This window comes from Alligator mississippiensis, chromosome 5, assembly GCF_030867095.1.
Source record: "Alligator mississippiensis isolate rAllMis1 chromosome 5, rAllMis1, whole genome shotgun sequence".
Lineage (NCBI taxonomy): Eukaryota > Metazoa > Chordata > Crocodylia > Alligatoridae > Alligator > Alligator mississippiensis.
Window position 1 is genome coordinate 35,434,389 of NC_081828.1, and position 288,358 is coordinate 35,722,746.

At 42.8% G+C, this 288,358-nt stretch overlaps 1 protein-coding gene and 1 long non-coding RNA gene across 8 annotated transcripts; both read left to right on the forward strand.

Annotated features, from left to right (window-relative positions):
* The first annotated feature begins 42,537 nt into the window (after positions 1-42,537).
* LOC132250771 (uncharacterized) lies at positions 42,538-59,965 on the forward strand. Of its 2 annotated transcripts, XR_009462386.1 has the most exons (4): positions 42,538-44,188; positions 44,412-44,468; positions 56,582-56,745; positions 58,061-59,965. It is a non-coding gene; the product is annotated as an uncharacterized LOC132250771 (long non-coding RNA). The 2 variants fall into 2 exon arrangements; XR_009462385.1 differs by having other exon boundaries at positions 42,538-44,468.
* A 13,307-nt stretch (positions 59,966-73,272) lies between these two features.
* PTBP2 (polypyrimidine tract binding protein 2) lies at positions 73,273-172,924 on the forward strand. Of its 6 annotated transcripts, XM_019479070.2 has the most exons (15): positions 73,274-73,572; positions 75,098-75,128; positions 104,737-104,799; positions 105,288-105,363; positions 131,183-131,355; positions 131,810-131,953; positions 137,134-137,298; positions 137,389-137,499; positions 148,939-149,134; positions 168,127-168,281; positions 169,746-169,779; positions 170,217-170,309; positions 170,886-171,102; positions 171,206-171,283; positions 171,438-172,924. In XM_019479070.2, the coding sequence occupies exons 4-15, from the start codon at positions 105,342-105,344 to the stop codon at positions 171,568-171,570; spliced, it is 1,521 nt and encodes a 506-aa protein (XP_019334615.1). In that variant the 5' UTR covers positions 73,274-73,572; positions 75,098-75,128; positions 104,737-104,799; positions 105,288-105,341; the 3' UTR covers positions 171,571-172,924. The 6 variants fall into 6 exon arrangements, with proteins under 6 accessions (XP_059584054.1, XP_019334615.1, XP_006265320.1 ...); XM_006265258.4 differs by lacking the exon at positions 104,737-104,799; XM_014599714.3 differs by lacking the exon at positions 104,737-104,799 and having other exon boundaries at positions 73,275-73,572; positions 168,142-168,281.
* The last annotated feature ends 115,434 nt before the right edge of the window (positions 172,925-288,358 follow it).

The following is a 288,358-nucleotide window of genomic DNA, read 5'->3' on the forward strand; positions in this document are numbered from 1 at the left end:
TCCAGCAGCAGGCAGGAGCAGTACTAAAATTTGATGCTGCTGAGGGGAGATATTATCTTTCCTTTCTTTCTTTCTTTTCTTTTTTTTTTTTTTTTTTGCTGCAGATGCCCATGTTCAGCACCCAAAAAACTTCATATTTTAGCAGCAAAAAAATCATGACATTTCCCCCCCAGCAACAGATAACTCCAGCAGCAGCTGCTCCACAAGACTATATTACCCAGGGTGCCTTTCATGCTGACATGTGTTTCTGCTGCTTGCTGCCAGGACTGCAACTGGAAGTATAAAGGGAACAGGGGACAAAAATGAGGCGCCCTACCCTGACTTGGCAGCTCCTGGTACTTGTGCCACTCTTTCCCATCCATCCTGTTGCTTCTGGGTATATTATTCAGTTAAACTCAAATTAGAAGTGTGTTATGGGTCTGTTATTGCTTTGCTTAGTGTTTGATTTGGGCCCATAAACAATACCATGCAGCCATTCAGTGGCAGAAAGACCACAAAGTTTAAGTGAATATTTTCAAAACAATCCAAAAGAAATTTGTTTGCATCAGTTTGTTGGATACTTACATAAAACGGGTATAGTTGCAGGATCAGGATCAACCTGAATGCAGAAAAACTGTTAAGCAATTGTAATAAACAATTTGATCAACTCTAACAAATGGTACCAGTGAATCCAACAGGTGTTTTCCTTTGTCACCACTTACAAAATGAGGGGTATTTAAAGGAAACTAGGACCAAATCATAGTCTACCTATTAGCTCTCTTAGTGTGATCCATGCCCATCCTACTCAGCTCCTTGAGAAACTATTAATCAAATGGATGCCTTACCTTTTTTGTGACTCAGATTTAAGATTAAGATGGAGGAACATTACAAAAGTGCACATATTCATGGTTTTTCAACAATTCAAGCAGGATAGCATGGGATTGTTTTTAAAGTGCACCCACACTGTGCCCCTGATATGTTGCCCCAGCCACTTGCTCCTGTTCAAATGGTGCAACCGTAAAAATGTGGTCATGAAGACCTGGGGGTGTCTTCTATGGGCACACTCAAGCATGTTGGAGACAGAGTCTACAAGAGAGCTGAAAGGGTGTCCTCAGCATGGCTTTGGAGGTTTGGAGCATGGTATTGGAAGCAGATCATGGAATGTGTTTTGGGGTATCTCTCCCAGGAACATGCACAAAGCAGTGAAGATGAGACACAACAGACTTCAATGTGGAGTAGCAACTCAAGTGAATTCACTGGCAGCCCTGTACAGCTGGATCTGAAGACTGAGTGCTATATTCATTACTCAGGCTAGTTATATTAAAGCTAGCATGAATATGCTTTCTCACGCTGCAATCATATCTCCCACCTGAATTGCAGACATACTTAGGAGACTTGCATTATTTGGTAAATGTCAGTGGGAGATCAGTATGACGAAGGTCTAGGGGTCTTGACCCTATAAAAGCAGTGCAAATTTCGTTTTTTTCTATTGGTGACTGGAAATTACTTTTGTTTCCAAAAGCTTCTTTTAAAAAGTCAGTCTTACTCAAAGAGGTATACTGTATCTTTCCATTTAAATGGGTACTCAGGACACCAGGGTAGCTCTGAATCTTTGGAATGCTATTAATGGCATTTACGTTCAGATGGAAAAATGTTGAAAGTGAAATGCATTTAGTAAAGTTAATTTTACTCTAGGTGGGTGTTAGTTCCAGATAAATGATATCTTACTGGTTTGGACATCTGTCTAGAAATTATTCCACAACAAGAGAATCTTAGGAAGAAGCATCCATATAGTTTGTACCCAGGTCAGAGTTTAGTCACAGAACAAGTCATACATTCAGCAATTTAGCTAATCTCCTAGATACCCACCACAGAACAATAGGGATTAATATATTTGTCTCCTAAAACAATGCAGGCTTTCTCTGATCTGAATTTCAACCAGAAATTATGTTATAGTCATCATATATGCTCAGTGAAGTTGAAAATCAGTTCATTGTATTGTTAACATTTCAGTCTCTGTTATCACCTATTACTCGGAACACTGTATATTGCACTACCAACATCAGTCTGTCAGTTGCCAACTGGATTTGCTAGAGGCAACTGAGAAGTGAATTCTCTAGCAGAGATATTCCACCTAGGGGTAGAGAAAAAGCTTTAAGTTGCAAACAACATCCAGAAATCCAGCAGAGATTTCTGGACAAACTCTTGAATCAGTGATCCATAAAATCATCATGAAAGTCAAAACGATTGTTCCAGCACAGATGAAAGTCATAGCTTAGATAGAAAGCTCCTAATAATAAATCTATTCTTCAGATGTGCCCAGGACTAAAGGGTTATTTTGTTGTATGCTTTCTGCATTCTGTATGATGTTCAGGAAATCATGTACTAATTTCAAAACTCAACTAGTTACAGGGAAGGAAACTACCAGCCTGCAATTAGGAAGGAAAAAAAAATTAAAACTTTTTAATCATTTCAAAATCTTTCTAAATGTATGTGACTTATACTTTATAGGTTAATGGTACCTTTGAGGAAATAAAACTATGTCAGTGATTACCACAATATTTATTTTCTACATGCTGTGTTATAAAATTCACACATTTCCTGCCTCCTAAATTATAATTAATATGCTTGTATGCATTGCCCATCCCAAGACTTCCACTGTACAACACTGGTACTTCTCATTAAAATGAATCCTGGAGGCACTTTGTTATTGTTTAGACTGGGTTTTGTAAATGTTAACTATAAAATAACTTTAGCACATTTGTGAAGAATTACGCATTAATCATATATTCTAGACCACAAAGAATGCCAAGCTGCTGAATGGTACTTGTGTAAGTCAACAGTGTTCAGGGAAATGCATCTTCCTTTAAATCTTTCTGTTACAAAGATAGGTCCTTGTGGCAGAGATGGTATCATTTAGAAGTCAACTGATTCTCTATGCACAATTCAATTGTGCCTTTCAACAGTGCTTTAGGGGGTTATTTCAATAACATTCAAGATGACAAGGCTTGGATTAACAAAAGTTTTCAATTCCATTTTTGTTTATTAAAATGTTGCCTGCAATAGAAGAACATTTGTACATCTTTTTATTCATCTTTTCCCCCATGTCATGGATAATTATTTATTAATGTATACCCTGCCAGGAGGATTGGCTGTATCAAGAGCAGAGTAGTGAAATGATAACCTAATAAAATTCTACCACGATGCCCTTGTCAGATCGCAAATTGAGAAAGTCAGTCGTTCCTTTTTTGCCACAGTGTATCATCTAATTCCTGAATTCAAGGGCAGTGTTGTTTAATTGTGCTAAGAACATACAAAAAACAGGCTTTATCCTTTCCATTAGGACAGGCAGTCTGTCTGTTAATTGATCACAGTTGATAGTGTTAGTGGTGCTCTGCATGTAAGCCGTTAGCAATTCTGCAGTATTCGCACGATGATGAGGATTATGGTTTGTGAAGCTACTGATTGTTGACCAAAATCAGCTGTCACATGAATAAATTGAACAGGGTTATTATGTTCAGTAGGATATTCCCCCACCATTTTAGAATTCAATATCAATGTTAGTTAGGTGCTTCATATACATATGTCTTGATCTCAGCATCTTATCTTTTGTGTTTAGACTGGTGATGCAGCTACAATGGTGTACACAGTATGAAGCTGACACAAACACATTAAGCAGCATCCAGGATACAGAAGAGATAATTGGAATGTTCTTGTATGGATGTGGCAGTTCGTTTAGATTTCTGGCTGTCTAGTTTTGTTCCATTATCCAACCTCTGACATTTGATGGAAATCAAAATAACAACTGTTATGATTTGAAGGCTTTTAACTACCATGGTAGGAAGGGATTTAAGTGATTACATAATTTTTTTCCTCTGGATACAACTTAATGGAAGTCAAAGGAAACCTCTCTCTTAATTTATAGTGTGATCTTGGGTAGCCTTTTGGGGAATATGCATAGATTATTACAACAGAAGTTTGGATGGAAAAGAAACTATTTTTACCAGATCTACCAGTCTGCACAATTAACAAGCATTAAAGTAGTCAAAGGTAAGGAAAAATTTAGTAACTTGAAGCCCTGTCCTGCAAGGGCCTAAGCTGTCTGCTCTTGACTTAGCAAAGCTCTAGTGACTTCAGTGAAACTATTTATTGCTTAAAGTTAACTTTAGTGCTTTGCTAGATCGGGAACATGTGGCCCATTACCTTGAAGTATCAGACCTATACTCATTACCCTGTAGGACCAGGGTCAGCAGCATTTTTGAGCAGAGTGCCAAAAACACCTGCAACCTCAACTTGTAAGATGTTGGAGTGCCAGGGGCGGGCAGCAGGGGTGATGCAAAGGGCCTAGTCCTTGTTGTGAAGCCCCCTTCTCCACAATCCACCCTGAGGCACATGTGCCAAGCAAAATGCCTTTGCGTGCCATGCTCTGGCACTCGTGCTGGTGGGCCTGCTCATGCTGTAGGAAAAGATATTTCTACTGTAACAGACTGCCAATGTGGGCTCACCAGATTGGCTTGAGATGCTTACCCTGGGCTAGAAACAGTGCCTGCGAACCCTGAGCGACCCCAAAGGTGGAGCAAAGGAGCCCTGCTCTGTGGAAAAGGAGAAGCCAATCAAAAGAAAGGGTTTTCAATCCCCTCATTTGCATGGAAGGGGGATGGCCGGAGTGGGGGGCCAGCCACCCTGAGCCCTGGTTGGCTGGTTTGCAAGCCAGGGAGGGACTGCCAGAGGGGATAAAAGCAGCAGCCGAACTGGCATGGGGGCTGCTGACAGTGACTCTAGGGAACAATGCAGGAGGCCTAAGAAGAGCTGGGTGAGCTGACCCAGCAGAAGGAGCAGAGAGACCTCTCTGAAGAGCCTCAAAGGCCCTGGGAGAAGGCGGCAGCGGCAGTCGGCCGTGCCTCCAGCCCTGCAGCAGAAAGGGAGCAGTGGCCAGGGTTTGGGGCAGAGAGTGGCTGCCCCAAGGCCCCATCTCAGTGTGCTGGACATGCCGGGCATCCCAGAGGCTAGGGGTGGCAGTCGGCCCCCCACTCCACTGCGAAGAAGAGGCAGTGGCCAGGAGTGCAGGCGGCATCCTTATCCGGAGCAGGGAGCTGGGCCGGTGAGTTGAGGAAACCCCTTCCCTTCCCTGGGGAAGCAGGGCAGCAGCAGGCAAGGCATTGGGATCCTGAGGAGCAGCAGAGTGCCTGGATGAGGGTCCCTGGGAGCTCGGGGCGCAGGCTGGCACTCAGAGCACTATTGGCAAGCTGTGAGGCATGTGGGGTGCCTGGCCAGTCATCTGGAGCAGGGGTTTAGAGCAACGGCCCCTGGGAGCTGCCTGTGCTGCTGACCCTCTGCTACTGACTGCCCCAGAGGGGACTCAGTCCTGTCCCTTATTCTGCAGATGATTGTCATTGGATGGAGTCCCTGAGCTTTGTGCTTGGGTCATGCTGATTGCTGCAGGAGCCTACTCAGTTGCATGTTGCTTGCCTTTTTGGTTGCCATGGAGGGTCACCCTTCAGCCTCTGTGGGGTTGGGGTTTGATACAATTTGATTGCTGCAGACCAGAAGACCTTAACCTGTTGCAGTCTGTCGCTTATTGGGAAGCCTGTTGCAGCTGCTGGAAGTGAGCACCCTGCTTCCTTGCTGTAGCATCTCAGCAGTGGCTGAAAGCTACCAGTTACCCTACCTGTGGTTCTTGAGTCAAGGGTTGACTAATGCATTCTGGTTTGTTTTGTGATTCTGGTTATGCCATTTAAGTTCACTTGTAAATAACCTTTCCTAGTCTTCTTGTTTTGTAAATAAAGTGTAAATAGTTAAATCAATTAAGTGTTAGACCTTCTTGGGACCACGGGCTGCTCTGTGGGGAGCAGGGGCCAGCTGGAAAGTAAATTGGTGCTGGCCGGAAGCCCTGCCCCACTCTCACGACACAATCTCTGATATTGGGCAGGGGTGGCAACTATTGGGCCACCACCTGGGTTACACTACAAAGAAAACATTAAAGTTCCTAATTTTTTAAATTATATTTTGAACTTCTGCAATCAATATCTTTGTTTTCTGGAAACTACATTTCTATTTTTTAAAATCTTTTAATATTTCATAGGAGTGACAGCTCTATGAAAAGCACACATTTCCTACTGCAATCTTTCACCTGTATTTTTTTAAATATTGAATTTACTCAGACAAGACCTGAAAGCAGTTGCCTACAAAATTATAGGCTTATCTTCCACCTGGCATAGAAAAGAAATGCCATGGAACAAATAGAAACCAACAGACTTAAAAAAAACAAAAACCAACAAACAAAAATATGCCTTTTCTCATGGAGCCTAGCCAATGAGAATTCAGTTTGGTTCAAAAGTGACCACTTTTCCTAAATTCTGGGTTCAAAGGAAAACAATGTCTTTGGAAAGAAGCCCTTTCCCCCAGCCCTTTCAAAATATTATTTATTTTGGAGACACTGTTACCTCAGGATAAATGAGAAACAGCTACAGTGTATGAATAAAAATCCATAAGACAGGTTTGTTTTTTTTTCCCTTGAAGTAAAAGTTGTGGATATTGTACAGATAGGTGTATTTTCACTGATTCAGTCTGAAGGAGACCCCCTTCCGAGCTATAAAATTGGGTAAATTTCTATCTTATCTGATACCCATCAATGTCTCTAAAAAGAAATACAGTTTCAAATGCCTTTGGTGTTTTAAGGATGCCCTTAATATCTATGGGACCACAAAAATAGATTGGATAAAATAGGAAGGCCCTGTTCCAGCTGTGTTATGAGTTCCTTCTACAAGTAGTTGGCAAGCTATATTAAAAGCCAAACCCTCTGCAATTTTGAAGTGAATGAATGTATGGATAATTGACAGAGCTGCTTGAATGGAATGACTTATAGAGTGTTATTGTAAAGACAATCTTGAGCTGTATCAAGAAGGCCTTCCAAAGGGATTTTAAGATGTATAGTGTATATAATAATAAATGAAGCTAACATATCCTTCTCAGTCATTTAGAAGGGAGTACAATTTAATTGTGAAATTTCTGTTATTAAAGATTGGTTGTATCACTGTGAGTATTACCTACTCATTTTTATATGATCCTACAGGAATGAGAAAATGGTTTGCTTCCTCGAACTATGCTGTCTGAACACAGGAGCTACTTATTGTATTGGTACAATGTCCCACGTACAATAACTGTAACCTTATGGAAACTAGTTTATGCAGCAAAACTTCACAGATTCCATTTTAATGGCAAAATGCCCAATGCAAAATCAAATCCTTTGTTCAGTTTCCAAGAAGGGAGAAAATATCCTGTATCCTTGAAATACTAATTAAAAAGAAGCAAAAAAAGAAAGATTTGGACACATCCCAAACCAGCTACTCAAATATAAATATCTACCACTGTCATATGAACTTCTCAGTAAATTAGCCTATAATCCTTCTTCCCTAAAGTGGAAATGCTATTTGATTAGACCAATTAAGACTGGATTTCTGACACAATATTAATGTAGGATATAGTTTCCTGAAGGGTGAAGAAGGTACCAGTTTAGAAACAACTAAACATATCTTATTCTCAGTACTTAAAATAGAAACTAAGAGAAATTCTAAAGCAGCAAACTCCTCTATTGATTTGAGTTTACCTTTAAAAGCAATATTAAATATTTAGACTAATTAGGCTATTTCTGCAATAAATGTACTGATGAATCAATCTTCTGAATGACCTCTTAGCGGGTGTGTCTACATATTCATTAATGCACCCTAGGTACTGTGCATTAAATTTAGTACTTGGTTAACCAAGTATGAACTAAATGCGCAGTATCTCATGCCACTGCGCAGTAGCACTAGCACATGGGGGTTTTTGTGATGCTTATTGCATAGTAACACTGCTCAATAACATATTAGCATGGTTTTTGACCAGTATGCTACTGCGCAGTGTTATTAGGCTACTGCACAGTAAGCATCTCCTGTAAACGTGCCCACCTTGTACAAGGAGAGCGTGATCACAAGTGCTTGATTTTGTTGTTGTTTATTTGTTTTTAAGATCTTCTCTTTAGCAGCATCTGATTAAATAATTCTAGTACTTGTCCCCCTCCAAAGCAAAACAAGCTTAACTGTAGAATGATTGTATATTCAAAGAACCTATCTGTATTCTGTTCCAAATTATAGAAAGCATCAAATATTTAAATGATAAATTAATGCCCTGCCTTTTGACAGCACACTGGAGAAAGATTCAACTTTTGGAATTTTACTAACCAATAACAAACTCTACACGTAATTATTGCATTTTTTCAATATTACTTCATCTGGCCAATGGATTGTAAGTCACTTTTATGAAACCATCATTTATCTTTTCATTTTTGGTGGTAGGTATTTGCCTTTTCTGCTATATTGATGCATTTACTAGGTGCAGTCCCAACGGTTGTAAGTAGGTAATCTACATTTGTTTAATTTCACTAAGCATTCATTCATTTCTGGTCTGGGCTGGATACATATCAGTTAGCTGGACATGAAAGATTCTGATCCCATTATAAATCTCCTGAGCTATCCATGTTCCAAGTTGCTTATTGTAAGATCTTTTCTGACTGCTCCATTAGACTGAGGTGTGTATTGGTGACTTCAGTTTTTGATTTCTTCTTGACTGAAGGAAAAAATAAATTTGATAGATTGATCCTAGTCTTTACTCAAGCAAATCATGATGGGCTTCCAACCAGCTCCAGAAAGGCCCAAGATGGACATTTTGGAGATGTTGATGGCCTGAGTTTAAATGAATTGGGGGTGGGGGGCACCCTTTGGAATAGCTTATATAAGGGGGCCCCACATGTCTGAGCCATGTATACTGCCGGATCTTTCTGATTCCATTAGGACTACAAATGCTTGCACATCTAAAGAAAATGGAACAAAAAAGAAAAGGGTCCTTCCTTCTCAGATGGAGAGCTTTGGTAACACATAAAGGAAGGAAGAACCCCAGAATTAAAAGTTCACCTTAATCTAGGCATTGATAGGCTGGATCCATCTGAGAAATGCCGCTGAACCCAATAAGCACTTGATTTTCTTATTCATATGGCATGAACTGAAAATCCTTTTTGTTTTGTACAGTGTGTCATGTATTTGAGCTGTTTTACAGTCTTATTTAAAATTCCACTTGTTCTCAGAAAAGACAAGTTTCATCAAGGGCAAGGAGTATTAATTTCCTGTTAAAATGTCTCTATATATAGTTCTGTACTTAACACCTATGCAACTTATAGTAGTAAGGTTCTTTATCCATCCAGCCACATTTATTTTTTAGCTCCCCAAATTAAGACAATCTAAAAAGAAATGTTCATTTATTAGCAACTGGTGTTTGACAGTTTATTTCATGTAAGCCTCCAGCTTTCCTTGGCAACCTTATTTGCATAATGTGTTATTATGTCTAAATGGAAAACTAAATGCCTCCATGTGGTCTTTAAATGACAAGTGCTTGTCAGCTTCATGCAATATTCAGAAGTAATAGATCCAAATCACAACAGCACTCACTGAGATGTTCAAGGAAAAAAAACTTGTTGTGTATCCTTCCTTGACAAATTTACACTTTGGTACAGAATTGTCAATTAGAGTTTTCATGTGTTAAACAATTTAGTTCAACTGTGAAGGAATTTACTGTAGCTTTATTCTGCAGTGCTTTTGAATGAATTACAATTCACATTGCAATTTTTTTCTTTTAAACAATGCAGCTCAGGGAATAATTGTCAGAGGATGTTGGCAAGATAAACCCAAGAATTTCTGTTTTAATTATTTTTGAAAACATCAATGCTCTATGACAATGTTTATAAGAGCTCTGGAAAATCTCTTATGAACTTCATATTTTAAATAGTCCTTAGGTTTAGAATTTGCAAATCTATGTATCAAGTATGCTTTCTTAACATAGAAGAGTGGTGTGTTTCTATATTGTACCAGATTGCTGAGGACTCCGTGAACAAAGTCACTATGAATCAATCAGGGCTCATGGTAGAAGTGATGTCTTTTATTAGACCAAAAAGAATTTTGCAAAAAGAAAAATTCTTTAATTGCAAGCTTTCAGTCACAAACACCCTTCATAAAGCATTGGAGAAAAGATTGTAAAAGTTCTCCTGGGTAGAAATGAAAGTTCATATTTCATAGGATTTCACAGAAAAGCCAATAGATGGAAGGCTCCTGTGGGCAGATAGTTCTTAGCTGGTAAGGAGTCTCTCAGCTCTCTTGTGAAGCTCTGTGATGATGCAAATTACTAAGTCTGTGCGAAGCTTTGGATGATTCAGGGAAAAGTGATTTGATTCAGTGATTCGAATCACTGTCCTGATTTGATTCATCTGAATCAGTCAGGCCAGGCCCATCCTCTGCCCGTTCTCCCAGCCTGGCAATGGCTGCCCCTCCCACTCCAGCTCCTGGCACTTGTTAAAAAAAAGCCCCTACTCAGTAGGTGCTGCTGGGCAGGGGGCAATCCCTGCTGCCCCCCACTGCCCCACGGTGCATGGGGAGCTCTGCATGAGCTCCCCAACCCCCCCCTGCTCCCCTGGCCCCCATAGGTGCCCTGCCTGGGCCAGCTCTGACCCCTGAAGAAAAAAAACAACAACACCCCCCCCCACCACTCCTGCCAGTGGGTGGCACCCCGAGGCTGCTGCAGCAGCTGTGAGTCCCAGGGCTTTTCTCCATTTTTTTTTTTTTTTTTTTTTCTTAAAGGGCTGGAGCTGGCCTGGGCAGGGTACCTGTGGCGGGGTGAGGGGTGGGTCAGGGGACTCGTGCAGAGTCTCCCATGCAGTCTGGGACAGTGGGAGGCAGTAGGGATCAGCCCCCCTCCCAGCAGCACCCAGTGAGCACCAGTGCTTTTTTTTAAAGTACCGGGAGCTGGGGTGGGTAGGGCACCTGTGGAGCGGGGCTGGGGGAGCGGACAGGGGTCAAGGGGCTGGCAGGGGTCCCCCCATGGTCACTCCCTCCCCCAGACCTCTCTCCCCACCCCCTATTTACTAGCTCGAAGTCTGGCTGCAGCTCCCTGCTGCAGTCACCGGGGATGCCTGAATCATGAAAACTCTCCGAATCTTTTCTGAAGATTCGGAGAGCTTTGAATCGATTCAGACCTTTAAATTGGTCCCCTGATTTGAATTGGATTCAGAGATTCGGCCACCAAATTGGGCCAAATCTCCTCTGAATCCAATCAGCACCCAAAGCTTCGCACAGTCCTGCAAATTCCCTTGAACAAAGGCAGGAGCAGTATCTCTGGTTTCAGGTGGTCAAAGTTGCTTCCTCCTTGGGAAATTATGAAGATTTCATTGGAAAAAATTGGCTAAAATTCAATATCTTCCATGTGTCAGGTATCAATGAATCAATGTGATGTAAACATCACTTTTATTTAATTCACTTTTTGGGTATCTGTGTAGTGTTTACATTACTCTCTCAGAGTCCTTTTCCAACATGCAGTGAGCACACTGTAGGTGCTGAAGGAAATTCCTAGAGGTGAGCTGTTTTGGCTTTGATTGCTCTAAAATCTGGCAGGAATCTATCTGTTGATAAGCTAAGGGAGCATCAAGAGCTTAACAAGGGATAACATATCAATAAAATCTTTGTTCACTCTTACAGCAGTGAACACTGATTCGGGGTTGTGTGGCAAGTTGTTACTGGGTTACTCCCATAATAACAAACACCATTAATATTCTTTTAAACCTTTGTTAATAATACAGAAAATAAAGGAAAAAAATTGTTAAAATATTTAAAGAAGAAAGTGTTGGAGGGAAGAGATATAGTAGGGCAATGAAAGAAAAATGATACTCAAAGCAAGGGGAGACAGCAGGAACTCATGTCTTCTATTAAAGTTGTTATTCAGGTTATAGCAAACTTGTAGAGATGTCACCAGCCTTCTTTCTCTGGCACAGAAAGGTCAAGATGCCTTTTAGGATGGTGAAGGTTTTAGCGCGTAATTGTGGATTCTAGGAAATGCAGAGGGTGATAGTTGTGATAATAAAGATTTTCCCTTCCAGTTTGTGCACAGCACAGGTAAACAAGGTCCTGGAAGAGAGGGCAACATTATCCTGTTAATACTAGCAGATCAACCTACCTTTTCATGATTTCAACTATAAACATTTATTTGCACTTATGTGTCATGCCAATATGGGATTTTACAAGGAGCCTCATAGACACCATATCATAGTTCTGTTAGATAAACAATCTGAGTTATAATAGTCTATTTATCTTTGACTTAGGCTGACTTTTATTAACAATTTGATGTAATAGAAATACTTTTGTTACTTTGGGCAATTTATAGTTCTGACCACCCCAGACAATCTGTCCCTCCTTTTCAGCATGAGGTAAACTAACTTCCATTTGTGAAATGTACAATAATTGTGGAAATTAGTTTGTTTTCTTCCTTATAATTAGGGACCTAATTAAATCACAGCAAGACAAAAGGTTTTTTGCAGCCTACTGAGAGCTGATTTGTGATGGCTCCACCCCTTGCCACTGATTGGCTGAGCAGCAAAAACTGCATAATTAAATAGAAAATTCCATGGAAATGTCATATAAATTACCATATTATTATAAGTCTAGGTATTAAATTTAAATCTAAATCTGTGTATTCTGGTAAGCATTTTTTGGGTCAATTCCATGGGAAATTGCAGCTTACACCATTTTTTGCAGAGATCACTTTTTTTGCGGTTTCCACAAAAATCACGAAACCATGATTTAAGTAGGTCCCTAGTTATAATTGTTGAGGCTATTGCTTGTTGTTATTTTCAGGAACCTGGATTAAGACATCAAACAAACTTGACAATATGGTAAATTGTAAAAGACATAAGAATTCTTACCTTGGGGAAGAGTAGTTTTGCAATTCTTGTGTTTTTGCACTTTGTGAAAACCTGGCAGGTGGAAAACTCGCATTTGTAACTTTCTCTCCAATGAAAATTGGTCTAAATCTTTTCATGTTCCATTAGTTATTAGGACTTTATGGTGTAGAACCAAGTTATTGGACCTAATTTGTATTCTCTTTTGTTCAAGATGAGTGTCTGAGATCACAGAGCAGGAAAGGCTACCAAACTAAAAGATTATTTCATATACCAGTGCATTTAGCTTCTTTAGATGTCATCTACAGTCAATATGTTGTTTTAGGATGGGGAAAGTAAATCTGCTGATTTTATTTGAAACAGCAGCTTATTAATCCCCTACCCAATCAGGAAAAAAACCAAGGGTAACGTTGGACCTCTGCTGAACCAAAAAGGACAACTGATAACAGACACCCAGGAAAAAGCCAACCTGCTTAATGGGTACTTTGCATCAGTCTTTCATCAGCCCAAAGGGACTGCCCTGCCTGTGTCATAGCCCAACCATTGGCAAAAATATTCGAAAACTCATGGCACTCAGGTGATATACCTGAAGACTGGAAAAAGGCCAATGTGATACCCATTTTCAAGAAAGAGTGTAAAGTAGATCCCGGGAATTACAGGCCAATCCGCTTGACTTCAGTCCCCGGTAAGATTCTGGAAAAAAATTATCAGAGACCCTTCTTGATAAGCTGGCTGATGGCAACATCCTGAGGGACAGCCAGCACAGGTTTGTTGTGGGTAGGTCTTGCCTGTCCAATCTCATCTCTTTCTACGACCAGGTGACATATCACCTGGACAAGGGAGAAGAGATTGACATCATATATTTGGACTTTAAAAAAGCCTTTGATCTGGTGTCCCATGACCTCCTCATGAAAAATTGGCAAACTGTGGCCTCAGCTACACCACAGTCCGATGGCTGGGAAATTGGCTTCAAGGTCAGACCCAGAGAGTAATAGTCAATGGTAGCAAATCATTATGGCTCTCTTTGACCAGTGGTGTCCTCCAAGGCTCTGTCCTTGCACCGCTTCTCTTTAACATCTTTATCAATGATGCGGACATTGGTGTCAGAAGCACACTGGCCAAGTTTGCTGATAACACTAAACTTTGGGGCATAGCGTCCACACCTGAGGATAGGCTAGTGATCCAGGCTGACTTGGATAAGTGTAGAAAGTGGACAGGTATAAACCTGATGATTTTCAATACCGATAAGTGTAAGGTACTCCACCTCAGAACCCCCCCCCCCCCCCAGCATGCTTATAGGCTTGGCAGTGCTATGCTTGCTAGCACCGTGGCAGAAAGAGACTTGGGGGTCATGATTGACCACAAGATGAACATGAGCCACCAATGTGATGTTGCAGCTGGTAAAGCAAACAAAACTCTGGCTTGCATCCATAGATACTTCTCTAGTAAATCTCAGGATGTCATCCTCCCGGTGTACTCAGCCTTGGTGAGGCCACAGCTGGAGTACTGCATCCAGTTCTGGGCTCCACAATTCAAGAAGGATGTTGAGAAGCTTGAGAGAGTCCAGAGGAGAGCCATGCGCATGATCAGAGGTCAGGAAAACAGACCTCACGAAGAGAGTCTGAGAGCCATGGGACTCTTCAGCCTGGAAAAGCACAGGCTCAGAGGGGACCTGGTGGCTGCTTATAAGTACATAAGGGGTGTGCATCAGGATCTGGGAGAACATCTGTTCACCAGAGCACCCCAAGGGAAATCAAGGACCAACGGTCATAAACTCATCCAAGACTGTTTTTGGCTGGACATAAGAAAAAAATTCTTTACTGTCCAAGCCCCAAGACTTGGAATAGATTACCTCCAGAAGTGGTTCAGGCACCTATTCTGGACTCATTCGAGAAACATTTGGATGCTTATCTTGTTGGGATCCTTTGACTCTAACTGACTTCCTGCCCCTGGGGCTGGACTTGATGGTCTTTAAGGTCCCTTCCAGCCCTAACGTCTATGAAATCTATGAAACCCTTTGTTTCAAACAGTAGTACAGTACAATCTATTCTCTGACATGTGAGTTATGTATTGAAACAATACAAATTTTCAGGCTAATATGGGTCTCTTCTTTGTTATTACAAAATCTTGTTCATGAATCTGGAAGCAACCTCCTAAGAAACCAAAACCTGAGGTTTCTTATATTTTTGTGTATTTGTTTGATTTTTTTTTTTAATAGGTTTTTTTTCCCAGATACATTTAACACTAGCAGGAGGGATACAAGTTTTACTTGGAAACATTGTCTTTTGTGCAGTGCATAGCCAGTAACAAAGTAATGGTTGGGGAGATGAGTGTTTTTTAAAGCTGGCTGGTGATCTGTTAAATAGGCTTTGTTTGGCAGCTCTCTGTCCGGGCAGGGAGAGCAGCTGGGAATTGCTGAGTTGTTGTTAATAATGGGGTGGACCTGAACCTGCTATAATACTGAATTCACTGAAGACAGCAAATTTGAAATTTCCTGAGGGAGTTCAGACAAGGAGTATGAACTAATGGAATGGTTCAGCAGTTTTATTAAAAAAAAATTTATGTAGTCTTGGACCATGACAACACTAGGGGGATTTCACTAAGCTCTGACTGGGGCAAAGAATGATTAGTTAAACTATTCTTATCACCACTGTCAGCTCTATAGTAGACAATGTTTTAGTGACTTTCATTGACTTTGGGTCTTCTGCTGCTTTAAGACTGATTCAGTTAATCTAGAAGCCCTCTGGGAAAGTTTTTACAATTCTTTAGTCTAAGCCTTAGTCAGCAAGAAGCCTCTGGGAAAAATATTCTTAAGGGTTATTATAGGTGTGCTATTTACAATAAGCAATACAATATTGTGACATAACAAGGAAATAAACAGAAACTCCAGGCAAAGAATTGGTCTTCAGTCATTTCAGTGAACTCTGGGCATGGATCTCTAGCGTCTGTATAGTCAGCAACCATGCTTAGGAACTCAACCATTCTCAAAGCACATGAGTTAGAGGCAGAGGTATAACTGGACGCTAGTGAGTCCTTACAAATACGCAGGTTCCCAGTCTAACTCGCTGTATTTCACAGAAAGCGCCATGAGTTAGACTGACCCTCCCAACCCAACAGACATTTGCTGTTGGGTTGGAAAGGTGAAGGATCAAGCTCTAATTTGGAGCTGATCCAGCCAAGATGCTGTGTATCTGCAGCTTCTCTTCCCTGGTCCAACCCACCACCCCCCAGCTCCAGTTCTGTCTTTGCAATGGGAGGGGGGAAAAGGAAGGGTAGGGAGCTCTGCCTGGGATTTACCCAGCCTATGCTGGAGGTGGGGTGACACACCTTTCTTGTGCAGGCTGGACAAACCCCAACATGAGCTCCCTCTGCTTCCTTCTCCACCCCACCCCCCTCCCCGCCATCATGCAGACAGCACTGGGGGCAGGGCTTGGCTGCACCAGCCCAGCTGCATGTGCAGACAGAAGTTGATGAAGTAATTCTGCATCTGAATTTGTCATGCTATTGAGAACTTTGAAAGCACTCCGCAGCCATGCACTTCTTTCAGGGAATGGCTGTAGAGCACTTTCAGTGGGCCAATTGTATGACATATGTAACTTCTTTTTGTGCAATGAATGTCCTGGGTGTAAGCAACACAAGGTGCAGCCTCAATGGCTGTGCTGCTATGGTGACCCAGCCAGCAGCACAGCTGCTGCTATTTTTGCATCTCCCATCCCAGTTCAGAGCCTGGGACTGGTGCCAGTCACCTTCTCCCACTCCTCCCCCCACTTTGTTATTCTACTGAAGAAACTGAGTTGGAGTTAACATTCTGTTCACCAGGGACCAGATAATGATTGTATTATGGGGAGAAATGTAAGCACAATCTTAATTGCCCCAATGGCAATGGGAGAAGGCAGATCTGAACAGTTTGTTTCCCAGAAACATGCGAGAATCCAGGAACAAAACTGACTAAAGACACAAGCTTGAGCAGCCAAGACTATCCATACCTTTTATGCTGGAATCTCCTTTTGTATTGATGGCTGAGGGTAGAAGTTTAACAAGGCAGTTATGTTTTCTTTAAGTTAAATATGCATCCTTCTCTTCCTACACTGATTCTCAGTCCAAGCTCCTCTAGGCCCCTTGCTCATTACACTTGCCCTCCTCTCCCTAAATAGTTAAACAGTCAATTTGTGTGATGATTAAATGATGTAACAGACTCCTATCTGGCCATAACTCCATAGAGGCAAGAACTTTTGTACAAGGCTCTCATCTATAGGAGTTCCTGCAGCCTCAGAGATGTTAGGACACAGAGAACATCGTAATGCCTCATAGTCAAGGTCTTTAGGAAGGATATAAACAAGGAGAGGGTTGTGGTTTTGTGAAGCAGCTCAGGTAGGATGTTCCATCATTCATTAACATACAATTTAAAACGTGTCTGTTCCTTGATGGGGAAACTGACCATATTACACATTATAGCAAATAGTTAAAGTATACAGTTAGCCAAATAATATGGCTTTGTAAGGTACTGAGTGAATACTCTGTGAATAACACATTCAGTAATAAAAAAGAAAAACCTTTGACTGATTCACAAACAATTCACACACAGAAAAAAAGGGTTCAGTTTATCGGTAAAAATATTCACAATGAATAATACAATCACTATACAAAAAACTTCCTATGAGATATGAAAATTAAAGGTCCAAGACTTTGTATACAAAAATGTGAAGTAAATGCTGTGCTCCATGTGGCTTTCTATTTCACTTCTTCAGCTGTGCTGTCTTTAATAGAGGGCATTAAGCTTCTAGGTTGTCTATTCTTGCTGTAAAAAAATTAGTTTTAAAAATAATTAATAGTTATAGTTTCATCTCAATATATAATGATGTAGATGTGTAACTTCCTGTGCATCAGAATAAGAATAACCCCCTGATGTCAGAAACTAACAGAAATAAAAAGCTTTCTAATGCAGCAGTACATAATCTACTCTCGTTGAAAGAATAGATTTAATTATCTGGAGAGATGGCAATCAGACTACATCTCAAGGTAAAAGAATAGTGCCTGCCAATGTGAAATTTTAAAAGCACTACTATTAATTTTTTATTCTATCATAGAATAAGGGATTTTTAAAAAAATGTCTCTGCCCTTCTTATGGTAACCTTATTTGAGATTAATTATGCATGTAGAAATCTTGACAAAGGATGCAACATTCAAGGATCTCATGTTGAGTTTCAGTAGTTTATGAAGTCCAGTCATATAAAAATGAAACAGGACCCTCTAGCCAACTTTGCAGGGGGCAATTATGACACATTACTGTGTGAATCACACACTGTGATTAAACTCATAGGAGGTACTCAGCATCAACACTTCCTTTGAAAGGGGCACTGATTATCATTTGTACTATGCATTTTGGTAATCATAAATCATTACAGAAAATAGTACATTAACTGAACAAATACCCCCTAGCTGCATTAAATTTACAGATTTTTTTAACTAACCTTATGCATGAAAATAAATAAAATTACCTCATCCCGCATGGTATTAGCACTTGATCAGGTACTTAACACACCAAGTCAGTATTCTGTCAGAGTAAAACAGGACCATTGCGTGACAGAAAAAATGCTTTAAATTATAAAAAAACCTTTTATAGTTTTATTTTAACTGATTTTTCAGGCTGGTTGCAATGACATTTATAAATCATCCATCACTTGTGATTTATAAAAATGCAAGGTGGAAGGAAGGTTTAAATTACCAAGAGAGGCCAACATCTGTTTTGGAACTCCTAAATTATTTTTGCTAAATCACAGTTAATCAGGATTTGAGACTGCATTTTCTGAAAGAGTCTGAAGGCTTTTAAAACATTAATGGGTGTGTATTTTGCAGATACTGTATTTTTGGCATACTTTGATACCTGGGTCTCCTAATACTTTAAAGGATTTAGTGTTAGCCATTGTATTAAGGCCTTAAATAGTTTTATGCAGCATTTTTTCATTGACTTCTCAATATATTTTTCTAAATACACACATACACAATTTTTATACTCCTATCTTGGCATGATTACATTATACCACCCACAAGCATTAGATTCTATCTCATTTGATTCTGTAGACTTTGTTACAAAATGATAAGGCTGAAAAATACGGACAAAAATGAATCAAGAGAGACAAGATGTGCAATTACTCAAAACAAAACTTTGTTGCAAACTAACAGAAATGAAATAGCTGCCTACACGTGATTTTTTGGTAATATATAATCTAAAGAAAGCATATCTTTGGTCCTAAAATCATTCTAGTACTTGGGTACAAGCCTGCTGCTTTAAAGATGTCTATCATCATTCTATATTGATCTTCCCATTCATCTTGCTACACCATTTTGTTTGGTTATCATAAAGTCTAATATCAAGTAATAATAAAGCAGTTACAAGAAATACAATTAACTCTAAAGTGTGTTATGCAAAGTACTAAATTAAGGGGCATAATTAAAAAAATATACATCCAGAACAAATTGTTTTAACTCCCACATTTCTTCCAGCATCAACCACTTTGGCATTAATTCAACTGCAAAGAAATACAGGGTTTAGTACATTTAGACTGTAGTATATGATATAGAGAAAAGCCCAGCCTTACATGCACAGTCCATGTTACATTAGTCATGCACTTACACCAAGATGTCTTACTAGATTCTCACAGTTCCATCAGATACAAGCATAACTCCATTGCATTCAAAATTTCAGCCAAAAACAAGGTTCAACATTTATATCTTTTATGATTTCCATAGTTATTTTTCTTTTTCATACAAGCACCTCTTCAATTATTAAGTATTATAGGAGAGTCATGATTTTATGGATCAGTCCCCCTGGATTTTATTGAGCTTCCTGTCATAATATGTGAGAATTCTTATGATAGTTGTACTCACCTACTGTACTTTTAGATATGGCAGTTATTAGAAAGTGATACCTAAATTTCAGACCACTGCAAGTAAAAAGCCACCATGAAGCAGGCCCTATGTCGCTGCAAGATGGAGAGAGTAAATGATGAGCTAGAGAAGAGGCATCAGAGGTAGGCAAGAGAAAGTGGTACTTGGCATGCCAGTACAAGTTCAACCAAGTTTGTATATGCAACTTGCTGGATGGTCTGACTGTTGCACGTTGGACTCCTCAGCCACTCAAGAAGCTGTGGTGGTACCCAGTAACCCACCAAAGGCACAATCTCCATTGTCTCTCGAGACCAATGGCTGCCAATGAAGATGACCTGAACTAATCAGTTAAATGACACACATGAGAGTCTGGAAAATTGGGTTCTATTCCCAAGTCGATAACAGTACCTTATGGTCTTGAACATTTAACTTTCCCATTCCCCAGCTGTTTCGTCTGCAAAGTGGGGATAATGCACTCCTCTGATTTACGGGACCATTGTGAAAATCAGTTCATTTGTGTTTTAGAAAGATGTTGTTGACAAGCACTATGACAGTGCAAAGTCATCGTTTTGATTTGATTTTCCCCTCCTTACTTTGTAAGCCTTATCATTAATGATTGTAAGAAACATCTCATTTACTTACTTTACATTCAGAGAGAAAAAGCAGTGACCCACAATAATCGTTACATTTTCTGGAAATCTCATTACTAACAACTTGTGAGTTTGTTAGCTTTATGCATTTGCACTGGTATCTCACAGCCCTTATTTTACTGCACAGGGTCATATTCAAGGCTGACTTGCATTCTGTGCATTTCAGTTGAAATCATTAGCAAAGCCCAGAGTGTAAACCAAGAGTGAATTTGGCTCATGTCAAATATATCAAATCTTGTAGTAACTAAAACCATAATACAGCAGGGTTGGACAAGTACAATTTGAAATAAATACACTGGGCCTGATTTTAAATAAGGTGAGGCATACAATTGTGTGATGACTAATTTGTGTACCTAATTACCATGATTGTATGTGTAAATCAAGCAATTATGCAGGCAAATAACCATAATTAGTTATTTACATGGAAAATTATTCAATTCCATGCACAATGGCAATAATTGGGTGTGCAAATTAAGTATACAATTGTGCATGCATATTCAGCACACTCTTGTGTGCCTAATTTTTTTTTCTATATTGTGCCTTTTATGAGAGTTTTCTAATTTCTCTTCTAGTGCATGACTGCCCTGTTTCCTTATTATGAATAGTGAAAATTTGGAATTACTGCCATTCTGAACACCCCCTAAATTTTAGTGATTTGTAACTCACCTTCCACAATTGCCTGACAGACATTTTTCATGTTTATACTTATCACAAATACATTTGATAATACTATTAAGGAGGAATTGAAATAAGTATATTTTCAGTTTTCAAACCTGAAAATTATTTTTTAACACACAAGAAGATTTCCAGCTGCCTTTTTGTACTTAAATGACACAAAATGACTTAAGATTAAAACATCAAATGTATTATGTTCATGGTCCATTGTGAAGAATTCATGCTACACTACTGTCTTAGAATGAACTACTGGGTTCAGAAGATTCCCCGCACTTGAATAAAGGTCGTACTCACAATTGTTCTTACTCTTGCAAAGCTTTATTTAAGGATACTCGCAGAGGCAGGCAACAAGACAGAGCAGAGAGGATGATTACTTCACATCGGCTCTAGGCAACAGCCGCTACCCCGTATAGTTCCCCTGGCCCCAGAGTGTCTCGATCCCAGGGATGCGATAGCCTGTGCCGGGCTCTGCGCAAGTCAGGATTCTTGCCAGAGTGTGAGGAACTCCCGTAATTTAAGAATATACAGTTTATATAGTCTGGAGTAAATAACCAAATCCCTAGTTTGAGATAACATTATCTCAAGCTAAGAATTTGGGGATGAGTCGTGATCCAACACACCTGGTGTTTACCACATTCTGCTTTATTACAACATTCTGCTATCTAGGTTCATGGTTCAGTCACTCTCACAAAGCAAAAAAGCTACGTGCTATAATACCGGTCTCCTATGGAGTCAGCTTACAAAACTCTTGCTATGAGCATTAAGCAAAGCCCATACTATTACAACTACACTTGGGAGAACTACTTTAAGATAGATAGGTTATCCAGGGGTCAAAAAAAACTGCTCTGCAGAACAGCAGAGCAAGGCATGGTCACAGACTGTGCCTGGAGCCAGCATGGGAGTCAGTCCTCCAGAAGAGACATTCTGATTTCGGCTAGAGCATCTCTTTGGTGCTCCTGCTGCCCCACAGTGGCCAGAGCAGCCATGGAGAAGCTGGCAGCATGCGGAGGGACCTGGCCCAGACTGGTGTGGCTCGCTAGTCTGGCTTTGCACTGGAGCAGGTCTCGTGGCTCCAGGAGGCATGCACAGAAGCCATGCCTCCTGGAGCTGTGTGACTCACTCTGGTGCAAAGCTGGACTAGCAGACCTCACCAGTCTGGGCCAGGTCCCGCCATGCACCACCTCCCCACAGGCACAGCGGGGCAGAGGCGGGACCCGGCATGGTGTGCGGGGACCATGTGCTGAGCCCAACCAGGTCCTGCCGGCCCTGGGGCTCCTTTGCCACCCGACTGGGCTGGTCCCATGGCAGCAGGCCCCGACCTGGCATGTGGGGACCATGTACTGGGCCCAGACGGGTCTTGCCAGCCCTGGGGCTGCTCGTGCTGCCTGCCTGCCTGGGCCAGTCCTGTGGCGTGTGGGCCCTGAGATGTAGAAGCCGGCAGCAACAAGCTCAGAGCACCCCACTCCCATTGCTGCTGTGGAAGATAAGTTATGGCCCCTGGGTGGGGAGAATGTGACCCTCTGGGGTGCCTGGAACCCTGGGCAGGGGGGCTGTGGCCCTCAAGTTTACCTGGGACCCTGGGCAGGGGGGCTGTGGCCCTGCAGGGTGCCTGGGACCCTGGGCAGGGTGGGCTGTGGCAGGTAAGAGCTTTCAGAACAAAAATTCTTGATTTTTTTTTTTTTTTTTTTTTTTTCCCAATTTGACATTTCAATACAAAATTCATAGCATCACAGGAAAGTAGGGCTGGAATGGACCTCAGGAGGTCACTTCAGGCAACCCTCTTCTCAAGGCAGGGTCATTCCTACTCAAACCATCCCATACAAGTGTTTGTCTAACCTATTGCTAAAACTGCACAAGCACCTGTGTTCCACAACTACAGGACTCCTTACCCCAAAACATGAGAAGCACCCTAACCTACCACCAGTAAAACAGGGGAACGAGGGCCATCAGTGTCCTGCTGTTACAAGGGTTGTTAAAATATACTTGAGAGATCCAAGACAGCCATGCCCCTACTTCATTGTTTTTAAATCTTTTGTTAAAATGTTAAAGGTGAAAATTAGAATAAAATGTTTTTGATTGATCTCAAACAATTTTATATACAAAATGTCATTACATGGATAATTTCTAAACTTTTTCATTTTACTTAAGGCTGAAAAAATATCACAGACTTTCACACGAAACAAAAACTGTTTTCTAGCACCAGATTGTTTGTGGAAGACCACAGTCTTCTCTGAAGGTCTCCAATGGTCAATGTAGTGTCTTTACCCAGCCCAGTATTTTAGCTTGTGAGATATGACAAGATCACAACAGAAGGTGGCCTGGATGTTTCTAGATTGCATTATTCCACAATTGAAAGACATGCAGTCTGTTGAAAGACATTTGAAAGACATGCAGTCATACATTTGTTCAACACAATTGAAAGACATGCAGTCATACATTTGTTAAATGTACAAGATATTAGGAACTTCTTTTTCCATAGAAAGGTCAACTTCACTTTAATGAAAAAGCTGTCTTTGCTTCTTGAATCTGTCTGTACTCTCCTTATTCTGATAACAAGTACCTTTTCAGCTTCACATAGAGAAAGTTATTTTGAATTATAACCTCCAAAAGATAATAATTCTGAAATATTCTTAAATGAAGATAATTGAATTGAGTTTCCATATAGTAATATGGCCACTGAATTAGAAGGGGAGAGACAAATCACTAATTGTAAACAACAAAACACTGGATGTTGTCATTTTACATTTTTGCTGACTTTACAGAGCTGCAGCTGCCTTGTGGAGAGCTTTGCTACACACTTTATTGTGGTGAAACAATTCTGCTTATATAGCCTATATTTTCCATATTTCTTTATCCTTATTCTGTGCATTACTAGTGGCATTTGCATTTAAAAAGTGCCTTTGTTTCTTAAGAGTTCATCTGCCTTGCTGCTTATCATGCACAAAATGACAACAGTGGCAAAAAAACCCACACTTCCCCCAGGTTATGGATACTCTCTGCCATAATAAACAGGAAGAACTTAGTGATCAAATCTGACCTAGTGCCCTTCCTCCTCCTTATTGAGACAGATTCAGTCAAAGCTATTTCTCAAGAATGACAGGATATGACCCTTGGAGACTCAGGAGAATTCAGGACAAATTGGAATTTTAAGTTATTTATCTGGAGTTAAAACCGTTACTCTAGTTGCTCATAAAAGTCTCCCCTTAGAAGACAGGACGTCACACCAGCTGCAAAGATCCTAATCTCCAGTAACTGTAAAACAAACAATAAAAAAACCCTGACAGCAATGGGTTAAAATGTAATTTTTTATTAGGGTTGGAATGGCTATTACAATTATATACTTACAGGGGATTCTCTGTGCTGTGAGCAGAGAGTTACATGAACTTCTACTATTTTTTGTTGTACAACATTTCTTTTTTCATTATTGCATATGTCACACTGAAGGAAGAACTGTTTAGGTTGTTGTTTGCATAGTGGTAATGCTCCCAATGTCCTAAGTGCTGTCAACACATATAAGAAGGCATAACTCATGCTCAAAAGGAATTCAGCTTAATGTACTTTTAGTAAATAATGGGTATGTATATATTTTGTAATATGATGCTCTGTCTGATTTTCCAGAGATTATGAGCATCCATCAGCGGTAATAGAAGCCAACAGAAATGGCAAGTCTCAGAAAATCATCAGGCTCCTGTATTTTCAGAGTATTTTAGTGTCTGTGAGGTAAATAAATCCTATTTCCATTTAACAAAGAGGGAAAGAATAGTCCAACTCCAGTCATAGCTTAAGCAGATATAGCACCCAGTTACAGGTAATGGTAATTGTATCTGCTTATACCAGAGCTGAATTTGGCTTAGAGAAGTTATGTGAATAGGCCAAGGTCATACAGCAAGATAGTTGTAGATTTAGGGCTGGAGCCTATGTTTGAATATTGTATTGCCATTATTCCTATAGCTAGTCAATTAATATTTGGGGGTGTTGGTTGTAGTTGTGTTGGTCTAAGGACGTAGGCAGACAAGGTTATTTGGGTAAATGTGATATCTTTTATTAGACCAAGTGAATAATTGGAAAAATTGTTCTTTGCAAACTTTTAGGCACAGGCACCCTTCTTCAGGCATAGGGAGAGCCTACTGGTGTTTGTCTTCACTCTAGGGTTGAACAGAAGCTTAAGCCAATATGCAAAATGCAGGTCTATAGTCTATTCATAAAATGCCATTTGGCAGAGCTAATACGCAGTAACTCCAGTTATGCACAGTCATTTAGTACTATGCAGTAATGACTGTGCTGTCAGTGTCCCATGTAGAGATGGCCTGTATTTAAGAGGCTGACAGTATTTGCCTAAAAATCCTTACTCTAATAAGTACTTATGCTGCTGGAAAATGTAAAGTGATTTATTGGTGACAGTTGCTGATTGCTTCACCCAGAGGGCTGAATAATGAAGAGAGGGAGGGAATATAAGGTATAGCCTGAGCAAGAATAATGGAGAAACTTTAGGAGCAGTCAGGAAGCTTGAACTACATTTTGTTATATTTTTATTAATGTCTTTGTTGGTGGGTTTGTAAAGCAGAATGGGAGAGACCTATGCTCCTTTTACTTTATTAGGCTTTCTAGTCTCTTCATACAGTAGGAAAACATAAAATAAGAGGTGGGAAAATGAGAATATTGATCCAACAGATTATATTTTTTGACTGTTTGGCTAGGAGCAAGTCTAAAATAAGCGCATACTTTCTAAACAGAAGCAGTAAAAAAGATAAGATCAAGTATAACTGTTATCAAAGTTGAGTGGCAATCCAAATTTCTAGTATGTATTACATGTCCTGGAAAAAAAGAAGTTAATTTAAGGTTTTTTCATATTAAAAATGTCTCATTATCTACTGTTGATCATGCTTGTCATGTTATCTTGATATAGTTATTTGGCTATGTACACTCTCTGGTATACTTTGCCTGAAATGGAGTAATACTCCTCATAAGTGTCAAACTGGGAGTGTCTACATGTGCCCCTGACTGCACAGTAACCACCATTACTGTGCAGTCTCAGCAGTACACGGATCGTATCTAACCCTACTGCGCAGTAGCATCAACATCATGGTGCATGCCATAGCTCGTTGCTACAGCAACGTAGCATCTCATGTAAATGTTCCCGCTGTTACCCCGTGTAATTCTTCTGTTGATTATAGGCCCCTAGTGTATCTGATCTTATAAATAGAGCTTGTAGGCTCTTAGGGCAGAGATCTGTTTTGCTATGTATTTGTGCAATGCTTAGCATGTTAGGGCCAGGTTGTGGCTCCTATATGCTTCTGGAATATAAACAAAGAATAATAATAGTAAACCATGAATTTTTGAAAGATAGATACCTTCTCATACAGAGCCTGATTCTGTTCTCATAACAGTCAATGATAAGAACATTATTCCCTACAGTGGTAGCAGAACTAGGTTGACAGTGATGTTTTTAAATAGTGGAGAGGAGGATAACCAAAAGTAGCAGTGCCATTCATTAAACTTTCTATGAATATATTTTAAAAGATAAAATCCCATTCAATCTCAATTTCATGTGCCTATACTTACAATGTTAGCTTCTGTCAGTCAGGTAGTTAGGGCTCCACTACTTGATTTGAATATGCAAATATACTTTCTCTGTATAAAATGCATTAGCAGTATAAAAATGGAGGTATATGTATTTTTGTTTGTTCAAACAAGATCACTGAAATTTTTGCCCTTGATTCACAGCATAGTGCCATATAGTACACAATAAAAATAAGTATATTTAAAAGAGCTGTCTAAACAACTGGAAATAGCGAGATTTCAATGCATGAAACAGCATTTTATTGTATGCTTAAGATTTTTTTTCTTTGAAAACATCTTACAATATTAAAAAATACTTAAGGAAAATAGTGACCATTTGCTCCTCTCAAAAGCCTTACCATTCACAAGACAAAGCCAAACAGATTTGTTTTTGTTTTGTTCTTTGTTTGTTTTTAATATGTTCCTAATTGTATCTCTTTTGGGAACTCGTCTAAAATGTGGAAACGTGAGTTTGCAAGTCACTATTGGGGCAAACCTGCATTAACATCACCCCTAGCCACATTGATGAGAGCGGGTAAGAGAGTGAGAAATCCTGGTCTTCAAACCATAGAGCTGTTCTTTGGAAGATACCTCAGCTACAAAGCAGAAACTTCTGTATAACAGTGTGCAGGGGGAGAAGATTTGCACAGCAGCAAAACCTCTTGTCCTCACCTGTCCTTATTTTCCCAATTGCCCATATGAGGCAATGCGTTAGGAGCATCCATGCATGTTACACAGGGGATGTGAAGCATCAGCTTGTTCCCCTATCCCTAATATTTCTTCCCACTTGCACAACTGCATAGGTCGTGTTATAAGGAAACATTTTATGACCAAGTAGTTGGAGGTAACACTTGCTTTTATTTCTTTGTGTCACAATTTAGCGACCTGGCTCTGGAGCGAGACGTGCGGGTGTAAGCCTGCTGCACCCCCGTGAGCCCAGGGAACCCCGGGAAGAAACCCCAGGACGCCTGACAGGCCCCAGCCTGCCCACAGGTAAGCAGGGGCCCGTGGTGCGAGGGACATAGCTAGCTGGGAGCTGGCTGAGTGGAGGCGGGGAAGGTCACGGCCCCCCGGCTCCTACTTGGCCCAGCCCCTCAGGGAGTCGCGTGACTGGGCTGCCAGTGCATGAGCCAGATTGGGGGGGCACTCACCTGTCCCCTCCTTTGGTTGGGGGGAGGGACCCCTCTTAATCCCCTGAGAACAGTGCGGCACCAGCCGGCCCTTCTGCACATGCACAAAGTTTAAAAAGGGCCCAGCAATGTTAGAAGCCACATTAGGGACCCGGCTCCAGAGCGAAACACACAGGTGTAAGCCTGCTGCACCCCCATGAGCCCAGAGACCCCTGGGAAGAGACCCCAGGACCCCAGATGGCCCTGGCCTGCCCCCAGGTAAGCGGAAGCCCATGGAGGCAGGGATGAAGCCAGCTGGGAGCCAGCTGAGTGGAGGCAGGGAGGGTCATGCCCCACCCCCGGCTCCTACTTCACTCAGCCCCCCAGGGAACCGCGGGACTGGAGCCTCGCAAAAAGGCCACACAAACAGGCATGCTTCTGGGCCCAGCACATGAGTTAGCATGGGAGTTTGTGCAGGAGGGTGAGCAGGAGTGCCTGAGGCCCTGCCTGTGAGCCCCCTAAGGTAGACAGTCCCAGCCGCAACTGGCCTACCAATAGCATCATGTGGAAGGGCATGCGCTACAACCCAAGGGTCCCCTCGGGGTTTGCAGCCTCCCCCTCTGGCACCTCAATGGCCTCCACACAGATGGAGCCCGTGGTTCCAGGCTCTAGGCTTCGGAACCCCTGGGTCTCGGCTGTGGGGACTGCCTGACACTTTTTCAGGCTCTGGGATCTGGGAGCATGGCCACCTCCCCTTGTGAGGTCTGCTCCCTTTTGGGGTCTCTGGTGCACCAGCTGGAGGAGGTCCAGGCCGCAGTCCAGAGACTGCATGCCATTAGGGATGGTGAGAGAGAGAGACTCCTACTGCCAGGCCCTTCTTCTCCTGGAGGTGAAGGGTAGACTACGGTCACTCTCCAGGACAAGGGAGGACTTGGGGACCTCCCATTCTGTCCAGCCAAGGGGTTGGACCAAAGTGGTCAAGGGCCCCAAGGCCCACCACACCAAGGTCCCTGCCCTGCTGCAGCTTTGCAACACGTACAAACCTCTTGGTGCTCAAGCAGAGCCTGCCAAGCTGCCAGCTCCTGCAGGCAACACAGTCTCAACCATACCCACCACCCCCTCTCTCCCTAAGACAAAATGAAAAGTGTTTGTCGTGGGAGACTCCATCCTAAGGGGGTCTAAGAGGGCAATCTGCTGCCCTGACCCCTTAGTCTGCTGATTCCTGGGAGCCCGTATCTGAGACATTGCAGAGAAGATCCCTGAGCTCCTCCGGCCCACTGACCATTACCCTTTGCTCCTTATACATGTGAGCAAAAATGACATGGCTCGGAGCGCTCCCAGCCAGGTCATGAAGCGCTACAGGGATTTGGGGGTGGGGCTTAACGGGTTGGGGGCTCAGGTGGTGTTTTCATTGATCCTCACAGTTTCAAGCTATGGGCTGAGGAAGGAGAGGAGGATCGAGGTAGTGAACCAAAGACTGTGGCACTGGTGTCATCAGGAAGGCTTTGGCTTCCATGACCACAGTACACTCTTTGGTGAGAGAGGCAGTGAGCTGCTGGGAAGGGACAGCCTCCACCTCTCTCCGCTGGGGAGGAGGCTCTTCTTAGCCAGACTAGCTGACCTGCTCCACCGGGCTTTAAACTAAGCCTACCAGGGGATGGGGGGACTACTACCACTGCTGGCCCACTGAGCAACCCTTGCAAAGCCAGTGGGCCAAGGCACTTAAAGGAGCCCACCCCTGCCTCAGTCTTGGAGCGAGCTGTAGGCAAGGCAAGGGCCCCCAAGGGGACACTTGCCTGCCTGTACACAAATGCCAGGAGCTTGGGGAATAAAGCAGGAGGACAAGTTCCTCCTGTTAACACAAATAACTATGATGTCATAGGTATAATGGAGAACTGGTGGGACTCCACCCATGACTGGGCCACAGGTATAGATGGCTATACCCTGTACAGGAGGGATTGAGTGGACAAAAGGGGCGGGGGAGTAGCTCTCTATATCAAGGAAAGCTATGCATCCCTGAAAGCTGACATTGGCACCCAGGGTGGATGATTGGAGACCCTCTGGGTTAAAATCCATGGGGAACACGGCACAGGGGACACAGTGGTGGGAGTCTACTACAGACCTCCTGCCCAGGATCAAGAGCTTGACCGGAGTTCACTAGGGAATTGGCTGAGGCTGCATGCTCCTGGTCCATAATTGTCATGGGAGACTTCAACTATCCAGACATCTCATGGGAAGAGCACTTGGCCAAATCTGAGCGGTTGCAAAGCTTTCTCTCGTGTGTGGATGAACTCTATCTGACACAAGAAGTCGACGGGCCGACGAGAGGTAAAGCACTGCTTGACCTGGTTCTGGCAATGGGGGATGACCTAATCAGTGACCTAATGATCGAAGGGGAGCTAGGTGACAGTGACCATGAGGTGATCACCTTCACCATCTGCCATAAAGCTGGCAAGTCAGTCAGCAATACAGAAGTCCTCAACTTCAGGAAAGCTGACTTTGACAAGCTCAGGAGGCCACAACCCAAAGGGGAGGGGAGTTGAAGACAAGTGGTTGCTCCAATCCTGGACACACAAGCAAAGTCTGTCTCATCTTGGAGGAAAGGCAGCAAAGGGGCACAGCAGCCCCCTTGGATCTCCAGGGAACTAGTGGACCTCCTGCATCTAAAAAGAAAGACCTACAAAGGATGGAGGATTGAATCCACCTCCAAGGAGGAATACTCTGCACTGGTCCGGACCTGCAGGGAGCGAACCAGGAAAGCCAAGTCTGCGACGGAACTCCATTTAGCTACAAGTATCAAGGACAATAAAAAGTCCTTTTTTAGATATGTGGGGAACTGGAGAAAAAGCAAAGGCAACATTGGACCCTGGTAACCAGATGTGACATCTGACAATCAGCGCCCAGGAAAAAGCCAACTTGCTAAATGGGTACTTTGCATCAGTCTTTCACCAGTCCCATGGGACACCCCTGCCCATTACGGGATAGGGAGGCCTGGGTGAGGGAGATTCCTTACCCTCCATCAATACTGACCACATGAAGGAACACCTTGAGAGTCTGGACACCTTCAAGTCAGCCGGCCCTGACAGTTTACACCCAAGGGTACTCAAGGAGCTGGCTAGCATCATAGCTAAGCCCCTGGCATGGATCTTCGAAAACTCCTGGTGAAGTGCGCAAAGATTGGAAGAAGGCCAATGTGGTGCGTATCTTCAAGAAAGGGAGGAAAGTAGATCTGGCAAACTATAGGCCCATCAGCCTGACCTCTATCCTAGGGAAGGTCTTAGAAAAGATTATCAAAGAGGTCATCCTTAACAGACTGGCCGATGGCAACATCCTGAGGAATAGCCAGCACAGGTTTGTTGCGGGTAGGTTTTGCTTGACCAATCTTAGTTCCTTTTACAACCAGGTGACCTATCACCTGGACAAGGGAGAAGAGATTGATGTCATATATCCTGACTTCAAAAAAGCCTTCAATCTGGTATCCCATGATCATCTCTTAGCAAAACTGGCTAACTGTGGCCTCAGCCTCATCAAGATCCACTGGTTGGGGAATTGGCTCCGTGGCAGGAATTATCTGTTATTCAGTCTTGTTTATTGAACCTTTCTGTCATTTGTTATTTGATCAAAACACTAGAATCCATGGACACAATGATGATTTGGTATTAAAAACTATTTGGAATGAGAGAGGCTTGTGAATCCATAACTATATATTTCAGGCCCATATACATAATTTCATCCACTTAGCTGAAATAAGTGATGTGGGGAATTCAGTGGTAGGATTTGGGCCAGAATTTGTTTCCTCCAGTATAGGAATTTATTGTCCATGTATATTTGTCTATCAAGATATGTATGGGTATTTTGTAAGTTCACTTTAGAACTGTGACATCTAATTTTTCTATTGACAGTAGGCACATCTACATATTGCCCTACGGCGATGTTGTTACCGTGTTCCCAATGGAAGTACTAAAGCACAGCGCAGTAACTGCCCATATTGTGCAATGTGCATGGTGCACAGGTAGTTTTAGCTCTACTTTACTGTAGAGGTGCACTAAAACAGGGGAGTGTGCCATTACAACAAAGTAGCTGCCAGTCACATGTAGACTCACATGATCTCTACATCACCATAGCGCATCATATGGCGATGTAGCATGTTGCTATGGCAATGTAGGGTGACATGTAGACACACCCAGTGATATGTATGCTGGTGGTCAGCTGAAATACTTGGTTCTCTCAGATATGACAACAGTATGGGGATTCATTTTCTAGTGATTTTAAAAAGTTTACCTTCTTTTTGAGAGCAGCTGAAAGGACTCCCACAGAAAGTGGGAGTAATAAACTAAATCTGATCCAAAATAGTTTGCAGATAAGTATCAAGTTAAAAAAGAGAGCTGCTCAACTTTTGGATACCTTCTTAAAACCAATGATTAGTCATTCAAATGGTCAAATCAAGTGAGATGCAATTAAAACTAACCTGTCTTCCATAACCAGGAGCTCTGAATTTAGAAGGACATAATGTTTTTGTCATCTTGTTCATCCTACCAATAGAACTAGTCTGGCTGACTTAAGAAACAGCTGGTTTCATTAAACTGTGGTCATATTCTCAGTTGGTGTAATTCTTTATAACGCCATTGATTTCAATAGCACTATGCTGGTTCATACCAGCTGAGAATTGGCCCTGTATCTTTAAACTTACTATTAAAATAGCTGATCCTTATCTCACATATCTGGTTGTATAGCTATCACAGCATTATTAGGGACAAGCGAATTGTAAATAAAAGCATTCCAAACCTTCACCCATCCCCCAAATTGAATAATAGTTCTCTGGTAGATTGCTTGTACACAGAGTAATGGTAATACCTTTTCCTAACTTGATTTGAGTCCCTATCACAACTCCTGATCAGTTGTGAATCTCCTGTAGCAGTGAATAAGGTAAATGATGTAGTTGGGCTAAAAATAATATGGTGATGCACTGCAGCCTATCACAGATTTCCTTTCTGCATTTATATGAACCAACGTACATTAGCCGTGAATAACATCCGGTTATAGAACTCTTAGAAGTAACATAATTAGTTTTGTTGGCATGGCACAGTATGAACCAGGAGCATGACAATCTATTTGATCGCACAGCAGATCCTTTAGAAAACTTCAACATTCTGCCTCAAAACCTTGGGTTATTTTCCTGAGATAATGTATCTTCAGTGGTTGAAAAAAATACCTTTTCAATCTTCTTTGGGCTAGTAGTGCAAAATTCAGGTATTGTAAATGGACGTTTGTTACTTTTATTAAATATCAGGTATTTACAGAGATGAGTAGAACAGGCATGATCATGGAAGGAAACCTGCAGACCAGGATGATGCCAGCCTAGGGAAGGCATGGGAAGCTGCTCCACTCTTCTGAGCCATGGGGGCAAAGGCTTCCTACACTGTCTCAGACTACAGACACCCAGATCAGAAAAAGACCAGAGTCTTTCCCTGCTGCTCCACTCCCCTCTCATAGACCAGTCCTGGAGGCAAGTGGAACAGCAGTGCAAAGCCCCCCAATTTGTTCCTCAGACCAGGTAGTCACTAGTTTGGACAATCATGAGTAGCAGTAGCATTGCCCCACTGCTTCAGGGAGAACTTCCCCAGCCCTAGTTCCTGGCATGGTGGGTTTTTAAATCACTGCATGTGATGCACAGCTGGGCTGCACACACAGCATTTAAATGTGACAGAGCCTAGAACCGGGTTGGGGAAAGCCTTTCTGAGCCCACTTCCTGTTCCCTGCAGCTTTTAAGTCACTGCCCATGCCACTCAGCTGGGCAGCAAGGCAAAAAAAATGAAGACAAGGGCCCAGGGAAGCAGGCTTGGGAGAGCTTCCTTGAGCAATGCTTCACTTTGCTGCCCTGCTGCTCAGCTGGGTGGCATGGATGGTGGTTTAAAAACTATAAGGGTCAAGAAGCAGGCTCAGAAATGCCTTCCCCAACCTGGTTCCCACACAAGGCTTTCCACAAGCCCAGTTCCTGGCCCCACCGGCTTTGGAATCACTGCCCTGCTGGGCAACAAGGGGAAGCCAGCTGGGAACTGGCTCTAAAGTTGCAACCACCACCACCCAGCTGACAGTCCTTGGTATAGGGAAGAGGTGGGGAGCAGCGGGGCAAAGCCCCTACCCTGTTCCCCAAGCTGGGCAGTCCCTGGTGGGGAGCTGCTGCTCCCTTTCCCTCTCAGAGCAGACCAGGAGGGGAGTGTTCATTCTCGAGAGAGAGTTTCTGTCGCAAGATAAATCTTTCAGGTAGACACCTGGAAGATCTTTCTTTTGGAGGAGGTATGTTTCCCCTGTGAGAAATTTGAATAAATTCTTATATATTTCTCCAGGAGTTTCTACCTGAAGAGGTGTGATTCTCTTGGTAGAAATGTAATACCTGTACATGGCCTTAAATATATCATGTAGTTAAAATACAAATGCTAGAATGTAATTAAAAAAAGAACCAAAGCAGATGATATTGCTGTTTTCTGTTGTAATGATGAATATAATCATTCACTAATAAATAATAATGCATTTTCAAGTTTAACAATTTTTATTTAATTAAATTATGCATGTTCACAAATAATGAATAATATTGTTGGTTCTTTACTTCACAGTGTTATCATTTAACCACTAACAACAATAGCAAATAAAAATAATAACATTTATTTAATTTATTTAGTAGCTGAATATACAAGACAGGTCAAAATTAGTATTTTAAGGTGGTAGAAGCTTGGGATCCAAGAAGAAAACTGAGTAGGCAGAGAATATCATAAGTTTCAGGGTGTATTTTTTTAAAAATATGATGTTTATAAGAATCTCTGAATATAAAGATTCTACAACATACACAGTAAAAATTCCAGTGTGAATGGATATGAGTTACATTACCTGTAAAAGTCTCTTTCAGTACTGTGGTACTGACAAGTTTGGGATTTTACCCTCTGTTTCCACAGTGCAGAGTTGAGACCTATATTTATAGTGTTATTTCTATACATGTCATTTGCATGGACACTATTGTAGATAATTGTTATTAAAAGAGGACTAATAACATCTAAATAACTTATGATTCCACAAAAACTGTACACAAAAATGTAATACAGAGTAATAATTTTCTAATCAGAATCAAGACAATAGAAGGTTTGCTGGTAGCCAATTTTATTTAGTTAGTTCTATTATAAACAACTTGCAGTATATGTGCATTGTTGCCATTCAGATTGTTCTTTATTAAGATCTTTCACTAATTGTATTGAAAATGTGTTTATAAAGCCTGTAAGTGTTTTATATAATAAGTTTTGTTAAAATGAGTTGGAATATTAAATTAAGTTCTGTTGAAATGCTTGGGGTGTAGTTATAACTAACTTACAAACTGTATGTCATTAACACTAACATAAAAATTATTTTAATTTCCATTAATGCAGCATTTTATGGATTTGACATAATAAAAATAAGCTTCTAAGTTGCCTTGTGTTGAATATCTGAACATATTTTCTGCTTGCTCTGTGGTAGTTTTATGCGGTAGCTCCAATGTATCTTAGCCCTGCTTTCAAACAAATAAGGTGTGTCCACAACACCCTATCTCTTGCTGATTCTGGCATGCATTTTTAGCCCTTTGTAGTCACTGCAGCATGACATAAATGAGAACAATTCTGCTACAAAGGAGTTTGCCTGTATTGAGCTGCAACAGGACTGGGGAACTGCAACACTGAGTTTTATGATTTGCATTCTTTGTACTCTGCTTGTGACTAAGAATCTGGCCCTTAAATTGTAATACTGAAGAAATGTCTCTGAGCATTTAACCAATGGATAATGCACCAGAAGATTTGTGTCAAAATCTTATCCAGATTCTGCATCTATTGAAAAGGGTATGACTGAAACAAAGTGTGAATGCTATAGTTAACCTAAGCAGAGCTTTGTGGAAGTATTTTTAGACTTGGTGGGCACATCCAGACAAGCCCGACTGCAAACACATCTGCAGCGCCACATGCCACACAGTCCAGTATTCTCCATGCTGCAAGGGCACACTGCCCAAGTGTGCACTGCTCCATGGGTCAAAAAACCTGTGGGGGAAAAAAAAATGAGCAGTGTACACTCATGTGGTATGTGCTGCTGAAATCAGAGCTGGGCCACCTGGAGCTGCATTGTGGCTGCCAGCCAGGCTCTGCCTGACAGGATTGCCACAACTGCAGCCACGAGAGGACCCCAGGTAAGGCTCCTGGGGCCAAGATAGTGCTGGCCCCAGCCTCCTCTACCACCCCCAGAGTAACTTGCTGCACACCAAAGTACACAGGCATTCCCTGGGGGCAAATAGCTGCAGCACAACTTACACCACTACTACTTGTCCCCAGGGAACCAAACATTTGCGCTTGTCTGGACATGCCCAGTGAATGCATCTGTAAGTGCTATTAATACGCAATAGCAGGGGTTTTAAATCTTTTTTAGTAAGCGTACCCCTGGCAGCTGGACTCAGAGTGGGGGGCGGGGGGTAGTGCATGGCGAGACTTGGAGTGGGGGGGAGGGGGCACGCGGCCGGATGTGGACTGGTGGCAATGCGGGGTGGTGGGTGGTGGCCACCACGTGCAAGCTTCCCCCACTCCCGTGTCCAGCAGGTTGGGTGGCACTGGTGTGGCCCACAGAGGGGCACCACTGCCCTCGCCCTGCCCCTGCTCCTTAGAGGCAGTGGCACAGAGTGATGGGTGGTGGCGCTCCATCCCCATCCACCCACATGTACCCCCTAGGGCCTTCCCAAATACCCCCAGGGGTACACGTACCCCCAGCTGACAACCCCTGTGCTATAGGCTTAATGCACAGAAAGTCAGTCCCCACAAGCAGGAGAGCCAGCCCCTGCTAGAGCAGGAAAGCAGAGAATTCACCAGTCCTGGTGCTGCAGGTGGAAGCCAGGCAGAACCAGGATGGGGGGTTTAGAGAACGACCCTGTCCTGGAGCTGATTGACTCCCAGCTCCTGAGGGGAGCCGGGAGCTAAGCAGACCTAGAACCAGGGACAGCGAACTCCCCCATCCCATGTGGCCCCCTGCTGGCATGGCTGATAGGGAGCAAATTTGCTCCTGGTTAACATCTACATGAGGTGGTACTGCACAGTAGCTAATGCACAGTTAATCTACTACTTGTATTTACAGGTAGTAGAAATCTATGCATTAGCTTAATTTACTTCACAGTAGCTTCTGTGCATGGTTACATTGGTAATGCCTTACTGCGCACTTATCTACTGTGCAGTAAACTGTGCAGTTACATGTAGACTTCCCAAGTGATTAATAGTTATAATTTTACATTTATTTCTCTTTAAATTTAATTTTTGCTATCCTTACTCACAATTCCTATTGCTTTACCAATTGTAAATTTCTTCCCATGTAATCCAAGCTCCATTTTTCCAGCTGTCTGCAGCTTCTGAAGGGTCTTAAATTCCCTTATGGTATTGGAAGTATGTGATACATTTTGTGATTATTTGACCTGGAGCATGCCCAGATTATGAGAAGCATTCTACTCTTCCACAGACTTACTGTGATCTTGAGCTAGTTACTTTGCCTTTCTATTCCTCAGTTTCCTCATCTGAAAAAATGAGTTTAATGATACTTACTTGCTTTTGCAAATGCAGACACACAATATTCTATAACAGCTAAGAGCCACTAGTATCTATTAGTTGTGTTCATTCAGCACTTATCACAATGTAAATGTTCAAGTCCTGTTATAAATTAGCTCTGGTAGATCACATTGCTGTTAGCTAATGGCCTGCTGTGAATCATTGTTATAAGACATGCATTGTAACTTAAGAGTCAACCTGAACTGGAAAAAGATACTTCAGGCAAGAGCTGTCAGCATTTTCTATTGATAACATTTGGCTAGCATAGTAGCCTTATAAGGCTACTGCAGTTCTTTCTGAATTAAAGGATATCAGTTGTATGGCAAGTGAACTGGGAACTTGTGGTACTTAAGAAGGCAAGGATCAGTTGTTTGCTGAATATTCAGTGTGCCAGACTGAGGATACCGATGCATCCACCATTGCAGGAAATGGACTGCAACAATATATTTTGAATTATAAGAGAATCGTTCTTGAACTATGATATAGATCAAATGTACTGCCTCTCTTCATGAGACTGATGAGAATTCTACTGTGTCTTCCACACTTGAGTGCAGAGTACTGGAGGGCATTTAGCATGTTGAGAAAGGTCAAAGCATGACTATATCAGTCTCTGAACCTAAAAACTCTGAACTGTTTGCTACCTATTAAAATGAATGAAGAAAAGCTGTATTTTGATGTGCATCATCCCAAAGAATTGCTTGAGGCAGAAAAGAAAATTACTGCTACTTAAAATAAGAAACACATGTCTTCAAGCTAGATGTCTCCCAGCAAGTACAACAGTATCGTTCTCTCTCAAGCTGCCTTTTTAAGAAAGAACTATTTCCACAGCAAATTGTATGTAACTTCAGGAATTAAGATCTTTTAACAATAAGTGTTAAAATATTTGTTTTACTTTGTTATTTGGCATAGAGTCCACCAGTTGCTTAAAATAGATTGTCATTGATGCAGGACTAAGTAATCCATATAGTTAAAGACATGTAGGACGCGGCTACATGAGATGCCTTACTGCACCTTAGCCGCAGGCGGATTAACGAATGGGCCAGCAGGACCTGAACCCCAGGGCCTCTTCCAATTAAGTGCCCTGGATGCCTAGTGGGGTTTTTATTGTTTTTTTGTTTTGTTTTGTTTTTCTGTATTCCAAGTCAAATTAGCCAAAACAAATTCCAAATCCGTGAGTCAGTCCAGAACCATAAGTGGCCCTACTACTGGCAAACATCTTCCAGCCCCATCTGGGGCTTCAGATGTTTCTAAAACCTTTGGTAGGTATCCTATTTGCAGGGCCAAGCCTGGATGCTTGATGTTCAGATGTCTCCAAGTTTTGCTTGGGAGTACCTTTGTTTCATTTTGAAGCTGGTTTGAAGGCTTTTGTTTCATTTCAGTTTCGCTGTTTTGAGCTCAAAACACATCAAAACAGCTTCAAAACGAAACACCCGGTGAAATTTTGCACATCCCTAAGAGTTATGGTGAACAATATAAAGCGAATAAGAAGACTTATTGCATGCTTATTTGCATATAGTAAATTGGAAAATATACAAATAAATATGCAAATACGTCCTCTTCTTATTTACTTTATATTGCTCCACTGTAACTCACCAGTGAGTAAGAAGTGGATACCACACCTCTGCAGCAGCAGCACCAGGAGGGAAGCAGCCTAAAGGATCCTCTCCCTGTTGGAGCCAATCTGCCTCTGACCTTAGTTTAATTTACTGTGCAGTATGGGTGCGTCTATATATGTGTGCCTTTACTGTGCTGTAAAAATGGCTAATTGTGACTAAATTTGATACCTGAAAATGCAGGTATCAAATTTAGGTGCAATTAGTTAATGCACATGTAGATGTGACCCAGAATGAACCCCTAGGGGGCTTCCCTGAGCGCAGCCCCAGGGCTCCTGGCTGGGTGCCCCTCCTCCCCCAGAGCTGGGCTGCTCTGTGGCATCCCCTGGCTGCAGGCACTCTGTCCTGGCCCCTCAGCAGCTTTGGGAGCCCTGGTCAGTGGCTGCCTCACCAGCTTCATGCCTGCAGACCCTGCCATGAGGAGGAGCTGGCCATTGACACTGCTGGACATCAAAAATGCCAGCTTCTCCCTGTGGAGGGCTCCAGGCCAGGTGACAGCCTGCCACACAACATGGGCTGAGGACACTGGGCACAGTCAGATGCCATCACCAATGGGGAGGCCTGTGCCAAACTGTCAATCTCACCAGCCCTGGACACATGGTAAGTCTTGCACTGGGGGGAGGGTCCTCCCCACCCCTGCCCCCACCCCTGCACTAGCCCTGGCCCCTGCCCTCACTCCCCACTCAGCCCACCCACACTCCCCTGGCTCCAGGTTTCCTCGCCCCCATAGCATACAGGGAGGCAGGACACAATTCATAACTTTATTCATCAGCCCAAGTCCCTGTAATTGGGTTGCCATGGGCCTCTCACACCCCAAGGAAGGGTTGATCCCAGCAGCAATGTCCTCCTTGACAGTGCGCAGCATGGACATGTAGCACTGCCACAAGTAGCCCTCCAGGCCATGGTGAAAGTTGTGGGACAGCCCAGGCTTGCCCCCTGCACCATCATAGCTCAGGGTCCCAAACCAGGAGCACAAGTGTGCCTGGGACACCAGGAGGATCAGCAGCAGCTGGGCATATTGGCTTGGGCACACTTCAACCTGCACAAGCAGCCCATTGTACACCATCCAGGGCACACACAGCAGGGGCACACTTGGTACACAGTGCTGATGTAGTGGGGCCAGCCCCAGGTCACCTCCCCAGAGAGGCCTGCAGCAGGGAGGGCAGGGGCACAGCCAGCCCCTTGTCCCAGTTGTCTGTGAGGCCCACACGCCCTGAGCCTTGGCATCATGGGTTGGGTGCCAGTGCAGCAGAGCAGGTGGCCTGTAGGGGCAGAGGAGGGGAGCAGGGTCTGGAGCCACAACAGCAGGTGCTGCCAGCAGCCTGGCCTGTCCCACCCTGGGAAGGGGGCAGGAGAGGCAGGCTGCCTATGGCCAGTACCTAGCAGGGCATCTGGGCCCAGGCCTGCCCAGCTGATTTACCACAGTCCCTGAGCACCTGTGCATTGCTGACCCCTGAGATGAGGCCGGGCTGCACACAACCCCTGGTGCAGAGCATCTTATCTCTGAAATGTTGCAAACTCTCACAAAAAGCTTCTGTCTCTTGCCTCTGCAGGCCCAACACCTGGATGTGGGGGAGAGCCCATGAGCCCTGGCAGGGATGTGGGCTCTGGGTCACTGTCACCCAATGCTGGAGCTATCCAGGTACGCTAGCTGTGCCAGCAACACACACTGGATAGGACTGTCCTGCTCCAGTGGCTGGTGCCAGTGGCAGAGAAGCAGGAAGCATGGGTGCAGGCCTGGCAGACAGAGGATGTCACCCTGGGACATCTGCCTGGGAAGAGGTGTGGAACTGGGCACAGTGGAGGCACTGGGTATGGATAGAGGCCTTGGAGTGAGAGTGCATAGAGCTGCCCCAGCAGCAGGTGGCCCTCCACGCCTGGGCAGTGGATGCCATGAACACTGGCCACTGGGCCCTGGAAACTCTTCTGGGCCTGGGAGTCACGTCCATGCCCCACACTGCCTGGCCCACATCCATGGCCCTGCAAGGCCCCTGTGTCCCACTCACCACCCTGCAGCAGGCCCCCACCTGGCCCTGGGAGGAGTTTCTCTGGTGCCTCCCACCCACTGAAGCCTTGGTCTACCCTTGGTCCCCTGCCACCTGCCTGGACCCAGTCCTGCCACTCGCCCCAAGGCCATGCATCCAAACACCCAGAGGTGCCAGGAGTGGCACCACAAGGTGACACTGGCCCTGGACTCAGATGGGCAGAGGGAGAATTGCCTGCCCACCATTGACTAGAGTCATCCGGCATCACCCGCAGACAAGCTCACTATCCACCATGGTCACTGCAGCCCCCACAGCCATGGGGAAACTGGCCAAGGCCAGGGTGCTGAGTGTCTGCCCCTGGGATCTACCCCCTAGGCACCACCATCCCACGAGCCCCCACCCTGGGACTCAGACAGAGACTGAGACTGTTGTAAAAAGTTTTCAATTTGGGAAGAGGGTTTTTTATTGTTGCTGGGTGAGGAGGGTGGTGGAGGGGCTCTGTGTGTTGGGGAAGGAGGGAGGATGGGCTCTGCTGGTTGAGAGGGGATAGGGAGGGGTCTCAGTGTATTGGGGGTGGACTCTACATGTTGAGGGGGATGTTAGCACCACTGTCCACCAAGTAGTGATTAGTTATTGTTAAAGCACAATTATCCTTAAATGGAGCATGAAATATGAACACAGACAATTCAGTGCCCTAAAATCAAAGTCTAACTTGATTAGTACAACAAGTATTATCTTAGTAGTTTCTATATTCAGAGACAGAAAAACATTCAGCACAATAATCTCACCCAATCCCAGATGTTACTTTGCTCAACAGAAAAAACAGCCACTCAATTCCTGAAGCAAATGGTGTGTTGTTGGCTGGGATGGTCCAGACAGGTGTTGAAGGCTGGATTTATGATGATGATGATGACAACACATGGAACTTGCTTGTTGCCCCCTTTTATGATTTTCTTTAACTTCATGTCTTTGAGGACTCCTTGCTTTCAGATTGGTCTCTCTGCACTCATCATATTGTCCATATTTTATCCTGTCAGCATATTCCTTTGTTCAACAGACCCATCATGAGCACATCTCCTAATTTGCCTTTTTTTGGTGTCTTACTTTGGGTATTGTCCATTGATCTCCCTTATCACCTTCCATTAACATATCCAATTATTTCATCCCTCTAATTCAGTCAGTTAGTGCCAAATTCAGTTAATTTGAGCTGGTAACAAAATTAATACTATGTTGAGTTAGAAAAACTTCTCACATTGTTAGAAATGGAAACAAACATCATGTGAACAAACTCAAGGCCATAGCTATTTGGAAGATGCAAGGCCGACTGATATTGCAGAAAAATTTAGATAACAATGAGGCTATACAGAACTTAAGCAATGATTAAATAAGGCTAAATATAAGAGAAAACTTTAAACAATACTGTAATTCACCACTCTATAAACAGGTGCAACTTTAAATCATAAAATATGACAAGCTACCCTAACAGGGAGGGGGAGAGGGATGGGGGTGGAGGTTGTGAGGGGAATAAAGTTTTTTCTTTCAACCATGTGTCTGGACTGAGAGTGGTGCTGGGGGTGGGCAGAGGGTAGGGAGTGTGTGGGTGGTGGGGCAGGCAGGCTGGAGCGGGGAGTGCAGGAGGAGGGGATCAGCCAGAGCCTCTTGCACCCAGTGCTCTGGCCCCTGCTTGTGGGTGCGTGGCTCTCCTGGGGCCTGGACAGGTGTGGAGGGGGGGGGGAGTGCTGCTGAGGCCAGTAGGGCCAGCACCATGGCCAGCAGGAGTGCAGGGGGCTGGTTGTCATTGGCAGGAGCAGATATAGCCTGGGGAAGCAGGGTGGGCAGCTCCTGGGCAGGGAAGGGGCTGGCCAGAGATCAAAGGGTGAGGATGTGTTTCCAAGGTGGCTTCCAAGTGCTGGCAGCAGGTTTTGGGTTCTAAAAATGGCTACCAAGTGCTGGCAGCTAGGGCAAGAGTCTGGAGCTCCCCCCAGTGGCCATAATCACACACGGCTGGGCTGAAGGGACTTGGCACTAGATTTACTGCCAAGTCTCTGCACGTGTAGACACCTGCCAAAAATGCTTACGGTGCTTTAGTTTAATGCACATTACATTTAGTCATGATTAATTGTATGTGTAGACACTCCCATAGAGTAGTAGAGTTGACCCTATGTATAAAGCAGGCATTCTATATTTCAAATGCTACTACAATAATTAGCATGGGGTAAGTGAACCACTCTTTCTGAGTAGAAGATCACAATATGCCTGGAGTAAAGAATCACTGCTGTGCAGAAAAATGTGTGGAAGACTTACAAAACAAGCCTTGAGAAGAAACACACAGGTAAAGTAATATTGCCTCTTGAATTACTTGGTCAGATTTATATTGGCACAGTCTGTAGTACTGTAGTCTAATTAATAGGTCATTGGAACATGAGTCCTGGGATGTATATTCTTGCTTTAGCTCTCCTACCTGAAGTTGGGCAGCAGTCTGCCTTTATTTATGAGTCCATCATTTTTTTTCTCTGCTATGTTTAAGTTGTTGAGTTTTGAGTGGTAGGCAGTTTTGAGAGAAACTGCCTACTGCTGCGCACTTGAATAGAGCCTAGCACCATGCTTTTGATTGGAGCAAAATAATGTACCTCATTCTTTGAAATACCTCAGTGTCATGAAGCATGTCAATTGTTCATAAATTTGACTTAGAGTTAGAAACAGGACCTTACCAAAGACAGGTAACTTGACTATAGATGCACTATTTTCATCATCTTATCAGGCATTATCAGGACTTTCCATTGACAAACCTGTAGGAGAGGGAATGCCACTCAGAAAATGCTGAAATTTAAATTTATGAAGACATTCCATTGGCTAGTATGGACTGATGTAGCTCCTTTGAACTCGGTGGAGTTGCACTTATTTATACCAGCTGATCATCTGGGTATGGAATTCCTGTGGTATATTTCCTTTTGACTGCCAAGTTTTATGACTTGCCAGAAAGGCTGGGTTTTGGAACCAGATTACATGTATTGCTGATGTCCTGAAATCATTGAGAAAACCTATGAATCTTTGGGTATCTGTTCTGTTCTGCTATTCACACTCCCCTTCTTATTATGGTGGAGTAACCATCTGTGCGATTCCTTGGCTGGATGTTTACCTTGCTTGGTTCAGCTCTCTCCTTCTATACCTTTTCGGGCAGATAGTTTAACCTGCTGACTTAACTTTTATAGTGCTGAATGCTCATGCTCTTTCTTGTCACAACTTGAACTTAAAATTTCTTGTGAATGGGAGAAAGGTCTTTGATCTCTTGGCACCGACACCTGGCAAGATCAAGTGCTGTCTCCTGGGGCTCTGCCTGCCCTGCACCCCACCTGGCACCAACCCAATGTCACACTCCCAATCAGGTAAGTAAAAGCTCATGGCCCTACTGCAATACCGTCTTCAACAATGTCCAAAAGAAAAATACCCTGTCAACTTCTTGGGGCTACACAATCCTTTAATTCTTATCACTTGCCCAGTGTCCATGAATCCCCTTTTAGAGAGGGGTTGGGGGATGAACCATGCAATAATTGCTCACTAGTTCCCTTTTACTCATGCTTCTGACACCTTCTTATTTTCTTTCCACAGGAACCTTGCTGTCCCGGACCCGCTCATTGCGACGAGACTTTCACACATGTTCCTCCGGTAAGTACACAGGCTCCTCTGAACCTCTATCTGTGAGATGCTGCACCAGTTCCCACCAATCACCCCTGCTGGGGCAGTCCATGCCTGAATACTGTTCTCTGCAGCTCTGGGCATCCACTTCAAGTCCCCTTCCTTTCACCACCCAGGCTGCTTTTATTTCACCATTTGTGTTCCGCCCAGGAACTGGCATCAGCACACACTCATAAAATGTGTCAGGACTGGGGCCAGGGCTTCTTGTTCTGGTGATGATGCTGCCTGCTCTGGTGGTGATGCTGCCTGTTCCTCCATGGCTTCTCAACCAATTTTGGTAAACTATTTCCAGTGGCAGCCATCTTCTCTCTGCCACAGCGGGTACAAAGGTGGTGTGGTCAAGGAATAGCCTTGTACAGCATGGAAGTGTAAGCACATGCTTTAAAGGCTTTGCTGAACCAAAGCTATGATCAGCATTAAGTCCTTTGGAAGTTCTTCAGAAAGTACTCGAAGTTTGCTAGAGAATGATGGTATGGAAAATAACTGTCCACCAGCTTTTCCAGTTCCCCAAATAACAGGCCCTTAACAGTGTACTGGTTTGAATAATCAGGCTTCTGTGGTCTCAACAATGAGGTATTTCAGAAGGGATGGTCTGTCATAGACTTCTCTTTCCCTCTTAGTCCTTCCTGGGATATTTTGGGCATTTTGTGGTCCTTATTTTCTCTGAGAAGTGCAGCAGGGTTCAAATGATTCTAAAATGTATATAATGATGTCAGGGAATCAGGCAGGTTTAAGTTAATTTAAGTAAAAAGCAGGATAGAAATTAATAGATCAGTTAATAATGTTGACATTTATGCCATAATGCTTGGTGTTTCATCTAACTATGTTGAGTTAGAGCTGACATTTCCTGGACAGCAGTTGTTTCAGGCTGTGTGCAAATTCAGGAATTAAATGTTTTTAAAGATGTCTTTGAGACTGTAGCAGGGGCTGGGCCCAAGCCCCTGCTATAGCCCTGTGGAGCCAGCTGCACTGATGGGAAACTTACCTAGACAGGTCTGGGCAACCAGTGCATCCCCAGTGTGCCAGAGGTAAAGGTCCAGGGTAAACCAGGGGAAAAGGTAGGCCCTGGGGGCAGGAGAACATGTGCCCCAGGGAGCCTGCACTGATTGGCCCAGAAAGAAAATGAGGCAGTTTAAAGGGAGATGCTGAAGAAAGGCATGGCATTTGGCATCTCCAGGAGCAGGAACTGCTCAGCTGGAGTGGGAGGTAGAAAGACCTGCAGAAATGAGAGCCCAGCCAGCCAAACCCTCGTAGATCATCGAGACCCAGGAGAGCCACAAGTAAGGACCACCCTGCATGCTCAGAGAGATAAGTAACACAAGACATCAGGGTAGTGTGGATCATCTTAGCAAGCCCCTAGAGCCAGGACCAACCAGGGGATATCCTGTGGAATGGTTGGTAGGGAATGACCAGGAAGAGGGAGAGGATGGACCTGACAAAAGAAGCAGGACCTAGCGGGAAACTGAGATGGCCATCTCAAAGAAGAGATTTTCACAGCACTCTGGGGAAAAGAGAAGCAGGGCTTAAACCAGATGGTGACAGCCTGAGTCCTCAAACTGTGAAAGAAACCAGAGTGATTAAACTCCTTTTGTTTATTCAGGAATTAGAAACAGTGGAGAACAGGAATAAGATATCTCTCTTTTGCTTTATTGGCTCTGGGTAAATGAGGGAGAGCTGAAGAGGAGGATCCCCTTAGTGTTTGATTTATGGTTTAGCAGGGCCCTATGCCCTGAACCTGCAATCTTAACAGTGATTCAGTTTGCAAGACCTGAAGTAAGGCCACAGGAGACAAGAAAGCATGAAATGAATTGATCCAGGAATAATTACAAAAACTTACATTTTCATGAAGGAAGAAGTAGAGACAATAGCAGAGAGAGAGAAAGAGCAAGAGAGAGAGAGAGGAGAGAAGGTGGGTTAAGTGTAACCTGAGTAGCTAAGTCAAGGAGGGATTTGGCCAAAGGAAACAAATGTCAAGGAACTGCAGAGCAAAGAACTCAGCTGAGCTTAAGAAGAGACATTACCAGGCATCTCACACTCCAGACAAATGGAGAGTAGCAGTCAACAGCCTAAGAGGAAAGGGTTAGGGTGTAGGGGAGATGGAGCCATGCAGAAGACCAATGACCTTTCTAGACAGACATCTGCTCAGAGAATCATCCATCCTCCTGAGTACCATTGTACCATCAAGTCATGGCAGGTGAGTGGGGAAGACAAGCCAGAGATCAAAGTAATTCCAACATGGCAGTGGGGTGGTAGGGTACACCTTCTCACAGAGACCCTATGTAATGTTTGGGTAAAACTACAGGCAGCCCCTGCTTGATTGGTTTCTAAAACACCCAGCATTGAGTGAAACAAGCATCAAGTGAAACCAAAAGTATTTGACAACCCAAGATGGTGACCGCAAGTGTTTTTAATGACCCAAGATGGTGACCATGAGTGTTATAGTGAAACTTGCTGAGTGCTAAGTGAAATCAGATATCAATTTAAAATGAGCATTATAGCGAAATAAAGCGAAGCAAAACAGCATTAAGTGAGGATTCCCTGTACTATTTTTCCTTTTTTACCCATTCTTTAAAAATAAAAATTTTAAGCACTTTCTCAAGCAGTGCAGATTTTGGAAAGAATCTGTAATTCAAATATAAAATGTGACCCGTATTCTCTTCCCAGAAATGCTACATGTAGTGCCTAAATCTTGAGTGTATTACTGTACAGTAGTGACAATACATGACTGAAGATTTAGACTTATTGCCTCCATTCATTTTTCTGCCACTGCACTGCTATTTGCACTGAGGTAAGATATTTAACTTTTCTGTATCTCAATTTGCCCACTTCTAAATTCAAACAACCATTACCACCACCACAACACACAACACAACACAATACAACACCAACATATTGGTCTTTCAAGGGGCTTATGAAAGTCAGTTTTTACTGGCAAAGCACTCTGTGACCTATGAATGAAAGAGGCTAGTGGCATCTAAGCCCACTGTATTATTATGTCATAATTTCTTGTGGAAACTCTTCATAAAGGACACAGTGAGGGCATCTACACATGCACCCCACTGTGCAGTTGGTACTGCGCAGTCACTTAGTACTTGCTTTAACTTGCTTTAGCAAGTACTAAATGACTGCTCAGTACCTGCTGGGACTACGCAGTCCCAGCAGTGCATGGGTCATTTCTGACCCTACTGTGCAATAGCAATGAACAACAGTTAGTGCCTGTCGATGCTACGTTGCCGTAGCAATGAGCTACATCGCTGTAGCTTGTCGCTATGGCAATGTAGCATCTCATGTAGACGCACCCTATATTCCAGTATTATGGTATTTGTCTTAGTACCATAAACTTTAGCTAAATACTACTATTTATTTACATTCAGAAAAAAGAGCTGTTTCTAATTCATGAGTACTATTAGCTTGTTAACTCTGGCAAAACCCAGTCTTGTTATAAATGTATCATTAGAGGAAAAATAATGAAGTCAACAAATGAAAATGGGGAGTATAGAATTGCATGAAAATTACTCCTGAAATTGTTCCTGGCTTTGTATTTTTGTAATTCAACACCTGCATTACTAATGTACTGTGGCACTAAGTGTGGGTTTAAGAGGTCTAGACATAGGGAGTCACAATTGAATCCAAAAATGAAATTGTTCCAAATTGAAATACGTGCAGCAACTATAGAACAATTCCAAGGAGTAGGCCTACCCATGAATATAGTAAAGATAGCCTTTGTTGATTTAAGAGTTGTGAAAGCATGGAACTGCTGGTCAGCAACTTACTATACTGATCTCTCATGCCTTATCAGCTGCTAATGATATATCTGATACTTATCTGAAAGCTTGAGCTTGTCTTTCTCTGCGACAGTACTGATGTCAGATTCCCAGTAAATAAATTATTTTATCCCTAGACTTGGTGGTCCCAAGCTACATTCCTGAACTGGATTTCAGCCATATCTTAGAACATACCATAGATTAAACTATTTATGAAAATTGGTGTAGGGGAAGGGGTAGAAGGGAGCAGGGATAATTCCAGAAATGAAAGAGGGGTTTAGGCTAAAGTCATGCATACGGAGTTGCTATGGCTGTTAGAACCAGTCTGTGTACTGTAATTTGTATAGTAGTTCATATATGAAATAGCATGGAGCTGCATTGCTTCAGGCTGGGTTGAAACTCTTAGGGCAAAAACAGAAATAACATTTGAAACATTTCCAAGTGTAATGGGCTGGAAATGTTTTAAAGGCGTACTGGTTCAGCTGCTGGACATGTATACAGCCCCTGTCACGCCCCCTGGCTGGAGCATTTCAAAATCACTGTAGCTGCATGCTGCTGTGTACTCTATAGCTAGTGGGCACAACAGGGGACTCCCGTGACCTGGGGCGCTGCTATTTTTTCCCTCCACGCAAGGCACAGGGAATGGAGCAGACTGTCATTGTTTCTTAGGCACCTTCTCCTAGGCTGTAGCTACTTCCCTCCTCTTCCCTCAGTAGGAAGGAGGGGAGAAGTGAAGAGTTGATCTCAATGGGTGCATCTACACATGTGCTTTACTGAGGAGTAGACTAATTAGCTCCACAATAAAGCCTTACCATCTACATGTACATCGGTATTAGGGTGCAGTAAATTAACTCTGCCATATGACACTACTGTCAGGGACAGTACTATCTTATGGTAGAGTAATTTACTGCACTGAAACACACATATAGACAGTGACCATGGGCACGAATTAGCCTGATCAGCCCAGCCAGCCGGGGACCTGTTTCAACCTGGCTCAGATTGCTGCTATCCCAGGCACACATGTAGATGCTGAGCCCAGGAGCAGTTTACTTCAGCTCAAACTGCTCTGGAGTTTATTGCATCAAACTAATTGCATGTGTAGATGCACCCAGTGAGTATTCTTCCATTCAGGGTACCCCTGTGCCAGAGCAGGGAGAGACATGATTAAGGCCTGAACAGAATCCCAGCTCCAATGGCGGGGTATGGGGAGTCTTCTGGTGGTAGGGTCTTGGATGGTATCTTTTGACAGGGGTAAAAAGCCACAGGGTCTCCCAGCTCTTGCAGAGTCTTGGCAACACCCTGAATACTGGGAACAGCAGGTCTTCAGCAGTACCCAAAGTACAGGGAGTATAGCGGCCTAAAGCAGTCTGAGTCAGGAATCCCAGCACTTTGGGCACTGCTGGTGCTGTCACCTCCAGCACTCTAGGTGCTTTGGGTAACTCTCCAGTGGTGATTCGGGCACTCTCCAGCTGCCAGAATGCAGGGAGATGGGTCAAGCAGCAGCAATCAGGGTACTGGGAGACCATGGGGCAGCTGAGTACTGCATTGTGGGATGCTGAAGGACCCATGGAATTGTACAGGTGGAACAAAACAGTACAAAATAGTACCTGCTCCCTAAAGGTATATTTCTGTCATTCTTAGGAATTATTTATCCCACTTGTATGTTTTGTAATGTTTCAAATATTATGTCTATCTGCACCCTCAGAGATCATGTGTCTGAGGAAACATAATTTTTCCAAAGATCTGAGGAGCAAAAATATTTCTGGATTTTTATATCTCAAACATCTGGAGAGGCAAGGATTTTTTCTGAGTGATATTTTTATTGGACCAGCTGCATCTCTGGGATGAAGTTTGACAAGATTTTGAATGGCAAGCATTTTTCTTCAGGTCTGATTTGTATTCAGAGACTTGTCTAACTTTATCTCAACTATGTATTTGGTTCAATAAAAGATATTATCCTCAAAAAATCCTTGCTTCTTGCATTATTCCTGGACCATCATTCCAGCACTGCCAAACATCTGGAGGTAATTATCAAACTTTTGCTACCTTTCATGAGCAGAAACAAAAGCTAAAGATTAGGAAATTTATGCAGTGAGGTGTACTGTATTTACATACAGGGGAAAAAAAGGTAGAGAGACATCTTAAATCATGTGCTGCTAGTAATTCTCACAAGTTTACTTATGGACAGCTAATATAATACAGTACAAATTACAATTGTTCTTTAGCAGTTCTTTAAGCAGCCACAGGCTGTGGAAAGTTATTCTCAGAATTACAAATCTATTTGTCCTCTGGCTCAGCAAACTGAAGTTTGGCAGTAATAATGTTCATTTTAGAGATGTAAGAACCTTTTCTATTTATATGAACATGTCTATCTGAGCCTGAAATCTTTGCTTTGTTGTCCTACGGAGACTGCTTTGGCTTCTGCTGCATGGTCCTGCCCTCAGTGGTGTTTCTGCATCTAGTAATCGCTAGGTAGAGGATGGACATTAGTAGGGCAGCTTCTGCCCCACTGGGGCCAGGGCTGGCCCAGCCTATCCTGCAGAACTTGTGGCTGCAGGGGGTCCAGCAGCCAAAGGGTCCCCTGCGGCCATGAACATGTTGCCCTGAGGGGTCAGGCCAACTCTCAGGATCTCAATATTGCGCTGTTAGACAGGAGGGTGTGACACAATTGCATATATACAAATACACAAATCAATTAGGTGCATAGACACTCATGCTACCGGCTCAGGCACATACACATCCAAACCAGCCTAGGCACATGCATACCTATCACCAATTCAACCACATACACTATACACCCCAAAAGTTAGACACAGATCACTAATTCATATATCCTGCACACAATGCCATATATACACACACACACTCACCAGTTCACACACATACAACCCACCTACACATACACACAGGTAAGCTCCTAACTTGGATGGTACAGTGTGTATGTGTGTGCTTGGGGTACCTGGGACACTTGGAGGAAGGTTCAGGTGAGAGAGAAAGAGTTAAAGTGTAGGGAGTGAAAGTTGCCAGAACCAGGATTAGAACCAGTAGACTAGAGGGGCCTGGGCTGAAGAACTGAGGCTTGGGGGTAACTTTAGGTTAATTGATCTTAGTTGATTAAAAGACAATGCCCAAAGCCTACAGAACAGGGGAGCGATGCCGGCACAGAGGCTGGGACTGGAGCTAGAGCTGCAGGGGAGCTGAAAAGGTAGGTGGGGAGAGGGAAAATGGGACCAAGGGAAAGTGTGGGTGTTAAAGAGGGGCTCTGGGTGTGGGGAGCCAGAAGATGGCTCCGGGGCAGCTAGAGAAGTTTCAGGGAGTGGCAGTAGGTGCTGGGAGCTGGGGAAAGGCTCCAGCTGCTGGGGAAAACTGCAGGACAGCCAGGAGAAGCTGAGAAGCTAGGGAGGGGGATGACTACAGAAGGTGCGGGGGAAGCATGAAAATAGAGAAACGGACAGCAGAAAATCACAGGAAAAGCGGCAGGAGAAACTGAAAGGCAGCAGGGCAGCAGGAAAGCAGAAAAAGGCAGCAGAAAGTCACAGGGAAAAGGCATTAGGACCAGGGGGAGAGCAGAAAATCACAGGAAAAGCGGCAGAAGAGACTGAAAGGTGGCAGTGAGCCAGAAGCAGGAGAGGGAGAAATGAGGCAGAAGTTAGAGGGGCAAGGAGCAGAGATTGGAGCAGGGCCAACCCATAGTAAATCAAAACCCAACTTAGGGGTCCAAATAACAGTTTTATTACACAGACAACACAATACACAGCCCCATGAAGTTATTGGTTCACACACACACACAATGGCAGCACTCACAATGGCAGCAGGAGAAAGAGACTCAGTGGAAGGGCTGGATTCCAGGCGGGGAAGAGAAGCAGAATCCAAGTCCTTGGTTGAAGATGGGGTGGGGGGGTGATAGCTACCTATCCAGGCTGGAAAGGGGTCCTTGTCCAGTAGGTGTTGCCCAGAGGGGGGTCGCCGGCAGGGCCTCTGGGTGGATAGGTGGTGTGGCATGGTGCTGGTCCAGATGGAGAGGGCGTCCCACTGGGTCTGTCTTCACTGTCCCTTTTTATAGGGGCAACCCTTGTGTGACCCTAGTGACAGGAGGCATGCCCAGGCAAGGGTCAGCACCTGGCATACTGAGCATGTATGCTCCATGGAGGGATGTGCAGTTTCGGGTGCCTGTAATGGTGGGGTACAAAGGTAGAATTGCTGGTTCTGCAGGGTCTTTTGTCTTTTAAATGCTGGGTTCTTGTCTCTGTTCCTGGGTGAGGTCCGTGGTTCCTGGATGAATCAATGTGAGGTGATGGCCTAGTCATTACAGGCCATTCAGTAGAGGCCTGCTACCATTGTATTTCAATCATTCCCAATCATTCTCTTTCATCCGGGAACCAATTTACATGGGAGGGGTACGTGACTCGTACAGTTGCAACATGGGATGCCCAGGCAGAGGACACAAGATGGAGGTTTGACATATAAAATGGAAACTTGACATAACTTTGGTTCACTTACAAACACAGGCCTAAACCATACAATATCCATATGAAACAATAAAAATCAATATGAAAATAATAATACAATATACAACAGTAAGAATCAATACACCTAATAATAATACAATATAAAACAGTGGATATCCAAAACCAAAAACTTGGTACCAAAATAAAAATGTTAAAGCTTATCCTACATCTTAGCTTACTTATACTTATCTAGGGAATAGAGAGGGAGAGAAAAAGTCAGAAATGGTTGGGGAAGAGGAGCGAATGCATTTTAAAATAAATTTAAAAAAAGAAAAACTTGGGGTTTTGCTACAAACACTCCAAATCAGTGCCATAGTGTGTGTGTGTGTGGGGGGGGGGGGGGGGGCTCAGAGGGACCTCAATCACCCTGGAGAAGGCCCCTGAACTCGCCTGCCATGACTTTGAGTGTATTTTCAGTAGAGGGGTCTCCTGTTGAAGGTTCCTTGGGGTCGGTTGCTCCTCCCGGCAGATATTCGTGGGGCTCCACCTTCCCTACACCCCTTCCTTACCCCAACCTCCAGCGGGCCACCTGATTTTAATGCATCCATCCCTCTGTTCTAGATGATCTTCAGTCTTCATGCCCTCTCCGGGACTGGTTATTATCTTCATTTCTTTGGTAGGCTGCAGGCCTACTGGATTTGCCTCTCTCATCTATCTCTCCTGGTGTTGCCGGCTACTTGTTGAGCCTCGTGAGCACCCCCAGGTGTTGAGGTGTCATTCACATCCCCTTGAGGTGGACCTAACCACTGAAAAGCCAAAACAAACCAAAACAAACCATAACAAGCAACAAAAAGAACTATATACAGGCAAGAGACAACTAAAGAGAAAGGGGACTTAAAGAAAAAGGAGGGGGGCAGATATAAGAGGAGAGATCAGACCAAGCTGCTCTTTCCCTTTCTCTGCCCTAGAACCTGAGCCAGTGGCGTCCCCTGGCATTGCTCTGCTCTCTGCCTTTGCCAAGGGTATCTTCTGTTCCTCCCCAGTTTAGTTCTCCTTGGCTTCGTACCTGTAGGAACCCTGAGCGGGAAGTCTCCACCGTCTCCAGGGTTTCTATAGCTCCTTCAAGAGCGGGGTCTTCCTCTGAATGCCAGTGCTGCCTGTGACCGGCGTGGGACTGTATTTTAATTGCTGCTGCTTGGGATGCCGCTCCCCAAGCGGAATCTGCCTTTTCTTGCTGGGGCTGCCTGCCCCCGGTGTGGAGAGCCTCTGCAGCCTCTGTTGCTTCTCTCCAAGTGGGATCCTCCTTTCTGTGCTGGCGCTGCCTGCTGCTGGTGTGGAGAGCCTCCACAGCCTTCACTGCCTTTCCCGCTCTCCCCGTTTCTCTGTCAGCGTTCCTTTTTATCTCTGCTGGCTGGTGATTGCTCCTGACATCACCCACTGGCTCCAGCTGTATATAAGCATGGCTGATGAACTGCACGGACTTTGCTCTTTGTTTCTCCTGTGTCTGGCATTTTGTGGCAGGTAAGTAGTTTTTGTTTTGGGGGTTTTTTCTCCCAGGGTGTGTAGCCCCCATCCCGGGGTCCCCTGTGGGGAGGGTCTCTAGCTCCCCTGTGGTTGTGCCCCTGAGACAAGGTACATTCCCTCTGGTTTTCTGTTCTTCTGGCCCCAGGTGGGTCTGCTTCAGCAGTAAGAGTGCAGCATACTCTTGGTTGTGCTTAGCTCATTGTCCACTGGTTAGGGCTCTTTGAGAGAAAGTGGGATATGTAAGTTCAACTACTCTATTGGTGAAGATGGCTTGAGCACCAGGGTCTCTCACTTCCTATCCACTAGGGTAAATACTGGTAAAGTGCTCCTCTCTAGTGTAACATGCCTTCCCAGAAGGAATAGGATATAAAATACATGCCCCAAAATGCTATTTACACAGCTAATAATGGAATGAACTTAGGCCCTTGTCTTGTTAAACTACTGCAAACCTCAATAAATTCCCCAGTACAACATTTTGGCTTCTCATTGCTTTTGGTTTTGCCTCTGGTACTCAGATAGCTAAAGTCAAAGAAAAAGATTGCTTTTTAAAAATGACAACAGCTATAGATAAACTGCCCTTCCCTGCACAAAGGAATACTTGACCAGAACAATCTTAGCCTTCCATATTAGTTCAGTATTACAAAATGTAAAACATTTCTTTCTCATATTTTGTTTATAGCTTTTATGAAGATTATTTGCTTTACTATGTTGCTATACCTGTGCCGTCAGATCATTTCAGTTTTATACAAGGGAACCAGTGAACTACTCTGTGGTGGAGATAAATGGGAAATGTTGTTCCTATCTTGGGTAACATTTTCCGAAGTCCTGAACTTGGATAAAAAATAGAAAAAAATATTGTGAACTAAGAAGATGAACAAAACATTGGCTGGGTCAATTAAAATATTTGGTTCAGATTGTTTGAAATGTTTTGATTTTTGCCACAGTTTAAAATGGCAACAATTAGCCCAACATTCTATATGTAAAAAAGTTGTTATAAACAGAAAAAAAACTACATTTTTTCATTTGAACAATGGCAAAATGGGATATTTCAAAGATTACAAAAAATAGTTGAGGCAAGGAACTAATAAAAAAAGGAACCTTTCCTCTGAACAGTTTCAGTTTTGAGAAATCAGTATTTTTAAATGGGAAAAGGTTTGTAGAGAGATCCCTGAACAATTCTATTTCATGGCCCTCATCTCAGACAGTTTGCAAAATTTGGGCAACTTTCAAAGCAGTAATGGATGTGGAACAGCTGATCCACTTATAGAAAAATATTCTGCCACCATGTTTTCTAAACTAAATCTATTATTTATTTATAACTTATCTGAATAACGGTGGGTATTACGAATGTCTTTAAATCTTCATTCTTTACATGGAAAAGGAAAAAGGTCAATCACCTTATTAGGGTAATTTATTTCTTAAAAATGCCCTATATTAAAGAAATACTGTCTTGAAATTTTGGAGTAGTTTATTGCCTTGAAAGCTTTCAGAACATTGAAGAGATTTCACCTTCAAAGATTCTCACTCCAGAGGGATTCCCCTTTGAGGATTTTCATACTGAAAAGAGATGCCTCCTTTGAAGATTTTCATTTTCAAAAACAGTCACATTGGTTGGGTATCCTCTTTGAAGTTTTTTTTTTCCCCTGCACAACACTTAAAGGATTTCCCTTTGAATATTTTCATATTGCTGAGAGGTGGAAATATTTTCCTTTTATGAAACTTGATTCTCTTTGATTTACAATTTCTTATATGAGTCCATAAAATAAGCCCTGTGAAAGAAAACCAAAACATAACACTGCAAAGTGCCTGTTGTCAGTGCAACAATTAATAGGAATTTACATTGGATGGGATATTATGAGAGTAGGATTTTTGTGGAACTGGATAAACAGTATCATTGCCCAAAATAAGAGAAATAGAGGATATCTGTTACAGAGATAATATTTCTTTTAAGATTACTTCATGGAAAGGTTTTTAATTCATCAAAGGATAAAATTCTGGTCCCACTGAAGTCTATGGGTCTTTGTACACACCACAAAATTGGCCCTTAAAGTGGCTTAAATGCCCTTCTGCACCGCTTTAATGGTGCAACTGTTTACACTGTTGGCAGTGTAATGCACTTCAATGGCATGGCTTTTTACACTGTCAGCGGTATATTGCACATTAATTGACTTTGGGATACAGCAGAATAAAACAGGTCTGAGATGTTTTAGTTTGCTACCTTACAGCCATGGAGGGAAGCATTGGGTGCTGTGCAGCTCAGGGCCTATGCAGGCAGCCCATACAGGCAAGCTCCACTGAAGGAAGGAAAAAAAAGCAGTGAGCCTGATCTTTTTTTTTTCCTCCCTAGGGCCTGCCTGCCTGCCTGAGCTGCACATGGGTCCAGTGCTTCTCTCCACGGCTGCAGTGCCCCCCAGGATTGCCAGGGCTGGGTGCCTACAGGCCCCCCTGCAGCTCAGGGACCATTTGGCCTGCCAGCAGCTCACCTTTCATCTCCCACCACTGGAGAAACAGGTAAGGATCGAGCCCAACCCTTGTGTTCATACCACAAGGGTTTACTTGGCCCTAAATTGAATTGGTGCTTTTAAAAACCCACCAATTTCTGTTTAATTTATTTAGGGAGAATTAAACAGAAATAAACCCCCATGGGATGCATACAGATGAGCATGCACGTGCCTCTTGTCCTGCCTTAAACCCCTTTGAGGCGGGGCAAGAGGCATGTGTGGGAATGAAAAATTTTTCCCCGTGCTGCAAGTTTGCAGCGCAGGGAGAAAATTAGACCCCTAAGTATCCAGGGGTCTAAAAAAACTGAAACTAAAAAAAGCAGTCTGGGACCATGCCCTGAGGCAACCAGAGGCTGGGTCCTCCATGGAAATGTTCTGGCTGCCAGAGCATCTCCATGGTTGGCCCCTCACCCTGGTGCTGAAACCTGCAGCCGGCCAGGCCACACGTTCAGCACCAGGGCTCCAGAGCTGGTCAGTAAGGTGTTGGGGGGACTGGAGGAGGGGGGAGAAGACTGTGGAAGGAACCCCTGCTGGCTCTGCCCACTCCCCCAGGCCCCCCAATCCCTGCCCTGCCCGGCCCCACCCCCCACCTGCCCCCCTGACACCCCTGATCACTTCCCTGCCTGGCCCCTCCCCCTACCAGCCCCCCCAATCCTCCCAAACCCTGCCTTGCCTGGCCCTTCCCCCCACCAGCCCCCCCAAACCCTGCCCTGACTGGCCCCATCCCCCCCATCCCCCCTCGGCCCTGCCCCCCCACCCCATAGTTTTAAAAAACCCAAAAAAACTACCCCGTCACTTACAGGCAGTTGGAGCTGCCATCTGGTTGACTTGGCCCCTGCCCACACACTGCAAGCCACAAGAACAGCCCCAGCCACCTCAGCCCAGGCCCTGATGCTCCCCAGATGCCCTGTGCTGCCCGGGGGGGCTCTGCCAGGAGGCCCTGGGGCCCCCCTACCCCTGCTTCTAAGATAAGTAGAGGCTTTTTTCCCCATTTTGGGGGGGGGGTTGGTTCTGTTTTGTTTTTTTTTAAGTGAAGGTGCTGGGGTTGTAGAGGTAGCCATGGGGGCCTGGGGGTGCAAGTTAGGGGGTGAGGCTGCCATTGGGGGGGGCTGGGGAAGTGGGGGGGGCTGGGTGAGGCAGCCATTGGTGTTACGTCTCAGCTCTGTGTTCTTGGGCAACCCTGGCACAGGATGCAGTCTGTCTGACTCACAAAGGACTCACCCCCCCCCCCTCCTCTACCTAAATGAAACTGATTAAGATGCAGTGAGAGACACACCTAAGACCCTCACCAGATAAGGGTGACAAGAGTGAATCAACTGCCCTAGGTCTCATTTACATCCGAGATGGAACCAGATGACCATTCATTTACATGAGAGATGGAAAACAGAAAGCCTGAAGCAGAGACTGCAGTGAATTATGGGACCAGAGAAGCAGGAGAGCGCTGCATGATGGGGAATCTGTGCTTCCAATGTTAATCAACCCATGTTCACACACACCCAGCTCAGCATTTATCAGTCCAGTTCTAATCTGGATTTGCTAAGGATTCCCCCCCCCGACACACACACACAGCTCTAAGTTTAATAGGCATCTCGGGCCGTACATTCCCTGGTCCCACTATGGGAGGCCTATTTAAACTTGATTGACTAAAACTCGGTTGCCGGGTTAGGGAATGCTGAGGCAAGAGACCGAGTCAGAGGGGGTATGGGCAACATTTGAACAACGGTTAAGGGTTCATCACAGCATCCAGCCTGCTGTAGCCCTAATCCCAGGTGTTGTCATATCTTTCCTGAGATGACTGGTGGAAGTCCTCTCCACAAAAGGTTATGAGCACCCCAATAATTGCTTTAAGTCTGTTAAAAGACTATAGTAAGATCTGGAAAAAGTCATGCTAAGCTGAGGCTTGTGCACAACAAGTAAAAATCCAAAATCCTGATGCTGCAAGCTATCTATTGTTCCTGAAGAAACCATGAGATATCCCATCAGGATATCTGCCATCCATAGGAATTTCAAGCTGGCTCCCAAGTATTTGGGTTACTCCCTAATCTTAAGTGTTTCCTGATTATCAGTGAGTTTCCTGAGATGGTCCAAACCAGATAACCCCTTGTCAATAGAAAAGACAATGATTTACACTACTGAGGGTGCTTTGAAGCAGTTGAACTGAGGGTATAAAAATCTGTAAGTGTGTGTGCTGCAAAAGAAGAGAGAAAAAAAAGAAGCAGCAGGAGGAAAGGAGAGGAAAAGGAAAGAAGAAGAAAACTCCTGTGCTGACACCATCCCCTGTCATTCTTGGGACGCTGGAAGAACAGATAGTCTCTCTCTTCAAGGATTGTGCTACAAACTGTGCCTGTCAGCTTTGCAGCCTGAGTACCGTGGACTAGGTGAGACCCCAGCGTTCTCTCTCTTCTTTCTAGGCATAAACTTCTGAACCTGAACTGTATCAGTTAAGCTTGAGCTAAGTTTCCCCCAAATACTTAGTGAAACCAGGGTAGTATTGTCATTGTTGGTGTTTGTTTTTCTTTTGCATGTCTATTACTACTAGTTCCATTATATATTTCATATGCTTAGCAATAAATAACTTTTATAGTCAAACTGGTAGTAATTGGGTATATTTTTCCTTCTCTGCTTCTCTTTCCTCCCGTGCTCTGCAGCAACGCTTCTTTTACCTATGCTAAAGATCCCTGTGAAGCCCAAATTATTGTGGGGTCTGCTCATTAAGAGGCCAAAGATTGGGACGTGCTGAGTTTGAAACACATAAGGGGATCAGCTTGTACAGGCTGATTGACCCAGTTTGACTCAGACGCGCCCTTATGAACTGAATGCTGGCCCATGAGGGTGTCAGCTGGACACCCAGCTGGATTCAGAAGGATTCTGTTTACCTGTGTGCTTGTGTCTGACTGCATTTTATTGTTGCTCTTATAAACTGATTCTTGGCATATGAGGGTGTCAGCCTGTCCATGCTGATCAGCCCGGCCAGGTCAGGCGTGTCACGTTAATTTGTGTGTGTTTGTGTGTATGACTGATTTGGTGACTGGAGGAACCCAGTCCCATTGAGATTGAATCCGGCAAGATAGCTCCACTGGGGGTGAGGGCTTGCAGAAGGGAGAAATACAGCTCCGTATAGTAACACAAGCAGCACATTGACAGGATCACCAAGACCCTAGAAACTATCCCTAATAAATGAGCACACCCCAAAGTAATGGGCAAATTTGGTAACATTGGGGGGCTGCAGCAGCTGGTGGGGGATGGGGCCAGGTGGGGCAGCAATCAGGGGGACTGGGGTGGGGCATGTGGGCCTTGCGGGGGGGTAGTCCCTGTGGGGGCTGTACCCCTTGTGTGGGGGCCGTAGCCCTGTTGGGGAGCCGTAGCCCTTGTGTGGGGGCCAAACCTCCTGTGGAAGGGCAGCAAAATATGTATTCATAAATTCATTAAACATGTACTTAGAGTTCACTTTATTATTATGATAAGAGACTTGCTTTAACACTGTAAGATATATCAATAAAACATTGTCCAACTGATCGCAGTCTCTCTCTCTCTCTTTCTCGCTCTCTCTCTCTCTCTGTCTCTCTCTTTATAGTGGTCTTTTGTTCTACTTGTGGAGGAACATGGATTTTGGGGTATTTTACAGAGTGATTTGGGGATTTTTTTTATTAGGGATTTTTCAGTTTTCTAATAGGGAGCACCAGAATTCCTGTTAGGACCCTGCCTGCTCAGAGCTGGCACCTTGGACCTATCTGGCTGTGTCTGACCCCCTGGCCAGAGGGGGCCAGGAGGACAGGCTTTGACAGTTCAAAGCAGGCCACCACACCCAGAACATCTTTCTGGCGATAGCTGCCCAGATGGCCTGGCAGGGGACACACGTGGCAGTAGTGCCACACAGAGGCCAACCCTGCAGTCACAGCCCACTGGCAGCTGGCCCAGAGGGGTAGATGCCTCTACTGGCTGTGCAGTCCCCATCTGGGTCTGGCAGGTGCGCAGCAGGTCACAGCCAGGCAGCAGCCCCCACTGTCAGACTCCTGCAGTGGGTAGAGGATGCAGGGAACTCTCAGGGCTGCTTCAGCATGTCCAGCTGGCACAAAGGGTAGTGTCCCCAAGTACCACTTGGTTGGGCCCCAGAGGCTCCTGAGTGCTAGTAGCCCTGAGCTACTTGCCAGGGAGGCTTTTTATACTGTTGGTGACAGCACAGGTGCTGGCCTCATGCTCTAGCACCCTCTGGCTATAGATCCGGGAGGAGCCAGGTAGGGTTATTTTGCCCCGAGTGGCACAATTTGCTCCATCACATAGTGCATGTCCAAGCACGTGCACTGAGGCAAAAAGTGCCAGTTCAAATTTGCACTGCTTCTATTTGAGCTGCTGCAAGCACATGTGCTTGCATGTGTGGACATGCCTATGGTGTGTACAAGCATCCTATAGCAAGAGTTTCATTGACTTGAGTGGGGCCAGAATTTCACCCTAGATCCATAAAAAAGGAATGTTTTAAGGCTGTCATTTTTGTCAGTTTTTTACAGTAAAGTATTCATCATTTTTATCTGCTATTTTATTAAGAATTCTTTTCACTAAAATTTTGAACACATTCTTGGAGAAAAGGTCCATCAGCAGGTGTTGAACATGGCAGATAAGGGAGCAGATTTGGAATCAGAACTTCCTAAACCTCTGATTGCTGGAAGATACAGTAGGAGAATAGGGGGTGGAAAATTCTGGACATACCTTGTTCCTTCTCAGCCTCCACATTCTGTCACTGTGAGAGAGAGGATACTGGGCTTAATGGACCTAAAGTCCAATCCAGTAAATGACACTTCTTATGCTTTGATGTTTCTTACTGAAAGTGTACCCCAATCATTTTTTCAAGGTATTTTATATATGTTCTTCACTAATTGGAGCCATTTATACTACTTATAGGAATAAGTATGATTCAGGTGGGGGTAGGGGGTGGGCAGCAGGCATGATCCAGGCTGGCAGAGAGGGTTGGGGGGTGGGCGGTAGTCGTGATCTGGGCTGGTGGGGCAGGGGAGGGGGGTGGCAGGTCTGATCTGGGCCATCATTTAGCTTGATCCAGGCTGGCAGCAGGCCTCCCTGGTGAGCAGCAGTGGAGTGACACAGCCCTGTTCTGGGGCAGTGGAGACCCAATCTGTGCAGGTACGGGCTGGCAGGCCTGATCTGGGCTTGTGGGCTGATGCAGGCTGCCAAGGCTCGTCAGGGGCCCAATTTGGGCCTTGGTCCATTCCTGGGACCTATACCACCCTAGGGAGCAGGTGAGCTGGCCAGGAACAGAGACAATGTGGCAGCTCCTAGTCACACCCTTGCTTGCCAGTCCTCTAAGGGCAGGTCAGAAGTATATGTTAGAGAGGGTATTAATACAATGTATGACTGCTTACCCACAGCATGTGCTAACTTTTAACACAGCCTAACTTTCCTTAAAATTAGCACGTGATAACTGTAACATGTGAAGGGATTCATTGCTCTCCTCAACCTGAGATTATTCAAACCTGTACCTCCCACCTCCCTAATCTGTGGGTTATTTTATCAGAGAATACAGTCTCTACTGATAGTTAAAGTGGTACAATGAATTCAAAGTTACTGTGGCCAGAGAAAGAACAAGCAAGAGCATTCATAAGCCCTGTTGTAAAGGTACTCACTTAGGAGGGAGGAGTCCTGAGTTTCACTGACTGCTTATGCATTTTGCATTAAACAGTCATTGCTTAAACGCATAAGCCATGTTAGGAGGAGCAACTGGAACCCAAGACTACCCCACTGAGTACATGTTAGGTGTGCCCTAAACATGATTATTGGACTGGACTCTTCAGGGATTTAGACATCTGTTTTGTGGATCAAAGTATCTTTAGACATTAAGGCTGTGTCCAGATGAGCATGGTTCTGCAGTATGTGGTGCCACAGACCTGTCTGCAGTGCTACACACTGCATAATCAGGCATTCTCCACATTGCTACCTTTCAGCACAGGGGGTTTTTTTTATTTCCCAGGGACAAGTAGCAATGGCACAAGGTATGCCTCTGCTTCCTGTCCCCAGAGAAACAAATCTCCACATGTGTATGGACAATGCCTGAGAGGTTCAGCCCAGCCAAGGTGGCAGTGTTCCTATGTAACTTTAGTGGGCAGAAAAAGAGCCCTGTGGACTCTCAGGAGCTCAAGCAGTTAACTGAGTTTTTTGTGGATTAGTCATTTGGATATAGATATCTAAGTCCAGCTGAGTTGTACTTTAGGCATATACATCCTTTTTTTGCTCTGGTCCTTAGTGCCTTTGAGATGGAGCTTGGATGTATTCAGAGGATCTCTTGCAGAAATACAGGAGATCTCTGTAATTGTACCTTGCTCTAACTGTATCTCCTTCCCCTGAATTGTTTCTGGTACCACTGTCTGTCATCTTGTTCAAAGGGCTTCTCATACATAGCAAGGTCACTGGCTTTCGCTGGTATGCTGCCTGGGTTTTGGCCTATGAGACAACTAGGAGGTAAGTTAGACACAAATTAAGTTGATTAACTACTCCTCTGTGGGAGAGGCATCTTCCTATCATTAACTTCAAAGATAAGAATTCTCTCCAAGAATCTAAATGGATGTATTTTGTCAAAAGTACAAATTAAGGATCCTTGTTACCTACAGTCCTGGGTGGCAAACTACAGTAGTAATGACTTCATTCTTCAAGAATGAAAGCTAGTCACTCTTACAGTCATTGGATCCATTTACATTGATTAAATAAACATGATTAAGAACTAAGTTGAAACATAATTTAAGACCAGTTATGGCCAAAAGGAGTTCTATGACCACTTGATAGATGGAACAGCCATGCTCTCTATTAAATAAGGATAGAGGCTAGAGAATTTTTTTAAAACATATTTCTAATACAATTTTCCCCTATTAATGCTAGACAGTCAAATTACATTCAAACCCACAATCAAATGATAAACTCAGCTCCTGCAACAGATTAGATGGAGACTTTATTAACCTAATCGCAGAGTAATGCTTGCTTTGATGTCACTACATATTGGCTGCCTTTTGTTGAGTGTTAACTCCAAGCCAACACTTAAATAGATATTGTGAGATGATAATAAGCTCTAATGGCTTTGTTAGTCTAGGAACTAGAGAAAAAGGAAGAGGTCCCTTACTCTGTATCCTGTAGCCTTAACAAAGAATCATATTTGCATTCAGAAAAATTGAATCCTGTCTCTTCTTTACTATGGAAGAACACAATACGCTACAGAAATAACTTTCTGTTCCAACTCTAGCTGTACATGAACTGCAGATGAAAGAATTTTTATTTGACTACTGATCTGCTGAAAACAAACAGTTTCTTAAAGATATGTGCAGTTGTCATTGCTATTAAATATTTGTAACAAAGTAAAACTAATACCCAAACCTAAGGAAGGTGAATGTGTATGTAAACAATGATAGTAGGGAAAAATAAATTTTTGGTGAAAAATATTTGAAGCAAGAGGGGAGGTAGGCAGCCAGCAAAAGCATAACCTGGTTGTCAAAGCTGCACCTTTTGACTCATGGGAAGCTTTGTTAATTTTTTTAAAAATTTTGTCTCTTGGGCTAAATTAGCTGAATCCATTCTGAATTCTATAGACTGAGCAGAGCTCAATCATTGAGGATTGTGTGGTGCTAGTATCCTATCCTATCTCCTAGACTCTTCAGTCTAGGAATTCAGATACTCCAAAATCCATGGCAGGCATCCTACATGCAAGCCCCAAGCCCAGAGGCCTTGGAGTTCAGATGCCCCCTAGTCTCACTTGCCCCTAGCTAAAGGCTGAAGGAGCAAGTAGAGGGGAAGCCTGAGAGCAATCCCCTATGACCATAAATTATGTAGCTGAGTTCTTCCCATTGGGAGGCTTTAATAAGCTCTCACAGGTAGGGGCTGCCTGCAGTGCAATGGACAGGTCTCTACCCTCAGCTACACCAAGTCATTCAAGGCTGAGAAGAAGGGGATTTCCCCTGCTAGGTCACTAAAACCACCTGAGCTAAAACCATCATCATTGTATCTCCCCTGCCAGGTAAGATTTGCTAAAGCGCAGCATGAGCAAGTCACATGTTTTGGCATTTGAGATAGTAAAGAACAGCAGCATAACCCCTCCTCCCCCAAATGACCTCTCTTTTTGTTTCAGGGAGAATATCCTTGCTAGACATAAAGTGCCAGAGGATAGCCTGTAGGATTCAGCCTTGACATTTTAGTTCCTTTGCACTAGTAAGAGAACTTCTGATCTAAACTAAAAAAAGAGGTCTTTATGTTGGGTACTACTTGTAAAAATAACTTTGGCAACTGCAAACTTTCTTTCAATAAAGCAAGACAACCCCCTCCTCCTCCTCCCCTCTCCCCTTCCCCACCTCCAAAACAACAGCAGCATGCTACTAGGAGCACATATTGATTCAGAACATTATAGGATTACAAATAAAGGAGTAGCTGTTAACGATGGGCTGGACTTCACTGGAATACATCTAGGGAATTTATAAAATCCTAGTTGATGCAATCCAATGATTTAAGGAGATGGAATAATACTGATTTAAAGTGAGAACATGGGTGAATTGACTAAGAAACCTTTAGACTAATATCTGGATGTTTTGTTGCTCTGGGCACTATGATTCTATAGTACAAATATTTTAAAAAGTCCATCTGAAGGGACATTAAAAAGATTGGGATTATCTAGTTTAGAAGGATGGACAAATAAAAAGATGATATGGCATACATAAATCTAACAGGACATGACACAGTGATAAATATTGTACTGTTGTTATAAACCTTTACCCCAAACACAAGAAAAATGAAACAATCAAAGAAGGTTAAGAGGAAATACATATGTAAATAATAAAAGGAAATGCTTTTGGAAATCTGCCACAGAATATTATTGAGGCAATAAGATTAATAGGATTCAAAAAGAATTAGACATTTATATGAATGATAAGCATACCAACAGTTATATTTGGCCAGAATAAAATAGATAAGGGATATAGACCTGGACATTTCAAAACTTAACCATTGACTGTTCAGTTAGGAGGAATTTTTCCTCAGAGGCACATTATTGGATAATTGTCTATTAAGGTTTCTGCAATATCTAGTACAGGACTTTTTAAAATGGAGATGGTCTGAGTAGCAGAAGAAGATGATTTTGGCAGCAATATTTTGGGAGGCCTGGAAGGGAACAAAATGAAAAATGAGAAAGCAAAAGAGGAGGTATAGTTCATATTATTGCTATTGTTGATGTTTTTGGGATAGTGATAATGCCTCAAATGTTCTTGGTGTTTAGAGATGCAGAAAAAAAGACATTTCTTTTTCCAGAGAATCTATAGTTCTAAAATAAGAAAGATAGATGTCAAGGGACTGAAAAGAGTATAACATACTGTTCAAACACAGGGATTAAGAGGATGATATGCCATACCTTATTAGTTACACATTTGGTGGTTGATGGCTTTCTCTCTTTAAAATTAAACACAACGGATGAAATCCTGACTCCACTAAAGTTAATAAGAGTTTTGTAATTCACCTCTGTGCTGCTAGAATTTCACTCAATAAACGTAATTCTCTTTGCTCCCTTTCATCACAGTTCTCTTTCTGTCCACTGCAGCAATTTGCAAGTTTGGTTCCAGTGTTCTCATGCTATTGCTAACAGTCAGTACTCAATACCTCTCTTCATATAGCTTGACACTGAAAGGATAAATAAATAGAATATGTAATAGGAGACTCAAACAATTTGCTTTCTAGTAGATTTCATAAAAGAAGTGGGAGACAAGAGAATAGCTTTGTAAACTGAGTCGGTAAGGGTTTTTTGGATCTAGGAACTGCAGAAGTGGTTGTTGAAGAAATCTCTGGAACTTGGCAACAGTTTGGAATGGAGAAAGGGAGCATAAGAGAAGCCTAATGACACCAAATGGGACTTCTGCATAATAGACAAAGTCTACAGAACAGGGGTTCCTAAAGTACAGCCTGTAGGCCACTTGCAGCCTGTAAAGTTTTTTTGTGGCCCACAAAGGAACTTTTTTAATGGCAGCTATTCTGGACAGAACCAGCAGGTCAGCAAACCTGTAGTCACTGACTGTTCAGTAGTAACTGACTGATAAATCTTAGCAACAGCCCTATGATCCTTTGTTAAAGATAACTGATGTCATTGGGAATGGATTTAGTAATCAGGCAGAGAATGCAGTTTCCCTTCCCCCACCTTGGTACTGACATGCTGAGTGTTTTGGGAAAGGTTCAGTTACATGATCTGACCTAACATGTTTTATTGGCAAGAGAAATCAGATGGTTAACTTCCGCTTAAGCTTGAACTAAGCAGTGATGTAATCAATGATGCTGGACTCCCAATAGTGGAAACACATATCTGCAAGATATTATGATTCCAGAGACAACCTGAGCAGGGCTCAGGGCTCGGGGCAAATCAGCCTGTGCAGGGCCCCACCCCCTGGACACAAGGAAGTTGGTGGGAAATTCAGTGGTGAAAGTGCGGGGGGCTGAGTGGCCAGCTAGTCGTGAAGCCGGCAGCCGCGTGGAGTTGCTGCAGTCCCTTGGCCCAGCTCCATGGGGCCCCCCAAAGCACAGGGCCCGGGGCGGTCACCCCAATTAGACCCCCCCTCCAGGGATGACCCTGGAAACATCTATTGAATAGAAAGATATTGGATTGCAGATTCATATAACCCTCCATGAACAAAACCCTGCTGTAGAAAGTGCCAAAACGTACAGAAATATGAAGTAATTCAAGTTTGTGGAATACCTTTTTAAAACATGCACTGAATTTTAGGAATGTTTCAATATAATGTTAAAGAAACCTCTAAAGTTCTTGATGTTACTTTCAAGAATTAGCACTCACTCCTTTACTATGTACAATAAGTGTACAATTACATGCTCTTCCTGAGCCATTTAAGTCACTGAGGTTGGGGATCATACATTGCATGCTGTAGTGTATGCATAACTTAAGAGTTTAACATTTAGAAAAAAAATAGATTTTAAAAGAGGGCTTCAGTATAAGCAAGAAAATGAGAAAACCTTTTTTCTGATTGATAATGATGCATACCCAAAACAATTTACTGAAATTTTATTTAAATAAAGGTGATGTGAGAAGTTGGATGGTGTTTGAACAATTTTGTGCTTACTTCTACACAGGGCAAAGCCTTGTCTGCATGCTCCTCAACAGCCTTCTATGTCTTGCTGAGGAAGTCTGCTGGAATCTCAGTGTGGTTTGGGATCATCCTGTCTGGCAACTGACATGATCTTTGTTGCCTGCCAGGTCCAAGACAAGTGTTAGGAACAACACCAGGACCTGTATATGGCCTTCATTGACCTCACTAAAGCCTTTGATTCCATCAAAAAAGGAAACCATGTGGAAAGTACTGGCCAGATTTGGATGTCCAGGAAAGTAAATCAAAGTCCTGAGGCTTCTTTACAACCAAATGACTACAATTGTTCTATGTAATGGATCAGAGATAGATCTGTTTGTCATCCAAACTGGGGGCAAGCAAGCATGAGGCCACAGCTGGAGTACTGTGTCCAGTTCTGGGCACCCCACTTCAAGAGGGATATGGACAACATTGAGAGGGTCCAGAGGAGGGCCACCCGCATGATCCGGGGACAGCAGGGCAGACCCTACAATGAGAGGCTATGGGACCTGAACCTGTTCAGCCTTCACAAGAGAAGGCTGAGGGGGGACCTGGTGACCATCTATAAACTCACTAGGGGGTCCAGAAGGGTTTGGGGGAGACCTTGTTTCCCCTAGCACCCCCCGGGATAACAAGGAATAACGGCCACAAGTTGTTGGAGAGTAGGTTTAGATTAGAGATCCGTAGGAACTACTTCACAGTTAGGGTGGCTAGGATCTGGAACCAACTTCCAAGAGAAGTGGTGCTGGCTCCTACTCTGGGGGTCTTTAAGAAGCGGCTCGATGCCTACCTGGCTGGGGTCACTTGAGCCCAGTTTCCCTCCTGCCCAGGCAGGGGGTCAGACTTGAAGATCTACAAGGTCCCTTCCAACCCTACTTCTATGATTCTATGAGTCATTGCTCCAACTCTGTTCTTGTTTTTTGACATTCATCTTGGTTCTGTTAAGGACCACCTTCCTTCTGGAATTGACATAGAATACCAAGCAGAAGGAAAGGCTTTTCAATCTGGGACATTTTTGGTCAAAGACCAAAGTACTGAAAACAACCATCCTTGACCTTCAATATGCTGATGACTATATGTCATCCTTGTATACACCAAGGAAAACCCCAGATCACACTGGACCTTTTCAGAGAAGCCTAATGAACTCTGGGTCTCTCTCTCAACATTGAGAAGACTAAAGAGCTATATCAGCCTGCCCCGGCCCACAAATGTGAACCTCTCCACAAAATTACCATTGAAGGAAAGATCCTGGAGGTAGTCAAGCACCTCCTTCACCTCAGTAGCCACTTGTCTCAGAGTGAACATTGATGAGGAGATCCAGCACAGGATCCAGTGCACAAGTGCCTCCTTTGGGAAATTACTTCAGTATGTCTTCAGTCATTGTGATCTCTGGAAAGACATCAATATCCAGATCTACAATGCAGTCATCATCCCCACACTCCTTTACAGATGTGAAACATGGGTGGATGACCTACCATTGTCATCTCAAGAGCCTGGAGAGGTATCATCAACGATGCCTTCAGAAAATCCTCCACATCAAACGGGAAGACTGCCACACAAACATCAGCATCCTTCCTGAAACCAATGTGACCAGCATTGAGTCAGTGTTCCTCAAGCACCATCTTTGCTAGACCAGACATTGTGCATGGGTGCCTGACCCCTGACTCCCAAAACAAGTACTCTACTCCGCCCTTAGTAATGGCCTGAGATCTCACAGTGGCCAGAGGAAACACTACAAGGACACTTTGAAGGCATACCTCAAGAAAATGGATGCTAACGTCAAGAGCTGAAAGGAGCTTGCTATCAACCAACTCCAGTGGCACTGCAACTTCAACCAAGTGGTAGCTTGTTTTAAGGTAAAGCATCTTGCCCTTAAAGCAGAGAAGAGAGAACGGAGGAAGGAATAGGAAAGAACTCTTAGCCTGCAATCTGCTCTCCCCTGCAGGAAGACCTGCAACTTCTGTGGATAGGTCTGTGGCACAAGGATTGGACTGTTAAATCATTTCAAGACCCATCTATGAGCTGTGGTAGAGATAATCCTTGAATCAAGGGTTTGTCGACAGTGATGATGTACTTGTTCTTTCAAGGGTAGTAAGTGAAAATCACTTAGGTTTCAAGAGAAAGAAGATACTTTCAACAATGCTTCCTTTTAAGATTCCCTGCTTTTGGGTCAAAGTGAAACCAAGTGTATTTTGGCTGACATGAGAAGAGTGATCTGCTGTATTTCTCTGGCACTGAAATGCTTCCAGATTAGTCCATGTTGCAATAAATGAAAAAACCCTCTAGCCCCGCTCTAGCCTGAAAATGTTAAAATCACTAGCAAATTTGTCTCAACATGTTACCATTTCTAATGATTTTGTTCTCAAGGATTTCTCCTGAAACTACTGTTCCTCACTCCAAATATTCAAAAACTAGGAGACAGGACTCAAAATCATAAAATTGGCTTAGAAATCAGGAGGGAGGTTTTTAAACAAAATATATATTAAGAATTCTTTTTATTTCCTTTCTGGGTTCTGTGCTCAGGTCTCATTTTCAAGTTTTTCTCTATAGACATAAAGCCTAGAATTTTTTTTTTCTAAATGCAATAGAGATTTTTCCATAATCACCTGTCTCCAGAAATGTTCAGTAAGTAAAACATCAAATATTGAAAGAATTATGATAAAATAGTGAGAATTGGTAATGCTGTTAAAATACAATACTTAATGACCTTGTAGCATGCACACATGCAGTTCAGATTTAGGCTCAAATCCTACAATGTACAAGAAACAGCAGAACAGCTGTGCCTATGTGAAGCCCCAATTAATTTAGGAGGATCATTGGTGAATCTAGGGCTGATCAACTGGTGGGCCCTAGACCACATCTGTCCCCTGAGGGGTTAACCTGAAGCCCCCAGTGTCTCAGTGTGGGCATTCCTTCCTCCATGACTCTCTTGCTGCTGCTGGAGTCTCCAGGCTCTCTCTCTCTCTGGCTTCTGATTTCTGCTTACTGTTAGAGGTGGGGCATCCCAGAGGTCTGAGGACACCTATAGCTGGAGGCTTGCAGGCACTCTGCACAGCACACTAGAGTGAGGGGAAATGTGTATTATGCCCAAGGGTGTGCAGCCCACACAATGCACGCCTATGCTGCCCTGGCCACTCATGCCTGACACTAATCTATGTTAGGGTTACCATACATCTGAGTTTTCCCAGACATGCACTCTTTTTGGGTCCCCTGATTTCCAGCTGGGAAGTTTTTTGAAATCTGACCCAATGTCTGGGATTTTGCTCTGCTCTGCTGGTGGGAGCAGAGGGAGGGCAATTGGAGGTAGGGGCATCACCTGCATCTGCAAGTGCACACGCACAGTGGTTGGCATGCAGCCTGGCAGAGGGGTGAGAACAGTCCAGGCAGCTGGATGCAGGTAAATCTATGGGGAGCAGGAGTTAGAGGGCCAGGGCTTGGGGACTGTCCAGCGGGTGTGTGTGTGTGTGTGCACTCACACGTGGGTGTGGAGGGGATAGGTGTGTGGGGGGGGGCAGGTGCCTACTGGCACTGGGGGAAGCTGTCCAGGTGCTGAGGCTGCTGTAGGGCAGGGGGCTGGGGGGGAGGTGCTTGCCCATCCAGCAGAGGGAAGGGATGGGGGCTCCCTTTGAGGGCAGCATGGAGCTGCATGGCTGGATCAGTGCCCCTGCTCACAGGGGCGGGGTGGCCAGGAGAAGCTGCCAGGGGGGCAGGAGGGGAGAGAGGGGAGGGGTGTAGTGATGCCACTTGGCATGGCACAGGAGCCCCAGCCCAGAGTGGGGGTTGCCACAGGCCTCCTTTTCTTTTCCCTCCTGCCCATGCTGAGGCCAGACTCGCTTTGCCACTGCCTGCATGAATCGGAGCCGCCACGCTCTGGCCCAGTCAGGACAGGGGCAACTGGGGGCCCCCTCCGGCAGGGTTGGGAGGAGCAAGGGGCTGCAGGTTGGGAGTGAGGGGCGCTGGCAGGGCTGGGGGGATGTGGCTTGGGAGTGAGGGGCATCAGGGGGATGGGGGCTGTGGGTCAGGAGTGCAGGGCACTGGTAGTGCCAGGGGGCTGCGGGTCAGGAGTGAGGCGTCCCCCAGACAGGTGTCCTCTTTTTCAGAACTGAAAATATGACAACCCTAATCTATGTGCATGCAGGCTTTGGGGCATAATATTATATGTTCACCTTAATATTAATCAAAGAATGAGTCTTGTCAATTTTGACATGAGGATGTAGAAACCATTGTGTCTATGTAGGGGGCAAAATATTTAGATCATGCTGTAGGGTTTTGTTTTTTCATTTAGTCTCCTCCTGCAGAGTGGTTGGTAGCTATGACTAAGTACTCCAGCTCTATGAATAATTGCAGTGTTCTCTAAGTAGCCTCAGGACTGAAAAAGGCTGTGCTCTTACCCCTTGTATACACATACCTGTACTTAATGTAAACAGTTCTCATGAGCAGCGCTGAAACCAGATCAGCACCAATCATTCTCAGGCCTCTTATTAATCAGCTGGGGGGCTGTTATTAGAAGCCTTAAAAATTAGGGGAAGCAGCAGCCCTGAAAATGGCTGGCTTCTCTCATTTTCAGGGCTTTGAATAGTTGCTTCCCATTCACCCTTTCTGTGCAGGATACAGTTCTGCTTCTGAGTAGACGGTGAGACTGCAGGGGCTGAAAGATGCCAGGAGCTTATGCCATTTATGCTTATCAGGTATGCAGATAACCAGTATGCGCTGTAGTGTCAGACCTACTGAAATTAAATGAGGGTGACTGGAGGATGAAGGCACACAACAGATGGGAATGGATGAAGACGGTGGAGACAGCCAAGGAGCGCTAGTGCTAAATCATTATCACGATATTGTTAATGTTTGCTGTAACTTAAGTGAGGGCTGCCTAAGCTGGGTGCCCGCTCCCACCATGCCAGAGAGGGGTCCTGGTCCATGGGGGCCTCGGGGCCCAGCTCCCCCACACATGCTGGGGGACCCTGCCCACAAGGCAAGGCAGGAAGCAGAAATCAGAGGCGGGGGTGGCAGGCTTCAAGGGGAGCAGCGGTGGGGACCACGGGAGCTGCAAGTTAACCCAGGGTCGGAGGTGGCCCATGAGGTGGGGACAGCTGTGAGCCACAGGCCTGGGCACATCTGGTTGTGGGGCAGGGGAGTGGGCTGCTCTCTGCGCAGCGCCCATATACAGCTCGCAATCACATCTGGACTTTGGGATGGAAATGCATTTTCCAAAATTCCAGGAAAATTTAATTTCCATGGATTTTACGTAAAACCCTCAACCAAACAACCTCCCCACCCCCAAAGTGCTTATACATTGCTTTGGAAAGTGGGGACGCTGGGGCTCCTTTCTCCTCGCCCCCGGTCAAGGCCGCCACTTTCTGTGCGGCCCCAGGAGCGGCGACAGGACAGTCGGGCCGCACTCCCGACCCTCCAGGAAGGGGCGGCTCCAGCCCAGGCCCCAGAGGAAGAGCCCGCGGGCGCCGGGCACCGAGGGGCGCATCCCCCCGCGCTGGGCCGGGTCGGGCCGGGCCGGGCAGCAGCTGAGGGCAGCCGCTTCAGCCGCGGCTTCTGAGCCTGCGCGGGCGGACGGGGGGTGGGCATGCGCGGCGCGGCCCGGGGAAGCGGGGCACAACCCGGCGCTCGGTAACATTCGGCGGTTTTCGTGCAGGCCCGGCCGCCATTTTCTCGCTGCCTGTCTCCTGGCTGCCCGCGCGGCTCCCGGCCCTGGTCGCCACCGCTTTGTCCTGTTCGGCGATGGACGGGTGAGTAGCGGGGCGGCTGCGCCCCCCCGCCGCCGCCGCCGCCGCCGGCCCGCGGGAGGCAGGGGGGGGCCCCGAGCAGGGCGCCGGCGCTGAGGGGGCGCAGCTCCCCTCCCCCCGACTCCCCTCTGCGCGGGTGGCCGGAGGCGGAGGCCGAGGGAGGGCGTGGGGCCTGCCGGTGGGGGGGGGCTCCGGCTACCCTCGCCTCCGGGCCGCTTGCACAGCCCCGCCCGCCCTTTTGTCTGCAGGAGCTGCCCCGGCCCCGGCCCCGGCCCGAAGGCAGAGCCGGAGATGGGCAGGGGCGCGGTGCAGGCGTCCCTCTGAGGGACGGCCGCGGCAGGGAGCCTGGGTGGGCAGCCGGGGTGCACACTACAAGGCCTCCTTTTCTTGGAGGCTGTTGGTTATAGCCGCTGTCAACACAAACAGCCCTGCGTGGTCCTGCCCCCAGACTTCATGGGCCCGGCTGCCCTGCCCGGCCCGGACGAAGCTGTCTCTTGCCTGGCTTTGAAGCAGGCAGCCCATCCGCCATGGAGTCTGGAAAGGCCTGCTTGTTCTCGCAGGTGTCGTGGCCCTGCCGCAGACCCTTTCTGCAGAGGGATCCCCTGGAAATGGCACGTTTCGTGCGCAGTAGCTTGTTCTCAACTTTTTGTGGTCTTTGGGCAGTCGCTTTGGTATCCTGGCGGTATTGTAGCTTAAGCTGTTGTGTCCTGCTTCCCCGGGGAATACCCCCATCCCCCTGATGCCTGCCGGGGAATAGCTCTGTGTTGGGCTTTACCTGGCTGTAGAAGTTGTGGGGCCCAGGTGTGCACCCAGGTTGTTCCCTCTTTGAGTTCAGATCAGGAAGAGTACTCTTGGTCTTTCCTCAAGAGTTTGGTAGGATTATTGTTTTTAAAGGGCTGAACTTGACATTTAGGGTTTTAAAAAATAAAAATCTGACTTAAAAAAAAATCATAAATAAAAAAAACAGCTCCTTCTTTCCCACCATGAAAAATAAATTTGGGTACTATACTGATCTCAATTACTGTACTCTTATCCTGTCCGTGTTCCCAGAGGTATGTCCAGAGGTAACCTCCGTGGCCCTGTCCAGACACTAGCTAGAATGTATGTCTAGTATGTCTGGAGAGTGACATTGGATGAAGTGAGTTTGATGTGACTTGCTTCCCCTCAGTTTCTTAAATTAGGTAGCATTACTTTGTCTGTGTCTGACTGATGCTCTGGATACCTCATGGACCATCTGGTACTGTCAGGGACTCTGCTTGATAGCCTTTATTTGGAACATTTGACCCCACGCCCATTTTCTTTTCTCTCTCTCTCTCTCTCTCTCTCTCTCTCGCTGATGTTTTTTTGGAATCCCCTTTTCTCCGTCATGGAGAAAACTTTGCTGTTTTTGTGGCCCATTAGGTTGGAATCAACTTTCACAAATGCTAAAGTTACTTAAAATATGTTAAAGGAAGTTTAATTTTGTGAGGAAATTATATCCATTTTGTGCTTGTGGAAATACTTAATGTGTTTCTTATTTTCTTCACAGCATTGTCACTGATGTTGCAGTTGGCGTGAAGGTAGGATGTGAACCTAGCCAGTTACACATGGGCTAACTATTGGAATGAAATAAATTAATTTTTGGAATTGTTGATGCAAGCTGTAAGACTTCAATCACTGATTGTCAGCTGACACTTTCTTATGAAAGATATACTTTCATAAACCAAAAACTTTAATAAGGTAATTTGGAGGATCTCTAGAAAAGGTGTCAGACCAGTTACATCAGGCAGTTTAATGCAGTGCTGTTAACTTCTTATTTACAGTCTGTTGTAAATTATTTTTGAAAAGCATGTTTGAACAAAATTATTTTTGCTGTGAGATGGCCTTCAAAAGTAGTGTTATCTATGCTTTTCTTTCCCTTTCTCCCTCCCTATGTACAAACAACTTCCACAAAAATTAACAAGAGTTGTGCCTAGTAGGGTCTGAACATAAAACTAAAATTCATGATACAGATTTCAGAGCAGAAATTACTCACATCCTCACTCTTTCTCTCTCTCCTCCTTTGCCCCATAATGAATACACTTTTTATATCCAGTGAAGAACTTTGACGTTAATTTCAGTTGGCCTACTACCTAACTCTTGCAGTGGGTATTATATTTATCTGTTATGGGAACTGGATCAATATGAGCCAATCCTTGGTTGGAGCTGTTTGGGATGAATGTAGAGCTCTCAAGAGCAGTGGCATAGAGCTGTCTTTGAACTATACATTGTCACAAGTGAAGAACTAATGAATATATTATAGTTCTCTGGTATGCATAATATTTATTGAAGAGTGTTTGGTATTATGGAATTTTTTTATTATCAGCTGTTCTAGATACAAACTGCAGTGCACATCAAAAGTATATAATTTCATCTTCTCCCCTTTGAGCATTAAGCTATTTAGGTATGGCACAAGTCCTGTCTAATGAAATAATTTCTGTTAAATCATAAATTGTTTTAAATGGTTTCATAAACCCTGCTTGAGGTTCTAAAGCCAAAACTTTTCTTCCGTGGAAAATCATTTTATTCTTACAACTTTTACACTTCATCAATATGAACAACTTCAATGTTGATGGGACATATTTTCTCTGTGGTTAGGTCACCTTATTTTCTGTGCTTTAAAATTTTGGTATGAAATTTTCAGGTATCGTGCTGTCCACAAAATGTAAATAGTTTGGAGGGCATGCTTATTTTGGTTTTTCTCATGTACCATAAACAATAGTGGCAAGCTGTACCAGTTGTGAAGAGAAGCCTTTTGAAAACACGCACCTAAAAATTAGGTCAGAGGATCTGGAGTTAGACATCTGACACAGAGATGCTTGTGAGCATCCAACAGTGTCAGAAAGGCATGTTCCTCACCATTTGATTACAGAGTCCAAGCAGTGATCTTTGAAGAAAGCTAAAGTACAGTATGAGGGACAATGGTCCTTTTCAAACAGTTTGGTAATGATGAGATGATTGAGCTAGATTGTCTCCTGAGATGATGCCTGTAGCTTGAGGAGACCAGTATCGGGAATGGAAAAGGGAGTTTTTTCAACAATAGGCCTTTGTAATTAGGTATTAGATTTATACTATAGTTGCCACTCAGTCATGTTATAATTGCAGTAATGTCTAAGAAACATGAACGTAATTTTTGTCCCATTTTTACCTGGCACTATTCCGTGTTCATGGTGCATCCAGTAACTGGCATAAGGTTGTTTAATTTATCAAAAGTATTGATAACTTTTGCACAGACCTGGAGTTCAGATTGTCAGGCTAAGTCATTCATCTGCCTGGTTGGTTCCCCTTGCAAGCATTAAGAAATGTTGTATGTTAATTATGACTTTTACATCTTTAAGTTAGTTCCTGAAAATTAACAAGTAAATATTTAGATGTTTTGTTATACTTTGGGGATGTCTGAATTTAAATGTGGTTTTGAGTTTGAAAACTGGGTGCGTCTACACCTGTATATGAAGGCAAAGCAATAAACTCTGGCACTTATTATGTTGGAGTTTATTGCTTCTCAGTGCCACATTTATACATGTGCCCGGGACCGCAGCAAGTTGGGCCAGGTTGGAGTAGTGTCGGTTGGCAGGGGGCCTGGGGATCAGCCTGCCAGCCTGGGGCTACTCCAGCCTAGTTCAACATGCTGTGGAGGGGCTGGCTATGGTGTGGAGTATCTGGCTGGGTCGCAAAGGTGCTCCAGTGCAGGGTTAGCCGACAGGCAGCTTCTACAGTGAAGCATCCTTGTGCCCTAGCCAGCCAGGTCAGTAACTGCAGAGTAAAAAAATGTGCAGCAGGATAGGACTTATATTTACAAGTACTACCCTGCTGTGGATTTTATTAGTTTACTCTACCCTAATAGCCCTGCACATGTAGATGCCTAGGCATATACTGCGGAGCTAATTAGTCAACTCTACAGTAGGCATTTCATATAGACATGTCCTTTATGTTAGTGTCAGGTGGGGAGTGATGCACATTTCTAATATGTTGTTAACTGCTTCATAATTCCACACTTTTCTAATGTTGCTTAAGCCAGATCATTACATTTGCAAATCAGTTTTTGACTTGCAGACTTGTAAACATAAACATAGTAGCAGACACACTATACATAAACAGACTTGGCTAATTAAAAGAAGAATTGGAAAAGAATCCAGACTCATCAAGTCACCCTGATGTTTGTCTGTGGTTTTTAATATGTTCAGACCAATCAGGGTATGGTAATACAAAAGCCATGGACCTAATCAGCATAAATTACATAGTGCAGAAAAGCATACTAAAGGATGCTACAAAGTTTTGCATGGGTTTTCACTGAGATCAGAATAAATGCAGAGGTCTGCTCATATAGAGCTCACAATAAGATCTGGGCTTTTGGATGGAAATGCATTTTCCAGAATTCTGGGAAAATTAAATCTCCACAGATTTCATGTACCACCCTCCCCCCCCCACCAAAAAAAAAAAAAAAATTCTTATACTGTATATCACTTTTAGAAAGTGCAAAGTTGTTAGAAAAGTTCTGGTAAGAGCATTCGTGAATGTTAGGGAGACAGTGATGAATGTGTGTAAATGACCTCTACTTATTTGAAAGCCATGGAATCAGAATGTTGGGTTGTATGCAAAATCCCTTTTTTGTTACTATGCTAACACAGTAGAAGATAGAAAACTTTATTATTCTTAGTTATGCTTACACATGTTTATTTTGTGAACTGCAGTTAGTAGCGATGCATAAAAATGAAGCAGTACAACTCAAGACTCCAATAATGAAGGTGTGTCACCTCAGGCAGAAACACTTTAACTTCACTTCCTTGAAGAAAATAGATTGATGTTATGTTACCTTTTATATACAATAAATATTTGCACATATTTTTAAAATATGTAATCCAGAAACATTATGCTGCTGACTTCATTATAACCAAAAATCAGATGACCCGTCTACTGCATACTTCAGGCCTTGGGGTCAAGTTAAACTTCTAGTCCTATACGTTAGGGCTGTGTGAGGCTTCGGACAGATCTTCGGAAGCTTTGGACGCTTCGTGGTCCGGCCATAGGGTATAATGGGGAAACAATAAAATATCTATAACTTTGTTATTTTTTGTCCAATTTGGATGAAATTTTCGGAGTTGGTAGACTCTGCAGAGAGGATGAATCCTGACAAGTTTCAAGAAGATTGGTGCAGGGGTTTGGGGGGAATAGCACCCCAAATTCTTGAAAGCAAAACTCCTATCATGTCTAAACGTTACAGTATAGCAGGGTGAAAACTGCAGGCGTGGTAGCATTTACTGAGGCCACGAAGCCTGCCAAGTTTCAAGAAGATCAGTGCAGGGGTTTGGGGGAACTGCCCCTCAAGGTGAGGACAAGCAAACCTGGTGCTGTAGGTCTATCTGTCTATCTAGCTATCTAGATAGATGGATAGATAGCAGTGTTTTATTTTAATCATGGAAGAATGTGGATTTTGGGTAACTTTTTTTAATCTGAAAATTGGGTATTTTTTTATCAGAGAAAACCAGGATCCATTGTTATTAGGATAACTTCAAAGGGAGTTTTCCAGATTGAGGGGAAAAGAGGAAGAGAAAGTTGAATACCAGTATAGTGGGACAATTTTTTCTTAAGTTATTTTCCAATACTATTGTGTTTGGAGTCTCATTCCCAGAGGAGTTCATCTCTGAACCATGACACTTGAACACTATGGACTACCGTAACATTTTTCTGGTAAATGTTTTGTGACTTCAAAGTCATCCTTATCTTTCTGTGGGTTTTGTGCTTTGAAAAGAGCACGTAGCAGTAATGGACATGCAGGAAAAACACAAACATTAAATGGGGAAAATAGGATAAGAATGTTCTTGTTGTGTGTCCTGGTTAGGATTTTATTTATTTATTTATTTATTTATTTATATAGAGGTTGCAACTTTGTTAACAATCAAAATTCTTCTCAACTCAGTGTACCTTTTCTTACCAGATATGAAAAATTGTAAACTTTCCTTTTTTCGGGCAATATTGATAAATGTAGGAAAAGGTTGTGGTTTTTTTTTTTTTTTTAAGTAGAACCCTAAGTGAGGATTTTTGATGGGGAAAATTAAAAGTAAAAAACTTATTAAAAGTTTTGTTTATAATATGTATTGGTTGAAAAATATTTTGTCCTTTTTTTGTTCCATTTTTTAATGAAGAATATTTTTTTGAGAAACAGAATCTGAATTTTGTTTGTTTATGAGGAAACATGTTTTTAAAAGGCATTTCCATATGTGGGATAATGTAGCAGTAACATCAACAGAATATAGCTGAAGTCCAGAAGGCCTAATAATATTAAAATTCAGTAAGACAAAGTTTAGGGTTGGCATCAGGATTTGACTCCTGCTATAATGTGGCATAATCCCCATGAGGGAAATGCCAACAATTATGTTAGGTTTTTTATTTTACACCAAAAAATACTCAAACTTTAGTAATCCTGAAAGCTGTTCAATGACAACTTTTTAAGTGGTGATTTTTTTTTTTTTTTTAAGTCATATTGACTTGAATTTGATTCAGTTCCTTTTTAAGGGTTCCCCCCCCCCGCCCCCTTTGATATTCCTAATCTGGATCAAATACCTTTTAAGAAGGTAGAGTGCAACAATATTCTGTCAACTGACACTGTACACATAAGAATTAGGGAAGTTAAAAACAGGAGAGAATACTTGAAGCAAACTTGGGCTGTGGCGTATGAGTGCTGTGGCGTAGAAGTTTATTCTTTCTGCCTATTGCTTAATAGTTTCTGACATCTAGACTTCGATGCTTTATGGGCAGGTATTTCTCTTAAAAATGCATCTGATCCAGTAGGTTTATAGGGGGTTGGAAGTCTGATCATGGCAGATTTAGATCCACGTGGCAGTAGCTAAAATATTAAGTTGGTCCAGCAAGAAACTCTGACATGTTTTCCAGTTAATGACCTTAATTTTCTCAAAATAATGCAAAATACTCTTGCTGCTCTGATCATTGAAATGAAAGGTAATACTTGGTAATTCTTCTGTTTTTTTTACTTTTGTTTAACTGTGCATTAGACTTGAGCAAGTGGTTTTTATCTTGTACCCTGTCCCCTTCCCTCCCCACCCCCCATACTTTCTTACCTGCCTTTATATGGTAAGTTATTGTATAAGAACTAGTTATTGCTGTAATAGGTAGTAGTAGTAGACTACTTTTTTCCCCCTTTCCTATAACTCGCATGGAGAGTAGCTTCCCAGCTTTAAGTTAGTTACAGTCGAAGGGAATTTAGTGCCCCAGTGTTTCACACTCAGACTTGCTTATTGATACTTATGTGGCTGGTTTTAATCTTTTGTCTTCCTGTCTCTCTAGCTTTCTAAGAAATTGGCTATGCCTGTTTTCTGTTGTGACAGTTGAGGTCAGGGGAAAGGTTCAAGTTAAAAATTACTAAGTTTAAATGTGATCACTATGTTCTTGATAGTGGTTTAGTCCTTGACTACAACTTCTTTCTTTCTGGCCTGATGAGAGGGGCTAGGTTGACTGGGTTGTAGGGTACAGTGGGAGGCTCATCTTTTCTCAGGTGCGTGGTATGTCGCGACTCAGATTTTACAAGCTTTATAGAAGAACTGATTTAAGTCTGTGCGGGCCGGGAGCAATCTGAGGCCCTTTTTTTGCGTGGCGGGCTGTGGCCAGCAGCCCGGACACGCCGGGTCAGGGAAGGCAGGCAACATGCTAGAATTAGGCACGGACGCTTAATGGTTGTTTAAGATTGTTTACTTACACCGTAGATGGTCGCGGTGCAGGCTGGAAAGCTTCCAGGAGTACTTTGCTTAAATCCTAGTTTTAGGACTCAGACAGAGCTCTGGATTCACTCACACGAAGTTTTCGAGGCTCCGTGGAACTTGCATGCAGGGAAGGGTACGTCGAGGGATCGTTCAGCGACGGGGAGAGGCGAGAGGCTGATCAGACCCCTGTTGCCTTCTTGATATTCACGCTGGGTCCAATAGGCTCCGCAGCGCTTAGAGATCTTCGTGAGACGTGAAGTCTCCTCCTCCTGACGTTCATGGAGTCCTCCAACTTGGGCAGAAACCACTCAAGCCTCTTATATGGCTAGCAAGCCAATCGCTACCCGCCATGTAGGAATAATTTAGAACTAGCCAATAGTGGGGCACGAATCTAAATACAAATGGCGGGAACTCCTCGCAACGTGCATTTCTGTGCTGCAACGAAGAAATGCACCCTGCAAAGAAAGCTACAAACGGCGGGAAAATAATTTAGCAGTGCCGAAGCGCACACAAACAAAAATCACACCCTTGGGTTGTGACAAAGTCAAAATCCCCTAGAGTGCCCTGAAAGTCTCTACAAAGATGTAGTATGTTTTGTCTGCATATTTTTTTACTAGATTTATGTATTGCCTTATCCGGGGGGGCTGGGGGGAGAACGCTGCTGCTGCTTCTTGTGTCCTTGTCATAGACTAGATGTTTTTCCAGTATCATGCACAAGCAGTAGCTCTTTTTCTGCAGTGATGTCCTTTGTACAGGTGTTACCAAAGAGTTGGCAAACAAGCAGGTGCTTCATGGTCTGCAGTTCACCACACTTGCTTGTATTTGTGTCATTATAGTAGCCCCATTTGATCATGCTTGTTTTTGATCTTCTAGTTTGTGTGCACAGGTGGTTCAGGTATCGCCATGTTGACCAGTCTGTCAGCCCCTCTGGGACGGTCCTCCTGGGGTTCCAGGTCCATTTCAGGGCATCTGATTGTGCATAATCCTTCCATAACCCCAGGGTGCAACACTGGTCACAAAACTTTAATGTTTTAAGCCATTTGGTTACATGTGTGACTACACACATGATTGGCCAAGGGGGCCCTGATGGCCCCACCCCTTGCTGCTGATTGGCTGTGGGGGGCTGCCTGTCATGTGGCCCTACCCCTTGCCGCTGATTGACTGGGCGGGGGGGTTGTCCGTCATGCAGCCCTCCCAGCCAATGAGCGGCAAGGGGTGGGGGCAGCAGCTTTCTTGCCAGCAGCCTTTTTCTAAGCTAATACTAAAACTATACAAGTAACCCTGTCTTGCAACTACAGGGCATAGCACTCTAACCTGCCACAGATAAAGCAGGTGGACAGTGCAGCATTTCCTTAAAAATTCATCATGTGAAAACTAAATATACATGAAATTAAGATTTGTTTCCTGTAAAATTGAGCAAAACTTGTAAGTGCTTATTATCTTGGGTAGGAGACTTGCTCATGTAGTAGGAAGACTCAAGACTTTTAATGTTTCAACCCCCGGGAGTCGCAAGCTATAAATGTTTGAAGACATGTTATACTTTGGACTTGGAAGAAATGTATACAGGTGAACAGGAACTACCTGTTGGACTGGCATAGTTATTAAATGTGCAGGCACATCATGAAAACAAATATTGTTTTTTTTGTTTGCATTTCAACTACTGTCACACCCTGTTAGAAGTTGGGATGTTTTACAGAGGAGCTTCTTTAAATCTTAAACTGCCTATCTTTGGACTTGGGATGCTCCTTGCAATACATAAGAAACTTCGCTGGGAATAACTATATGCAGTAAATATGCAGTGTAAATAATGCTCCCAATAACTTGCCCCTTTCATTCCTCAAATGTGTCCTAGTGTTTACTTGAAACAGAGATGCAACATCAATAAATCAAGCTCAAAAGGACTTTTTTAGTATTAATTTTTCAATATCTTAGAGTTCTCTTTGATATCCATTTTATACCACATTTTAATAAAATAAACCAAACTATCCAGATATTAATTGCCTAATATTGTGGTAGATGACCGCAGTATCACACTTTAAAAAAAGGCTTAATTCCATTAATTTTTAATTGACCATTTCTAGTAAACCCCCACATTATATTTTATTTGCTTTGTCAGAACAGAATACAGATTTGTGACATGCCCCTAACCTTAATAAATCTATTAAGCTGGTGCAATCACAACTATTGTGAATGATGGCATTTTGTTTAGAAAAGTTAACATATTGGGAAGATTGTGGATAGATGCTTGTCTTAAATTTTCAAGTGGCTTGGCTTTTGATAGTTCCTTACAAGTAATCCTACCTTGTAGTTTAAAATAAAAAAGATAGAAAATTATCTTTTTCTTATTATTTTTATTTTTCTTACTTCAGATACAGCAGGATTTGTATTAGTATTTAATGTATTTTTAACAATCTGGTAAAATGAAGAAACTAGTTGGCCTAAAACTAGTGATCAGCTAAATATATGTTCATAAAACTTGGAAAGATTATGATGGCTGAAATGATCTGTTAAAATTAAGAATGTGAGTAACTAGATAGTTTGGATAAGACTTCAAAGTAATATGTACTGGGCAGAACATTTAGAAAAAACTAATTGTACCTAATGATAGGTAGTGATCTTCAGAGCAAAGAACTATGGCTATTTCTCTGTTTTTAATTCCTCCCTTCCTATAGTTGGATCCTACAAATTATGGAAGAGCTAAAATCTTTTAAATTATTTTGTGCACGTACAGTTTCTTTATTCTGTTGAATTCATGTGCTTTATTTACCATATATGAAGAAAATAATGCATATGTTGTTGACATCTGTTAGTAGCAAGATACCAGTACTCTGGTGTTAGTTTATTCCTAAATGGCTGTTGCTGTTATGGGGATCAACAGCAGCCTGTTTTTTTTTTTTTCTTCTTGCATCGAAAATAGCTATTAATTGAATTCATGCTACAAGTGCCTAATTCTGTTTTTAGGTTTCAAAAACGACCAAAAGAACCACCATGGTAACCAATTTAACATACATGAAAAAAATCATTCTCACCCTCTTAATTCAACATGCCATCATGTTTTCTTGACTTGGAGTCATTTCTCTGGCCCAGTAGCAGCAGTACTGCTGATTTAACCCCTTATCAGTTGGGTCTTCAAACATAGGCAAGTATATAGCCAAAACCACATCAGTTACCCAGCCTTCTCTTTGTCATATTGCTAGGAAGTGGAATAATGTTTGAGAAAGTGGAGGCATTGTACTCTTCAACATCCTTCTCTTGCTCTTTTTCCCAGGCACGGCATGAGATTTCACAGTCTTGTCTTTCTGGGAATAAATAGATACTTGTTTTCATTGCATCATTGAAGCAATGAAAACCTGCAACTATGCAAAATGTGAAGGTTTGCTACATTGCAAAATGTAAAAGTAAGAATGTCTTGCAAGTTTACTGATTCCAGGACTATCTTAATATCTACTTCGGGGTGCTCATCAAAGGCAACAAAAATTCAGTTTGTGACCTCTGATTTGGTAGTGCCTCTGATCCAGAGGTTCCTTCAAAGATGCATTTGGGATTTTAAATTTGAGCTGAATGTTAGTGAGGACCACTCTATGGATTTTGCTGGGTTGCCTATGAAAGGTCGAATCTTGCTGTTCGGGTTGTAGAGCTGCTGATCCCACTTTTTCAGGCATATGATGAAAGAATCTTTGGCTATCGAGGTATTTGCTAACTAGTCATAATTGAGGGGAAGCTCAGTAATGTCCTTTGGAAAGTATCTGGGGTATTTTGACTTCCCAAAAATCAGAGCCATCCCTAGGGTACGTTGAATCTGGGTGACCGCCCTGGACCCTGTGAGTTGTGGGGGCCCCGCGGAGCTGGGAGGAGTGGCTGTGGCCCCTCCTGTGGGGTCTGCCTGGAACTGGCAGCTCAGCCCTGCACTGCAGAAGAAGCATGCAGACCACCCCGCTCCTTTGTAGGGGTACCGCGGCCCTGTGCAGTGTTAAGGGGGCCCCGCACAGGCTCATTTGCCCTGGGCCCTGTCCCCCCCCTAGGTTCAGCTCTGCTGAAAGTTATCTGCTGATGTTTGTCATTCCCATCTGTTTTGAAACACATGAGCAAAGCTAATATGTCCTTTGAAACTTCCACTTTCCTGTTTCCTACCTACCTACTTTCTCTTTGCTCTTTTATATAAGTGGGGTTGAAGCGTATCTTCCACATACTGAACCATTTGCCTTAGTCTTTCAGTCCAAGTGCAGCAGAGAGCTGGAAGGCAGAAGGCAGGGTAGAGGTGGATGGTATAGGCTAACTAAATCAAAGATGTATATTCATTTTGTCTATAAAATGCGTCTCTGCCTTGCCTTCTGCCTAACTTTGGACTACCACAGCTAACTACCTCTCTTTCTGTTCAGGGAGCTGAAAGGTCTCTTGGATTATAGGTAGGAATGCACTGATTCCTCTGCTGGCTTCTGCATAAACCAGAGAAAGAGGATCGAATCAACTCTGGCACTCTTTGCACTAATATTTGTGAATACCCTTCTGCCTGGCTGTTGTATTTGGCTGAAAGTTTATCCATTTATCTCCAGATTCTGCATAGGGCTAACCCCTGCAACTCCTGCTTGACTTGATCTGGGTACTTGCTAGACCCAGGAGCTTGACAGTCTCGTCTCCAGTAGTTTCACTCAGAGCCAGAGACCAGTTGACAGTTTTCCTTGCCTTGGTTAGCAACCCAATGAAAGCCTAGAGCATTGGGGGCCAACATTTTTGGTAGGTATGCCACAGGTTAGCCTCACACCCTCCTCAAGTGCACTCAGGTCCCCTTCCTCTGCTCAACTTGCTGTCTTGTTTTCTACTCCTGGCCTGTGTTCCCTGTTCAACCTGCAGGACTGTTTTCTGCTTCCTGATCTATCTGCTACTGTGCTGCCTCTCTCCTCCCTGATCATCTTCCCTGCCCCCTGCAGGGCTTCCCTCTTATGCTGTTGACCATATGCAGGAAGTTATTTTTACGGTTTAATGTGGTCCGAGGGCCCTGAGCATCCCCGTCTGCTGCTGCCTGCTAGGGCTGCACACCATGGAGAGGAGTGTGTCCCCATACCCTCTACTCCCTCATACCCACACGCTGCCCACCCAAGCTCTGCACTACCACCAGCAGCACTATGATCCCTGCCCCTGCCCAGCTGCAGCTCCTCCTCCACTGCTTCCCTAGCCTGCTGCTCTAAGTGAGTGGGACACCAGGGAAGCCAGGCAGGTCCCCAGAGGCTGCAGAAACCCTGCCTGGAAGCTGCTTGCTGGTGAGAACCGGCCCTTCTGCCCACAAGGGTGGGAGTGAGGTGCAATAGGGTATGTTGAGGGGAGGAAGGATATATGAGGGTACCTCGCTTCACCCTTGTGGGCAGCAGAGCTGGGTGGGGTACAGTTTGTTGGTGGGCGCTGAGGGCCAGATGAAAATGCCTGGCAGGCCAGATCCAGCTGGTGGGCTATATTTTGCCCAATCCTAGCATAGAGGATGTGGCTAGATATGCTGGTCACCAACTATTATGAGTGAGGTCAGCTGTCACCTGGTCAATAAATACTGCTCTTTACAGCACCGTAGCTAGTTCTTATTACTCATCTGAAAATGAATGTTAGAGAAAAAGTTCCCAGTGGAAAAAAGTTGCAGGTGAAGTAGGTGTTGCTGCAGAAAGTTGTCTGTTGTTTCTTAAGGAGGCTTCATGTTCAAAGTCTAATTGGAACAGTTACATGTGTCTAACAATTTTCCCTACATGTGGAATCTCACTACACCAGTTCTATACAGATGATTTTCTGAGTAAAGCTAAACTTAAAATATTCTGCTACATATCTTGAATGAAAGGCTGTGTTCAGGGGTCAGGATGAGACAGTGCAGCCTAAACAGAAAAGACACATAGATCATTTTAAAAGAGGATAGGTCTGATAGCCTCCAAATTCATTTTGTGAATTAGTGGTTCATCAGACAGTCTGTCTCGGGTTAATGTTCTGGATGTATCCAACCCTAACATTTTTGTTCTGGCTTTTATGTAAGATTAAGAATGATGATTCCCTGGTCTTAATAGTTTACACGTTACCAGAATCCACATAGTATCCATCATGTTTCAAAAATAAAAATGAAGAATTCCTGAGAGTCAAGAGAGCAAAATCCCTGTCTTCCCCTTCCTTCTCTCCACTTCTCCTTTGCCACCCAGCTAAAATGTGCATGTTCCCTTGGTCTCTCCATGTGTGGCAGCTGTTGACCATATGCAGGAAGTTATTTTTACAGTTTAATTTGGGGAAAGTCTGTGAATTTATTAAACTTATCAAGTGAATAGTATGGGAAGTTAATTCAGATACAGGGGGGAGGATTGTATCTTCTAAAACAATGAAAATCTCAAGTGTGCAGTACTGCTATATTTTAGGATGTGTGTGTTGTTTCTTTCAAATAGAGATGTAACAGTTCTGCTTATTACTAATGGTAACTGATCAAACAGTTATTACCACTAGTTATTTTTTTTCCATTGCAGATGTATCCATCAGCAAAATGTATGCATAGAAATTGGTTGTTTAAATTTTGTGTATGTGCCCTTCATGAAGTATTACCTAACTACATATTTTGAAATGTCATTTCCAAATATTTGCATGCTAAATTCCATGCTGATTGTATATCAGTTGAAGAGAAGGTAGATCTGTATTGAAACAACATAAAGGGCTAGAAAACCTGAGTGGCAGCATTAATTCCTATAGCTGCCAGAACCATTGTTTCAGAGCAGTTCTGATACCCAGGGTGTTAATGCTGCTTCCACCTGCACCACCCTTTATTCCTAAACCCCCCCCCATTTCCGGCAGTGGGTAAGGGGCTTGGGAAGGAGGTGAGCAGCATTAACTCTGTGGGTTCTGGAGCCATGCTAAAACAGCAGCTCCAGCAGCCATCAGGTTTAATGTTGCTGCAACAGGAACTACAGTGATGAGCCTCACAGGCCGATTTCGCCCATGGAAGTAGATGGTCCAGCCTGTGAGAAGCCCTATTGGCCAAATGACCCCCCTGCAGGCTGAATCTGTCCCAAAAGTCATAAGTTTGACACCCTGATATGAGGAAATCTGTGTATTGCAATACTGACAACTTTCTTCTCTTTATTAGAAACAACAACATCCCTCTTGTTCTTACAAACAGTCTACATCAATGGCATACCTGAAACTTCAGCAAATCTGAACAAGGGGTTAAGATTTTCAAAAATGCTCATCATTGGCTTACTAATACTCATGTTGCATTTGGCCTATGTTGTCTAAAAGTCTGCTTTGGTCTATATCTGAGGTGTCAACAATATGGTCCTTGGGCCTCATCCAGCCCATGGAGCCCTAGTTTTCGACACATGGATCTTAAACTGACCCTGTGTGCTGCATACTGGATGCGTTAGCCCAGACCCCCGGGCGGAATGTGGTGCACAAAGCCCATCTAGCATGTACTGCATGTAGTGTCTGCTAGACTGAAACTATGCAGTGGCTCCAGGGCCAGACAATCCCTGTACACTGGAGCCGGCATGCAGGGCCAGATAAGTGCGGGTGCTGTATGCAGTGGGTGCCATGTGTCAACCCCACGTGCCTTACACACCGTGGTCCCTGAACTGGGGCCAGTGCATGTTGCACATGGCATCTAGGGCAGATTTGTGGTGTGTCCTGCATGAGCTTTCTGCACCAGACAGATCTTGCATGCTGGCTTCAGGGCTGCGTTGAGTCCATGAACTGTCCCTATACACCGAAGCCAGCATTCAGGTCCACTTCAGCATGAGCACAATGGGCAGCATATCATAGAATCATAGAAAATTAAGGTTGGAAGGGACCTCAGGAGGTCATATAGTCCAATCAGCCCCATGCTCGAAGCAGGGCCATTCCTGACTAGATCATTCCAGCCAAAGCTTTGTCTAATGCAGTCTTGAAAATCTCCCAGGATGGAAGTTCCACAACTTCTCTGGGTAACCTGTTCCAGTGTTCTACTACCCTCCTAGTGACAGAGATTTTCCTAGCATCTAATCTAAACTTCCCTTGCTGCAACTTGATGCCATTGCTCCTTGTTCTGTTGTCGGTTGCCACTGAGAACAGTTTATCTCCATCCTCTTTTGAACCTCACTTCGGGTAGTTGAAGGCTGCTCTTAAATCCCTTCTAAGTCTTCTCTTCTCTAAACTAAATAAGCCCAGTTCCCCCAGCCTCTCCTCAGAAGTCATGTTCCCCAACTCTCAAATCATTGTTGTTGCCCTCTGCTGGACTCACTCTAGTTTGTTCACATCCTTTCTGTAGTGGAGGGCCCAAAACTGAATACAGTACTCCAGATGTGGTCTCATGAGTGCTGAATAGACGGGAATAATCACTTCCCTTGACCTGCTGGCAACATACCCTTGGCCTGTCACGTCCTGAGCCGTGTGCAGGGAAGCAGCAGCTGGGCCGGCTTTGCTATGTTCTGTTTGGGACGGGACAGGCCCATCCAGGTTGGCACTGGCCAGGATAAGCGGCAGCGGAGCCACATGCTGATTCCCCGCATACTGCTCAGGACTGGCTCAGCCGCAGTTTTCCCTCCCCAGTGCTGACCCGACCAGGCCCGTCCTGAGTGGCATGTGGTGCAACCAGCCTAATCATGGCTTTCCCCCTCCTTTCAGCCCAGTGGCACGTGGCAAAGCTGTGGCTTTCCCTTTCCTTAGCTGGCCCGTCCCAGCCTGTCCCAAGTGACACGCAGCCCAGCTGCCGCTTCTCCTCACTGGTACTGACCCGGCTGGACCCATCCCATCCCATCCCATCCCATCCCATCCCATCCCATCCTGAGAGGCAAACAGCTGAAGCAGGCCCAGCCGTGTCCACATGCTGCTCGGGACAGGACAGGCCCAGCTGAGTTGGCACTGGAGAGTAGAAGCAGTGGCTGAGCATGTTGCATGGGACTAGCCCAGCCGGAGCGGCACATGGCTCAGCTCCGCCGTCCCCTTACTTGCGCCGACTTGGCCTGTCTGGTCCCAAGTGGCATGCAGCTCAGCCACTGCTGCTCAGTGGTGCCCACATGGCCAGGCCCGGCCTGGCCCGAGTGGCATGCGGGAAGCCGATCCAGCTGTGGCTTTTCCTTCCCGGTGCTGGCCTGGCCAGGCAGGTGCAAGTAAGGGGAAGGCATGGCTGAGCTGAGTGCCGCTTGGGATAGGCTGGGCCGGCACTAGGGAGGGGAAGCTGCGATTTCTCATTACCTCCGCTGGCTTGTCTTGTTCTGTTCTGTCTGGTCCTATGCTGCACATGGCTTAGTGGCCGCATCTTCTTCTCGATGGTGCTGGGCCTAGTCCATCCCGAGTGGCACACAGGGAAGCCGTGACTGGGCCTGCTTCAGCTGCCTGCTGCTTGGGACGGGCCAAGCCTGGCTGAGTCGGCACCAGGGAGGACTAGCGGGAGCTGAGCCACATGCCACTCAGAACTCACCAGGACGGGCTGGCTTAAGTAAAGGGAAGCCATGGCTTTGCCATGTCCTGCCTTGGATGGGCCAGGTAGGCAGTGGGGAGGGAAAGACCTGGCCGGGCTTGTCCTGTCCTGTCCTGTCCTGTCCTGTCCTGTCCTGAGTGGTACGCGGCTCAGCCGTGCCTTCCCCTTACTTGTGCTGGCCTGGCCAGGCTGGCACAGGGGAGGGAAAGGCACGGCTGGCCCAGTTTTGCTGCATGCTGCTCGGGACAGGCTGGGCTAGGGTTACCATATTTTCAGTTCCAAAAAAGAGGATGCCTGTCATGCGTGCATGTATAAAGGGGCAGAGTGTGTGTGTGTTCGTTCATAGAGCGAGCCCCACACGCACACCCCACCATACACATGCACTCAAACCCCCTCACACTACTATACATGCAGACCCCCACACCCCCTCATGCACCCCAGCCACCCTCCCACCACACACAGCTCCCCACAAACCCCATACCCACCCACACACCACATATCCTCATGCACACCCACGTGCTCCCTCACCCCACATACCTACATAGTCAGAGCTCCCCACAAACCTATACCCACCTCCCACAATATTGGGAGACTTCATTTTAAGCTATTGTGCAATCACCTCTATGGACATTACACAAACACATGGAAATGAGGACAAAAATATATATTTTTTAAAATCAAATTAATGCTGTAGATATTTGCTTTTTAGAATATAATATGGTATTTTTCTGGTTCCAAGACAGCAAAACCCTTTGCTGGAAAGACTTGTTCTGGGGGCAATTGGAAGGATGTCTGGTGGCATCGGTCAGTGGTTAGGGGGTGGCCCTTCTGGTCACAAGATGGAGACCAGAGGGTGGGGCACCTGTCGTGGGGCGGGGCTACCCAGGCAGCCCTCAACAGCTTGCCAGAACTCAGTAAGTGGCCCTCCGTCCAAAATAACTGCCCTCTGCTGTGCTACTCCCCCAGCTTGGTGTCATCCGCATATTTGCTGAGGGGTGTATTCTGTGCCATCTTCCAGGTTGTTGATGAACATACTGAACAACCAGCCCCAGGACTGACCCCTGGGGTACTCCACTTGATACTGGCTGCCAACTAGACATTGGTACAGTGATTACTACCCTCTGAGACTGATGCTTCAGTCAGTTTTCTGTCCACCTTACAGTTGATTCATGCAGCCTGTATTTTCTTATCTTGCCTGCAAGAGTGTTGTGGGAGACCATATCAAAAGCCTTGCTAAAATCAAGGTATACCACATTCACCGATCTCCCTGCATCCACAGAACCTGTCAACTCATTATAGAAGGCAGTCAGGTTGGTCACCTTCTTCTCCTCCACGTGCATAGAAATGGATCCTTTGAGGATCTCCCTCAGCACCCTTGGGTGCATGCCATCCAGTGCCATGGACTTGTATATGTCCAGCTTTTCTAAATAGTCCCTCATCTGTTCTTTCACTACTGCTGGCTGCTCAACTCCTCCCTAAACTGTACTGCCCACTGCAGTACTCTGACCTTGCTTGTGAAAACTAAGGTGGAAAAGGCACTGAACACTTCAGCCTTTTCTGCATCCTCTGTCACTAGGCTGCCTCCCCCATTCAGTAAGGGACTCACACTTTTCCTGATCCTCCTCTTACTACTAACATACTTGTAGAAACCCTTCTTGTTACCCTTTACATTCCTTGCTAACTGCAACTCTAGTTGTTCTTTGGCCTTCCTGACTACCCCTGCATATGCAAGCAATGCTCTTATACTCCTCCCTAGTTGTTTGGCCAAGTTTCCACTTCTTATAAGCTTCCTTTTTGTGATTTGGTTTCCTAGAGAGTTCCCTGCTAAGCCTAGCTGGTCTCATGCCATACTTGCTAGTCTTCTGGCACATCAGAATGATATATTCCTTCACTCACTAAGGCTTCTTTGAAGTACAGCCAGCTCTCATGGACTCTTCTCTCCCCCATACTAGCTTCCCAGGGGATCCTGCCCATGAGTTCCCTGAGCAAGTCAAAGTCTATTTTTCTGAAGTCCCGGGTCTTTACTTTGCTGCTCTCCATCCTTTCTTTCTTCAGGATCCTGAACTCAGTCATCTCATGGTCACTGCTGTACAAGTTGCCATCCACTACTACATTCCCCACTAATTCATCCCTATTTGTGAGCAGCAGGTCAAGAAAAACATTGCCTCTAGTTGGCTGCTCCAGCGCTTGCACTAGGAAGTTGTCCCCAACACTCTTCAAAAACTTCCTGGATTGCTTGCACACTGTTGTATTGTCCTCCCAGCAGATGTCAGGGTGACTGAAGTCTCCCATAAGAACCAGGGCTTGTGATTGACAAACTTATGCTAGTCTTTTGAAGCAAGCCTCATCTACCACTTCCACCTGGTTTAATGGTCTACAGCAGGCACCCACTACAACTTCACCCTTGTTGCTCCCCTCTAACCTTAACTCAGAGACTCAACAGGTCTATCTCCAGTTTCGTACTGGAGCTGTGAATAGTCACATGGCTCTTGTATGTAAAGTGCAACTACTCTTCCTCTTCCCTGGCTGCCTTTCCTCAACAGTTTGTACCCATCCGTGACAGTACTCTTGTCATGCAAGCTATCTCATCAAGTCTGTTATTCTAATCATGTCACAGTTCCAGGACTGTGGAAGGACTTCCAATTCTTCCTGCTTGTTTCCCAGGCTCTGTGTGTTTGTGTACTGTAATAGTAAGAGCTTTGCTGATGCGAATAGCAAGAGTTCTGCATGCTGATTCCATAATAGGCTGGTGAAATGGCACGTAGCCTCCTGCTCCGTGAGCGTGACCAAACCATGAACCTAGACAGTAGAATGTTGTAATACAGTGAAATGTGGTAAACACCAGGTGTGTTGGATTGGATCACGACTCATCCCTAAATTACTAGCTCGAGATAACGTTATTTACTTCAGACTATATAAGCTGTACATTCTTAAGTTGCAATGGGTTCCTCCACTCTGGCAAGAGTCCTGACTTAGCCTGTGCTGGGGCTCTGCGTATCGCATCCCCGGGATTGGGATGCTCCGGGGCCAGGGGAACCATGTGAGGTGGTGGCTGCCGCCTGAGGCCAATGTGAGGTGACCGTCCTCTCTGCTCTGTTCTATCGCCTGCCTCTGCGAGTATCCTTAAATAAAGCTTTGCAAGGGTGAAAACAACCGTGAGTACGTCCTTTGTTCAAGCGCGGGGAATCTTCTGAACTCAGTAGTTCATTCTAAGACATGTACAGACACCTGAGGTTAACTAGTTGATTGCCCTGATTTCTCAGGAAGTATGAGAGCACCTCCCCTGTTGCGCCCTCCTGCTTGCCCTTCCTCCTGGTTGCCCGCTTTCCCACTTACCTCAGGGCTTTGATCTCCACCCCCCAGCTAACCTAGTTTAAAGTCCTCCTCACTAGCGAGCCGGTCTGTGAAGATGCTCTCCCCACTTTTTGTAAGATATATTCATCTCTTCCCAGCAATCCTTGGAACATCAGCATAGTCAAAGAAGCCAAAGCCCTGCTAGTGACACCACCTGCACAGCCAAGCATTGATTTGCAGGATGCACCTGCTCCTGCCCGGACCCTTTTCCTTGCCAAGGATTGAAGAGAAACCATCTGAGTGCCTGCCCCTTCACCCTTGCACCAAGAACCCTGTAGTCACTTTTGATCTGCTCAAGGTCTCCCCTGGCAGCATTATTGGTACCCACATGTAGGAGCAGCATAGGGTAGTAGTCAGAGGGCCGGGTGAGTCTTGGTAATCCTTCCGGGACATTATATGCCCTGCATCAGCCCCGCTGGCTACATGCATCATGAGCTCTGGTGGCATGCAGGGGTGGACTAGATGTGCCTACTGCATGCAGCTGGTCTAGGGTGTGTGCTACTTTCTATGTCCTGCTGGACAAACCTTGTGAGCTGGCTCTGGGGCTGTACCAGATTGGATTTACAGACCAGCCCCATGCATCAGAGCCAGCATGCACTGTTGGTCTGGCATCAGGGTAGATTTGATTTAAATCAAATTGATTTTAAAATCATGATTTAACTCACGATTTAAACCAGCAGTCAGGAAGCCTCAATTTAATTGTTTTCTCTTCAAAATGTGATTTCTTGCTGTTTGATATACCCTTAATATATATTATTTACACCTCAGAGATGGTTATGTTTTGTTTTTAAAAGGTACACAGTATGCATTTTAAAGCAGACTTCTGTTAGTATTTTTTCAGAATAATTTTTTCAGCTACATCAGAAAACTGAATTATGATTTTATGTTATTTACCAAAGCTAATTGAACCAGATAGTTCACCTCCCAGTGACTTTATAACTATCTCCAGATTAATCATGGTTATTTGGGGGATCTTTTTGCCGTGTCGTATTAGGACAACAACCATCCCCAAAAACAACAGACGTTTAAATTGTTTTATGTAACTAATCCAAAATACATAATTTGTTGTTTATTTTTTCAACATCAAACGTGTATAATTATTTTAACAGAGCAAGCGTATGTATTTTACATTTTTTAACTATTTTAGTTATAAATGTCAACTGTGTTTTTAACCAAAATTAAATAGATTATTTCAGCCCGGTCAGCATGAGAAACTTAAAATACTGGGTTATGCAGCAACCTCAGTCTTCACCTTCCTCTTCCTGTTTATTCATAGACTGGAAAAGAAAGACAAGCTTTCCTCCTACTTCAGTTCCCAAGGGATTTTCTCAATTTAGAATGAATTAGTCCAAAGCAAGAAAATGTTCTTTCTACACGTGCAGAAGAAGCTACTGCTATTAAAAGCTGGATTGTCCCTTCAGTAATCTCTGATGGATCCAGGTGCTTAAGGGACTTCCACCAGTTCACTGGTGTGACTTTTTCTTTAACACTTCATCAGCAAACATGCATTTCTTGAATGGTTCACCCTTAGCCCTGAATTGTATTATAATTGGTATTATGGAGGGATGATTGCTAGATGCCCATGTCATAGCCAACTCATTGTCTTTAACAGTTAAGAACTGACCCAAGTACTGGTACCAAGTGTTGAGAATATCGGCAAGAAAATGAGCTGGAGATAGTGTTTGATCCATTCATTTTTTTAATACCTATAATTTAAATCTGTCATTGAGTATTTCTCTTTTCAGGGTCTCACTCAGCTCCTTCCAAATTTCAACAGCATCAGCAATAAAACAATGATTTCCCTGCACTTTGTTCAAGGCTATAGAAATAGGCTTCAGGATAGTCAGCATATGTTCTACATTTCTCTTTAGCTCAATTTAGAGAACTTTGGCTATGACAGTTCCATCTATTTTGTCAGGATTTTGTTCACAACTTGTTGTCAGTTTAGACCAGTTTTCAATACATTGCTCAAAACAGTCCACTGCTGAGTTCCTTTGCACGTCTTGTGGAAGAAGTAATTTGGTTCCTCCTGCTTTCTTCAGAGCAGCTGCTGCAAAGTGGTTGTTATGGAAGTATTATGAGCACCACAGTCATGTGTTATTAGCAAGGATCCTGGTTTTCTCAGTTAAAAATGGCAAATTCTCTGACCAAAACCACTGAAATCCATGTTTTTCCATGGTTAAAATGAAATGCCACTGTGTGTGTCTATATAGCTATCAGTTGAACACAATATCTTATTGATGTTTACAATTTTAAAGCAATTTGGAAGCCTACCAGTGCCTCAATCACAATAATAAAATAAATTCTAAATACCTATACGTTTTGGTGTTTGATGTGTTTGATTTTTGGGTTTCTTACAATGGAAAATCAGAGCTCCCCTTGCCTCTTTCGCTCAGCAGGATGCGAGTCCGGCTGCAGCTGTCCTTCCCCTCCCCCTACCCCCCATTGCCTTGTGACGCTGAGCAGCCCTAATATGCTGGTGCCCCTTGCCCCCACAGCCCTGCTGGAGGGGAGGGGGGCAGTTGCCAGGGACCTGGGTCCACATAGAGTCATAGGCATTAGGGCTGGAAGGGACCTTGGAAGATCGAGTCCAGCCCCCTGCCCAAAGGGCAGGAAATCAGCAGGGGTCATAGGATCCCAGCAAGATAGACATCCAAATGTCTCTTGAAGGCGTTCAAAATAGATGGTTCAAGCACCTCCGGTGGCAGTCTTTTCCAAAACTTGGGGGCTCAGACAGTAAAAAAGTTCTTCCTTATGTCTAGCCTGAAATGCTCATGGAGGAGTTTGTGACAATTCGATCTTGTCGTCCCTTGGGGCGCTCTGGTGAACAGACGTTCCCACAGATCCTGATGAGCACCTCTGATAAACTTATTGGTGGCCACCAGATCACCCCTGAGCCTGTGCTTTTCCAAGCTGAAGAGTCCCATAGCTCTCAGCCTTTCATTGTAAGATCTGTTTTCCTGACCTCTTATCATGCGTGTGGCTCTCCTCTGGACTTTCTCAAGCTTTTCTATATCCTTTCTGAATTGTGAAGCCCAAAACTGGATGCAGTACTTCAGCTGTGGCCTCACCAAGGCTGAGTACAATGGGAGAACGATGTCCTGGGATTTGCTTGAGAAGCATCTATGGATGCAAGCCAGTGTTTTGCTTGTTTTACTAGCTGCAGCATCACATTAGAAGCTCATGTTCATCTTGTGGTCAATCATGACCCCCAAGTCCCTTTCGTCCGAAGTGCTAGCCCGTGTAGCACTGCTGAACCTATAAGCATGCTGCGGATTTTTCCTCCCAAGGTGGAGAACCTTGCATTTTTCGATGTTAAATGCCATCAGGTTCTTGTCTGCCTATTTCTTGAGCCTGCTGAGGTCCACCTGGATTGCCCTCCTGTCCTCAGGTGTGGACACTTTACCCCAAAGTTTGGTGTCATCGGTGAACTTGACCAGTCCGCTTCTGACGTCAGTGTTCACATCATTAATGAAGCTGTTGAACAATATAGGCCCAAGGACAGAGCCGTGTGGGACCCCACTGGTCACAGGGCACCATGACGATTGACTTACTTCAACCACCACTCTCTGGGTCCGACCACATAGCCAATTCCCCAGCCAGTGGATCATGGAGAAGCCAAGGCCTCGGTTGGCCAGTTTTGCCAAGAGGTGATCATGGGATACCAGATCGAAGGCTTTTTTAAAGTCAAGATATATGATATCAATTTCTTCCCCCTTGTCCAGGTGATAGGTCACCTGGTCATAAAGGGACCTACCTATTAGTAGATAACTGAAACTGTAGACAGTGATGATGACGATGTTGAAGATGGATAGTCAGAATCTTGTATGTTGAGGATGGACCCTCTTGAACAAAAGAAGTCAATGCAGTCACTGTAGTCCTGCTCATTTAGTATTACTCATTGCCCTCAGTGCTACTTTAGAAGTGAAACTGTAAAACGAAGATCTGCCTGTTTTAGCCATTATTTTACATCACAACTGCATTAAAATTTTATATTCCATAAAGTAACGACTGTATTTTTCCTCAGACGTTATTTTTATGAGAATTCAAATAGTCTAAAAGTCCACCCAAAAGATATGGACAGGGAAGAAAGGCAGTCGTTAAGAAAGAAGTATGAAATAAGAAATGTTACTAACTTGGCAATCCTGCATGTTCAAGCCTGTTCCATTCATCATCTTCAAAGCAGCTTCCTCCTGAGAAGGAGCACTGATCATGATGCTGTTTTATTTGGGCTACCAGGCCTTGCATTTCTTTGTTACACTGTTTGCATTTTGTATGAATGCCTGTCTTACCCACAGGTAGAGAAACTTCATTAAAATATCCCTTCTACCATGCCATTTCCTTATTAGATCTCAAATCAGTGGAGAAGCTATACTCAGAAACTTATCCCTCAAGACTTCTGGAATATTCTGCTCAAAATGTTTCTCTTTTGTTTCTACTGCCTCTCCCTCCTTGAATTTATCTCCAGACTCCTCCTCCTTGCCCAGATCTACTCCACCTCCAACAATCCTCTATTCATTTAACTTCTTAAAACTTTGTACTTTTAGAGAGAGGTAAGGGCTTGACCAGTACACAAACTTGCAGAGACACAATAGGGCTGATAGGTAGATAATCAGCTCTGTTATCTCTCATCTCCATATATTGCTGTTAACTAGGATATCTCTGGAGACACAAAGCCACAGTTTGAGAACTGAAACTAAGCATCACAGAGATGTTTAATGGGTTCTTTTAGATAGAGCACTGAGTTCCATTGTCCCAGTGAGTGGTTTTCTTTAATCTTTACTAATCTATAGAGGAGCCTCTGGGAACCCCATAATATTGGGCCCTTAATATTGGCCTGTTATGACCTATTTATAAAAGTTCTCTAAAAAAGTTTCATGAATATATTGTCTCAAATAGTATTTAATTAGAAGTTATAATCCCTATTCCATGATGATATCTTTGAGCTTTTCCATATCTTAAATTTAAAACTATCTTTATATAGATTTATTTGTTATTTAAAAAGCATCTTAAAATATAATTAAATAAAATCTGATTTAAATAAATACTTTTAATTAAAAAAAATATTTTTTTTAATTTATTTTTTTTAATCTACCTCATGCAGTGTGAGTTTTGTGACAGCTCCACATGTGAGCTTTGAACTGGTTCTGACCCAGTCCATCCTGTAGAACCAGCCCCACACTTCTCACATGGCCTGCTGGGCTGGATGAATTTGACGCCTCTGCTGTAGGTCAATAAATAGACTTTTCCTCTTCATCACTCTGTAGAGGAAGCTTAACTTACCCCTAAGACATTTCAGTACAAGTTGCATGATGCATATTATGCCCAGTGTTACAGCTAGAAAAGGGTGGAATTTCAAGAACTGCTGTTTATTGGTATTAGACCTTTTATGTTAAACCCCTCATCTCTTTTGGTTGACCTCCAGAGAGGGTAAGTGGGTTACCCTTATTAAGAGGAAAGAGGTTCAGAGATGATGAGATGCCAGCTGAAGCTATACACAGACTGTTTGAGGAGTTTGTTCCAGTTGTAAATGAGGTGGTTGTGCTGCAGAATGGTTGTATGTAACCCATTTGAAATAGGGTTGTCCAAGATCTGGCCCTCAGTGCTACCCCTTGGTCTTAGAGTTGATCCACACTCGACATGCACCGAACAGGACCTGCTCTGTCTGCTAAGGGACTTGTGGTGCATGCAGTGCCCACTTTGTGACTGTGCCATGCATGTGGTGCCAGCTCCAGCTAGCCCTGGACTGTGCTGCTTGGATGCTTGCTCTGGCCAGTCTGGGATTACAACACATATGGTGCCCAGTCCAGGACTTCTGCTGCACCTAGCACCCACCCTGGCCAGTCTACTTCATGCTAAATGACCTCCTGAGGTCCCTTCCAGTCTTAACTTTCTATAATTCTATATCTGTGTTCCACTGAAACAATGGAATAATTGTCCCTAAGTATATGGGCAATAAAAATCTTTTTTCACAAGTACCTTTAGCTTGTTGATCCTCATTCCCAAAATATAGAAAGACTTCAAGCTTCATTTCTTCTCTTTCATAGCTATCCTTGAAACATTTGAAAATAGTAAAAACAAACATAGGAAAACCATAGTCATATCTGCTTTATGGAAGCAAAATAAAGGGATGTATCTTTGTATATTCTGTAATTAGAATAGTGATCTGGTATTATAGTAATGAGGGTGTTAGGTTTTACTCTTAAATGTCTTGCATTAAATGACTAGTTCATAAGCCCACTTAAAATAATTCTTCTGGAATTAATGATAGTCATTTACCTATCTAAACTTACTGTAACCAATTTTGTATCTTAGTCTCTTTAGATAGATAAGTCACCTGTTTTATATGCCTTAGCTGATTTAATTTTTTATTTCACTTGTATAGGCAATAATTTGTTGGTTGGATAAGTTTATTTATTAAAGCATGGATATTGGTCTCTTTATTGAGGCTGCCTGTTACTAAGATACAGTACTGAACCAATTAAAAATGTGTCATTCCTGAATATTTGCTAGAGGTGCACTGATATATTGGTTGCATATTGGATCAGCACCAAATAAAGGGAAATTTACATTATCGGCTATTGGCTTTTTTGGCCATTTTAGCCCATTAATGTTCTCTGATAAATATAATTATGCCTTCTGGCTGGGGCCTCCGGATGCCTGGGTTCCCTTGGGAAACAGCAAGTTTCCCCTTTGTAGGTGGGCAGCATTCTACCCTGCAAGGGGTCTTCCTTGGGGCTGCTGGGAGTGAGACACGGGGGGTGTCGTGTGCATGTGTGGCCGCATGCATGCATGGAGCCAGGAAAACAGCCAGTCAGCATAGAGAGCAGCTTCCTTCAGGTAAGTGTATGGAGGGGAAGGGGCTTGGGGGGGTGGAGGGGCAGATTGAGGCCTCCATGGTGAGGGAGGGAGCGGGGCTGGGGTGTTGCACAGACAAGGCAGTGTATGGGACCTGGGGCAGGGAGCAGGACAAACCCATGCGTGGCTCATCTAAGGGGGGGGGGGGAGCTCCCCATCACTGCGTGCACCCCCCCAGAGGTGGCATGGAGGGGTATATACCCATCCAGCTTTATGCACGGGGCAGATGCAGGCTGCCTGCTGTGGGCTCGGGGCTCTCCACTCTGCTGCCTTTCCCTTGGGAGTCCCATGCTGGCCATGCAGCCCTGCCTGGCTGGCACCAGTGGGCATGGGGATGCGTGGCCCCCATGGGGCTCCCGGGGCATAAGCAGCAGAGTGGAGAGCCCCGAGTCTGAAGTGGGCAGCCCACAACTGTCCTCACCCTGTTCGATTCTGCCCCCTTAAGTGTCCCTGCACTTAAAAATGGTGGCAGCAATGCTTGAACTAAAGTTAATTTGACAAGCTTTAGTTCACGTGGCCTCGCTGCCATTTTTAGGTGCTGGGACTCTGATACATGTGACACCAGAAGCTGTTGGAGCATGCCAAAAAAAAAATGTTTATTTATGTCATTTGGTATTACATGTAACCAAATCAATTATCACATCAATATTGACCGATATGGCTGGTTAATAATTGACTATTGGTATGGGCCAAAAAGATCTTTATTAGTGTACCCATAATATTTGCCAGATTCCATTTATGGAAGGAATACATCTAGAGAAGCTTGCTATACTGACAAGAGTGGAAGTCTTCCTTATGGGACCTTATAACTCTGAAACTGGTTTATGAAGAACTTTAGAATTATCTGAATAATAGCAACCTGACTCATCACTATGAGAGAGTCTTTTGTAACTCTGTTGCATACCTCCTCTTTGCCTCCCTCTCCCCCCACGAAAGTTAAATTATTTTAATACATTACAGGCAACCCCTGCTTAATGCTGTTTCACTTAGCTCTATTTTGCTATAGCACTCATTTAAAATTCATACCCGATTCCACTTAGCGCTAAGCCAGTTTTGTTATAGCGCTCAGTGAAGCAGTGGCAGTGAGAAACAGCAAGTGGGTGGGTAGGTGTGAGCCTGGGGCCTGTGCTGGGGCCAGGGCCGGTGGTGCCCAAGCCTAGGGCCAAGGCGACAGGAGCACAGGGCCCAGGCTGACGTGGTGTCAGAGAGCCCGGCAGGTGGGTAGAAGCAGCAGCAAATGGGCAGGCAGGTGTGAGCATGGGGCCTGCGCTGGTGCTCAGGGCCAGTGCCAGTGGGGGCCCAGGGCGGGGTGACAGGAGCATGGGGCCCCAGCTGGCATGAGGACAGAGTGGCTGGGGAGAAGCAGTGGCAGCAAGTAGCAGCAAGTGGGCTGGCGGGAGTGAGCACGGGTCATGTACTGCTGTCCGGGGTCAGGCCCAGCGGGGGCCCAGAGCAGGGCGGCAGGAGTGGGGGGCCTGGGCTAGCACATGGTGCTGGAGCAGCTGACAGGTGGGGAAAAGCAATGGTGAGTAGCGACAAGTGGGTGGTCGGGCATGAGCTTGGGGCCAGGGCCAGGGCTGGCAGGGGCTGAGAGTGGGGTGCTACTAGCACGGGGCCCCGGCTGGCACTATGGGCCAAAGTGGCTGGCAGGGGGGTGGGGAGAAGTGGTAGCGGCAGTGAGAAGTGATGGCAAGAAATGGCGGTAATCAGTTATATTTATTTACATTAATTTCAGCGGGGAAATAAGTTTTGGTTAATGCTGTTTCAGTTGGTTCTGGACAAACCAAGTACTAATTAAGAGCGCTAATCAGGGGTTGCCTGTATTTACCCAAATCCAAGACAACTTTGAATTTAAGATTCCCCACCCCATCAGGTTCTCTACTTGGAAGATCTATAAACTTGTTATAATTTTTCGTGTATAGAATCTTGTTATTCGAGGGTTGTCTTAAATTCAGCCCGCTACCTACCCCCGCTGCTGCACTAGGGAAAGCAGTGGTGGGAGGGGGAGGCAGTCAGAGTGTTCTGACCTCTGCCCAGTGCTTGTACACTCTGGTGACTGCTCCACCAGGGTGTTTGTACTCCCTGGTGCCTTGCTAAAAGAGGGAGGGTAACTTTGTCTTGGATTCAGGTAAATATGGTAGTACAACTTCGTAGTTTACTTCAGGAGTATTCATTAAATACAATATATATTTTATGTTTTTCTGAAGAAAACCACTTGGGCCTATTATGAAAACCAAGGGCGTGACTGAGTAGCCAACTTATTTAGTGCTACTGGGTTTTCCTACCTACTTGGCATTTAGCAGTTTTACCCCAGATCTAGCTTCTTAAACTCTGATAAACTAGTCCCAGTATCCTGAAACACATAGCTGAATTGAGTTAATTCGTGGGAATGCAAGTATTTTAAAATGCTGTTGTTTCTGTTATTTTTATTGAACTGTCTTATTTGCTGTGATTTCCCTTTTTAAATATTACTGTAGCAAGTTGAGCTTACACCTTATCAAAGAGGAAGAGAAGGAACTTATGTTCAACTGCTGTTTTGGTTGCTTCTATCTGTCAGATATCACCTGACTTTTTTGTATCCATATATGATCTCTGGAGACTTTTATAGGCTGAGTAGTGAAGAGTCTGTAACCTTTCTGAATGTTTTTTCAGTTTTGTCGAGTTAAACTTTTCTTAATTATGATCTAATTAAAAATAGATTTATGCTGGAACAGTAACGACTCATAGGAGTATGTTTTTCTTTTGCAAGTTTTGATGTAATTAAACTATTTGATGGGTAAAATAGAAGCTGGAATCAGCAAGCTTTTCAGATTTTTGAGAGGTCGGGATGAGAATTTAGAAATCTCTTATGTAAAAAACTGAGAGAGAGAGAGAAAGAGAGTAAGCTTGGGTGTCCAAAATAGATTTAACGTGTCATCTCATTTATTATGCTGAAGGCAGGGCAGGGATTTTCCAAATTTGCCAGAAATACTAATATTCTTGCTTGTGTGAGAGGGATTGCAGTGGAAAATTTGACTATATGCGTTGTGCATTTATACTACTTGGGACCATGTTCCCTTGTTAGTTTAAACAATATGTTTATTGTTGAGAATGGAGCACAATCCAAAACATACTTGGTGGCTTTCTAAGAGTGGAATAGACTCTGTGTCAAAGCCAGCACAGACTAAAAAGTTTCAGTACTTACAAGGAGTGCCCACATACAGCAGTTTACAGTCAATACTAAGATTCTGCACCAAAGTGACACTGGTGATTAAATAATTGGTACTCTTCCATTTTAGCAGTAACTCATTGACCTGGATTAATGTGGAGAACATTGGTACTGTTGGAAGTTGGGTTGAATTAAGACTTATAACTGAAATCATAACATCTCTTGGACACAAAATATGCAGTAGCATATCCAAAGGAAGTGAAGCCATGATTTTTCTTAAACTTAAGACCAACAAGGACTCCTTCTCCCTTTTCTCATAAAAATGGCACAAAATGCTACTTGTATGTTACTTACCAGATCTTTCCTCAGTTTTCCAGTGTGGATGAGTAGGTCTATGACTTTGATGATATCAAGTGAAACCTCATACTTGAAAGGGGAAGTAATTTAAAAAAAAATAAGGCCTGCATTAAGCTTACGTGGGCATTTAACTTAGTTGGGAGAAAAAACTTATCATTTAAAAATTCAACACTGACTTGGACATGGACTGCAACTTTCTAAGAAAAGATTAAGGAACAATATAAGTGATGGCTCTAATTCCATTCCAAATCAAGAGGAAATATTTCACCTCAGTTTTTCCTTGCTTCCCCTAAATGTTTCTGTTTTGTTTTCAGGGTTCGCTTATGTTATAAAGAGGCTCAAAATGAAAACTACCAATTTCACATGCAGGAGAATAGGTGTGCTAGCCTTGACATTTTATCTGTACTTTTTTTATTTGCCTAAATTTTGCTTGTAGATGCATTGGTATACAGTACTTTTAACATTTTTATCCTGAAATGTGTATTTGGTGTTGAACAACTCTGGCTATCTCTCTACTTGTGGCTGTGTTTCAGTGGTGGATGAAGGGGTGTGTGTGTGTGTGTGTGTGTGTGTGTGTGTGTGTGTGTGTGTGTGTGTGTGTGTGTGTGTGTGTGTGTGTGTGTGTGTGTGTGTGTGTGTGTGTGTGTGTTTGGAATGAGAGATGCTATGTAAATATACTGTGTTACCTAGATTTCAATTATTTGGCTGTCACCTACTGGAAGAAAGAGAATCTGCCCAATCTGAATAGTTTTGATAATGCTAGTTTAAGTCCTCCTAAGGGTTTGCCATGTCAAGCTGACATTTTAATAACAAGATTAAAATGACAAAATAGAGAAAAACCCTCTTACTGTCTCTTTCTTTTTAGAGAGGATCTGACGAACTTCTTTCAGGCAGTGTACTCAATAGCCCGAACTCTAACATGAGCAGCATGGTAGTTACTGGTAAGTGATGCCCTTTCAAAAAGAGAAATCTATCATTTAATCTCAAAATCATTTCCTATATATATGGAGAAAATAGTAACAAAGTCCATCCTGCTGAACGAGGATAAACTGTTGGCATGAACCAGACTTTTAACAGTGCTGTGTCTGTTTAGACATTCAAATACCTCAGAAAAGTAAATCTATTAAATGAATGGCAACTTAGAGAAGATGAAGCAATTAGATGTGGCAGTATGCAAATGGCACATGAAAGAAATTGTGCTCCAGTTATTTAGCTCTCCTCAAAATAAGGAACAATGAACAGCAAACAGTGGTAAAAGATTTAATGTGACCCTCTGTGGGAGTTGAATTATGTCAAATGTAGATAGATATTCACTAGTCTGGATATTGCTGTTTGGTTAGCCTGTCCATTTCACAGTGGTGTAAGAAATTTTGCAATGGAGTCAAAAGGAGAGAGAGAGAGAGAAACCTCATACCTCTTCATTTAACACAAGAAATGCCATACTGAGTCAGTCCAGTCATCCATCTAGCCCAGTATCCTGTCTTTGACAGTAGCAGAAGTGGAAGCTTTAGAAGAAGAGCACTGAACCCTATGTATATCTGGGGTAATCTTCCCTATTCATTACCTTTCCTGGCATCATTTAGAAGTGGTTTAGAAATGTCAGAGGAAATCGCTCCAATTGTTCTGTTTTAATGGCTATTAATAGATCAGTTGTCCATTAATTTTTCTAGTCCTTTTTTGAACCTGGCTTATACCATCTGCCTTCGCAACCTCCTGTGGTAAATGTGTGCTGCATAAAAAAAGTACTTCCTCTTGTTAGTTTTCAACAGCCTCCTGCTAATTTCAGTGGGTGTGCTCCCTAGTTCTAGTATCCTGGGACTCTCTGAATAAGTTTCCTATACACTTTGTCCATGACCTCTATGATTTTCTAGACTTCTGTCTTCTAGCTTTCTTTCCACATTGAAGAGACCCAGCTTTCCTAGTTAGTCTTGTTATGGCAACTGTTTCATAACCCTAATAATTTGTTTGCCCTTCTCTTTATCTTTTCTAATTCTACTTTATCCTTTTTGAGATGCAAAAACTAGAACAGAACAGAACTGACCAGTTAGACAAGTGATTCCCAGCCGGGGTGCCTCCTGATCCTTTGAAGGGTATCCCAAGATGTGAGGAGATAAGTAGATAAACACAGGCTCAGGCTTGTCCTCATCTGAACAGTTCCCCACCCCTGCTGCCCAGCCCCTCTACAAGGAGGTAAGCATAGTAATCTATAAATTAGGTTTTGAAATTGGGTGCCACTCAATTTATAAAAGTTATGGAGGGATGCCTCCTTGAGTCTAATGAGGGGGGCCTCAATTCAGAAAAGGTTGAGATCATTGAATTTGACTGATGCAACAACAAACTGAGGCAGTTTTCTCTGCCTCAGAGAGAGCAGCTTTAGATTGCTTATTAGGCGTTTATTTTTCCGGTCGAAAAATAGCCTGGGAGCTGAATTGTACAGATGTTCCTCCAGTCCCGTGGCTGGAGAACTTCACAGGCAAGCTCTCAGCCAGGGAGGACTGGAGGGATGCTCCTTGGTGTCTCCCTTCTTCCCCCCTTAGTGGAACCCATTAATTGACCCCTCTTTCCCTGTGCCGCCTTTACCCTTGGGATGACCCCAGTCTTGGATAGACACAGGAGCTTTTCTCTGGGCTCCACTTCTCCTGATCCATAGGAGGACTTAAACCAGGAGAAAGTATATAGATATTCTCCCTGATCCAATTTAACCCTCGTTGTTCCTAGGCTGTTTTTCTTTTGGATCAGCCATTTTTGCTCCAGGAGAAATATTTGGAACGTCTGTATGCTTTTGTTTTCTATCAGGAGAGTGGTAATTTATCTGGTAGAAACTGAGCATCTGTACATCACCTAAGTCTCTTGCAGAGCAGTGGAGTGTGATTTTTTTTTTTTTTTTTTTTTTTTTTTTTTTTTTTTGTTAGACTTCTTTAGACTCTAAGGCTTTTTGGTGCTGGAACCTGTTAAATTTTCTTATCTAGCAACTGAATCTGAATTTCTTATAGCTGTCTCAGGGTACCTATCAGATGAGCCTTTCTGAGTTTGCTTTTTTCCATACTTATCACCAGGGATCCTGGTTTTCTCGGATTAAAAAATCACAAATTCTCTGACAAAAAATTGCAAATTCTCTGACAAACTCCAAAATCCATTATTAAAATTAACCCTCCCCTGCAGCACCCTCAGCCCTGCTGGTGCCCCTCAGTGCCCCCACAACACCCCCCCCCTACTCATGCCTCTTGCCCCCACCCACAGCCCCTGCTCCCCAGGCCTGCTGGAGGGGTCCCCAGCTGCCAGGGCTATGGGGCCAGGGATGCAAATCTACAGATCCCTGCCCCCAACAGGTGGGGTCAGCTCCTGGCTCCCCCCAGCCATGACCTGCAAACCCCAGCCCTGCTGGACAGGTCCCCAGCCCCACTTACCTCGCAGGCTCCAGGAGAAGAGTGAGGCTGAACTAAGCCGAGTGAAGCTGTGGATGACTGAGAGTCTGAGGCCCTGCCCTCCCTTAGAGCTCAACTAGCCTACAGAGCTGTTTGCAAAAGCAGGGAATCCGTGGGTTTCTCTGCTAAAAGGAGAAATCCGCGTTTTCTCTGATAAAAAGGGGAAATCCATGGTTTTCTCCGTTTTCCCATGGAAAACAGAAAACCCAGATCCCTGCTTATCACTCTACATTTTTCTAGACTTATGGCATGACCATTTTGTTCTGTGAGACTGGCAGTGCATTGACTGACTAGTTGGAATTACAAAGGCATACCTCACCACTTTTATAGTGCTTGATAGATTCTCTTCACAAATATAGGAAGATGGTTTAGTAGCTCATACTACTAGTAGTTTCTATTTCTGTTGCTGTAATTCTGCATTAAAAAGTTAGTAAGGGAGGAAAAAGGCAAAACTATGGTTATAGTTTTAAAACCAGTGCAGAAGGTTTGTAGATCATTTTAGATCAAAGGAGTGATCTTAATTACCAGTAGTTCTTCCCAGTTTATTCTTGATTTTGGAGGTGGTTCCATTTTCATTTTCAGGTGTGCTTTGAGAAATGAGGTATTACCACACCGGTATGTTTGTGTTAGAGAAAAAAAGACTTGACTCTGCTCTTTTCTTTAATTGTTTCCATCCTCTGGGCAAAACTAAGAGTTTTTCTTGTATTTCTAAGAACATCCAGGCCAGGAGAACTAAATCAAAGATAAGACTAAATTTGAGCAAAAAATTACTGTGCTTTTAGCTGCATTATCATTTAATGTTTCCTTTTAAATGTAAAAGAACAAATGCCATAAGTTTTAGACTCCTCTAAAATCTGTTTTGTTTGAATGGAAAATAGAATTGTTCCTTTTTTCCCTAAAATTTAATCATGCCTACATTGCCCTTAAGATCTACAATCTGTTGCAAATGACGTTTACCACACTATTGCATTTAAAGGAACTTATGGTCAAGATTTTCCTAAGTGACCTGGAATTGTTTTTGGTACCTAACTAGAAACACCTTGTTGAAGTTTTCTAAGAAATGGGTTCTGAGCATTTTGTGAAAATTGGATCCCTTCAAATATCTCCATCTAAACACCTAAAATTTCATGTCAGTTTTTAATAATTTTTGGCTCATCCTTTATTTTATAGTAAATTAGCTTTAAGTAACAATGACCTGACTAATTTCTCTTATCCTGGTCTGCATCAGTTGCTCACATTAAATCTAGTAATGGTAGTAATAAATCTTTATACTGAAAGAAGAGGAGGGAAATGAAAAGTAAACTGCAGTGAAGATCTCTAGAATCAAGCAAAATAATTCATGCCTTTTTCTGATGGGCATGTCTCTTTAAAAAAAAAAAAAAAAGGAAATCATTAAATCATGGCAATATGTTTCCTCAGGCCAGCTATATTATCAGACATGAACATCTCTGAATAGGAAACAGGCTGAAATCCAGGTCTTGTCTGTTAGATCTGACCAGGCAATCTTTGTGGATGTTGTTTTTCCTAGAGCCAGGAAGTATTTTATTTTTAAGTTCTGCAAGTCAGAGGTCAGAACCCATTCTTCTTTGAATACTTGTAAGGTACAGTGAGGAATAATTAATTCAAAAAGGGAAACAAAGTAAGTTTGAGATATTTCCCTTATTTCAGGAGCAGTTCTGCATTAGGCAGATTCTTTTTTAAATATCACCTACATGTGCTTTTGGTGAACACGTTATTTTCTCCTCTCCTTGCTTTGTCCTTTAGCTATTGAATTTGTATTTGAAATAATTTTAACTGTGCGATCATGAGTTAGAATTCTTTCCCACTCAAAACATTATTTTGATGAGTTGTCATTAATTTTCTGTCAATCCTTTAAAGAGAAGATAGAAGCCTTGATCATTTTGTTTGTAAAGGAAGCATATTTTAAAACAAAAACTTCAGTCTGTCAGAGAATGACTTGGTCCTGCCCTTTCATTGTCTGTATTGCTTAAGAGTTCAAATTTCAATTTTTCATGAGTCCTGGACATTATTTTTGGCAGTGCATGGAAAATAGTGTCTGTGCATAATCTTGTCATTTTTATCATTGGTTAGCCTGATATTGTTGAAGTTGATACTGTAATGGAAGCTAAAGAAAGAAGACATATTTCTATAACCTGGATGTGTCCTGATTGATGAAAATTTCGTTAAAGAACTTTGCAACAATAATGATTCATAATAAGCTGTATACTTTTTGTTTGTTTACATGGTTTTTAAATCATCCTTCTCTCAGGTTCTGTAAGCACTCAGATTTTTGTAGAATTGTAAATAATAGTCCAAAAATGCAAGAGAATAAATTTACTTCTGTTTAAATGGGTATCATCTTTGGTTTATTTGGGTGAAACATGCCATGTTTTCAAGGAAACCTGAGGTTCTTTAATTGAAAAAACTTAAACCTGTTTATTATCCTCAGGTGGCAGTCCTCCAAACAGACATTTCTTAAAAACCAATGCTGTGGTTTTCAAAAGAGCATTAAGCTTTCAATCCCACTGAATTTGAATGGTTGCTGGGCACCATATTCCTGTAGGCTTTTTAAAACCCTGGTCCTAATTCTTTGTTAATGGAAGATGAAGGATGTGAAGGATGGATAAGATGGATATCTCTTTTCATTAGAGATTCCCCTTTCTCCCATTTTCTTTTAATTGCCTGAGAAGTATGCAAAATAAAATGGGCAAAGTATTTCTTACTTCTGTAGCATCATTATAATTGTCTTGGACAAATGTTACCCAGGTTTATGTAAATAGGAAAAAAATCAACATTTTTTACTTGTCTCCTCTTTGAACCTGTCATATTTAAGAATATGTATTGGCTGACCCTTGAATAACTGGCTAAAAAGTATCACTTTCAAAAACCTCGCTGGATTGTACAATATAAGTGAATTCTGATGATATTTCACAGACCTTTGCCTAAATAGATATCAGACCAGGTGTTTAAGATGTCCTCTGAGTAGATGCTTTTTTTTTTTTTATAAAAAGGTTAACCACAAGGAGAGTTCTAGACCATTAAATAACTAGGGATGAATTCCGTTTGAATTTTGGTGCTTTCTTGTTTGTACACCCTCGCATCTCCCATTTTCTTCACTTGTGTCACTTGCTTGCTGTCCTTGACTCCAGAGAGAGTTAAGGATTCTATTTATTTTAAGCTGTGAAACATTTAAAAAATAGTTTTTGAAAGTGGTTTATGAATCCTGTGGATGAAAATCGTTGTGTAAACACCTTAGCAAAAAATCCTAGATGCTAGAAAAGATTGCTAAGGTTGAAAATAGAGGCTGTAAGGGTCTACTTAACAAATCAATAAAGACATCTCTTCAAAATGCTTAGTTAAGATTGAAGCTCAAGGCTCTGATATTGAGCAGAAGTTGATGATGTTGTTATGTCTTAAGTTCTGCTGTTAAAAGTGCATGTAAAAAAGCTTTTGGAGAAAGTACTTTATGTTTTGAAATCATCGTTATCCTTTAGCCTTACTGAGGTTGGCATAATATTTCATTCTTGCTTTTTCTTCTAGTCTAGGCCACGTAGTCATTGGATTCAGCCTGCAGCTGTGGGACTTTGGCGGTGGGGGGGGGATGACTCTAGCTGCACATGCTCTGCCTGTGCCCGCCTGGTTGCTTACCTCTGGCTTGGGATGGGTCATTCTGGCCTGCATCCAGAAAAGGTTGTCTACCTCTGGTATTACCAGTCTTAATCAATTAGACCTTTTATATTCCAGTCAGGTAGCTCATATAGCAAGAATCACATCACTCATAAGTTAAAATTAAAACTGTTAAGAGAACAGGACTTAAACATACCTTCCTAATCTACAAATCTCCAATGTGATTTTTTTTTTTTTAACTTTCATTTAACTTTGCCCCTGGAATTGATTTTTGGGCTTTATTTCTATAAATAATAATGTGCATCATTTAAATACATAGATGCTCTCTTGTGCAACCAAGGGAATAAAGAGAAAACCAGACTTCTTTAGGATGTTCCTGTGCTTCAAAACAAAATTGATATTTATGCATGATGACTGAGGTAACTGTTAAGATTTTGTGTCGCCTCAGGATGTTGTTAATGCTGAAAAGATAGCTAGTGAATCTTCTAGCATAATCTAACAGTGGTGGATTTGCTGACTGGCTAGAGGCCACATTCCTGTTAATGGCCAACCAGTAAACATTCCTGCCTCTTAGTGATTAAGCTGGGAATGGAGAAAGTCCACTCCCAGCTTGATAAATATGATGGTATCATATGGCCAGACACTAGAAGCAGCATTCCTTCCAGGTCATTTTATACAGGTAAAGATCTTTCTCATTATAATAAATGTTACGTTGAAAAATACTTCTGTGTCAGCACTTGAGGAGTAAGTCTCCAAGCAGTCATTCAAAACGACCGAAATACCTTAAGATTTTGGAAAGTTGGCATCAGTTTCTGTCAGTCATGGTGGTCTCCATGTCACAAAAATAATGTACGTAATTTAACTAAATAATAGAAGTGACTTAAATTTGAAGTTTAGCACAAAAGTTAGAATTTATATTCTTTAAACGTTCTGGACAAACTTTCTTATTTCATAGCAGCCGCTGTAGATGTAAACATTTTGACCCAGAAATGTGGATGAGAGATTAAACTCCTAAGTAAGTAGTGCATTGGTCTTAAATTCCCAGTTTTTGTGTTCAGCTTATATTTGAGCCCTACCATGGTTCCACTTGGAAGCCTTGTAACATTGTTAAATAGCCTTTGAAGATGACTGCCACTGTAGGTGCTGAAGGTGTAACCATTTTAGGTTATGCTGAGGTAGGTCGTGTTTCTGAGAGGTTAAGAAGTTCATGGGTTATGGAGCCTGAGAGAGCCTGGTTCCTCTTAATGGAAATATCCTGCAGATCTGCTTGATACACATTAACAGGGGGTTGTGTGTGTGTTTTGGTGTGTATGGAAAGATTACCCTGCTGCTGTCAAAAAGCAAGTACTTCATTTGTCAGGTCCGGAAACCTTTAGCAATGCTAAATCTACAAGCAGTAGTCTTATGCTGGAGTACATTGTTATGCATCCATTATTTAAATGTTAAAAGTGTTTCTTTGACCGCAAGTGTCTTTTCCATAAAATATTGCATGTTATAGTGCTGTAAGAGCATGTACACATCTGCTGTGAGGGCAATACGGAAGTGCACAAGCAATCCAGGAAGTTTTTGGAGAGTGTTGAGGACAACTTCCCGGTGCAGGTGCTGGAGCAGCCAACTAAGGGCCATGCTTTTCTTGACCCTGCTGCTCACAAATGGGGAAGAATTGGTGGGGAATGTAGCGGTGGATGGCAACTTGGGCAGCAGTGACCATGAGATGATTGAGTTCAGGATCCTAAGGAAAGGAAGAATGGAGAGCAGCAGAGAAAGGACCCTGGACTTCAGAAAAGCAGACTCTGATTCACTCAAGGAACTCATGGGCAGCATCTCCTGGGAAGCCAGACTGAGTGGGAGAGGAGTCCAGGAGAGCTGGCTGTACTTTAAAGAAGCCTTAGTGAAAGTGCTGGAAAAACTATCTCCATGTTCAGGAAGATTAGCAAGTATGGGAGAAGACCAACTTGGCTAACCAGGGAACTCTTCAGGAAAGTAAATCACAAAAAGGAAGTTTATAAGATGTGGCAACTTGATCAAATAAATAGGAGTGTAAGAGCATTGCTCAGTCGTGCAGGGATGAAGTCAGGAAAGCCAAAATGCAATTGGAGTTGCAGCTAGCAAGAGGAGGTTCAGGGAAAGTGTGGGCCCCTTACTGAATGGGAAGGCAGCCTTGTGACAGAGGATGCACAAAAGGCTTTAAGTGCTCAATACCTTAAGGGCCTCAGTCTCCACAGGCAGGGTCAGCTCCCAAACTACTGTTTGAGGGGAAGTTTGAGGTGAGTAGCCAACAGTGGGGAAAGAACAGGTTAAGGACTGTTTAGAAAAGCTGGACATATACAAGTCCATGGGGCCAGATGGGATGCACCCAAGGGTGATGGGAGAATTGCCTTATGCAACTGCAAAGCCATTGGCCATCATGTTTTAAAACTCATGACATTTGGGAGAGGTCCTGGAAGATTGGAAAAGGGCAAACATAGTGCCCATATTTAAGAAAAGGAAAAAGGAGGATCCAGGGAACTACAGAACAGTCAGCCTCACCTCAGTCCCTGGAAAAATCATGGAACAGATCCTCAAGGAATCCATTTCTAAGCACTTGGAGGAGAAGAAGGTGATTAGGAAGAGTCAGCATGGATTCACCAAGGGCAAGTCATGCCTGACCAATCTGATTGCCTTTTATGACGAGGTGGCTGGTTCTGTGGATGCTGGGAGACCAGTGGAGGTGATGTACCTTGATTTTAGCAAGACTTCTAATACGGTCTTCCACAACACTCTCACAGGCAAGCTAAGGAAGTACAGGCTGCATGAATTGACTGTAAGGTGGATAGAAAACTGGAGCATCAGGCTCAGAGGGTAGTAATCAATGGCTCAGTGTCCAGTTGACAGTCGGTATCAAGTGGAATGACCCAGGGATTGGGTCCTGGGGTCCGGTTTTGTTCAGTATGTTCATCAATGACCTGGAAGATGGCATTGAGTGGGTAACCTCAGCAAGTCTGTGGGTGACACCAAACTGGGGGGAGTAGTAGATACGCTGGAGGGTAGAGCTGGGATTCACAGTGACCCAGACAAATTGGAGGATTGGGCCAAAAGAAATTTCATGAGGTTTGATGAGGACAAGTGCCAAGACCTGCACTTAAGGATGGAACAATCCCATGCACTGGTACAGGCTGGGGGCTGACTGGCTGGGTGACACCTCTGCAGAAAGATACCTAGGGGTTACAGAGACAGTAAGCTGAATATGAGCCAACAGTTTGCCCTTGTTCCAAAAAAGGCTAACCACATACTGGGCTGCATTGGTAGGAGTGTTGCCAGCAGGTCAAGGGAAGTGATTATTCTCCTCTATTTAGCACTGGTGAAGCCACGTCTGGAGTACTGTGTTCCATGTTGGGCAACCCACTACAGAAAGGATGTGAACAAATTGGATAGGGTCCAGCTGTGGGCAGCAGAAATGGTGAGGTAGCTGAGGGATATGACTTCTCAGGAAAGACTGAGGGAATTGGACTTATTTAGTCTAGAGAAGAGGAGACTGAGAGCAGATTTAACAGCATCCTTCAACTACCTGAAGTGGGGTTTGAAAGAGGATGGAGCTAGACTGTTCTCAGTGGTGACAAATGACAGAACAAGGAGCAATTGTCTCAAGCTGCAGCAAGGGAAGTTAGGTTAGGTATTAGGAAGAATTTCCTCACTAGGAGGGTAGTAAAATGGAATAGGTTACCCAGAGAAGTGGTGGAAGCTTCATCTTTGGGGGATTTTAAGACCTGGCTAGACAAAGCTTTGGCCGGGATGATCTAGTTGGGGGTGCTCCTGCCTTGAGCAGGGGTTGGACTAGATGACCTCCTGAAGTCCCTTCCAACGCTAATTTTTTACAGTGCCAACTGATAAGTCAACATTGGAAAAGGCAATTTTTAAGTCCAGCTTTATTTATGTATCTGTGTATGTATTTATTTACATTTGGAACACCTCTTACTACAATCAAAACTGAATTTTCAAGTAAGGTATAACCAGTGTGAGTAGTTCCTGGGGCCCATAACAGGGGTCGTGGGTGCACATGGTTCTGGTTGTTGGCGCTGGAGTCTCTAGAGTAGCAGCCACAGCAGCAGGGCCTCTGCTTGCTCCTCAGGTACTGACCAGGAGCAGGGAGTGGGAGCAGATGGGGGAATAAACAAGGCAGAGTGGGGTAAAGTCCTTCTCCCATCACTTTCACCTGATACTAGCTAGATTTTAGCTCATTGTTTCTCCATGAGGTGCCGCTAAATTGCAAAAAGTATTGGAGGGTTGTTGATCTATTAAAAAGGTTGAGAGCCATTGTCTTACGGTCTTAGTGTTAGGCGATTTTACTAACTTAAGATGTTTTTGGTCAAACAGTAAACGTTCATTTTTTATTTATTTATTTATTTTAGCTTTAATCTAAATATTTATTCTTCAGGATAACTTTTGAAGATTTCTGAGGGCAGTGTTTAACATAAAAACTTACTGCCACATTTGCCTCATGTATGGATGGGTTTCCAAAAATGGAGTAGATCTGTTCTCAGACTGAGCTCTTTCTATCTGATCATATTAGTAAATATGAACCTTCTCTGAATTGCATTGCTGCTTTTCTGCTATGGTTGCTGAGTACAAGGGAAAAACTATTTTTTCCTGTGTGTGTAAAGAGGTCATATTGGGCATGAGGCATCCATTTTGCAAAAAAAAAAAAAAAAAAAATTATTTCAATCACTGCTTGTATCTATCAGTCTTAGTCAGTTTGTGTCGCTATCAGGTATGCTACAGGAACTGGTATAAACATTGCTGTCTGCAGAAGTTTCAGTTTGTTTCCAAACATTATATTAACACAAATATACAAGGGAGTGTAGGTAAGACTTGTAGCGCATCTTAAACCTTTGCCTCAGCCTCCCTGAGAAACGGAAGGTGTAACCAAGTTCTTTATACCCACATATTCTTCTAGTGCATAAACTTGGCTCAGAGCCATGAAGGGACTTTTGTGGGATGTGGAGGTGGTACAAATAGGGAATTGGGACAAGGAAACGTGATGTCAGAGGAAGGGGGAGAGACTTTTTTTTTTTTTAGTAGACCTTTTTTAATGAATGAGAACATAGCTGGGAGGTATATAATTATACACTTTTAAGACTTTTTAATGTGTAGATTACATCAGTAAAATTACTAGAAAAAATTGATGACTACAAAGTTAAGCTTTCATAATTTTTATAGATATATTATGTTTTGTCTAATGTGCATTATGTTTTGTACCCAGAATCCTTTTGATCACACTGGGTTTACAAACTGCATTAAAAATCAATAAGAAAAGGGAAGGGAGTGTCTAGTGCTCTTTTAAAATGGTTTCAGTTGTATCTGTTTGCAGTAGAAGTTTCTCACTTTTGGGTATCCTTTTGGGATTACTGTCCCACTTAAAACTAGTTCTGACAGTTAAAGCTAGCTCTAAGTTGTCTTCCTCAAGCGGTATGTATTGCAAAACATAGTCATCTGATCATCTATCATCATTTAATTGTAGTTAGTACAGCTTCTGTTAAGGCTATCTGTGATTCTTTGTTCCTTGACATTCACAAAATGCAGCTTTGATTGCTAGCCCCCCACGACTCTTTAAAAGGAAGCTAAGTTACTGCCATTTATAGGATTTATCAATACCTTCCTGACAATCAAAAGGTTCTGCCTGTTGATAGCCTTAGAGTTTATGCTTGGTAAACAAGCCCTCTTGATCTTTGGGAGGGAATTAAATATTATGTATCCAATAAAGTTGGGATTAGAGTCATAGAGAAGTCAGGCTGGAAGGGACCTATGGAGGTCATCTAGTCCAACCTTCTGCCAGAGGCAGGATCATCATTATCCAAACCATCCTATACAAATCCATTGCCTAACCTGTTAGCAAAATTACACTGTTAACCCTGACACAACCACAAGACATGCATTGTAATCTCTTACAGGTAAAGTAGAGAGACTGCAGCAGCCAGCATTCTGCTGCAAAGGTTGCTTAAAAACGCTTTTCCCCTATTACAAAGGAAGGCAAAACCCCCCACAGTCCATACCAATCTGACCATGGGGTGGAATTTCTTCCTCACCCCAAATATGGTAATTGGTCTGATCCTGACCGGAGAGGCAAGACCCAATAGCCAGGAACCTCTTAGTTCAGGTCGTAACAGCAGCACTGGCATACCCTGTCAGAATCCCTAGCCTTGGCTGCAGCCAGCACCCAATGTTTCTGAGGGTGGCTTTGAAAAACCACAGCACATATAGCAGCAGGAAGAGGAAAAAAATGCCCTCCTGGCCCCATGTGGCAACCAGAAAAACCCAGAAGCATGGGAAATACCCAGAATGTATACCTAGATCATGCCTGATGAATGACTATCTAACTTCTTCTTGAACACCTCCAGTGATGGAGAGTTGACAGTTTTCCTAGGTAGTCTGTTCCACTGTCTCACTGTTCTAAGAGTGGAAAAGTTTTCTTGATATTCAGTCTAAACCTACTTTGTTGCAACTTCAATCGATTAGTCTGTGTCCAGCAGAGAGACAGTGAAGTGTTTTCTGTACGGCAGCCTTTTAGGTATCTGAAAACTGCTATTGTGTCCCCTTGTAAGTGCCTTTTCTGCAAACTGAACATGCTTATTTCTTTCAGCCTTTCCTCGTATGACTTGCCTCCCAAGTCCTTCTATCATTTTTGTTGCCTGCCTCCAAACTGTTTCTAACTTCATGTCCTTTTAAAATATAGAGCCTAAAGCTGCATACTATACTCTTGATGAGGCCTAACCAGTGACTGGGTAGGGAGGCACTATTGCTTCCCATTTATTGCAGCTAATGCTTCTATTGATGCATCCCAAAAACCACATTCACCTTTCTGTGCAGCTGCATTATACTACAGACTCATATTGAGTCTGGTCTACCAAAACTCCTAGATCCTCCTCTGTAGTGCTGCCATCCAGCCAGGTGTCACCCATTTTTTATTAGTATTTTCGATATTCTTCCTGAGGTGTAGCACCTTGCATTTGTTAGCTATAAACATCCTGTTGGCTCCAGCTCACCTTTCCAATCTATCAAGATCATTTTGAATTGTACTTCCATCTTCCTGAATTATACACCTGTAGTCCAGCATGTTTGTAGTCCTTCCAAGTTTTGTGTTGCCTGTAAACCTGCTCAGGAAGCTCTCAGTTCCAGCACTCACATCAGTAAAAACATGGTGAACAGTATTGGGCCCAGAAGAGAACCGTGTGCGCCTCCACTCAAAGCCCCCTGCCATTCTGATGTGGATCCATTTATAATAACCCTTTGCTATATGGTATCATACCATATAAATAGGTACAGCATTCCCATCAGCATTTCATTGCAGTTTGGTTTTTCAGGGAAGTGCAAGTAGAATTGGGAAAGTAATTTAACTTTGAGAATCACTGTGTGCATATGTTTTTCTTATGCATCCAAACAACTTATAGACCAAACAACTGCACACCAGAATGAACGCATACTGGAAATCTGTCCAAGACAAGAATACCCAATTACCTGTGGGGACACATTTCTCACAAGAAAACCACTCTCTCTCTAATCTCTCAGTTCTGATCTTCAAAGGAAACTTACAAAACACTTCTTAGAGGTGAGCCTACGAACTTCACTTCGCCAACCTCCTGAGTACAAAAAACCATGGACTAAATATAGACATTGGATTTATGACACATTATAACCTGCCTGACATCTGACTCCCCAGGTACCTCTCCACTGTTTAACTGCTACATTCATCCCCCTTCTCTGTCCCCCCCACCTCCCCCCCCCATCTCTCACCTACTGACTCCTCAGTTTACATCTTCACTGACTGCCTGTCTCATGTACATACCAGCCCAGCCTCTGGCCTCTTTACTATTCGTTCCATCCAAGAAGAGCACACACCAAGTGCAGAGACTTCTTCAGCCTGACGAAGGGTTTTTAAACCCAAAAGCTTGTCAAAATTTTTTTCCCCAACTATTTAAGTTGGTCTAATAAAAGAGATCAGATTCACCCAAAGAACCTTGTCTGCCTATGGTTTTTTTTTTTAGCTGATTTCTTACAGAATAAGATTAAATGGAATGCAGATGAATAGTCATGTGGTTTAGACTTTATTTTGATTACAAGACTTCTCTTATCTACAGAAAATTTGGAGATTTTTCCCATCCTGCATTGTAACTTGCTTGGAGTTAGTAGGTGGGATAAAACTGAACAAATAAATCAGTTTAGTAGTAATGGATATCATGATAGTGGTGTTTTTTCTACCATGGGAGTTGCAGCTACTTCCCTGGCTTCACAATAATTTTTCTTCTTGAAAAGTAGTGAAGGGAGAAGGGTTAATTGGATCCATCTTTACAGATCTGGTGAAAGTTGGATTCCTTGCTAATATAGATCTGTAGGCAGACAGCTGAAATGACGGTATTGGAATAGTAATTTCTGGCAGACTTGAAAGACTGATGTTTTCCCTGATCTGCTGCTGTTTATTTAATGCATCAGGAAGAATTTTATAACCCATCATCTCCCAAAATTAAGTGTGTGAATGACATGAATCATGTTTTCTTTACAGATGCTCAAAAGCTTGCTGTTGACTAGTATATCTTTTAATTTACACGTTCTGATTATATTAAGCGTTTTATTAAAATCACCAAAAAATTTCTAACAATGTTTTTAATTTTACCTTGTAGCATCTTTGAACAATTTCTGCTTTTTTTCATGGGATCTTCAATCCCTGTTTCCATAGTACATTGTTAATCTGCATCTCCCACTGAGAAGTATCATTAAAATGGCAAGCAAGAGACTATTTAGTTATAAAGTAAGGTTTTATACAGTGTCATATGCTTCTAATAATAACTGTTTTGAAAGCTGAGTGAATTTCATTTTCTCTAAACTCTCTAACACTTTTTTTGAAATGTTATGCATAATAAACAAAGTATGCATATATATCATTGCCTTGCTGAATATTTTAGAATTAGTGATGTTCAAGCTAAGTATAAAATTTGCATGTGGATTAAACTGGTTGATAGAGACAAGATAGAGAGAGCACTACATTGACTTTTGTAAGGAGACAGAGACAGGTTTTGTGATAAACCTTGCTGCTGCCAGTGTGTTACAAGAGCCCCATTCCTTTCACTGATTTTTTTGGTAAATTGCTCCCTGTTTTTAGACAGCTCTTTTCATTTGAGTTGGGAGCATGTAGTTACACTACTTTTTTGGTGCTTAAGTAAAAATGTCTCGGTTATTTAAAAGTATCAATAATTAGTAAAATGTATGGCAAATATTAAGGTATAAGGGAAGAGAGCAGTGCTAAGGCACTGTAGGTTTTGTTTTTAAGACATTGCAGGTAATTGCAGTAATTTTTATTACTGTTATACTTCTTGTAACCTAAGATACTGTCTGGCTAATTGTTTGTCTGTCTGTCTTTGATTTTTCTATGATGACTTGTTTCAAGACCTACTGAGATTAGTCTGTATAATAAGGTCTATGTAAGATTATCTGGAAATAGGAAGCTAGTGAAAAATTTAGCTACCTGCTTAATTAGCATATGCATCCAGGCAGCCAATAAAACCAGTGCTTTATAAGCTATACCAACTGCCTGTTAATTTCATGGTTTCATTGTTTTATGCATTTTATCCAAGAAATCTGTAATGCAAAATGCATAAACTGTTGGGAACAGGGACCAGGACACACGCACCTTATTTAGAGAGTGCTCATTTGGGATACAAATCATGCTTTTGCTTGGTCTCTTTATCTAGCCCCATAATCGTTGCATTCTTGACTGCACTGTGACTTATCTTCAACAGGACAAGTGAAAAGTGCCTTCACATAACAACACAGCCTTATGCTTATGTTACTCCTGTAACAGGTGAGAGAGATGAGCTTTAGTTTCCTTTGGCTGACGAGTGCCAAGTATCAGACTTCCTTGGCAAGTGCTATAACCACTGGACTTGTTATATACAAGGGCCATAGCTGCCTGTTTCAGCTATGCTGAATGAAAATGTCTGGGGTGATAAACTCAGTATAATCGTCTGTTAGTTTTGTTCACCGTGTGCCTCTGAGGACTAGGAATAGGGACATTTAGCTGGTTAACTGAAATGGTGTCAGGTGGGACATAAGTGTCTGAATGTTAAGCTGGGCCATGGTGGCAGCACTTCTGGACATGTGCAGTATCTGAACATAACTTATGTAAACTTCCTAGGGAACATTTAGGATCATGGGGGTGTGTTGGCTGATTTTGTGTTAAGCAGGGTTTCTGTGAATAGCTCAAAATAGCATAAGGATGGGAGGACAAGTGGGACATGAACCCTGCCTAAAAGGGAGAAGCACTAGAGTGGAGAGACGGATACCTTACCCTTCCAGGCCCTGCTCTGCTTCCTCCTGTATTTTCTGGCCCAGCCCCAGCAAGCAGTGGTGCTGGAGCCAGTCAGTGAATCAAGGGCATTCTGGGAAATGTAGTCCTGTAAAGCAGCATCCTAGTTAGCTGCTGCTGCTGTGGAGGTAAGATGTGTTCCCCTTCTCCTGAAATCAGGAGGTTTTTTGCCTATTTGACATGGGCATCTGCACCAAAAATGAGATGACATCTTGGAGCAGCAGCAGTCTTCTGCTGCTGCTCCTGTGCACTACGCATCAGTGGAGCCTGTAGAACCAGAATGTGCAAAGGGAAGCGGGGATAGAGTACTTCCCTGGGTGCAGTCCTTGCCAGTTACTCCTCTGATTACTCATTTGGATTTAGGTATTCAAATTCCTTTCCAAGATCTGTGTTTAACACTTAAATTTCTTTTGTAACTCTCACCCTGTTCTTTGGAAGAGCAGGGAGAATCTCCCTACTGCCCAGCCCAGCCTCTTCTGGATACAGAGGACAAGCCATGTTCATAAGACTCAAAATCTGCTGTTTATTCTGTGGGTGCAGAAGGTGACAGTGTGTCAAAGAGAATGATGTCAGTACTTCTGTTAGGTATTCGGAAGAGGGGTTGGATTTGGAAAAGCCAGCAAACAATGTTCTTTTTCACTGTGTGGAACTCTTTTGACTGAAGACTAGTTTTGTGGGGGTTGTGTTGAAGGAATAAAATGCCTGTTTTTTCTGGATTCTCCCTGTGCCATCTTTGGAGGTAGCCACTTATGGAAAAGGGAACTAGACAGTATTCCACCTTTTAAAGGGAATAATACATTGGAGAGGACTGAAAAATGGCAGAATTTTAAATTAATCTAGATTGTGGTTTTTGTCAAAAAAACAATTTAAGAGCTCACTTGACTTTTCTGTAGACGTATCTTCAGTGGAGGAAAGGGAGTACTAGAAGTCTACGTTTCTTTTGAAGAAGCCATAATGACAACCAATGGCTGGAATTTCAAGCCATAAAAATTTAAAATGAGAAATGGAGCACTGCATTTTATTTATTTATTTTTAAGCACTGACTGAGACCTATTAGAACAAGCCTATGAAGGGAACTCATGCATTCTTCAGCACTTGATGTCTTTCAAATCAAGACTTGGTCTTCCAGAAAGGTTGGAAAATTCTTATATAATAAACTGCTTTGTCTGTCTGTCTGTAATACTCTTGGAGCACTCTGGTTACTGAAACAATCAATCGGAGTGCTCCAAGAGCATTATGGACAGGAGGCAGTGGAGTGCTGCCATGATGGCGGGGTCAGAGGGGACGGAGCTGGGGGGCAAGGCCGTCAGAGCCACTGCCACTGCTTGCACCTGTGGGGTCTCTGTCCAGGCAGAACCGCTCACCATCAAGGCTTCCACCCAGGTCCAGGTTTGTCACTGTGGGGACTGCAGCTTGCAGGTTCCTTCCAGTGACGGCCAGGTGGGGAAGTGCCTGTGGCGTGAGCAGTGCTTCCTCATGCTGTCTCTTATGGAACAGACAAGAGAGCTACAGGAGGAGGTGGTGAGGCTCTAAAGCATCCTCCACCATGAGTTGATCGATTCAATGCTGGAGGATACCTCTGGGATTGGAGGAAGAACTGTGAGAGGCAGCACTAGAGAAGGGAGAGGACATGGACTCCCTGGAAGTTTGAAGCTGGAAGCTTGTGAACTCTGGCCGCAAGCAGAAATCTTCATCTCAACCTATAGCAGTTTGTCTGGAGAACAGATATGGAGCCCTAGCAACAGAGGGCAAGGAGCCCATTCCGTTGGTGGAAAAGGACAGGCCAGGTCTCTCCAAGGTAAGAAGGATCGAGACCACCGTCACGCAGAAGTGATGGTTGGAGACTTCCTTCTGTGGGAGACTGAGGGATCCATCTGTCAACCTGACCTGTTGTCTCAGGAAGTCTGCTGCTTGTCTGGAGCCTGGAGTCCAGATCCAAGATATCGTAGAGGCCCTCAGACTACTCCCCATGCTGCTCATCCATGTGGGCACCAATGATACTGCCAGGGAAGACGCTGAGCAGATCAAAAGTGACTACAGGGCTCTTGGTGCAAGGGTGCATTTTTAAGCATGTGGAGGAGAAGGTGATTAGGAGCAATCAGCATAGATTTACCGAGGGGAAGTCATGCCTGACCAACCTCGATTTCTTTCTGTGGTGAAGTGACTGGCTATGTGGATGTGGGCAGACCAGTGGATGTGGTGTACCTTGATTTTAGTAAGGTTTTTAATACGGTCTCCCCAACATTCTTGCAAGGAAGCTAAGGAAGTACAGGCTGGATGAATGGACTGTAAGGTGGATAGAAAACTGGCTGGAGCAGCAGGCTTTGAGGGTAATAATCAATGGCTTGATGTCTAGTTGGCAGCCAGTATCAAGTGGAGTAACCCAGGGGTTGATCCTGGGGCTGGTTTTGTTCAATATGTTCATCAACGACCTGGAAGGTGGCACAGAGTGCACCCTTAGCAAGTTCATAGGTGACACCAAGCTGTGGGGAGTAGTAGATATGCTGAAGGGTAGGTCTAGAATTCACAATAATCTAGAAAAATCAGAGGATTGAGGCAAAAGAAATCTCATCTGGTTCAACAGCAACAAGTGCCACATCCTGCACTTAGGACGGAACAGTCCCATGCATTGCTACAGGCGGGGGGCCTTCTGGCTGGACAGCAGCTCTGCAGAAAACAACCTGAGGGTTACAGTGGACAATAAGCTGAATATGAACAAACAGTAAACCCTTGTTGCCAAGAATGCTAATGGCATACTGGGTTGTATTGATTATTGTTGCAACCAGATCAAGGGAAGTGTTTATTTCCTCTATTCAGCACTGGTGAGGCCACATCTGGAATAATGTGTTAAGTTTTGGTCTTTCCTCTACAGAAAGAATGTGGACAAATTGGAGAGAGTCCAGTGGAGGGCAGCAAAAATGGTTCGGGGGCTGGGGCACATGTCTTATGAGGAGAGGCTGAGGGAGCTGGGCTTATTTAGTTTAGGGAAGAGAAGACTGAGAGGGGATTTAATAGCAGCCTTTAACTACCTGCTGGGTGCTTCTAACGAGGACGGAGCTAGACTGTTCTCAGTGATGACAGATGACAGAACAAGGAGAAACAGCCTCAAGTTGTAGCAAGGGAAGTTTAGGTTAGCTATTCGGAAGAATATTGTCACTAGGAGGGTAGTGAAATACTGGAAAAGGTTACCCAGAGAGATTATGGACTTTCCCTCCTTGGACACTTTGAAGACCTGGCTAGACAAAACCTTGGCTGGGATGTTATAGTTGGTGATGGTCGTCCTGCATTGAGCAGGGGGTTGGACTAGATGACCTCCTGAGGTCCCTTCCATCCCTAATTTTCTATGATTCTGTGATTTATGGCCCCTCACTCATAACCTGCAGATTCCCACTCCTCCCAGGTGCCCCTCACTCCCCACCAACAGCTCCACATCCTATAGCCCTGCCAGTTTCCCTCACTTGCAACCCATTGCCCCCTGCTTCCCCCCTCCACCCACAGCCCTGCTGAAGTGGGGCAGGGCCCCCAGCTGCCAGGGCTATGGGACTAGGGCCAGGGTTCTTAGCTCCCTGCGCGCCCCCCTCCCCTGCCGCAGCAGTGCCCAAGCTTCACTGTGGCTTAAACAGAATGTGGACTCCAGGCCCCCCCCCCCCCCCCCCCCTGCAGGTGGCATAGCTGGAGCGGAGCTCATGGGGTTGTAAGGAGGATGTGGGCTGCCTGGTGCACGACTCTGGGCTTCCTGTCCTGCTGCCCAGACCCTGGGGGCCTCTGAAGCTCAGCAGGCCGGACCCAGTGCAGTAGGGCAGGGAAGCTCAATGCTGCTTCTGGGAGCCCCATGCTAGCCACGCTGCTATGGCAAGGAACCCCCTGGCTTCCCGGCAGTAGCAGCAGCAGTATGGAATTGTGCCCTCTGCTGCTGCCAGACGGGCAGGGGGCACCTAGCCTTCCCACTCTGCTATGCCAGAGAGGCCCTGGAGGGAAGGTAGCCAGGTGGGGAGCCCCAAGTTCACAGTGAGCAGCCCACATCAGCCCTGTACACATGTGGGGACACATGCCTCCCTCTGCTCCTCTCCCCATAAGTGCATGAAGCAGTGGGGAGCCAGCCGCTCCCCTCCCCCACGCCAGCTGCCTGGGTGAACTTAACCATGGGGGCCTCAGTCTGCCCCTGCCCTCCCATAGACTTGCCTGGAAGGAGCTGTGGGAGCTTCTCTGCACGCTGCCAGGTGTTCTTCTGCCTGATTGCTGCCTTCCTGATCCCCCCTTGCAGGCTGGAACTCTCCCAGCCTGCAAGGGGAAACCTGCCCTTTTCTGCGTTTTTCTCCTTTAAAGGAGAAAATCTGTGATTATCTTTGTGACCCCAGTTTTTATTATTGCGACTCCAAATGGGGTTGCGACCCCAAGGTTGGGAACTGCTGTTACAGCAGCAAAAATAGAGAAGCTTGGGTTTAATTTGGCTTTGTACCAAACAGCTGTTTTTCAGGGAGCCTGGTATTGGACTTGAGCTGATAACTGAGCTAAAACTAGGTTCTGTTGTCTTTATTGCTGTTTTAGTCTGGGTTAGGTGGCACAGGATAACCTGAGTTGAGAATCTAATTTAAAGGTGTAGAGCTGTCTTTAGCAAAGTGCAAAACTGGGCTCAGTATGAGGAAAACAAATTTGGGGTTTTTTTTGTGGTGATTATCTTTTATTGGACTGACTACAGTTAGGAGAGATGTTAGAAAAGCTTTTAGGCACAAAGTGTTCTTCAAGTCTGGACTCACCTAAAGAAAAGGCACTTTGTATCTGAAAGAATCTAACATCTGTATCAACTATACAGTCAGTCCAATAAAAGATGTCACAAAACAAACAAAAAGCCTCTGCTTCTGGCATATTTTCTGGACTGTCACATCTATAACAATATTCTAACCCTACTTATACAGAAGGTCAGACATATGAGGTCAGACATTTGACAGTCTCTCCTGAACTTAAACTTTCTGAATTTAGATCTAGAGTTGTAACTCGGTTATACCTCTGTCCTCTTCCCTTTCTGGAATTTATGACCAACAGCTTTGTTGTGCAAAGTTGGCTCTGAAAATAGCAAGTGCCTGCTATTGATTTTCTTTCTTTATTCTCTCTCTCTTTTTTTACACCCAGTCATTAAACAAAGCCAGTTAATTTCATTTATGAATTTTTTTTTTTCTTCCATTCTGCTAGTATCACAGTTGTTTTCCACAATTAGTCTCCTGATCGTTAGCAGTACCCACACCTTCAGTTCCTGGTTAGTTACTTTGGAAACCTATGCAAATATCATTTAGTTTGTTGGTTGCAGATAGGAGGATGTATTGCTCAAATACTTGCTTTCAAATATTTAGTCTTAAGTAATTAAAAAAAAAATCTTAAGAACCTACAAAAGCCCTTGGACTTCTAGCTAGAATTTCTTCATGGTCATTTTGTACCCGTTTCATTCTTGTACTGTCCTTTTTTTATTTAAAAAAACAAACCTCAAAAAACTTAGAAAACTCTTCCTTCTCCCTGATGTATTAATACAGTGTAGAGAGAGGTACCAGGTTAGTCTGAAGTCAGTCAGAAGGCAAGGTTAAAACTGAGTAGTACTGGTTATATATTTAAGAAAAATGAATTCACACTGGAATAGAGGTAAAAAAAAAAGAGACAGTAGGATGGTCAGGGAAGTGGACAATCTCTTTTAAAACGAGTGATGAAATAATTGGCCTGCAGAGTCTAGCAAAATGAAAGCTGAAACAGGATGTATCTACACTATTGAGCAGAAGGCTGATGTGCTGCTTATAGACCCAGGTGGGCAATTATTTTGGCTGGAGGGTTGCTTAATGAATGAGTTTTGGTGAGCTGTTGAGGGCCAAAAGGACAGTCCCACCCCTTGACATGTGCCTCACCCCCTGGTTGCCATCTTGGGTCTGGGAGTTCCACCACTAACCCCTGACCTTTGACACCAGAAGTCCGTCCCCTTGCCCCTGTAAGTACTTCTTGTTCAGAGGGGGGGAGCTTGCCATCTTGGAACCAGAAACAAACATAATACTAAAAATCAAAATCTTTAAAATACATTAATTTTATTTCAAAAAAGATTTTCGTCTTGATTTACGTGTGTTTGCATAAAGTATATAGATTCATAGATGTTAGGGTCGGAAGGGACCTCAATAGATCATCAAGTCCAACCCCCTGCATAAGGAGGAAAGAGTGCTGGGTCTAGATGACCTCAGCTAGATACTCATCTAACCTCCTCTTGAAGACCCCCAGGGTAGGGGAGAGCACCACGTCCCTTGGGAGCCCGTTCCAGACCTTGGCCACTCGAACTGTGAAGAAGTTCTTCCTAATGTCCAATCTAAATCTGCTCTCTGCTAGCTTGTGGCCATTGTTTCTTGTAACCCCCGGGGGTGCCTTGGTGAATAAATACTCACCAATTCCCTTCTGTGCCCCCGTGATGAACTTATAGGCGGCCACAAGGTCGCCTCTCAACCTTCTCTTGCGGAGGTTGAAAAGGTCCAGTTTCTCTAGTCTCTCCTCGTAGGGCTTGGTCTGTAGGCCCTTAACCATACGAGTGGCGTATAGAGGTGATTGCATAATAGCACAAAAATAAAGTCTTACTCTTGCATATTGTGTGTGTGTGGTATGGTTGGGGGTGTGTGTGCATGTATGATGGTGTGCGTGTGGGAGGGTTGAGGTGTGTGGCTATATGTGGGGAGAGTATTCATCAGGTGGGGTGTGGTTTTGGGTATGTGGGGTGGGTGTGGGGACCTCCCCACATGCCTCCCCACATGGCATACAGCCCCCATCATCAGTGACAGGACCAGCAGGTGGCAGGCCCATAGGGTCTCATAGCCCAGGCAGGCACAGCCTGCCTCTATTGCACAGGGCTGTAGGTGGCTCACATGCAGGTCCCAGGACTCCTGATCACCCAGGAGGAAGTCCTATGTGATGAAGCCAGTGATCTGGCCCTGCTCCCCACTGCCACATGCAGTTCTCAAGACTCTTCCAGGCAGCAGAGAGTGGGGCTCCCCCCCACTTCCAGGAGAATCCCATGAGCTGCACATGGTGGCAGGGAGCGGGGAAGGCAGCTGCCTCCATCACGTGGGGGCTTCCCCCTGGTGGCAAGTGAATCCTGGGAGCTGCATGTGAGCAGCAGGGAGTCCTGCATGATGGAACTGGGCCAAGCTGGGCTCCGCACTCCTGCCCCAGGCTTCACACTCCCGCCAGCCCCAGCTCTGCACTTCCTCCCAGCAGCTTCCCTCCACCCGCTGCTGCTTTCCTACCTGCTGCCTGGAGCAAGCACTGCAGTAGGGACACAAGGAGTAGCCGCAGGAGGCTGGGGAATCCAAGCAGGTCCCTCGCTGGCTGTAGTAGTCATGCTGGCCAGCGCTGGGGCCAGGACCCTCTCATGCACAATGGCATAATACAATTAATTGGTAGGTGCCTGTGGGTCAGATGAAATCGCCTGGTGGGCTGGGTTTGGCCCACAGGCTATATTTTGTCCACCGCTGTTATAGATTAAGATATATGTAGAACATGAGCCTTTATGGACTCTAGCTCACTTCTGACCACTTTGTTCCTAGGGGTTCTTTGTTTTGTATACCTCTTCCCAGCACTGGTCTACTCCTTCTCCCTTCTCAGTTTTGGTATTTAGATCTCTCACTCCACTTCATATGCTGTTCTGTGCTGTCCTTTCGCAGCATCTGACAGTGAGAGAAGAGTTCATGAGCTCTTTATATATCTAATTTAGTAGTCTGTAAGGTGCTTGTCTGCCCTGCCTTCTGCTCAGTACAGTGTAGATGCATCCCATCTCAGCTTTCATTTTGCTGAACTCGGCAGGCCAAGTTACTCCATTACTTTCAATAGAGATACTCTACGTCTCTGGCCATCTTTGTGCACCTATTACAGTGTTAATTTTTCTTAATTATTTATAGCAAGAATGATAGTGTTCAGATAATGCCTCACAAGGGCTTTCTTTATACATGAATGATTCCCTGTATCTTCTGGTAGAAGGCATGGTACAGGTGTGCTGTATAGACTGTGTAGGAGATGCTTATTCCTTTGTGAACCACAGCTCACTTCAGCAGATGTTCTTTCACAGCATCTGTCAAAGTGAGTTTTGGCTTAAAAAAACAACTTAATGGATCTCTAATTCAGTTAGTCTGCAAGGTGTACCTCTTCCTTGCCTTCTGTCTGACTCCAGCCTAACATGACTAACTATTTCCCTTTGCCTTCTGGTAATACCTCACCTTATTTGCCTTTTCTACAACATCATGACATTGGTAGTTCATAGTCCGCTTACAGTAATGCTTAGGCCTTTCTTCTCCTGTTGCTTCCAGTTAATGAACCCACAATTTACAACAGACATTCTTGTTCCATTGCGTGTGACCTCATTTAGTTAGTGGTAAACTTCATTTAATTCTTACTCCAGGTCTCGGTCTCATCCACTTTATCTTGTAAGATATTCTGAGTCGTTTTATTGATGATGTCTCCTAAACTTGCATTCTCTCTTTCATTTCATAATTAACTAAGGTTTTTCCTTTCATTAACCCAACTTTCTGTACCCAGGTTGTTAAAGAAAATTATTTATTATTTTAATATTTTTTTCCTGTTGGTCCTGAGACTTGAGAGGTCCACCAGTAGCCTTTGTCCACCTTGATAGTTCCCCTTTCATTAGAATATTGGCTTCTTGCAGACATTAAAAAACCAAAAACCGTGCATTACTGAAAGAAACAGCGCATTACTTCAGCCCAGCTCTGCGGTGTCTGTATAGACTGGACTACAATGGAGTTTTTTGGCACTTTTAGCTAAAGCGGATTCAATCAGCTACATTAGATAAAAGTGCTGAAAAAGCTCCGCTAAAGTGCACGATCTTTATAGGCATTGGGTTAGCCAGGTTGAAGTAATGCATTGCCTCTTCTAGGCATGTGCAAGGCTCAGCGCGGGAACGTATAAGTTTAAAGTAATGTGCCATTTTTTATTGTTGGTTTTTAACGTCTGCAAGCACCTTTTTTGTCTCCTCTTTAATCAGTTCCTTCCCCACCCAGTGTTTGTTGGTACTAACACCCATCTTCTCCGGTTCAGTAGTAGATTAGGTCTATCTTATTTGTCTTGGGTAGCTGATCTGTTACTGAAAGATATTAGATTATCTATCTGATACAGTCTACCTTTGATAAGCCTGTATAGCATTTTGTCCCATTTCCTATTTACCCTTTTCTCTAATATTTATTCTCGTCAAAATTAGTCTAAAACCTTGAATACTGTTTAGGTTAAACCTTGTGACGTATGTAGTTTTGAACTAAAACAGTTTATCCATATATAGATATTATTTTTTATTTGTTATGATTTGTGTTACTGGCTTGTAAATATGAAATAGAGTCTAAAACTCTCTTTCAGCAAATGGTAACGACAACAAGAAATTCAAAGGAGACGATAAAATGGATGGGGCTCCTTCTCGTGTTCTTCATATCAGGAAATTGCCTGGTGAAGTGACAGAAACTGAAGTTATTGCTTTAGGCTTACCTTTTGGTAAGGTAACCAACATCCTGATGCTGAAAGGAAAAAATCAGGTACTGCTTATATTTATGTCCATTACTAGTAGAGCAATTTTTGTTTTCAAATTTCAAAATATATTGTTAATCCTATGGAAACTAATTATAATGGTAACTAATTTTTTAGTTTGCACTGTTCTTAGCTCAGAGTCAATTCTAGCTCACTTTATATTTACATGCAGTGAGTTTGTTGATCTTTCTTTTAACTGAATATATGATCTCTTCCATCCCCCACAAATTCTCTGCTTCCAAGATAATTATTTGGGCCAGCATCTTTAATGATGAAAGTTTAGACATATAGAAAACTTGACTTTAAAGATAGATTTCTAGCCAAATACGGGCTTTTTGGGGGAGTGGGGGAGAGTAAAATTGGAAGTCTTCGTGAATGGTGTGTGTGTGTGTGACTTTTATAATGTCAAAGAGTAAATAGTCCATAAATACTACAAGACTTTTCTTAATTCTTACGTTATAGGCTTTTTTGGAACTTGCAACAGAAGAAGCTGCTATCACTATGGTTAATTATTATTCTGCTGTGACACCTCATCTCCGTAACCAGCCCATCTATATCCAGTACTCTAATCATAAAGAACTAAAGACTGATAATACACTAAACCAGGTATATATGTATTGTTATGGAGTATTACAGATGTGTACACTCATTTACAAATATAGCATAGCCCGCATTTGTGGCACACATTTTGTATAATTGAATGTATTTTTGTATCAACCAAATTTTGCTGTAACTTTTGGTTACAGTTCTATTTTATGATATTAGAGGGAACCAGGCATCATTTTGACTTTCACATGTTGCAGTTATGTCAGTGTTGTTACTGTAATTCATTATTGCTTATAACTGTTACTAACTTAAAGCCATTCATGAAATAACCTTCTGTTTGAAAGTTAGGATTCAAACAAATTTTTTTGGTTTAAGTTGTCAGCGCATGTTGAATTTCCTTAGCATCTATTACTAATGCAGATTCCTATTCCCAGTGTTATGAATCATAAAACTGATAGCATTAGTAACTTTAGTTTATTTGATCTCTTCTTCCTACAGTATAGTTCCTGGAGAAAAATGCATTACAGATCACTCCGGGGGAAAAATGTATTTAATAACTGAGAAATATATTATTTGATCTTGGATATGTGTAAAATCTATTTCAAAACAGGCATAAGACTTTTTTAGTAGAACAGGAAACTCTTTTAAAAGTAACACTTGCAAGAGCAGTAAAGGTCTTCCTTGCATTTGAGGTTGCTGCTTCCTACAAAGAATGGGGAAAAGAAGGATTGACCCTTTGCAGCTCAGACGCTAATATCTCAGCATTCATTTCTTATATTCTTTTTTTGATCATACTAGCATTGCCTGTCTGTTGTAAGAAACTACAGTTCCTGCTGTTCTCTTGTCCTATCTGGTATAATAGTGTGTTAATTGCACACTACTTTATTACCTTTTAAGGACATTTTTCTGGAAACTTCCATGCTTGAGACTTTTTTGCTTTCTATTGAAATTAAGTTCATCCTTCATTTTTCTGCCTAGCATTGTGAACATGCTAGATCTTTTGTTCTGAGTATTCCTTGTCTATCAAAGATTATTTTAAAACATTTTAAATGCTAGCTATAAAAAAAAAAACAAACAAACGTGGAAAGGTGAAAATGAAAAACAAAAAATCCACCAATACCAGTAATAGGTAGGGCTATATCCAGCATCTGTTTTATACTTACATTTAGTGGTGGCCTTTTTTTGGACCTGTCTCTCTCTGATTAGTAATATTCCGCTCTGATGTGACATCATTCTGGCAGTGCTCTTGCTACAGCAGGTCCACCTCTTTCTTTTTTGTCATTAAGGCAGTTGTTTTACAAGCTTGTTCTTAATTTTTTTTATGTATAGTAATGTTCTTGGTCATGTTTCAAGACTGATGCTTGTTGTGATAATATACTCAGCAAAAGACAGGTGGCTGTGATGGGTTTGGACATTCTTGTATTGGTAAGAAAAAGTATATGAGTTTTTGATAGTTGGTGAGCAAATTCCCTTCTTAGTTAAATTAATAGGGACACTAAGCCACTTAACCAAAAATGTAGGTAGCAAGATAGTGTTTGAAAGCCTTTGCAACTTTTAAAAGTTGTCCTTTCTTTACATAGAATTTTAAAAGAAAATAAGAAGTTCTGTAAATTACCAGGAAAATGAAGGAAAGCATAAATAGCTTAATTAAGGGGAGAGCAGAGGAAGCTGTAATTAGACAAGACCTTAATCAAACAAGCACATAAAATAAAAATTAGGGTAATTTTTTCAGCTTTTTATGGGCATTTTTTAGCTACTGTTTTGTTAATTTCTTATACTGTTACTTTGCAAGATTGTTACTTTTACTGGTTGCCTTTTAAAAAGACTATTCTCACAGTATATTTATTAGAGCTATTTCAACATTTTAATATTTCTGTGGATCTATTTTTCTGGGGAAAATGCATAAGCAGGACAATTAAATAATGTTAAAGTTATGTTTTAAAACGGACATTTTTACCTAGTGTGTCACGAATAACAGCAATACCTGTTGAACTCCTGAATTGTCAACTTGTCATAATTTCTTTTTTTTAACATAGAATTAGGTTTAGTTATTGTGATGCATTTAAAATTGTGAAGAGAAATAATCAAATACTGTAGAACATAATGAAATTTAAAAAGAAAAATGTAATATTTCTTAAGTTAGATAAGCAATTGACTTTTTTATTTACCTGCTTAAACATTTTTAAAAACTTCCTATTTTTCTCCCCAAATACCTTTAAAAAGTAGGGCCACTTCTTTACAAATGTTAAACATGTAAACTGAATTTGTTTCTTGTTTAAAAACACCTGTTTCTTGTACAATTTTGAGCCTGACCTTATTTATCTGTGCATGCCTCCTTTGTCATGCAGTACTATTAGTCTTAGTGGAATTAAATGTTAGGAATAAACATCAGCTCAGAAGAGTCTTTAAGGCTGTGATCTAGAAAGCAGGTCTTTCAAATTTTTACTCATGTGAGTAATTCTGGTGTCCTTGGTTGGGACCATTTGTACCAATAAGTGTTGGGGACTTTATGCTGTACAACACAAATTCATTTCAGTTTTTCTTGCAACATAAATTTTGGTACAGTATTATTGGTGTAAAAATTGGAGGAGGATTGAAATAATGAAGCAGCTCTACCAAATGCTTGAGTGGTTTTAGAATGGTATATACTTTGTGCATTTTTTGAAAATTATTAGCACTATTATTCTCAAAATACTTTTGTCAGAATAGCATTAATTAGTGCTTGACATGAAACAGTAAAACTTGTTTTCCCACATAGTGTTTACCAGGTCTTTCCCTTCCCTCCCCCCCCCTCCCCTTTTACTTTTCTTATTCCTTAATTCATTTCAGAATGAGGAATATCATGTAAGTTGTGGGACCTGTGATGTGTAGTGGCTCTGATACCTTTAGAATATGCAGTATACATTCATATGGTGGTGATTATTGGTTATAATTCTTACTTTGCACGCACACTTTTGTCTCTTCTGTTGTGTATTGTTTTACCTCATAAAGCTACTGTAATAAAACGTATGAAATAAAATTCCTCTTTTTGCATTCTTTTTAGAGAATCACCTAACAGAAATAACCCTTCTAAAACATGATCACTTTTCATAGATTCATAGATGTTAGGGTCGGAAGGGACCTCAATAGATCGAGTCCAACCCCCTGCATAAGCAGGAAAGAGTGCTGGGTCTAGGTGACCCCACCTAGATGCTCATCTAACCTCCTCTTGAAGACCCCCAGGGTAGGGGAGAGCATCACCTCCCTTGGGAGCCCACTCCAGACCCTGGCCACTCGAACTGTGAAGAAGTTCTTCCTAATGTCCAATCTATATCTGCTCTCTGCTAGCTTGTGGCCATTATTTCTTATAACCCCCGGGGGCGCCTTGGTGAATAAATACTCACCAATTCCCTTCTGTGCCCCTGTGATGAACTTATAGGCGGCCACAAGGTCGCCTCTCAACCTTCTCTTGTGGAGGCTGAAAAGGTCCAGTTTCTCTAGTCTCTCCTCGTAGGGTTTGGACTGCAGGCCCTTAACCATACGAGTGGCCCTTCTCTGGACCCTCTCCAGGTTATCCGCATCCCTCTTGAATTGCGGCGCCCAGAATTGCACACAGTATTCCAACTGCGGTCTGACCAGCGCCCGATAGAGGGGAAGTATCACCTCCTTGGACCTATTCGTCATGCATCTGCTGATGCACAATAAAGTGCCATTGGCTTTTCTGATGGCTTCATCACACTGCCGACTCATGTTCATCTTGGAGTCCACTAGGACTCCAAGATCCCTTTCCACTTCCGTGCTACTCAGCAGGTCATTCCCTAGGCTGTAGGTGTGCTGGACATTCTTCCTCCCTAGGTGCAGCACTTTGCATTTCTCCTTGTTGAACTGCATTCTGTTGTTTTCTGCCCACTTGTCCAACCTGTCCAGATCTGCTTGCAGCTGTTCCCTGCCCTCCGGCGTGTCCACTTCTCCCCATAGCTTTGTGTCATCTGCAAACTTGGACAGAGTACATTTCACTCCCTCGTCCAAGTCACTGATGAAGACATTAAAGAGTATCAGTCCAAGGACCGAGCCCTGCGGGACCCCACTGCCCATACCCTTCCAGGTCGAAACCGACCCATCCACCACAACTCTCTGGGTGTGACCCTCCAGCCAATTCACCACCCACCGGACTGTGTAGTCATCCAAGTCACAGTCTCTTAACTTGTTCACCAGTAGGGGGTGGGATACCGTATCGAAGGCCTTCCTGAAGTCTAAGTATACGACATCCACCCCTCCTCCTGTGTCCAGGCGTTTTGTAATCTGGTCATAAAAAGAAACTAGATTGGTCAGGCACGATCTGCCTGCCACGAACCCGTGCTGATTTCCCCTCAGCATAATTTGTCCTGCCGGGCTCTCACAAATGTGAGCCTTGATAATTTTTTCAAAGACTTTTGGCAATAGAAGTACTTATGTAGATGTATGCTCTTGTGTTGTTACCAATGTGGTTATCCTCTCAATTTGTAAACCTTTGTTGTTTGGATTAATAAATTCTTGGGTTGCATGTAAGTAGTTTGCTTACCTGCAATCACTTCTTTCTATGTTTGGCCTTATTGTCTTAATTTTATTAAGACACAAATTAGACTATTATGAGTAGAATCCATCATTTTCCATCCTTATTGGAAAATACTCCTTTTATTAGTGAGTTATTAATTCTAATATGGACTTTAGTTAAAAATGGAAAAGAACTCTTAATTTATTGCATAGATTGCAGGAGGGTATGATTTAGATTTTTTTTAATGTTTTTATTATTATTATTATTATTTTTTAAGTTTTGATTTCAGTCCATCAACATAGATTCAAAATCCAAATCAGCCCCATCTTTTTGGTTCCTTTTGGTAAAAGAACATGCTTTCTTTTAGGAAGACTGTTGGCTTCGTTTGAAGCTACTTTCTCTGGTTTGGTAAGGATTAATCAGTATTTTTTTTAGTGTCATCTCTCCCCGTGGTAGATTACAGCTCCAGTTATACCACCCAAATTCTGCATTGCACAACATCTAGTTTTGATAGACTTAGTAGTAGTAGATTGCTGTGCCATTAAAGGAATCTATAAAATGTTCGCTAAAATTTCAGTGTATAGTGTTTGCATCTCTTGTGATGTTTTTAAGAGGTGAATGTTTATGATGCCAAAGATAATTATGTGTTGGTTTGCAGTAACAATATGGATACAGCTATTTTCCTGAAATATTTTCTTTGTCATATGACATTTTTCTTTTTATTTAGAGGGCTCAAGCTGTACTTCAGGCAGTGACGGCAGTACAGACAACAAATACTCCCATAAGTGGGACTGCAGTTAGTGAGAGTGCAGTAACTCCAGCTCAGAGTCCCGTACTTAGAATAATAATTGACAACATGTACTACCCTGTAACCCTTGATGTTCTTCACCAAGTAAGCCAATTTTTTTTTTATCTTTTAACTTGCATTTATATGATTTGTAATAGATTTGTGTAAGCATAACCTTTTTATTATTTTTGACAGATATTCTCTAAATTTGGTGCTGTATTAAAGATAATTACATTCACAAAGAATAACCAGTTTCAAGCATTACTGCAATATGGTGATCCAGTGAATGCACAGCAAGCAAAATTAGTAAGTATGAGTTTGCTTTCCAGTAAATTACCTGTTACTTAACATTTTGACAGATGTTGGTATAACAAACTGGTAATCTTAGTAATGTACCAAACTCGTCCACCTTTTTTTTTATTTTTTCAAATAATAGTGTGTTTTGATATGAAGAAAAAAATGACCCCAGCTATTGTATATGTGTGGTTTAGTCCCTAGAGTAGTGATTCTCAACTAGTGTGCTGTAAGATCTGTTTAAGGTGACTGCAGCATGCCACACAGTGTCTGGGTATGTAGGTACAGATGACCTGGGAGTATTCTTCCTGGTTTGTTTTTGTGATAGAAAAAATTTACCTGGAGACCCCTGAACAGACATTCGAATGCTGAGGCCCTGAAGAGTAGAGTGATGCTGCTGCTCAGCCAGAGGACCCCTGTACACACATCCCGCTGTGATCTGCAGGCTCTTTCAGTTAGCCTGGAGGCAGATGATAGCAGTGCACAGGTCATCCAAGTAGTGCCCTGATTGGATAACCTAGACTGGTCATGGTCGGCCTCGCTCTCCCTGCAGCAGAGCATGCAGCTTGTGAGTGTAGCATGTTCTGCTTCCTGCTGGGCTGGAGCAGTAGAGTCCAGCCTGACCAACACACTGTATCAGGCGATGCGGGAGTTATTGGGTACAGCAAAGCACTCTGGGATGTTGGAGGACTGTGCTGTGGCTTCTCTTACAATATGTGTATAGAGATTCAGTCTCCCAGGATAAATTCTTCCAGAGCCACCGTTTTTGCTTTGGGAGAAAAATCTTGAACACCTGTACACTTGTGGTCTCTACTCAGAAAGCAGCAACTCTTCTTAGGAGAAAATGAATGTTTATACATGGGCAGTATTGGCACTGTGTAAGGTGTGGAAGCACATATATATGATTCACAAGATAAACCCTATGATTTCAGACATGAATCCGTAATGTGAAAAATATGCTGACATGTTGTGATTTTTCTGAGTCTGTTGCTAAAAAAAAAGAACTACTCTAATATTTTTCTGCAGTCAGAAACTGAGTGAAAGTGAAGAGTTGGCATTTTCTGGGGGTGAGAGGTATCTTGAGTCTACAAAGGTTGAGAATCACTGGTCTAGAGGCTTATGTCAGGATTCATAAGCCACCCTTTTTGTAAAGAGCTATACACGTGTAGTAAAAAAGACAATCTGTTTGCCATGAAGCTTCACCTGAAGCAGGTGGTGAAGCAGTGGAAGAGAAAACAAAAAAGGCAAGGTTGGAATAACAGTGAATCAGTCATGTTTAGTATAGCAAGCAGAAACCTTAGCACGTAAGTTGGCTAGTAGGTGTGCATTTTGTAGGCATCAAAGCAGAGGTGAGATTTTGTTTTTTCAAATTGATGCATCTTAGAAAAATATCTCTATTGCTTTTTTTTTTTTTTAAAGCATATGAGGCATGGGGGGGGAAGTGCCAAATTATTCAAGGGGACAGTGCTGCATGAAGGCACCGAACTCCATAGTAAATCAGTTTAGAAATACAGTAGGGTTAAGTCATGGAAGGTTGTAAATGTAAAGGCAAATAACTTTTGTTTGAAAGTGGGAAGAGATCCCAGAGAAAAATGAAGAAGTCTGTCATTATCAATATATGATCCTGTTTTGAGTGGACCCACCAGGAATAAGTTTGCATTTATCAAGATAGGAAATGATAAGGGCCTATTTGAGAATTTTAGCAATGGACTGAAATGGAAGGCTAGACTTAGGCAATTTTTAGCGAAGAAATGGTAAGATTTTTTTTAGATCTTGAGGTGGTAACCTACATTTGTGGAAGGCTCAGTCAAAGATAATGGAAAAGTTCTGGTATTAAGTGATTTGAAAGCAGGTAGTGTTATCCATGGATGAGAGGAAGGTGGATTTTGGAGGAAATGACCATATTTTCTCACATTCACACACTCCAGAATAAAATACACATCTTTTTTTCCTGTCTTGTCCTGTCCTGTCCCATCCCATCCTTTCGTGCTCTGTTCTTTGAAAGCAGAATGTCAAAAAGAAAAGATCTTTTCCTGTAGTAAGTAACTGAGTAAGCAGCAGTCAGGGACCAATCTCCTTATTGTTCTGTTCCCTGAGTCATATGCAGATTTTATTTTTCCTTTTCTCCAGCAGGGCAGAAATTGCTCTTCTCTTACTAAGTTTCTCCAGTGTAAAACACACTACAATATCCAACCGCTGTTTTTTTGGAAAAAGGTGCATGTTGTATGTGCAAAAATAATAGCACATCTTTGGCCAGCCTCAGCTAAAGTTGACAAGTAACACCTGTAAAAAGAGAAAAGAAAAAGCACGCTATATATCCTTAGTATTAACAGTGAAGACTAATATGAAGTAGTAAGGTAGAGCTGAGAGCGGTCATCATAAAGAAGATAGATGAAGAAGCCTTCAAATATGTGATTACCCAGTTACTGGGTACAGAAGAAGAGGAGATGACCAGACAGTGCCCTTCAGGATCCATACTGAAAGCATAAGAGCAGGTGATAGAACCTTCAAAAAGATACTGAAGTAACATTTAGGAAAGTAGGAGGATAAGCAGGAAATGGGAGAAGTCACATAAAACAAAATACAAGTTTTTGAGAAGAGAATCGTGGTCAGTCCTGTTTACGGTGTTCTGCAGTTGAGAAAATGTCAAACTTTAAAATTTCTAGTTAGATGGGAAGGCTTAGTACCAGATTGATTTTGGAAAAGCACCTTTCTGTAATATTTTTCCCCCCAGATGTCTATATAGATTTACAATATAATTATGAACATAGCTCTTTCCAATACAAATCATGTGGTGTCAGAGGTGAGGGGAAAGCAGGTATTACAATAAATTTTGTTTTAAAATGAAACAGCCTGTCCATACATAAGCTCCAAACTTTAAATTTTAAGTAATTTTAATAACAAAGAAACTGGATTTTCTCTTTAAATGATTCATTATTACTATAATAATGATTGTTTAACAACTCAAAGGGGAGTTGTCTGTGTTTAATTTTTTATTTCAGAATGTCTGTATATTTGTATAGACATCTTTATGTCGGTTGACACTTGTTTTGCATTTGACAAGTTCTCTTTGACAGCAGTTTAGGGTTTGTTTTTGGTTTCTTTTAACAAAAATGTAAATTCACATTTTGGAGCAAACTCATAGCAAAGGGTAGATTCTGTAGCTATGGATTGTATGTGCCCTGCCTATGCTGTTCAAAGATAATTTCAGGTAGGTGGCACCTAAAAAGGAACACACTTGATTTTAATTCAGTTAACAGCGGTAAAGCTGGATACTATAGACTCTAGTTCCAGTATGAGCTAAATATGTGAAAGGATTAAAAGAACTTTCAAGTAACTTGCAACACTTAATTTTTAACACATTGACATTTAATCTGATGTGATAACCAGTTATGATATGAAAAGCGACCCTTCTTTTTAAAGCAGCGTAACTTAGTTTTGACAAAGGATAATGCAAATGTGAGTTAGTATATTGGAGATAGAATCTATGTGAAACAAAGCTTCGTAGGGTAATAGTGATGCTCTTTGTGCTCATGTTAGGTACCATATTTACTCAAATACAAGACAAGGGTTTTCTCCAGTCAGCATGGGAAGAAAAAAATCCCCTCATCTTATTATCACATACAAGGAAACATCATTAAATATAATGTCTACTGGTAAACTGCTGCCAAAAGCAGCATGAGCTCAGCAATGGAAACCAACTATGAAGTTGATTTAAATGCAGCCAGCACTGAGCTTAACTATAAAACACATTGCCCAGGTGGGGCAAACATACTGATGGGAACTTTTTTTCCATTAAAAATAAAAACAGGCAGGTGTTCCCTCTGGAGGAAACTAGCACTGGGCCTGAAGGTACTTTGGGCCTGGAGGTACAGCAAGACGGCCAGAGCCCTCCCTGACATCCTCCTCCTTGTGCCAGAGATGCTTAATCTTAGCCAAAAGGTCAAGATGCTGATAGAAACCTATCAAAAGGACAGATTAGTGTAACCCATCTGAATAAGACATGGTAGCACAGTCATTGAGCACAGTCCCCTTCAGCATTGACTCTTTCCATGGTGAGCCACCACAGTGCATATATTTTTACTTCCTTTTCATGCCCACAGTTGAGCTGCAGCTTTTTTTCTCATTTCCAATAATTCCTCTTTCTTCACCAGCCATAAATGCCTAGCAAACATCACAAAACAGTGCCCCAAACTATTTACCCAGGATCCTTCTATAGCCCCCTGTCTTAGCCTGGTGCATATGATTAATGTGACTCCACCCTCCATGAAGTGAAACCAGACCGGTTTGCCTTGTGCCTTATCTGTACATACTTTTTTGGAGCATCCTAGGACTCATGACAAGAACACCCAGTTCTAGTCATGAGTGGGGGTACTAGTTAGCACGTATATCCTTTGTGGGGGTGTATCTGGAATATTTCATAGTTTCGTAATTTCATAGTTGGTAGGGTAGGAAGGGACCTGAGCAGATCATCAAGTCTGACCCCCCTGCCATGGCAGGAAAGAGTATTGTGGTCAAACGACCCTGGCAAGGTGTTCGTCTAGCCTGCTCTTAAAGACCCCCAGGGTAGGAGCCAGCACCACTTTGCTTGGAAGTTGGTTCCAGATCATAGCCGCCCTGACTGTGAAGTAGTGCCTCCTGATGTCTAGTCTGAATCTACCCTCTGCCAGCTTGTGACCATTATTTCTAGTCACTCCTGGTAGTGCTTGGGGGAACAGGGACTCCCCCAATGCCTGCTATACACGCACACTGATCAGTGCTGAGCTATGAGGTCACCATGGTTTGAAATGCTGTTGATTCTGGTGGGACCTAACCCGATGAATTATATGGTAAACCAGGGGCCTTTTGGCTTCAGATTAATATCATGCAAAGTTTGTATTATACGTAAGTAGGTGCAAAACTGTGTTTATAGAGTACCTAGACTAAAACTTGTAGCTGTTTCAAAATAAGTAACATTCATCAGTTCTGGATGAACTAAGTCTACAGGTGTTATATGGAAATAAATACAGCTATGTTTAATTTTAAGGACAGTGTTTTCATATTTGCTCCTCGCTTCCATGTGCTCAGGGAGAGCCAGGTTTGATCGTAAAGAGGGGAGAAAGGATCAACATTGTGGGGGAGGCAGAGGACAAGGGGGTGACCTGAACCCCCTTTCGCCCCCAGATTTTTTTTTCTGCTGTAGCAGTGGGAGGGAGACAAATTCAAGGCATGCTCCAATAATTAGATTCTTTACCTGGAAAATTATAACAAATTTATAAATTTTCCATATATAGAATTTAATTATTTGGGGGTTGTCTTATAATCAGGGTTGTCATCTGGCCAAGTAAATATGGTAATACAGGCAGTCCTCGGACTTGCAACATAATTTATTCCTGAAAACTGCACTTTAAGTTGAAATGTAACTCAGAATTATTTCTCCCATAGGAAACAATGTTATAAATGGGGTTTGGTTCCTAAAACAAGGCCTGATACCCTATTTTCACCAAAAATAACCCAGAACTCATTCAATTATAGATTAATAATATAGCTACATTAATGTATTTATATTGTAAATAGCAAACGTATTGACTTGGAAAGACTTATTTGAGGTGACTTTGCTGGTCTTTTTGAAGGGCTCTTGGCTGGAGTCTTTTCAGGAATCTTGGCTGCAGGTTTTTTTGGAGTCTTGTCTGCTTTCTTAAAGCAAGTGTCTAAGGAAGTGTGGACAGATGTTCTCCAGGGAGATGGGTGACACATTGAACTTGTTCACTGACGTGGCATTGCATCAGTTCGAGCGTTGGAAAGTTGAAACTGATGTCAGAAAGTTGTAACTCGAAACATTTAAGTCGAGGACTACCTGTATAGGATGAGCTTCCCTTTCGTTTAACTCTGTAATTTTAAAAGGAGAATTTTTAAAATTGAGGATGTTTAAAGTTGTCTGAATATTTAATAAATGCAAAATCATGAATGGCATCAACCTAGAGACCATATGAGACCATCATGTTAGAAGGAAAGATGTCCTTTCCCCTCAGAACTAATGAAAAATATCTACCATTTTCAGGGTTGTTACTGGATTGAAAAATACATTAAAAAACACAACAAAACAGAATCCTTATCTGAACAATATAGACCCTACCAGCTGAATAGGGCATTAACTGGAAAGGAGACGACAGATGAGAAGAAATAACTTGCTCCCCTTTTGAATATATTTAGAGTATATTAGAAGCAAGAAGACCTGTGACTAGTCCTTCAGTGGGTTGCATGGGGTTCTGAATTTAAAAGCATGATGAAATAATAAAGACATTTTTAATGGATTTTCCATCAGTTTTTACTGCAGAAGATCATGGAGAAATTAAAATTTCACAGGAAATCAGAATGTGGCCTTAATAGAAATTGAAGACTTATTGAGGAAGTAAAAGCAATTTGAAAAACTCAAGTGATGTAAGTACCAAGAAGAGATGGTATTCATTTCAGGGTTCTGAGAAAATAAGTGTGTGCGCTCTGAAGCCCTATGGAACTTCTTGCTTATTTGGATAACCAAAGCAGCAAAAAATGCGTTTCTCCACCAGTTGTTTTCTAGGAAACTGCCATTTCCTGTAGCATAAGCTTATGGCCATGTTCATCCATATTTTCATCACTACCTCCAGGTGGAATAATAATGACTGGTTGTATCTTCAACCGAATTTGAAGACAACACAATCCCCAGAGGCAGAATGCCTATTTCTTCGGTAGGCAAAAATGTATTAAGAACATGCAGCAATGCTGGTCTGTAAACATCAAGGCTCTTCTAAAGTAAAGCAGATGGACCCTGCAGATACCTAAATGATGATATTGTCATATTATCATCTTTAAGAAGTAATATTTGCCAGCCTTTGCTGCAGAAAACTTTATCTACACCCTAACTTCCAGTTTATACCTTCAAAACAATTGGTATACATTAGAGCTTTGTTTGACACAGCTCAGCTTTGCCTTCCTGACCTGGTGTAGGATAAAAGCATCATAAATCTAGTAGAGAAATTTTATCATAGCTGATCACTTGAATTGTGTTGTGAATGTTAGGTCTGGTACTCTGCATTCAGAGCACTTCTGATGTATAGGTCTGGGTATCCTTGATGAATCCTCACTTTATAGTAGAAGTAATTCCAGTTTCCACAGGAATTTTCCCTTTGCATTTGTGTACCAATTTCAGGACAATTTTGTGATGATGGTAATACATAGACGACCTCCCAGGACTGGATTTTCAAATTCAGGATATGTAATGAAAAGTACAACGTGAAGGAAGGAAATACCCCTGTAATCTGTGTAACCTCATCAAGAAAAAGTGTGCCCAAAGTTTGGAGACGGAGTCCTTATGCAGACATTTTCAAATGATCTTCCTTTATATGGGTATGATGGCTTATCTGCCTCAGAGGGAAGCTCTGGATTGCCCCTCCTATGTCAAGAAGCCCAGCAAATGCAGAAGACGACTTTGTCCTGGATGTGCTGTATTCTTAGAGAATATGAACTACAAGTTTGTCTCTGGGAAGGCTTATTCTGCTTATGATACTGGCATTGTCTTTATATGCTCTGTACTTGTCTGCTAGTACCTCTTATATCAAAGTTACTGACCATCCTCAGAGGAGAGAAGATTTCATAGTTTTTGATGGAGCCTTATGTTGCCCAGAGCAGATGTAGTTCTTAAGTCTGCAGGTGGCCTTTAAAATTGAAAGTCTGTCAACCGGGGCATCTTGATCCTGGGTTAAAATAGAGCTTCCTTTCTGACATTGACTCCTAGCAAGAGAGAGAACTTCTGAGGTCTTGAGAACATATATCAACATATATTCTTTTTTAGATGGATCATAGTAGAAGGACTTGCAATTTTAAGTTAAAAATGTAGATGGAAACTCATGGATCCCTCTAAATGCCCTCTGGAAAAGTGCCTGCCTAGGGTTGTCTTTCTAGATTATAGACCAGTTGCATTTCCGTTAATTTGCTGACTACTTGCGACTATTATAAGCTGGTTGAACATGAGTCAGTATTTGCACTATAATCCTTAGTTTCATATGTGGCTTGACAAATTTGAAAACATCCTATATTTGGTCACTTGTTACTGTTCTTTGGACTAAACTAACGATAGCTCCTTTTGATCACTTTATATTTGTGAACTCAGCTTTTTAATGTGGGATATAGCTTTCTTGATGGCAGTGACATCAGCTTGCAATATGAGTAAGCTTTTGGCTATGAAGACAGGATCCACCTTACTTCAGATTTTATAGCAAGAACATTTTTTTCTGAAGCTGGTGATTAAATTCTCCCACATTAAACCATTCATCCCTTAGCACTTTTTTGTGTTTGCATACTTGTTTAAATGAGATCTTTCTCCTCAAGCCCAACATTAGAAAGTACTTGATATTTGACTTTGAGATGAAAATTCTAGTTGCTTCAAGTGCCATATACTATCAGTAAAATGCCGACCAGGCTTATGCTCTCTGTTCTTGTGACTTGTTCAGCTCACAGTTCTGTCCTTTTTCAGTGTGTCCTGTGTAAGTTAGGATAGGTTCTGAAGTCAGCCTGAGTCTGTTTCAGTTTGTGTGCAAAACAACTACATGGCACAAACTACCGTATTAAACATTGTAATTTATAACCAATTTCAAGAACAAGAATTCCTCTTGGATTTATTAGTTCTGTTGAGCCAAAGCCAAATATCTGCTCTCACTTCTCTTAAGACCTGTCTGCCCGTCCATCCGACCATCCTCAACCCACAAACTGGATTTTCCAAATATCACCCAAAACCAGAAAAATGTAGTTTCCCCCGCCCCCCAACCACAGCCTCCCTGCCCAGCCCATTATAGAAGTGAAGCCTCCCACCCATCCCAGTAATGTCTACAAACTGCCACTCGCATCCAGATACAAGAAACCTACTTCTACCCCCCCGCCTCCCTCCCTGTTAGTGTGTTCTGTAGGCCACTTAGCTGGCCAGTATTTGAAAGTTGTATTTGTATTGGTCATTTGTCTGTTTTATGTTTAAAATATGTTGTAGTATTACTTCTTTTGGGTCATTCTCTTGTGAGAACTTTTTGAAGAAAATGCCTTCTGAAAAGAAGGGACAAATATCCAAAATACTGTGTAAATAAAATAATTCTTAATATTCGCATTCCATAAATGGGTTAATAGTTCTGTGGTTCACTTTTTTATAACTGGATAATTTGGAAAACATTTTTTTCTCCCTGTACAATTAAAGAATTGATTAAAGGATTCCAAGATCTGAGATAAGGATAGTTTGTGTATAATTAGTCGGGGTAGCTTAAGCCCTCTGTAACCTACTATAGTTCCTCAAGGACTGAACGATTTGAAGTATATGGAAATCTGCCCTGTCTTGTCCTGTGGTAGAAAACTGTGAATTAAGTCATAGAACAAAACAGAACATTTCCAGTAAGCAGTTTTTTCTTCTTAATGTCCACTCTGCTTTCTTGAAATACCAAAACCCTATGTTGGAGTTGTTGGGCCATTTCTTTTTTTTTAAGCACAAGCTTACTTAATTTAAAATATCAACATAAATTCCTTCAAGTAGTTGAAAAATAATATTTCCATTAATTTCATCAAAATTAAGTGCAATAAAAATGTAATATTTTCAAAGACACAAGCAACTGTTAGTTGTCCAGAATCATCTGACAGTTTTTGATGCACTATCTGTATATGTGACATTCACATTTGTAAGTAAAGGTAGTTTATTTTTTACTAAAATGTCAAGCATATTTGATGTTTTTAATATAAGCAGAAATTACATTTCTGATATTCTGTTCCCTTACTCCCACAAAATAATACTTTAAACTTGGGATGCACCAATACATCGGTTCCATATCGGATCAGTACCAATATGAGGAAAATTGAGAGTATCGGCAGTCGGCTTTTTTTTGTCTGATTGGCCAGTAATGTGGCTGATAAATACTACATGCGTGCACGCAGCCAGGAGCACAGCTCGGCAATGTGAAGAGCAGCTGGCTCTGGCTGGTAAGTCTGTGGGGAAAGGGGCAAGGGTAGGGGCATGGGGGGGGCAGATCGAGGCCCCTGTGGTGAGGGAGGGAGTAGAAGTAGGGCAGGGGCAGTCGCTACCCAGCTGGGGCAGGGCTGGGCATGGGACGGAACTGCGGCTCATCCTGCAGGGGTGGGGCAGGCTGCCACTGTGGACTCGGGCCGGGGCTGTGCCAGGTTCTTTCTGGTGGGGGCTGAGCCAGGCTGTTTCGGGTGGCAGCCCTGGGGGGGTGGGGTTAAGGGGTGGCTGCAGTCACCCCAAAATTTGCTGTGGCCCCCCTCAACTCCTCTTCCCAGCACCACCACTGCCTGCCCTGAGAGCAGCCTAACCCCTGCTGGGAAGAGCCCAGTGCAGCGTCGGCCCCAGCTTGCAGTGGCAGCCTGCCCTGTCCCACGCACATATCCAGGGGTGCACACTCTATGCCCTCCTGGGGTGCATGCAGCGGTGGGAGCTCCCCCTCCCCCCATGCTCCCCAGATGAGCTGTGGCTCCATCCTGTGCCCCACTCCACCCCACCCCAGTTGGGCAGCACCTGCCCCTGCCTCAGCCCCAGGCCCTTTCTCTCCCTCACTGTGGCGACCTCGATCTGCACCCTCCCCATGCTCCTTCCCCCCCATCCCTTCCCCCCCCCCCCCCCCAACAGACTTGCCAGCGGGATGCCACTCTCCAGGCTGCAGGGCTGCATATCAGTTTGGTATCGGCTGATATGTCTCCTTAAAAATCGGCTATCAGTATTGGCCCCAGAAATTCCTATTGGTGCACTCCAACATTAAAAAATTAAAGTTCTCCACATATGATTGTCCATTTGGCTGTTGAAGCTCTACATTTGATCATCTTGTTGCTGGAAAGAACAGCAAAATAACACCTTTTAGTGTTAGGGCCATAGATAGATTTGTTTTTAAATTGGTATAATTTTAGTTTATGTGACATCTTACAAACCTCCAAAAATGCCTGATTTATGCAAGGTTCTAATTTTTTTAGAAGCCCTGTGATTTTTAAGTTGAACTAGTGTTCATTCAAAAGTACCAAGAATATTAATTGTGGAAAATATACCGTTTCACAAGAAATGGTCACTAAAATGAACTTACCAAGTATTTTTCTTTTAACCATCTATGCGGGTCATCTTTCAAGGTCGAACAAAAGTCATGGTAGTAAAATAATGTCCTTTTGCTGATTACTTTAAAAAGGTTGAATCTGACAAGCTAGCTCTTGAGTATCACTACATTAATATGTCTGTTGGTGGCAGTCTCTAGGGATTTGGGTATATAAACTTTTTCTGAGTAATAGAAATTTAAATATAAAGCTTCCTGTAATTACTTTTGCATTTTCCTCTCCCTCTTCTTTTTGGTTTTAAACTAACAAATGGACAGATGTATGCTAATTTTTACCAAATTTCAAAATTTGTGTGACTATATTAAAATATATATATCATAATTTTCTCTCTCTCTCTCTCTCTGTCAGGCATTAGATGGCCAAAATATTTACAATGCCTGCTGTACTCTACGGATTGATTTTTCCAAACTGGTGAATTTAAATGTAAAGTACAACAATGATAAAAGTAGGGACTATACTCGACCCGATCTTCCATCTGGTGATGGGCAGCCAGCGTTGGACCCAGCTATTGCTGCAGCATTTGCCAAAGAGACCTCACTTTTAGGTATGATTTTTAATCTTCAGCCTCCCACCCTTGATCCCAATTCATCTAATGCAAACAATTAAAAGTACTTGATAACTACAATGATTAATATTATGTTAGAGCCTGAGATCCTCCATCAGAGTTTTTCACTGTTGTTCATAAAAACAGGTTCTGTCCCTCATCACTTACTCTGTCAATAGATGTGACAGATGGTAATGGGACAGATGTTGGGTAGATGGAAAATACCCAACAGTTGTCTGTTTACATTTTTAATTTCCTGTAATCATCCAATTAGGAGGCTTGCATGAGTTTATGGGAACAGAATTGGAGTCCTTATCTCTATTGTTATTTGGTCATAAAAATGCTTCCTTGTTTTCATAGTTTTCAGTGTCGATTTTTCTTCACAGATTATTCACTTGAGATCAGAGGTATTGCACTATAATTTCTGTAAAGATGCAGTGAAAAAATACATCTTTAAACTTCTGTGTTTCTGTAAGGATCGTTTTTGGTTTTTCCCTTGTATACATTGGAACTCTTAACATCTAATGCTCTGGTATGTGAGCTCAGGAGCTGACAAGGTATTAGAAACCATCAGAAGAAGCAGCTGAGATGCCCGGAGCAGTGTATAGATATCGTTACACTGTCAGATAAGTACACTGTCATAACCTCTTACACTCTTGGGTTACTGGCAGAGACAATTCATTCAGTACAGTGTACTTATTCAATAATTCTCTCTCAAATCATATTCTATCTTTACATTCTTTTTTAATTTATCAACACTGAACTTCACTGACTGCATTCCATTTTTTCATAGTTGTGTTATTTTGAAGGATGTCTTGAGTGTTGTGTGTTTTTGGGCTTGTTTTGATCAACAGAGTTCAGATTTGGTCTAGATAATTTCACAAGACCCAGTGAATTGTGGTGCATTCCTTATTTTGCCTCCTTGTTGGCTGCTTTCTTTAGAACGGGGGTTGGCAGTATATGGTCATGTGGGCCAGATCCATCTTATTCCATGGAGCCATTGGATCTAGCTCATGGATGTGGAACGTTGGCAGTATTCAGTGGCAGGGGCTTCTCTCATGCTGTGGTGAGGAGATGTGACAGCGGCTAGGTCTGACCTGAGCTCTGTCATTCTGACTTGTAATTGAAAAGGTTGCTGACCAGTGCTCAAGAAAGAGCACATGAAGAAAGAGTTGCCATTCATGAAAAGTGCTTTATCAGTTAGTGAATAGGTTGTTTGCCTGTTTGGGATTTTTTTGTGGTGTTTCCCTTGGAGTAGTTAGTTATAGGCATGGTCTGGTAACTGATCGCAGTTGTAATTGGAAGCTGTTTTTTATCTTTTGTCAGAAGGTGTGTTTACATGGCACATGATACAGAGACACTGAGCTAGCTTTCACCTGGAAGCCAGTGGTAATGGGGATCGTGGACAGGGTGGCTGATGGGTAATTAAGGTGGAGAGCAAGCAACCATGTGAGTGTCAGCTTGCCACAAGATAGAATTTTGGGTTTTTTTCAAATTTCTTTTAAAATATAAAAATGTAAGTAATTGCATATTAAAAAAAACCTACATGAAAAAACCTTGTTAATATTACAAAATCACATTTTCAGAAGTTGAGACATCAACTTTTAAGCGTTGATGCACATTAAAGTAGCTTAATTAAAGAATGCATTGTAATACACTTCTTCATGACTAAGGATATACTCAATTTCACGATTTCACAATTTTCACAGAAACCACCAAAAAAAGGTGGCTTCCACAATCACTGCAAAAACACACTCTCCACAATTTTGCATGGAATCAACAGAAAAAAAAATACTAAAAATAAAATGTTGGCTCCCAGTCAGTGGGAGCTAGCCAACAGCCCTTGGGCCAGGCCTCGCAACTTGCAGAGTAGTGGAAGGGGGAAGCCACTAGCCTGAAGAGGAACAGCCAAGATGATGGCAACAATCAACGGTGAGGGGAGGGGCTATGTGAAGGGCAGTCCTCTTTGCCAATCAGAGGCAAGGGGTGCAGGGCTGCTGGGGACCCTTAGCCAAGCGGGGGAGGGCAAGGGAAGGAATTACCATGAAAATGGTGCCAGGCACTATAAGCAACCTGCAATTCTTCTTTCACCTCCACATGCTTTTAAGTCAGGGGTGTCCAACCTTTTTGAATGTGGGGCCAGATCATGAACTTTTTATCACCCAGTGGCCAACGAGCCATACTCAAAGACATCACAGGAAGTGGTATCACATCAGGAAGTGATGTCATGTGACCTTTGACACAAATGAAGTTGCAGGAAGTGACAATGAAATGGGTCTGGAAATGTGTTTAAAATCCAAAATAAAAACAATATAAAAGCAACAATGAAATAATGCAAACACTTGACTAAAATAAACACTTTTGCTTCTACTCACTTCTCAATGAAAGAAGCATAATGCAGGCTTGCCCTGGGACACCTGGGCATACAGCACCAGGTAGAAGAAGCCATGGAAGAGCAGCCAGCTGTTGGCCTCCAGCAGCAGCAGCGAGGAGGAGGAGAAGCAGTGCCTCAGGACGCTGCCCAGCTCCATTGGGGACAAGGAGCCCAGTCTTCACACACAGCCATGTGCACGCCACCCTCATTGTCCCCGGCTCCCATGGAGGAGGAGGAGGAGGAGAAAGGCAGAAGTGTGACCTTGTGCTTCCTCCTCATGAGTGCACACGTGTGTGGCACCCCTGCACGGGCTCCTCAGCATCCTGCCCGGGGACATGGCCCCGTTAATAGCTGGGCAGCCATGTTTCACTCTCGCGTACTCATCCCCACACTGCACCGTGCCGCCCCTTCCCCACCGATGCAGTGCAGACCACCCCCGGCGTGGGGCTTAAAGGACCCAGCCTGGAGCCGGAAAAAAAAAGCGGGGGGGGCGGGCTTCCTCTGCCAGGGAGAGAGGAGGAGGAAGCAGAGGCGGCGCAGTGAGCCCGGGCCGGCGCCACGTGCTCACACGGGGACCTGCAAGCTGGGCATAGGGCAGTGCCCAGGCAGCCCCCGGTTGCAACTTCTCCACCCACCAACAGGAAGATGAACCACGCAGGTACCGTCGAGTGGGGAAGGTGCTGGGGCCTCAGGAAGATGCTTCCTTCTCCCCAGCTACAGCCCTGAGGGGCAGAGCCAGGTGCAAGCGGTGATTTAGCGTGGGGGAAGTTGACCAGGGAGGGTCTGGGGGGGATTTCGTCCCTGCTTCCCTTGCCCATGTGTGCCCAGCTGGGCGCCGCTTGCCCGCGGTGCTGGCCAGTACAAGCTCTGCCCGGGACTGCCCCGAACGGCACTGATGACCTTCGCTTTTGCTGCCGGCTACTCCTCTTCCCACATGCACCGTGTCGGCAATGTCAAGATGACGCAGTGCGTGTGGGAACCTTGTCCCTTCCCCAGCCATTCAGCAGCCATTAGGAAGCTGCTGAGGGGCTGGGGGAGGGTCAAGGGGTGGGAACGAAAGTAAACAGTGTTTACTTTCATTTCCCATTGCAGCACCGCAGGCCACAGAAAATGGCTTGGTGGGCTGCATGTTGGACAAGCCTGCTTTAAGTATTTCCCTGTTCATGACACAATTGTACATTTTTTCCATTGGACCTCTGCCTCCTTTAGAGTACAGGATGGACCTACTCTAGTGTTGAATCAAGGTTATACGGTAAAAGAAAGCTATTCTCTTAGAACTCCTGTTTCATTTGTTATTGAAGTTGGGTATTTAGTGGATGAGGCACAGGAATGCAGGAAGTAAAAGAATTAGTCTAGCTAAGGCAATTGAATGCTGTCCGATTCCCATCAGTGTTTCAGAGTTCCAATGTGATGCAGTTTGTGGTATTTAAATACTTATCTTGAGACTTGTCTGATTTATAGAAGTCCTGATCATTTGCAGCTGCCATTGAAGTCAATAGGAGTTGTGCTTGGCCTGTTCATAGTGCTAGGAAATGCTGGGTTCCCTGAAAAATTAAATTCTTATGTCTAAAATTAGCATCCAAATTTGTATATACTCTAATTTCCAGTATGTAAAATTGAATTTATAAAACCTCACAGTTGAAAGGGAGTGGGTAAAATAAGTCAGATTGTGAAGAACATGAATGAGGTAGCGGTAAGTACCTTAAAGAAGTCCTTCAGGAAATTAACAATTTTGTTGTCAAACCAGGATTTGCAATGTGGTCACACATTGAGCAAAAGGGAAAAAATATTGCAAGTATTTATTAATGTATGCCCCATCCATTCCATGCATTGAACGAAGAAGGGATCCTATGGAAAAATAGTAGGTGCTAAACTGCTAAAGGCTGTGTCATAATTTGACTTTCAACTGCATATAAGTTAATGTTGTATGAACCACCTACATTGTCACGTTTCCTAACTTTGCAGAATTTTACTTGGTAAAGTAATGTTAAAGGCTGCAAAGGTGGGGGGGCAAGGGGCAGTGTATGTGTGTAATTGTTTTCAGTGTCAGCTTTGTCCATTCACCCAGCATAAATAGAAACCCACAGTGAGGAAAATTTGATGGTATCAGTGCATTGCTTTTGATATGTACTAATTGTGGGTATTAGAATCATGGTAGATTTGGCAAAAGCACGTAAGTGCCGTTGGATCCTAAAGCACATGGAAAGTCACTGAAGTTAGGCCCCTCAGTCACCTAAGTGCTTTTGACATTTTTTTTCTACAGTGATTAAACTGTTACCTCTTATGAATTATTACTTGTAGAACAACAGCTATCTTGCCTTAGCATTAGCTCGGCTTTATGTTCAGCAGAGCAGTGTGTGAGGATTTAAAGAAGGTGGCAATTTGCCAGTTGAACTTTATATTAACATGAACTGTTTTTATCTTTTTGTATTACATAAAACACTTGTTGCAAGTGCTTGAAAACTGCTTGAATTACAATTGGAAAGCTTTCCCAAAGTTGAAATGGCCCAACACCATCGATGTATGTAGCATTCCTCCTCCTATTTCTATCTTTTTAAGGAGGGTGTGGGAGCTTACTGCATTAAGATACTAGGATATACTTTTACATATGAAATGAATGTTGACTAGCTCATTGTCAATTTGAATCTGTGGGCAGACCTCTTCAAGGCATGGGGTTCCAGAGCAGAAAATTAAATTGGCATGATGGTCATTTTCATAGGGGTTATTCAGAATTCTCAGAGCAGCAATGAAGTGATGAATCATGTCAGATTGACTGCGTGTAGGGCTGACCCTCACAGCATGCTGCGCACAGGGCTGGTCCAGGTATTCATGCTGCATATGCCAAACTGATCCTGTACGCTGGATCCAGCATGCACAGCTGGGCTGTGGCCTGATTTGGACTGGCTCTGGATCTATGAGCAAGGTTCCCTCTAAGGTGCGCGCGTGCACGTCCACACACAACTGAAAGAGCAGCCGCACACAGCCTTTTCAAGGCTGCGCACCAGGAGAGGCTGGAGCCAGAGCCTGATGCAGGCTCTGCCGGCTCCGGGGAAGTGCTCCGCTCCCCCGTATCAGGGCCTGGGAGTGGAGCACTTCCCTGGAGCCGGCGGAGCCCGCGCCAGCCGCCCACCCCAGCCTCCATCCCTGCCTTGCCTTGCCTCACCTCGGGGAGGAGCCGCTGCCTGTCCTGAGTGAAGCTCTGCCAGCTCCAGGATACTGCTCCGCTCCCCAGCATGGCCTCCAGGGGCGTGTCCCACATGGCCTCCGCTGGCTCTGGGGAAGCGCTCAACTCCCTGGCTCTGATGCAGGGGAGCGGAGCACTTCACCGGAGCTAGCGGAGCCTGCCCCTGGCCCCCTGGCTCCAGCCTCTGGTCCCCAGCCCCAACCTCCAGCCATCAGCCCCCAGCTCCAGGCCCTGGCTCCTAGCTCCAGCCTCCGGCCCTCAGCCCGCTTCGGTAAGTGTCCCACACTGTACTGAGACGGCGTGCTCACAGACCAGTGCTCCTTAGAGGGAACATTGTCTATGAGGAACCTGTCCCAGACCTGGCCCCATGTGTTATTGTGCAGCTTGCATTATCTATGCTCTGCACATAGGCATGCATGCAGGCCATGGGGCAGTGCATGCTGCATGGACTGCACTGGTCTGTGACCCACAGGCAGCATTGTAGACCAGGTGATGGGCCTCTGTCTTTGAGACCCCTGACTGACTCTATTCCCCTGCCTCGGGGTATCATCAGCAATACATAAACCATTCCTGGCAGATCCTTATCTTAAAAACCCACTCTTTAAAAACCTCAATGAAGAAAAGTCCACAGACTCTAGATAATATCCATCCCAATGATGAACTATTTCTACAGTGAAAAAGTTTTACCACTAATTTTAACTAAATCTCTTTAGTGATCAAAGCTTATTAATTCACACCCTATCCTGAATGGACACAAAGAGTAGTTTATAACTTATTTTTTTCTCAGTAACCTTTTATATATTTGAAGATTGTTATATGTTCCCTCAAGATTAAACAAGTCTTTTAAGATTCTTTCAGTTATTTCTTCCAAGTCATTTTCTAAGCTGTTCAACATTTCTGTTGCTCTCCTGTGGTCTCTCAAAGTTGTTCCATCTTTCTTGAAATGCAGTCCCCAAAACTGAGGATCATAAAATACATTTTTTCATGAATTGAGATTTGATTTAACATCTTATTTCACCTAGAATGTTACCATATTTACTAGAATAGAAGATGACCCCCCAATAACTAGAATCTATATATGGAATTTTTTAAATTTTATTATAATTGTCCAGGTATAGTCTAATTATTGCAGGTTTGCCTTGAATTTGTTCCTCTTCCACTGCTAGAAGAGGGAAAATAAATCTGGGGTGTCAGGTAGTCTCTTTGCTCTCTGCTTCTCCCCAACATTTTCCCCTGGTAGCATCTTCCCCCTGTCCTTACTGTCAGACCCTGCTCTCTTGAGTTACAGATAAGTGAGGAGGAAATTTGAAAAGAAATTAGCCTTGAAATTAAACATGGCTGTAGCAATTTGCAAATAGTACCCATACACTAAGTTCATCCAGAATTGATGCATGCTATCTTTTTTGAAATTGCTGCAAGTTTAAACACAGGTACTCCATAAGCACACTTTCAAGCAGAACTTTGGCACCTCCTTATGTGTAGTACAAATTATGCATGATATTAGTCCAAAATGAAAGGCCTGTGATTTACCATATAGTTCATTGGGCTCACCCCTGCCAGAGCCAACAGCATTTCAAGCCACGGTGACCCCATAGCTTAGCACTGCTCAGTATGTGTGTGTGTACTTGGGATATACCCTTCCCTCCCCACAAACAATCCACATCCTATTTAGCCTCCACTCAGTGACTAAAACCAGGTGCTCTTGTCACAAGTCCTGGGATGCTCCAAAAATTTATATACGAATGAGTTTCTCAGCAACCTGGTCCAGCTTTCACCTCATGGAGGCTGGGGTCGCACTAGTCATATGTGCTAGGCCAACAGAGGGATTCTGGATGAACTGTTTAGGGGCCCTGTTTCATGATTTTTATGGTTGGTGAAGAAACAAATAGCTGAAAGTTGGAAAGGCATAGCTTAGTTTTGGGAGTGAAGAGGAAGTCAGAATGTATGCAGTGTAGTGACTCACCATGACTTGAAAAAGTCACCACTGAGGGCAAATGCGCTCAGCAGGCATTACTATATATCTTATTCATATAGGCTGCACTAACCTATCCTTGTGGTAGGTTCCCAGTAACATCTTGGCCTTTTTGGCATCAAGGGAAAAGTGTCACAGCTGGCTGTAGCCGTCCTGATGCCAGCCTGATACTGCAGTACATTCAGGCCCTGGTGCCAGTTCCCTGCGGAGGGGACACCCACCTGTTGTTTTCTTCTTATTTTGTTTTGTACTGGGTTTTTTAAGAGCCCCCAAAAAGAGTTCCCATCACCATGTTTGCCCCATATGGACATATAGTCATGCTCAGTGTTGGCTGCATTTAACCATAGTTGGTCTTCATTGCTTAGCACGTTCTGCTTTTGACAGCAGTGTAATGATAGACACTGTATTTAATGAGGTTTCCCTGTATGCAATAATAAGACTTTTTTTCCCATGGCATTGGGGGGGGGGGGGAGGGGTCACCTTGTCTTGTAGTTAATATGGTAATTTTGTACAGTAGAACTTTGCCAGGGTTCAGTTGCTGAGTATGTCACTAGTTTGGTACGTAGGGGAGCCTAGTATGTCTTTTTTCTTTTTGTGCCTCTATTTCCCCATGTGTTAATTTTGAATAATGGAGGAGTCTCAGATAAAAGCTTAAAAGTTGCATAGGTTTTTTTGTTGATGTTCATATGTGTAGTTACCAAAATTTTTAAAAAAATGCTTTGCAGAACATGGAAGAAAAATTGTCCCCGCCATGGGAGCTTAGCATATGAATAGACATGCAAGATGAACTCCTCAAAAGGAGCTGGCAGGATAGAGGAGACAACATGTAGTAAAATAGCCATGAGCCATACTTGATGGGCAAGTATAATTGGCTAATGAATAGTATTTTTTTGTGCAAATATTAAAAATGAGGGTATAGTGAGATGGGAAGGGTGAGAAAAAAATGACAAGATGGATGTCTCTGTATGATGCTAGTGCTCTTCCCTTTGCTTTTTGCCCCTTTTGTAATTAATTTTTCCTTTCCCACTTCTTTATCATTTTTTATTTCCACAGTGCTTGTACTGGTAGAGACCTCTGGTTCTTTTGTTTCAGTCAAATTGAGCTATAATCAAGAAATGACTTGTGTTGGGTATGGGGGACATTTATCATATGCCCTATTTGTGAATTGTAAAGTGAGGGAAGACAGCAAGTTCGCTGGCTAAGTTTGCAGATGACAACAAGTTATCTATGAGGCAGTGTGGTCATGCCAGAAGATAGGTTGCAGATACAAGCGGCCCTGGATAGGGTAAAGAGTTGGGCAGACTGGTACCAGATGAAGTTTAACACTTCCAAGTGTAAGGTGCTCCATCTGGGGGCAAACAACCCTCAACATACATACAGGCTCGGTGGTGACAGCTTGACTTGCACCATGGCCGAATGGGATCTAGGGGTAATGATTAACCATAGCATGAATATGAGCTGTCAGTGTGATGTGGTGGCCAGCAGGGCACATAATACGCTGGCATGCATCAACTGATGCTTCTCGTGTAAAACTAGGGAAGTGATGCTCCCACTGTACTCAGTAGTAAAACACTGGAACAGGTTGCCCAGATAGGTAGTAGAATCTCCATCCTTGGAGGTTTTCAAGACCCAACTTGACAAAGCTCTGGCTGGGATGATCCAGTTGGGAATGGTCCTGCTTTGAGCAGGGGGTTGGTCTAGATGACCTCCTGAGGTTCCTTCCAACCCTCATTTTCTGTGATTCTATGATCTGGAGCACATCAGTAGTACTGAGCAGCTGCTTGCTGCTTTATACAGTTGATCCTGGATTCTTCACAGGGTTACGTTTCTAACCTCCATGAAAACAAATGAGAGTTTGTATCTTCTACAAACACCTGCATGGGACTGCAGAGGTGTACCAGCTGTTTGCCAAGGCTTTAATTTCAGAGGGTACTACCTTTGCTGTCAGCTGCTGGGAACTATGGCTGGACTTCAGCTGATTGAAGAAGCAGGCAGTATCTTTTGAAGTAAAAGCTCCAACAAGTAGCTGAGTTGCTGCTTCTTAATTCGGCAACCCTCTGTGACCTAAGCAGGTTGTGAACAAACCCCATACAAAAAATTTTTGTTCTACAGCATATTTCTGGTTGGTATATACAAAGCTTCATTTTGTAGGGGATTTTTCCCCCCATTTTATTAAGGGAATTTTAAGTTCCATCACAATGGAATACTTTTTATTGATTTATGAATGTGTTCCTATACAATATAAAACATATAGTATAACACAGTTTAAATTGTTACTCAGAGGAGGATTGGTAAAGTCCTATCCATGAGTAACTGCTTACTGGTAGTTTGCCATTTTCAACCTTTCATGAGCTTTATTTTACAAACCACACCAAGACGTGGTAAAAAATAAATTTTGACTTTTCCAATGAGGAAAAAATGCATACTCCACACACGCATTGTATGCACTGGCTTGCTATGCAAGAATTACATGATTATGCAAATAGATGCTTATGTATACATTTTACAAAAAAAAGAATTCAAACTCACTATGCAAGAGTTACATGATTATGATGGAGTAAACAGTGGAAAAAAAAATTGTTTTGCATGTTTACGTGCACTCTTTGCCAGAGTGGAAGACAATTCTGCAAAATGGACTGGTTGATCAGCCTGGTCAGTGCTGCTTGTAGTGTAGCCCAGGTGCAGGCTAGGGCCCATGGAGTCATACCATTTAGTCAGTGGGGGGGCTTCTTACGGTTCTGAAAATGTCATGTTGGGAATTTCATGTTGGGGGAGCAGTGGCAGTTTATTCCTAATTGCTGTGGCTCTAGGAGTCCATGGCAGCTATGGTCAGCAGGGCAGCTATGGTCAGCAGGGCCAAAGAGCCCCACATTCTGCAGCAGGCCATGCCCAACTTCTAGTAGCCCCATGGACTGGATAGATAGGTTCCATGGACCATAAGTTGGGCACCCCTGTTTTTAAAGCCAATTAAGCATGAAGCACAAATTTCATTATGATTTTGTTATATGAATGTACACTTCTAAATGACTAACTCCACTAACATGACTAATTAGCCATCATATTTTGCATACAAGTCAACAGGATTCTGCTAGTAAGTGCACTGACTAATGAGACCATAGAAACAAGGTATCTCAATGACTGACTAACCAGATTTCACTATCCAGTTAAAAAATAATAATAATAAAAGTGACATGCAGTGCCCAAATATCTTTTAGGAAAAAGATCTGGCTAACTGCTCTGTATTTCTGTAATCCAAAAAAATTAAAATGTATTATCTGTAAACCTTGGAAGGTTAAATATTGCTAGTGGCAAAATTCATCTATGATATTGACTGTGTTGGTGAGTTGTTTGTTTGTTTGCTGTTTTTGAAAGAATCTAAATAGCTTAAGGCAGATATTCAAATTGCAAATACTGTTGACAGAATATTAATGAATGGCCAAAATCTGTATTACAAGTCAATTTTGTTTTTATTTAATAAAAATATTTTACTAGTTAAATCAGAATAACTGACTAAATATCTACAGGACAGGGATGACTCTTTCTATCAATATGCTATTTATCTAAACCTTCTAAGAGACGAGGACTGTTTGTGCTATGTAATAAATAAGAATTTTCACCTGCAAAAAGATAATTCTAGCCCAGGCAGACATTCATTCATACGTTACTCCATAAAGGAACTAGATGATCAGAAATCCTTGAGTTTGTAAAGTAGACATCTTTAAAATGAGTTTTTCATCTTTTGAGAGGGGGAATATTCATTAATGGACATAATTGATTAATTTCAGATTAATTTTCAAAAGCTATAATTGATTCTTTGGGCTAGCATGCTTTTTTACATGATGTGTAAAAATGTATAGAGGACTTTTCCTTGCGCAAAGAAAGAGTACTGGTTGTGTGGTAGCAGTAACTGAACTATATGAAATATTAGAGTACTGTATATCTTACAATAAAATTATGTTAAACTAGAGATAAGAGTTAATATATTTTGAATAATTTAAACAGATATTTGTTATTATCCCCAAGGCAGAACTGCAAACCCAGAAAATGTAGTTAAGATTTATAAAGAAATACAAGCATAGAAACACCACAAAGGCATCCAAGTGTGATTCTGCCATGCAGCTTTAAAAAGCTTGGCAGAATTTGATTTTTTTTTTTTTTTTTTTTAATTTTGACAGCTAAAATCAGTGTTTATTTTTTGGCATTTATTTTGATTTTTATCTCGAAATTTTCAGGATTGTGCAAAATTAGTGCTGTTTTCCAATTTTTATCAATGCATACATGCACGCATGTGCAGCAGCTGCTGCAGAAGCTGGGAGCCATGCTGGTAAGGCTGTACCAGGAGTGGGGGTTAGAAGGGCAGGGCTGGTAGTGCCTGCGAGCCTGGTGCTGCCAACCCATCACTCTGCCTAGGTCCCAGCTTGGGCAGGGGCCAAAGTCCTGCAGAGCCAGGCCTGGCCCCCACAGGAGTTTGACCCTTGCCCCAATTACACAATGGCTGGGCTCAGCTTCATGGTAGTTTGGCCCCTGCCTTGAATTGATTACGCAGGGGCCAAACTCCTTTGGAGCCTGGCCTGGCCCCTGTGTGATCGGGGCAGGGGCTAAACTCCCACAGAGACTGGCTCTGCTAGAGTTTGGCCCCTGTTCTAGCTGAGACCTGGGCAGAGCAAGCAGCTGGCAGCACCGGGCTCCCCACTGCTACCATCCCTGCCCCTCTAGTGCCCTCTTGCAGCATTACCCTACTGGCATGGCCCCCAGCTCCTGCAGTAGCTGCCGTGTACGTGTGCATGTAGTGCCCCCTGCCCCAGTTTTTCTTACCTCCATCCCATTTTTAGTTGTTTTTTTACATCTCCTTTATGTAAATTTTAATGATTACCAATGGACATATTTTTTCATCAGTCTGTGAGTGTCAGTTGAAATCAATGTCTACCAATAAAAATCAAATTCTGCCAAACCTAAGTATTAGTATGCGATAATTCAGGCATTAGGGCAAAACACTGTTTTTAGTCCTAGAATAAATTGACTTTTAGAGATGTTCCATTTCTTCCTTTTCCTATTATTGTTACTGTGGAGTAGAACTAAGGCGGTTAGGGTATTCTCTAAATTTCTTGGGTTTGTGATGTATTGTTTTGGGAATAATCACACTAACTTAATACTAACTGTTAGGTCACAAATATTGTGTTCTCATGTTTACAATAGTTCTTTTGAAACTTCCTTTTTATTTAAATATTATTACTTGTTTGGAGTTCATAAATGAACATCCAAGAGAGTGATATTTCATAATATATGTAGTTGTAGAGTACAACCTTAATATACTTTTATTTTAATTTTTCTGTGTCCTGAAACTTCAATTTCCTTTCCTTGCTCATAGACCACTCTCTCCATTCACTATCATCACTTGTTTCTCTGAGCATACAGTCCCTGAGTTCCACTTCCTAACCTCCCAGTTGTGTAAATCTGGTACAGAAGGTAACTAATTAAAAAAAAATTATAGCATTTTTATTTATTCTTTATTCCTGTTGAAGAAGAAATTTTAAGCTATGAACAACAGCAAAAATAACTTTCTGAAGCTCCACAAAGAAGTGGAACTTCCCAGAGCATAGCTTCATTTACATTGTTTCCAGTAGGAATGTAAATACTGATTAAATAAATATTCGTTTAACCTTTTGTAATTACAACAAGTTAAATGATTAATCAGATGGGTACAGAGATGGGGATGGGTGTAGCAGTGCCTGGCTCCCACCCATGGCTCTGTGAAGTCACCAACATCTATCTACATTCCTGACCCAGCCAGATTTTAACCAATGATAGTAGGTTTGATGGAGGCAAATCCAACGTATTGCTTCTGTTACTGTTCCTCCACATAACCAAATCTATCTTCTTTCTTATTTCTAAATGTTTAAAGAATATTCATAGATTAATGTTGCTCAGTAATAGGAAAAATAAGATGTGGTAACGGTTGGAGCTAAATCATTAATAGTGACAAAATTCCAATCTTTTAGGGAAACCAATTAAAAGATATAAAAAGTATATTATTTCTAAATATTGTATATCCTATGGATTCCTTCACCAGTCCTGCTTCTCTTGAGTTGTAATTCCATTTTATTTCCCAGAAACTTTGATCAATTGTGACTGAGAGAATTATTCAGTAGAGGCTATGATGTGCTATGTTTATCCCTGGAGATGCATGCTTCAGTTATCTCCCCCTGAGGGGTTCTAAACTTTTATAATATGAAGCTTGCTTGTCATCTCCTTGAAGTTGTTTGCATGAGGACACAAGATTTTAGGTATATGGATTTTTAAAAAGGGTATAACCTTTAAAGAACTACTACTGAAGGTTTGGTACTCCATTCATGTGTATTGGATTCTTTTTTATCATATGGATTTATAAGAAAATTGTAACAATTCAGTCACATTAACATTTGGACTATGGTATATTGTGAATGGAAATTCTGGGTACTGTGTCCCATGTTTAAGAACTGATGATCTTTTGTGGTAACCATACAAAAGTATATATTTTCTAAGAAGGTAGATACTCGTTTGGAAGCGGTGAGACCATTTGTGCATGATAACCTTTATTGTGCTTCAAACTTACATCTTTGAACAAGGTAGGATGTTTACTAAACCAGATGTAGTGTAACTGTATCCACATGTCACGTCAGACCAGTTAATTAGAACTGTTGAATGACGGTGTGAGTCTTCTGCTTCTATGGTAATTAGTCTGCCTACGGCACTGCAAAGATGCAGCTATTCTGCTTCTGGTTTAGGAAGCAGCCCACCCTGAGCAGTGAACACCCCTAGAGCACAAGTTTACCTTGCAGATATGACTGTAAATGAAGATCGGAACAATGCTAGTTATGAATTTTCCTGTTTATTTTTCCATTGACAGTATTGGTATCTTTCCTAACAATTATCTCAGCAGCAAATTGACACTGCCACAAAGGAATTTGACATGAACTGATAGTTATGGAATTACAGGAGGTGAACTCTTAGGCAAGACACCGTCTATGTGCTGATATTTTTAGTTTTGTTATAAAAAAAAAAGGAAAATGTGAATACAAAATAAATTGTACATCTGTATATGGGAGTACATTTTGGGGAGGAGGGAGTTATTAAAGGCTTTAGGAGGATGAGTTGAATGGCTGCTTTGCACAAATAGCAAAACCACAAAGTGAGTTATACAGGTCATCCCAACTGAATGCCTGTAAATCTTTCATCATGAACACTGTCATAGCTCTGTATATTAGCAGAGAATATGGAAATGTCATTCTAAGACTCTTGGTTTTTTTCATCCCTTCACTTCTAAGGTATTAATTACCATGTGCCCAACTGTACAGAGATGTGGGCCATAAAAGCCTCTTGAAAAGTGTTTTAGGTCCATTTTTCATGCCTCAAAATGTCAGTGTTTTAGGGCTTGTTAAGGACTGGGAGAACTGCTAGGTCTCATTGAGAAGCTAGTATTATCTGCTTCTCAGTGATATAAAAGCTGTTTCTGACTTGCTGTACCTCAAGAACAGCTTTAGGACATTTATAAATAAATACTCCCACTAGTTCAGTTTTCGACTGTCAAGTTTCTGCCTTTTCACATGGAAAATGTGCTGGAAACAAAGTGTTTTTCATGTGACTTTGCCTCTTGCAGCTTTACATTTATGCAGGTAAGGTAATCCAGTCTTCTGCATAAGTGACCTGTGTTCTTCTGAACTTAGTGAAAGTAGATCTGGGAAAAGAATATGTTTAACACAGAAAATGCATAAACAGATTTTTTTTTTAATGAAACTGATTCCAAAATACGATTCTGAGGGAAAGATGTATTCATTTGTTTCCTTCGTAGTTCATATTTTATAAGTATATGCTATACTATAAGTAAGATCTACTTTTATAGTCACCAAGGACTCTGAATTCATCTTTTGTGGAAGATGCAACATTTTAATACAAATACTAAAAATTAGGGAGGAGGAAGGGATGAGCAGGTAATTTAAAAACGTGAATATTTGAATTCCCAAATCGTTCCTCCCCAAATGAACCTGCCTTCAAATCTTGTGTCCAAAGAACTTTAGTCATTAAATAGTTGGACAATAGAATACACACTTAAATTTTACAATACAATATGTGTACTCTCCTAATATCTCTGTGCATCTAGAGCACTTTGCCAATGATTAAGTAGGAGATTAGAGATGGAATGTCCCAGAGGAGACTGGAATAATGTAAAAATGTGTGCAACTTGTAGAAAAGAGCAAATTAGAGGCATTTCTTTCCTGTAAAATATGTAAATAAACTATTAAAATATGAATACAGTTCAAAGCTTCTCCTTGATGAATTCAGCTTATGCAACTATCACTGGGCCCAGATGGTAAAGGAATTACTTATTTTTCATTAATGAAGGATCTCTCTAGAAACCTCACTTACCGCATAAAAACATCTTTCAAATTGTTCTTTTCATAATGAACTAACAAATTGCTTTAATTAAAAAAAAACTTTCTGAAATAAAATTTTAGTTTAAAACAAACATTTCATGAAATACTTCTTTAAAATGGGGGGGGGTGTTGAAAATGGGAAACACTTTTTGGCTCTTCAGAAAAGTAACATGGTGTTCCCTGTGGGCGCTGGCAGATATTTGATTTAATGACACAATGAGATCTGACCCCTTTATTCCAACAATTGTTTGTCCAGCCATATAACACAGGCATGGTAGAACACATGACTTTAGGGATCAAGAATCTGGTCCTAATCACACACTCCTGGGTACTTAGCATGAGATCTGAATGCTGAGCTTTCCATTGTGTTCTTTCAACTTGCCAGCATGTGTGGAGCCTTGGGACTGCAGCAAGTTGAAAGCTGTGCGTAGTGCAGCCTTGCATGGAGCTAGCCTGTGTATGAGCTTGCAGGTGCCAGGTGTGGGGGGTCAATTGGCTCTTCCCACTGGTCCAGTTAAAAGCTGTGCACCTGGTGGCCCTGTATATGGGGCTGTACATGTTTTTTAAAAAGCCTATGGCATGGGGAACCCAACACCCAAGGAGGCTATCACCCATCTCAGGTTCTGGGCCCTGGGACTTCTAAAAACTGCAAGCAACCCAGGTGCACCCACCACCCTTTGGTAATGCATGCCATGTGTTACAAACCAGCCACAAGGATGTCCATTTGTCATTTTAATGTGCTATAAATCACTTGCATGTGTGGCATGTTGCACATTATCATGTGATTGATGCACTAATCACTTGTAGATGTGGCATCTACCAGGGGTCTCTATATGATCAGTCAGAACAAATTTGCTTAAGTTTTCAAGTGAAGAGGTGTTTTTTTCTGACCGACTTGAAAGTAAAGTTGCATTTGTTTTTAGGCTTCATCTTTTTGTTAAGGAGTTTGCGATCGTATCCAAACCTTAAGTGCAGTTATAAGTTTTCATTTGCACCTATCCCACTAACTGGTTTGGCTTGGGCTGTCTTTTTCTCATATATATTGCCTTGCATCTGCATTTTATTTTATCCTGTGACCTTACAGAAGAACATAGTTAATTTATATGAAATCTTAAAATCATTGACTAAATGCATCTGTAGCCTCATACAAGTTGAAACATTCAGAATTCAGAGATTGAAAAGTGTTGTACACCACTTTCATGTTAAACTTACTTGTCTTAATGGATATGCATGTAGAAAAATAAACTGCATGCAGATCAGCGTTGGAAATTAAGTAGATCTTGAGAAATATAGGAACTGCCACAACAGACTACCAGCAATCCACCTAATTCAGTATCCTTTCTCTGACAGCAGCCAGTACTACATGTTTCAGTGGAAGATGTAGAAAACCCTCATAGTGAACAGTTGTACTATAATGTGCCCATGGGGGAAGCCACATTCTCTCTAACCCCCAGGTACTTAGTGACTGGTGTATGTCCTGAAGCATGACTTTTAATATAGCTAGATGTTATTATCTGTAAAAAATATATATATAATGCTTCATTCAAACCCACTAATGTCTGGTGTTGGGTAGGGGAGTTGGGTTTGGTTTCGACTGTTACCCTTCTATTTTTGCCACATTCACAAGTCACTTGTACCCTGTGCAACAAAAAGGAGCATCTGCTTAAAAATTGTTGCTTTTAAGTTTAGCGTATGTCCACATTTTTCTTGTGTTATGAAAGGGACTAAATAACCCAGTGGACTTCTCAGTATTTATTATTTTGTTATACCTCTGTTCTGACCATCACACACTAATATTGATAGTGTAAAGCTTTTCTGTTTTAAATTCTTTCATATCATTATTTTTAATAATTCTTCTCTGAATATTTATTTTCTGTTTCTTTACAAGGTTTGATATATAGAGCGACCAGGATTAAATGTGTTTTTAAAATAAGAACGTAACTGTGATTTACATACACGTTTTTTAAAGTTACACTGGTCCAAAGTTAAGTCAGGGTAATCTCGTTATTTAGGCACCAGAAGCTGCATGTTCTATGCCAGCATTGTGATATCTGACTGTCTTAGTACTCTAATAGAAAATAAAGATGTGGTATCATAAATCATTGGAAAAATGTATATTGTAAGTTTGCGTGTGTGTGTATTAAGTATGATTTGTGTCCAACAAACCCTATTTATGTATTCATTAGAAGAAACCTAGCTGTTTTACCTGTAAGAGGTGTAGTGCAGGCATATCAAAGGGACACACCTTCACATAATTGTGAGAGAGGTTTTATTCCTGACACTAGGATGAACACTTTGTACCCACAGAGTTTTGCTGCACAAACTCAATTACTACTGCTGCTTCTCATCAGCACCTTTAACCCCTTTGGAGGCAGGGAAGGTAATATGCAGCTTCAGGTTTACCTAATGGCACCATGGTTCCTGGAGGAGCCGGATTGCTGAAGGAGCTACTGAGAAGCTTTATTGTAGAGTTACTTCCCTGTACTAAATGGTTTTGCATTTTCATGGTTGGAAACAGCCTCCCCCACCTACCCACAGAATTAAAGCTGTGGTGGGATTTGTAGGCTGACTTGATTGACCTCCTCTGCAAGACTGAAAGTTAGCCTAAAGCATCAGTTTGAAATGAGGAGAGTAACTAATACCCAAAGAGTAATATAAAAAGAAATGCAGTGGTGAGGATAACTTGCATTAATATTTAGTTTAACTGACTGGACTGGCTTCCTTCAGGTCATTTTGATAAACTTGACATTGCAGATGGTATTTAAGAGAATAATGAGAGCAATATTTATAGTTCACAACAACATTTGATTGAAAACAAAATCCTTTTCAGACGCATGACAAGAAATCAAACTTGTTTTGAATCAAGAAAAAGATTGAGAAATCAGATTTGTTTCCTGTTATTTGTTGTTTATCTGTTTCACTAAGCATGGGCAAATATGAACAGTGGAATGAACTGTTTTGTACAGTGTCATTTTCATGGCATTATACTTCTGATTTAGATATTAAACGACTTGTGTGTGTTTCGTAAAATATGCTTTATTTTAAAATTAGGGCTTCCTGTTGCAGCTGTTCCAGGAGCTCTGAGTCCCTTGGCTATTCCGAATGCTGCTGCTGCAGCAGCTGCTGCTGCTGCTGGCCGTGTGGGCATGCCTGGAGTCTCAGCTGGTGGCAATACAGTCCTCCTGGTTAGCAATTTAAATGAAGAGGTCAGTGAAACAATTAACTATTTTCTTCAGCCATACTCCATTTGTGGATTTATTTATTTTTTACATTTTTTTGCACTTGCCTCTTTTTACATGTTTGTGTTAAGCTCAGCATATATTTGTTTCTGTTTCCATGTACTGCTCTAAATGAATTTTGAAGCCATAAACCTTTTTTTTTCTGTTATAGTTTAATACTTTTGTTTTTCTAGGTAGCTATGTACTTAAAGTATCCTTTGATATTTGGCTACCTATTTTTCCTAAGAAAAATACGGTAAATATTGCATGTTTGGCTTATAAATTTTAATTTTAAACATTTATTTTTTTTAAAGTGGCAATTATTTTTCAATTTTTAGATTATACTTTGTGTAGGTAGAAATTTTGTTTGGCCTTTTAAAATTATTTGCTGCTTCATTTCATGCTTACATGTCACAGCATTTTAAAAATCTTAATTTATGTGAACTACTCTAACGCATTTTTCTTCGAAGGTTCTGCCAAAGATCTTGACGAGGCACTCTTCCAGTCTCTTAGTAATTTTTTCTTTGCAGTTATTCATTTGTCTTCAAAACACATTTTTCACCTTAACTGTATCTTCCTTGCTAACTCTGAATTCTAAGGGGTTTGTTTATTTTTGCATTTTTTACTGTCCTGTACATTTATTTTGATTGCTGTGAAAGCTGGTATGAAATGTGGGAAGTTTGTATCAGTTGGTCGAGCTGGAATATCTGTTTCATTTTTAACTGGCCTCTGTTAATGAATCATTAAGCTTATTTTATCATCTGGCGCTATTTTGTCATCCACAGTTTTGCATGTTAAAATGTTTGAACCAGAGTGCCTTTTTGAAAGATTTTTGCCTGCATTTCATAACCAGCCATGCTTATGCAGTTAAAGTTCAAAGTTTAAAATTTCTATTGCATGCTTTTTTTCACGTTGAGATGAAATTCTGTAATTTACTCTTTTTGATATGAATGTACTTTACCCATATTTGTCTTGGGTGACTACATTTTACTCAGTTTTTCTTGTACAGTACATATACCAACCATTTTCTGACCAAATTCCTGCATTTCCTATGTACTGACCTATATTTTACTTTTTTTTTTGTTCCCCAATTCCTTATATTTTTCTTCTGCATTGCTGTTTTCCCTCCCCATTTCATCCTTTTCCCTTTGTGTTCACCTTCCCTTTCCTTGTCTTTTTTTTTCCCCCCACATTCCCGTTCCCTTCCCTGTCTTTATTTTCCTTGTCCTTGTCTCCATTCCCTGTCTACATTCCCTATGTTCATGCTTCTGTGCTTGAACAAAATGTTCCTCGGACCAACTTGCCCCAATTAACCGCCTTGAACCATGATCCATGACCACCTCACCATTCTGCGGGAACCACCCTTCGTTATGGATGATCTGTTCATCTCCGCTCTTCCTCGACTCTTCTCTCTTCTTGTCTTACGCTGCTTGCTCTTCTCTCCTTCTAAAGATGGTTACGCCCCAAAGTCTGTTTACCCTCTTCGGTATGTTATTGTTAGCACTATACTTTATTATTGATTTGATTTTTTTGTTTTGTTTTTTGTTTTTGTATTTTTGTTTCACCTTAATTCTTATTTGTAGCTAGCACTTTGGCTTAAAGTTGAATAGTAAATCTTTTGCTGTTTTTCTTTTGCTATTTAAAAACTCTCCATAGACACAAGATTTTCTTTTAATGCATGCTAATATATTTTGCATGGTCTTTAATTTAATATCATTCACATAGCTTTGAGGGTTATATCAAAAATATTCTTTTCAAAATTCACTATTCAAATCCTTGATCTTCTTTATTCATTTGTGTGGATGTTGAGAGTGGTTGAGTGATCTTGTTGTCTGAGTGTTTCATTGATATGTCAAAATGTTATTTAGTTATGTGAACTTTTAAAATTAACTTTTCTTTTGGATTACCTCTGACTCTGAAAAGGTGTATATGGGGATGTGCAGCGTGTGAAGATTTTATACAATAAGAAAGACAGTGCTCTTATACAGATGGCTGATGGGAACCAGTCACAGCTGGGTAAGATGGGATTTTTGTCTGTGCCCCATTTAGTTTTGTAAAATTAAGTATTTGAAATCATTCTGTGTAAATTCAGATGATTAGAGACTGTCTACCAGAGATGAAAATGTATTATGTCAACTTGCTTTGTATTTTAAAAATGTGTACGTGCTGTTTTATGGGAATTGAATAACAGTATTGCCGGATGTTCAGTTTTTAAAAAACCAGACATTGATCTAAGTACCACAGGCACCATTCTTCTTTCCAACGTTTGTTACTGCTCCAGCCTTACCTGTTTTGTAACATGTGCCAAAAAAAAAAATGTTCTAGTAGGTTGGTTGTGATGCTTTCTTTTGCCTGAAAAATATATTTGGAATTTTCAATTATTAGAATCAGGTTGGGTTGTTTTCTTTGGCTTGCCTTAATGAATATATTGCTAAATATTCTATTGCTGTTTTGAAAAAAATTAAGAACTAGCTCTGGAATAAGGGCTATGTATATGTAGTGTCAGCTGGAATTGGTGATTTAACAATATGCCATCTTCATGGAGCTTTGAAATGTAACCCTGAACTGAAAAAATAAAATTGTGTTTTTCAGCCATGAGCCATCTTAATGGACAAAAAATGTACGGAAAGATTATTCGAGTCACACTTTCCAAACATCAAACAGTACAGCTACCTCGGGAGGGACTTGATGATCAAGGGCTAACTAAGGATTTTGGTAATTCACCTCTGCATCGCTTTAAGAAACCTGGCTCTAAAAATTTTCAGAATATATTCCCTCCATCCGCAACTCTTCACCTGTCTAATATTCCGTAAGTGTTGGCTGAAAATAAACCACTAAGATTGACATAAATCATAAAATGCCAGGTTTATTAATAATCCTCTCTTGCATATATATGTTCTTTCTTTCTGTAGACCATCAGTAGCAGAAGATGACCTGCGTACACTGTTTGCTAACACTGGGGGCACTGTGAAAGCATTTAAATTTTTTCAGTAAGCAACGTTTCTTTGAAACATTACATATTTGTTTTAACAAAAAGTTAGCTGCATACATTAAATGTAATAAAGAAGCTTTTGTAGAGAGGGAAAAAAAGTTTGTCCCTTGGCTAGAATTGGTTGAGTTCCTAATATTGTTGTTTTGTTTCAGAAGAGATCACAAGATGGCGCTTCTTCAAATGTCGACAGTGGAAGAAGCTATTCAGGCTTTGATTGATCTACACAATTACAATCTTGGAGAAAATCACCATTTGAGAGTTTCTTTCTCTAAATCAACTATTTAAAATGGGAGAAAAAGAATGAAGGGTGTATTGCATTGTTCAGTGTCGTCACCTATTGACTGTTCAGGAAAGTGGGGACCAGAGTTTGACTTCTGTTTTTCATGCTGTATATCATTCCTTGGTTGTTTCTTAAAAACATTCACAAGAAGAAAAAAAAAGCAGTGCTAATAACTGCTAGTTTTTCATCTGTTGTTTAGATAAACCATCATTTTGTTTAAAAAGGTTTCAAGTTAATCCCACAGTTTTTCAACTTAGTTGACATACGTGCCTTAAAAAGGAATGCTAGTGTTGCTAGAGTTGCATATACTAGTAAAGTGAATTTGGTTGTCTGGGGCACATTGTTACATGATGATTTAAAATATGTTTAGGCAGGGGTGTGTAAAAAGGTTAAGCTTTATTTCTCCTGCTTGGAACTTTTATTCCTTATTGGCTTTTCACTTGTTTTAATCCGATAAGATGCATTACTTTGGAAAAAGTAAAACAGCATTTTTTATTTCTGCTACTTTTTCTTTTCTTTTTTCTTTAAAAAATGGCCTTGTATATTTCATGGTTCTGGTCTAGATTCAGTTATGAATGTAGGCATTAGTTAAAAACAACAAGGTACAGAATATTAATTTCTTAAACAACAAAAAGTGATTTCTGTGACTTTCAGCCCTATGTGGAAAGCATTGTGGAATCTTAACCTTTTTGTACACACTCTTGTGGGATGTATCATATAAATGTCAGCACTAAGTAATGTCTTGTTTGTGGCTGAATATTTTTCGTAGATGTTTTTGAAGTTGACATGACTTATGTGCATTTAAATATATATTGCCATCTTTAGTTTGTAATTACGATTTGGAATATGGTTGTGGATTTCTGAGCATGTACAGACTGGTCTAGCTAGTTCAGGAGCTGGTGCATGTATTTTTCAAAGATGAGGAACGTGTACTGCGAACATTTGCAGGAAGATAACTTTTGTGGCAGTTTTCTAAAACTGACAACCAGGTGGGACCAAAGTTTATGTGCCTTTAGTCTTAATTTACCTTGCATTGTAATATTCAGTTTTAATAAATCTCTTCAAAATATTTTGTATTTAGAAATTGATCTGACTTTACTATAAACATGGCTCAGAATCTACAGATCAAATTAATTTGAGAACAGTTCCTCTGTCAATCTGAACTGTTACCTTGATTCTGTTTAAATGACCAATACTTTTTGAAATTGATGTACTTAGTTTCAAGATTCATAGATTCTGTTATCTATGTAGAAGAAATGGTCATGTATATTTTCTATTAGTTGAGTTTTTACATCTTTAGAAATGTAAAATTCAGTATAGTTTGAAAGCGGCACAATTAAAAATTAATTTTCTAACAAAGTTGGGAGGTTTGACGGTCGTTTAATTTCACTTTATGTGTACTCTGCTTACCTCTGTAGCATGCTCAATAAACACTTCTGTAGCTCTGTATTCACCTTTTCTGTCTTTCTCTGCTGCCTTTTCTCTCTTCTCTTCTTTGTTTTCCACTCCTACTGTGCTTCTGAATTCATGTTTATTCTTTGCCAGGGTGGGAAAAGAATAATAATAATAATAATAATAATAATTAATTATAATTATGTTACAATTGTATGGCTTTATACCATAAGTAAATCTGATGCTGTGAAAATAAACCAGCTCTTTAGACAGTAACCGCTTTGCAGGAGTACATGTATATTAAACATTTCCCACCCTGTTATAATCTGCTTTAAAGACATAACTTTTATTGTAGTTTGTTAGCTCGCGCGCTCTCTCTCTCTCTCTCTCTCTCTCTCTCTCTCTCTTTCTGTTTTTAAGTAGATTTAAGCACTAATAGATCTCTCAGGTTTGCCATACTCTCTTGCTGCAGTTCCATTTTCCATCTTTTTTGTCTGCTAAAGATTTTCTACTAATTTTACAATATACTTATGGATTAAAATTATCAAATTGCCAAAGCAAATATTAGAAGAGTGGACTAGATCCCAGATTTCAGTCTTTCATCTGTTCTAAAACACATTCAAGAGAATGTAAAGATTCTTCCAGCATTTTAAATGTATTATTTTACATGATATGTTTAATGTCAAAAATAGGAATTATTATTTTCACAAATCCCTTCTAAAGTATAACTTTTGTTTAAGTTCTGAAACATTGCTGGCAAAAGCTATCAAGTTTCAAGACATTTTTCTGTCATTTCCCCAGTACAACTACTGCAGAAGTTTATTGATGTCCGATTACTTTGTGATCTGATGTCTGTTCTTTAGGTTGGCTGCATAATCAATATCATCTGTCAACTATATAAAGGTCACAGTATAAACCAAGGGGGGTTACATTAGTCCTTACTGTTGTTAATAAAAATGCATTGAGTTATCTGTTCCATCTAAAACACACCTCAGTATGGCCGGAAGTTATGCTTCACATGCTTCAGTTGTCAACCAAAAATGCAAGTAACATAATTGTTTCAGCTGACTGAAGTATTGTTAACCAAGATCTCACTTTACAGCATGACTTGTACTCTAGACTTAACGTAATATGTAAAGCTGTTGTAGACTAAGGTCCAGATCCACAAAGATACTTAGGTGCCTAGCTCCTGACTGAAATCCAATTTGAAGTTAGAGGCTCATATAGAAGTTAGTCAACTAAGTACCTTTGTTGGTGTGGACTCAAGGTCTTCACTTGTAACAGCATAAAGTTTTCTGCATTTCTAAGTAGAATATGAATGAGTTGCTTACTTTATGATAACACCCAGGACTTAATAAGCAATGAAACTTTTGACTAATTTTTTTTTCTTTTTAAAGCATGTTAAATGAACTTAATATGTAGCTCTGGAAAACGTGAATTGAAATTACCGGTCCTAATGTGCAGTTCAGACTGAACTATTTCTTCTCTAAAAATCTGTATCAGATAGTACATACAGTGAAAGTCGTGTGTAAGGTTTCATTAACTTTACAACATAACCATCAGCTTGAATATATACAAATTGGGGAAGGAGGATTGGATTATATTTAACTGAATGTGTCTTATTTAGAAAGAGGTAGTTACATTTTTTCTCAGGTTGTAAACATCTGTTACCAAAACCTGAGAAAAGAAATGTATATTGAATTCCATTTATTATAACTCCAGTAATTGTCATTATGAAGCTATATCGATTTAAATGAAAAACAGTGATCGTGTTATAACTATCAGAGTTGTTTTCCATGAAAATCATTTCAGTTCTTGATAGTTGAACTCAATAGGAGTAATTGACAAGTTTATAAGTGGTAGAAGCATGTTGAAGATTTCTGGTAATTGGGAAGAGTTTAAGTGAACAAAACAATTCTTCATATATTACACAAGAAAATGGCATTTTAAACTACCCTGTTATAAAAAATGGGGAAGTTATATTTTTTGGTAATACATGCATTCAATATTCTAATGGCTGAAACAACGTTCAGCAAGTTTCAAGTTTATCCTATAAATTTGACCATCCAGATTTATTGACAAACCAGTAAGGCTGCTAATGGAAATCTTTTACAGATAATTTGGAGATGCAATCAGCATTCATAATTTAAAGAGTAAATTAGGTCATGGACACACTGAGCAAGTTATTGTGGGGTAAAGGGGGAAGATTTGCTATGTGCTGGCTACTTAGTGAACATTTATCTGTGTACCTCCTTCCCTGTCATGGTTTAGCTTCCATTTTACTACAGAGCAACTGCTTGCACACAGGCAGTTACTGAGTAGCAGCTGAGGCAAAGTAAATTCTTGTCCTCTTTTTATTTGTCTGCTTATGCCCCTATACTAAATATAAGGTGTGAATAACTTTAGGTTAGATAAAAATAGTGCCGGATCCATGTGAGCAATATTAGAACTTCCAGTACTGCAGGCATTTTTGATAATTTAAGAGTTGTTGAGCTTGGGTTTGAACTCATCTTCTTTAATAATAGTTGAAGAATTTTAGCATTACCCAAAAGAGAATTTTAGGAAGACAAAGGATTTTATTACATGGGTCATTACATTTCTCCATCAAGTAGATGAACATCAAATAGATGCTTACTTACACTATACATGCATTTAACAAACTCCTCTAATGGCATTATGGTGCTGACTAAACCCTGCAGCCTGGGTTGTTTATTCAACAAAATTTATCTAGTGTCCTAATGGGTTGCAGCTGCAGGACAGCCAACTATGCAAACTACCCTTTGCTGGGGCTTCTCCTGGGGTACTTCTGCCATGCAGAGCTTAGGTCCCTGCTGTAGAGCTGGGTCTAACGGGCTTGACTCCTGGCTCCACAGTTGGAAGCCTCCAGTTTGAATCAGCATTTTCAAGAAACTTGTGACAGAGAGAAAAGATCCTGCTCATCCTGGAAGACTTGGGAGAATGCTGTGGTAGCTGGGGGTCTCAGTGCTTTCAGGTTCCCCCCAGCCCCAAGATGTGAGTAGCCCTGAGTTCCCTAGCTTAGGGCAGTCAACAGACTGGTGCTTCCCTTGTGCTGTTGATCTTGAGAGCTAGACCAATTGCTGACCAAAATTAACATGTTTACCAGTCTTGCCATTGCTAATTTAAGTCACCAGTTACTGAGTAACTAAATCCTGCTAACTTTCAATGACATTTAGGTTCCAAATACCTTAAGTATAGCATATTCTTGAAAATATTGAGAATCTTAAGTCACTGCCTTGCCTTTGAAAATGGTAGTCCTAATCCTAAAACAAAGTTCTAAAGCAGGTTTGAGTGCTAATTCCTGGGTCCCTCTCTGATGGTTTTTACAAGTTTTTAAAATATTTTGTCTTTGTTTTGGAGTACTTTTTGTTTTCTTGGTGAAATTCATGGATGCCCTGTTGAGTTTTCTAAAGCTTATGGAAGCCCTTAATTCTTAGCAAGTTTGCCAGGTTATTAGATAGATCATATTATCTCTTTCACTTAATTCTGTAGAGATAAAGATAAACTTCTTGTTGGGTAAAGAGATTTTGAGTCAATGGGGCAATATATCTAGTACAGTGATTTTTAACAAGGGTGCCATGGCATTTGGGGTGCCTTGAGATCCTCTAAAGGGTTTTGGGGGATGTCCCATGTTATTACCACTGCTAGAGGCACAAACATGTTTCGCAAGATTAACCCAGAGTTTTCAAATATAATTCCGGTGTCAAAAACATTCTGTCCTGTTGTGGCCTGTCTGAATTCTTTGCAACAGAAGAATTCCTCTATTATTTTTTCTGTAGTAAAAAATGAATGAAAACGAAGGGGAGGGGGCATTTTCCAAACGATGCCTCAAGTCTAAAAAGGTTGAGAACCATTAGCCTAATGGGACGGCACCATGAGTAGGTTTTTGCCATTTAAGAAGCTATATTCAGGTAGGTATTGCATAATGCCAAGTCCTTGTCAGCAGTGTTATGTAGGCAGCTTCTCTGTTCTGTAAAAAAAAAGACCTTATCAGAAAGTGAAATATGAGCAGGGAGGTGCTGATCCAGCAATTTGCAAAGGAAAGGAGCTGGGGAGTATTCCCCAGGGTCATTCCCTGGCCCTGCAAACACCATAGTTTTGTATGGCAAGCAAGGATCCAAAGCCCTGAATTCAATGGTGTCTGCAGGGCAAGGGAAGGGTTACAGCTCTTGCACAAGTGTCCTGCCCACCTCTGCTCCACAGAGCTAGAGGTCAAGCCCTCTATTCAGGCACTTCGCTTTGGTATCAAAACCATAGAAACTTTCTGAATTTTCCATTGCACTAAGGTGATGCCACTTTTTTCTTTATTCAACTTGGAGTCTGTTAAAATGCAGATTATTTATTAATTTTTGAAAGTTGTCTTTGTCAGGCAGCATTATGGAAATTCTCTGACTATCATTGCTAAGCCAGGTGAGCCATTTAAACATGTAAATAACTTAAGATATCATGAGTTTGGCTGATGAAGAAGAAACTTTGTTGATTGATTTATTAGAATATTTTGCTGATTAGTAATTACCTCCAATGTAATTTCTGAGATTTGAGTTATGTTTTTAGTATGATATCTTGCCATATTTTTGTATATGTCAGACATAATAAGCATTTTTACATCAGTCAGTTTTCAGGCAGATGTCAGAATGCCTAATGTTGACCATTTTTTAATTACTCGTTTTGCCTGTGATCTTTCTAATTCATTCACTTCCTTCTTTTTGCATTCTTTCTCTTGGACTTTGTATTCTGAAGTGTTTCAAAGAGCCAAAATGCCCTACATGGTTGCTAACTTTCAGCCATGCTTTTTTATTTAAAATTAGTACAAGATTGCAATATTTTGAATGCTAGTTTGATGGTTTTTATGCTAGTTAAATCATCTCTGGCATTACCTTATTGCTGTAATGAAATTTCTCTTAGTTATATTTGCTACACAGATAAATAATCTGAGTAAACCTATTATCACTGGAAATGAGTTATTGCCAAAATCAGTCTCCAGGAAATTTGTATCGTTCAGTCACAATCATTTCAGTATGTACTTTGGGATTTTTTATTATTATTAATTTAGAACTTGAAGAGTAAATATCCTGTGAATCAGCTTACTGGGCACATATAGTCATGTATTTATAGGGGCTATTTAGAAGTTATCCCTATGTGCAGCTTATCAACAATGAAAATATTTTAGTTTCATACTATAAAAACAGTAAAGTATGTCTGAACATTGGGAACGCCAAAAGATACAGTAGGGGAGGGGGATAATGAATTACTAGTAAACATGATTGTGATTCCCAACATTGCTGCCTCCTTGAACATTGGTACTTTTTGATAACCACATTTTATTATCACAAATGCTGATTCAATGATGCCGAAAAATGACCATTTTATAGACTTGGTACTAGTAAAACTGCTGGGATTATACACATTGCTAAATAGAGGGCAGAAGCAATACAGTTAATGCTTGTAAAATTGTTAGTTACATAATTGGATTTTTAAAGTCTTTAATTCATAGCAACTACCTGTTTCTTAAAAGTGAATATTGTCTTCCTTAGGCAAAATACAGGTAGTCATTTTCTCCTAAATCTAAAATTTAACAAACCCACTCTTTATGCTAATATTCTTCTGTCTAAATAGGTCATTTTATATACAACTTTTTTACACATACAAGGTGTGTCACCTTGACTATGTTACTTTTAGCATACACCTAAGTCCCCTCAGCCTCCACCAACTGTTGATGCACCTATAGCAATATAGAGGTGATGCAATTTATTCCCTTACAGGAAGCAGAATATGCTATGCCAGTGGTTCTCAACCTTTTTAGATTCCAGGCACTTGTCTGTACGTTTCCTGAATATAGTTGTGCCCTGGTAGAGAACCACTGGTGTATTGCCTCAGCTTAGTGGTTCTTAATGGGCTGCTGCTACTGTTACTGCTAGGTAGACCTACCCACCTGCCTCGTGCAGAGGCAAATTGGTACACAGCAGGAGCAGCTTCTCCTGCCACACTGCTACTCAGAGACATGGGGCAGTTCCACATAGTAGCAGCAGTAGTGCACCAGTGTCAGGTTTACCTGTTTTTCCTGTGTTTCCCCAGGCTGCCACAGCTGTTGCCACTCCCAGGTAGAATTTCCCTGAATGCCTCTGTTCCCAGGAAGAGTTTATAGAGCTGAATCAGGATGGGCTGTGGCAAGATTGGACACTCCTCCTTCCATTAGGTTTATCTAATAGGTTCATCAACAGGAAGGTTGAGGTGAATTGAGGATATAATGCTAAGAGGAATTTAGTTAGTGGTGCACCTTGTATGTGTAAAATAAAAGAATAAGTCCTATATCTGATAAACCTAATACAAGCAGCAGCTTCTGCTCCTGTTCCTGCTACAGCTGTTCCCCCATCTGGCTCCACACAATGCCTGCAGGGCAGTTTCATGCAATGGTGCCCATGACACAGTATGCCAGAAAAGGTCTTGCAGCACCCTAGTTGAGATCCAGTGTGCTATACTAATACAAGGGACCTTTATGTTGATATGACTATCCACACAAAAAGTTATACCGGTATAAGATAGTAGACATAAAAACTGAACTGAAAGCAACTGTAATAGTTATAGTGGTCTTAAAATCAGGCACATCAGGGCTTATACAAAGATTATTGCAGTCATTCCAAGACCCTGTGAGTGACCATGTCAAGGTGAACTTGGTGTTCTAACCAGCAAAAATTGAGAACTGAGCATGTGATAATGAGGTAATATCAGTTTCAGCATGACTTGCTAAAAACAAGTGCTGTAAACATAATGGAGAAATAACCATAAATGTCCTACTTGGTATCAGTTTAGAACAAAGACTATATTGCCATGGTTTAACCATCCACAATGTTAGATTCCATTTTAAGCAAGATGGTGGTCTCCCTTTAGTAGGGCTGTAAAATGGCACCAGTCCATTTCACCTTGAGTTTCAGGGTTTTGACGGAACAGTGTTTCGTATCAAATTTAATTTCAATTCAAAACAGCTGTTCTGTTTTGTTTCGTCGAAACAGGCTGTTTCGACTCTGTGTCTACTTTTTGCTAGATCTACCAGGGACGGGGAGTCAGCCCCCATCCCTGGCGCTGGATCGGGCAGGGGGCAAGGAGTCAACCCAGCTGGACTGACTTCCATCCCCAGCGCTATGGTCGAAATGTTTCCACTTTCAAAACGTTTTGACTAGCCTCGTTTTGTTTCAAGGCCCTTTGTTTCATTTTGATTTTGTTGTTTCTACCTCAAAATGAGTCGAAACATTGTTGAAACAAAACAGCTGATGAAATTTCACATGGCCCTACACTTTAGCATTTGGACAGAGCTGAAGGCAGTACCAATGCAGTATTATCAAGTTCTGAACAGACCAATTATTTTTTAAGTTGATTACAAAAATGTAATTAAATAAAGGCTGTGTCATCATTGAAATATGCATAAGGGACAAAGCAAAGTTCTATAAGGAATCTTTATTCTGACAGTCTCCAAATTCTGAGTTCTTGACTTTGCAACTGTAACCTTTAAAAAAAAAGGGGGGGGGAGGGGCTACCCATGAAATTTTATAAGCCTTAAAAGGAAAAAGCTTCCACAATGCAGTCCCAGAATTAATCTTCTACATGGGTCCACAACAAAATTGAAACCCAAGAAGTCACTATCAAGAAGATTTGGAAATGGTTATAGGCCATTTTTCCTCATGGATCAGTCACAAGAGAAGAATATGGTAATACTTTCCAACTCGTTTAAATGCCTATCTTTTAGGAAAATGAAATGTTTCAAACCTTCTATATATAAAAATCCTGGTCTCTGTTCCTGACTTGGGAGAAAAGGAAGATGGATTGAAAGGTGTCGTAATAATTACAGACAAAGAGTATGTAATCCGAATGCATAATTTGTCACATTTGTTTTGAAAGGCAATAGGTTTAAATGGATGAGGCTTTCAGAAATAAAGACTTTACTTCTACTTCTGACCCTACCGGATGTGACCTTGATCAGTCTCTTGTGTCCTTACTTGTAAAAGAGGTGAATGATGCTAAAGCAAAGGTCTGTCATGTCACTGGAGAGTAAGAGCTCTCGAATGCCCTAATAAGAATTCCTTGTTTCCTCTTGATTCCCAAAACAAATGTATCTTCCTTTAAATGTGGGGTGGCAGCTCCAGCTGTACTTCTCTGTTCAGTCCCCTGTACCTACTTTGTAGGAGTTTGGTACACCAGCATTTAGTAAGCTCTGATGAATGAAGCATGCTATATGGAGGGAATTCTGAAAATTCCATCAAATAGGTCCTGTTGAGTATGTAAAAATGGTGATTATCAGAAATGTTTAATTTGCTCAACCTGGGCTAGATGTTGGTAAATATAGCAAAAGAGACCTCTCAGGGCTTCTCTAGCTGGAACTTTTGGTGTGCAGTAATCTAGGGTATGAATATATAGTGTACTTGCTATTCATTACTACCTTCTTGTGTGGGTACTCTTAGTAGATACAAGAGTTTACTCCACTTTCTATTTATACTGTATAAACAACTAGTTGTTCATTGATGGACAATTATTTTCCATATTTCTATTAATTTAGAATCTTGTAACAAGTATACTCACTCACTATAGGCTACTGAGAACAAGAACATGTGTCTTAGGGCATTTATACACATAACTTTTGGTCCTGCAATGTGCTGGAGATCTGGCGGGTCACAGTAGACTCAATGTAATCAGGTCTGCTCTGCACGTGAGCTGACGCACACTGTGCTGCTTTGCATGCAGTTGTATAAGCGGCAAAATGGGCATCAGTGCACAAAAAACGGCAGTGGTGTGCTTTTGAACTAAAACACCTCCACTTGTGTTTTAGTTCAAAAGTGCATGCATTTCATCACTTATACAACTGCATGTGTTACAGTCCCAGGTGCTTTTAAAAGTGCTCGGCACTAGTACATGTACAAATGCCCTTAGATTTTAAAATGTTTCAAAGAGGAATGAGGTACCTCACATTTACTGCTCACTAAGAGTGAGAATTATTGTGGAGTAGATACTGGATGCATCTCCACATGCATTTAATCCAGGATCAGTATATGCATGAGTAAACGCTCTCAGGCAGGCATCTACACATTGCAGGGAAGTGAGAGCAGATTTACTGCTAAAGTCAGCAAACTGCTTCAACTTCCTGGGGCCCTGCAATGGGCCCATGCTGCCAGCAGGGGGAACTCTAGGCTCCCCCTAGGTCAGGGGCGAGCAATTATTTTGGGCAGAGGGCCGCTTATTGAGTTTTGGCAAGCCATCGAGGACCGTATGACAGGCAGCCCAGGGCAGATAAATATAAATTTTCTAAAATTTTTAGGTGCCCTGCGGGCCAGATAGAATGGCCTGGCGGGCTGTATGAGGCCCCTGGGCCACATTTTGCCCACCCCTGCTCTAGGTGCTAGCCCAGGGGTTGGCAGAGAACACCAGGCCAGGAGACAGCTGTCTCCTGGCCAGAGCTGGGACATTACACCCTGCCCTTGAGGGCTGCTTGCTGCTGGGGCAGGGACAATGTCCTCCTGCCCCAGCAGCAGGGAGCTCCTGGCTCTGGCTCCCTGATCAAGGGCAGGGGACTTGGAAAAATCTGCAAGGGAGGGAGCTCGCAGGTCCCAGGATCGTGCCCCGAACCACCAGTGGGGCAGCTAGCTTACTGCTAGCCTGACCCACCAGCAGATGAGGCAGTGACCTGGGACCTATCCCACCCCTGCAGCTCTTTCCAAGCCCTGTGCCTCGCTCACCCAGCATATGGCTGGAACCTGCCCCTGTCCAGGACAGTTCCTAGTCCCTGCTCCATGATAGTGGGGCAGAGGCTGGGGAGCCTGTTCCCCGCTCAGCTCTATGAGCTTGGAGCTGGGCAGGGAACAGGCTAGGGAGCTTGTTTGCCACTCTGCTCTGCGCTTACAGAGCTTAGCAGAGAACAAGCTCCCCAGCCTGTTTCCCGTCCAGCTCCATGCTCACAAAGCCAAGCAGGGAACAGGCTCTCCAGACCCCACCGGCAGGAAGCTCCCAGCACCAACTCAGTCACACAGCTAGCACTGGGAGACAACGGTCTCCCAGCCCAAGCCCTGCAACCATGGAGCTTGGGCTGGGAGGTAAGGATCTTGCGATCTTGTAGCAAAGGGTTTGGAGCTCCCTGCTGCTAGTGGCAGGGGTACATAGTCCCTGCTTGAGGTCCAGTGGTGGAGCCTGCCCTAGCAGCAGGCAATTCCTAGGGGCAGGGAGCTATCTGCCACACATCCTGGTGGCTGACTGACCAGGAACAGATTTGCTCCCAGTCAAGTTCTACACAAGCATTACTGCACCGCTACTAATTGTGAGAAAATTTCCTACTTGCATTTGCAGGTAGCAAATTTATTCACGATTAACGAGGTTTACTGCTTAGTAAGCGCATGCATGTGTAGATGCATGTGTGTACTGCTCAGTAAACTACTACCCAGTAAACCATCTCATGTAGATGCACCCATTGTGTTGTAAAATCCCACTCTCTTGCTCTCTACTAACTTCCCTGTGTAACCAGACATCAGTTCTGCCTCCCTTTTAAGTTCTTACTCCAAAGCAGGCAAGCTCTAGAACTCTTTCAAGAGGCTTTTGGAAATAATTTTAACAGCAAACTGTTTTTCCTTAACCTTTTATTTGCAAACAGCTGAACCATTTTTATTTAAACTTTCAAAAACCATTTAACTTGTGGTACAAAATAAGCATTGAAAGTTTCAACCCAAACAGCTACAGCAAAATTCTTGCCTTACTGAAGTCAGTGGAAGTTCTGCCATTGACTGCAGTAAAGTCAATAATTTATCTAAAATATGGCAAAATTGTAAACAACTAAAAATTGGGCTTAAAGTAAAAGTAGTGCTACCAACTCCATTTATTACAAATTTGTACAGTTGTTATAATTCATTCACTAAATGACAACTGCTATCTGTTTCCATTCATCAAGAATCTTTTAAGCATTGCTAAGAGCAGAAAAATTCCAGTATTTAGTATTTGGCAGAAATCCTAGTTCATGTATTAGAAAGGATCTACAGTCATCTTTATTTGGTTTTAACCAATCAAGGACTATTGTATTAGCATTTGGTAACAATATACAAAAGCTGCTATGTCTTCTCTGCTGGAGGTGAGAGTGCCTGTTTCGAAGAAGTTCTGTTTAGCAAATTCCACCAAATTAATGTCCATGATGTCTTACATGTCTTATCTAAATATTCCATTGATGCAGCATTCTCACTGGATCTTTGCTCCTGTGATACTACAAAAAATACCGTTGCTCATGGGCTGTAGTGGAGGTGACTAACATCAGATAGGTAGCTAATTAGGACTCCAAAAGCTGTATTGTTTGAACAAGTCAAAACAAAGCATGGGACATCCTTGTTTCTCAGTTAATATAGAAAAAGGTGTGCGTTTCTGCAACAGATTTTTAGCAAATGGGTTTTTAATAAGTTTTTACAGCAAATTTGTCTTATTTCCTCTTTTCTCTTTCCTGCATTCCCTTGTCTTGTATTCCCACTGCTGCCTCTCCAAGTTCCAATGGGGAAAATGCCTGGCTCTCCTCAGATTTTCAGGTCTCCTATTGCTGCTGCTTGTATTCCCACTGCTGCTCCTATTATTCCTGTATTTCCTTCCCTGTTGTCAAAACTGCTTTCTGTACTAAGTTTCTTTATCAGCAAAGGAATGATGCCCATTCTCCTTCCCCCTGCACCATCCTGTTGTCAGTAATTGCTAATAACACAAATCTAAATTTATACTATAAGCTCTTTGGGTTATGCACCTTCTCTTTTCTCTGATGTGCCTCCCACCGTGTAGATGCTATATATGTAGTAGTACTCAAAATGTTTTAAGGTATTTGTCTTCTCCTTCAGTGTAAAGAGAAAAAGGCATGGAGTTGTAGCCTCATCAGCCATTCATATTTCTTGAGTTTTTTCATTATGATGAAAAATCGACCCAGTATAAAGCAATACCATTTATTTTAGAGTATTTAGGGGGGAAGGAGTGTAAATAAATGAACTTATTTTTTTAAAAGCTGTAAAACTTCAATAATAAAATTATATTGGAAGATATCTGTGTGGAACTCTGACTATTGTTCTTAAGGAAGACCACAGACAGATTGGAAATGTGTTATGTCACAACATGAATAAGAGAGGTCCTGTAAGGTCCTGAATAATCATTTCAATTGGAAATGCAAAGACATTCTCAGTCATTACTTGAGTTACTGCTTCTAAAAAGAAAGCAAAGGGGAAATGCAATCAACCAAGTACCTTCCCTAAACTGTTCTGTTTGTTCCTCAGCTATGGTATTTTTCAGCTGTAGTTGTAAGTCTAGTTCTTTGTGCACAGTATTATACCTGTGATGTAATGGTGCTTTGGTTGGGGCCCACTGTGAAACATAAACAAAGTTTGAATCTCTTACCAAATGCTGACTGAGAAATCACTGGGACTTGTTCTGTGCAGATATTAAATAATGACTGGAAAATAACCTCTGGGTGAGAAGAAGCTGGAGACAGAGGTGGGAGCTAGAACTGTGTATGTAGGAAGAGATCACAGGAGAATCAAGGATTCCAAGGAGGCTCTGCTGGGGGTGGATTGGTAGAAGTGCAGCAGGATTCTTGAGTCCTGTCATGCCTTAGGACAGGCGTGGGCAAAATATGGCCTGCTGGCCGAATTCAGCCCACCAGGCCATTCTATCCAGCCCGCAGGGCCCCTAAAAAATTTAGAAAATGTATATTTATCTGCTCCTGGTGCCTGTCAAAGATGACAGGAGTCAGGGGCAGTAAGACCCAGGGCCAGGAGCAAGAGGGTGTGTTGGGGGGGGGGAGAGATTTTGTGTGTGTGTGTGTGTGTTTTCATAGGGCGACTCCCACATGCACACCCCACTGTACACATGCACCCACACCCCTCTTACACTGCCATACACACAGACCACCACACCCCCTCACACACCCCAGCCACCCTCCCCACACACAGCCCCTGACAAACCCCATACCCACCCATACCCCACATATCCACACACACCCACATACTTCCTCACCCCACACTCACAAGCCCACACCCTCTGTCACATACTCGCATACTAACAGCCCCCCACAAACCTATACCCATGCCCTCCACCCCCTCCCCACAATATACAAGAGTAAGACTTCATTTTAAGCTATTGTACAATCACCTCTGTACACTCCAGAAACGCATGTAAATCAGGACACACATTTTTTGGAAATCAAATTAACGAATGTGGTAGATGTTCGATTTTTAGAATATAATTTGGTATTTTTCTGTTTCTGAGATGGCAAAACCCCTTGCCGAAAGGAGTATTTCCAGGGGCAAGGGGAGAGACTTCTGGTAGCCAAGTTGGGGGCTAGGGGGGCAAGAGTTCCAATTCCAAGATGGCAGCCAGGGGGTGGGGCATCTATCATGGGGTAGGGCTACAAATGAGACCCTCAACAGCTTCCCAAAGTTCACTAAGTGGCCCTCCACCTGAAAAAATTGCCCACTCCTGCCTTAGCAAAAATGTAGGGGGTGGTTGCAGAGCCTGAAGAAGTAGGTGCCTGGGAAATACCATCTGCTGGGAACTAGTTCATTGTCTGTGCTGCTATTTGAATGTTAACAGTATTGGTGGTTAGGAAAGGCATATGCAATACAGTATACAGGTTAATTGATCTATGAAGCATATACCTGGCTGGCCTTATGGGAGAGCAAAGGGACCAGCCACCGTACTCCAAGCTCATTGGAACAAAACTCAAGAATATTGTGTTTTTAAACAGTGGAGCACAATTACTTTTTAATATTGCCTTTGAATATTGAATATTTTTACATTAACCAATTTGAACAAATATATTGGTACATGGTAGTGGTTAAAAGACACAATTTTTTTGTGATTTTTTGTTTTTTTTTGAGACAGTAATAAATCACCAGGCAGCCAAACGCCTTCTTATGTTCTAGAAACTCAATGTTTTACTTTTCAACTAGGCCCCAGTCTGAGGCCAGTCCTGAGCATTGTGATGTTGCATGATTTTTATTTCCCTAGAATGGTCTAGAAGCAGGACACGGAATACTTACAACAACGAACAATATTTGTAAGGGAGTTGGGGAAGCTTGGAAAGGATAAAAAGGATAACGTTTTAGACTCTTTGTGATTAGGTATGTTTTAGGTGCAAGAAAACAGAAGGAGACTGGAAGGTTTTCCTAAAGAAAATCTCACCTGCTTTGCCCCATTTCTCAGAACAGTAAGCTGGAGAGTGTGACAGGTTTTATTTTTCCTGGTTTTTAGTAGAGAGTTTGACTGCTAGAACAGAAACTCATTGAGGTATTGAAGACTGTATTGTGTGTGAATAATAATAAGAAATAGTGAATTAATAAAGAGGAAAAGAAATGATGATCATTGGCATTATATTAAATTGGGAGGATGTGCTGTGCAGAATCCCCGAGGGCTTCGTTCTGGGACCAGTCTTATTCAGCACATTCATTAACGACCTTGAAGGCAAGGTTAATTTGATATTGATCAGATTTACAAATGACAAATCTGGTAAATAAAGATGATTTATTAAAAATGCGGAGGCAATGTGGTAGTTTCATAGTCATTGAATGAAATGAGATAAGATTTAATATAAGGAAAGGAAAGATGCAACTTCCAAGAGAGAATAACTAGCTACATGGCTACAAATTAGAGGAGTACTAGCGTGCATGCTAGATAAATAATCATCTGACTGTTAGTCCATGGAGTGATTCCACTATAAAAAATACCAGTTCTTTTCTAGGAACTGTACAAGTAAGATTACATTTGGAGCTCTTCCAGCAACTGGTTAAGAAAGATGTGGTAGCCCTTTTGGTGGGCAGAAGCATTTGGGCCTTGTGGTTACCTCTGAAGAAGAAATGATGGCAAAACCTTAGGTGATTTGGTTACAAATGACATTTCCTGTTCCTTCAGTGGTTGTTTGACAAACAGCACAAAACTCCCTTTTGCAGAAACCAGAACTAATGCACAACTGCCTTGTTGCAAAAACCCATTGTCTTGGTACTTTGCCTATAGGGTCTTGAATCATTTTTAGACATTTTACAGTTTTCACTTTTGCCCCTGAATGGGGGAAAGCCATCTAGTTCCTCCTCAGGGATCCCATGGCCTTCAAATGTGAGTTGGGCATAACCCCCTTTTTGTGAAGGTGCTTTGCAACATAAAGAAACCTCAGAGCTCAAGTGATCAGACAAAGGAGAGAGCTTGAACCCAGGCAAAACTCCTTAATGAGGATCTGGGTGTTTATGCATCACCAAACCCTAATAGAAAAGCCATCAATACCTTCTGGCACAATAAGACAAATGAAGCAGAAAAGTTTAGAGGTGGGTATTCAAAACAGTTCAGGGGGTTGAAAATATAGTTTACAAGGACTGATTATGATTTGGTAAGGAGGGAAGAATATTATGATAATTCCACAAATATTTAAATGATGTAAGGAAATGAAAAATAATACTACGCAATATGCCAAGTAGCTCAAATCAATAAAAAGGAATATAACTAGGAAATTAGGGGGGGATGCCTGATAAGAAGTACAACATCGCAAACCTCAGTGTAATGAATAAGCTAAGTCACTAATTTAGAGCTTATTGGCATTGCTTCTGACATCAATAGCCTAGCTTCCATTGCATGCAGAGCCCTTGATAATGTAAGTATTCTCATCACATATATTATTATGTGTACTGTTGAGTTATTCCAGTCATGTAACCCCCCTCCCCCCATCACCAATACCAATCTAATCTATCTGCTGATAAATATTTAAGGGGTACCAAAAATGTTAGCGAGATACAATTTTAAACTAAGCCTATAAAACATTAAATTGAAATCTGCTCCAGCCTTTCCACATTTCATACATTAATGCCACTTAGAAGCATGTCTTGAGGGCTGGATCCTGACAAGGGGAAGCCCAAGCAGTTGGCAGAGGTTAAAGACAGGGCATGGCTACTTTTTAAGTGAGTTCGTGTAAGAAAAGATTGACTTTCCAGTCTGCCCAAATTGTACTCGGGCAGTGTAGAAAAGCAGCTCTTTGATTCAGGGCATGCACTCTTTAATTTGGCAGAAGTAAAAAGACCACAAGGCTAGCCTTTACTAGTGGAGGATTAGGTACTGGGGAACTTCTAGGCTACCTCCCCTACCCTCTTGTCCCAGGCTCATTTGAATATGCTCCTTCCTTCCTTCCTAGCATGTCATAATAAGATGGTGGTAGCTCACATAGGAAAGCTAACTTTTCCATCATGACACCAGAGTTGCCTTATACAGGAAAAATTCTCCACTTGCCATCTTCAGCTACTTTGGAGTCACACACTAGATATAAGACAAAGTAGCCTTAGCACACACAAGTATCTGGCCAAGCAGATGTAGCTTGTAGTCATTACATCTATTCTGGATTTTTTGTCACTTAACCAAGCTTTTCTGTTATCAGTTGTGTTTGATTGCCTTATATCAGGAGTGTAACTACCATTCTTATTTTAAGAAAAGTCCTGCAACCAAGTAGCTGAAACAGTAAGTCACCACTTAAAAACAAGTACATGGTAAGGCCTGAGTAGGAGCTGAATTGTGCAGTTCAGGAGCTTCCCTGAAAACGAACATAACCGATGTGGGGTATGGGGCATTGGTGTTACTGCAATTGTATATTTTTGAGTGTCTTGAGAGACTGACTGGAAGCAATTGTAGACTGAAGAAATTGTAGCAGGGCTTTAACAGACCGAAAGAAAATTTTTGGAGCAAAAACACTGATTCATCCTGGGCACGAGATGCTAACTGCAGTAGCCTAATAATACTGCACAGTAGTACATCACAGCACAAATAGTATTAACACATTGCTGCTCATTGTTATTAGGCTACTGCACAGTACTGTCACTAAAGAGGCATTTGCCGGCACTGCTACACACACAACTCCGGTTACTGCACATTTATTTAATACTTGATTATACAAGTACTAAATGAAATGCACAGTAACCACTGCACATTAATGAACATGTAGATATGCCCCCTGTGTTCAGAGAAACGGAACTTTGTACAAATTAATGCACAGAGCCCAGAACTATGCATAAGTGTTTGGCCCAAAAGAGGTAAGACAGTGCTTTACAGATGCAGGTAGCTAGGGTTTTCTGAAGGAGGTATTAACCACTGGGGTCAGCTATGACTAGATTGAGTTATAATTTTTTCATTGATCAAAATACTGATTTGTTGAGCTCCAAACAGCTTTGGTTTGAAGACTATTTTAGGCAAAGCCAGTTATCCATAAGCAATAGTTTACCTAGTGGTGGGCAGCCAAGGCATGAAACCTGGGTGCCCACCTATACGGTCACCTATACAGTGCCACCAGCCCAGCCACCACTATTGCCCAGAGCACAGAGCTCTGTCTATGGGGCTCTGACAAGGGGTCTCAGGACTTCTGGACTCCTTGCTGTGGAGTTGGAAATTCAGTCCTAGTTGGAGAGGGAGCTCCAATGTTTTCAGGTTCTGTGGCAGCAAGCTTGGAAGTTCTTGTGAAGCTAGCTGCCTCACAACCAGGGTTTCCTATGCTTCCAATATCCACTGGGCAGATTGTCCTGGCTCCCAGACCCCATGGATCAAACTGGTGATCCAGTTTGCCTGGAAGCCTGGAGGTCCTAGGTTACCCAACACAAAGCAATCTGCATGCTGGCACTTTCTGGCGAACATTTTTTCTTTTCGAAACACTGTAAGAAGTATATTTAAAAAAAAAAAAAATTCCAACCAATTTTAAAACCAAATTAAAAAAACGTAATAGTTATGTGGAAATTCTGCATTTCAGACAGTTGTAGTTGCAAGCTCAGTTCCTCTTTCATGTCTTTCTCAAAAGCTGTGGTTGAAGCTAGAGTCATGCTGGTGGTCCACATGTCCCTCTGTGTCTGTGTGCAATTGGATCTAATGCTGTCAAGAAATACAGTATTTTCCCAAAATATATTCTGGCTTGGTATCATTCCTTCCTTGAGAGCTGGTGAGACAACTGAAATGCTACCCTGAGCATATTGAATCTTCCAACATTTGTGCTTGTCCAAATAGTGAAATTGTCTTTTTTTAATGTGGGTTATTTTTATTAACAATATGAGAATTATTTTATACCTGACTGGAGTAGGAAGTGCTATATGGCCTGTCACAATATAGGTGAAAATGGAATAAGAACATTTTTAATTTATTTGGCTTTACAACACATACACTTATTGTGCTGTCATTATTTTTTTTTTTATCCTATCATGTATAGTGAAAGTCATCCCTCACTTATTAAAACATTTTTTAAAAGATTTTAGGCCAGATCCAAAGCTGGTATAAATTACTGATCAGGCCCTAATGTATGTTTTCCTTCCAACCATGTCTAGGACTTGTTTGTGCATAAAGGAATCATGAGTTTCTAGTCACTTTCCATCAGCATTGCAAAGCAAAGGAAAGGTTCTCCTTGTCACCTGCTTTCCCTAATACAACTGCAGTAATATGGCTACTACAGACTTTTTCAACAATGGGAAGGTTTAGAAAAACAGACAACACCACAGGCAATGAATATGTGAAATTGGTGTGATGCCAAATAGCACCATCATCATTAATACAGTAACCAAGTAGTAAGGGTGCAGACTTGATGCTTATACATTACAGCTGTCAGTGTCAGACTGTCCAGCCATTCAAGACATTCTGCCTGAAATGATGACTTCAAGTTACCAGCTAGAGTAATAAACAAGCTACACTTCCAAATGTCAGTGTGTTATCCTCTTTCCTGCCAAAAGCTAACCACCTCTGAAAGGTTCTGAATACTGTACCTTCAACTCTTGACTTCAAGAAGTACTCAGCAACTTTTAAAGGTTGCCACCAATATCTTTCAAAATGTTTAAAGATGCTGCTTAGTAAAGTGAACTACGGTATTCCAAAAATTTAACCTTATTCCTTTGCGTAGGAAACAGTGGCTTTCACTTTTATGTATGCATTCAGCATTCTGAATTTTGGGATGAATGGCTTATGCAAATAGATTTAAGCCTAATGATTTCTCACAAACTGTTTGTCATGACAGTTGCTATGAGCATTTGCAATTCACTATTCATTCTTGCTTTTAAAAAAGTTGTCCCCTTTTACTGTCACAGCCTAGCCTCCCTTCCCTAGGAATTGTTATGCTATGTGTCTGTACTCTGCCTAGTTAATTGACACCTAAGAACAGAGGATTATGTGATCTGTAGAAATGTTTTGATTAGGGCTGCAGGTACTGTGTGCAGCCATAAGCAATAGACAGTATCAAATCATGTTACCCCTGTATGACCATACCAGATACATGGGACCAAATTCAATTTCACTGCTACAAACTGCAGGTCACTTATGTAAGTCATTCACTGGCATTTGCTTTAGCTCTACAGGGCCTCTTGGACCCTCAGCACTCTGCTCCCCGTCCCCTTCAATATGTTGCTGTCTTTTCTGCAGGAGACAGCAAAGAAGGACACTGTCAGTTATCAGGGACAGAGTGGGAGCAAAGAGCAGTCTTCTACACCTGCCCCCTGGCCTGGAAAGCACAACTTTGAGTTGACTTTATACCAGGGGTGGCAAAATATGGCTTGTGTGCTGGATCCAACCCACCAAGGGGTTTTGGATATGGCTTGCGGTGGGTCCCTCAGTCCTGCCTGGCCTAGGTGCCAGAGGGCAGTCTGAGCTGTGGCACATGTGGCCAGTTCTGCTGACCTCAACGGCATGGCAGGGCTGAGGCAGCACGGAAGCCAAACTATTTCCTGGCAACTCTGGCCCATCTACCCTGCATCCACCACTGAGGGCAGGACCTGCACAGGCAAGGTGCTCAGCTGTGTGGCTGGGATGGGGCCGTGGGCCAGTGGGGAGCAGCGTCCAGGAGTGAGATGGACAGGTGGGGCCAGGGAGCCCCTGGGATTCTAGGGCAGTGAGAGCGCAGGGATGGGACCAAGTTGTGATCTGCTGCCTGCACCCTGCTGTGATGGGCACAGGTTTCACGGGCAGGGGTATGCAGGGAGCATATCACAGCTCTGCCCAGGCCTCGCACTGTCACCACCTCAAGGTCCTGGACTCGGTCCCAGATGCAGCTCTCCACCTGCCTGCAGTCCATTTGCATCCACCCAGCCATGCACCCTGCTCATACAGCACACAGGCTTGTGGGCAATGGATTGTGGCTCTGTCCTGCGCTCAGGCCACATGCTGTCACCACCCTGTAATCCTACCCCATGATCCCCAAATACTGTTCCCCACCTGCCAGCAACCCCATCCCACAAGGAGTTTTGGTAACCTGTTGTGCAGGGGGTGGGAAGAGGAGGTGCTGACCTGGCCCATGACAGCTTGACAAAGCTACCTATGTGACCTGCAAGCCCAAATAATTGCCCACCTCTGTTTTACAGCATTCCAGCTAGGGGGCTGTGCAGGCCACTACACAGCTTTATTTTTAAAGCACTACAAAAGAGTATGTGTCCTTAGCCTTAGGGTGACCGTTTTTTGGTCAAATTAACAAAATTGTGTGGATGAAAAATGGGACTGCTTCACACATGCTCACACTCATGCTTTCTGGTGCACTGAGCTGAGATCACAGTCTGATGAGCGTGCCAGGAAGCTGAGGGGAATGGAGCATCCCCTTTTGAGATTTGGGAAATATAGTCATCCTACAGAGCCTGCACAACTGGGAAAGCTTTTGAGTGGCTGTCTTCACTGCAGCACTATTTCAGTCAGGAGAAGCCTCTTGGAAAACATAACCCTGAATCCCTACCAGGATCATCATAACGGAGGGCTGCAAAGGACCTCATGAGGTCATCTAATCTAGTCCTCTCCTCAAAGCAGGATTATCTTTAAACCATCTCAGCCTGCCTAATCTCCTCTTGAAAATCTCCAGAGATGGAGATTCTGCATCTTCCCTAGCTAGCCTTTTCTAGTGCTTGACCACCCTCATAGTAAGGAAGTTTGTCCCAGTCTCCAACCTAAATTTCTTCATGAGGCCATTGCTCTCTGCATTCTCCCCTTATGCCTAGAGACCTACTTAAATCGTGATGAGACTAAACAATTTTCATGGGTTGGTCACAGCATAAAGAGTATATTTCACAGATATTTCCTAGATGTTCTCCTCTGGCCCTGCACCTCAGCACTGATTGGCAGAAAGGCCCTGGCAGGGGAGGAGGGATGAAGGAGTGGCTAACATCTTGTCTGCTGGATGCCCTGCATGCAGCCCTGCCCCTCGGTGCTGATAGGCAGAGAGGACCTGGTGCGGGGGAAGAGGGACAAGGGTTGGCCACTATCTTGTCTGCTGTTCTTCATGCTGCCCTACCAGCTGGAGCCTTTCCCTCCCCCTGGCTGGGCTGCAAGTGAGGCCAGAAGCAAGGACCACTGGCTCCCACTGGGGAGCCAGCATTCTGCTTTTATTAAGTTTGGGGGTGGGGGTTAGTTGAGTTCATGGACAGTTCCAGATTTTGCAGTTTCCATGAAATCTGCAGAATCATGAATTGGATAGACCCCTACCTATGGCCATAGAGAAAAGACTACCACCATCCTCTTTATAATTGTTCTTCAAGTATTTGAAGACTGTTATCAAATCCTCTCTTCAGTCTTCTTTCTTCCAGACTAAATAACTCTAGTGCTTTCAGCCTTAGTCATGCTTCCCGGGCCTCTAATCATTTTTGTTGCTCTCTGCTGGCTTCTTTCCAATCTATCCACATCTTTCTTGAAGGGTGGGGGACCAAAACTGGACATAGTACTCTAAGTGAGACCTTGCTAATGCTGAAGAAAGTGGGAGATTTGCAAGAGACACTCCTGTTAATAAAACTGAGCATTCTGTTGCTTGGGTTTTTGTTTGTTTTTGTTGTTGCTGTTGTTTGTTTTTTGCAAAAAAGTAGGATGGCAAGGTGTTTTTGAAATAAGAAAAAGAAAGCCTAGCATATTGGGAGTAGAAAAACATCATGATGTCTGACATGTCTTTCAGAAAATAAGGAAGCCTACATCTGTACAATATGTGGCTATGCCCAATACTCTGTTTCCAGCCCACCCTGTCTTATGGGACACCAGCTGACTCTGTCTTGAAATCATGCTTCTGTAACACATACCAGCATACATCCAGCTTTCAGGTATGCTTGCCCAGATGTGAGCAATGCTGGGTAAATTTTGAAGTTGTAACTCCAAAAACTTGTGACAAGCCTTCCTCCCACACTTCAGCCTCATATCCCATTCAGCTAGGAAGTAGGGTACTTAGGTCTTGGCCTCCTCCAAGGGGGATTTGAACTTGTCTTCATCTGCTTTCAAACACAGGGCACATCTATATGTGTGCATTTACTGTGCAGCAACTTAAATTACTGCGCAGTACAGGCGTGTGTTTACACATGATGCCTGTACCTCACAGTAAAAATGGTGACTTATGCTGACGTGAGCATAAATTTGATACCTGCATCAAACTGGTATCAAATTTATGCCTGATTAGTTACTGCACAGTAATGTGTGGACGCCTTTACTACACAATAACACTGTGTGTGTGGATTGACTTGGGACTAACTTCCTCCACTTAGCTCATAAAAGTCTGCTCTTCTGTGCAACATCTACCTTTGCATAGTACCAACAGTGTAATGACAAATTTCACAGTCCTAATATGATAATGTCCATGTTAGCATTGTTCCCATGCATCTATATGAAGGTCTACTGAGACTTATTCTCTTGCCACTGCATGTGTTCTTTGTATGTGCTAAATTACCTGTAATGGGACAATACAAAAAAGATGAAAGACAGCAGCTGGATCTGTGCTAGAACATCATCCCTTCCTCAGCCCTCCCTTGAGACCTCTCATCTTGCTGATATACTCGGTTCATGAACAGTAGCACTCCAGGTGGGGAGTGCAGCCCTCCCCTCAGTGTGTGGACTTTCCAGCTCCAGGCTATATTCCCCTTCCCTTGCACCATTGTTTAGCAGAGGGCCCTTATATTTGCATATTCAGAAGCATATTTGCGTGAAAAAAAATATGTCCCATTCCCTACATTTCAAATGCATTGTTGTCCCCTTCCAGTGGCCTGTTGTGTTTTCTAAGGAGCCTGGTAATAGAAACACTAGTGAGGAAAGAGAGAGAGCAAGTGAAAGTAATTTCCATTCTTCCCCTTGAGGTGAGCAGTTTAAAAATGGGTTTATTTTGTTCAAATTCAACGTAAGTACTTTTCAATATTGGAGGTATACTTTTGCTTAGGTCCAATGGACTCTACCAAATCAACCTCCTACTCAATTCAATTAATGTTCCTCCTCCGCCCCCCCCCCCAGCCGACAAAGACTATGAGGAGCAAGGTTTGGGTATAAAAACACAGAATCTAAGATTAAAAAGTCTACAGAGATTATCAGAGGAGAGCCTATTTTAATAACTCTCTCAGATTGCTGTGCATGAAATGTGGAAGTAGGGGGTTTAAGCTCAATGCAGGTGCCTGTGCAATTATAATCAGAATTGAGCAGAGCTATTGGTCAATCGGATCTGCTCTCCTCAGGGTAGTGAGAGTACTATAACAGGAATTAAGTCTCAGGACTTTAGGGAAGAAAGCCACCTGAAAAGAATAATCAACCACAGTAGTATGGAGTCTTAGGTTCAGAGAAACAACTGTACAAAAAAAAAAACCCCATAACAAAACCAAGCAGCAAATTCATAGGGACCTAGATTATCATCATGTGCAAGGAAGAAATGCTTGATTCATTATAATTTTCTTTAGTGAATTTTTGCTTTGTGATATTTACAGCTGGTGCCAAGGTAAAGAAAAGAAGTTATTCATTCTATCCTTCCTCATGCTCAGGATTGATTTCTATAAATTGGTGCAGTGTGCAGAAAAGATGTTATTAATTTTAGACAGGTCACGGGCTGTGGAAACATACAGGGTGTTAATTGAAAATATCTGTCTGCAGGCCTTTCTCATTCTTAATCTCCCAGGCTAAAAGCTTGCTGAGTTTTTCTCTTTTGTCACATAATGCATGTCTAGTGTTTTTTAAATTAACTCTGGGCTGCTGAGCGGCTGAAGCATTACACAGAAACCTTGCTTAAGACAAATTATTATAAAGCTTTTGATTGTTTAGCTTTTTTTTTCTTGTCCACATCTTTTACGTATGTTATTTAGGATGAAAAGATTAAATGTGAATAGCTTAGGTTCAGCAGTCCAACCTACCACAATCCTGCTTTTTGATGAGATCTTAATAGAATACCATAAGATTAATAAAGAAGTCTCCAGAAGGATCTAACTTTACAATAAGAGAGCACTGTCCTTCCCTACTTCAGACATAACACTAATTTCTGACTTACCTTCCTTCTAATTTAAATGGTGATTTACTATGCCTTAAATCACTGGAAAGGGATGAAAGACTCAGTAGTGAAAGACAAGCATTTACCATTATGTGCTTCATGATTAAAATAAGCTGAGGTTACCTAAATAGGTAAATAATAAGTATTAGTCTATGAACAGTAATAGGATTGGATAATTTTCACATAGAAGTCTTGTACTGGAAGAGTTTAGACTTTGTAAGCACAATCTTGTGAAGTACTGAATACTCTGAAAGTCCAATGAGGTGTTTTCAAATTATATAAGGTGCATAAAGATGTAGAATAAAAATGGGGACATCATTTTGCTCAAATTCAAACTACCTCTGAAGCATGAATTCAGTGAACCTTACCCAGACAAAGCTACATGTCAGATGTTCTTTTCATAAAAAGAGTGCAGCAAGAACACCTCTTTTGATGCCAACCCTGTAGCCCTTACTCAGGGAAAACTCTTAATAATGTGGATGTAAGCTTTAACTGTGAATGGCAGGATTTGGTTCTTGATGCATAGAAGAGGGAAGATGATATTAGCTCACGTCAGTTCTTACAAATGCAGTCAATAAAGAGCACGAACTCATTCTGCTGGTGGCATGACTGAAGCAAATTCATTTAAATTAGAATGCATATTCATGGAAATATTTCTGCATTATTGCATTACTTGACCATCTATAGTATTTAGCACTTTACATTTTCAAAGCAATGTATAAACATTAACTAACTTAGGGCACTCTTGATGCCAAAGCAGTTTTCTGCAAGGGTAAATTATTTTCCCAAATGATTTTCTAAAGCTAATGTTTCTTTTATATCAGTCATTAATCACAATAGAAGTTCTTCATAATTCAAATTACAGTGCTGTACAACTGACCATTTCATGCACAAGAGAACTGAACTAAATGTACAGTGCACGGAGTTTTTAATGTGTTTAGTCAGTATTTTCTTAAATAAAGCTTTATAGACACAGTGGAAGATAAATTTGCTGGAGATTAGTATTTGAATTAAAAATTCCAAAGAGCCTAAAACTAAATGGCTGTCCCATAAAAGTACTAGTACCTTGGGGACTTCTGTGGGAAAGGGTTACCCAGATAGGTTGTGGAATCTTCATCCCTGGAGGTTTTTAAGACCCAGCTAGACAAAGCCTTAGCTGGGATGATCTAGTTGGGGATGGTCCTGCCTTGAGCAGGAGGTTAGACTAGATGACCTCCTGAGGTCCCTTTCAGCCCTAATTTTCCATGATTCTCTGACTTCTGGCAGAGGATGTCAGAATCTTCTCTCAAGCTGTGTCCACTGGGGAGTGTTTAAGTACCCTCATGTGGGGTCTTACTCTCTATGTACAGAAGTAGACTTTTACCATAGCCTCAACTACTTGCTACCACCAGAAAGAGCACCTTCATATCTTATTTTATACCTTGCTTTAGATTTAGCTTTCACTCCCACTTGTATCTTTATTGGCATTAGGAATATGCTGGGAATCAACTTGACTAAAGAAGCACCCATCCTGTCCTGCTTCTACCCTGAACTGGGTATGTACATCTGCTGCTGCTACTCTGCCACAGTGACTTGCACTCTCCTGCACAGGGGGTGTGTCCACACTTGTATTAATGTGCTTTTACTAATGTGCATTACATTTAGTATCTCCAATATGAGGTACTAAATTCATGAGCTAATGTATAGTAGTGCAAAAGCACGCTTTTTAGATGATGCTTGATGCACAGTTGCCTATTTTATTGTACATTAGCTGATTAGCTCAGTGTTTACATTCCATTGTAATGCACGGTAAAATAGGCTAGTGCTCATTAAAGTGCATGTGTAGGCAGGCTGAGTGGCTGCATCTACATGAGATGCAGATTGCATGGTCATTACTGGGCAGTTATTTATTACTTGTATAAACAACAGGGCTGTGCAAAGCTTTGGTCCCTGATTTGATTTGGCAGAGATTCAGCCTGATTTGGTGGCCAAATCTCTGAATCTGAATCGGATTAGGGGATTTTTAATCTCTCCAAATCGAATCAGAACCCTTTGAATCAATTCAGACAGATTCAGAAAGATTTGATGATTTGGACATAGACACTAGGGCTGTGTGAAGTTTCAAGTGGTTATTCGATTTGGAGGAGATTTGGCCCGATTCGGTGGCCAAATCTCTAAATCTGAATCAAATCAGGGGACCAGTTAAAAGGTCTGAATTGATTCAAAGCTCTCTGAATCTTTGGAAAAGATTTGGAGAGCTTTGATGATTTGGACAGTCCATGGTGGCTACAGCAGGGAGCTGCAGCCGGACTCTGAGCTGGTGAGTAGGGGGTAGGGGAGGGGACCATGGTGGGGGGGACCCCTGCCAGGCCCCATCCCCTGCCTTCTCCTCCACCCCCCCAACCCTCCCCACTCACCCAGCCCTCCCCATGGCTGCCCCGCCCACCCCAGCTCCTGGTACTTTAAAAAAACACCCCACTCACAATTGCTGCTGGGTCGGGGGGGGGGGAGATCCTGGCTGCCCCCCCCCACCCGAGCTCCAGCCCTTTAAGAAAAAAAACCCCCAAAGAAAGACCCCTGGGACTCACCACTCATGCTGTGGCCGTGGGACTTCAGGCGGCTCATGCAGAGCCCCCCGCAGGGCAGCAGGGGCCAGTGGGGATCACCCCCTGCTTAGCAGGAATGGCGAGTCCAGGGTTTTTCCTCATTTTTTTTTCTTCAAGGGCCAGAGCTGGGGCAGATGGGGCAGCAATGATGGGGGCTGGGACAGAAGAGGTTGGGGGCTCATGCAGAGCCCCCCATGCAGCATTGGGCAGTGGAGGACAGCAGGGATCACCCCTCTGCCCAGCAGCATCCACTGAGTCAGGGCTTTTTTACCCAAGTGCCAGAACTGGGGCAGGCAGGGCAGCTATTGCCAGGCTGGGAGAGTGGGCAGGGGCAGGGAATGGGCCTGAGTTGGGTGATTCGGCAGCAGCCAAATCTCTGAATCAGGTTTGGCCGAATCGATTTGGGACTGTGATTCGAATCACCGAATCGAATCCTGTCCCCCAAATTGGCCAAATCTGAAGCCAAAGCGAATGCTAGCTGCTTTGCACAGGCCTAATAGACACAGCTTTTAATGTTTTTTCTATATACCTCAAGGCACCAGGCAGTTTGTGAATGCTGAGATGCTGGGGTGGATGAAGCATCCCACAGGAGCACGGGGGGGGTCCCCAGCATGCTCAGCAGCAGACGTAGAAGTGGACCAGAAGCACGTCCGGTCCACTTCTGGGTCCACCGGGAAGCACGCTGGGAGGCCCACCCCCCGTGCCTCCCTGGCTCAGTGGTTGGCGCCTCCTGGGTCTGGGGAGGGGGGAAACTCAGGGTCCCCTTGCAGGCGATCAAGCCAGGGTGGTGTGGGGGGGGAGCCCCCTGCACACTCAACATTGGACCCAGAAGTGGACCGGGTCCACTGCCAAGCATGGGGGGGGCGAAGTGGGGCCCACGCTCTTGTGGGGACGCTCCATGTGCCCCAGCATCACAGCACTCAGAAGCCGGAGCTGGTACCTCAAGATATGTAGAAAAAATACTTAAAGCTGTGTCTATGGCTGAATTGCTGATTCTCTGAATCAGCATTGACTCTTCAGATTCGGATTCAGCTGAATTGAATTGGGGACAGTGATCTGAATCAATGAATCAAGTCACTGTCCCCAATTCACGCCAAATCCAAATCTGAATCGAATACGGCCCATTTTGCACACTCCTAATAAACAAGTACTAAATGACTGTACAGTAATTGGAGTTACTGTACTGTAACAGCATTGCCAAATGGATTTTCCATGATGCTGACTGCATAGTAACTCATTAGTACTGCGGAATACCATCATGCCACACTTCCTGCCATGCAATGCTACTGTGCAGTAGTACTAAACTATTGCATAGTCAGTGTCTCATGTAGATGTGGTCAGTATGTATGTAATGTGCAGTTTTCACACCTTTGACTCACTCAGAAGTGCAGCTCAGACTGCAGGTCTATTACAGGAGTCTACCCTCAAGCCTTTAGCCAATATAAAATTGCTGGTTTCCTTGTTTTTTCCTCTGTCTGGGACCACAAAGCATATGCTGGCACTGGCTTTGGCACTAATATTTAGGAGGCTTTCCTTGTCCTGTGACTGGGAATGCTTTTTCCTGTTAATACCCATTGTGACTTATAGGATATACTAAGTCTCTGGTGCCCAAGTCAGTAGTTGCTTTGCTTCCAGGTGCCTCTCTGGCAGCTATTTACACCTGAACCTTTTCTTCCCTTGCTTAAGAGGAGGGTCTTTGACTACCCAAATAATGACTACAGGTGTGTGAGGCAGGCAGTATTCGATTCGGATTCAGATTTGTGCCAATTCAGGGGACAGTGATTTGATTCACTGATTTGGATCACTGTCCCAATTTGATTCGGTGGAATCTGAAGATTCAATTCTGATTCAGAGAATCAGTGATTCAGCCATAGACACAGCTTTATATGTTTTTTCTACGTATCTTGAGGTACTAGGCATGGCTCATGTATGCTGAGATGGTGGGGCGGATGGAGCATCCCATGGGAGTGTGGGGGAAGTCCCTCTCATGCTCAGTGATGAACCCGGAAGTGGACCAGAAGTACTTCCAATCCACTTCTGGGTCTGCCGCCAAGCACATGGGGGAACCCCCCACACCCTCCTGGCTTGGCAGTTGGTCATGGGGGGGGGACCCCAGGTGCCCCTTCAGACCCAGGAGGCAGCAGTTGCCAAACAAAGGGGGTGGGTGCGCTCCACAGCAGACCCAAAAGTAAATCGGAAGTACTTCTGGTCCACTTCTGTGTCCACCGCTGAGTGTGGTGGGGAGACCCCCCTGCCATGCTCCCACGGGACACTCCATCCACCCCACCTTCTCAGTATTCACAAGCCACACCTGATACCTCAAGGTACATAGAAAAAACTTATAAAGCTGTGTCTATGGCCAAATCGTCAGATCTTTCCACATAGGTGATCATAAGGAGCTGGCTCTTAAAGAACATATGTGTCTGGTAAGTAACCTTTCCTTCTCACTGCAGTCAACAGGACTTACATATGCATAAAAGGTTTATGATCTGGCCCAAAATGCATAAAATGAGAAACTCAGAATACTATTAATATTCTGAAATGAAAGCAACCTAATTATTGAACTGAATTCAAATCTAGATGATACTTCTTTAGCTTAAAATTAGCATCGATCCTGTGGAATTCTTAAACAAGCTATTAAGGAATTACCATATTATTAGAGATTTTCTTTTTTCTGATTCTTTCAGTCTACAGAAGCACAATCCCACAAAGCTTTTAGTAATGAATAAACAGAAGATGGTCTGGATTAAGGATGAGGAAATAGCTTTCATGTTGTCAGAACCTCAGCTTTCATTTAGAAAAAAATACAGAAGTAATTTAGCCCTCATGCTTAGTGAGAACAATTTGAAAATGTGACCTGAGCATAACCGATGCTGTGTTACATGCCTGAACCAGCAGAGGGCATGAAATAGTAAAGCTCAGAGGAGTGACCTTCCCCTTTTATTTTGGGGTAAGTAACAATGGCTTTTTTTGCTGTCCTTGAGAAGAAAGTGGCCTTTACCACCACTTCTAAAAGTGAAAAGAACCCTGTGCCACTTCTCCCAGCTCTCTGATCTTTCAAAGGGGCAGAAGGGCCAAAGGGGGGGGGGGGGAGGGGGCTGTTTCCAGCCTTAATGTAGTCCAGAAGAAAAGTTACTTGAGAGCTCACAAAATCTGAAGCAGTTTGGAAACTTAAGTCTTTTAAAGACTTTTGACTGTAATTGGTTGGTGTTATTCCAGACCCCATCGTCATATCATTATGTGTCACTTTTTCCACTGTTATCTCAAAATTCTGTTTCAGAGGAGCATCTCTGTTTACTATTGGAGAAAAAAGATGTCAGTTGGCTCATATCTTCCAAGCAGCAGGCAAGGCATTTGGAAACATTATTTCCTTCATAATGTAGTGTTCAGTTGCAGCTCATCAGCAGTGGATGAAAGTGTGTTCAAGCTTACTTGTTGGACATCTCCCAGGTCAGATAAGTCATCGTCATTCAGGAGAGGTGAAATCCAATTTGTATTGAATTCATAAGAGTCCTTCCATTGCCTTCAGTGGAATCTGGCTCAGGTTCTAGATCATTCCTGTTCTATGGGTTCTGACTTTGCACATGGACCATAAAGTTCAACATTTTGATGTGATCTATTAAACTCTAAATGGTTTAAGTAACCGATGCTCAAGCTTTTGTCCCTGCAGGCCTGCAGAGTGGCACAGTGCATGTTCCCAGGCCAGATGGAGCCTGCATGACAGAATCGGGCCCTGTGCTGCCTCTGTCAAACCCCATATACCTGGATAGGGTCTTGCCCCCCCAGCCCTATTCACCAGGATTGGGCCCTGTGGCCCACCACTGCCCCTTTCAGGCCCCATGTTGGGATCAGGCCCCAAGCTATATGTACCCAATCTACCATGCAGGGCCTGGGGCTTCCCAAAGGTCCAGAAATTTGGCAACAGAGAAGCAGTGCCACCATTCCCCTGCTGCCAAAGTTTTGAACCCATTGAGCCCTATATGCTGGAAGACCTTGTGCCAGGGGCTGAATCTGGCCCATGGACTGGGGGTTGAGCAACTGTGATTAGAGTCCTGAATATCTGACAAATCCATCCTCTCTCCTGAAGTGGAAGGCACCTGCGGTTATTTCTCTAAAAATACCTAGTGCATCTTAACGGAAGGTTTCAGCTGGTCCATTTCCAAACAGTCCACAGCCTTAGCAACTCTCTGTATTCAGAATAAGGAAGAAGGTGGGGCATCACTGGTGTCACTGAGTATATAACTAAATCTACAGAGCCTTTATGAAAGATGATGAGTTGCAAGATGGAAAGAAACTCAGAGTGTCTGTAATAGTCCAACCTGAGTATTCAAGCCTGGTTTTACTTTTAAAATGAATACATTCAATATAGAAATCAATGAGGGATAATGAACATGGAACTCTTGTTTTACAGCACTTGTTAAACTAGAATCACACTTTAAAGCCTATCATTTTATCCTCGGTGCATTTTTATTCCTTTACTTATTGGCAAAGTTATCTAAAAGGAAAGGAAGGACTTCATGGTTTTTTCCCTCAATAAACTAAGCAATTGAACTATTAATATCATTACTGAATAACAACCAAGAGTCACTGTGTGGTGATGTACATATGATGCTGCTTTTGGAACAATAGAGGGAACAATTTTTGGGACAATAGAGGGATGCCCTATGGTGACATAGCAACGTGCTACATCACCATATGGTGCACTATGGCAACGTACTCCCCCAGTATAGTGTGCCGCCATGGTGGCGTAGTGGCAAAATCTAACCATGCACCATGAGCACAGTCCAATAACTGCCCATACAGCGCTGTGCCATAGCATCATCGCCATACAGTGACGTGTAGATCTGCCCAGACGGTATTAATTATGTCCCCAAACAGGATAACACAGGTAAATAGTTTTACTTTTATCTCCAGGTACTTGGGCTAATTCTGGGCTAAATTCTGGGGTAATTTTCTTTGGGATATTAGCTACTGATGTAGGTATACCAGTACGAACTCTAATACAGGTACACCGCACTGGTCCCAAGACAGCCTTCCAAGTGGAGTAAGCTTGACTCATGAAACCCACTTTTTACTTTACTGCATGTCTCCTCTAGCTGTTTGTGACCATGACATCATGTTTTGTATTCCTGCCACAACATTAGAGCTGTGCTGACGCTAGATCCCCAAAAGACATTAACCCCACTGTCTGTGTTTTCAGAATATTTTACATTTGTAGCTTCTATCTCAAAATAAGTCTGAGTTATGAATATTAAATCATACTTTTAGTTGTAGAGTTCTATTGTCGTAGCCATTTTAATAATAATGTATAAAACAATTAAAAAGAACACCCTAAACAGTTCTTTGAACACTAAAGACAGACTCTCCATCCCTAACAATATGAACAGAATGGCATTTGCTCCTTGTAGAAAGGTTGCAAAACATATTCATCACTGGCTAGTACTGGCCCAGTCACACCAGCACAATGTACAATGGTGCCATTCTTCAGTGTATGTGCAGCTGATGAAACTAAGATAGAAGCAAGGAAACAGTAGTCAGGCCAAGAAAAGTCTATGAGCAGAACTGCAAAGAACTATTTGAGAAACCTGAATGCTGATACACAAACAGTTCTGAGTTCCCAGGTGAGAGTCATCAGAGTGGAATCAAAACCTATGCTACTGAACTACAGAGCTGTGAGAGCAGCAAGAGAACTCCAAGCCAACTAAACTGACAAAGCCCTAAATGGCATTCAAAACAGAACGAACCCTGGCTACATTCCAGATGTAGCTGCAAACGTCTGTGCATGCATGAGTTACAAGCAGTATATTCCTGGGAGGATGACAGGAGGGAGTTTATTCAGGGATGGAGCCAGATACTGTTTAAAAACCAAATGCTCCCACAACAAATCTAAAGGCATCTTCTCTGAAATATGCCTGATAATTTCTTGATTTTTTTTGTCACCTGAGCACTTAGTACAAAAGTCATTAAAAAAAAAAAAATCTCAATCTCACTTTTTTGGCACCAAAGCTGGCAAGGCAGCACAACCCCAGAAAACTAAGGAAGAAGAATTTATTGAATGACTAAAACCACTACAGAAGCAACAACTAGAGCCTGCAAACTATTACTCGGCAGGCGCATTTACACAAGATGCTCTACTACGCAGTAGCACAGTTTACTGCATAGTAAGCGTGCACGTCTACATATGCACACACTTACTGCACAGTAAATGACACTATTTGCAAGTAGTTACTGCTCAATAACACATGTGTAGATGTCAACCAGGACCAGATCTGGGCTGGGAGCCTATATCAGCTCCAGCCTCTTGACCTTAATAGCCTGCAGGTATTTCGAGCCCTAGGGCACATGCAGGTAGTCTGAAGCCACTCCAGGCTCCTTTGTTCCCCTGGGCAGGCTTGAGCTCAGCTGTGCTAGCCTACACCCTGCCTACACTCTGGTGCTGCTGCCTGGCACTGTGCGGCTGCCAGGCCCACACCATCTATGCCTGCAGGGTGCTGCAAGCTCCTGCTGGGCCTGTCAGCACTCAGGCCCAGCTGCAGGGAGCTCCTGGCCACCAAAGCCTGCTTCAGATGCCTGCAGCTCATCCCCAGCAGCCTACCTAGAACCTGCAGGTGCTGTGGGGCATTGCCTCACTCTGTGGCTCCCAGTTCCAAACCACTGCAGACAGCTTCCCAGGCCTGGTAGCACAGGGACAGCTGTGTGGAGGCCCAGAGAGCTGGTACAGGAGCCCTGATGGCTTCATCCTCACTGATGCCCATACCTACCACCTGCAGCGCCAACTGGTTGCAGGAAAAGACCTTGTGGTACTGTGAGGTGAGGCAGTGGTGCAGCGCCAGTTTGCATGGGGTTGGCACTCCAAAGTCCATGTGTATGAGGTGTTATCAGGCTGGATGCAGCAGTGAGGGCAAGAATGGTCGGTGTGGCAGTGCTGCATAAAGGTCAAGGCCTTGGGAGCACAGTGGGAGACCTTCACCGACCACACCCATCAGCCAGGGTGAGCCTGCAAGTCCATGCCCTTTAAGTGGCAACTAACTGTTGCCTTGCGGGGCGTGAGGTGGATGGCTAACCCTCAGATACGAACAGGCTGGGGACGAAAGGGACGCGGACTTGAATTGAAATGATGTAATAACTTGAACCTTTACTCACAGTTTACGCAGGAAAACTTCTTAACAGCTGTTTGTAACGTTACAGTTGCAAGCAACAACAACAGCACGAACAATGACAGGAACAACAACAACAACAACACGTGAGCTCAGTACGTTCGAGTGGTACAGTCGAGTGATATGTTCGAGTGGGGGCGTCCAAGGGGGAGGATATCGGGGACGCAGGATCCTGGAAAGGGTGATCAGGCCTCTCCAAACTGACGCGTAGATCCCCCTGGTGCCTGTGTTCTGCCCCTTTTTATAAGCTCCAGAGCCAATCGAAATGTGCCCCATGTATCTGTTGACTTTCAGTCAGGAGGCTGCGACTGCCGGCCATGCAGTCATGCACCTCACGTAGCCCCTGATTTACTGAGGCTATTTGATCACGCGCTCATCATGACTCCCTCACACTCTGAGCATAGTTTACCCTCGTGTTTTACATTGGACTGGTGTTTGGTCATTCTCCATTTAGACACTAACAATGATCCTCACTTCATGGGACCCAAGCCACAGCCATGCTGTGTACAGCAGCACAGGAGGCCTGCCTGAGCTCCCACCCCTAGTACCTGTAGTGACATGTTACCAGGGGAGGGGCTCTCAGGCCTGCAGCAGCCTGTTCTGATGAACTTGCTGGCCACAGCCTCCATCAACAGCTCAAGGAGCCCAGGCCAGTACCTGCTGAGAAAGCTCTGCAGCCTCAGCCCCAGCCACAAGGCATAGCCAGCCATGTCGCTGCCAGCAGCACAAGCTCCCCACTGGCTATGAGCCTAGCTTATCCCAGCCTAAGAACAGGGTGGGGGAGACAGGCTGTCTGTGGCCAGCACCCAATGTCCTCCCTGCTTCTGAAGAGTGAGTGGGTATAGAGGGGTCTCAGGCAGTGGCCAGCTGGGCCTGGGCCTGCCCAGCCAACTTACCATGGTCCCTGGGCACCCATGCATGCCTGACCCCTGATCTGAAGCCAGGCAGCACATGGCCCCTCATACAGGGCATCCTATCTGAGGAATGTTGCAAACTCTCACAAATAGTTTCTTTCTCATGGCTCTGCAGGTCCTGCAGCTGCATGCAGAGAAGAGGCCACAGTTGGCAGCCAGGATGTAGGCTCAGGGTCACTGCTGCCCACAACCAGGGCCCTGTGGATGCACCAGCTCTGCCAAAGGTGGACCCAGGACTGCACCATCCTTCTCGACCATCTGGTGATGGTGTCAAAGGACCATCTGGCAGATGCATGGGCCTAACAGGTGGAAGACATGGCTCGTAAGGATGCACTGGGCCGGGCAGACTGGGAGTTCTAGGTGCAGCTCCTGGCCCCAGAATGCAAGTGGGTGCTCTGGGCAGCGCCCTGGGTCCCCTGCCACATAGCTCCCCACCTGGGCCCAGGCCCACCACTCATCCTGGCTCCACACAGGCACGGAGACAGCTGCCTGCATCAGGGCCAAGACCACATGTTAGCCCTGCTGGCCCAGGACACTGGCTACAGGAGAGTGAGCCACCAGCCACTGTCACCCCTGGGCTCACCATAGTGTACACGCTGTTACCAGATTTACCCGTCACTTTGGGGAGTGCTCATTTATTAGGGGTACGTTTCTGGGGGTCTCTGTACTTCTATCAATGTGCTGCTTGTGTTACTTGTCTTTCTATATGGAGCTGTATCTCTCCCTTCTGCAAGTCCTCACCCCCAGTGGAGCTATCTTGCAGGACTCAGTTTCAATGGGGCTGGGTTCCTCCAGCCACCAAATCAGCCAAACACATGTACGCACTTACACACACAGATCAACAGGATACACCTGAGCCAGACTGGGTTATTTAGCATTGACAGGCTAACACCCTCATATGTCTTGAACTCAGTTCATCAGGGCAACAATAAAATGCAGTCAGACACAAGCACACAGGTTAACAGAGCACATCTGAGTCAGGCCAGACTATTCAGCATAGATAGGTTGACACCTTCATGTCCCTTGAACTCAGTTCATTAGGACAATAATAAATGTAGTTAGACACACACACACACACACACACTAACAGAGTACGTCTGAGCAGGTTGGGTCCGATCAGCACTTTCAGCTGATACCCTCATGTGCCTCAAAACTCAGCACATCACAATCTCTTATCACAATGGTCCTAGTAGTAACCCCCTTGATGAGCAGACCCATTGTGGTTTTGGGCATTACAGGGATCTTTGACTTGGGTAAAAGAAGTGTTGCTGCAGAGCAAATAGGGAGGTCACAGGAAAGAAGGAGTAGGTGAGGTTCAGAGAGGAAGTATAGCAACCAGCTTGACCATAAAAGTTATTTATTTATTGCCAGGCATATGAACTTATGATGATATCAGTAATAATAGCCATACAAGAGAGAGACAAATAAACAGTTACAGTATTACATAGTTTCAATTAGGTTTTTGGGGAAGTCTACCTTGAGTTTGATAAGCAAAAGTCAGGTTTAGAAAGCTATACCTGGAGTAAGAGAATACAAGTCAGGTTCCTGGAGTCAGAGAGAGAGAAAAAGAGAGAGAGAGTTGGGGTCTCACCATTCAGCGAAGCTTGAACCAGTCAAGGTTCCCAGGTGTTGTCGGAGCCGGCAGACATGCAGAGCTCTGAGCACGATTAATGGAGAGATTCCTGGCAGAAAAGGAGTGGATCTGGTGCAGCTTTGGATCCACACTCCAAGACAGAAACTTGAGCTTGGGTAAGGGTTTTTGTAGAGAACTAACAATGGCTCAAGGGAGATCACTGGGTTTGTTTAGGGGTGAACAATGGCTCATATGCTGGATAATAGGAACTGATCACTCCTGGCAATGGATTGCAGTACTCTGAGGGAGCTCATAATACAGACAGGCAGATTCAGTGTTTTAGATACCAATAGAGGAGTCATTACTAGAATTGGTCTGATAAATGCTGAGCTGGGTGTGTGCAGATGTGGGTTGGTTAGCATTTGGAGCAAGGATTCCCCATCATGCAGTGCTCCCCTGTTTTTCTGATCCCAGAATTTAGTGCAGTCTTTGCCTTGGAATCTCTGTTCTCTATCCTGAATGCTAATGAAGGTGCATGCCTGTCCCATCTCCCATTTAAATGAGTTGTCATCTGGTTCCATTTCAGATGCAAATGAGACCACGGGAGTTGTTTCACTCTTGTCACCCTTGTCTGGAGGGCTTTAGGTGTGTCTCCCATGGCATCTTTCTTGTCTTTTGTAAGTCCTTCCTTTAATCAGTTCTTGTTCAGGCAGAGGTGGGGAGGGGGAGAGTTCTTTGTGAGTCAGACAGGCTGCATACTGTGCCAGGGTTCTCCAAGAACACGGAGCTGAGAGGTAACAACACCTGCAGGGGAATTGCCAGAGGCTAGGGTACTGGCTACCTGTCCCCAGTCTCTGCCCCCTAGGTGCCCCCACCCTGTGTCCCCCCACCCCAGGATAGCTCATAAAGCACATTGTTGTAAATAGTTTGCACAGGTAAGAGGGTGTTTTATTGTTGGTGGGTAGGATGGGTGGTGGAGGGGCTCTATTGTTGCAGGATGGATGGAGGGGGGCTCTGCTTGTTGGGGAGGGAGGGGGGTCTGTTTGATGTAAGGGGAATAAAAGCTTGTTCTTCTGAGATGTGTCAGCAGTGAGCATGGTGCTGGGGGTGGGCAGGGGCGAGGTCGGTGGGCAGCAGTTCAGGTGGGCTACACTGGGTTGTGCAGGAGGAATTGCAGCACCCAGTGTCCTAGCCTCTGGAGACAGGTGTGCAGCTCTCCTTAGGCCTCAGCATGGGGTCCTGCCACTGTCACTGATGCCACAGGTGGTGCTCCTGCTGCTAGGTGTCCTCCTGCCATGTCTCCTCCACCCAGGGCTCACAAAAGAGCTCCCCTTAGGCCTTGCAGATGTTATGCAGCATGCAGATTGTAACAATGACCCAGGGGAGGTTGTCCTCTGCAAATTCGAGGCAGGTGGTGAGGGTTGCATCAGTGTCCCTTGAGGTGGCTAAAGGTGCACTTCACCAGGCTATGGGTCTGGCCCAGGTATCAGTTGAAGTGGGCCTGGTGGGGATCAAGCTCACCAGCGTAGGGCTGCATGAGCCAGGGCGGGAGTGTGTAGGGAGGGTCCCTGATGAGGAGGGGCAGGACCACCATGGCACCCAGCTGCAGGTCTGGCACCCAGAGTGAAGCAGCTGCTCTGGACCAGGGCTGACAGGGTGGAGTTATGGGTCATCGTGGGCTGTGCACCCAGCTGGCACTCGTGCATGCAGGTACCACAATGGTTCATGACAACCTGGAGCACCATGGAATGAAAGCTCTTTAGCTGTACTAGGGGTGGTCATAATGGAGCGTGTAGGTAATGGGGATGTGGGTCCTGTTCAGGGCCCCGATGCACTGGGGGAATCCCAGGGCATGGAAGCCTGCCACCAATGCCAGCGGGTCATTCATACAGAGCACCATATGCCTCAGCATGTTCTGGAGGGTGCTGCACACCTCCAGGATGGCATCCCCAGCAGTGGCCTTACCCACCCCAAAGGGATGGCCCACAAAGCAGAGGCTGGCAAGTGTGGCCAGTTTGAGCAGGACTAGGGCCTGCCAGGTGTCTGCAGTGAGGGAAGGCTGTAAACTAATGTCCTGCCTCTCCAGGTTGGGCCTGAGCTGTTCCAGGAGGTCCCAGAAGGTGGCCTGGGTCATCTAGAATGCCTCCAGCCCCTGCTCATCATCCCAGATCTGTTTGATGATGTGCAGCCATCAGTCCTGGCTGGCCTGGCAAGCCCAGAGGTGGCAGAGCTGGAGGCCCAGGAAGATGAGGGTGGACCTGGCAGTGGTGTCCAGCAGCATGTCGTCAATATCCATGCCAGGGTTCAGCCACCCAGATGGGGTCCAGGTGGCAACTGTGTAGTGGTGGTGGCCCTGGGATGGCTCTCTGTGGTCAGGCAGACGGTTGCTGTGTGGGGGAGCTGGGAGGGCCCAGACAGCCATGGGCCAGCCGGTGGTTGAAATGGTGGGCCAGCACAGTAGCCAGCAGGAGTCCGGGGTGCTGGTCATCACTTCCAGGGGCAGGGGCTGGAGCAGCTGTAGCGTGAGGAGGCTGAAGCAGTGAGGAGAGAGTTGCTGTGTTTTGCCCCTGTGCTGTACATGCTAGTCCTGGCCAGGGAAGTGGCTGGACAGGAAGCAGCGAGTGAGGCTGTCTTTTCAAGAGGGCTACTGTCTGTTGGTGGCTGCAACCAAAGCCTGGAGCTCTCCCTGCTGATAGCAGGGGTCCATTGCAAGGCTGCAGGAAGTGACACCAGTTTGGAGCTAAGAGCAACAAGTCTGCTGCCAAGTCCTTGCATGTGTTGACACTAGGTCTGTGCGAAGCAGCAAATATTTGTTTCGTATTTGGCCAATTTGGAGGGACAGTGATTTGATTCAGAGATTTGAATCACTGTCCCGATTTGATTCAGCTGAATCAGATCTGAAAATTCAGTACCATTTCAGATATTTGGCCATAGACTAAACAGGCATCAGTCCTCACCACACCGGACACAGCTGCCCAGCTGTTGTGGTTGGGGGACATAGGAGGGAAGCAGCATGGGGGTGGGAGGGGTTGGGCATGAGACAAGCTGCACTGCTGGGGCAGGAGGCGTGGGACTCGGGGAGGGAGGCCAGTGCTGGGAGTGGGGGCTATGCCCTGCTGCCGCTTGCCCAGCTGGGGTGGGGGAGACACTGCTGCTGCTTGCCTATCTGGGGCTGGGGGGGGGGGGGGGGCAGGATGCAGGGATGGCTCGCTCAGGGCAAGAGGGGGCAAGTGGCAGCAGGGCATAGCCTCCACTCCCAGCACTGCCGTGCCTGCATCCCACGCCCCCCTGCCCCAGCTGGGCAAGTGGCAGCAGTGCCCCCCCCACCCCCCCCGGCACCAGCTAGAAAAGTGTCAGCAGGGCAGAGCCCCTGCTCCCAGCACTGTGGGGGCTCTGCCCAGCCAGCATGGAAAGGGTGTGGCGGGGTGGGCGCTGCTTGCCAGCTAGCGCAGAGGAGAGGGTGCTGCCACCATTTGCCCAGCCATTGTTGGCGGGGGCACAGTATGCAGGATGCAGACATGGCACCATTGGGAGTGGAGACTATGCCCTGCTGCCACTTGTCCCCTTCTGCACAGAGCAAGCCATGCCTGCATCCCGTCCCCCACACCCGGCTGAGCAAGTGGCAGCAGGGCATAGCCCTCACTCCGAGCACTGCCACACCCACGTTCTGCACCCCCTCACCCCCTCCCTGAGTCCCGTGCCCCTGCCCCTGCCCCATCTGGGCAGCTTGTTCCTTCCCCAGCTCCAATCCCTCCCTTCCCTATGTCCCTTCCTTTCCCCAATCCCAACAGATTTACAAGGTGGAGGCAGCGGTGTCCAGCATGGTGAGGATTGCTGCCTCTTTAATCTATGGCTGAATCTCCGAATCAGCTGAATCATTTCTGAATTGATTCAGAGGCTTCCGATTTGATTTGGAGCTTTTAATTGGGCTCCTGATTTGATTTGGATTTGGAGATTCAGTCGCCAAATCTCCTCTGAATCAAATCAGCTACCGAAGCTTCGCACAGTCCTAATAGACACATGCCTGGGAGCATTTAGTTGTAAGTAAACTGATCTCAGATCAAATGCATATGTAGACATGCCCAGTAGGGCTGTGTGAAGCTTCGGTCCCTGATTCAATTTGGCCTGATCTGGTGGCCATATCTCTGAATCTGAATCAAATCAGAGGACCCATTAATCTCTCCGAATTGTTTTTGAACCCTCTGAAATGATTTGGAGAAATTCGGAAAGATTCAGCAATTCAGATGTAGATACAACTTTAAATATTTTTTTTAAATACTTCTAGGTAGCAGGGGCTCTGAACGCTGTGGGGCTGGGGCAGATGCAGCGTCCCACAGAAGCATGGGAAGGCTCCTCAGTGCACTCAGCAGCAGACCTGGAAGTGGACCAGAGCACTTCTGGTTCATTTCCTGGTCCACTGGGAAGTGCATAGGCCCCCCCATGCTCCCCCAGCTCAGCAAGCCAGGGAAGCATGGGGAGGCCCCTCAGTGTGCACCCCAGCAGACCCAGAAGTGGATTGGAAGTACTTTCAGTCCACTTCTGGGTTCACTGCCAAGCATGCTGGAGAGTCCTCCGTGCTCCATCTGCCCTAGCACCGCAGCATTCATGAGCCACACCTGTTACCTCAAGGTATGTAGAAAAAAACGTTTAAAGCTGTGCCTTTGTCCGAATCGCTGATTCGCCAAATCAGCATTGAATCTTCACTTTTGGATTCAGTTGAATCGAACCGGGGACAGTGATCTGAATCAACTAATCGAATCATTGTCCCTGATTCAGGCTGAATCCAAATTGAATAAGGCCCTTTTTGCACAGCCCTAATGCCCAGTAATAGCCCTGGTTTGAGATGCAATAGGATTCTTTTTGTGTGTGTGTAGGGCCCATGGGCAAAGCTGATTTATGCACAGCACACAACAAAGCCTGTTGTTTCTTATGCTCTGTGCTCTCTGCTGTTATGAAAATTTTGGCAGGGCTTTAAGGACAGGCCTGAACAAAGATGTGTCTCCCCCCTGCTGCTCTTTCTGGACGTGACCACATCATACCTGTCATGTTCTAGGAAAGGGATGCCTTCAAGCACATCTGACCCATCCGCTCCAAATCTGAAAAGGTATAGGTGAAGCCATTCCAGAGACTCCCTTCATTGCCACTCTCAAGAGTTTCATTTCCAACGCATTTGAGAAGGCTCCCACAGCTGTTCCATTTTTGGTATGTGCAAGCAGAAGTGGTAGATGGCATGTTCAAGAGCATGCCATCTAGAGAATGCTGAGAGGGCTTTAAAACCATGTAAAATCAAGGCTCCCCAAGACTTATCTTATCATGAAGTCAGGTCAACAGGTAACAAAGCCATAAGTTTATTCACTGAGGAATAGGCAGGGGTATTCTGGGATAGCACGGTGTGAATTGCAGTAGCTATATCAGTGCTTGCTGGTCCCAGTGAATCCAGAACAACCTGTCTGGAATAACTATGATGCAATATGATAGAGCAGAGATGAGCCATAAGTTTATTGAGCCAAGTAAGACAAAGTGAACTGTGAGATAAAGGGAGCGTGCCTACACGTGCATCCAACTGCCCAGTTGTTACTGCAGTAAATGCTTTTACTGTGCAGTCCTGATGGTGCAGGGGTGATTTCTGACTCTACTGCACAGTAACATCAGCATCATGGTTCATACCTGTCAATGCTACATTACCATAGCCATGAGCTACACTGGCATAGCTCATCACTACAGTGAGGTAATGTCTAGTGTAGATACACCCAGGGAGAATGTATCTGCACTGAAGAGTAGAGTGTCGAGAATGAAGTAGCTGAAAAACTAGAAGTAATCTAGCTGCAGTAGCATGGAGCTCCCCTTAGGATACATTAGACGGACCTAACCTGTATTTTTGCAGCTAGCCATTAGTACCTGCACTAGTTCATTCTGAGCCTGTTCAGGTATCTCTCTATGATACTGCAGATTGCAGCATAGATATACCCTGTGATACAAGCATCTCCTCTCTGCCAAAGGACCACATTTGTCAGAGAAGCAGCTTTAGGTAGTGTATTATCCCCAGGAAATGAGAGTTAGGATGTGGTCCAGCTGGCTCTAATTAGCCACTAATCCTTGAAGAATCTGTTGGAAGTTGGAGGGATGGGGCCTATAGAAGTTAAATCCAGCTAACCCCAATGTTAGAGCATGTGCAGACTGATAAGTAGCCCAAGAAGGCTAATCTTGAGACCAAAAAAAACCCCAAAAAACCCCTGGGGAAAAAAGGCATGATAATCTGGGAATCTGTCTGTGGGATTCTGAGTGATCTTATCAATTTGCTGAATACTTTAATGCAGGGCTGTCCAAGTTCTAAGCAGCTATGGGTTCCTCATATCCCACAGTCTGCACAGGCCACATAGCCCTTCACCCCCAGGCTGCAACCCCTAACCTGCTGCACTGTGTATGTGGGTTGGTGCTCTCCCACCCTGCAATGCCACATGATCATGACTGTGATTGCATGGCTGCTGCTGGCAGCTGTTTTTTCACCTCTCCTTCCCCGAAGCGTGTGTCCCCATTTGTCAGCCCTAGTTATGCCACTGTACTCCCCTACCCTGCTACACCATATGGGCAGGTACTCCCACACCCCACTCCATCACGAGGCACCAAGTGGGAACTCCCCCACCCTATTACATCGCATCTTGCTGCTCCGCACAGGGGCAGGGATCTCTCTCCCCCCCCCACCCCCAATGCAATGCAGCACAGCACAGCACAGCACTCCACATCTCCCCATAAGCTTCCCCATGCAACTGTGCTACACAAGCACCATGGGCTGTGCCACCTACCTCACCCCTTGGGCTGAGTCAGGCAGCAGAAGCTGGAGGAGTGAGGGGAAGCTTGAAGCCCCCAGCTCTGCTGCAGCCAGAGCAATAGAGATACCAACAGCCATGTGGTGTCAGTTGGACATCCCTGCCTTAGTGTACGTGGAGCTATCGGGGCTGTGTCATGTGTGTCCCAGAGGAGGGGCAAGGTCATAAACCTTGATGGCTCCTGTTGAAGCAAGAGCATTTTAGGGCAACCTGAAGCTGAAACCTAATAAATTCAGGCCAATTTAGGGAAATTTAAGAAAGGGGCTTTGAGCAATAGATTTTCCCACATGCAGAGTAAAGGGATCAGATGTTAACTAAGGAACCAGAGAACTTAAAGAACATGGAGAGACTCAAAGGTACAAGATGTCTAAGGTGAAGAACTGAGAGTGAGGGAGAGAAAGACGTTCCATGATTTCAAAGAGAAAGCTCACTCCGGAAAGTGGTGGGACTTCTTTGAGAACACTGAATGAATCTCAAAGAATGGACAAATAAGCTAAGGAAACCAAAGCAGGGGAATACCTCTCAATATTTATTCTTACTTGGTATCTATTCCTTTTACTAGCTAAAAATAAAGAGTGATTATAAAAAGTTCCGAAATTAGAGTCTGTTTGTCTGTCTGCTGCAGCTATCACATTCCTGAAGGACTGAACTGTAAACCCACAGCACTCACAAAAGAGGTGCTATGTTCAAACTCCAGGGTTTGGTCGGCTGAAGCAGGGAAGGTGGGGGAATTTTAAGGCAGCTGGGCTGTAAGGGCACATCTTCATGTATGCTTTAATGCATATTTGCCTATTTTAATGTGCATTAAAGTGTCACTGAAAAAAATGCTCTTTAGTTAATGCTTATTAAGAGAGGCTAAAGTGCACTTTTCTCCTGTCTGCACATTAACTAAAGTGCGTTAATGCACATGTAGATGCACCCTGTTTCTGTGAAGGAGTAACAGGTGGGGAGTCTGTGCTCAGAAAATGTGCTATCAAAACAAAAAAAAAAGACACAGTGCTACAAGCTTGTTGGCCCAAAGGATCCTGAGGAGCACACAAAGCCACTGGGCATATCTACACCAGATGCTTAATGCACCGTAGATTAATTCTACGGTGCATTAATGCATGATGGCATAAGCAGTGCTAATATGGTAATGCTCAGTAGAATTAGTCTACTGTGCATTAAGTATCACAGAAAGACGGTGTGGCTTTGCTACTCTGCAGTAGCACCTGCTACTGCACATTTAGTTAGTACTTTATATTAGAGGTACTAAACTTAATGTTCAGTAGCAATGGCACATTAATGCACATGTAGATGCACCCACTGCGCAGAATCTAGCTGGGCTAAGGTACTAATTTCCGAGTTTTATTTTAAGTTTGAGTCTGCTTCCTTTCAAGAACTTGAACTTTGAGTTCTTGACAGGAAAAACCTGTTCACCCTGCACAACTTACCAGATTTAGAGCTAAAAGTAAAGTCTAGCATAAAACTCTAGTAAGATCAATATGGATGTATGTTTAAAACTCTGACTTATTTTCTGTGCTGGTTATGCCACTTTCACTCATTAGGCAACATGTCAGTGACCCAGTAAGGGCATTCCTATCTGTGGTGTGAATGCCGTATACTATTATTTGTATATGTATGGGTAGAAGTGTAGTGAAAAAGGCACATTCAGGAGTTGCAGTACCACATTTCTTTTGCGCATACAGGGTTGAGTAGAACAATATACACAGGGATTCGGATTGAACTTAGAAATGGAAAAGAGGAAATTAGATGACTGATTTCTTCTCTAGCTCTTCACCTTGCAATGTGTTTATCACTTGTATCAGTGTAAGTAAAAGGAGATTTTTGATTTGGCAGCATTTGGCATCAATTTGGCAGAGGTGTAAATAATTGCACAGGAGCAAGGGTCTTTTTAAGCTGGCCCAATAAATTCAGGCTCTGTCTACAACATCTGAATTCAGGTGTGTTTTCTATGGCTCAGTCTCAAGAAGAAGCTTCCTCTGTATTTTTTCCCCTTTGTTATGTGTTGCCAGCAACTTTTAGAATTGGGTTCCTTGCCTGTCACAATCCACAAAGAAACTGATTTGGACAGAGATAATGGCTTCCTGTAATTTTCCTACTATTCAGATAGGGTTTTTTTCTTTTTTGGTTTTGTTTTTTAATCAAAGCTGCTATTTTTAGAAACATTCTGGACTAATGTAACTGTCTGTAGTACCCTTTGCATGAAGAAATACACTGACTCAACCTTTGGAATGGAAGATTACCAATAGAGGTTGTAGGACTACAAAGCTCATCAGTGGGCATGTCTACATGAGTCGCTCAATGCCCATTGAACTAATTCTACTGCACATTAGCGTAGCTGACAAAAACTGTGCTAATGCATTAATACACAGTAGATTAGTCTAGCAGACATTAAATATCACCTAAAAAGTGTTCTTCTGTGCTAATGTGCAGTAGCGCCAATTACCTGTTATTACAGGTACTAAACTTAATGCGCCATACTCAGCACATTAATAAATGTGTAGATGCACCCTCTATATAGGAAGTGTTATAAAATTACTCCTCTCCCACAGATAGCCTGGTGATTTAATGAAGCCAGGCATGGGTTGGGATTTTTTTAATGCATATTTTGAATAAACTTTAAACCATAGGATTCATCTATTTCTCTATAAACCTCATTATTTAATGAGTGTCTGAAACAAATGTCAAGCTGAAGTACCAAGATCCATTTGTGGCAGCTTTCCCCATTCCATTCAGACTCCGTATAAGATCTTGTCCTCCAAAAAAGACTGGGGAGGGCAGGGGGAGAAAGGTATTATGTTTTATTCCATAGCCTCATTGTTTTGACAGGTAAACAGAAATGCGAGTGGACTAATCATGTGCTTCCCATCACCTGTCAGTTCATCACCATTAATAGGTGCTTTAAAAGGAAGACTGCAGTTATTTTGTTCAGCATTGAATGTTGAAAGTTCATGTGGCAGCAATGAAAATATGTTTCACGCTAGATTTTATTTACAACAAACAACCGCATCCTGCACTGCTGGGCATATTTCCCTTTTGGGATAAAGTGATGATGGCTTAATTTGGATAGCAGGTGCCCAGTGAAAGAGACATTGGAATCCTAAGTCTGGCTGGGCTAACTCACTCGAAAGAAAGAGAGGGTCTGACTTTTCAGAAGCATTGAGTTCTGTTGAGGAGTTGTAGAGGAAGCCATTTGCGCTGTAGACATTGTATAGGTCTGGAAAAACCCACAAATGATAACCCATTCTTGAGTGCTCAAAAAGTCAAGGAACCTCTCTAATTTAGTGTAGTTGAAGGCACACCAGTTGCTGTAGCCGACAGCACAGAAGGCAGAATTGTGGTCAATACTGTATCTAGATACCTTAACCACTCTGCCACCACACAGCTAGTAACCAGCTTTCTGTTTATATATTGTCATTTGTTTCCCCTGTAATACTGAACACTTGCAAAGAAACTCTATTATGAATTCAGGTGTCTAACTTTAGCATCACTACACTAGGTTGCCTTTTGCAGCATCACTAATTTAACAGTTACATAAATAAGTTTAATATTCATGATAGCAAATCGTAAGGATTTGACTTGTATCACTAAAACACTGCAAAACTGATTCGGCTGGCTCAATGGGCAGCTGACTACCCCAGGGGGCTGAATTCACCATTCACTTGATATGTGTTTAACTGGAATTAGTGGCAACTTTTAAACTTTTAAAAGAACTCAGTAATCAAGGCTTTTGCTCAAACATTTTACAGGCTTATGGCATCTTTAATTGCTGTAATAGAAGATCTGACATTTTCAGTGGGACTGGGAAATAATTTTGTCTTTGGTGGCAGCTGGATTGGGCCCTAACTCTCCCTGACTATAAGACACATACTTTTTTGAGTCCATCATCTGTATTCTTCCCTTTTGAATCATGAAGGATTGTCACTGGGTTGGAAGAACCAACTGGAGTTGCTGCCAGTTCGTTTGTTTTTTTGTTGGGTTGGGTTTTTTGATGGCTTAATCTTATTCTCATAATGTTTTCTTGGGGTTCTAATTTAGATTAGTTTCCAAGGCTATGAAAAGAAAGTACATGTTCTATAACTTTTTACTTAAGAATATTTTTCCAGTAATCAATAGGTATGGTTTCAGTGTTTTCCCCTGTAAAACATAGATCAAGCAGTGCTGCTAACCCATACATCTTCCCTGTCAAACATTTAATTTATTGTGCTGTTCATTTATAGCTTGAGACTAGAGAACTATTGGTTGACAAAAGAGGATGGATGGCTTTTTTATTGAGTCCTTACACAGCTGGCAGGAGATAGCAAATGGGGAAAGGAAATGTACAATATTCATTTCCAAACTCCTACTAAATCGTGGATAGATCACAAGGTCTTTGTGCTAACTTAAACGATCAAATTGCATTTTCTAAGGATGTCTTACCTGTTATTTGACAGTCATTTGTCTTCTTTACTGTAGTTAAAATGATCATTAAGCAAGTTAGAAAGACATTTTTAAACATACATAAAGCAATTGATATAAAGAACACAGGTACATTCAAAAGTGCACCTTGCTAACATATCTTTGGTAGTCAATTTATATCCAATTACAAATAATGTTGGTGTTAAAACATTTCTCCTATTACCTCTTCCCTTATATTTTAGAGTTTTGTTTCAAACTGAGCTTAGTGGATTATAGAAGAGACTTCAAGGGTCTTTACATCAAAACAAGTCTATTGTGGTAGCTTAATGGATTGCTTAGTGCAAAATGAATTCTGGCCAATGATGCCATGTAGTTCTGGCCAGTGGTGCCATTTATCTCTCTCACCTGATGCTTGAGCTGACAGAAGATTCTTGTTTCGTGGTTATAGCTCAATGTCTCAGCCTCCTGCTCCACCACCCAACTATGCACTAGGAAATGGTTGCAACTGCTGAAATAAAACAAGTATTGAGGAAGTTCACCACTCTCATTTTTAAATTGCTACTATAGGGTGGGGTTTTGAGAGGGGCAGATAGGTTTTGCAACAATCAGCTAAAAAAATGGCTTTTACCTACTGCTAACTGCCCAGAAGCACAGCCTTAAATATCAGTTCTGTCTACTAACTTTCAGAGGTCAGCATAGGCCACTATGAAAAAGATACTCTGCCAACAACATTCTGTTTTAAAAGTGAATCAAGGAATAAGCACAGTTGAAACTAAAAAGCACTCATGACAGTCATAGTATAGTGAGTAAGAGAACAAAGATAACCTGAATACATTACATCTAGGATGCTGGTCTGCATTGGCAGTCTAACTATCAGATGTTTTCTTTTTTTGTGCAAAGTATCATCATACACCACATTTTGTGGGATTGAAACATTTTTGTGACATGATTTTTAAAGACACTACTACATATAGCTATGCCTAAAGAGGTCTGTTGACATACAGCACTGCAAAATTACCTGCCAGAAAATTAATGCTTCCAATTTTGTTTATGTCATTACCCGAACACTCAATTTCTCAAGATCACTTTAAAAAATAAAACCTCAAATCCAATGTGAATGCCTGCGATTCTGTGATATTATTGGTGAGACAGGAAATGAGCACTCTTGCCTGTACTATTCCCCAGGGTCTCTTGCAAAGTTTCTACTCAGAGCAGTGCTGCCCAACAGTCCTTCTCTTAAGCAAGGACACTTGACAGCTCTTTCTATAGTCACAGACTGTATCCCACCCATTGTGCACACCATCAAGGTCAAACATGATCCACAAATCTCTCTGGCTCACTGCTTTGTGGACTTTTAGCCTCTACACTAACCTAAGCATAACTGACTTGCCTTTTCTGGCTTTCTGCTTATACAGCTTGGGCAGAGGAAGAGGCAGAGGCAGAGCTGGAAGTAGGGAGGGCCTCTCATGCTTTTAAAGCATTGTCATCGAGCGGTGTCATCCAAGTTCCTCTGAAATAGGGATTCTCTAACTCCATTATATACCTCCCACCTTTAAGAAGAGGTGGGTACCTGCAAATTATGATCAAGCTTTACTTTCTTGTCTCTTTGCCCAATATTCTTCCCTTGTCTTCTTTCCCTGTCTCCAGTTCTAATTTTTTTTCTTTCTCTGTTTAGTTTTTCAAGGTCTTTGCACCTTCTTAACTTCTTCTCTTTGCTTTCTTCCTTCTTAATCACAACAAATGGTGTGTCCTTTTTTTGCTTTTTGCTAACTCCTGATATTGATCCCACAAGGCTTTTCTCTTCACTCTCTTGCTGAATGATCTTGTTTCATGTGGCTTCAACAACCACCTCTATGCTCACAACTCACAATACTAACTTTCTACTTCTTTCCTGCCTTCTTCATCAAACCCTGCATCTTGGCCTGGCCATCTGACACGTAATCCTGAATATCTTGCCATCAATGCTTCTTCTATGTTCTTCTCATGTTCCTAAAGATCCCAATCCAGCCAGCCCAGAACTGATGTTTCCTCAGGCCCCTTTTCACTTTCTCCCATTTCCTCATGGTTGATGACACCATCACGACTGTTGTTCACACTAATAACTTGACTCCTGTTTCTCTTCGGCTTCTTGCCTGCTGCTTCCACCAGACAGTCTCCTGCAAGTAATAATTTCTACACAGAAATCACTTTGTCTGATTAACTTCCACCTATCTGGCTTCCTTGAAGTACATGAGATCGGACCTTGAAACATATATTACTCCCCACCCCCATCATCCTCTGATTTGAATCCCTTCCCTGGCTCCTTGTTTTTCATAGATCAAATTAAAATTTGTCACCTTCACCTTCAAAGACCTATGCAACGTGGCCCCTGTCTACTTAACTGTTCTTATCCAATCACATTTACCCTGCCTCCCTTTGATTCCACCAGCGATGTCTCTACCATTTGCTCAATTTACTCACAATTAAGACAGCACACTTTTTAAACATGGAGAGCTCTCCTTGAAGTGGCTTGTAAAGTCACTTCCCTTTCAACCTTCAAGACACGTTGCTACCATTAGTCACACTGGAGATGACTAAAAACCACAACTTTGACAAACACATTTTGTTCATTTTCTTCTCTCTTTATTGAAAAAGAAATGGAGAAAAAAGAAAGAAAAGGAAGAAAAATTGGTAATAAATCTTGCCCAGAGCTAAACATGGTACCTTTTGCCATCTTTATGCACTCTCCCTTTTGGGGAAAGCTCTTTCTCAGCATCTAAGGTGTTCAAATCCTTGACTGATCCACAGTTTTTAATGACCTCTTGACCACATATTACCACTGGGAATAAAACATATGATCTAAGCCTCAAGCTACTCTGTTAACTAGTAGCAGTAGGAGACTTTTATCCTCTGATCAATCACTAGAGAGAAGATGCAATATATTCAGTCAGTGTTTTGCATATAATAATTATATCATGCTGAACCTCAGGTTAAATATAGATATAGAACAAGTGTCTCTTTTGCATTCATCTAACAGTTATATGTTTTACTCTTGGCTTGAATTAAAAATCTTCTGTACTTTTTAACAAACTGTTCGAAGTATATGCACATATACAAACTGGGTGGGTCTACACATCACCCTATGGTGACATAATGACATGCTATGTCACACTACAGTGACATAATGATCACATGGGTCTACACATAATGGCCAGCTATGTCACCACAGTGGTGTGCTCCCCCAGTATAGCGTGCTGCTACAGCAATGTAATGGCAACATCTAAACATGCGCCATGCGCACAGCTCAGGAACTGCCCGTACTGTGCCATGCTTCAGTACTCCCAAAAGGAAGTACTAAAGCATGACGCCATAGCAACATCGCCATATGGCAACATGTAGACACTCCCACTGTGTAAATAAATAAATGATTATTAGCAAAGGACATTCCGGAAGATATACTAATACAAAGTTCTGCTAAGCAGAAGGTGAATGCTTTATATCATTTTCTTCCTAATTTAAGCACACTGTGTAGAAAGCAAAAGGCTGAAGAGAAATGATAGATATGTTTTTTTTTAAAGAAATAAAATGAAATTTCTACTTGTCCACATCTTAATAAACAGAAGCAGGCTAAGCCACATTTCTTTTATTTGCACAAAGTGAATGGCATTTCAATCAATAAACCCAATAGTGAGGAGTAAGAGGATCTAAGTATCCAGTTGCAAACGTCAAATGCAGTAAATGCTTAGGAATACATTGACATAAACTAGATTTGTGCATATTTCTTTAGTGAAAAGTAAATTCTCTTGGTAACTGACAGTGACCATGGACATGGTTTTCAAAATTAACATTGCATGATTGATTTTGAAGTAAGGAATGTTTTTATTCTAAAACTTATTATCTCACGACCAATGTGAAATCATGCAGTCTGAATTGGCTTCTTAAGTGATACTACATGAGTCAAGCTGAATGTAGTTCTTTCATATTCAAAAGCAGGTGCTGTGTGTATCATCCATAGGTAAAGCAAGCGTAACAGGCAAGGAGGGACTACGTTATATACACTTCTAATATACTTGTCTTTTCATTGTACCTTAGGCTACTCTGCTTAAGTGCAGGTTGTAACTCACTCTTTTCAGGTCCATTTCATAAAATTACACAGCTAAGAGTGTCATGCAATTTTTTAAGAAATAAAATTAAAATAGAAATATATAGAAACTGGATATATGGAAGCTGCCACAATACCTGTATTTTCGGAGACAGCTGCTGAGCATACCCCTTTCTCTAGAGAGCTCTGGGGACATCTAATTGAGAGCTTACCTTGTGGGGATATTAGTGCACTATAAGGCAGGGTGTGAATTTATAACACACTGGCCTGGCCAGCTGCACCAATCCCCTGTGTGAACATGCACTAAGGGTGTGTCTATGCTGAAGTCAAAAAGTGTGACTAAAGCACAAATAGACATACCCATTAGGGCCGTGTGAAATGTTGCTGGCTGTTTCATTTCAACACTATTTTGATTCATTTCAAACTCAAAACAGCAAAATTGAAATGAAACAAAGGGCTTCGAAACAGCCTCGAAACAAAAAGAGGGCAGTCAAAATGTTTTGAAATGTTTTGAGTTTTGAAGCTGAAGCTGGGCTTGCCTGCAGGGAAACAGAAAGTAAAGAGAGGGAGGGGGAAGCGGGGGGGGGAAGGACTGCTCTCATACTGACTGCGTAGCTGGCCAGTGACTGTCATCCTTCCCTGAGGTCCCTTCCAATCCCAGTGCTCTGGAGGAGGGATGGAAAAACAGCATAAATACCAGCATTGTTTGAACTGGGCTGTTTTCTGCCTTGGGGTCAGTTACTGAGCTGTCTGTCTTCCAGAAGCTCAGAAGCATCAGACAACAAAGGCTACTACCATTGATTTCCTACTTGCTAGTCTTGCAAGTGGGATTCAGCAATCCCTTTTGCTTTCTTTCTATGCACTTTTATTTTATTATTAGATTCATTGATTGATTCCTTTCAATTTATTCCTCTCCCAAAATCCTCTTTTTGTTTAGTCCATTTTGATTGTTTTCAAATCTGTGCTCTCTCTCACAGTGTGTATTCCATTCACTGTGCAGGGAAGCACAGAACAAATATATTGCATGTTATAATATAGAATATATATAGGAAAACACACATATATATATTTATATATTTTAGCTTATTTATTACATAAATACATACATACAAACATACATACATTACGTAAGTACACATACATACAATTATCTTAATATTTACATATATTGCATAAATCAGATGGATAACATTACAGAAGAAGAGACAGATTTTCCAGCACACCAACCCAAAGACAAGACACTATGAAACATACCATGAAGCATGCTGGAAAGGCAGCTGGCAAGCCTTCAGGGAGGGGTGGAAGAGAGGGTCAAGGGAGAGGTGTAAGTCCCCCCCCGCCCCACCCCGCCCAACTGAGACGCAGCCTCTTTGCTACAACAAGCAGGCATGAGGCTTCTGCTAGTACATGCAACAAGGAGAGGGGAGCAGTGCCAGTGCTACTGCCTGTGCTTGAGTCTGCATCCTGTCCAAGAGCACCAGCCATAACCCCCACCACCACCACCTTGACAACAAGCAGCAGCACAAGCACCAGCATGACAGTCTCCTCCACCCCTATTTCATTTCCTATGCTTAGCCTCCCAGTGCCAGAGGAAGAGCTGGATCTGGATCTGGATCCAAGTGCCCTAGCAAGGTAAATTCTGGGGAAGGAGTTGGAATCATCTGCATTTGTGCTCCACGCCCCTCAAGTTTTCCCCACAGCCAGGTCTCCTTCCCCAGAAGGCACTTCAGAGGAGGCTGAGGTAGAGGTTGCAGAGGCAAGTGGCTCAGCTGAGTCTTCTCCTCCTGTCGCTGTGCCTCTGCCTGCTGAGGAGGGGGAAATTGCAGCATCCACACATGCATCCACACCCCAGAAGCAAGGGGGTAGTGTGGCTAGGATCATTTTGAGCTGGCAGATGATCCCACAAATGCTATCTGCCTGCACTGCTGAGACAAAACCAGCTGGGGCAAGGGAACAAAACACATGAGCACCACGGGGATGCATCTCAAAAGGTACCACCCCATTGCCCTTGCTCCTCCTCAGCCTGGCACCCATGGGAGCATGTCCAAAGGGAAGTCCCCCTGAGATGCTTGCTGTGGATAGCCAGCCCCTCTCCTTAGTTGAGCAGCCAGGGTTCAGGTGGCTCACGGCACTCATGGCCCCATCCTACCAAATGCTCAGGTAGTGCCCTCCCTGTATGAGGCATGCAGGGAGGAGCTGCACAAGACAGGTCTGCAGGTGGCCTTACACTTCACCTTGGACATCTGGAGCAGCCAGGGTAGAGATCACGCATACCTCTCCCTCACATAGTATTGGGTAGACCAGTCAGGCTGTTGGTGGTCTCTCCTTCAAGCCGAGGGGATGGATGAGTCCCACACAGCAATAGAGATCATGGGGGCCATGAACTGCTTGGTGCAGGGGTGGCTCGTTGGGCAGGGCGAGCTCACCCACGGGTTCATGGTTACTGGTAATAGGATCAATATGGTCAAGGTGGTCTGTGATGTCAAATTTGTTGGCATCCACTGTGGGGCACACAAGTTCACCCTCATTGTCAGGGACACCTTGGAGAGGGACAGAGGTGCTAGTGACAGTGCCAGCACCACCAGCAAGCTCATTTCAAAATGCAGGCTACTTCCACTGGAGCATCAAGGGGGACAAGATGCTGCAGGACAACCAAGCAAAGCTGAACATCCCACAGCACAAAATCATGCAGGATGTGGAGACTTGGTGGTACTCCACATACCTGATGCTTGAGAAGCTGGTGGAGCAACAGAAGGCCATCCATGAGATGTCCTTGCTCAGGGAGATTGGGATCAGCACCCCCTTAACAGATCTGAGTGTGATACCATTTCCCAGAACTTGGTGGTCCTCAAGCCCTTCCTTGAGGCCACCGAGACCCTCAGCGGTGGCAATGCCCTCCTTAGCTAGGTGATCCCTGTAGTGAGGGAACTTAAGAGCCAAATGGAGCGCTTCCAAAGAATTAATGTTCCTGGCTGGGGCAGGCTGCTGTCACCAGACATGCAGGTACTGGTGAGGTGGCTGAAGGATGGCATCAGAAATTGCTTGATCCCTTGTGGTTCAGTATGGTCCATGTGGTCCATGCTGGACCAATGGATGGCATCAGGAAAGGGCATGGCATCAGGACATGGCTCAATGCCTTGTGGTCCAGTATGGTTTACCCTGCCATGTGTGACCCAAGGGTGAAGGGCAGCATATGCAGCAGCCAAAGCCTGAATCAGTAGACAGAGGTGCTGGTGAAGAGAGCCAGGGAGGCAGAATGGTGGAGGCAGGGGGAAGTGGCAGAGGAGCATTCACTCTCTCATGCTAGCACATCATCCACCAGCCAGTCTTCATCAACCTCCTAGGTACAGAAACTCATGGACTCAATATAGACATACAAAAAACTAGAACTCTTGGTTCCAAAATGATACCTTTTATTAGACCAACTGGAAAATGGCAAGAAAATTGCCCTTTTCTGCAAGCTTTCGGGAATCAAAGTCCCTTCGTCAGGCTCTGGGAAAAGTGTAGATGCTACAAGATGGTAAAAAGTTCCCATAGGTCAGAAATAAATTTCATTTTTGCACAGAGGGAGCTGAAGATGGAAGTCTGTCCCTTTGGGTCCATGAGAGTGGAGTCAGCTGTGTTGAGTAGCTCTTTGATGTGTTGATCAGGTAGAATTCCTTCCCTGAAGGTGTTAGATAGTAGGTAGGGAGGCAAAGAAAACCTTCCTTCTTTTTGTCTCAGACCAACACGTTTACCAAGTACACCCCTGAAACATGGAAGATGCTGAATTTCAGCTGATTTTGGATTTTAAACTTCATTGCAGAACAACAAGAAAGTTTTTTTTTTGCCTCCCTACCTTCCATCTGACACCTTCAGGGAAGGAATTCTATCTGATCAACACATCAAAGAGCTACTCAACACAGCTCACAAAGACATTCTCATGGACCCAGAGGGACAGACTTTCATCTTCAGCTCCCTCTGTGCATAAACTAAGTTTATTTCTGACCTATGGGGACTTTTTACCATCTTGTAGCATCTACACTTTTCCCAGAGTCTGACGAAGGGACTTTGATTCCCGAAAGCTTGCAGAAAAGGACAATTTTCTTGCCATTTTCCAGTTGGTCTAATAAAAGGTATCATTTTGGAACCAAGAGTTCTAGTTTTTTGTATGTCTTTTTGTCGCAGACCAACACGGCTACCAAGTACACCCCTGGATTCAATATAGACATTGGAATTCTGACACACTACAACCTTGCTGGACATCTGACTCCCCAGGTACCTCTCCACTTTTACCGGTGCTGCTACATCCCCCTTCCCCCACCCACCCCAGCCTGTCTCTCACTTCCATTTCCATTTTCATTGACTGGCTTTCTTGCCTGCATTGCATGCCAACCTCTGGCTTCTTTACTATTCCTTCCATCCAGGAACAGCACACACACACACACACACACACCCACACCAACTGCAGGTGCCTCCTCAGCCTGACAAAGGGTTTTTTAACCTGAAACCTTGCTAAGATATATTTCTGTAACTATTCAGTTGGTCTATTAAAATATACCAGATTAGATTGACCCAAAGAACCTTCTCGGCTAGTGTCATGTCCTTAGACCAACACCCCTAGCACCTGACCAGAAGGACGCTGGGCCCTGGGCATATCTAAGCCCCAGGGCTGGGGCTGGCGGGGAGAGTTCTCTGGCAGGATCTGGAGAAGAAGCTCTTGCAGGAGAGGAAAGAAAGGCTCTGTCACAGTTTGGCTGCCTGAGATGCTGTTGGTGCTACTGTGGTGCTTGCTATATTTTTATTGTGGTGGGCCAGTAGGGGGCGCTCCTGTGCTGAGCCACCCACCTCACTGCACCCAACCACCTTCCAGGCTCCAAGTGCCTCCCTGGGGTAGCCTCATGCGTAGCCAACCCCCTTCCTGGAGCACACCTGCTAGCCTGGGGGTAGTGCTGCTACCACCCAGGGTCTGGCCTGATCCTGGCACTGTGCACCCTGGGAAACACTGGCCTAGTAGTCCTTGAAGGTACTCAACCCACTTCAAGAACTTGGGGTGCTTCCCTCAGTCTGAAGCACAAATAGTGGTCTCCCTTAGTCAGCTGAACCAAGGATGGGGTTCAACGTAGATAAATGCAGGGTGCTGCACCTTGGGAGAAAGAATCCACAGCATACATACAGGCTGGAGAGTTCCCCTCTTGAAAGCACAGAGGTGGAAAGCGATCTTGGAGTCATTATTGACTCCAAGATGAACATGGGCCACCAATGCCAGACCGCAGCCAGCAAGGCCAGCCATACCTTGTCATGCATCCAAAGGTGCATCTCAGGTCTGTCCAGAGAGGTGATACTCCCCCTCTATGTGACTTTGGTCAGGCCGCAGTTGGAGTACTGCGTCCAGTACTGCATGCCACACTTCAAAAGGGATGTGGCCAGCCTGGAGAGGGTTCAGAGGAGGGCCACCCGCTTGGTGAGAGGGCAGCAGGACAGGCCCTATGAGGAGAGACTGAGGGACCTGAACCTGTTCAGCCTCAGCAAGAGGAGGCTGAGGGGGGACCTGGTGGCTGCCTACAAACTCATCAAGGGAGATCAACGGCAAATAGGTAGAGCCCTTTTCTCCCCAGCACCACCTGGGGTGACGAGGAACAATGGTACTAAGCTGATGGAGAATAAGTTTAGGATAGAGATCAGAAGGCAATATTTTCCAGTTAGGGTGGCCAGAATCTGGAACCAACTTCCCAGGGAAGTGATCCTCGCCCCTACCTTGGGCAAATTCAAGAGGAGGTTGGACAATCACCTGTCTGGGGTCCTGTGAACCCAGCATTCATTCCTGCCTGTGGCAGGGGGTCAGGCTAGATGATCTGTTCAGGTCTCTCTTGACCCTAGCTACTATGAAACTATGAAGGGGACCCCAGGGCACAATCTAGGCCCACTCCCAATAAGTCTGCCACACTAGGTACAAAGGAGAACTTTATTGGTTACAAGGAGTAGGTTTGGAATAGGGTACAGAGTACAGCAATATCAGAGAAATCCCATAGAACAAACTGGCATAACTGGGTAGCCTTTGATCACACATCTGAGTTACTGCAAGCTATATATCTGGTTAGATCTCAGGTAGCTTATTCACAAGTATCATCCAGAGGCAGGTGGAGATTTCCTCTGGAGGCAGGCAGTTCAGCTGGTCCAGCTTCTCTCTCTGAGTTTTTTCATCATGGCTATTGATCCTCCTTCTGGGCAGTCCTTAACTTTTATAGCCCTTATGACCTCATTTACCTGGCCCAATGGAGACCAGCACCTGTTGGCTGCCAGCCAACCAGTTTGAAATACATTACTGGTTGCTGGGCAGACTGGCAGGGTCTCTAGCCCCCGGTCAGGTTAGCATTGCTTAGAAAAATACGGAGCGTAAGCCCCTCACCCAGGTATGTGATGCCAGTCACATAGGCAGAGGGAGCAGGTTTCCCCCCTCCCTCAGGAATATATCCAGCTCAGGTTACAACTCAGGGCTACCCACAGAGCCCATGGGATGTCTGCCCTCTGCAGGGACCATGTTAACCAAATTGTCACAGAGCAGTTTTTGGGAAGAGACAGAGGTGGCATTCTGCCACAATTATTACCTATTGTTATTTAAAGTGGTGGACCAAACTGAGGCTGTAGGTGAGAAGGAGGCCTCATTGGGTCCTGTGTCATGTAGAGGACCCCGCGCCAGTAAGTGCGGTGCCTTAACACACACACAAAGTCATACATGTCACAAGTTCTGCTTGTCAGCAGCTTGAGGTGAAGTTTCCCAGAAACCCCTGCACCTATCTCCTTGAAACCTGGCAGGCTTCATGGCTTTCAGAAAGGGCTACCATGCCTGCAGTTTTCATCCCACTGCACATGACATGAGTTTTACTTTCAAGATTTTGAGGTGCAGGTGCCCTAGAAACCCCTGCACCTAGCTCCTTGAAACTTGGCAGGCTTCATGCCCTCAGAAGGGGCTACCAAAAATGACAGTGTTTCATTTTGAGTTTCATTTAATTTGAAGCACTGTTCTGGTTTTTTTGGTCAAAACTGTTTTGCTGTCAAAACTGTTTCGACGTTTCGTCCATAGGCTATAATGGGGAAGCATGAAACGTTGAAACAGTGTCGAAACAGTGTTGAAACAGCAAAACAGTTTTGACAAAATGAAACGGAACAGTGCTTCAAAATGAAATGAAACTCAAAATGAAACACTGTCCCATCAAAATGGCAAAACGGAAGTCAAAACAAAATGGTGCTGTTTTGCACAGTCCTAATTACCCATGCAAATTTTAAGCTAGCTAAGTTAGGTACAACTAGATATGGAGGAGCTGTGGCAGCACAGATTCGTCATGGACTAGTTTACCCTGATTATTTACCCAAGATCCTGAAAGAGTGTCACACTCCATTCTAAACCCTGTGGCTAAACTATTACTAGTAACTAGCTTAAAGCTCTGGCTCCCTGAGCTGCAGAGACACCTAGGACAGAAGTGCAAAGAGACTCTCTCAACTGCTTGCCTGCTTCCTGCACGTGCATAGAAACATGGAGGATTCAGCAAACATCTGCCTCTTCTGACTAAAAAAGTCAGTTGCTGCAGTACTAGCATATTTGCAACTTGTTCTTCCAGTCTCAAGACACTGCATTTGAGCTACTGCTAATGCAGTTGAAAAAGAGCCAGTAGAATTAAACTAAAATCAACATAAACTACCTGTCAAACTTAAAATATTTTGAGCTTTCTTCTGTTTTATTTCTTTAATGTTCTCAATAAATAAAAGACTATTGTGCAATAAGTAAAATGGACCAATTCACTAACTCATGATAGACTCTATTTTTGCTAAGCTTTCCTACGTGCTTTTTAAAATGCACTGCTTAAAAAAAAATCTCACTCAAACTCTTTTTCAACTTAGTGCAAATTATTTGAAAGGTTTTTGTTGTCCCGAGTGCACCTTAGGTTGAATGCAATCGATACAGCTGGCTTGTTGATAGTGGTGTAAGAGAGATGGAGGTTCAAAGCCAGCTTCCTAAAATTATATAACACAGTCAATTTTGGTGGCCTTCACCACTACAGCCACCCACTCATAACCTTTCTGGGCATTCTCATAACTATTTCACAAGGTAATAGATAAAAACACCTCCCTGCTCTTTTAAATGTGGAAGAGATACATGCAGGAAAATATAGAAAGAAGCTTTGTTTAAAATAGCCTCAGCAATCTTGAGGCAACTAATGTTTTATTATGTTGCCTGGTGAACTAACCCTACAGCAAATCACAAAGGAAGATGAATACATTTTTGAAGGCCCTTGAGCACAGTGATTGCTCTTCAGATGTATCCCAACTACAGACATAGAAACATGTTTGAGAAATAAATGTTTGATGATCTACACAGTGAAAATTTATAACATGTTCATTATCTCTCAGAAAATCTCATTATTTGCTTTACCTGTGAGCCTACAAAACACTTCTGTGTTTACACCTGAGTGAATATTTCATAGACTCACTTCTGTTATACTGTAGCTGTTTTTTGATTTCCAATCTCAAGGTGAAATGTAGGGCCGAAAATGGCATTCAAGGATGTGAAGGTTGTTTGGCTAGCTTTACTTCACCCACCTGCCTGCCCCCGGCCCAGCTCCCTTGCCTAAGTAAATATACTCACGTCATCCTGTGTACATGAAATGTGTGCTGATTGATAAACATTTGCATGTGACTAAATCACAAGTTTATAGGACAAGTGGATCCATTGAGATATTTTCCAGCCTGGCTCTAATAACATAAAGCAATCTGTTTCTTTCATTTTTAATAACTTGCTGCTCTATTTAAGGTCTACTCCATTCTTTTTTCCACAAATCCAAAAAAAAAAGAAAAAGAAAATATAAGTATATGTAACATGGATCCCAGTGTCACCAAAATTTATTTTAGACTTAATTTAAAGCTCTGCATTCACAAGTTTGTGTCCATGAATGGCGCATGCCCCTGGCAGCTGGGGAGGCAGGGCTGCGCCGGCAGGAGCACAGTGGTGGCAGCAGTGGTAGGAGTCCAGCGGCGGTGAGTGGGGAGCTCCTGCAGATGCCACCGGCACTGTCGGTGACAGGGGGCGAAGGGGTGGCGAGCACTGCCCAGGGGTTGGCGACCACTCGCAGGTGCCACTGGCGGCAGTGGTGGCCAGGGGTGATCATGAACCACTCGCAGACACCACTGGCGGTGCCAGCAGCAGGGTGGCGAGTGGCAAGTTTGCAAGGGGTGCACCGCCACACCCAGGGGGTGCACGTGCACTCGCATGCACCCCATATGCATTGCCCCTGGTCATGTCTGTGTATATAGTATATAAACTATTTAAAGTGCTATAAAATTTTTCATGGGTTTGTTCTGGGGTAGACACGTTGTACTTTATTCCATGGCTGTGGTTTTGGAGTAACTGCATGGTAATATGTTCTCCTCCTGGGAAGCTCACTATAAGTGGTTGACAAACTAGCTAGTAACCTCTCTCAGGGTTATAGGGCTGTCAACTGTTAAGTACATTGGCATAGCAAGGATTACCAGCCACAGGATTCTGCAGATCTGGGAAGTATTGATACAGAGTATGAAAAGATGCAAAGCACAAAACAAAACTAGGAAAAGATCCAACTTTTGAAGCAATTTTGTATATCCATTTATTCCTCGCCCAGGGGGGAAGATATGACTAGGGCTTGTTCTTTCCCCCACTCTTGCCAATGGAAACTCTCCCACTGATCAGAATTGTACAGGACCAAGGCCTTAATGAATATCCTCACAAATACATAATAAAAATAACAGAATGCCTCAACTTAAACCAAAAGAGCATATCTATGTGCAAAATACATTCCTTTGTTTTTCAGGGCTAATTTGTATAAATCCTGCCATCTCTTAGAGACAGATACTGATAGTGATTGATAACGGCTGCATATATACATGCACTTTACTGCAGAGTAGACTAATTAGCTCAACAGCAAAGCCTCACAGTCTACATGTGCACTGGTATTAGAGCACTGTAAATTAATTAACTCTAGTGTAATCAAACACATGTGTAGATGGTGACTACTGAGTGCAAATTGTTCCCAGTCAGCCCAGCCAGCCAGAGGCCGGACCCCTCACTCCTACCAGCCCCTCAACCACCCAGTGTCTCCACCCAGAGTCTGGGGTTAAACCCCTGTGCCCCCTGCCAGCCTGGGGCTGCTCCACCCCTGCTTAAATTGCTGCTGTTCTGGGCGAATGTGTAGATGCTGCACCTGGGAGCAACTGACTCTGGCTTGATCTGCTATGGAGTTTATCATGTTGCATTAATAGCATGTGTAGATGCACCCAGCATAAATCCCCCTACAGCTGCTTAGTTTCCTTTAGCTCTTTCAGTTACTGATGGACAATGAGACAAGTTCCAAGAAAAAAAATATAAATGTTGTTTTTCTCCAGACACTAAACAGAGGTGTCTGAAGAACTGTAGGTCCAAATCATGTTGCAACAGCATAGCTCTGTTGTTGAAGACAGTGGCCCCACACCAAAGTATACCAGCTGAAGAGCTCAGTGAATAATGTAATGCACTTCTCATAATGCATTCATACTAGTCTAAAAGAGAAATGGGTTAAGAAAGTAATCATTATCCCAGGAGAAAGTCAAATGCAGTAGGAAGCCAGTCTGCTCCAGGGAATACAATTTGGACATAGGCTTTACTTGTTTCATACTGCTGGAACAACACAGCTGACATCACAAGGGCGAAGTGTCAAGCTAACAGTATGCATCACAAGAAAGCTGCTAAAGAAAAGATTCTGTGTTACAAGGCTCCTCTGATGAATCAGTGTCCTTGTGAAGGTAATGTTTCTTTATAGCTCTGCCCTCCCCCTCCTTATCCCTTGGGGATGTTCCTAATACTGTTTTAGAGCATGAGTAGCCACTACTGGACTCTTCAGTGGTTGGTATGAGATAGGGGATAAGATGCTTTCAGCTACATATTACAAGATCCAGGTTATTTTCATATATTCATACAGGTATTAATCCAGCAAAGCATGTTCTTAATATTAAGCATGTAAGCAGTACTGTTCCCTATAATGTAATTTAGACATGTAGTAATGTGCTTTGCCTGATTGCAGTCTTATTGTTAAAGTCAAGTTGTGGCCATATCTGATGGATGGAGCTATCTTTCCTCTTACTGTGTCATTTTAGTCTCTTCTTGCTTTAAAAACTGAGGTTCACTGTCTGACAAATGCTACAATAGGTGCATAGCTGATTTGTACCATGAAATCTGCACAGCTGCAAAACAAGATAAATTGGGTAGGGGGGAGGGGGAGGGGGGAGTACCCTTTCTATAGTGGTGCACTGATATGACTAAAGCAGTAAGGAGAGGGTATGGTGGGGGAGGTGGGATTAGAATAATGGAGATGAGTACAATGGGAGATTTAAAAAAGCTTTTCCATTACGTTAAATGGTCAGGTTCAAGTTTAAGGAAAAGCTCAAGGTCTCAGATGCTTCCCATTTTAACTTGTCTAGATTATACCTTGAGTATAGTGTTAGTAAATGGTCAGCACTCAGCTCACTCTCCCATACACCTTTTGCCTCTCTCAGCAGTGCCCCGCTCCCTCTTTCCTTTTCCTTTGTATTTAAATTCTTATTTAATTTAAACCCTTTCTTTCTGCAAGTCCATTCATAGCATCTGGGCTAAGTACGGACAGTCAAAATGCCCAAGGCTGAATTGATTTAATCTTTGCAGGTTGAACCAATAAGCAAGTGAACAGACATTCACTTTTGATTCCAGAACTAAAGCCACATGCCTGCAGTGGCCCACGCCAGAAGCCACTAAAGCATGCCTCCCTGCTTGGCTGGCAGACAGCTTGAGCCAAGGCTAACCCACCCACCCTGCAAGAGGGGCTTTGGAGGGGAGGTACAAAGCACCCTGAGACGCTGGGGAATGTGAGTTAACTTGAATCTGGAGAGGATCAGTTCAATAAACTGATTTAACCCAGATCAGTTAAATCTGATACTGCATCCATCCAGGCTTATCTTAAACCAGTTTCAGCCATCTTGAAAGCAGTTTGTGTATACTGAACTTCTGTTGTTACAGATTTGAACCAGTTTCAAATCCCTTATACCAGTTTATGTGTAATTTCTATCCGTAACCTTAATCAAGCAGGCTGTTGCCTATGAAAGCTCATATCTCTAAGTTAGTTAGTCTCTAAGGTTTATCCCACTCAACTTTCTGCATAGCTTAAGTGACCAGTCATCCCGATCCTGAATCTTAAGGCTGTATCCTAGTGTCCTCCACACTGTCCCTAAATGGACCTTTCATGCTGAGTGGCAAAATGGCTCTGATTTAGCTGACCTTTCTGAATGTTCCTACAGCATCCAGATGTGAGGTAGGGCTAATTACTGTGGGTGCAGTGCTTTATAAAAAGAGCTACACTACTTAGGGTTCCATAGGTAGCTTCGTAGAATAGCTAATTACTGTAATTACCTGAATCTGAGATAACTTCAAATAATTAGATTCTAGACATGGAAAATTCATAAATTTGTTATAATTTTCCATAGATTAGGTCCTCAAGGTATCCATTTCTAAACACTTGGAGGAGAAGGTGATTAGGAACAGTCAGCATGGATTCACCAAAGGCAAGTTATGCCTGACCAACCTGGTTGCCTTCTATGGTGAGTTGATGGCCTGTGTGGATGCAGATTGAGCAGTGAATGTGATAACCTTGATTTTAGCAAGGCTTTTGATATGGTCTCCCACAATACAAAATCCTGGAAGGCCACACCAGGAAAAACTCCTTCACAGTCAGGGTGTCCAGGCTGTGGAATAAATTCTCTCCAGAGGTGGTGCCATCACCTACCCCAGAGGTTTTCAAGAGGAAACTAGAAATCACCTTGCTGGGGTCACCTAGCCCCAGTTGTCTTCCTGCTTAGAGCAGAGGGGACTGGACCCAATGATCTGCAAGGTGCCTTCCAGCCTCTAACAATCAATGAATATTCTTGCAGACAAGCTAAGGGAGCACAGGTTGGATGAATGGACTGTAAGGTGAATAGAAAACTGGTTGGACCGTTGAGTTCAAAGGGTAACAATCAATGGCTTATAGGGCGGTGCAAAACAGCACAATTTCGCTTTGACTTCCATTTTGCCATTTCAATGGGACAGTATTTTGTTTTCAGTTTTGTTTAATTTCAAAACCACTGTCCTGTTTCGTTTTGTTTAAACTGTTTCGCTGTTTCGACGCATTTAGTTTTGCCCATAGGTGATAATGGAGAATCACAAAACTGCCCATAACTTTGTCATTTCTTGCCTGATTCAAATGAAAACAGCAAAGTGGGTAGCCCCTTCTGAGGCCACAAAGTCTGCCAAGTTTCAAGGAGATAGGTGCAGGGGTTTCTGGGAAACTACACCTCAAGCTGCTGATAAGCAAAACTCATGTCATGCGTGTGTTAAAGTGCAGCAAGGTGAAAACAGCAGGCATGGTAGCCCCTAATGGGCCCGTGAGTCCTGCCAGGTTTCAAGGAGATACACACATGGCTAAAGAAAACAGGGTTGGCTAGGGGTGAGCAGGGGAGATGGCAGCAGAGGCTGCGGGGGCAGGCCAGAAACTGAGGCTGCAAATCCAAGAACTTGAATCTGACTTTGAACTGTCCTTAAATCCAAGACAAGAGGCTTTTTTCCAGCATACTGAATGGAGGAGAAAAATCCTCATTGCAGATTCAAGTAAATATGGTAGATGCTCATGATAAGGCAGCTACACTAACTAGAACTGGAAGTGGTGTAGACTACTTCTCATTCTGATAGTCTGCAAAGGATCCAAGACTGTCAAATTTTGCTTCCTTCAGGTTGGTTCCTTTTTCATAATCATGGTCCTACCTCAGTTACTTGAGCCTAGTTGGCTATCTCTCTTCCACAGAAATTCTACACTTCCTTCCAAGTCTCATTTATGGTGTTCTGGCTGTCTCAGACTTGAATCCTAGAAGGCCATTTCTCAGAATCATATAGGTATTTAGCTTTCTAAAGCATGTAGTCAGGGTTTCAAAAATCTAGACACTTGAACATCCCACTGAGCAGCTCTACAGTGCTTACCTTTAGAACCTACATACCGTCATCACTGCAGAATCTGCCCCAAATTAACACGTATATTTACAAATGGAAAACGTCTTGGATCCACAGAAAAGGTTTGCTTTGGTTGTAAAATGGATAAGTTGCAGGAAGATCTTTACCTGTTTTCAGGTTAACATTTAGTGTTTTCTGTTTTAGTAAGTTACGATACAGAAAAACTTGATAGAAAGATTTTCTACCTGACCTTAAAAAAAGTGTTAATAAGCAACAATCAATCCATCAGCCAACAAATGGTTTTATTTTCACTGAATGTGGGTTTGATGCTTAAAGGGGAGATGGATAATTAAGACTTCATGTTTCAAAATATTAAATATTGATTTGTAGACATTTAGCAGCAGGCACAAAGCTCTCTTGAGGGATGGCAGCAACTGTCTAAAAGATTATAAAAGATTTTAGCTCTCCTTGTAGAATTTAACATTTATTTTTTATTTAAAATTTATGAAATGAGAGTAAAATAGATCAGAAGGTCTTTTCTAGTCTTCTGAGTGGGTGTCATTTCTGCTCTGTGTGGCTAGTTTGAGACAAAATGGATACAATTTTTTTTCAGGTTTGTATTGGCTTTTGGTTTATTGAAGTGTCAGAAGGTTTATAAGCTCTTCAACTTCAATTTTGATTGTTTTACCCAACTACTGTCACTTCGTATCAGCATTAAAGGCAGAAATCAAAGGCAGAGACCCATGGGAGGTGGAGTTTCAAACATACAGTATAGCTCTTGTCTTTCACAGTTATAAGCTATGCCATCTCTGTTCCTGACAAGATATCCACAACAAGGTAAAAAAGTGAGTTTTTTTATTTGTTCTAATTAGTTTATGTAATAAACAAAGACACTCTGTACTAGTGTGTTCTTTCTTCATGGCTTAGGGACATCGCTGTAAGAAGTGCAGGAGAAGAGAGCTTTACTGAAAGAAGACAGATGTTGTTTTCAGTCTCTTTTTCCAAATTCACAAATCTGGAGCTTGTCTGTTTGAATCTGTCCATGTTGATAAAAGGTATTGCAGGCTATTTACCATTTTTTGATATTTTCCCTTTGAGAAAGCAACCCAGAGATTATAGTTTAGTTTGAAAATTAACCCCTTTGTGTAGTATTTGAGAGTCTTCCTTTTTTTTTTTTTAATAAGATATACAGATTCTTGAGATTTTCCAGCATTGGAATATCCTCTGGGTTTTCCTGTAACACTAAAACAAAGCCCCAGTAATAGAGCTGTTTTGGAAAGCCATGCCTACATAGACATATTTGGAAAAAGAATCAACATTCAAGACAAAAGGTGAACTGAACTTTCAAAATGGCACAGCATCAGTAGGAGAGCCAGACACCATAAATTCATTCTTCTGGAACCCCTCCTGATATTGACTGAGCTGCCGATATGGAAACCTTACTGGCGAGTAAAAACTGGTGGAATTTTTGGCTACACATTGATGGTTCTCTTGATCAGACCAAATTTGTAAATAAATGAATTTGTTCAAGGTACAACTTGTTCTTTTAGCAAGTATATTCTGAAACCAACACATATTTTCACAGTCCATTTTATTTTCTTTAACAGGCATATTCAATTTAGGGACTAGCTGACATATTTTCTGTGCTGCACATTTAACAGTTTTAAGTTGATCAAATCCATTTCAGAATGTTCCCCAGTTTATGCAGAATCACTTTAAATAAGTGTGAGCCAAATTGTTCCTTTTACCATCAGATCAGTTTATTAGTTTTTTGAAATGCATTTCAGTGTACTATCAACAGCGGTGAGGAGGAGAAAGGAAGGGAGAGTGACAGAAAATCCATTTGACAGAGTAAATAGGCTCTGCACACGTGTGCATATGAGTGTGTTTATATGAGTAAAGTAATAGCAGAAGCACTGATAGAACAGACACCTTTTAGCATTATAATGACAAATCATAAAAGATGACACACTTTAAAAAAAGATGATGTTTATTGGAGATTTGATTATTTCAGACCCACAGCAAATGGAAAATTGACTGAGGCAAGAGAACCCAGTGACTTAGGATCCAAATTGAAACAGTGAGGGTCAGAGCCAGATGGAAACAAAGAAAGGACTTAGGCCCTAAGAAAGGGTTTGGGTAAAATTTAATCCAACACTGCAAAACAAAAACCCTTGGTCGTTGCCATCTCCTTTAGAAGCCACATACATTATCTAGGCACTTCCTTTTTTTGACCTGAACATTCTCTAGACTTATCTACTTATGTTCAGAACTACTCCAGCATGAACAGACTAGTGCCTAGATCCCACCTGAGCACTATCTGAATCCAGAAACTAAATGAAAGGTGAACGAAGTTCCTTGATCCTGTTGGCATCTCAGTGTAGGCCTAATGCACACCAAGAGCATAGAGTTCAGCACACAACACAGCAACCACACTTACTAAACTGGGAGGTACTCTTCATCCCTTCTAATGAACTTGGGACTGGAGCCCAGGACTCTTCCTCTCCTAGCAGAGATCTCTAATGAGCAAATTATAGAGCCTGGCTTTCATTCATTTGCTTTCTCTCTGGTCCCAGGAACCTTGAATTCTTTGTTGCACAATAGAGCAGCTTCAACAGAAGGATGCAGGGTGCTCTACCTTAGGGGATCCTATAGGTTGGTAGTTAGGGAACTCTCTAAAAAATAATGTGATGTGGATTTGAATCCTCTCAAACTGGAAAAGTCTAGAAGTCAGGTCTATGGCTTCCTGGATAAGCCTAAGTTATCTGACAAAGGTAGAAACTATCACCACTCATCATCATCGCAATCCCTTGCAGATAACTGTCTTCCATGATTGTCTTATCTGTGGGTCCTAAGTGATAGTCTTCCATGAGTTGATGTCGATATTGCATTTTTTCAAGTTAGCTTTGAGGATATCCTTGAAGCGCGTTCTTAGCTGGGCATGCTCTTTTTGAGCATATGCCTTGACTGAGCTGGGAGAAGAAAACTAGCTTTGGGAATCTGGAGCCAGACATCTGGATGATGTGGCCAGCCCAGCAAAGTTGATGTTGGATGAACATCATCTTGATACTCATGGTGTTTGCTTGCAAGAGGATGTTAATGTTTGTGCACTTGTTTTCCCACTGGATTCAAAGGATCTTCCACAGGCAGAATTGATGGTACTTCTGCTGCAGCTTGAGACACTCCTGGTATGATGTCCACATCTCAACTCCTTACAGTAAGATGGGGATCATGCCTGTTTGATAAACCATGAGATTGGATCCAGATCTGATGTCATGATTTTCAAACACCCATTTCCCTAGGTATCTGAAGGCTGCACTTTAACATTTGAGGCAATGTTGGATTTCTTCATCTATGTCGACCTTCTGCAAGAGATGGTTTCCAAGGTACAGGAAATACTCAATGTTCTTCAGAGTCTTACCATGAATCTGAATTACTAGAACTGGGAACTTCTCATTAAGAGCTTGTTGATGAAGGATCTTAGTCTTCCAAAAGTTAAGCATTAGTCCCATTTTCTTGTATGTCTCAGTAGAGATTTCAACGATGATCCTAATCAGTCCAATTGCAGAAAGGCAAATCCTGCTGCAACAATTACACGTGTATGGCTGATTGCTGCTGGATGAGGGTGTATCTTTTCTCCTTCTCCTTTTCTCCTTGATGTTGGCTCTGAACTGACATTCAAAGACGACTGTTGCCTTTTTGATTTGGAGCCAAGCATCACAATCTGCACCACAGTTTATGGTCAATACCACAGGCAGAAAAGGACCTGTTCAGGGTGTCCTTGAAGCACTTACATGGGGCCCCTCTGTCACATTTCCCAGTCGTCTGTTTCCCATATAGCATGGCATTTGGTAGGCAGCTGTCATCCATCTGGGCCATGTAGCCTGCCCACCACAGCTGAGTCTGCAGGAGAATTACCTCGATGCTGGTGTTATTGGCTCTCTGTAGCACCTCCACCTTGGTGACATAATCCTGAATGGTGCAGAGGCAGTGCTGATGAAAGTGCTCAAGGACGTGTACATGGCAGTGATATAAGACCCATGACTCAGCACCGTACAGTAGAGTGAAGATAACAGTTCCATACACCTTAACTTTGGTCTGTGCCTGTAAGCTGTGACTGTTCCAGACCTGCTTGAAGAGTCTGCTGAAGGCACTACTGGCTTTTGAGAGTCTGTTATCTACCTCATTGTCGATCATGGCATCATATGAGATGACACTCCCCAGGTAGGTGGACTGCTTGACAGCATTATGTCAGTTCCTTTGATATTCATCTTCAGTGGCACATAAGCTTGGCATGGGGCTGGCTGATGGTGAGTCCTGAGAGTTGTGCTACAGTAGCAAAGCAAGTAGTCATGTGCTGCAGATCGTGTTGAGTGTGGGCCAGCCGGGCTCAATCATCTGCGAACAGAAATTCATGGATGAGATGTTGTGAGGTATTTGTGTAGGCCTGTAGCTGTTTGAAGTTAAAGAGGTTTCCATCTGCCCAGAAGCAGATGTAGACACTTTTCTCACCTTCCCCAAGATTATGTGATGCTTACTGCAGCATCATGATAAAGAAAATGGTGAACAAGGCAAAGGCAAGTCCATAGTCTTGCTTAACTCCATTGGAGATCACCCATGAGGCTGTTGTTGTACTTGACTTGTTCACACTGACTGTCATAGAGTTGCCTCACCATGGTGAGGAACTTGGGTGGGCACCCAATCTTCTTGAGAATCTTCCAGAGATTCTTGGCCTATGGTGTCAAATGCTTTAGTGAGGTTGATGAAAGTGATGCATAGCTCCTTGTTTCGCTCCTGGCACTTTCCTGTATTTGCCTGAACACAAATACCTTATATATCATGCCTCTGTTTGCTCTGAAGCCACATTGGCTCTCTGGGAGGACCTCTTCTGCTATGGCAGGCACCAACCTGTTGAGGAGAATTCTAGCTAGAATCTTCCCAGCAATGGAGAGAAGAGTGATCCCTCAGTTGTTGGAACAGTCTGACCTGTCACCTTTATTCTTATACAGAGTTATGATTACTAGAGCTGTGCAAAGCTCAGATTTGAAGCTCACACAGATGTTGTGGAATTTTCCCTGCTCCCAGCAGGCTATGAAGTGTGTACAGCATACAGTTGTGTTCTTTCTGCAGGAGTAGTCCACTATTCATTTTGGATGTCCCACCATTTCTGTTGAACAGTGTTAATGCCTGCAATAAGCCACCTTTCTCTCTCAGCTAGTTGGCTATGCTAGAAGGGCTTGAAGACCTTAAAGTTAAGTTAAGAAAGTTAAGCATCAGTCCCATTTTCTTGTACGCCTCAGTAGAGATGTCAATGATGTCAACCTTACATCCATGTCAACCTTATATTCATTCAGTAGTTTAGCTGCACTCTGCCTGGAAACTTGTTGGTGGTCAGCTGTAGCATTGTGGTAAGAAATATCAAGAAGAGTGTTAGAGCAATGATGCAGCCTTGCTTCACTGCTGTCTTAAAAACAAAGGGGTCTGTGATAGTTCCATTACTGAGAACCACTGCTTGCATACCATCATGGAGCAGGCAAAGACTAGTGACCAATTTTGGTGGGTATCCATACTTCAGAAGGATCCTCCACACTGCTGTTCAGTTAACAAAGTCAAAAGACTTTCATGAGGTCAAAGAAGGCCATGTAGACAGCTTTATGCTGTTCCCAATATTTTTCCTGCAGCTGGTGAGGAGTGAAGATCATGTCAGTTGTACCTTTTGATGCCCTAAACCTACAATGAGATTCCAGGAGCAGCTCTTCAGCATGTGGAAGGAGATGGTTCAGGAGCACTGTTGCATTGATTCTTCCTGTGGTGAACAGCAAGGCAATTCCTCTGTAGTGTCCACAGGTGGATTTGTCCCCTTTCTTGAAGATTGCCATGATCATGGCATCCCTAAAGTCATCTCGGATTTCTTTATCATTCCAGATCCTTAAGATAAGAGCATGGATCTGTGAAACAAGCTCTTCTCCCTACTCTTTGAAGATTTTGCTGGTGATGCTATCCGCTCTAGATGCCTTGTTGTTCTTCATCTTCTTGATAGCTTTCCTCACTTTGTCAAGGGTTGGAGGGATTCCAAGATTGTCTGTGACCGGGTGTTGCAGGATGGAATTGACAACACTTTCATCAAGAGAGTCTTGATTGAAAAGGTCTTCAAAATGTTCCTTCCAATTGTTACCACTACTGCTTTCTCAAGAGTAACCAGAGTGCTGTGCTTTATACTGAAATCCATGCTGCCGTCTTTCAAGCATCCTTGTTTCAGCAGGCATCTCCCCTATGAGCAATATGGACCATAACAAGATGGAAACACCCCTCCTGCAGACCTGAGTTTGATGCCTCTGAGAAATAAGAATTCAGACATACCCCTGTGCCTAACATTTTCTGTTGGATAGCTGTAGGTGCCTGCTCTCCTCCTGGACAATTTAGATCATCCTTAGGATGCACCTAAGTCTCCCCATTCACAATAAGAAACTTAGGTGTTTAACATTGTTGATTTGCACCATCCCACTATAGCAAGTTTTAAGAATGACAGTGCCTAACTGGAGATCCCAGTGTCAAAGAAAATGCATGCTAGAATAAAGGGGGGTAGCACATGTGACAGCAGCATGTGCCACCTGAAACTGGAGCCTGGCCAGTTGGAGCCATGTTCCAGCTGCTGGTCAGACTTTCTGCTGCTGGATTGCCACTGCTGGATCTTCCGGAGACCTGAGGATATTTGTCCACAAGGAAATGTGTGTGCATCATCATCTGGACATTCACTTAAGAGGTGGATTCGAATCTTGCTACTCATAACAGAAACACAAAAATGCTAAATGTGTTTGGATGAAGTAGTCAAAGGTACACATGCCTGCTCATGAGCAGACATCCATTCCCCCTGCAGCATAATTTACAGTTTGTATACTGATGTCAACTAGACTGGGTTGAGAAACAGACAAACACAGCTGACTCAGGGTAGCTCACAAGAGTTGGTGGCTATTAAAATGCCATGCCTGGGCCTTAACACTGTTTGCCTGTCTGTCTGTTGCAAACACTTACTCTGTGATAGATGTGGGCAGACAAAACTTAACCTATTGTATTTTGCACCAGTAGGATTTTATCCCTGATCCTTTCAGGAAAATTGTCTATAGGAACAGGTGAAGTTATTCTGGTTCCAGGTGTGTCCACTATTCTTTATTCTGTGTAATAACATTTAAATTGGTCCATGTCTGCTAAGAGATGATGTGTACAAACTTTCCTTGCATTTCTGGTGCCATGTCGAGTTCTTCAATTTTATGACATTATTTCAAGCAAGCTGCGAGCCCATTTTATAGGGATTCTAGCTTCTGCATAATTTTCATTTGTTTTCATTTGTGCATTGTGGTAAAGATTTTTGTTTGTTTTGATTGTATCAAGTTGTTAGGCATTGGCTGAGGGAGATCCAATGCTGAGATTTAGTGTAGACCTTGTTGAATGGGCACTTTTATAGACTAAAATATAAATAAAGGGATTTGGTCATGTGGGGGAGATGAATTTAGAAACCAAAGTTGTTAGTGATGCTTGGTACCTCCCACAGGTACTCATAATTAGTCTTTATGAATTCATCTTTCGCTGTTATCTGAGAAAACCTCCAAAATATATGACAAAGCTTATATTCCTTTCAGCTCTGGGAAGAAAATGTTAGCTTTTCCCCCTAAGACCTGCCAGATGATCATATGATCAAATATGTATCTGCATTTCTTTTTGACATTTTTGAAATGCTGGATTGTATTCTGAAGATAATGCACCCTGAAGTGGGAGGACAATATGGCACATTTAATAATGTATACTTCATTTACAGTTTGGAGTGTTATCCAACTACTTGTGATGATACTTCTTCCAGTCATAATACTGATATATGCAGAGTTCTAACTACATTTTTAAATAGAACAACAACTGAACGATACATTCAAAATAATTCATGGAGAGGAAATAGATGTATTTCAGCATGGGAGAATATTTATGCATTATTTAACAGCAATAATGTTTGAATTCATACATTATGCAAATCTCGTTATAATCAGGAAAATGAAAGAACTTGGACTGCTGTAAGATCTTTAAATTTACCATTAGGTACTTATTTGTGCATAACATTTAATACTGCACAATGTTACAGTATGTCACTTTGAAAGAAAAGTTATCAGAGCCTAACAGAGTAAAAAAAAGAAAAGGTGATGAATTCCTGATTGCCACCTTCATGCTGACAGCTATAAGCTTATCAGCAAATAAGTGGAAGGGCTATAGGACTAATTTAAATAAAGTCCACTTTTGAGCCTGAGTCAGTGTAGGCTTTATACACAGTTCAAGATTTGGTTTCTGATCCTTATACACAACACCCACACACCCACACACATAAATGGATTTAACTGATAGCCTGCCTGAGTCAAGTTATATTTGGCTAAAATATCAACAACCATGTTTTGAAGCCAGCAAACTGTCAAAACAAGCAGACCCTACCAAAACCAAAGCAAGATCTGGCCTCTCATGCCTATACAAAAGCTAGGACTCCTTTGTACAGCCCCCATCTCAACCCAGAGCTTTCCAATTCTCTCTTCCTCCTCAGTCTTACCTGCTAACAGAAGCAGATCCAGGGTTTTATAAAGGAGGGTGTGGCTGCAGCCTCTGCTTCCAGCCTCTTCCTGCTCCACTGCGGTTGGCATTGGCAGACCATACACCAGGAGCAGCAGCTGGGGACTTTAAGTCTGGATGAAGGCAAGCATTCTTTCCTCCTTTCCCTTTGAACATGTCCTCTTCTCTCCCTATCTCTTCCCTTCTCTTCCTATTTCTCCTGGCCCTCTTGATGCCTGCTCCTGGGCCAGCAGGGAACGTCAGTGGGGAACAAATGGGGAAAGGGAACGTGCCTGTCTGCTGCGACCGCTGCTGTCCTAGGCTGAGCCCAGTCCCTGTGCACGCTGGCTGGAGTGGGACAGGAGCTCCATTCATCTCCAGGACAGTGGGGACACTGACAACAGTAGTCAAGGGAAGAGAGAAGAAAAGGGAGTCCTTACCTTCTTCAGGGCTTAAAAATTGTCCTGGGCTGCTGCTTCTGCTGTATGGTCAGAAGGGCAAATGCAGTTGTACCACTGTACTCCCTCTGGATCTACCCCTGTCTGTTCCCATCTGGCCTTAAAAACCTTAATGTACTATTCGCTGAAATATTTTAATATAATCTTTTCTATATATAAACATGTATTTTCTGGCTATTATGTTTCCTGTTCTTTCTCAGCCACTCCTCGTTTTTTTTCTTACGTCTTTCTGTTTTTCCCCGATATTAGTTCTCACCCTTTTCTTAATAACTGCTCCATCCCCTTTCTTTTTTTTCTTCCATTCTGGTTATGTCTTGACTTGTATGGTCTTTGCAATTGGCATCTGACTACCTTGCAAACATTAATGAATTTCTCCTCACAGTACCACATCTGTGAAATAAAGGCGCATTCTTACTTTCAGTTTATAGGTGTGGAAATGAAATGCAGAGAACCTCAGGCCCAGCTCAGTGCTACTTAGGCACATAGCTCCCCCAAAGCAGAGGTTGTACAAGAAATCTGTGATATAATTTGGGGTTCAATCCAGATTTAAGCAGGCCCAGCCCAGGCCCTAGAGAATTATGCCAACAGCAGAAGGCCACCCTTCTTCCACTGCCATGATTCTCTAGTTACTGACATAACCTGATTTTTTTGCCTTTTCCCTTAGGCTGCTTTGTGCTGTAGTGCTACAAAGTGATAATGCCTAGAATACAGAAAGAACAGAGATATGGATCCTATTCTACGGACAGATCATGAGCTTATTTTCCTGATCAAAAATACATTATTTTCCAGCCCATTTCTTTTTTGTCTATATGGCAAATAGAAATTTTAGGTGCAGGAGTGTGGGAAGCAGTTAGGCATAAAATATGAGGCTTTCCAATCTTTCATTGTGAAGATCTATAATCTGGAGGGAATGAGATTTGGTGAAGTCGTGATCTTGGTATAGTAAAAACAGATGGGTTGCAATTCATCTTCTTCCATCAGGGATTACTTTGGCTCTATTTACTGGCAGAAAGACTGAAAACCCAAGACACCGTACACTCAGCCAACCTTTCTGTTTACTCTACCCCTTCACACTCCTCTTTCTGCTGAGTTCTCAGAGCATCAGCTGAGAAATAGAGAGTTCAGTGTATGATCTTAGCAGGGCAGAGGGATCTAGGCTTCTGCCTTTCCAATGTCCTGGAAGTATATGCTTACCACAGAGGTGTCATGTCATAAAACCCATACCTAGCACTAAATACCATCCCAGTTGAGCATTTCAGTAGAGAGAGAACAAAAAATGAATGGGCACAGAGATTAAATTTCTTTCTGACCTCCTAGAGGGGTCCCTTTAGTGTCAGGAGTGAGGCACAGTAATGGGGCATTGGAGGGGAAATCTGTACTCCTGTTCCCTGTATTGTTCCTGTTATATACCTAAAAAGAAAAAAAATTCAGTCCTCTGCCATCAATCCAAAGCTGCTCATAAAAAATAAATTCGCATAATAGCTCAGAAATTCAGGACAGCTCTTGTTGTGACTGTGGCATTTGGACAGATTTTGGATACCCACCAATTTGAAACCAGTCCACAGCCTGAAATATCTATTTTGTAAGAGTGTTCCAGAATTGATTACTTTTTATGGCAGAGGGGCTGCAACAGTGTTTTCTCTTCTATCATAAATGCTGTGCCAGGGCTTCTGCTATAAAATCTTTGTTGTTAAGAAGGAAGCATGATTCAACCGATATATTATGCTCCAAGCTAAAAACCAACATGCAAGAATTCATTTTAGAATTTTTTATCTGCAAAGAATATTACACATATTAAGAGCATAAAATAATTCTTGGACTGATTTTTGTTGGGCATTAGCTAATCTTCATAACATTTTAAACATCAGTAAGTATATCCGTGGTAAGACTGGGGCAGAGGAGAAAGAACAGTATGCTTTGGGGCCACCTTGCTGAAGCAGTAGCAATATGTACTTGCACTACTGTCAGCCAGAGACCACCACCTTGAGTAAAAAGCTGGGATAGGGCTACAGGCATGCCTTTCTGAATAAGTTAGTCTCTCAGGTGCCACCCTGCCATGCTTTCTGCCTATCATGTTACTGGAATGGGAATTCAATGCAAATGGTTCAATCTCATCTTACCAGTGGAGTGGTTATCCTAATATTTTAAATGCAAACACCATTATCTTACATGCTTATGACAGTGCTATGTTACTAATGGTAGTATGTGAAGAACATGGGGGATACCCATAATATTTTTATGACTATTATATGTTAGTAATTAAGTAGCTTTTATGTTAGTAATTAAGTTGCTTGCTAATGGATAAGCACGGGCTAAATTGTTATGAGCTGGGTTTGCATATTGACAGGAAACAAAGTTAGTGACTTCAGAATGCTCATATCCTACATGTGAAAGGCTAACTCTCAGTTGAGACGATGTGTTTACAGGCCTTTTGTTGTTTTAACCCTTTTATCTCCAATTGTTAAGTTCCTTTGGATAAAATAATGGTAATATTAAGTTTTGAAGAAGCTGCCCTGGATCATAGCCAAATCTTGAGACTACTTTCTCAGACAGTGCAGGAATTGGCCTGGTCTCTGAAAAGCAGTGGCCATGGAGACAGAGATAAGTCATATATATGATTAACACTATCATGCTTAAAGTAGATCATTATGCCTCCGATCATGTCTAAAGTAGATATTTTTTGGAGCCTGGGCAAGCTCAAACTGAGTTGAGTGCTTGTAAAGATAAAATACTGTCCCTTTTTGAAAGTTTTCAAAGTTTTTCAGAAACATGAAAACATTGAACACCGAAAAACGTGCAGTGAGGCTGCTCTGACATGCTGTAATTACAGCACACCAGAGCAGACTTGATTAATCAAGTCTGCTGGACCATGGTAATTATTGCACTTCAGCAGACACCAGCATCATGTGTATTAGTATCCCCACACTGAAAAATGGTGGCTGGGGCACTTTAACTAAAGCTTTTTAAAAAAGTTAAAGCACCCCTGCTGCCATTTTTTAGTGCAGGGATGCTGATACATGTGATGTTCTGGGTGCTTTCCCACCACATTACATCTTCTGAAATGCTTGTTGTTCTTCCAGCCCTAATACTTGCCAATTGAACTCCAAGGCCATAATCCAACACCTACTGAAGTCAATGGAAAGACATCAACATACATAAAAAAATTACTTTTAATATGAAAACTTGTATTGCCATCAAAGAATTACACAACTCCACCATGCAAAGGGAATTACAGCAATGCTTGTTCACAGAACACAGTTTTAACGTATGCTTGATTTCATGCTGATGTTTTGCTTACTGTTATTATAATACATGAAAGTTTTCAATATGCAAGTTTAATGTACACTGTGATGTAATGTCATCTTATTGTCTCTCATGAACATCTGATACTGCTACTGCTGAGCATGTATAATGTATTACTTGTTTAGGTTGTGATGAAAGTGATATTTCAACTATTTTAATACAATGTTTCAAATTCAATTAGGCAAATGGTGCCACTATAAATATAAGATTTTCTCTTGTAACTGTTTTTATTACGCCGCTACTATACACTTCCAAATTCCATTGGGTTTTAATTAGGAACACTTTGTTTAAGAGTGACGCTTCTCTATAACATGCCAATGTCAAGGCTCCCACGAACAGCATTGTGGAGGAGGTTTGTTAATTGTTTCTTTTGTTAAGAGCAATGCGTTTCCCTTCCAGTTTATTGTGGAAAACACTGGTATTTGTCACTTTTTCCAATAACTGGATCTTGCTGCTTTAATAAATGCACATATTAGGTGCTACGCACTCTCTGCTTGATAGGTCTATGGTGTCAGGTAGACGAAAGTCACAACGATGTTAAATTTGCTGCTGAGCAAAGGATCAGAGTGTAAATGAAATCTTGAAAGCTGGGAAATGGGAATGTGCAAGTGTAAATAATGTATTAATTATTGACAGCTAAGGGACTAAAAATTCCTATTTGGTCATGACATCTTCATTTTAACACTGACTGACACGATTTCAGGTATTTTCATTTTAATGTGAGGTTTTCCCTCCCAGATAGTAAGTGTTTCAATATGCAGTATAATACTATTGGCATGTTTTAAATTTTCTTTGGCTTTTCTTTATCTGCATATATTGTAAGTGCTGGGTTTGGAGAGGGAACTGAGACAAGAGAATCCACTTACGTTGTGGTGGCGAAGATAATATACTAGAAAAAGATCTTTTCCTAATAGTAAGACAACTCCACAAAGCTGCAAAAAAGATTCAAATTAACTGGTTAGCAAAGACCAGAAAAAATCTTCTGCTAACCCAGAACCCAATTCTGCCACCCATCTTTACTCAAAGTGGGTAGCACTGAACATATACAAGTAGTCTCATTAATTTTAGTGGAAGTACCAACATAGGTGGTAATCGGTGTAAGCGTGGTCCTCAACTAATCTGTGGTTAGTTAGTTCAAGAGACTTAATCTGTGTTTCCAACATTATGGAAAGTCTAAATACAGCAATCATAGTATTTAGTATATAAATCAGTGATTATCAACTAGGGTGTTGTGGCACCCTGAGGTGCCACCAGATTCTCTGAAGGGTGATATAAGGTGTGAGAAGCTAAGCAGATAAACACAGGCTCAGGTTTTTCCCTGCCTGCCTGTTCCCTGACCCCCACTGCCTGTACCCTCTGGAAGGTTAGTTTTGGAAATTGGGTGCCACTCAACTCACAAAAGTTATAAAGGGTTGCCTCGAGTCCAAAAGGGCTGAGAATCACTGATGTAAATGGTTGATTTTACAATTAACAAGAACTGCAAAAAACCTTGAAGCATAAACACATGCTTTTAAATCTTTCCTGGACATAAATCAATTAATAGCTACTAGCAAAAATTCATTGAAGCTAAATGGGCTCAGACTTTCACAATTTCAGCATCTTCCCTCAAACACTCATAATCCTCATTCAGTGAGACAGCCACTTCCATCTGGCACTTCTACCTTTGTAGGGACACTTGTCATCCTTCCCTTCTTAATTCCTTGAACTGTCCCCAGCCAGTAGTTGGCTCCAATCCATTATGTCACAGCTTTTATTATAATGCTACATCTAAATCCTCCAAGTGTGAGACTCAGATCCCAGATATCCTGAATCCTGCTTTTCACCCCTGATATTAGTTTTATCTGTAGCTATTAGAACAATTATTTCATTCACATAGAAATGTTGTGAGGTCTGCAAGGCTTTCTGAGATCCTTAGATAAAAGCAGTATTAATTTATTATTATAACTGATGGCCTCCATGAATATTTTATGCATATCCTTGCTAACACACCCCGCATTCCGATATCAGGTTATCATGGTAATGTAGTCCTGCTTCTGGATGCCTAGGGAGCAACAATGCCCAGCCAGTTTCTTACCTTCTATATCTGGCAAGTAGACAGTGTCTTTAATCAGAGGTGGATATCAATTTATCTCTCTTTCTGTCTAATTATTTATTGTTTATCTGTCTAGTCACTGTGGTAACTATACAAGCTGTATGTTCCTATAAAATGATGGGAACAATCAAACAAAATAAATCAGTCTCTTTTTTTATTTCTGTGTGTGAGGTAGACTTCTTCCCCCCCCACCCCCTTTGTTTCTTCCTCGCCCCAGTAGTAATAGGTGAAGAACTTACTATGAAAAAACAAAGACAAGTGGATTTAGTGTGTTATATATGGGAGGGACAGCTAGGTACTTATGCTAGAGGATAGAGGTTTGGGGGAGAAATATAAAGATGGGGACTAAAGGAGGAAAAGAAAAAGAAAAAAATGAAAAAATTCTCATTAATAATTTTCTTTTTGGCACTTAGTGAATAGAGATGGGTGACACTTTTTCAGATGAACACATTTTTCACTGAAAAAAACCAAAATCGTATAAATCAAAGCATTTGGTAAATTAATATTATTTGTCAATGAATTCCTTCATTTGAAAAATATGGAAATGAATATGAAAAAGTTGAAACATTTTGCTTCAATTCTTTTCAAAACACAGTTTTGATCATTCCATTATGAGGTAACTTGTTCTAAAGTTTCATTTTGTTTTATTAAAAATATTAAAACTGTTACAAAAGCCCAAACTTAGATGAAAAGTAAGGAAGCCAGGGGCTAGGCTGGGGAGTCAGTTGCCAGGCAGATTATAATGTATCAAAAATCCAATGTCTATGTTTAGTCCATGATCTCTAGTATCCAGGAGGTTGATGAAATGGAGCTCATAGGCTCGTCTCTGGGAAGTGTTGTGTAAGTTTCCCTTGAGGATCAGGACTGAGAGATTGGAGAGAGAGTGGCCCTCCTGTGAGAAATGTGCCCCCACCAGTAATTGGGTGTTTCTGTCTTTGATGGATTTCCAGTGTGCGTTCATTCTGGTGCGCAGTTGTTGTCTGGTCTCTCCTACATATCTTCCATCAGGGCATTTGGTGCATTGGATGAGGTACATTACATTTCTGGAGGTGCAGCTGTAAGATCCTGGGATGCTGATGGCTCTGTTGTGGGGTGTAGTAATTGTGGGGGTGGTGGAGATGTGGGGGCAGGTTTTGCATTTCTTGTCCTGGCACGGTCTGGATCCTTTTGGTGTGTTCTGGGCTTGAGGAAGTTTGCTTCTGGTGATGAGGTTGGTGAGGTTCGGTGCTTGTCTGAAGGCTAGAATGGGTGGCTCTGCGAAGATCTTTTTAAGAATAGGTTCTCTGTCTAATATGGGTTGCAATTTTTTGGATTTTGAGGATTGGATTTTTGATACATTATAATCTGCCTGGCAACTGACTCCCCAGCCCAGCCCAGCCCAGCCGCTGGCTTCTTTACTTGTCATTCCATCCAGGAAGAGCACACACCAACTGCTGAAACTTCCTTAGCCTGACGAAGGGTTTTTGAACCCGAAAGCTTGCTTAATAACTATTCTCCAACCATTTGGGTTGGTCTAATAAAAGATATCAAATTCACCCAAGGAACCTTGTCAAACTTAGTGAAGCATTTAACTTGAAAATAATTACTCATAACTTTTCAGTTTGTTCAAATGTTTGAAAACTTTTTCATTTTTTGAGTTGACCAGAAAAAACTCATTTTGATTATTTTTCCCTCCAGCACTGAAAAGTAAGTTTTTTTCATGGCTCTTCTGCACATCTGTTTGTGTTTGTTTTTTGGTGCTCATGGGCTATGGTTTCAGTTTATGACAGAATATGGAAGGGATTTAAAATAAAATAAAATAAAATAAAATAGGGTTCCCTTGTTATCAGGGCATAGTTCCATGATGTAACTTAATTCAAATGCTGTCATTTGCAAGTGTTAACTATTTTAATAGAAACTTTGACTTCTCATTACTATAAGCCATTATTATTGACACAACACGTGTCCCAAGCATTAAAAAAGCTGAATGTAGACTTCCTTTTCTTGCTCCCAAGAATATAACTTTATCAGAATGAAATTTCTTGCTTATTTGAGCCAGTTTCCATAGCAACAGTACTGTACACCTGTGATCTACAGAGACAAGCTGTTGGAACCTTAAATCTATCGAGTGAGACATACTCCATCCCCATGTTGAAAGGATAGGTATGTTTCCTATATATCAATACCAAGTTATATTTTGATATGTTAACATATGTACAACCTGTAATGTAATGTCCAATTTCATGTTAGTTTAAATTTGTGTTAATAGGTCTCAAATTCAATGCTTATGTCAAATATGGTATGTATACAGAGTTCATATAGTGCATACATTTGTGTGCTCAGGGAAGATCTTATAATATAAACTTTATCCAAAAATAATAGATCATGCTTAAATGTGTTTCATTACAAATAATTTCTTAATTGGAATCATTACTACCAAAACTATATTCTCACATTGAACTGGCAGCACTGCTAATAGTGTATCATTAAAAAAATTAATGAATATTTCAGCTGCATACTGAATCATTTAAATATTATTTTAATGGTAAACTGGAAGTAATGATACAGCCTTTGGCCATACAGTACTGCAAATGGCAACACTGCTTCTCACACCATAACTTTTAATGAAATTGAACTTGCCAATAAGAAACAAACGGGTACATTTTTTAAGAAACCTGAAATTATTTCCTCAGGTCATTCATAAGAGATTATTTCATAGAAATATTTCTTTATGAAAGAGAAGAAAAGGAAAACAATAGCTCACTAATGTGGTGGATATTGTATTTTAAGATCTCTACATTTTTCAGCTTGTTTAAAAAAATAAAACCTAAATAGAATTTTCCTTCAAATACACGCAAAAAACCTATGTAGAGATCAAATAGATTGGGTTATAGCAAAACTTATAAATGTATCAGTTGTTCACATGCTATATAGCACTTGCACATTCTTGACTACTTATATAAATGTCCTCTCTTTTCTCTGTTAACCTGGCACTGCCCATTACTACATGCAGGGCAAGGTCAAAGCAGAAAGAGTGAAATAAGATAGAAAGCTTTATTCATATTTTCAAAGGTGATTGCTACAGGTTGTCTGAATTTTTAATAGCTTTTCCTTGATATAGTGTGTTGGTTTTTTTTTTCTTTTGGCTTTTTGTTGTAGTTCGAGTTCTGTGCTAGTGAGAGAGGTATTTCTGCTTTCAAAGCAAAATTTCTTATCCGCGTTTAGCAAGGGGATAGAAAAAGTTGGTTAACACACACACACACACACACACACACACACACACACACACACACACACACACACACACACAGAGGACCTTGTGACTCATCCTATTGCAAGCTGCAGTCATCAAGCTATTTTAACAACAGATGAATCCTGAAAAGAGAAGGGAAATATCTCCTTACTAGGAGTTTAAAAACAAGAAACAAGCATGTAGTCATGTTTCATTTTTTCCCTTCAAGTGAAATTTTGTTTCCAGGTTCTTTCTGCTAGGAAAAATCTGGCCTCTCTAAGCTGCTAATACTCTGCTTTAGGCAGAACACAATACTTGGAGCTTATGTAGGCCAATTTCAGGGAAACTAGCAACATTATTGATTTTCATTGGGCTTATTAGAATCAGAGTAACATGTACTTTTCGTATACTAGATTTTATTTGGCTTTCATCATTAAATCTCATTATGCTAAAAAGAAATGGAAACAAGTTATGCAAGTCAAGGATTTGGCAGTGTACCATAATAGAATTACTATCTGTCTGTGAAAACACACTTTGGATATAGGTCATTCAGAGACAAAATGCTTTAGGTCCAATTATGCTTTCACCAGGGATGGATGAATGAATGGGCGCATAGATCTCAGGCCCAGGACTCCCTGAAATAGAAGGCCCTACCATTTTATAAGCTACTGCCATCGCTGTTTTCCTGCAGGCACAGCTCTGTCTGAGCAGACTCCCCTGTTGGCGGGTAGAGGTTCTGTGCCATCACAGCCAGAGAGAGGTGCAATGCCAGCCTAGTCCTACAGGGGGCACTCACAACAATAGCTTTGTGCCTGGCTAGCCCCTTAAAGATGAAAGAAGCCAGCCATCTGAAATAATGATAAATGTGGTGCATTCTTACATTTGCCCCTTTCCTATTTGGTAACATAGTCAATACTGGCCATTTTTGATTGAGGATTATGGTCAGGGCAATTGTCTTTGAGCCCCATGTTTAAAGATAATTTAATTTCAAGAAATCCAGTATGTGCCTGGCCTTGACCCTTATGTAACTGATAGTACCAGAAAGCCATGGAAAATGCTGCTTTAAATAGAACTGCTTTTTGTTCCACAATTATACGAGCTAGGTAAAGCATCTAATAAACCAAATAAACTCTCTGAAGTTATAGGTATGATTTGTCTATCTTCTTTGCATTCCTCCAATCTAGCTGCCCTTCTAAGAGCTTCCCTAATCCTGCAAAACGGGCCAGCAAATCTTGCCAGCATGCACCAAAATGACACGCCGGTCAGGCAACCTAGTATCATGGATAAGGCTGATCAACAGTACACCAGAGACACCTCATCTATCATTTCCTGAAGTTCAGTAATAGTCCAAATGCCTAGAGAGCTACCTTAATTCTGAATCCTGTAAAATCCATGAGCCTGATTTTGTAAACTCTGAAAAGCCTTGGGGGAAAGAGGTTTTTCATCCTCCTAAAGTTATCAAGGTCAAGGCTCCATAGATGGCAGGGCTTTATCTGCAAGTTTTGGCTGACAAACACTACTAATTCCCTGAGTTTTTTTCTTGCAAATCAAGAGCATTAGCAGTGTTGTTTTTTGCATTAGGTGTGTATTTGCTAGATGAAAATAAGACCATGAAATGCAGCAGCTCCTACCTTTTCCATTATCCTTGCCAATTTTACTAACCCGTTACTTATTGATTAGGAATATGAACCACTGCCCAATTGTTATGACAAACTTGAACCAACCTGTTTTCAAATGCCTCATCTCAAATAACAACAGCCACCAGTATCTGACCCAGCCAATACGAGAACTTATGCTGCTATGGATTGTAGCATCCAATGAGGAAACACGTGAAATTCAGGCAGGGATAACTCCTGCTGTCAAGTGGAATCAATTAAATTCCTTCCTTTCACCAATATACAGCTGAACATTCAAAAATACGAGTTGCTTTACACTAAAATGAAATTAAAATCAAGAACCGAGGTTCCAGAAGCCAAGCTATGCCTGAAGGGTACCTTGGTGGTTCTCAAACATGCTCCTCGGTTCTGCCCAGCAAAGCAAATCAGGAATTTTCCAACTAAACACTTTTTGTTGGAAAATGTTGATTTATTGCACTGAATAAAAATTCCCTGAAGCTGATTTGATGACCTTCCATGAAAACATAGGCAGGGATTGACAGAAATTGTTTGTATTCCTCACAGGCACCAAGGAGCATGGGCTAAAAAGAAAGTTAGTTGACTAGTGATAAGGACAGTCACATGCACAGGATCAAACCTAGGTAGGTGAATACCCTATTAATGCATGAAGTAAAAAGTGGAGAACCACTATCACTATCATCTCGTCCTGCCCTGGCTGCCTTTTTCTTTTGTTTTCTTTTCTTTTTAAACTCAGGGCCAAATCTTGTAGGTATGCTTTGAGAATATCTACCAGACCAGGCTTTGTAGACAAGATAGGTTAGGTTGCGGATCCCAGCAGGCCTTAGGTATGAGCTAAGCTGCTAAGACTTAAACAATTCAGAATACATTTAGGTATCTGGAAAACTTTATTGGAGAAATTTCATGCCCAAGTTAGGAGCATGCTTAGTGCTTTTTACCATTCTGCTTATAAGTCTGATTGTCACTTGGAATCTTCAGCGGCGGTGGTTTTATGATATCTCTATCTAGGCCTGACCTGGATGACAAACGCTAGATGTGTACAAGTCCATGAAGCTGGATGCAATGCACCTGAAGGTGCTGAGGTAATTGGCTGATGTGTTTGCAAGGGCAAGTCATAACTTTCTTACCTGATTGCCTTCTATGAGGAAATGGCTGACTCTGTGGATGTGGGGGAAAGCAATGGACATAATATACTTTGACTTTAGCAAGGCTTTTGATATAGTATTCCAGAACATCTGTGAATGGACTGTAAGGTGAATAGAAAACTGGCCTGATCATCGGGTTCAAAGGGTAGTAATCAATAGCTCAATTTCTAGCTGGCAGCTGGAATCAAATAGAGTGCCCCCAGGGTTCGTTCTGGGGCTGGTTTTGTTCAATATTTTCATCAACAACATGGAAGATGGGATGGAGTGCACCCTCAGCCAGTCTGCAGACGTTACCAAGCTGGGGGGAGTAACAGATTGGCTGAAGGGTAGGGCTAGGATTCAGAGAGACCTTGACAAATTAAAATATTGAACCAAAAGAAATCTCAAGAAGTTCAATAAGGAAAAGTGAAAAATCCTGCACTTAGAACAAATTCCATGCATCAGTATAAGCTGGGGACTGAGTCACTAAGCAGCAGCTCTGCAGAAAAGGACCTGGGGGTTACAGTGGACAATAAGCTGAATATGAGCCAGCGCTGAGCCCTTGTTGCAAGAAGGGCTATTAGGCTACATTAGTAGGAGCATTGCCAGCAGATTGAGAGAAGTGATTCTTCTTCTCCATTCAGCACTGTTGAGACGATATCTGCAATACTGTGTCCAGTTTTGGGTCCCCCACTACAGAAAGGATGTGGACAAATTGGAGAGAGCCCAGCAGAGGACAACAAAATGGTGAGGGGGCCGCTGCTTTTCTTGCCGCAAAGTTTTGATGCCATGAGCGCTGGGGGGTTTAACAGACAAGTTGGGATCCATGGTGGTGGATTAGATTGCTCCACAGACTTGTACCTGAAGTAAGACTCCCATGTATATAGGACACTATTTAAGAGGAATTATCATCTTTTTAATAGATCACATACTGTGTCACAAGTTTCATATTCAACAGCAAATCAAGCTAATTGTTCACTTTTTTCAGGATATCCCTGAAGGATAATTGACCTCTACAGAGCTGTTTCTTCATAGGAAACTAAATAATTAAACTGAAGAAATGCATTTCTCTTTCAAGATTCTCATTGTATTTTCTTTCATTCTTCCGAGCACCATGTATATTAGTTTTAACATAAGCTATTGATTTTAATTAAAAATTAAAACTACCTCCAATTTTTCTAGTAAACCCACTGAAGAAAACCAAAGCAGGCTGTCTGTTGAGATATAGAAACAGAAAGATCAGAGTACTCTTTCCCTCACTCCATATATTATTTTTGCAAAAAGAAAATAATAATAATACTTCAAAGTGTTATCTACCCCTTGAATGTTAATTCAGAGTTAAACAGGACTCATAGCAAGACATGGCCTTCAGATAATAATAGTTGCTCTGTATAGCATAAATATAAAAATGGACAATGCTGTAACATGATAGATTTGTGGAACATCAAATTTGATTGGCTGGTTCTCTATTAATAGACTCTATTACTGTTTAATTGCTTGCATACTATAAATTTACAAAGGTCAATGTTTGAACATAGCAAACAATAAAAAGGTACAAAATACCAGCAAGTCCTAATGCAATAGGAATGTTAATCAATAGTCTAAATGAAGCATTGTATTGCCAATGATGCATGAAAACATACTTTTGTTGAGGACTACAAGCATGGTTTTCCCTATACACACAGAGTAAAATAGAGCTACATGTTTTGAGTGTACACTTACCATTTCCAAAAGAACAGCTTCAAGGAATAAACTGTTTCAAGGAAAACCTAATATTGGACAAAATATGCATAAAAGAATGGTGTTTAGATGCTTAAAGGAATACTTCACAAAGAGCTTTTGACCTGGCTGTCTGTAGCAAGATGGTTTGTTTGTAGGTACTAAATACTGTATATGAAACCTTCAACCTCCCACTGGACAGAGCACCTCCACTGACTGGTTCTTTAAACCGCTAAACACAGATACAATTACTTTCAATGCTGAGTGTGGTAATAGGGAGCAGAATCTTATATTCAAGTATCTAGTACAGGTTTTGCTGTATCACTTTGTGCGCATTTAGAAAATTACTGCTTCCCTGAAATCTCCTGTAAACTCCTTCTAAATTGCTCTGTTGAATGTTAGAGAAAAAAAATTATATTTTTAAAACCATCTCTGAATTCTAAGAGCCTGTGGCATAGTATTCTGCTTGTGTGAGCAATTTAGCTTTATTAAACAGCATGACATAGACTAAGTGAGCTAAGATAAGCTTTGTACAGTATGTTGCTGTGAAGTCATCAGCACCAGCAGAAGCCAATCAGTCTGGATCCTGATTACTGAGAGCTGAGCAGACATGTAGCAAAGGAAGGGGGAGGGAGGGAAAAAACCCTTTCTCCTCACTGCCTCATCAGCCAAGCTAGACTCCCTATTTCACCTTGGTTATTATTGCAGGAATGTTTCAAGGTAGCTGAGGCTTGGAGATAATCCTTCTCAGAAAATATTTTTGTATTTCTGTTTTCTCTGTGACCTCCTAGCCAGACTGCAATTACAGAGTTTGTTTAACTTGTACAGTGTTGTTATAATACATTTCACAAACAGAGTGTGCAGCATTTCTTGTAAAATCAGTATTTATTCCTTTCTAGCTTGTAGGACAAATAGAAAGCTATAACCCAGTTGATCACCCAAGAAGCCAAAACAGCTGTGGATGAGTCTGAACTTATTTGCTAAGGCAAAACAGGTGGATTAGCTCCCCAGATCAGAATAAAGGGGATGGGTAGTTTACTCTGTTCATCTACCTTCCCCCAACCCCAGACAAACTCTGCTCATGAATTTTTAGAGGTCTTGAATTAGAGGAATCTGCTTTTGAGGGACAGGCAGGGGGGCTGGGAGCATTCATATAATAATGTGCTCTTATGTTTCAGAGAAAAAGGAAGCATTGTTCTTTCTGAGCATTTCCTTCCACTTTAAATCTTTCGATAGTCTGCTTTCTCTAAGGTCATTGTATGAATTTAAGATACACCATTCTGAAAACTAAATTAGCCCTCATTTACTGGGAAGTTGAATGCAGCCAGACTAATGGTGGTGCAAGTATAATTGGTTCCCAACATGTGTCAGTGTGTATACTCCTCAAGCCATGGAAAAGATGCATTATGGGACTAATTTTTAAATGTTAATGGATATTGGACATTTGCCAGACACCCAGCTGTGCACAAAACATTCAGATGGTAAATAGCTCTTGATCTGTTTAGAAACAAATTATAATGGCTGTTTGGATTCCACATGACTGAAGGCATGGTAACCAGCACAGACTCAGAGACTGACCCTATTAACTGCACTAAGGGGAAATGTTCTGATTTTAAAATCAAAATAAGGGATGTAAAATAAGGTTATTATGTTACCATTTAAATTAATATAACCTCCCCCCCCCCAGAACAATCCATAACACCTGTTAACACTGCCTTAGTTAGCTGAGCTCATTTAAAGGGAGATGTTTGTTTGCTAAGAGGTCAAAAAGAAAATGCTTTCATCACTCAATTAATTTAATTCTAAAGCTGCATTTGGAAGGACCAGCTCACCTGCACTTACACAGTGAAATCTCTCCCACAGTACATCAGCTAGAGATGTCAGTAAAGCTCACCAGGGCACAGACCCCTTTTTGTTTGATGTCTAGTTTTTATATTTGAAATATTTTAATATCACTATTTGTTGTAAATTCTATACTTGAAATGTCTTACTAATTGTGTTCACTTGGTCAGCAAAGCCCAACAGGAAATTTTGATCATTTATATTAGGTGCTTTTGATTAGTCTACTGTGCCGTTAGGAGATACTGCCATTTCACAAAAATGTGGAAAATGTATTAATTGTCACCAATTTACAGGAATTCTTCTTTTAATGTGCTTCAAGAAGTAAGGCTGTGTTTTGAGCTGCTTAAATGATATTTGCACAAATAAATAAGATATAATTATTACATAAACAATCTAAACATTACCCATGGGACTTTACTACTTTTTTGAGGACATGAAAGAATTTTCAAGGACTGAATGAGGAAAGGGATGCCAGCATCATTTCACTCCGACAGCCGTTTCTGTGAGTCGGGGCTCTGGGGCATCAGTGGGATGGTGGAAGGGATGCTCATTGCCATTGTTTATATGCGGGGATACTTTCATTACCATCCTTGTGAATCTAGCACCTTTTAGAAGAACTAAATTAAGAGACAGAACTCAAATGTTAGAAGTAGGACAATTGAGAAGATGTAGCACCTTGGAACAGAGAAAAAGGAGGCCAATACCATTTGGGGCTTTTTTTCTTTTCTTTCTTTTTGTTCAAGTCATTTCTGGAGCACTGACCAGAACATTAATGAGGAAAGGGTAAGCCAGTCTGCCTCATGGTTGTTTGGTTCTCATAAGTGACGATCATATGGAAGACACTGAGAGGTAGTTCACCAGGGAGGCTGAATCAGCTATTCACTTACTGACAGAAAACACAACAGAAGAGAACCTTATTTTGTGTGTAAATAAAGGGATCATCTACCATGGACTAGCTTTTAAGCTGTATTGCCAGCCCCATGCATTCAACAGTTATGAGTCAGGCCCCCAAACCATATGAAATTAGATTGATAAAAAAAATAAGATTTATATTTAAAAGTATATATTGGGATTTTGGGTTTCTGAACCATCTATAGTTCTTATTTTTAAGTTTTCTCTACAACCACTGGCCAAAAGCTTATGTTTTTTAAAGAAAGCTGTGATCTCCAGATAACTAAATCACTTCAAGAGCTGGGAGGTTTAAGAAAACCATAAAATACTGAAATATTTATGATAAATTTGTGAGATTTAACAGTGCTGCCTAAACCTTCACACAGCACATCTGAACGTTGACCAAGGCAGGATTGTAAGAGCTGGTGATGCAGACAAGGCAGAAACAGAAAAGTGACATGGTGCACAGCCCTATAATTGACCATATATATTAACTAAATTGCTGCAAATGATACATAGGTCATCACATCTTTATATTTTGTATTTCTAACATAATTATTGCCTCCATAGGCTTCTTTGCCTGCCCCCCACTAAAACTGCGTTACTCCTGCTGTTTTTTTCCACAGCATTTAGATGGCTCTCTGTATTATCAGAGATACAAATATTACAAAAAGAAATTCCTATAGTGTTCAGAATGCCTCTAAAGCAATTTTCTTAGTTCTTCAGACCTCAATAATGTTGCCTGTAGCAAACACAAACATTTTCAGGTACGTTCATTATTTTGTCCATTAAGAAATGAAGCATACTGATAAACACCTATCATAAAAAGGAATATGTGAAAAGATGTGGTGGGGGAGGGGTTTGGACATGGCAGCCTTGATCCTTCTGAATAGTTTGTATAAACAGTATAAATCAACTTTAAAATGATGAAACTTTACTATAATAATTTGGGGGTTCTTTTTGTTCCCCATCTAGTTTGCCAGCATTTAAGTTTCATGTTTAAAACTTCTCTCTGAAACCATAAAGACTAGAACTTAAAAAAAAAAAATGAAACCTGAGAGTTTTACTTTAATTATCTGACTTCAAGAGTCAGGACTTGAAGAAAACACTAAATACCTTCAGACATGCAATAAAAAAAATCACAAGAACTGGCAAGCGTGGGGTCTGCTCCATTTTTCATGGTAATTAAAGTTTCACTCTTGTGTTTCTTAGCTATAGAAAATAACAGTAAATGACCACAGAACCTGGACAGGGGAATGCCTGATCAGACTAAAAGAAATGATATTGCAACTTGCAAATGGGAATGAGGGAGAGCAAGAACAAGTCTTTTTTCCTATACCATGGAGAACTGAGCATAGTTAAGCAAACTTCTCTTCTTCCCTTTATCCACCTGAGGAAGGATTAGGGAGTCAGTTAGTTATTATGCCTCTCCTGTCCCAACATACAAATTTAAAATCTGCCTGGCCTTCCATGAGACTTGTTGCCTTTATAGCTGCCCCATGATTACGTACAACTGAAATCCTACTCTCTGGGTGTGTCTGCACAGTGTGTTGCGCAGATGACTAATTGACTTTGCAGTAAAGTCACTGTCTGCATGTGCAGATGGTTACTGGGCAGTCAATTAGTCAACTGCAGGGTTACTTTGTTAACCACACAGTAGTGACTGCACAGTAGCCCACATGTAGATGGCAGCCCGGGAGCAAATTTGTTCCCAGGCAGCAGAGGCAGGAGAACAGTCCCCTCCCTTGGGAACTACGTACTGCCAGGGTAGGCTCTCAGCACAGGGTCTGGACCAGAATAATGTCCCCCTGCCCTGGCAGCTCCCAGCCCTGGCTTGATGATTGGAGGGAAGGGGGGCATTGTTCCAGCCTGAGCTCTGAGCTTAGAGCCTGCCCCAGCAGCAGGCAGCTCCCAGGTGCAGGGAGTAATCTCCCAGCTCTCGCTCTGATCATGGAGCTGGGACTGGGAGCTTCCTGCACTAAGAGAGTTTCCTGCCCAGCCCAGGACTGGCTGGGACCTGCCTCAGGACAGGACAGGTTACAGCCAGCCCCAGGCTGCACAGGGAAGCCCCTCTGGGCACAGGGCTTGTCCCCATGTGCACAGGTCAGAAGAACTCTGCAGCAGCAGCTCTCTAGCCCCATGTACATCTGGATCCCTCCCAATGTGTACAAGGCCAGGAGACAGCTGTCTTTTGGTCCTGTGCTCCCTGCCAGCTCCTGGGCTAGCACTCAGGGGGAGCCTGGATCTCCTCCTGGCTTCTGCAGGAGGGCAGAGCAGGGTGGGAGCAAAATCTGCCCCCAAGAAGGAGCATGTGTAGATGTGCTCCCCTGGAAGGCTTACTGCGCAGTATTTTTTACTGCTTAGTAAGCCTACTTTGAATTAATAGCATGTGTAGAGATGCCCATTTCCTCCAAAAGAATGAATCAAGGTGACCAGCATGGTCTCAGTGTGCGTGTCTACATGAGATGCTTTACTGCTGTCCCAGCCGCCTGCGGAGGGTTCGGAATTCAGAGTGTGGTTAGGGGTACAAAGGTAAGAAAGGTTTATTAATTTAACAAAAACATGACTACAATGACAGACAATAATAATTCCCGTCGGCAACTTATCGGCAGTCCCCTCTGATGCCTGATGTATGACAAGTTTCTCTTCTGGAAAGCTCAGTGAAGTGAGGCATCCCTGATCAGCGCTGTCTGAGGGGTACTGGGAAGGACCCTGGTATTCAGTCTTTAGGCTCCTTGAGATCCACAGGCCCACTGAATCCAGGTCAGCAGCTAATCTTAAATCATTAGCTTCTTTTACAAAGCTGCATCTTCCTTCTAAATGATTTCTGGATGTGCTAGCCAATTTATACCTTCTGAGTTACGCTGATAACTTACAGCCATCCAGATTCTCCCACTGCAAACTTTCCTTAGGTCTGACCAATAGCAGTACAAGCCTTGCATTCTTTTGATAAGCTTAATTTTTACTATGCCACAGGGCCTACCACTACTTCTACAAGGCCTTGCTAAATTTACTAGGCCTGATTACTCTTTGACTTTAATTAGGCTCTTAAAAACAACATATAGCTTAATATTTGAACAAATGACAGAAAAATACTTGGTCTAATTTTCACAGCGTTCAGCAAGCACCTTAGACACAATTTTCAGCTGTCACACTCCACCCCTTGCTTGCTGAAGCACTGTGATAGCTACAGTTGAGATGCTAAAGCTAAATGCGCTACATCAGGGAATGGGGAGGGATCTTTAAATTTAACTTGCATAGCATGAACAGATTTACAACAACAATGGTTAAAACACAATTTAGCTGTTGCCACTAGGGCAATACAGAGAGCTATGATGCTTAAGATGGTTAGCCATGTAGTTGAAGTGATACCTGGTGACATGCGAAAGGGTGCAAATCACATTGTACCATTCCACCACGCCTTTCTGTAGGCATGATTTACAAACCATGTAATAACTTTGTTCTAACCTGTAGTGCGCCCTCCCACCTGGTGGGCTTCACACCATTGCTAGAAAGTGTTGTCAGCCATAGGAATGGGAGGGGGTAGATTCTCCCATAAACACAGTGGCTCGAGAGTCTGAACAGATGCAGAATGCACAGATGGGGGCACAGACTCAGGGGCGTTGACCTCAACGGGGTTTCCCTCAGGAAATATGTAACAACAAACCCATAAATGAGCAGAGCTACAACAATTACCGCCCCTCCTACAGTTAGCCATTCCAGCCTTCAGGTAGGGAATGTACCCAAGATAATAACTGGTGCCACAGGTGCACTGACAGTTACCACCTTGCCAGTCAACTATCCTGTTTCTTCTACTTAGAGACCAGGATTTCACTTGCTCCGGGGATTTCACTTGCAACTGCACAGTAGCATACTTTACTGTGCAGTAAACACACACATCTACATGTGTGTGCACTTACTGTGCAGTATATGATGCTACTTGTGAGGAGATTTGCTACCTGCAAATGCAAGTAGCGTATTTACTTATGAGTAGTTACTGCGCAGTAACACATGTGTAAATACCAACTGGGAGCAGATTTGCTCCAGGTCAGCCCTGCCACTGGGGGGGGGGGGGGGGGGGGGGGCAGCCTGAGGCTAGCCTGGGCTGGGACCCTCTTTTGCCCCAGGGCTGGGCTGACTCTATGGCAGCCCCAGCCTCAGGGCCTTAAACACCTGCAGGCATTTTGAACCCTGGGGCACATGTGCAGGGAGCCCAAGGCTACTCCAGGCCTCTGTGTCCCCCTGGGCAGGCTTCAGACTAGCTGCACCAGCCTGCCTGCACCCCATCACCACTGCCTGGCACTGCAGTGCCACATGCCTTCCAGGCCCATGCTGTCCAGGCCTACAGGGTGCTGCAGGCTCCTACCAGGCCTGCCAGCACCCAGGCCCAGCTGCAGGTAGCTCCTGGCTGCCGGGGCCAGCTCTAGCTGCCTGCAGCCCACCCCCAGCAGCCTTCCTGGAGCCTGCAGGCACTGTGGGGCATTGCCTCACCTTACAGCTGCCAGTCCCATGCTGTGCTTCGGCACTTGGCACTGGAGGCAGCCACCCAAGCCTGGCAGCACAGGGACAGCCTTGAGGAGTCCTGGAGCACCAGTACAGGGGCCCCAGTGGCCTCATCATTGCCCACACATGTGCTTGCCACCCAGGCACCAACTGGTCTCAGGAGGAGATTGGCAATTTCATGGTGCTGTGGGGTGAGTGGAGGTGCAGAGCTCATTTGCATGGGACAGGACCTCTGACAGCTGTGATGCCCCAGCCCCAGCCATAAGGTGTGGTCAGCCATGTCACCACCAGCCATTAGCAGTGCCAGCTCCTCCCTGCAGAAGAGTGGGGGATGGAGGGCTGCCCTAGTGCCTGCACAACATGCCATTCCATCCACAGCCACGTAGTAAGCCCTGCACTGTGGGGGAGGGTCATCTCTGCTCTGGCCCCTGCCCCTGTGCCTGTCCCAAGCCCAGACCCTGCCCCTCCTCAGCTCCCTGCCAACACTCCTCTGGTCCCTGGGTTTTCCCCTCCCAAAACACACAGGGAGGCGGGAGACAGTGCAAAACTTTGTTGAGCTGCCCATGCCCCTGCAGCTTGGTGAGAAATGGGCCACACGTGCCAAGGAATGCATTGATGTGAGTGGCAATGTCCTTCTCAGCTGTGGGGGCAGAGACATGTAGCACAGCTGCAGGTAGCCCTCCAGGTGGCAGCAAAGGTTGTGGAGGAGCCTGGGCTTAGCCCATGCACCATTTACACATAGAGTCCCATGCCAGGTGCACCCAGGGCACCATGTTGATCAGCAGCAGCAGGGCATAGTGGATCAGGCACTCCTTGGTCTGCACAAACATCTCATTCTCTGTCCCTGGGATGGGGACAGTGTGGCACCCAGCAGGGATGGGGCTGGCACAGGGATGGGGTGAGCTCAGAGCCCACCAGGGGCAAGGCCAGTGCACAGCCAGAGTCAGGGCCAGTGCGATGCCTGCCAGGGATAGAGGTGGAGCCGGCACGGGGACCCCCCAGGCCGGGCCCAGCACAGTGCAGTGTGGTGTCCACCAGGGCTGCTTATAGGGCTGGTGTGACCACAGCACCTGCCAGTTCCAAGGCAGGTGCAGGGATGTGGTTGGCATGGCGCCTGCCAGGGCCAAGGCCGGCATATGGCTGGAGCCAGGGCTGGGGTGGCACCCACTGGGTTGGTGCAACACCTGCCAGGAATGGGTCCCAGGCCAGGGATGAGGCCCAGGACAGATCCAGTGTGGTGTGATGCCCACTGAGGCCAGGAATAGGGAAGGGACCTGGGACCAGCATGACGCTATGCAACACCACTACCTTACACCCACCCGCAGACTTTTCTAGTGGGGGTGGTGTGCGTGTATGCTCTGTTCCCCCCCCATTTTTTAATCTCCCCCCCCCCCAATTTTTTTTCTTCCTCTGCCTATGCCCTGTGCTGTGGACACTAATCCTGGCCAGGAAAGTGGCTGGATAGGGATCAGAGAGCAGGCCTGCCTTTGCCTGGCAGCTGCAGCTGGAGCCTCAAGCTCTCCCTGGTGATGGCAGGGTCTTATTGCAGTCCTGCAGGAAGTGGCAGCAATTTAATGCTACAAGCAGCAAATCTGCTGCCACGTCCTTGTACATGTAGATGCCTGCCCGGAAGCATTTACTTACAAGTAGTTTACTTGCAAATAAACTGATCTTGGATCCAATGCATGTGTAGACACACCCAGTAGTGACTTTTGGATGTCACCTCCAAGGGCAGAGAAGCAGCCCAAGAAGAAGCACCATTTTCTTGGCCCTTTCTAGGAGGGATGGGATGGGGTAGTTGGATATCTCAGATGGGGCAGGCAGGAGAAGTGGGTAATGTCTGCAGACTTTCCCTAGTAGCTGAAATCAGTGACTGGAAGAAAGTGGCTTTTGGCAGGTTTCAGAGAAAGTGTTATCTTGAAGACGTATACCTGGGTAGGTGCATGTAGTACAGGTTTCATGAGCTGCTAGCACTTGGCCTGCCAGACTAGGACAGGCTTATGGTTATAACTAAGGTCATCCCCTGGCCCACGCTTTCCAACCTAAACCTCAGCTTTACCCATGGTGGTCCAAGCCCACATACTCTCAGAACTTCTAGATATGAGGTTGGCTCTACACATTTGTTCAGCAAATTTGGAAATTCTCTGTGTGTTGCAGTCCTTAAGCACCAGGAAGTGTGCTAGCAGAGTCCCATAATTCTCTATTCCTGATCTTCAGCCCATCTTCACCATCACTTCCTCTCCTTCTGTAAATGTTCCCACCTATTTGGGAGGACTCCCATGAGTCCTCCCTGTTCCAAACCCAGTCCCAGACCATCACTGGAATCCCCAGTCTTCCCACTGTGTTAGGGTTAAGGGGGAGGGACTGAAGAAAAGTTGAGGTACCAACTGAACAAGATATTACAAGCCCAAACTCTCTTTTCCCACCTTCCTTATAAGATGCTTTCCCCTGTGTCCATTTCAACCTCAGATTTATTTGATATCTAGACTCTGTATGGACTCATCAGCCAGTGAGAACTGTAGGATCTGTCTATTTGGGCTCAAGGACACCAGTTGTATTATCTATCAGTTACAGACCAGTGTCTCCTCTACTCTGAGGATCAGTACAGGTTAAAGGTTGGATATGGAAAAATCTTGAGGGTTTCCTCATCTCTTCTTCTTCTTCTTCTTACATTCGTTTAGGCCTTGTGAGAACTGCAGGTACAAAACAGCTTCCCCTGTCTTTGATTTAGCTCAAAGAGTAAGTATAGTATAAGTCTTATGGAATGCTATCAATATATTCTTCTCTGATTCTGGATACAAAGCCACTGTGACTGCAGTGCTGTAGATACTTAACTGGCTCTTCAGAGACTCAGGGAAAGTCTGTATACCATCCTGAAACTGCTTTTGTGGACTCGATGCAAGCAGTGCACAAAGTCAGGGCAAGTATCCCTTTCATTTACTTCATTCAGGGACACTTTGAAATGTCTGCTGATGTGGTTATAAGGCATCTGGTGGACAGCATGTCAGTCACAATAAAAGTTGACCCCTGCCTAAAGTACAATAGAGAGTCAGACTACAACATGCTCACTCTATATTTTAGATCCCAGGTTCAAAGATGCCATATCTGCTCTTCTCACACAGGTTCAGCCTGACTTAGAACACTACAGGCAGATTCTCAAGGGCAAGGCTGTTAACTGCTTGCCAGAGATGATTAGCAACAAAAAAGAGAGAGAACCTCTTCCATTGACATTAAGGGACAAGTAGCAAATAGTATGTCCAAGGCTGTAAAGTAAAGGAGAAAGGGTTGTTTCCTAGCAGCATTTTGGACTCCTCTTTTTCAGCACAACATTTTAATTAGAAGCATGCCGGCCTCCCTACACCCAACGACACACTCTGGGTTAGATCCCAGATTCTGGCCTGATAACAGTTCACAGGACACTTTACAAGCCTCGAAGGACCTGGCCTACATTTTATTTTTAATTATTTTCCAATAAAAATTGAACATAGTGCCCATGAAAAGGTTCATTTTTTGTCCTCAGGGCCAAGCCCTTTTATTTATTCATAGTCTAACTACACAAAAAGTCGCCTTAAAAATATTTCTATTCTATTTTGGCAGAAGGCCTAAAACCTGATGCAGAGAGATCACCATTCAAACCTTTTGCTTTCTATTGAGATGCTAAAAAGAGCGCCAATGATAAAAGTATATTGGTAGGAGGTGGTTCATCTTTTCAAACAGGAAAAGGACATAGTGCAAAGAAGAATGAATACCACAATAATTAGGTAAGATCAAGGAATGTCTAGCATTGGGCTACCTACACAAAAATATATAGTCAGCAAAATTTCAGTGAGATGAAAACTCTCAGAGACCAAGGTCACATCCATGCGGAAAACTTAACATGTAAGGCAGCTGTGTCCATGAGCACACTACACTGCTTTGGGTGCCCTTCCTCCTGAACCAGCAGCAGTGTAGCCACAGCTGTGCTCTGAATGGGCTATCTTGGACCCATCACTCACAGCACTTCATGAACATGGCAACTCTGCTTTCAGTTGAAGATGCTGCCCACTCAAAACAGTATAGTGTGTTTGAGGGGGCTTCTGTTGGGCAAGGTAAGTATACCATGTAGGCATGCCCTAACTGACTTGACTCCCCACCTCAAATATGAGGAGACTGACATAGAAAAAGAAAAAATAGAGATCTTTGACCTGAGTTTCCTTTTATACATTTTGGTGTTTCAGTTCAATGAATTCATTTGGTCTTCACCCAGTACTAACAACTGTAGAAAGCATGGCAAATGTTTAAAAAAAAAAGAAGTCTCCCACACAGCAGCACAATGTGGCACACTCACAGTTAAATTTGTTTTGCATCAGGGCCCAGTGATAATTGTTGTCACATGGCAGCTACACTGCCAGTTGTCTGTCTGTTTGGCCATTTGTTTTTAGAGCTAAATTTAGTTGGTGGAAAAGGCTCAGATCGACTTTTTCCATTAATATTAGTATTCCTGTTATGTTTGTGATAAAATAGTAGGTGGCATGGACTGCAAAGGGAGTGGAGTAGAGAAAATCTTTTCCAAGTAGAAGAGCACAAACTGACTACTGAATGCTACATCTGGTCAGAAATAGTCACTTTTCATGGCATTAGTGATCCCTGTTCTTGCATTTCTCTTCATCTCTGCAAAACAGAGTATTCTTTCTGACTTTCCTCACTGTTAACCTCTCTGTTTCCTTTCCAATCGTTGAAAGAAATGCTTTTTGTGCAACTTTTTTGAGCAAAATTGCTTGAATTTTGCTTAAATTCTCAAACTGTTATTTAAAAAAAATCTTGCCTTTTTTTTCTGATGCCTTGATTTAATTTGCACATCCCTATCCCCTCCCTGAAAATTATCTGTTAAACAACAAACATCTTACAAAGCCAAACCTGGCTTTTATGATCAGTAATAATGACAAGAAGGGTTATGTATTTATTTATTTATTTATTTATGTGTGTTTGTTTGTTTATTGACTGAAGTCATGAAAAGGCTGGGTTGAAATCCTGACACAGCGAGGTGACTGAACAATTATGTGGGGCTAGTTTACATACCTGGGGAATCTCTCATCCTAGACTTAATTACTATCAACCCAGAGATGCAGCTCCCATAAGCCCCGAGACTGTAATGGGAGAGTGGGTGATGATTTTGTTTATAAGCCATTCATCTTTGTTGGTGAGCAGATCTGCAGTCTGTCGAACAAAGCACGAAAAGGACACATTAACCAAAACCCCTGAAGTAGCAAAGTAAAGGTAGCAAGATGGATGTCACCATAGCAGTGAAGACTTCAGAATATAGAAACGAGCAGCCTTTAAAAAGGTTACCTTTTGCTTTTAAGTCTTAAACTTATCCCCAAATTATATCAATACACAAGCCAATTCCCTGCTTTTACTCATGCATTTGGCACTTCAGAGAGATCTTCACTAGACCACCCCTTATTTTTCTTAATTGCCCTAACAAGGGTTTTGTTTTCATAGGGAAACAAAACTACAGCCTGTTTCCTGTCATAATTCTGTCATATGTCAGAGATTTAAAGTCCAAGTGCAGAATTAATAGTTAGAAATAGGATCCTTGTCAGGTTCAGTGTGAATCAAGCTTACTAAAGGGCAGTTAGGTGAATTTTTACTGCAAGAGGCTATGTTATCAGCCATTGTTATTTATGACATTTCAGGAGGGCAGAAATTAAAAAATATATACAGAGGCCTTTTCAGTTCATCACAAAATATGGTAGCAATGTATCACCTGATCACTGAAAGACTCTTCCAAGGAATTCTTTTTGTACCCACAGCAAGGAAACCTCCTTAAGAAGTAATGCAGAGTTACATTGTTGTACACTGTACATTAGAAGCAGAGACAGCAAGAGACTGTTTTTATGTCAAATCATCTCCTTTTATTTGAATGAAAGTTCAAGGGACCTAAAGTTGCATCCAAATAAAGAAATAACCTGGGAGTTCTAAGTTAGCATTGACTGGACCTGTCAGATTTCACCTTAATGAGGCACCGATCTGAGGACAGAAAAGGAACAAAAATGGGCAGTGTGATAAGCTACACAGTACAGTAATTGGATCAAGTTTAGACACTGGTAGTCCTTAATGACAGCAAGGGGTACAAATGAAAATGCTGTCATTTGCAAATTCTTTGCAATATTAAAATGTTCTTGAGCTAAGTTTTATATTGGTTTATTAATGAAAAATGCATAACAGTTCAGTAAATACAACAATAAAATGTTGCCTACAGTATAGAAGTGCTATAATAGTCAATAAAGACAGTATTACCAACACTGGAGTAGACAGGCCATATGAAGAGAAATAAAGATCAAGCAGACAGGAAAGGACTTGAGAACAGGAAAACAGCAAAAATAAAAATCTATCTGTAGGACTTGGCCCTACAATCTGCACTCATCCTTTGTTCATTTTTTTCAAGGGGATATTGGCTCAAATAAGGAACACAGGATCAGTCCCATTATGTAACAAAGGGAAACTGTCTTCATGTACATGATATCCTATGCCCTGTGCTATCACATCAAAGCAATTCCATTAATGATGCAATTGTTCTTTACACACTGGATGTTTGATTTTGTATTGCAGAGGATTTTTTTTCTTTTACTGGATATTCCTTAGAAATCTCACTGTTGAGACTCTCTAATGAAGTACATAATTAGGAGCTCTGTAGATCATAACTCCCAGCCTCACTCAGGATCTCCCTTGCATCCATACACTTAACACACTAGCATGAGAGTCCATACTAATGGATTTTAGTGCAGCGTCTGAGGTCCAAGTTTGCAATGTGTGGGTATTTACACATAATTTAGCATATATTTAAGGCTACAGTCAAAAAAAGACTTGGGGGCTGGAATACTGAATGTTGTAGTGACTAACTTAAATGCTTGCCACATAGAAGAAAGAACATTTTGGTGCACAGGCTGTCTATAAAATACATGAGGAGAGTTAGCTGCCTAAGTATAGAATCCACAAAAGCTAGCACTCTGAGTGGGCAGAGTTATCCTATCTCTAGGGCACTGCCAAGGCCAGTATAATTGTGTACATCCAAATCAATAAGAGAGTTACTCCCAATAAAAAGATTTCCCATATATGTTCATAATCCATTTCTTCTGGTCTGAATAAAGATCATCAGCGGTGGGTCTATACATGCACATTAATGTACAATAGCCTATTTTAATGAACATTAAAGCATCACTAAAATAAATGTGCTATTTAGTTAATCCACATTAAAATAGGCTACTGTGCTTTAAGCATCACTTAAAAACCATGGGAGCCTCCACATGAGTGTGGAGGCTGCTCCTATGTGCTGTAATTCCAGCATGTCAGAGTAGACTCGATTAATCAAGTCTGCTGGAGTGTGGTAATTACCAAACTCCAGCAGCCTCCTACGTATCATGTGTCAGTGTCCCCACATTTAAAAATGGCGGCAGGAGAACTTGAACTAAAATTCATTCAATGAGCTTTTGTTCAAGTGCCCCCACCACCATTTTTAAGCACAGGGAGGCTGATAACCCCCCACCAGTACTGGAGCACATGTAAAATTGCCTCATGCTCTTTAATTAATGTGCATTAAGACAGATTAATGCACATTTTCCTGGTACCTCACAATGGAGACACTAGATTTAATGCACATTAATTAAAGCACACAAATGCCCATGTAGACATGCTCAACTTATCTTGAATTTATTCTGATGCCATTATCAGATTCAATTTCTTTGGGTAAAGTAAGAAAAGGCCACCATATAAATATAACTATGAGTGCTATACTGCTCTGGCTTATCTTTTGCTAGCATTAATTATAGTCCTGACTCTGAGCTCATGATGGTACAAACTAGATATAATGCCAAGGAAGTGGGGAGATCAGAATCCAGACCAACTGATTTAAGGGTTGAAGCAAAAATGCTGGTTCTTAAAGCTTTATATTGGCATGCATGCCTTTTTACCCACTGTGAATGTAATTCAGCATTCTTTAATATAGGCTATTACAGCAGGAAAACAGAGATCTACATACTTATTCTCTTAGACCATGTCTTGAGTACAAAATAGCTCAAGACTTTATAGAGCTGTTCCTGAAAGACTTAAGCTTTCCCTTTCTAGTCCATGGTACTAAAAAGAGAAATTGTATACATGTCAGAGTAGACTCGATTAATCAAGTCTGCTGGAGTGTGGTAATTACCAAACCTCAGCAGCCTCCTACATATCATGTATCAGTGTCCCCACACTTAAAAATGGTGGCAGGGGAACTTCTAGGTACAGAAACTAATATCACTGAAGTGGCCAAAAACTAATCCTTATTCTTGGACCCACTTTTGCCTCATTAGACTTTTTATTTTATTGGAACCCACTAGAAAGTCTAAAAGGTGGAAATGATGAGAAGTTAAAGTAAGCTATCTTGGTTAGTCCCATTTTTGTAAATAGAAAAAACAGGAGCCAGATGCTCTGGTTTGGATTATATTGCTTGAGTGTGAATTTAATGTTGGCATTTAAATTGACATTAATCTCATACCTTCTTTTTTAAAATATAAAACAAATGAAGCAACTCAACCCTGTCAAAAAGCCTTTGAGGTTTAATATCATTAAGACATCTCATTGTTATGAGTGTTATTTATTGTTAATACTGCAGGAGCATGCTGATGCTGTGACCAAGTAAAAGGACCCCATAAGGGAAAGTACTATATACATATAAGAAAAAAAGAAGCATTTTATGTCAATTTACTGAGTGTAGAATCCATTTCTCGGTTCACAAACTAAACATAACATTTTCTTCCCGGAATTAGAGAGACTTTCATTTCTAAAATGGCTGACACCCTCTTACAATGATTCCCATACTCCTTAACACTTTACAAACATTAACTGATCAATTTACAATGCTTCTGCAGAGATCCTAATATTATCACCATTTTTCAGATAAAGGTACTAATCTAGTTACGTGAAGTAAGTTGCACAAAACTACAATGTGTCAGCATCAGTCTATAACTCATACATTTCTAGCTCCAAGTGAATAAGGTTGTTTGGGTGTAAACAAAAATTGAATTTTTTCCAGGAAGCTTTTCTACTGTAAAATGCTTCTAATAAATAACACAGGTCTTAGAAGAATGATATAACCAGGTTTCCAAACAATACCTGTTTCATTTCTAAAAGTTGTAGTTTAGTGATGTGTGGTGCTTTGTAGGATTTTTTGTTTGTTTGCTTGGGTTTTTTTAAATTGTGTTTATTGAAGTGTGATATTATATAGTAACACTATCACCAGGAGTCAAGATGAGAGAAAAAAATAACATTATAATAACTGTAGTTTTAAAAGCATATGCATATTTCATAATTATCAGAATATTTTGTAGTACCAGTGTTTGGTACCTGTTCTACATATAGTTTAATATTGTTGCTAGCAAATTGCTTATTTATTGAAATAACTACATCACATGGGTTTCATATCAATACAAGAGTACCCTTTCAGTGGCATGGCTTATCCTCTTTTCTGTATCAGGATACCCATGGTGGTACAAAGTACGTAAGCCCCTACTGTAGCCATGCTCACAGTAGAAGCTTGCACTACATTACTGCTATAGTGAAAGTACTGCAGCTTTACAGTGAGGTCAAGGCCTATAAAAATCAAATGTTCCTTCCTTGAACATGAAACTTTCCAAAAATATCTTAGTCTATACTTATTGCACCTTTTAGATTTTCTTCATAAAAAAAACGCCCATTTCCATCCCTCTAAAACGCCCATTTCTACTGCTGCTTCTTTCATTCATCATAGGAAATCATTATACTGTTTTAGTTAAAAAAAAACAACAAACCAAAAAATCAAGAAGACCTCACAATATTCTTATAAGCCTCTAGCATCATTACCACAGTTGCCAAAGTGTAACCACATTATTTTTTATTCTGTTCAACTCCCCTCTCCTTCACTGTTATTTATGGGGACGATAACATTTTGACCCTTCAGCACTCTTCATATTGCTCCTGCCTCTTTTCCTTCTAGACAAATCTCTTTGAAACGTGGGTAGGAGTATCATGCCATCTGTTGGGGACATTAGCATCCCAGAGCTGTATCCATGCTATATTACTAGACAACATGCAGAATGTATAACCAGAACGCTGCTACTTCCATTTGCACTTCACACATTTACCCTTGCTTCACACATTTATCTCTCCAGACATGACAGAGGAAGTAAATGCTCTATTTCATGTCAGTGGGGATGGATGTCATCCCTAGAAGTATATGCATTTGAAGCAATACGTTCTGCATCACTGACATATGATAAGACTCTGTTAAGGCACAGGCAGGTTTGTTGTCATACCCAATGCTTAAAGTGAGCAGGGGCATGCAGGAACAGAATTTAAAGGAAAAAATGAACTTGTGGAGTTTTTTGAAAAAAGAAATGATGCTGAGAATAAAAGGATATGGGATAAAGACCTGAGCTGTTGATTTGAAGATCTGAATGAGCCTGCTAGAACTCTTCTGAGTCTAATCCTACTCACTCTTAATGCATCTTTTTGTGCCCTCTGCTTTGATCATCAACAGACTTGTTCTGGTTTATACAAGTTTGTGCACACTGTTCTTCCCATTTACAATACTGATCGTACATCTTGGTGATCAGTGAATACCCTGTACCCACAGGGTTCTGAGCTGAGGCAGCCTGCAGTAAGTCACAAAATATACGGAGTAGAGTACACCAGATCATTTTTTCCTGTCTTTATTTTCTCCTTTTTTAATTTTGACAACCACCCACACAGTTCTTACTTGTTACTCCTCAAACTCACAGATACATCAGTTGGCAGAATACCAATGTCAAGACAACAAGAATGATGCAAGGTTTACAGTAGTAAAGTCTTGTCAACAGGAGCCATTGCTTCACCATTAAAAAAGAAGTATGTTATTTCTCTCTATTTTTTCTTCCAACCTGGGGACGAAACTCAGAAAATCATTACTAATTAACGACTAGTTCTGGTTCTTGACAATGCTTGTTCATATATTTATGTAGAATTACCAATTTTAGCTGGAACAGCAATTAAGTAGTGACTGACTGAGGCTGCCATCTCTCACACACACATACACACACACAACCTTACTGAACTTTCCTTAAATTACCATATATTCCAGCTCTTCTAATATGATTTTCCTTCAGATCTGTCCACTGTGTACCAGCATTCATAGAAAACTGCAGCTGATAGTCCAGATACGAAAAACAAAAATGCTATCTCCTGCTTATATTTGACAGTTATAACTATCTGTTTCTTAATTCTGTGGAAAACCCTTAATTCCCTGTTCAATTTGAGGAGAAGAAATGGCCACAACTCAAACTACTGCATTTTAAAATAGAAAGTCGATTTCTTTGCAAAGTAAATATTTATCCACAGTGATTGCTTAAATGATTTGCTTCTACTAAAATGTCTTTAGAACTGCAAATTATAGCTAGATTCACAGATGCTAGAAGAGATAACTGATTTTTGAACCTGGCCTTGCATATATTGAATGGATGATTGAACAGTAAATGATGGCAACTTGCACATTATCCTTGTTTGTGTAAAAACAAGTAAACTTTTTAGTTAAATTATCTAATTTTTAAGTTGTTCCTCAGTAATTGTAGCACCTAACTGATGAGATTTTTATAAATGCCTAAAATAAGATAGATTGATGCTTGCTGAATACACATGCATAAAATATAGGTAGAAAAAATACAAAGTACATATAATATGCAGGCATAATTTTAAACTTACAAATCCCAGGTAACAACAGTGTAAATTTCTGTCATAAAGTTCTATAGTATGAGCTTATGGGAAAGTTGCAATTAACCACATACAATTCATATTAACAGTATACTGATAATAATAGAATGCCCTAATTCGGGCAGCCCCTTGCATCCCAGAGCTTAGATTGTACAGCACTGCAAGCAAGCTTCCTGTCATTAAAACAGCTTTGGTTGGCACAGACATTAAACATTTACATTGTTAAGAGTAGATATTAAGTCTTGAGCTCTGCTTATTTTAACTTTATGCAATGGCTGCACATACTCCATGGAACGCACTGTTGTACTTAAATTTGCAATGGATAGAGAAGTCCAATGACATGGTTAAATCGATTAAAAAAGGCTTAAAGATGAGAGAGAAGAACATTGCTAAAGAGTCCACACATGAAGGAGTGGGGCCATAATGAGGAATGTTTGATCTACAGGACAAGTAAAACAGAGAAGTTTGGAAAGGACATTATTTTTCTGAGGTTGCTTAGTTGATATGCAGACAACAAGGCATTAGGTCTGCACCAAACAGTAGAATGAGGAACACATTTATTTCTCTAATGTACGTCTGTGGACCAGTATAGAAAGGCAATAGGCCTCTCTCTCTCCTAGGAGAGAATGGACTGGGTAAACTTTCCTCACGTAAACTGCAATTATGCTCTGTGCAGTATGTCCAAGACAAAGATAGCTTCTTATGGGTTACCTCTCTCCCTCCCTACTCATGAAAGAGGAGACCATATCTATTTCTTAACAAATGAATGAAAATACTGCACAACTCTTGTAAGACGCTTAACCATATTGTGCCTTCCAGTATATATGTGTGATTCTCTCTGGCCATAATGGGATCCCAGGTAGAATAGAGAGTCCAGAGTCCAATGTATACTTTAGAAAAATGAAACTATTTTGCTGGTCACACAGGGAGACAAAGTCTGCTAGGCTCTAGAAGAAGGACTGTATCTTGCAGTCTTGTACCTCACTTAGATCAAATGTCCAATTAAATTAGAGAGTTTTGTCCAAGAAATGATCTTTACTTAATAAATTTACAAATAAATGTCACTGTATAGATGGTGACAGCTTCAATCCTGGAAATTAGCCACGTAAAAGACGAATCACCTGCTTTAGCTCTAATTAATTAGCAGTACAGATTAGGCACCCAGTTCTGATTTAAGATGCTGTTACATACATTAGCTTTTATCTTATGAAGTCAGTAGCCATTCATCAGTGCAGAAAAATTCTACTTATGTACTGTTCAGTGATCAATTGCAGAATGAAACTGACTATGAAGGAAGTAGCAAGTTTTATGCAGTTTTTCATAGGCAGTAGAAGAAATACCAAATCTATATCTTAAGATCAGATAGAGTCCCAGGAGATTGAGAATGCTCTGTTCTTAAATTGCTCCACAAGACAGGCATTCAGAGATCACATTTTTGTTTCACTGGCAAACACTTGCTGCCTTTAGGAGTGAGTTCTCAATTAAACATGAAATAATCCACTGAAAAAACAATGATAGATCATCCTAGTAGACAGATTCACCTTCTTGCCAAATTTATAAGTGAAAATATTTACAAGAGGAAGGAATTTCTTGTATTGTGCTGTCTATTAGCCGGGGAGAGGAGGAGTGGGGGAGGTGGGGAAAAAAAGGACAGCTGTACACTGGAGATCTGATTGTTTGGCTGAATAATTAAGATGGTGGATTAAGTTGTAATTCCAGACCTACCTTCTGGCATTTCTTAAAGACGTGACCACATTCATGGCAAAATGAGAAGGCAAGGAAAGTCACGGACTTGGGATCTACCTTGTAGATTTGAAAAATATATTTAAAAGATGTATGGGAAATGATGTATTTCTATGGTGTGAGAGAGGAATTAATTAACTGCTGGTTATTGCTCAAAAGTCATATTCAAGATGCCAGATCAAAGCACTGGATCAGTGGGTCCTGATATTTCAGCGAATCTGGAACAGGTTCTAGCTCCATAAAGACATGAAGCCCTTCCTGAGGTGGCAGTGTGAGGCGCCTGTTTCCTGGACTTGCCTGCGGAATACTGGGTTGGCACAAGTCTATGTTGGAATTCAGTCCATAAATGGAATGATCATCTTTCATTGAACACAAGGCACACCTTGGAATTGGTAGTAGGATTCAAGGGTGTCTAGCCATACAGAGAATTTCAGTTATAGAAAGGGATATGCTCCAAGAGTGCTGTCACTAAATTGCATTTCAAATATCCTCTTTTTACAAACAGAAATATTTTTCTGATCTTCCAACTTCACACTCACCTTACCCTGTGACAGGTGAGGTACAGGTCATCAACAGTTATATTGACTCACTTAGGCTGATACCAGTGTAAGCATATCCATTGTCTTTACTTTATGCTATTGACAAAACTGCTTACCTTAATGGGGTTGTATAAGCATCCTGAATGGCCCAGGAAACCCAGGAACTAGTTCTTGGAAGAGATGAAACAGCTTGGGGCAGGTTTAAAGCCTTATCTGAGGGTCCCACAGATGCAGAGCACCATTGCAGGTGAATGAGTGGGTGGGGGGGAGGTGGAGGATGGATTTGGTGGATCCTTGACTAATTCAGTGAGTAAAAATGGCCATATGGGAGAAAAGTTTCCCTTCTACAAGATAACCCAGCATAAAGGAGACACTTCTTCCTACTTCTGGTCTTCCTCTAGCTAGCACACTGAAGAGAGAAGGCACAGTAAGAATGGCTACCCATTCTTGAAGCTTTGGTGCATTTTTTTCTACCTTTACCCATCATGCTGTGCTTTTCTAGTGCTATAGCTGGAAAAAGAAAGAGGAAGGTAGGATTAGCAGAGGACAAGGCAGATGGAGCTTTGTTTCCAACATGAAGAAGGCAAGGATTTAGGATACCATTCTGTGGCTTATATACCAACTCTGGCCATGGACAGGCATTACTTTCTAGCTGTAATGTCTAGAAGATAAATTCTTACCAGTAGAAAAACAGCTTGGGAGCTGGAGCCTGCAAGCATTCCTGCCCCATGGCTGGTGACCTTCACCAGCTTCCTGGGCCACCTCTGCCCTTAAGGGAGCCTATTAATTCACAGCCTGCCCTCTCCCCTACCTGGAACATGGGCAGACTGTCAATAGGTAGCCCCTTGGGATTTAAAATTGTCTTGTTCACAGCTCAAATGTGGTGTACACTGAGTGACTTAAAACTAAATGCATGGGGAAGCAGAGCTGGGGACTGCCAATCTGACCTCAGGTCCTAACTCCTGGGCTTTTAAAGTATGGAAGGCTTTCATATCTTTGCCTGTGATACTCAGCTGAGTGATAGGGGTGGCATATAAAGCCCAGGAACTTGAAAACTGGGGGAGAAATTCTTCCTGGGCCTGTGGGCTCCAAGATCTCTGCTCACACTGCCCAGCTAGGAAGTGGGGGTAGCAAGGGGAAGCCAACAGGTGCCAGCTTCCCTGCTAGAGCCCTTAAGTGCTGGCACTCTCAGCCTCAGGCAATGGAGCAGAGGAAATAACAGGGCAAAGCCTACTACCTCCTCCCCAAACTGGGCAGTCCCCAGTTTGGGGAAGAGATGGGGAACAGCATCTGCTGCTCTTCTCCCCTTCTGGACCAGAAGTATACAAACATGTACCACTTGAGGGAGAGAGAGAGTGACACAGAAACTCTCTCACAAGGGAGATTCAAGTTGACACCTGGATGATTTTTCCTGGAGAGGGAATGTTTCCCACAGGAGAAGTTGAATGAACACTTATGTTAGTCATTCCCACCAGGAGAGCAGCCACTCTCACATTAGCAATGTAGTGTCTGTACATGGCCTTCAATGCACAGAGCCTTGTCTCCTGGTTCCTGATTGGTGGAAACAAATTCCATCTTTAAGTGCTCTTGTCAGGTTGGGTGGGTGAAAAGGGGCATATGGCAAATAAAATTATCCATGCAATGGGGGAAAAAAATCATATGACAAAGGAGTTTCAGTCTAAAATTATTATTATTTGAGGGAAAAACTGAAAAGTACAATTTTCCTTCAGGACCTGTGGTGAAGGATTTTGCAGGCTGTATAATCCTGCAGAGAATGAAGCAACTGTCTATTACAAAACATTACCTCCTGCTGGTCATGCCCTATACCCTGTAGGAATACTTTGCCCTTTTCAGCTGTCTTCACAGCATATTTTCTAAGTTACAGGTCTCTGAGTCACCTGATGTTTATACAGTTAAAGTATGGTTGTGATGAAATCCTCTGAGCTAAAGTTCTGTTTAACTAGAGTCTTCTTAATTGTTTCAAGAGATATAGTTTCAAAAGTAAACCATGAGAAGATACTTAAGAGGGTTCCACAGCTTCTAAAGGCTATTTTCTGTGTTCAAACACTGGACACTGTTGTACTTCTTAACATACAGGGCCAACATCCATTGAAACAGGGATTGGAACTGGTCAGAATATTTTTGCTGAAAGCAGTTTGTCAGAAAAAATTGTTTTGAAGAAACTAAAATGTCCACAAAATTGCCACCATTTAGAATCATAAAATAGTAGGGGTGGAAGGGACCTTCAGAGGTCATCTAATCCAGTGTTTCTCACCTCGTGGGTTGCAAACAAAAAGTGGGTCACAAGAACATTTGAAAGGGTCATGAGCAAGTCCCAGAAAAACAAAGGAAATCATGGGTTTACCCTGCAGGCTGGCTGTGTTCTAGTCTGCAATAAGCTGTTTGGGGTGATTGGAGGCAGTGGGCGCATGTGCCTGGGTGCACACACACATGTGGCCGGCATGTAGCTGGGTAGGGTTCTGGGAGCAGCCCCAGCAACTGGATGCAGTTAAGTGCATGGGGAGTTGGGGTTGGAGGGCCACGGCTTGGGGACTGTTGCAGGGGGCAGTGGGGTGTACATGTGTGTTGTTGTGGAGGGGATGGGTGCCTGCCAGCATTGGAGGAAGGTGGCCAGGCACTGAGGCTGCATCAGAGCAGATGGGACAGGGGGGAAAGGTGCCTGCCCCTCCAGCGGGGGAATGGGGCACCGGGGAGCTGCGCAGCTTGGCCGGTGGCACCAGGGCTAGTGCCCATACTCGCAGGGGTTGGTGGCTGGGAGACATTGCTTGGGGGTCGGGGGCGGGGACCAGCCATGATCAGACTGCCTGGCACAGTGCAGGAGCCCTGGCCCAGGGCAGGGGGTATGCCAGCCTGCATGAGCCAGAGCTGCTGCAACCCCTGCACTCCAGCCTGAGCTGGATAGGAGCAGCTGAGGGCCTCCTCAGGCAGGGATGGTGGGACAGGGGACCAAAGGTTGGGAATGGGGGGCACCAGCATGGCCTGGTGGGGCAGGGGACTGTGGCTTGAGAGTGAGGGCAACAGCAAGGCTAGGAGGCTGTGGGTGGAGAGTGAGGAAAATGACAGGGCCAGAGGGCTGTGGGTCAGGAGTGAGGGGCACCAGCAGGACTAAGGGACTGTGGGGTAGGACTGGCCATTGATATTTACAAATGAGTCCTGGTACAAAGAGTTGAGAACCACTGATTTAATCCAAACTCCTGCCTGAGGCAGGATCATTTCTATCCTGAAAAAAAAAAGGGAAAAGTATTTGGTTTGGGGGAAAAAAAAGTTTCAGAAAAGACATTTCAAAATTTCATTTGTATTTTTATGATTTTTACCATTGTTGTCTGTGGGAATGCAACCGCAGAGTTTACTTAAAAAAAACCAAACATTGTTTTTTAAAATTAAAGGCCTAACATGTCAAGTCCCTTCATTATAACACAAGCGGGTGACACTTTGACCTAGAAAGATAAAGGGCTAGATTTTATTCTAACCATTAGGTATCTAAAGGTATGTACAGGCATTACATTTAGCTTGCCCTATCCAAGGTTAAGGCAATATAAATTGCCAGGTTTGCAAGTGTTTGCAGGGCTTAGGTCACTTGAAAAATGGCATACCCAATCTAAAATGAATTCTCTTCAGATGAGAATTAACTTCAGATCAGCATGGGGTTAACCCGACCTAGTGAGCTTAATGAACACTTGCACAAGTTCACAGCACATCCCCGGGACTGGGAAAGCCCAGACACACAGCACAGCTCCAGGACTTTGCTGTTTCTACCCCTCCAACACCAACTGTGCTATTTTACCTCCACCCAAACTGGAAAGCACCCCACCGTCCTGCAGAACCACCAGCAAAAACTCCCTGTCCCAAACAGCTTATAATTTCAGACTCTGATCCTGCAAAAAACCATGTCCTGGTAAATTCATGATACTTCAACAGAATCCAGTTACTCTCAAGGACACTTTATATAGCTGCAGGGGTCCATTCACACACATTTTACTGTTGGGCTGGGGTCTTAGAGAATATCCTAACCATAAAGACAAACTTTCTGACTTAATGAATATCCATTTTTTCCATACATACCAGAAGAGTTTCCACAGAAGAGATTGAGAAGCTCACTTTTACAGCCCAATAGTTAAAAGACTCATCTAAGTAGGTGGTGTGGGTTCAAATCCCCAAAGGCAGAGGAGGAATTGAAGTTCTCCCATATCCCAAATACAAGCTCTAAAATACCAGGTTATCTGAGAAAAGGGAGCTGAAGAAATGTAAATCACTTGCCCATTACATTATTTGTTTATACCTTTGCTTTGCTTAGTGGTAAAGGAAATGGTGTAGTTGTGAGACGAGAGGAGCAAGAATTTTGGAGAATAAGTCAAAGACTATTTTCCACGTGTAGAAAGGGTGGCTGGAAAATGCCCTCTCCCTTCAGTGTTGAGGAGCTGTTGGCGAGTGCCCTGGTATAACAGCAGAACTGTAAGTGTAATGTGTGAAAGTTAAGCGATTTTGAGGTGTGATGCTGAACAACTTTCCATACTCTTTTTGTAATGATAAAGATTGAACTGACAGATAGCCTTACAAAGACCAGCAGCATCATAGTGTGCTGTGATGAAGATGAACCCAGTTAGATCATTGTGCTTGCTTCCATGCCAAAACAACTGGGGGAAAAGGCATACTAATGTTAACAAGGCTTTACCTCAAAACACAAGACCATTTCCATGTAGTGAGAGAGTAGCCATTTGCTAGAAGATCCTTTTGACACTGGTCTCTAAAGCAGAGGTCACCAACAGCTCGATTGTGATTGACCGGTTGATCGCGGAGCCACTTGCAGTCAATCTGAGGCTGGGGTGCTGAGTGTGTATGCACCCCTCACCCAGTCCAGCAAGTCAGTCTGTGGAGGAGAGAAGGGGCGGGGGCGAGATTGAGGCCCCCACATTGAGGGACAGAGTGTGGCAGACGCAGGAGCATGTGCAAGGTGCGTTAGGCCCCATCCAGGGGCATGGAGGGCTCCCACCACTGTGTGCACCCTGGTGGGGGCCCCAGGGATCATGTGCTCCCCAATCTGTACACGGTAGAGGCAGCTGCCATTGCGTGCTGGGCTTTGCAGCCTTGCTGCAGCTGGCCTGGGTATGGCCAGATGTCCCATGCATCCTGCTGCCAGGATGCATGTGGTGTTGAGCTGCTCTGGGCCAGCTGCAGTGGGGCTTGGGGTGCAAAGTCCAGCCTGCAACAGCAGCTGTCTCCACCCCACACACAGATGGGGATGGCACATGCCCCCCCCTAAATCCAGGGCAGTGTGGGCAGCAGTAGCAGCGGAGAGAGAGGGAATGGGGCTAGGGCTGGGGCAGGTCCTGCATAGCCAGGGTGGTGCATGGGATGGAGCCATGAGTGGCTAAGCTGGGAGTGTGGGGAGGGGGGCATGCACCCCAGGAGGGCATTGGGGGTATATGCCCCCAAATTCTGCATGCCAGCTGGGCTGTCCCAATGGGGGTGTTGGGCTGGGCTGCGGTGGCACTGGGAATGGGGCTACTGAGGGCTGCAGCTACCCAAAAAATTCAACATAGCCTACCAACCCCCCCTCTCAGCACTGCCACTGCCTGCCTTGAGTGCAGCACAGCCCAGTACCATTGCCAGGAAGAGCCTAGTGCAGCCTTCCCCTCCCCCTGCCCCTTCCCCGTCATGGGCTTCCCCTGGGGGCTGTGTGCCTGGGATCTGTGCATGGGGGAGGGAGGGCTGCTGCTGTGGGCTGGGGCTGGGAGACTGTGCTGAGCTCTTCCTGGCAGGTGGGCTAAGCCACACTGTACTTGGGGCAGGCAGCAGCAGTGGGGAGGGCAGGGTTGGGGGAGCTACAGGGAATTTTTATGTGGCTGCAGCCTCCCTTCAACCCCCACAGCCCCACTCCCAGTGCCACTGCTGCTGTTCAGCTCAAGAGCAGCCTGGCCCAACAAATCTTCTGGGAAGAGCCTGGCACTGCCCTGCCCCAGCCTGCCCTATGTTGTGTGCAGATCTGGGGGCATATGCCCCCCATGCCCTCCCAGGCTACATGCCCCCACTTCCTGTGCCCCCCCGGATAAGCTGCTCATGGCTCCATCCTGTGCCCCACCCCAGTTGTGCAGGGTCTGCCCCTGCCCCAGTCTCACTCCCTTGCTCACTGCTCTGGAGGATGCAGATCAAGGACCCAGCAGTGAGGGAGGGAGCAGGGCACAGGCAGGAGTAGGGGATGGGGAGATTGGGGGACAAGTGGACGC

Excerpts from the sequence above, each read along its gene's own strand:
- PTBP2 (XM_006265258.4), top strand. Across the intron at positions 137,299-137,388 it reads CCCTTGATGTTCTTCACCAA|ATATTCTCTAAATTTGGTGC; the intron begins GTAAGCCAATTT and ends TATTTTTGACAG. Across the intron at positions 137,500-148,938 it reads ATGCACAGCAAGCAAAATTA|GCATTAGATGGCCAAAATAT; the intron begins GTAAGTATGAGT and ends TCTCTCTGTCAG.